This window comes from Macrotis lagotis, chromosome 1 (assembly GCF_037893015.1).
Source record: "Macrotis lagotis isolate mMagLag1 chromosome 1, bilby.v1.9.chrom.fasta, whole genome shotgun sequence".
Classification (NCBI taxonomy): domain Eukaryota; kingdom Metazoa; phylum Chordata; class Mammalia; order Peramelemorphia; family Peramelidae; genus Macrotis; species Macrotis lagotis.
Genome location: NC_133658.1, coordinates 252,218,614 through 252,506,971, shown reverse-complemented (window position 1 = coordinate 252,506,971; position 288,358 = coordinate 252,218,614). Strand labels below are relative to the sequence as shown.

The 288,358-nt window shown below is 36.6% G+C and overlaps 3 protein-coding genes and 2 pseudogenes across 8 annotated transcripts; 2 read left to right on the top strand and 3 right to left on the bottom strand.

Annotated features, from left to right (window-relative positions):
* Window positions 1–25,816: 25,816 nt before the first annotated feature.
* On the bottom strand, window positions 25,817–40,248 carry RNF114 (ring finger protein 114). Its single transcript, XM_074210235.1, has 6 exons — window positions 40,060–40,248; window positions 38,108–38,258; window positions 31,522–31,628; window positions 30,554–30,668; window positions 29,399–29,506; window positions 25,817–25,901 (listed from the first exon to the last, which is right to left on the bottom strand). The coding sequence occupies exons 1-6, from the start codon at window positions 40,179–40,181 to the stop codon at window positions 25,836–25,838; spliced, it is 669 nt and encodes a 222-aa protein (XP_074066336.1). The 5' UTR covers window positions 40,182–40,248; the 3' UTR covers window positions 25,817–25,835.
* A 741-nt stretch (window positions 40,249–40,989) lies between these two features.
* On the top strand, window positions 40,990–45,262 carry LOC141504870 (DEP domain-containing protein 1B pseudogene; annotated as a pseudogene).
* A 13,452-nt stretch (window positions 45,263–58,714) lies between these two features.
* On the bottom strand, window positions 58,715–59,575 carry LOC141489278 (palmitoyltransferase ZDHHC16-like; annotated as a pseudogene).
* A 5,502-nt stretch (window positions 59,576–65,077) lies between these two features.
* On the top strand, window positions 65,078–81,355 carry SPATA2 (spermatogenesis associated 2). 3 transcript variants are annotated; one of them, XM_074210234.1, is made up of 3 exons: window positions 65,078–65,170; window positions 75,579–76,021; window positions 77,820–81,355. In XM_074210234.1, exons 2-3 carry the CDS (start codon window positions 75,704–75,706, stop codon window positions 79,065–79,067), a joined length of 1,566 nt encoding a protein of 521 aa, XP_074066335.1. In that variant the 5' UTR covers window positions 65,078–65,170; window positions 75,579–75,703; the 3' UTR covers window positions 79,068–81,355. The 3 variants fall into 3 exon arrangements, with proteins under 3 accessions (XP_074066335.1, XP_074066333.1, XP_074066334.1); XM_074210232.1 differs by lacking the exon at window positions 65,078–65,170 and adding an exon at window positions 68,163–68,482; XM_074210233.1 differs by lacking the exon at window positions 65,078–65,170 and adding an exon at window positions 68,705–68,922.
* On the bottom strand, window positions 76,694–231,464 carry SLC9A8 (solute carrier family 9 member A8). 4 transcript variants are annotated; one of them, XR_012473487.1, is made up of 17 exons: window positions 231,317–231,463; window positions 228,567–228,745; window positions 216,271–216,351; window positions 173,773–173,831; window positions 168,570–168,653; window positions 164,932–165,033; window positions 161,806–161,840; window positions 141,126–141,269; window positions 138,140–138,277; window positions 135,285–135,391; window positions 120,954–121,070; window positions 116,094–116,176; window positions 113,829–113,940; window positions 97,401–97,621; window positions 92,902–93,048; window positions 91,237–91,731; window positions 76,694–78,979 (listed from the first exon to the last, which is right to left on the bottom strand). XR_012473487.1 is itself a non-coding variant. In XM_074210231.1 (17 exons), the coding sequence occupies exons 3-17, from the start codon at window positions 228,595–228,597 to the stop codon at window positions 91,624–91,626; spliced, it is 1,569 nt and encodes a 522-aa protein (XP_074066332.1). In that variant the 5' UTR covers window positions 228,598–228,745; window positions 230,558–230,639; window positions 231,317–231,344; the 3' UTR covers window positions 90,765–91,623. The 4 variants fall into 4 exon arrangements, 3 of the variants coding, with proteins under 3 accessions (XP_074066332.1, XP_074066330.1, XP_074066331.1); XM_074210231.1 differs by lacking the exon at window positions 76,694–78,979 and adding an exon at window positions 230,558–230,639 and having other exon boundaries at window positions 90,765–91,731; window positions 231,317–231,344; XM_074210229.1 differs by lacking the exon at window positions 76,694–78,979 and having other exon boundaries at window positions 90,765–91,731.
* Between the last annotated feature and the right edge of the window lie 56,894 nt (window positions 231,465–288,358).

Here is a 288,358-nt window from a genome sequence, read left to right as displayed (position 1 = left end):
AATGACAAAAACCCTAAATAGGGGACACAGAGTCAGACAGGACTGAAAATGACTGAATGACAACAAAGTGTTTGGGAATACACGTGCCCCCAAGAAATATTCTAATGGGGAAGACAAAACAAAAAAGGAAGCTGAAAAATGTTTGGGGGTGGGGAAGAAAAGTACTATCATTCTCCCTTACTAAAGTGCAGAGGCAGGAGGAGCTAGGAAGGAGAGGAATAGAAGAGTAAGCATGGCTGGCAAGAGCACTTCCCCAAAATGGAGGTTCTGAGGAGGAATTTGCCCATCAGAGGAGAGGATTGTTGAGGCAGCTGGATAGGATAGGAACTGGGAAAAAAGAAACATGACATAACAAAGAATTAAAAAATAAAAACAAATTGTTCAGCTTAACTAACAAACATTTAGCATGATGCCATATGTGCTATTTTCCTCAATTTCCTTACCTGTAAAATGAAGGGGTCAGAGTAGATTCTCTCCAAGGTCTCATCTCAGTCTGATATTTTATGGTCTAAGATCCCTTCTAACTTTAATTTCATAAATTTCTCCATTGGAAGCCATTCCTCTAATTTTCTTTTTTCATTCAAGATCCTTCCTGGGTCTCCTAGCCTAGCCATGCCAGGCTACCCTGTTACACCATCATTTAGTAATCTCTCCTTTGAGGTTTATTCAATCCATAAAGCTGGGGGTCAACAAAGTACAGATCAATTTTTTGCTGCCTGTACTAATTTTGGCCTAACAATACCAAGAAAACACAACTTCTTCACCAGCTAGACCCACACTATCCATACATGAAACCAGTGGGGGTTTTTTTCATTTTGATTACTGTGGATATAAGTTCATTTACCTTGACAGTATAGTTTCCAAGAATGCAAACATAGCTGGTGAAGTTGAGACATAAATTACCAGAACTAGTTCAGTTTTTGAAATCCTCTGAAGAAAAGCATAAAAGAGAAGACTATCTACCAAACTGAAGGTTTACAGAGCCATTATGCTGACCTCGTTATTGCATGCTTGTGAATTATAGACCTGGATAGTCTAACAGTGCCATGCCAAGAAACTTAATTGCTTCCATTTGATTTGTCTTAGGAAGATTTGAAAGGGAGTAGACACTGAGGTCCTTTCCTGAGCTAAATTGTCAAGCATTCCAACTCTACTTCAGAGAGTGATACTATAATACACTCACCAAATGCCAAATACATATATGCCTAAAAGACCCTTTTACAGAAAACTCATATAAGTCAGGCATTTATATAGTATCAGAAGAAGCAATCCAAAGACACTCTTAAATTGCCTCAGAATTTTAGAATCACTTGTATGTCATGGGAGACATGGCAGAGGACCAGATCACACAGCATGGCATGCCTGCAACAAAGAAAACTCTGAATGTCATTATTGAAGTAGAATTGCAATAGCTTAAAAGAAAATATGAGATGTGAAAATTTAGAGACATTGCCACTCCAGATGTTGTTTTGGAATATCTGTGCCTGACCTGTGGTACAGTGTTCTGACCAGCCACAGTTAGTTTATATACAATATACCTTGACTCCAACACAGTGATGTCATTTTGATCCTTCTTCAAGAACAACCAACAATTTACCACCCATTCAAGACCCTGGCAACTGTTATCTTCTCACTCTTTTCTTTCCTCAAAGAATTCAGTACCTACTCACAGTCTTTCTCACCTCCCCAACTTCTGCCTTCATACTAAAGGACTTTCTTCTTTTTTTTTAAGGATTTTGCAAGGCAAATGAGGTTAAGTGGCTTGCCCAAGGCCACACAGGTAGGTAATTATTAAGTGTCTAAGGTCGGATTTGAACTCAGGTACTCCTGACTCCAGGGCCCAGCGTTCTATGCACTGTGCCACCTAGCCGCCCCAAAAGGACTTTCAACATATACAGTGACACTCCTTTACCTACCCTTCCAAAAGTATGGGTATGTTTTCCTCATTTTTGTGATTTTCTTTGATAAAATTATGTTTGGGTTTCCATTGTACTCATAGACCAACCAATTCTTTAGGATTAAATTATCTCCATTTAAATTTGAATTGTTTTTTCAAATGCTTTTATTTATTGTAATTTTTTTGTATTGTGGTCAGTAAAAGATGTGTTTGTTTTTCTGCATTTATTTTTGAGGTTTTTGTGTTAGTACATACCTTAATGAGACCTTACAAAGTTGAGAAATATGCATGCATATGTATATGTATATTCCTTTTTACTCCCACTAAGTAATTGTCAGAGTTCAGTCCTAATTTTCTAAAATCCTCTTCAGATAGTTGTTTGTCTAGGTTTGAAACAAGTACATTATGGTCCATAACAATTATAATTTTTCTATTTCTCCTTATAATTCAATTAACTTTTCATGACTTTAGATCCAAAGCCATTCACTTTATATATGAAATATTAATATTATTCCATTATCTAGTTTTAGAAAATGTTTCTTTTAATAATCATATTTTTAATATTGTCTGAAATCATGATTGCTACTCCTTATGCCATCATGCCTGTGTGAATCTTTATGTTAATTGCTTTTCTTGCAAACATGTTGTTGGATCTACTTTCTTTTTCTTTTTTTTTTTACGTTTTTGAAAAGCAAACGGGGTTAAGTGGCTTGCCCAAGGCCACACAGCTAGGTAATTATTAAGTGTCTGAGACCGGATTTGAACCCAGGTACTCCTGACTCCAGGGCCAGTGGTTTACCCACTACGCCACCTAGCTGCCCTGGATCTACTTTCAAATCCATTCTGCTGCTTTTATTTCTAGATGAGTTGATCTCAATTATATTAACTATTATGAATGCTAAATATATATTTTACTTTATAGGTCTGCCTTTTTTTCTTTCTTCTTATAAAGAAAAAGGAAGTTATTCTGCACCAAGTCCAATGATTTAGGTTCCAGGATTAAAATTCAAGGAGGGACCCATGGCTCATAAAATGCAATAAAAAATTTTTTTTTTTAAAAATGTGAAATTAAAAAACATACCTTTATTTTTATTGATTTTATTTTTCCAAGTCATGTTATGAAAGTTTTTCAACATTCATCCATTTGTGTGTGTATATATATATATATATATATATATATATATATATATATTTAAGTCACAAAATTTCCTTTTACCCTCTCTTATCAGCCCCCTACCCTCAGTGGCAAACAGTCAGATTAATATTGTACATACACATTTGTGTTAAACATGCTTATAGATTAGTCATTTTTCAGTATGAGGAATTAAGATTAAGGGAAAGAAGTACATAGAAATTTTTAAAAATGTAAATGTAATGAAAAATAGCTCTAAATCATTACTAATTAGAGAGATGCAAATTAAAGCATCTCTGAAGTACCACCTCAAATTGTCCAAAATGACCAGAAAGGACAATGATCAATGTTGGAAGGGTTGTGAGAAATCCAGGACACTAATGCATTGTTGGTGGAGTTGTGAACTAATCCAACTGTTCTGGAGAACACTCTGGAATTATGCCCAAAGGGCAATAAAAATGTGCATACCCTTTGATCCAAAAATATCTCTACTGGGTCTATACCCTGAAGTGATCATGAAAAAGGGTAAAAACATCACTTATACAAAAATATTCATAGAAGCTCTGTTTGTGGTAGCAAAGAATTAGAAATCAAGGGGATGTCCATCAATTGGGGAATGGCTGAACAAATTGTTGTATATGTATGTTATGGAACACTATTATTCTATTAGAAACCAGAAGGGATGGGAATTCAGAGAAGCCTGGAAAGACTTGCATGAACTGATGCTGAGGGAGATGAGCAGAACTAGAACATTGTACACCCTAACAGCAACATGGAGGTGATGATTAATTTTAATGGACTTGCTCACTCCATCAGTGCAATAAATCAGGGACAATTTTAGGGGATCTGTGATGGAGAGTATCATCTGTATCCAGAGAAAGAACTGTGGAGTTTAAAGAAAAATCAAATTTTATTACCTTCAATTTTTAAAAAAGTTACCTTATGTACTACATAATTTTGTTATCGCTAATATTTTATTTCTTTTTCAAGGGTATGTTTTTTTCTCTCAACACATTCAATTTTTATCTATGCATATCATAGAAACAAATATAAAGACTATATCAGATTGCCTTCTGTGGGGGAGGGGGGAAGGGAGAAAAAAATTATAAAATTCAAAACCTTACCAAAAAAAGATGGGTAGAAACTACAATTGACTATAATTAGAAAACAAATAAGATATTTATTTATATAACTGAAAAAAAAAGTGAAGGTAGTAAGAACATACCTTTCAAGGTTAAAAGAGACATGTATGTAAAATGCAACTCCCCTCTTTCTTTACTTACCAGGTCAAAATTTCAAGAAATTATTCCTTATAAGTAATAGGAGTTCAACTATAACCTCTGATACATCTCCTTTACAGATTAGGCTGATGCATATGTGGTATTCAAGGAGGACTAGAAACTCTGGTCTAAGAGCTTGTCAAGTCCCTTTAAGGTCTGCTCATCTAAGTTTACTGTCTAGCAAGCTGGAGCATAAGCACTAACCACATCTGATAAAAACCATTTCAGCAGATAGGTTAAAGTAGGGGGGAAATGATAGGCCTAAAATCCATCAGTGAGTCAGGGGATTATCAACTTCATGCAGGTGAAGACTTCCCATCCAGCACAAGAGACAGAGGAGAATAATTTGGTCCAATGGCCATGAAGTCAGCTGGAACCAACGCTATGGAGAAGTCGGTTAGACATGGGGTACCAAGATACTACTGCTTCCCAGGCCATCATCAGTTGTCTTAACTTTCCTCTTGTCACTGGGTTTGGAAGACTCTGGAAGAGTGAGGCTGAGGACTTTGTGAAACTGCCTCACCTAAGTCGAATTGACAAAAGAGTTAAAGACAGCAGATCCCTGTGATGACATTGGTTCTCTTTTTAAAGGACTAACAACATCGACTAGACCATTTAAACTTCAGGTGGCAAATAATAGCTAAATAATCCCCTCAACCTTAAAGATTCATTAACTGATTTACCAATTTCTGGAACTACCATACCCAGTGTACAAAAGTGCTCTGTAGACTACCTAAGAAAAAGGTAATAGAGAGTGATATTGGAGTAAGGATATAGATAAGCCCAAAGTCACTAGAAGAACTATCCAAAATGAAATACTTGGTATTCAAATAAAACAACAACAACTTTTACCTTGGGGTGAAAAAAGGAAAAGAACCCAGTCGATATCAGTAATATACAATTAAAGTGGTCTGTTCTTATTCCTTTGCCATTCATTTTTTAAAAATGTTTTTATTCATGTCATTTTTTTCAGAAATCACTATGATCTCCCCAGTCTCCCTCATCTCTTTCTTTCAATATGACATCTCTTATAACAATATGTTTAAAGACAAAGAATTTTTAAAATCAGTATAACAGATCAATACATTGAAATAGTCTCAAAATGTACATAATGTATTACAATTGTGGATCTCCTAATTCTGCAAAGGGGCAGAAAGGGGGTGTCTTTTCAAATTTCTTCTTTCAAGACAGTCTTATTCTTTGCAATTTACAGCATTTACTTTTATTATCTTTTTTTTTTAGGTTTTTGCAAGGCAAATGGGATTAAGTGGCTTGCCTAAGGCCACACAGCTAGGTAATTATTAAGTGTCTGAGACTGGATTTGAACCCAGGTACTCTTGACTCCAGGGCCGGTGCTTTATCCACTGTGCCACCTAGCCGCCCCTTACTTTTATTTTTTTCATGGTTGAGCTTTCCACTTATATTGTTGTAGTCATGTGTGTGTGTGTGTGTGTGTGTGTGTGTGTGTGTGTGTGTGTATTTATGTATATATTTGGTTCTGATTAGTCACTTTATATTCTGCATCAGTTCGTGTTGATCTTTCACATTTCCTGTATTTATCTTAGTTTCTCAGAGCACATAATATTCTATTATATTCATGTACCTTATTTATTTAATCATTCTCCAATCAATGGATATCAACTTTGTTTACAAGTCTTAGCTATATTTTACCACAAATATTTTGGTGTTTATGAATACATTCTTCTTATCAATGGCATCCTTGGGGTACTAGCCTAGCAATGGAATCTCTGGGTCAAAGGGTATGGATAGTTTTAGTCACTTTATTTGCATATTCAAAGTTGCTTTTCAAAATGATTGCACTGATTGACAGATCCACCAACAATGCCCTAAAGTATCTATCTTCCTGGAACCCCTCCAAAACTGACCATTCTATTTTTTGTCATTTTTGCCAATTTGCTGGTTATGGTGAGGTAAAGCCTTGAGGTTGTTCTGATTTTTATTTATCTTATTATTGGTTACTTGGACTATTACTTTATATGTTTATTTTGTTTTAATATGTTTTTGTTGATTTTTACTTTTTCTTCTATCTTCATGGTATCCTTCCCCCTCTCACTTCCAGGGAGCTATCCCATGTGATAAATGGCAATTTTCAGAGAGGAAAACAAGTCAGCACAACTAATCAATATATTGAAAAATATCTGAAAAAAATGTGCAATGTGTAACAACTGTGAACTTACCCACCTCCACGAAGGGGTAGATTGAGGATGTTGTTTCATATCTCTTCCTGTGAGTCCCACTTGATCTTTATAATTTTGTTACATTTATTTTCCATTGTTCATTCAATTTACATTGTTTATGTTTTCTTGACTCTGCTTCCTCCACTCTATATCAGTTCATAAGGATCTTTTCATGTTTCTCTGTATTTATCATATGCATCATTACATTCTTCATATTTTATTTAGCAATTCCCCAATTAATGGGTACCTACTTTGTTTCCAGCTTCTTAGCACAAAAAGTGCTGCTATAAATATCTTGGCATGCAGGGGGTACCTTTTGCTATTGATGGCTTTCTTGAAGTATAAACCCAGTAATGGTGTCTCTAATTCAAGGCACATGGACATTCCAATCACTTTATTTCCATAATTTCCAGTTGCTTTCCAAAATGCTTATCATTTCAAAGCTCAACCAACAATGTATTAATGCATGAAAATCCCTCCAGCATTGATTGCCATTTTTTGACATTTTTGCCAACTTGTAGGATATAAGGTAAAACCTCAGACTTATTTAATCAGCATTTTCTTCTATTGGTGATGTGGACCATTTTTCAAGAGGTTGTGAATACTTTGCAGTTCTTATCTAATCATATCTTTTGGCCAAATATTCTTTAATTGTTATATATTTTGGATATCACATTTCTATCAGAGAAATTTGATACAATGTATATGGTTTGTAATAGTTTGCAGTTCATTGAAAAGTTTTTTATAGTCTGACCATTTTATCTATTGGTTATATACACACAGAAATATGCATATGTTAATTGTGCATGTCTGTGTATATATGTCTACACATATTTATGATGCCAAACTCATCAGAAAAAATTGACTGAAGATTTTTTCCTATTTGATCCATTTTCCCATTCTTATCCTAGTTGAATTAATTTAGAAATTTTCAGCTTCATGTAAACACAATTCTTATTTTTTTATTTTATATCCAACCAACCCTATTTGGTTAAGAAGTTATCTACTGATAGCCATGAAAGGTATAATCTATAATTTCTACTATAATCTTTAATATTAATGTATCCCTTTAGAATGGATAATGGAATCTGGTATGAGGTGTTAATCCAAGGCAAATTTCTGCCAGATTGCTTTACAGTATTCCAATTTTTATTAAATAGGAAATACTTTCCTAAATCATTTATACATTCTGATTTATTGAAAACTGGATTATTGGAGATCCATTGTGATTGATTTTCTCATTTAATCCATTTTCCATTAATATATCTATATTTTTAACCATCAAATGCATTTGATCACTGATACTTTATACTATAAAGTTTGAGGTCCAGAAGTGCTTCTCATCTTCCAACCCTACTTCTTATCATTTCCTTTGACATTATAGATCTTTTATTTTTTCACATGAATTTTATTATTTTACAAATTCTATAAGGCATTTCCTTGATAATCTGGTAGAACATTAAAACTGATCTTTGTTTTGGTAATATTGTCATTTTTATTCTATTGATCTGTTGAAGCCTGAGTATTCCTTTAGCAACTATTTAAGTTGTTCTTTATGTCTTTAAAGAACACTCTGTAATTGAAACTAGAATATGCATTTTGTATGGTTTGGTAGATTATTTTGTGTATTTTATCATTATTTGAACTTAGATTTCCCTTTCTATATTGTCTCTTGAATTTTGTTAACATAAAAATGATATGGATTTTTTGAGGATTTTCTAGCCCGAGACAATGCTAAAGCTAGTGTTTCAATCTTTGCTAGATCTCTAGGATTTTCTATCTAAACCATCATATCATTGAATAAATAGGAATAGCTTTATTTCCTCCTTACCTATTTATACTCCTTTAATTTCCTTCTCTTGCCTTATAGTTATTGCTTGCATTTCCAGAATTATTTCAAATAATAGTGGATATTCTTGCTTGTATGTATATTAAGAAAGTTTCTACTATATCTCTATGGCATCTGATGCTTGATTTTGGTTTTAGACAGATTTTTTTTTATATTTTGAAAAAAAGATCTTTCCAAGTCTATATTTTGCAGGGTTACTTTTTTTTTTAGTGTAAATTGGTATCAAAGGCTTTTTCTGTATCTTTTGAGATAATCATGGGGTTTGAAATATTTTTGTTTTTAATAATATAATAAATCAAATTCATTATTTTCCAAATTTTGAGCCATTTTCGCATTCATAGACCTTATTTTTACAAATCACTGTAATCTGTCAGGATTTTATTAAATTTTCAAAATCAATATTCAAGATTATATCGGTCCAAAGTTTTCCCATGCTTTCTTTCTCCAGGTATTATAATGGACTGTATTTATCTCAAAAAAGGAATCTGGCTTTCTAAATTTTTGAAAAAATATGCATAATATTGGGGCTAACTGTTCTTTAAAAAATTGTTAGAATTCTCTTGTGAATCCACCACATTATTTTCCTTTGTAGCTAGTCTTTTTTTCCCTGAGAATGAATTATTTACTGTAACTATTTACCATGTGGTAATTTGATATTTATATTTTTAAAGGTATATTTCCTTTTCTTTTGAGTTGTTAGCTTTTGTTGAATATAACTGAATAGTAGGCTAATTATAGTTTTGTTATAATTTCACCTTGTCTGTTTTATATTTTCTCCCTTTTAAAAATGATACTAATTCATCAATTTTATTAGTCTTTTCAAAAAACTTTTAATAGTTTTTATTTTCCAGTTTGTCTAAATTTCAAAATCTCTTTTGTCTTTGTTTTAGGTTTATTTATAGAGTTTCTAATTTTAAAAAAATGTATATCTAGTTCTTTAATCCTTTCCTGCTTTTCCTGTTTTGTTTTGTGGTTTTTTTTACCAATCTCAGACTTAAAAATTTTTAAAGCATTTTTAAAATTTTTTATTTTTTCCTAATTACATGCAAAAATAGTTTTCAGCATTCATTGTTTTGTAAGCTTTTGAGTTCCACATTTTTCCACCACTCTCCCCTCCCTAAGGCAGGGTACAGTCTGATATATATTGTACAAGTACAATCATGTTTAACATAGTTCTATAATAGTCATGTTGTGAAACAGGAATTAGAACTAAGGGGAAAAACAACCATGAGAAATTTCTTAAAAAAAAAAATTCTGTTCCCTTTCCTCTGAGCTCTTGAACAATCTCATGGTCAACCATTTCTTTGTTGAGTTCAAGAAAAAATTAAGAATGACCTGAGTGGAAAAAAAAAAGGATGACATGAAAGAGAACAAGGGGGCTGTCTGCCCACCAAGCATTACCCAAGGCTAGTATTGAGATTGACTCCCTGTTGAAGAGCATTTTAAAGAGCTGAATACTGACCTCTCCCATGGAAATGACAATGACACACTGGACTCTGTGGAAAAGGTCCTAAGAGAACCAAACTAGATAAATCATAGATTCATGACATGGTCTTGGTAGGTGGTTCCATTCAAATCCCCCAAATTGGTAACCTTCTATAATTTTCAGGGACAAGGAATTCAATAAGAGCATCAGTTTTGATGTGGCTGTTGCCTATGGTACAGTTGCCCAAATTAACATCTTGTCCATAGATAAATCTGATAATGTTCAGGACTTCATATTTTTAAGTCAGTCCTCTTTCCTTTGGTACTAAAACTGTTGGTGGAGTTAAGATAATTTTGATCAAATGCAATACCACCATTCCTACCATGAAGATACAGACCTTTACCAACCACCAAGATAGCTAGTCTCTTGGGCTTATTTTACATAGATTGAGAGAGCAATGACAAAGGATTACAACCTACTTGGCAAGTTTGATCTCCCAGGAATCCTAGCTAAGCCCAGTGGTATTCCTCAGATTGAAGTAATATTTGACATTGATGGAAATGACATGCTGAATATTTCTGATGTGGAGAAAAGTGTAGGCAAGAATAAGATCACCATAACTGATGATAAAGGTCATCTGAACAAAGAAGACATTGAGTGTATGGTCCAGGAAGCTGAGAAACACAAGGCCAAAGATTAGAAGTGTTGAGACAAGGCGTCTTCCCAGAATTCTCTTGTATCTTAAGCTTTCAACACAAAAGCTACAGTAGAGGACGAAAAACTGGTGAAGACTAACCCGAAGAGTCTTGATAAATTTAACAAAATAATCAACTGACTGTTGAGGAAGTAGAATTTGAGTATCAGCAGAGAGAATTGGGGGTAGCTACATGACGCAGAGCATAGAGTGCTAGGCCTGGAATCAGGGAGATCATCTTCCTGAGTTCAGTTCTATCCTCAGCCACACACTAGTTGTATGACCTTGAGCAAGTTCCTTAACCCCATTTGCCTTAGGTTTTTTCATCTGTAAAAGAACTGAAAAAGAAAATGGCAAACTACTCCATTATTTTTGCAAAGAAAACCCCACAAGGGATCCTGAAGAATCAGACATGAATGAAACAACTGGACAAGAATTGAAAGATCTGCAAATTTATTGTTACTAAGGTGTAGCAGAGTGCAGAGGGTGTGCCAAGACACCTTCTGTGTATCCCCCATGGAGTGGAGTAGCACCATTCCAAAGTGCTTCCTCTGGACCCACCACTAAAGAGAACAACTAGAAACACCAGAAGAGAGAATTTTTATACAACTTTTCAAAAACTGAAGGACTCAAATTTGTTAACCAAGATTGTATTGCTTAAATATGTACAGAGAGGAGGAGAAGTGAAAACATTGAACTTTATCAATAGTATAAACAAATGAAAATGCAATTCTTATACTGGAGAATTTAATCTATTTTAAAATTGGTGTTGCTTTTAAAACTTTGTTAGGTTTTTTCCTTTGCCATGGTTTTTCCTCTTTTGTTCTGTTTCTTCTTTCACAACTTGACTAATATGGAAATATGTTTAACATTTATACATATATAATCTATATCAGATTACTCGCTGTAAAGGAGAAGAGGGAAAAGAGAGGCTGAAAAATGTAAAATGCAAAACCTCACAAAAATGTTGAAAACTATCTTTACACATAATTGGAAAAAAACTTAAAAAGCATTAAAAAAACAAAATTGTTGCTGTATCATTTCAGTTTTGAGATTTGAACTCAGGAAGAGGAATCTTCCTGATTCCAAGCTTTGCATTCTTTAACTACTGCATCACCTAGCTGGCACCATTAAATTTTTTTTATCCCCTTCCTTCTATGATCAACCCTTAAAAGATAAAATTTGCTTACTTTTCACTACTTCCTCCAGGCGTCTAGTCTCTCTCTTATTTCCTCTTTTTATTTTCAAATTTTAATCTGCCTTTTGAGTAGGTAAACACAATTTACTGTACTTTTAGGAAAAAGTGGTTATATGATAGCAGCATTCTAGAGGGTAGAATGGAAAACTATCTTCTCACTATGTTCAACTCTAGTTTTTAAGATGTTTTCTCTTAAACATCACCTAACAAGTTAGTCCAAGATATCTCAGGCTAGATGCTCAGAAAAGAAATAGAGGGAATAACTTTTGGTTTTGGTGGGATAATATTAAGTGCAAAGAGAAGCAAAAGGAATGTCGTTGAAAAAAGAAATTTGTTAATGGAGGAAAGGGAGTTGTGAAGAAGATATGGAGACACTAGGTGTCACCCAGAATCAGGAAGACCTGAATTCAAATCCAGTCCTGAGTAAGGAGGAGAAAAAAGAAGAAACCAAGCATTTTGGAATTGTGAAGAAGGGCAGAGATTGATAGTAGGGGAATGAATTTTGAGACAAATCTGAGTAGAAGTTGAAAGAGAAGATTAAAAAAAGGGTAAAAGAAGAGGAAGAAAGATATTAAGAGAAGGATAACTAGCAGAAGAACCTAAGTAGAAGGAAATGGAGGAGGAACCTGATAAGACAAAGTAGAAAAGCTAAGCTCTTTGGAAAGAAAAGATAAGAAATTATCAACACAAGGGAGAAAATGTGCTTGGCTAGATAACGAGGTAAGAAAGTGCTAACAAGGTTAAGACAGTAACTATTCCAGAGCTGAAAACTTTCAGAAGCAAAGTAAGGTGGCAGTTCTTCAGAGTCCCAAAGATAATAGGAACTGATATCTGGAGTTGAATACTGAGAACCAGGGAATATAAGTGACTAATCCAAAATTATACAAAGAGTAAATGATTTTAGCAAGCATGGAAAAATTTTGAAATGATCTGCAAATAAATTTGTAGTTCTATCATAATCAAGTGGTTGAGGCCTATGCTGTGGTGTCTTTTTTTTTTGTTTGATTTTTTTGTCTTTTTTGCAAAGTAATGGGCTTAAGTGACTTGCATAAGATCACATAACTAAATTATTAAGTATCTAAGGCTGCATTTGAACTCAGGCCCTCCTGACTCCAGGGCCAGTGCTCCATCCTCTGCGCCACCTAGCTGTCCCTATGGTGTCGGTCTTATTAAAAAAAAAAAGAAAAGAGGCTCCAGGAATATCTCTTTACTCTCTTCACAGGTAATCAATAGGAAATGAAGTGTTGGAGTGCTGGTGCTGGCAGAAGGGATATCTAGCCTATGTCAAGAGTCTGGAGGGCAGAGGGAAAAAAAACATGACACAGATGAGATGAGGAAAGAGAAAACAAGGACTATTGAAGACTCAAGAGGTAAACAACAGACAGGCTCTTCCTGACAAGGAGCAAATGATTTGATGTTGTCCTTAGCTCTTGAAGAGGACCTAAGGCATCAGGAAGGTGATGTTTTGACTTACAAGTGAATTTGTGCTGTGCAAAGTTTTCAAACTGACTGAGCAAGAAGCAGCTATTTGTCCTCCAACAGAGAAGAAATGTAGTCACAGTCACCCATTAGGAGGACTAAACAATATGGGTCAAAGGAAGAAAAGATATCCTATAATAATTGGTGATTTCTTCCTAAGGGATACTGAGGTAATGATTTGTCCTTTAAACAAAAATAAAGAGATCTGTTATATTCTAGGATGTGAATCCAGGACAAAGACTTTGCAAAGACTAATGAAATCACAGAATTGCTACACACTTCTGGTCATTAACTGTAAATGACATTGTCAAAAGGAATTTAGAAAGCATTGGTAAGGAATACAAAATCTTAGGGAAAAATTAAAGGCTGGGGTGGCTAGGTGGCACAGTGGATAAAGCACTGGCCCTGGAGTCAGGAGTACCTGGGTTCAAATCCAGCCTCAGACACTTAATAATTACCTAGCTGTGTGGCCTTAGGCAAGCCACTTAACCCCATTTGCCTTGCAAAAACCTAAAAAATAAAAATAAAAAAAAAATTAAAGGCCTTAGGTAGCAGTAATAAAAATATCACTTCTGGCACTATCAAGAAGAGAAAGGCAGATTTCAGAAAAGGACAACTGTTAAAGAAGATAGTGATATAGAAACTATTCAAATTGCTTACAGTCTTAGACATTAAGGGAGAAAATTTGAATCACAAAATTTTATTAAAAATTGTCAAAAAAAGGTCAAAAATTGTCTTTACGTGTAAAAAAACCACTATTTTTTTAAAAAAAAAGACTGTGTCTAACAAATTTAGCTTTCTGGACCATGGATCCAAATGTACAAAGCACTTTTAAACATGATGGAATGTGTCTAAAAGGGCTAGAAAGAATGTACACCCTTTAATCCAGTAATACCACTACTGGGTCTATATCCTTGAGAGATGATAAAAGGGAAAAAAACTTACATGTACAAAAATATTCATAGCAGCTCTTTTAGTAGTGGCAAAGAATTGGAAATTGAGGGAATGTCCAATAATTGGGGAATGTCTGAACAAATTGTGGTATACGTATGTGATGGTAGAAGAAATTATGAGGAATGAGATTTCAGAAAAGCTTGGAAAGATTTGCATGAATTGATCTGAATGAAATGAGTAGAACCAGAAAAACAATGTACACATTAGCAACAACATGGAATAATGATCAGTGATGGTGGATTTGTTCATTTCAGCATTAAAAGCTTCAATTTAAAAGTCTTGTGATGGAAAATACTATCTATATTCAAAGAAGGAACTATGCAGTTTAAATAAAGACTCAAGTTTTATTATCTTCAATTTTTAAAAGTTATCTTCAACAATCAGGGACAATTTTGTGATATCTGCAATGAAGAATATCATCTGTATCCAGAGAAAGAATTATGAAGTTTGAACAAAGACCAAAGACTATTACCTTTAATTTTTAAAAAAAAAAGTTATCTTATTATGTAGTTTTTCTATCTCTTATACTTAATTTTTTTCCTTAAGGATATGATTTCCCTCTCATCACATTCAACTTAGATCAATGTATACCATGGAAATAATGTAAAGACTAACAGACTGCCTTGGGGGGGGGAGGGGGCGGGGGGGAAGCAAGATTAGGGGAAAAATTGCAAAATTCAAAATAAATAAATAATTTTTTTTAAAAAAATTGTCTTATATGTCATTTTTTTCCTCTCTAATGTTTTCTTTCTTCCATTTGGATCTGATTCTTCTCTCACAACATGTTCAATATTGATCTATGTTTAACATGAGTTATAAATGTAGAGCCTATATTAGATTGCTTTCTGCCAGGGGGGAGGAGAAAAGGAGAAAAATTATAAAACTTAAAACCTTACAAAAAAAGAAAGATTGGTAAAAACTGTTGCATGTAGATGGAAAAACAAATATTTTTTAAAAGAGAAGATACAAAAAAAAGAGAAGATACAGTGTTGTGTAAAGTTTAAAACTGTACAAAAACTTTTGGGACACTCAATCTTTGTCTTGAGTCTTGCAAATCTAACCAGACTTTAAACCAAAACATGAAATATACCTTTTCTGTGCCATCACATTGCCATGGAAAATTACATTTTATGGCAGGACAAGATTATTCAACAAGTCAGAGGTTCATTGTTACCTCGGATGGACTTCTGAGAAGATGAAGACAAGGCAATTATAGAGGAATACCCTTCAGAAGATAAGCCCCAGGACAAATTAGGGTTCCTTGTGAACCAAGCTTGAACTAGGATGACAAGTTGGTAGTGACCCTCTTACCCCTCCATTTCTTCCTCTAAGAAAAAGCTTGATGTGTTTGGTTTTCCCCCCTCTCTATTTGAGAGTTAATTCCTAGTTCCTGGCTCCTTCTACTAGCACTGGGAGTTTTCAATCGCCTGTTTAATTTTATATTTCTGTTTTTTAACTGGTTGGTATTTTTAAAAATGATGGCATTGGTTGCTGACTCAGGGACAGAGAGAAAGGATTCCATTCTTTTCAAAGGGGGAAGACTACCCTCTAGCACAGGTTGGGTCATGGGGTGGAGCTAAAGATAGAATGTATAGTTCTTGCTATTTTTGGAGCTCTAAAAACTCTAACTTCTAAATTCTAATCCCTTGACTCAATTTCCTTTTTCATTATTATATACTTGAGTCAAGGGAAAAGAAAAAACAAAATCACAAACTAAAAAGCTAAGCCATAAGAGAATAACCCTCCTAGTTTCTCTGTTCATGCCTAAGATAGTAAGCAATTTGATATAGTTTATCAACCTAGCCCAAAGAGGGAGGACATGATGACTGTATACATCCTTTCATCTGAGCTAGAGAATAATGCAGGTACCAGTCAGTGTTAGTAAAGCTGTCAATGCCTAGAGCTGCACTGTTTGAAGGTTTTTGGTCTCACTCACAGTCCCTCCGGTGGTTAGAAAAAGGAAGGAAAAACAGAGAAAAGTGCCTCCATTCATATTCCAAGTTAGAAATCAGAGTTCCAAAATATAGTAATTATGTCCAGATTTGCATAGGAGATGACCTCAGATATCTATACACAAATGGGTTAAAGGGAGCTGAAATAAAGATCACAAAACAAAGCATAAGGGTATCACTGAGGCTTAGTGGAAAAACACCTTGACTTCAATATGGTGGTGGTACAGTAAGCATTTTATGAGATTCAAGTTAGTTCAATTAATGAAATATTCATGTTAAAAAAGATCTTTACCAACTTCCCTTTTCCTTATCCTGTTCCATTTAAATAAGGTATACCCTTTTAAAGTAAAGGGTCCAACAAGCCTCAACAGCACCTATGAAGTCAATTTGCTTCTTTGCTTTACAGTAGAGCTAGGTGGCACAGCAATTAGAACAACAGGTCTGGAGTCAGGAAGCCTAAAATCCAGCTCAGGCACTTACTAGCTTTGTGACCCTCATCTATAAAATGAGCTGGAGAAGGAAATGGCAAATCACTCCAGTATCTATGCCAAGAAAACCTCAAATGGGGTCACAAAGAGTCCGGCATATGAGTGATCTACTCATGAGAACAATGAAGATTATGCTGATCTACATTTATTACAATTACAATTCATCTAAAGAAATAGAAAATAAATTTGGGAACAAGATAACAAGTCTGATGGAGAGGTCTGGTATAGGAGTCAGGAGGAGTTTCAATCATTCAGGTTTTAGCCATACTGCTCTTTCAAAGCAGTTAAGAAATTCATGTCTTAATGTGAATTTTATCCTTTGAAAGGTGGAAGAAGCAAAAAGAGAAACTGCTATTCTGAGTATGATTCACATCAATAAGAAACTTTTTTTACTTGAAATATAAAAATAATAAACTGATTTCCAGAATGACAAACAATTCTCAATTTCACCAATAGCATATTTGGGGGAGGGGAATGTCTATCTTTCTACAACTCTTTCATCATTGTGATTCCTATCTTTTATCATCTTTTAGAAGGCAGCTAAATGGAACACTGGATGGAACACTGGGTTTGAAGAAAGAAGACCAGAATTCAAATCCATCCTTAGACATTTACTAGTTGTAAAACCATAGGCATGTCACTTAAGCTCTCTCTGCCTGTTTTCTCAACTGCAAAAATAAGGATAAATAGTACCTTCCTCCTAGGGTGGTTGTGGGAATCAAGTAACATAATATTTGGAAATCACTCAACATGGGTCTTTGGCACTTAATGGGTAATTAATGGGGCACTGTAATTTAAGTTTTGGGGATACAAATACAAGAAAGTAAGATTGTCCCTACTCTCAAAAAGTTTATATTATAATAGAGGCAGCTACTGGGTCTATACCCTGAAGAGATCATGAAAAAGGGCAAAAACATTACGTGTACAAAAATATTCATAGCAGCCCTGTTTGTGGTAGCAAGGAACTGGAAATTAAATGAATGTCTATCAATTGGGGAATGGTGGAACAAATTGTGATATATGTATGTTATGGAACACTATTGTTCTATTAGAAACCAGGAGGGGAAAAAAAAAAAGAAACCAGGAGGGATGGGATTTCAGGGAAGCCTGGAGGGATTTGCATGAACTGATGCTGAGAGAGATGAGCAGAACCAGAACATTGAACACCCTAACAGCAACATGGGAGTGATGTTCAACCTTGAGGGACTTGCTCATTCCATCAGTGCAACAATCAGGGACAATTTTGGCCTATCTGCAATTGGGAATACCATATGATTTTTCTCTCAACACATTCAATTTTAATTAATGTATAGCATGGAAACAATGTAAAGAGTATCAGACTGCCTTCTGTGGGGGGGGGGGAGGGAAGCGAGTTTCAGGGGGGGAAAAATTGTAAAATTCAAAAAATAAAAGTAATAGGGGCAGCTAGGTGATGCAGTGAATAGAGCACCAGCCCTGGAGTCAGGAAGTCCTGAGTTCAAATACAGCTTCAGACACTTACTAATTACCGAGTTGTGTGACCTTGAACAAGTCACTTAACCCCATTGCCTTGTAAAAACCTAAAAAAAAGAGTAATAGAGGCAGACAAAATATAATGGGGAACTGAAAAGCAAGTAAAAGGAAAAAAGAACATCTTTTTAGGGAAAGGTAGCAGATGAGAAAGTGGAACAGTCCACAGAATAGGAAGCTCCAAGGGTCAGATCCCCCAGGGGCTCTGGATCATTTGTATCATACTATTTATGTCTGGTATATCAGATACTTTTACTTCCCCCCATTTGTGGTTCCTCTTAACAATGCTAATGTGTGTAACCATAGTTCAAATAATTTAAAAGTCTGATAGATCTTGGAAATTGTTACTGTATCTTTAAGAATAAGAGAAAATAATTTTTGGAAATTAACTTGATTTTTAAAAAGGAGAAGAAAACCAAATTGTTCATATCACATATGAAAATCAAGAATTTAGAAACACTGAAAAGGAAATTATTAGAAATTATTTTGTTCAATTACATGCTAACAAAACTGATAGTTTAAGAGAAAGGGATAAATAATAAATAACCAATATCAGAAAAAAAAAAAACTGAACAAGCTATAAAATAAACTCCCAGAGAAAAATGCTCCATGATTGGGTATACCCAAACAGTTAAACAATGAATCACAAGACTACATAAACTGTACTGATAAGAAAAGTAGGAACCCTTATAATCCTTTTCTATGATACCAGGGAGAAACAATGCAGAAAAAGAAAAAACCACTATCCCTAGTGAACATTGATACAAAATTTTAAAATAAGATATTAGCAACTAGGAAATAATAACCCACTAGAAATATTATATTATGATCATATTTGGCTTACACTAGGAATTCAAAGTTGGTTCAATATAAGAAAATTACAAATGTAATACAAAATCCAATATTCATATTCATTTTTACTTAAAAATCATAGAACTAATAACAGTGAAGAACATTTATTTAAATCTGGAGCAAACATTTCATATAATGGGGGAAGAAAATTAGAGGCCTTTCCAGTAAGATCAGAGGTAATATAAAGATACACATTAGCTTGGTGGCACAGTGGATAGAATATAGCCCCTGGAGTCAGGAGGACCTGAGGTTAACTCTGGACTCAGACACTTAATAAATACCTAGTTGAATGACCTAAGGCAAATCATTTAACCCCCAAAACCAAAAATCAAATAATAATAATAATAATAATAATAATAATAATAATAATAATAATAATAATAATAATAATAATAAATATATTCCTAGAAAAGCTGGCACTAATAAAAAGCAAGACAAAGAAATTAAGAAGATAAGCATGGCAGAAAAGACAAATTTTCACTATTTGCAGATGATAGAATAGTATATTTAGAGAATCTTAGAGAGCTGGTTACCAAATTAATTAAAATAATCTCAGAAAAACTGTAGGATGTAAGATAAATCCACATAAACATTAGATTCCTTTATAACCATAAAGACTGCTTCATGAGAGCTAGAAAGAGAAATTCTATTAATAATATCTATAGAAACTATAAAATACTTAAGAGTATATCTGCCAATATTCACCCTGGAACTATATGAATATCATTATAAAATATTCCTTGCAGAATTACAGACTTAAAGAAATATTATTTATGGGTTTCTTAAGCCAATATAATAAAAATGACAATGCTATCTAAATTAATCATTAATTTACTCTGTAACTAATTCCCAAAAGAAAATTATATGCAAGAAAAGTACAATAAAATTCAAATGTTAGAAATATCAAGGATAAGGGCAGGGGGGAAAGGGGGAAGGAAGTATAGCAGTACCAAGTCTCAAACAGTTCTGCAAAATCATCATCATTAAAACAATTTGGTACTAATTGAAAAAAAAATAAACAGATTTGGCTCCCAACATAAGAGAAGCAAACACAGTAGCATAGTATTTAATAAACCAAAAAGACTCAATTACTTTGAGAAGGAAAAACCACTGACGCAAGTTATTTCTCTGTACAAAAAACTTCTTGGAGTCTGCTTCCTCCTCTGTCAATAAATCAATAAGTAATAACAAAGTGCTTCCAATGTATCAGGAATACTGGGTATGGATACTGGGGACACAAAAATGATGATAATAATTGAAATATTTCATTGAGAGATAATGTGGGGAAGAGTGAGAAATATGAGTTGAAATTGTTAAAGATGGAATATATCCTTAGAATAAAGATATTCATGGACAATATTAGTGTTGGGAATCTTAGACTTTAGATCATTACCTATTCTAATCCCATTATTTTACTGAGACAAAATTTAGAGACACAAAAGAGACAAATAAGATCCTAGGAGGGAAATTCACTTGTTCTTTTCTAAGTTCATTGTGCAAATGTAAGCTAAAATGTTGTCCACTTTGGAGTAATATATTAATATCTTGAATTGATAAAATTTTTTTTTCCTTTTTAAGGAACTTCTAATTTTAGATTATAATCTTGAAGCCTGGGGACCTTGACCTATTTATCTTTCCATCTCCAGGATTTAAAAGGGTTGCATATTTTGGTTCTTAATAAATATTCATTGAATTAAATATCTTATCCTCACCCTGTGAGGCAAACAAAGCAGACTGTATATTATAAATTCAAGGTCTGGCTCTCTTACTTTGTGTATTTATCTCTAAGGACTGTCAAAAATAGAAGAGTCTAATTTTGTTGGATTGATCAATGTTATTTTCCATATGGTCCCAACTTATTCCATCTTATTCAGTTCAATTTATCAAACACTGTTAGTAATGAGGAAGATGCAAAGCTAGTAAAACAAGATATGTGGAAATAACTTATGATCTGGAGAACAATGCATAATACAGAAATAGCTGGAGACATTAATTTGCTTACTGATTTTCCAGCCAGTAATGTCTCATTTTTTTTATTCTAAGTAATAATAATAGCTATATTTCCAAAGCATTTTATATATATGGTCTCATTTGGATTTTACAATACCTCAAGTTACATGTTAAAGGTGATATTACCTCTATTTTCTTGTTAAGAAAACAGACTGGGTTGATTTATTTGCCCATGGTCACTGTCGAAAGTAGAACTTTATCTCAGGTCACCCAAACTTCACTTCTCTGGGTGATAGGAAGACCTGACAGCTATCAATGTGGACATTCTTCCCCACATTCCCTGTTCTGCCCACCTAAGCCCTAGAACCCATGAACCCATCAGGGATGGCCAGGTTGCAGGAAGATCCACCACCAACAGAGGCACAATGCCTTTCATGCCCTGTCTCCTTCACTCCCCCTCGCCCCCAGCAGTCTCAGAACTCACTGTGGTCCCATTCAAAGACTTCCTATTAGTCCTACAACTGAGCTCTTTTCTGAGTTATCTCCCCTAATTAGTACATGAGTTCCTTAGAGAGATGGTTTCACTTTTTCTACTTATATTCCCCAAACACCTCATGTAGAGAGTATTTAATGCATGCTTTTTCATGATCCTCCTACTCCTCAAGGGCCTTCACAAGTCTTTGACCCCCAAACAAAAAGCCTTGGAGAACCATGCTCTGGTCAAGGTAGGCTTGAATGACCTTTAGCTTAGAGAGGAACCTTCCTGCTAGCTCCAGTCAGAAACCTTTGTTTACTCAGGCAGTGTACTGTGGAAAGCACAACGGATCTGGGAATCAGGACCTGGTATTAAATCTTGCTTTACTCACTGAGTGACCCCAGCAAAGTCATTTAACTTCTTAGGACCTTAATTTTGTAGCAATAGGAATATTTGCACTCTCTATCTCGTAGATATTTGTTGTTAAATCTCAAATGCATTTGAAATGTTATAACACTTTATTTTATGCTCACAGTTTAGTATGAGCTATATTACATGTAATCATATATTTATGCATACTTAAGACAATTTCTCCTTCTAGATTGCAATCTTCCTGAAGGTAGGATAAACTATTCTTATCTCTCTTCTGGAATTAAGCACTTAGCTACCTCTTGAATTTGCTTTTCCAAATACCTGGTAAACTACTTCAATTCATTCTCCAGGGAGCCTTGTCTTAATCTTCAACATATTTCTGCCATTCTGTAATTTTAGCACCTAACAAATACATCAAAATACAGTGGACAAGTGCTGAATTTGACAAATCTCTTCATCTGTCTGGACCTTCAAATGTAATGATGAAGATTAAAAATTTATGTACCTTACCTCAGATATTGTTAAAAGTAAATGTTATACTGTAATGTAACTGTCAGCTATTTTTACTAGCAGCTCATAAATACTAGCCAAATTAATTATGATTCCTTTAGAATAATCCCATTCAGGGCAGCTAGGTGGTATAGTGGATAGAGCACTGGCCCTAGAGTCAGGAGGACCTGAGTTCAGATACCTAATTATTTAGCTGTGTGACCTTGGGCAAGTCACTTAACCCCATTGCCTGGCAAAAACAAAAAAATATACATATCCCATTGGACAGTGTTTACTCCAATTCCCTTCGGTCTACTGAGCATCCTGGGGCTAACTGAAGTTTCAATCACTTACTTGACTGACTGCACATTAGCAGCAGCAAAGTTCAATGCACCTTAACTACTGAAATTTGATTTCTAATTAAGTTTTGAGGGAAGGTAAGAATCTCAGCAAATTTCTGATAAGGATTGTAGAATAAAGTCAAAGCTTGGGAAGGAACTTGGAATTCATCTAACCCAATCCTCATTTCACAGATGGGAAATCCAAGGACCAGAGAGATCACCAATGACTTGATAAAAAAAGCTAGTCTTGGACAGAAACTAGTGTTCTTTTCATTGTATGATACTGTCTTATTAAACTGCTGGCAAGACTTCCTCCAGTTCTCTACCAAGAATTTGACTAATTAAAAGAAATTCAAATCAAAAGACATGGATGAGAGGCGGCTAGGTGGCACAGTGGATAAAGCACCGGCCCTGGAGTCAGGAGTACCTGGGTTCAAATCCGGTCTCAAACACTTAATAATTACCTAGCTGTGTGGCCTTGGGCAAGCCACTTAACCCCATTTGCCTTGCAAAAAAAAAAACCTTAAAGAAAAAAAGACATGGATTTTCAGATTTGCTTCATGTTGATTATCTAGGCACAGGCCTGGCCATTAGTGAAGTCTATGAGCATAACTGTTTACAGAGTCAAGTTAATAACTCTTAGGAGGCAATCAGGATTAAATAACTTGCTCAGGATCACACTTCCTGGGCAATGTTTGGGGCAGCTGCCACAAGAGCACTGGGCTTGGAAGTCATAAGATCTGAGTGCAAGAAGGGCTTCACCACTTACTAGTTGTGTGATTTTGGGGAAAGTGATTTCCTCTGAGTCTCTATTTCTCTATCTACAAAAGAGGGAAAATACTTCTCCCATAATAATCAGATGAGATATTTACAAAGCACAGTGCCCAGCAACCAGTAGGCCCTTGATCAATGCTTACTCCCTTCCTTCCCTCCGGACATCACAGGCTTGTTATATGGAAGGTATAAGTTGTTATTATTTCTTCAGAGGAAAGCTGTGTGATTTCAGCAAAGTACTTAAGTTCAAGAGTTTTCCATAGCTGATGAGAATATCATGCCATGAGTTAGAAGATGGACAGAAGGAAGACCTTCCTCCCAGTGATAAGCTTCTCTGAACTTACTAAGGCCGGTCCACAGACAAGAAACACTGCCAGAGTCATGCTCAAAGCCTTTCTGCTGAGACCAACCCAAGCTCACTCTCTATTGGCATGACCTTTGAAGACCTGAGGTCACCATCACACCTGAATCACCAGAGGAGGATCTGAGTGAAAGATTATTAAGGATTGTTAAGTAAACTGATTTAGGTGGTTGGGCAGAAAATGGCATTACGATAGTGACTGGGAGAAAGGGAGCGATAGTCAAGAAGGTCCCAAGTCTCCAAGATTTCTGGCCCCAGAACTCTGACACAGTAAATCAAAACAACATGTTGAAAATTTAATAAATTATTAAATTTATTTATAGTTTGACTTTTAAAAGTCAGAACAAGATAAAGTTCTCATTTTCTGAAAGGTCTTCTTACAAGAAATATATGAAGTGCACTTAAGATTAATACAAGAAAATAACTGGCATCAAGCTGATCCCTTTGCCCAATGAATCCAATAGACTCTTAGTCAAAATTTTCAAATCCCAAAGTTTAGACACATTTTTCCCTATCTAACCTCTAGAGAGTTATAGCTTACTGTAATGTCAAAGTTAATTTTCTCTAGAACTTATATTGTCCTCAACCCTGGGTTCCAATTATGATAAAGAAAGCCTAAAAAGATAAAACTAAACCACTAGCACTTAGAGTAATACAGGCTTTCAGGGATCACCTGCCATTTCCAGATGCTACTTAAGCCCATCAGGAAAGGGAGGACAGCAGCATACAGGTGCAAAGTATGTCTGGTTACCTGGAACATCAGTCACTGAGTCATTAAACCCAGCAGTCAGACAAGAAGTCTAAAGAACACGATCAGAATCTGATCTGGTTCCATCCTCCTTTTGCTCATGAGGAGGCAAGCAGAGCTCAGCTCTTACAGAAGAGGCTCAAAGCACTTTGGCCTTGTGCTTAGTAATATTAGCAAAGTATGCTGAAATTCAAATTCCCTGAACAATTTTCAAAGCAGGTTTTCTGGAATAAAAAAGAAATATGAATCTCAAAATCCAGATGATTAATAAAACAATATTTCTATTTTGTGCAAAGAAATTCTATTTACAATGTTCTGAATATTAGAGGATTTTTTTTTGGTGAGGTGAACACTTTACTTCTATGTAACCTCCAGAGTCTGTCTGAGGACATTTTGATTTCTTTTATTTAGCATTGAATTAAAGACAACATTTTTATATATGGATTTCTCTGCTGAAACAGATTCCACAAAGAAACCATTTAAGAACCCATTTAAGAATAAAGCAAAAATTCCTCATTTATATAATTTACTTTTAGGAAAAAACAAGTACTCTACTGTCATGAATCATAACTTAAAAATCTCTTTCTACCTTAGTTTCCTTTGGAAAGTTTGTGTTCTGAAATTTTTATTTTAAACACTTTGCTACATGGGCTATTATACCAAAAATGTAAGAAGACCCCCAAATATGGAGGATTAATATCAGACAAGAATACCTGAAAATACACTAATAGCCAAGAGAAAAAATGTTTCTGCCCATTTACAAAGATTTAAAATTTTATTTTTCAATTCTAGAAACATTTACTACTGCTGATAAAATGGGTTACATTTTATCCTAAACAGTTCTAGCTAGGCATGAAACTTAAAGACTATGAATCTGTTGTAATTCTAGAGGTCTACTTGAGTTGTACAGAAATGTCATAAAAAAAATTATCATTCCCAAGACTATAAACCTACTAAACACCCTAAAAAGGGTTTTCAAGAACCCATACTGGAAAATTAATCCCAGTCTTAGGCAGATAGAGTCAAGGACTAGAGGTCATTCTAGCTCAAAGTTTAATCAAAAACGTAATGCTTTGTCATAGCTGCATGGGCAAGAAAATAAAAAAGTTAAGACTTTCTGCTATCTCAATTTTGCTACAATGCCCCAGTATGTGACTCTAAGCTTATAAAGCAAAAGCAGGAGAGGTGAAAGAAAAATATACCAGTTATCAATACAGTAAAAAGATGCAGAAATTAAAAGGGTAATATAACAAACCTGCCAAAAGCAGGAGAGAAAAGATAGGGTCTAAGAGCTTCAAGCGCCAGAAAAAAAAGGTTCTGACCATGATCCTTATGATAATCATGCCCATTAAAAAAGATGCCGCTGTTTCTACTTCTTCTGTATAAATCTTAGAACTCTGAAATATAAATTTTGACTTCATTTGTCTATCAAGGAGCGTAGCAAAGCCTGGTTCATCATGTCATCTTCATCCACATCATAATCCTGAGGATTAAAAAGAGTATTATACAACATGAAATCTTAGCAACAAGATGGCATGATTGTATTTAGTTAAGATTAAAATCATACAAATTTCCCTTATAAAAAGAAGTTTTAGTACTATATTAACCAAGCATTTATTATGTGTCTACCATATGCTAAGCACTGGGGAGACAAAGACAAAAGTAAAATATTCCCTACCCTCAAGGAGTTTACAACATTTATAAAGTATATAACAGATTTTTTGTTTCTTTTAGGTTTTTGCAAGGCAAACGGGGTTAAGTGGCTTGCCCAAGGCCACACAACTAGGTAATTATTAAGTGTCTGAGACCAGACTTGAACCCAGGCACTCCTGACTCCAGGGCTGGTGCTTTATTCACTATGCCACCTAACTGCCCCAGTATATAACAGATTAAGTTGGAGGAGGGTGATGGGTGACACCTGGAGAAACAAGGCACTAACAGTACAGCTTTTATAGAATTAATAACAGCAGCATGGCTCATTCTACTTTAAACAAAAGTAAGGAATCCACTAGGAATTTTTAAAAATTAATTCCTGAAATAAATGTAATTCACAATTCTATAGTACTTTATCATTTACAAAGTGTTTTTCTTCATAGAAATTCTATGAGGGAAGTGGTAAAAGTATAATTATCTCCAATTAACAGATGAGGAAACTGAGACCTGGAGAGATAAAGTTCCCAAAAAAATCACTCATCTAGTAAGGGGAGCACCAAACTTTCTTGACTCCTATTTCAATGCTTTTTTACTGCATTGTCTCTCTTGTGCATCCTAATCATCACAACATAAGTTATTACCATAGCATACAAGTACACAACTAAACATAAATTGCTTTCATCAGGCTGTGTAAGTATAGTTTTCAAGTTATGATATGTTAGAACATTCCTCTTCTTAAAAAAAAACAAACAAATTTTCTATTGTTCAGTCATTTCAGACCCCATTTGAGTAGTTTGCCATTTTACAAATGAGGAACTGAGGCACATTTAGAGCCAAATGAATCCTTTGGATGCGTCCAAACCTTCTGGTTGTCATTTTCTTTAATGAAATTATTTACTATTTATTTGATTTGTTCTTTGATCCATCAATTTCTTAAGAATGAACTTACTCAGGGGGCGGCTAGGTGGCATAGTGGATAGAGCACCGGCCCTGGAGTCAGGAGTACCTGGGTTCAAATCGGGCCTCAGGCACTTAATTATTACCTAGCTGTGTGGCCTTGGGCAAGCCACTTAACCCCATTGCCTTGCAAAAAAAAAAAACCCCTTAAAAAAAAAAGAATTAACTTACTCAGTTTGCAGTTAATTTTTAAATCTTTCTTCAGCGGTCTTTTACTGAATTGTACTGTAATCATTAAAGATGCTTAATATTTCTGCTTTTCTGCATTTGTTTGTGAGATTTTTATGTCCTAGTACAAAATGGACAATTTTTGTAAAGTTGCCATGTTAAGAAATTTATTTACTCCTTCCTCTTCATTAATCACCCAGGGAAAAATAAATTTAAGTTAAATTAATTTAATTAATTTGCTTTAAAAATTCAATCCACAATTTTTTCTTGTTTTTTGGGGTTAGTTTTGTCTAGATCTGAAAGGGGAATACTGGAGTCTCCAAATACTATAGTTTTACTGTCTACTTCTTCCTGATACTCACTTAAGTATTTAAATAGTATGACATTAAATGCATATATTTTAAGTATTGATATTAATTATCTATTTTGCCTTCAAACATAGTATAGCTTCAAACATATAACTTTTTCATTAAGTGTATTTTTAGCCTTGGCTAAAACCATAAGTATTATTCCTGCTTGATTTCAAATGAAATGTAACAGATTTTTCTTTAGTTTTTGTATTTTAATCCAAGTAGGAATCTTTATACTTCAAATTTATTTCTTATAAAGAATATATATTGAGGTGGCTAGGTGGCACAGTGGGTAAAGCACCGGCCTTGGGAGTCAGGAGTACCTGAGTTCAAATCCGACCTCAGACACTTAATAATTACCTAGCCGTGTGGCCTTGGGCAAGCCACTTAACCCCACTGCCTTGAAAAAAAAAAAAGAAAGAAAATGAAGAATATATTGTTGAATTCTACTTTCTAAGCCATTCTGCTTTTTTCTTCTATTTTAAGGTTGAACTCATCTCATTCACATTTACCATGGTGATCATTAATTGTATATTTCGTTCCACTATAGACTTTTTTCTTTTTGCCCTGATCCTTCCCATCTCTTTTACAAAGAGTGTGCTTAGCTCCCATAATGTAGGTCAAAGCAATCTGCTCCTTGCATTCCTTTGTCCTTCTTCTCTTCCCCTCTCCTACAGTCCAAATCATTGTTTCTTATCCTTCCTTTCTTTCCTTTTAAAGTCATCTACCACTTATTCATCCCTTCACTCCTTTCCATCCTTTCAGGTTCAATGTATTTCTACATCAAACTTTTCATGTATTCTACTCTCTTTTGATAGGTTTAGATTAAAGTGACATAAGTGTTTACCCTGTCCCCTCAACCTTTTTGTAATATATTCTTTTAAGTCTAAGACAGTAAGTTACCTCATCTCACCTTCCTTCTTTATAGTTTTCCCTCCCCTTTCCTTTCTTCTAAGAAATATAACAAATCCCCTCCCAAATCCTATGTGTTATTTTTAAGTTCTTTCTAAGACCCTTGCTTACAATATGTTAAGTTTCTAAAATTTCACAACTTGGCTTTGTGGTCAATGTCATATGGCTTATGATAAAAATCAATTAATTACAGTTAAAGGTGACTGAATTCTTTCAGACCAGGACAGCAAAGTCCAATTTCAAAAGTAAAAATAAATAGCAGCTCTGAATATCAAGAGATACTAGATTCCTGGTTGTGGGAAAAGTTAGGGCAATTTAACTTAGTTAATATTTCTTTCTACTGTTAATTGATTAAATAACTCAGGCTCTGCTATCCTTTCCTAGACTTAGCCTGCTTTACAACAGTTTAAAATTGTAGGAATTAAAGAGAAAATCGAATGCAGGGAGTCTTTGGTTTGTTTGTTTGTTTTTTTGGGGGGGGTTGCAAGGCAATGGGGTTAAGTGACTTGCTCAAGGCCACACAGCTAGGTAATTATTAAATGTCTGAGGCTGGACTTGAACTCAGGGACTCCTGATCCCAGGACTCAGTGCTCTATCCACTGTGCCACCTAGCTACCCTGAACTACAGTTTTTTTTGTTTTTTTAGGTTTTTGCAAGGCAAATGGGGTCAAGTGGCTTGCCCAAGGCCACACGGCTAGGTAATTATTAAGTGTCTGAGACTGGATTTGAGCCCAGGTACTCCTGACTCCAGGGCCGGTGCTTTATCCACTTCGCCACCTAGCTGTCCCCTTGAACTGTAGTTCTCAAAAGAGGCAATAATGGAACATTTTTAAGAAAAGACACTAAACATACAACAATCCTGAAGGATTTCTTGATTGTGTTCCTCAAAATAGTATAGATGATTCAGTAGGAAAGTTTCCAACTTGGAAATAACACTCACCACAAAAGTATCATAGGAAAACTGATGCCTGCGTTGAATGTGATCCATGAAGTTAGCACTCCGGTAATTGGGGTCTCCCCAGGGCATTGAGGCACAAATTGGACAAACCTTTAAACCAAGGGAAAAAAAAAAGAGAATCAGAAAATTATAGACCTTTTAGAGTTTGAATGAATCTTACTTATCTAGTCTAACCCATTTTATAGACAGGGAAACTAGGTTTCTTAACTCATTTCAGTGCTCTTTCCAGAGCTAAATTATATGAGCCTCTCAGACTGTAATTTCCAGGATCTATACAATCATTACATCATGCTACATAATCAACACACTTTTATTTCCAACATCCAGAACATCTGGTACATACAAGGTGCTTAACAAATGCCTGCTGATTAAGTAGGAACACAAAACAAAATACAAAAGATGCTATAAGGTTTTATATAATAAACTGTCAAGCTGAGTATAAAGGTAGTGTGTATTGAAGTCAAAAAAGCAAGAAAGCATTGTATACTGTGATAGCTTTGGAAAGATTCACAGAGGAGGGATTAGAGTTGACTATAGACAGGATTGGGTTAGGCAAAAAAAGGAAGAGAACGTCGATGGAGGAAGGAGAGTACAAGCAAAGAACAGTCCCCCACTATAACTATATTCAGATATTCAGTCTACTGTGTCTCCAGGACAAAGCTGATGACATCATTACATTAAGAAATAGATTATCAATTACAACAGAAGAGGAAAAACTAATCTATACTGCCAATTTGTTGTTTAATCACATTGACTATTTGTGACTCCATTTTGGGTTTTCTTAGCAAAGGTACTGAGTAGTTTGTAATTTCTTTCTTCAGTTCATTTTAGAGATGAGGAAACTGAGGCAAACAGGGCTAAATGAGTTGCCCAAGGTCACACAGCTAGTATCTGAGGTCAGAGTTAAACTCAAAAATATGAGTCTTCCTGACTCCAGGTCTGGCACTATCCATTTCACCACCTAGATGCCCATATTGACAAACAGAACAAATCTGGACTTTTGCAGAAAATTCAAAGGGACAATAACAACCTAGTTAATCCAGTCCCCTCTGAATTATCTTTTATTATCAATCTAAATATTCATACTGAGCATTTTTTCCAGGAGTATAAATTGAATTGAAAGAAAATCCATCTTACCACTGATTTAGTATCCGTGCTATGGTACATTTTGCAGTGTTCAGCTAGCCCTTCCTGATCAAAGTTCTTCTCAGAACAATAAGGGCATGGAAAGGTAAATCGGTTTGGGATAGTCCTATTAAGAGGGAAGGAAAAATCATCAATACAAATCAACAATCATACAACTGGAAAACTAAGTGACATGTCAACAAATATTTATTAAAGTGCATTATTACCATGTAAAAAAATTCTATGACAAACATTTCAGAAAAATGATGTACAATGTAATTTATTGGAACTTTAATAAAATGATTTTGAAGAGCAGAATGGTATAACAGAAAGGGTGCTAGTTCAAATACAGATTAAGCAAACATGAACAAATCCCTTAATTTCTCTAAACCTCAGTTCCTCCATCTATAAAATTCTGGCACTACCCACTTCAAAGTCCTGTAATAAGGAAGGCACTTTGCAAATCTTAAGAGATTTGAAAAAAAGAAAAATCTTAAGAGATTACATGAATGAGTTGTAATTATGATTTCAGATGCTAAACCCATACAGTAACTGTTTTCCACTTCAGACAAAGCTTAGAGACTGAACTTTTCATGATATAGGTATCAAATTAAAGAAACTTAAGTAAATTAATAAAACATTAAATCATCTAACCCTTCCTCTCTAATTTGCAGATGATGAAGTTGAGGTACACCAGGGTCATAACTTGCTTAGGGTCAGTCAACAAATTAATGGCAAAGATAAAGCTAGAGCCCAGCACTCCCAATTCCCAGTCCTAAATAAAATACAAACATCAACCAGCTAAAACTAATAAGATGCCTATACTTCTACCTTTTTGAAGTTATTTAGACACTTGAAAATATTAAGTCTCAAACTCCTCTGGTTTATTTAAAATAATTCCCAGGTAAGAGTACTGGACTTATGGAAATTACAAGGAACCCAAAAATAGAAAAGGAGTAGTTGAATGGTGATGTATTTACCTTGGCTGATATGCCATATCCTTAGTGGTAGCTTTAACACCCTCCATTAGATAGCTCTGATACTTGGAACAGGAAGCCACATGGTTACGCATTTTTGATAGGGCCAGCTAAAGAACAAACATGAAAGAACTAGTTAATATACTAAAAGAAAGAAAAGAATTACTGTTTTTTCCAAGAGGTTGAGGTCTTTTATGTAGAGAAAACAGAAAGCAAGTAGGGTCAAAAAATCAAAAAATAAAGGTATCAGACAGGTTTGGATAAGCAGCATTTGCCTTAGCTCATTCACAAATCTCAAGTTACTCACCAATTGAAGGTGCCCATCCTAGAATTTAGGACTATATAGAACTAGGAATTTTAGAATTTAACTAATCTAGGGGCAGCTAGGTGGTACAGTGTATAGAGCACCGGCCCTGGAGTCAGGAGTACCTCAGTTCAAATCCAGCCTCAGACACTTCAATAATTACCTAGCTGTGTGGCCTTGGGTAAGCCACTTAACCCCATTTGTCTTGCAAAAAAAAAAAAACTAAAAAAAAAATTGAACTAATCCAAATTCTTCCCTTTATATAGAAGAAAAGTTATACCAAGAGAAGGGAACTGAGTTGCCTATTTCACAAGTCTAGGTCCTCTCTTTTCAGAAAAACCTTATTTCTACCTTCAGCTGAATTGACCAGGTAACTGAAATGCCATGGCTAGTCATGATTTATAGCTTATTACTAAAATACATAGCATAAAATATTGTGGTTAAGTGACAGGCAGAAGAGAAAGAGTTATATTTAATTCATACATTCAAAAACCATTAAGCATCTACTGTATGTGTGGAATTGTCCAAGTATTAATATAAACCTTACTATAAAGAAGCTTAATTACTGATAGAAGAAAGACACATATATAATTATGATATAAGAGGTAAGGGTGGTTGTCCTTAGTTCTCAAAGGGAGTAATAAACACAGAGGAAAGGTCCAGGCAAAATACTATGAGAAATTTGAGGATGGAAAGATCACTTTCATATACATATAAGGGTATGTCAGGAAATCTTCATTATGGAATTAGTACCAAGGAGAAAAAAGTTCATTCTAGATAAAATTTGGGGGTGATGCCTCTCAGACTGGCCAATTTGACCAAGAAAGGACAACAATAAATATTGGAAGGGATGTGGGAAATCTGGGACACTAATACATTGTTGGTGGAGCTGTGAACTCATCCAGCCTTTCTGGAGAGCAATTTGGAATTATGCCCAAAAGGCAATGAAAATGGGCATGCACTTTGATACTGGGTCTATACCCTGAGGATATGATGAAAAAGGGTAAAGATCACTTGTACAAAAATATTCATAGCAGCCGTGTTTGTGGTGGCAAAGAACTGGAAATTAAGTAAATGTCCTTCAATTGGGGAATGGCTTAGCAAACTGTGGTACATGTCTGTCATGGAACACTATTGTTCTTTAGAACAATACATTCTATTAGAAACCAGGAGGGATGGGATTCAGGGAAGCCTGGAGGGATTTGCATGAACTGATGCTGAGTGAGATGAGCAGAACCAGAAAAACACTGTACACTCTAACAGCAACATGGGGGGTGATGATCAACCTTGATGGACTTGCTCATTCCATCAGTGCAACAATCAGGGACAATTTGGGGCTCTCTGCAATGGAGAATACCATCTGTATCCAGAGAAAGAACCATGGAGTTTGAACAAAGACCAAGGAAAAAAAAACTGATATCTTATTATGTAATCTTGCTTTATTGCTTATTATGTAATTTTATACTTTATTTTTCTTCCTTAAGGATATGATTTCTCTCTCATCACATTCAATTGGATCAATGTACAACATGGAAACAATGTAAAGACTGGCAAATTGCCTTCTGTGTGGGGTGAGGAGATGGAAGCAAGATTAGGGGAAAAATTATAAAACAACATAAAAAAAACTGGAGAGTCATTATTTTAAAAAGCTCAGGAAAGTAAAAAGCCAGAAGTTCTTGAGAACAGCTAGTCTAAAATAGAAATTATAATGTTATTAATACAGGTTCAGGTCAAGTGTTAGAAAGAAATTTGAGGACTGAGAGCTACTACAGGGTATTGACTAAGCAGAGTTAGGCTTCAAGCAAAGGGTGGAATTTCAAAAGATGAAAATAAGAAGGAGGAATTAATCCATTTTAGAAGGAGATGGCAGTAGCAAAATAAGGAAAAGAGGAGGAGAGAAGAATGGGGATATTTAGTCTTGTTGGAATGAAGAAGGTATGAAGTAGTTAAGAAATAATGCTGGAAAGGTAGGTTGAAGTCAGATTGGTATTTTTCCATGCCAGAACCTAGGACCAATATTTTAATTCAGAAATCAATGAGAAGCCACTTAAAAAATTTTGGGGAAAGAACATGACCAGCTAAACACTATACAGGCAGTTAAGTAAAAAACGGATATGAGAAGGAATAATCTAAAAGTAGGAAGACCAATCAGACAATAGTCTAGGTGAGAGGTAAAAGGGACCTGAACAAAGTCAGTTGCAGTAGGAATGGGAAAGAGGGGATAGAGGTAAGATATTTTACAAATTAACAGGACTTGGCAATGATTTGGATATGAGAGGTAAAGAAGAGTTATAAAACTGGTAGAACATCAATAGAAAAGAGAAAAAACTAAAAGGAATTTATTAAAGCAGAGTAGTAAGGAACTGAAGATAGTCAAAAATTTGGCAATAATAAAACAGAAAACTAGTTTGAGACAGCAAAAAAAAAAAAACCCAAGGATTTTTTTGGGGGGGATTAAGATCTGCTTGTTGTAGGCTTAATGAAGGGACCCAGTAGTGAGGAAAAGAAGTGTAACTGATTAAAGTCACAGAAGAGAAGGATGGGACAGAGGATGTGCAAAGGTTAGCCTTCACAAGAAGGCTACTCTTCCTCTAAGACTGGAAAGAAGACACTGGGAGAAGATAAGTTTAAGTATAAAAAAGTGGATTAATTCAAGTAGAGTAGAAAGTAAAGTTACCTAAAAGTGGAAGAAGGCAGTGGAATTTGATGACTAAAGAGACAAATGCAATCAGGTATAATAACAATTAGTCAACAAGTATATTATGAATCTACCATATTCCATTCTTCTAGATGCTAGGGAAACAAATACAAAGAATGAAACAACTGTACCTCCCAAAGAGTTTAGAGTACAAAGTGAAGCACTGAGTACCTAGTTGAGGTTTAAAATCATAGGACTTAGGGGCAGCTAGGTGTCACAGTGGCTAAAGCACTGGCCCTGGAGTCAGGAGTACCTGGGTTCAAATCTGGCCTTAGACACTTAATAATTACCTGTGTGGCCTTGGGCAAGCCGCTTAACCCCAATTTGACTCGCAAAAAAAAAAAAAAACCCTAAGAAAACTAAATAAATAAAATAAAAAATAAAAAAAAATCATAGGACTTAAACCTAGAATGGATCTTAAAGAGATCATCTATTATCCCTTGTTTCGGGGGGGGGGGTTGTTGTTGTTTTGTTTTTTTTTTTACAGATGAGGTAAGGTGCTTAGAAAAGTTACATGACTTGGTAATTTGACCACACTGATGATAAGCAATAACTGAGATTTGAACCTAGATCGTTTGAACAGCAGTTTTTACACTATACCAAGGTTAGATAGCATGAACTTGGAGCAGGGAAAAAAAAAGAACAAGGTTTCATAATTTCCTCTAGCAACAGAAATGGCATTAGACTAAGGCAGCAAGAGATTATTATACAACAGAGAGAAGGACTTCACTGAAGAGGTTATTTACAAAGGTAGAAAGGAAAGTGAGGCCAGATTACTGAGCATGAAGAACAGGGAGGAATCAAAGAACTGGAGATCTTGAAAAACAGTCTGAGAAAGGCTTAGTTTAAGGTATCTCTTCACCATAGGTGTTGATTATCCTTTTATTAAACTAAACCCCACCACAGCTACAGGAGCTAGCTGTGTGATTTCCAAACTTTCTAGCCTCTTTAGAGATTACTGTCCTTTGTAATTTGAAGAGATTGGACTAAATGATTTCTAATTCTAAGGATCATTTAATTCTAATATTCTGGGACTATGCTAGCCAATGGGAAATGGATTTTAGCCTATTAAAAAGCTTCAGTTAATCAGAAAATTTAGTTTTACTGAAGAATTCTGCTTTTGTGCTAAATAATTCCAGAGGCTGACCTGACAGTAATTTTTTATTTATGATAAGGTTTGCCTTGACACACATTCTGAACTCAGTAAATATTTTTGTTAACTTTTCTATAACATCACTTAAACTTGACCACTAAACACATGAGACTGCAAGGATGCAGTAGTACTACTTTATATCTCGTTCTGATAGGATTCATAAGACTATAGGCTTATAAAATTAATATGTTATTAAAATGACAGATCTAGACTATGTGACTCATTTTCTTTTTTTTTTGCAAGGCAATGGGGTTAAGTGTGTGACTCATTTTCAAACTGTTCTTTCCATAAAATATGAGCATTATACTAAGAAAAAGATTTTTAAACCTACAGACACTTGAGAATATTTGATTGTAATGAACACTTAAGAGATTAAGACCAATTTCATTTGAAAATGTGGAAACTACGACTCAAAATAGGTTAAATACATTAAAACCAAAAAATAAAGGCTATGATTTAAAAGTCCACTATTCTCACCACTACATTAAGCAAGAAAGAAGCAAGCAGTATATTGTGGCAGAAAAAGCGCTAGCCTTGGTGTAAGGAAATTTCTGTTCCCCCACTAGCTAGCTAACCTCAGTCTCCTTTGTTAGATCTTCTTCTGGATCATGTCCTCACAGGTGAACCTCGGGGTTAAGTCCTATGTCCTCTTCTCTCTCTCTACACTACTTCACTTGAGGATTTCATCAGCTTCATATGGATTTGACATCTCTATGTTGATGATTTTCAAATCTACCCATTCATCCCCAGCCTCTGTGCTGACTGCCAATCTCCATCTCCAACTACCTATCAAACGTCTTGAATTGGATGTCTAATAGACACCTTAAATGTTAACATACCAAAATGAAATTTATTATCTTTCTCCCTAAACTTCCCCCCGCTTCTTACCTTTCCTATTACTGCCATCCTAGTCCCTGAGACTCCCAACCTATGGGTCATCCTCAAATCTTCTTCACTATCTCTCACCCCACTTATGCAATTTGTTGCCAAGACCTGTTGATTTCACCTCTTTAACATTTCTCAGATATATACCATTTAGGGTAAGGATGCAATAGGATGGTTATTCTCTGATGGTGCCACTACTCTAATGCAGATTCTTCATCTCACACCTGAACTACAGTTAGTAGCCTGCTGTTAAGTCAGCCTGCCCCAAGGTTCTCCTCACTCCAAAACATCCTCCATTCAGCCATTAAAGTGATTTCCCAAAAACAGAGGTCCAACCACATCACTCCCTTACTCAAGAATCCCATTGGTTTTGCAGCACCTTCAGGATCAAATACAAAATCCTCTATTTGGTATTAAAAGTTCTTCATAATCCTTAACTTTTTAGTCATCTTAACATCTTACAGCCCAACATTTATTCTTTGACACTGGCCTTCTGACTATTCCACAAACAAGATACTTTCTCTCATAGCTTTGTGCATTTTCTCCAATTATCCCACAAGCTTGCTAAACTCTCCCTCCCCACATCTGCTTCTACTAGTTAACCTGGCTTCCTTTAAGTCCCAATTAAATTCCTATCTTCTACAGGCAGCCTTTCTCAATCCCTTAACTAAACATTCAATTCCAGTGCCTTCCTTCTTGTAATTATTTACTTTTTATACCTTTTATAGTTTGCTAATACCTAATTGTTTCCTCATTTTCTCCCCAATTAGTTCCCGAGCTTCTTAAGGGCTGGGATAGTCTTTTGCCCCTTTTTAGCATCCTCAGCACGTAGGATAATGTCTAGAATATAACAGATGCTTAACAAATGTTTACTGGCTGACCTGTTACTTTATCCTCACCAATAGTTTTCTTTCTTCTCATAAAATGGGAATAAAATTCACATATCACCTAAACTCACAAGGTTGTAGAAAGGTTAACATTGTTAAAGCATGTCACATAAATATCAGATTTTATTATTGTTGAGCAGCATTCCAACTATTATTTGAGCCCTTGATTGGCTTAGAGTAAAAGTAAATAGCAATTCTTTCTGTTTTGGCTAGGTCCCAGAGGATCCTCCCCTCCCAAGTAAAGTTTTTTTTTTAAACTATGCAAAAAAGAGGCCATTTTTATATTCATTTCTTTCTTACCCCCAGAAAAGGAGTTGTACCCCAGTCAAACTGAGACCAGTTAAAGACCTAAATTTAAAAGGGTTATCCAGAACCATCTCCAGCACCTTTGATCTACATCTGGTAATTGCGCCAACTGGTTCTAGAGGAGAAAGTAAAGCTGGTGACTTTGCACAGCCCTTCCCTCACTTAAATTCAGTTCATTTGCCTGTCATGACATGCCATCCATCATGTCATGATTCTCTTTTTGAGAAAAAAGGCAAACAATAACCATCACTGCTAAGAATAAATTCCCTCACTTATTTACCAAATGAATTTCAAAAAGGCCCAAGTGACACAAGTGGAATGCACTTGTATGCTTCCATCTTGATTTTTGCACATACGCTTTTATTGCAGCCACTACAGGTTGCCTCAGTTGCTTCAATTTGCTTTTCTAAGTCCACAGCTTTGGTTCCCAGAGACAGAGCACTTCGACAAACTCCACAGACGGGTTTCTTCGGTTTTAGACATTGTTGCAGGCAAACAGCACAAAAGCTAAAACAGAAACAAAATAATTTGACAAGAGTTCACAGTAAGGAAGAAACTATATGTCCTCATCAGACAACCATAATATGCCAACAAATGAAAATCTGATGACAGAAAACTATGTGTTATAGACGATAAAAACTCCATCAATAAAAAAGAAATTTATCCAATTTGGTGGCTTTAAGATAAGGTATTTACAAGAAAACTCACCAGAAAGTCTGCAAATGTATTGGTAATGTATTACCAACAGCAGTCATCCCGATAACAAGTACATTCATTCCATTTGTATCACTTTTCTTACTATTCAAAGTTCCCCATAATATTTGGTAAACTGTCATTACAACTACACCCAGGTTTGCTAAAGCAGGACAATACTTTTATGGGAAGGACACATTGAATTTAGATCTGCAACAATGACCAAATAAGCTTATTCAACATATATGTAAGACCATCAAAATAGTAATTTAAGTAGATAGCTAATCCCTAGGAAACTTAATGAAAACAAAGTAAACAAAAAGTTCCAACAGTAACATATATATATATATATATATATATATATATATATACACATACATCTATATATATTTGTGTAGTATTCTATCTCATTTAATCCTCACAAAGATCCAGAAAAGTAGGAAAACTTGAGGTTATTAATGCCCCCTTTTCAGAGAAAGCCGAGCCTCAGAGGCACTACCTAACTTCCTCAAAGACCTACAGATGAATTAGCGGCAGAAATGGCACTAGAATTCAATTTTTCTGATCAGTAGCCCTGAGTAATTCCTACTGCTACAGTAAACTACCTTTCCAAATGAACACAATCACATAAGGAAGCGTGTGTAGATCCCATCCCCAGCGCCACCCGGCAGCGGTCACTGCCAAGTGAAGCTATTTTCATTTCAGGGCAAGTTTCAAGTCCTTTCAGTTTCAGCTTCCGACCGCTGCCCCGCCCAGCTGGGGCCCGAGGCCCCGCCCCCTTTTTCTATTTTGACTGCTCCAGTTAATCGCTCTCCAGGGTAATAAACTCCCCGTGTCCTAAGCACCAAAAAGGGGGAAGAATGGAAATGAATTTCATGTCCTTTGTCTCAAAGTTAACAACTCGGCAGCATTGCAACATGGAAGTTTACACTCAAATGTCGACAAACTACACTCAGCTTCAAAGGTTCCACTGGAGACTTGTAGTCGAGGCAGCAGAGCCGGTCTCGCCAGGGTTCATTTGGTGAGCTCGCTCATCCGCCCCCTCCCCACAACTCTCTCCTCCCCAAATCTTCATTACTCCAGTCTGTTCCTCCTCTAGTCGAATCCTTTCCCCCTTTTTTCTTAGAATCACAGAATATTAGACAAGAATTTTAGTACCTCATCCCTCCCTTTTCTGTCTCCAGCCTCCCTGGACCTCAGCCCACCCCTATTCCCCTCGGGGCTACGGGTCTTCAGTCCTCCCCCTCGCATCCCTCTAATTCCCACCCCCAGAACCCAGAAGGCCTCCCCGCGAGCTTCAAGCCCCCCCATCCGTCCGGAGTCACTTTGGCCCGGGGGAGTCCCTGGTCCATTCGCCTTCTTATGCAGATGAAGCAGTTGGACTTAGCCAAGGTCACGGGCCGGGGCCGCCGGGGCCGCCTGGCCCAAGTCCGGGTCTCCCACCCCCGGCCTCCCCCTCCCCACACCGGGGTGCCATGACCTCCTGCACCCCCCCTTCCCCAGAAAGGCCCCCGCCCCGCCCCAGAGCGCCCTCCCCGGCGGCCCGGCCCGGCCCGGCCCCGGAGCCTCCGTGTCTCCGCCCAGAACTCCCCGCCGGCCTCGGCCCCCCGCTCACACGTGTCCGCAGGGCGCCCGCTCCGGCTTCTCGTACACCTCCAGGCACACCGGGCAGGTGAAGCGGGACAGGGGGTTCGCCGCCGCCGCCCCGACCAGCCCGGAGCCGCCGTCCAGCGCCATCTTGTCCTCCCCGGCGCTCCTCCGAGAGCCGAGCGACGGCGGCCGAGAAGTTGGGGCGAGGCGGCGGGGAGGAGGGGAGCCGAGGGGCGGGCACAGCTGGGCGGGGAAGGAGGCGGACTGGGCGCCTCACCCCCGGGGCCCCGAAGGCTCGGCGCCGGCTTGGACTGGGCAGCCTTGGCTTTAAGGCCCAGAAGTGAGGCGCGTTCTGGCTCGGGGCCACCGGCGCCAACAGCGCCTCGGCGTGTTCTCCGAGCGAGGGTCCGGAGCGGCCCGCGGTCGTGCCCGCTTACAGACGGGCAGCGCCCTGGGGCCCGGGCCCAGCTTCCCCGCGCCCTTCGCGGATCACGGCCAGACGGCGGCTTGCGGACTCAAGAAGCGGTGGGACGGAGACCCTGCGGGCTGCAGGCCGCCCCCCGCCGCCTCCGGCCGGCCTTTGTTCCAGACCCTCCCCTGCTGGTCCCTTACTGGGCTCAGACGAGCCCTCCCCGGGTAGCCCGCGGTGCAGTGGCGCTGGCCTCCTGGCCCTGACCCTTGAGTCTCAGGCCTTCCCTCTGCCTCGTACCGCACACTTTCTCTGTTCTGCCTTCATATCTCCTCCATTGGACCTCCTGGAGGGCAGGGACTATCTTTTGCTTTTCTTTCTATTGGCAGCAATTAGTAGAGGCCTGGTCCATAGTAGGCATTTCATATTATATATGTGTGTGTATATATATACATATATACACACATATATAAAATATATATATATATATATATATATATATATATATATATATATATAATTTGTTGACTGAATGACTGACTGACATATACTGGCCGTGTGACCCAGGGCCAAACCAATCTTTTGCCTTCTTAGTGTTCTAGGCAGCTCTCTAAGACTAAATGTTCAGAGAAACTAATGATCTTCAATGTAGAGGGAGTTACTTCATTCAGGATTTTTCTATCCCAATGAAAACACAGGGACAGACCCTATGTGACTATTAGAACAATTTTCCTTACCTCAAAAAATTACATTAATGCTTTTCACTTTTCAAAAATTACATTAATGCTTTTCACTTTTCAAAGGCAGTTATTTTGTCCCAATTTCCATTGGGTTACACCAGTGTTCTTAAATGTTTTGGTCTCAGAATATCTTTACAAATAATATCTTTAAAAATTACTGAAGATCCCTCAGTTTTAATTTATGTAGGATATATTTATCAATATTAGTTACATTAGAAATTAAAACATTTTTATTATGAAAATAGGGGCTATATTATGTTCCAGTTTTGAAAAGAATATGAGTTCTGCAAACTATAGGCCAGTAACTTTGACTCTGATTTCCATGAAATTGTAGAAGGTATGACTAAAGACTGGGGTAGTGAAACTCCATGTAAGGAGAATATAAAAGAACTAATATGGCTTCATCAAAAACAGATCATCCCAAACTAACCTTGTTTCCATTTTTTGATGAGGTTACTAAACTAGTAGATGACAGAAATGTAATTGATATCTGTTTACAAGAAAAATAAAATATTCAATGCTCTCTTTTTTTTATTTTTGTTTGTGTGGAGCAAGGAGTGTTAGGTGATTTACCAGAGGTCACTTAGCTACTAAGTAACAAGTGTCTGAGGATATATTTGAACTGGGGTCCTCCTGGCTCCGGGGCTGGCACTCTGTTCACTGTGCCGCCTAACTGCCACCTCATTGCCACATAGCTTCCACCTAGTTACCACCTAGCTGCTCCCTGTGCTATTCTTATAAAAAAAAGTTGGAGAACTGAGGGCTAGATGAGAGTGCAATTAGAAAGCTTCAAGTGAAGTTAAATGACTGAACTCAAAGAATAGTTGCTAATTGTTCTATATCAACTTGGAAAGAGGTAGCCATTGAAGTGCCCCATCAATCTGTGATTAATCCCATGTTGTTTCAATTCTTATTGATGACCTGGTTAAAGGTATCCATGGTACGCTTATCAAATGTTTAGCGACCCAAAGACAGGAGGCATAGTTAACTAACAAGGTAGATGGCCACCAGATTGACAAGCTAGAAAATTAGAAGATGAAAAGTAATGGAGATGAAAATAAATTTAGTCCAGCACTTGGTTTGAGAAATTAACTTCACCTAACCTATTTGAGAAATCAAGGGGATGTGATTAAATAGCAGATTGTTTGGAAAAGATCTCCCTGGTCTGTGAGATTGGAATCCCCTCAGAACCACAGGGCCATTGTTGGGTGGCAACTGGAGTGGAGAAGGGACAGGAGCCATTCAGAGAAACTGAAAAGGGATTACCAGGGTGGATTGTAAAGCATAAAATAACTGGACCTAGACACTACCTCTTTATGAAACTGTGAAATAAAAACAACAGGGCTTTTTCTAGTCTCTGATATGACTTCAGAAACACCGAAGTCATTTCATTTCAAAAGTTATAAGGCCTCAACCTCAGAACAACAACCTCAGAAGATGTGGATTAGTTATAAGATCCACTCAGATGTTGCCAGAATTTAGTCCAGAAGTAATTCTGAAACAAACATTATAACTTCTAAAAATATATATTTTTGAAAGATCATGGACAGCCAACCTTTCCACAGATTTCCTCCTTTTCCACCCTCCAATCATACCTAAAGAGATCATCCTACAGAGCAAGAGTTAACAAATTCCCAGATTGAACTGATCAGCACCAGGTGCTTCCCAAGTAAATGTACCCTTGAGGCCTAATAGTGATAAATTCTGAAACTGATGCAGCTGATTGAGGCCAATGTGGAAGAGATCTGGAAGTTTATGACATTATCACATTTATAGAAAATCCTTGAGTTGGACTTACTAGAGAAAGTTGTGGACCTGCAACTCAAAATTGGAGTTGTCAGCCTCATGGATAAAACTAAAAGATTTCTTCTTGAAATGTTTAGCAAATTGGCCTGTTTGTTCAGAATTGAACCAGCCCATGTATTTAGGGTTTGAAAAAGATGTCTTTGAAACTACAGTAGATTATTACTATGTCACTTGAAGGAACATCAGCTCATATTTCAGCTTTTTTGATGCCTTTGTCACTGTACTGGGTATATTATGGAAATAGAAAATTGTTATGGAAACATTTCAGATTTGCTGTCTCATCTTGCCTCCTGAAAAGTCAGAAGCAGTTGCAATTGTTGATGAGGATGATGATGATCTGCTGAAACAAGAAGATACCACTGTTCTGTGAAGGCCTTGTTGTCCATACTACAGTGGTTCTAAAATTTTCTCATTGAATCCTATGTTTCAGTGATGGAGTAGATTTGGATGACCTGTTAGCTGCCAGGCTAGTAACATGGACAATCATCAGGAGGAGATCTTTCAAATTCCCTCTTCCTTGAAGAATTTGATAGAGGAACAAGTAGCCTATTTACAATGAGTTCAGAAAGAGTACTTAGGAGAAGATACTAATGCATCCCTGCAGATTAGTTGAAAGAAATTTTAATACCAAACCTCCAACATTGTTGGAGGAAATTATCATGAATACCAAACAGTCAGTGAATAAAAATGAAAAAAACTGAAGGAGTTTCAGAAATCCAATCCTAAAGTCTACCAAGAGTGATTTCCCATACCGGAAAGTGAAGCAGTAATATTTCCAGAAAAATCAAAACTAAACCACAGCTGCTGATATGAGCTTTGAAAAAGCCTTTTCAGCCTTTTCAAAGAACTAGAAATTTTTGAATGTAACTAATTTTAAAGTCATTAGTGATCTTTTTTTTTCCAAGTACATAGATTTGAAGGGGGGATGTACACACATTTTGACTATTGAAATTTTAATCTGAAATTTTTGAACTTGTTGAGTCAAAAAAATTTAAAAAAGAAATTGTTGAGTCAATATTAGTATTTCCATAAAGTTTTGATTTCTATTTTTTATATACACAATTGGATTTATAATTACTGATCAAATGTTTTATAGTAAAATGAAACTGGAAAATTTAAGAATGAGATGTTTTAATTCCCTTAACCAAAAAAAGAGATCTAGACTAGGCACTCACTATGAAAAATCTAATGGGATCTTGGTTAGGCTATGATTTAAGAAAGGAACAGATTCTATTAACAGGGAAGTGATAGGTTTGTTGTAATTTGCTTAGATCACATCTAGAATATTCACAGACATCCACAGGACATTTTATTAGGGTATATACTCTGGAAATCTTTTTTAAATGGACATTTATTGAATATTCAATAAGGGGCATGTTTAGTCATCAGACTAAAAGAAACCAAAACTTTAACTAACTTTTTAAAAAAGAATTAACAGTTAAAAATTGGGTTCTTTTACATGTCACTGGGAAAAAGAAAATACTAAACAGAAAAAAAAAAACCAGTTCTGGAATATTGTCTCATAACTTTTAGATTAGCTAACAGAACAGGAAAGGAAAATTATGGAAGTAATGTGGGGAAAAATAAGCCATCAATGCATTGTTGGTAGAATTGTGAACTGATTCAACCACGGTACATTAACTAGAAACTATGCCCAAAGGGCATAAATGCCTTGATAACCATGAAAAACCTTTGATCTAGTAACAGCACTACCAAGTCTGTAGGTCCTAGAAGAGATAAAAAAACAAAAAGGAAAAGGACCTATAGGCACAAAAATAATTATAGCAGCTCTTTTTTTGAGGTCAAAGAATTGGAAATTGAAGGGATAGTCATTAATTATGGATGATGACAACTAACTGTGGTATGTGATTATGCTGTAATATTATTGTGTTATAAGAAATGATAAGCAAGATACTCTCAGAAAAATCCTGGAAAAGCTTACATGAACTGATGCTACTATGAATGACTTTGTTATTCTCAGCAATGTAAAAATCCTAGACAACTCTGAAGGACTTAGGATAATCTAGAGAAAAACTTTTGGTATCTGAATACAGACTGAAGCATACTTTTTAAACTTTATTATTATTGAGTGTATTTTTTTTGTCTATTTTTTCACAACATAATCCTTATGGAAATGTTTTGTATGATTATACATGTATAACATATTAAATTGCTTGCCTTCTCATTGAGGAAAGTTGGGAAGTAGGGAGAGAGGAAAGGAGAGAATTTAGAAACTCAAATTTTAAAAACAAATGAGAAAAATTATTTTACATGTAATTGGGATAAAATAAAATATTTAATAAATATTTTTAAAAAGAATTAACAACTAAACTTGTACTTGAAACAATAACATTTTGCAAAGGGTTTCTTTTAATTATACCTTTATCCTTAATACAAATATCCTAATACAGAACAATGTTTTAAGTTTTACTTTTTTTTAAAACAAATAGTTTGAATCTTTTCATCTAGACCTGCTGTACTCTCAGCTCCACCTTTTGTCATGAAATACTGGTGTTGAAATTTAAAGACTGGTGACAATAAGTACATTTTTTATTCAAATTTTTAACTTGTTTGTCCTCCCCTTCTAGACCAAATAGAATCTCAGGGCTGTGTATTTTTATACTACAAGCAGAGCTTTGGAAGACAAGGTGAACCAAGCAATCAACAGAGAATGGTCTGTCACAGGTGTGAAGTGTCTCTGACAGTGTAGGTGCCTCCTTGAAAAACAAAGACCAGGCAACCTTCTTCCTGGAAGACTTATGATGATATGAAAGGGAAATCCTCAGATCCAAACCTAGGTCAAGCACTTGCAGAAAGCCCTGGAGCAGACTCCTTTGAGAACATTGAAAGCTTGTGGGTCTACACAACTTGATCATGAGATCCTGAAATATCACCTCCCAAGAAAGCAGCACCAGGACCGGGCCAACTTTCCCCTCAGAAAAGTGGCCCTATTACAAAGGTCACAGTGAGGAAGTAGACTGGAAGAATAGGCAATCCAAAAACTCCATCATGATGGTTGCTTAAGCTACAAACACAGAAGAGAATGATTCCAACACACTGACAAGCAACACTTCAGAGAAAAACATAGCTCAAGTTTAAACTCAAGTAGAATTCCTAGGAAAAAACGAAGCAAGAACTTTATAAAAAAAGAGTTTAAAATATTTTTTTATAAATAGAATGAGAGAACTTGGGGTGGGGGAATAGAAAAGAACTGAGAGCTATTGAAGAAAGAATTGAAAAGGATATTGATAGTTTGGTACAAGAAGTACAAAATCTTGCGCAAGGAACAAATTCCCTAAAAATTGGAATAGACCAAAGAGAAGCTAATGATTTACTGAGAGAAGAAATATTAAAGTTAAAAAGCCTGGGGGGGGGGGTGACAGAGACAGGGAAAGAAAATGCAATGTATCTCACAGAAAATAATTGACTTGGAAAACAAAAGAGGAAAAAATACTGAATGCCATGACCAAAAAAGAGCCTAAATATTAGATTTCAAGAAATCTTAAAATTGCCCAGCACTCATAGAACCAGAAATCAAAGTAGAAATAGAACCCAGTGCCCAGTGATCACCTCCTAAGAACTTCCTGAAACCTCAAAATGAATATATATATATATATATATATATATATATATATATATATATATGTATGTATATATATGTGTGTGTATAGTTGAGAGCCAGCTCCTGGGAGTGATTTACATATATCCTTGGTGACCTTTTCCATCAGAGATATGTATGTATTCTTGCTCATTATATGGATTTGTTGGCTCTCCAGTGAACCCTGACCTGGGATAATCTTGGATCCCGAGGTGGTTGTAAAAGGCTTTTCTGATAAAAGGCTTTTCTGATAGAGAAGTATGCAGATTTCTAAGAACAAATATTGTAAAATTACCCAGGAAATTGTGAAACTGTGTCTCCTTTAGTCATTCCTGAGATAAGTTTTTGTTATAAAATGTTTGAGTTTCTAAAAATAAACCCAGTAGACCTTGCATGTGTATACATTTCTACTTGACCTGACTCTCCTAAGTCAATATCCAGACCCACACCAGAACTATCGAAGTTGGTAATATCTACTTAAAATGATGAGAAATAAATGATGAGAAATAAAGGATTCAAATATCAAGGAGTCACCGTCTGCAACCAGGACTCTCAAGGAGCAGAGAACTTGGCATATGATATTCTAGAAGCCAAAAATAATTTAGCCAAATGTGCAAATGTTTTGCATGATTTCACGTGTACTGTATTATATTTCTTGACTTCTTGATGGGTGAGGGGAGAGAGAGAATTCAGAATTGAAATTTTTTAAAAATGAATGCTAAAAATAATCTCTTTCAAAAAATAATTTAGCCAACAAACCTTGAGTATAATTTGGGAGAGGGAAAATAGATTTTCAATGAAATAGAGAACTTACAGGTATTCCTGATAAAAAAAAATCCACAGCTACATAGAAACTTTGAAGGTCAAATGTAGGATCAAAGTGAAAAATAAAAAGATAAAAAAACAATAAACAATGACAAAGGACTAAAGAATAAAATACATTCTGTCAACTGGATCTGAACTGAATTCCAATCCATGGGTGACTGAAGTAAAAACAGAGCAGGCTAGAGACAGGAAAATCAAGATGCAAATAAAAGTTTAATTATTTTCAGAGTAAGGAAAATGAAGCCTGCAAGTGGAAGCCACTCCCTTCCCCTCACTTATATATAGGAAAAGGATTAAACCACAACACAATCATTCTTAGGTCTTGAGACAAGTTCTCTCTTGTTTTTTCTTGGCATAATACAGATATTCTTGCATCCTGTGGGAACAGTCATCATCTCAAGTTTGGAGGTCATGATGACTCTATGGGTAATAAAATAAAACCAGAGTTCTATGACAGGTATAGGAGTGCTGTATCTGCCTGTTACAAGGAACAGGGATTGTGAACATGGATTGAACGGCCCTAGGAAATAGGGGGAACTAAACCCCTCAGTGAACACTTGCTGCTGGTCCAAGCAGTACACTTTGACAGAGGGTGAGGTCATCCAGAGGATTGTTATTTTTTTTTGCAAGGCAGTGGGGGTTAAGTGACTTGCCCATGGTCACACAGCTAGGTAATTATTAAGCTCTGATGTTGGATTTGAACTCAAGTCTTCCTGACTTTAGGGCCAGTGTTCTCTTCACTGTGCCACCTAGCTGCCCCATAGAGAATTACTGTTATGCCAAATTCAGGCACAGCTTTCTAGACTTTAGCACTGGGAAAACTCAGGGTGGTATTTCCAAAGTATGTTGACAATTCAAAAGTGGGGAAATTATGCTTGTGTCTCCTCTGAAACCTATTTTCATCAAAGTTTATAGAGGGATTCCAATCAGACAAAGCCTGGAAGTATTTCTGTTATATCTTAATGACTTAAAGGAAATAGAGGGAAAAAGGAATATATTGGAAGGAAAGGAAAAGTATTTCAAATAATCAGGGTGCATAAGTAGACATCATTACAAACAGTGGAGGAGGCTGATGAGGAATAGCTGAACTTGTTAAAAGAAGGGTGAATATACATAAAGATACATAGATTCGAGTACAGAAACACATTTTATTCAACAAGGAAATAGAAAAGAAAGGGAAGAAGATAAAAGGGAACTAGCAGGAAGATAAATCAAGGGAGGAATTAGAACATACACAGTTCTTTTTGTTGTGGCAAAGAATTGGAAATTGAGGGGATACCCATCAATTGGGGAATGGTTAAACAAGTTATGGTACATGTATACTATGGAATATTGTTCTATAAGAAATCATAAATGGTCACAATCTAGAAAAGCATGGAATAATTTATGGGATCTGATGCTAAGCAAAGGGAATAAAGCCAAGAGAACAATGTACACATCAACAATATCGTTGTGAGATGAACAAGCTTGATGAAAGCAGCTCCTCTCAGCAGTCCAGAGAGCTAGGACAACTGTATTGGACTGGATATGGACTATATTATCCCCATCCAGAGGAAGAAAAACAAAGCAAAACACACACACACACACACACACACACACAAAACAACCCTTCAGAATCTGATGAACACTTTATAAAAATTATCACTTATATATTTCTTTCCCTTAATCCTAAATCCTCATAGTGAAAATTACTAATCTGTAAACATGTTTATCAAAATATGTACATACAATGCCAACCTGACTGTTTGCTGCTGAGGGGAAGGAGGTGGGAAGGGAGGATGGAAGGAAATTTTGTAACTTAAAAATATACATGTGCATATGGATGATAAAACATAAATAAAATTAAAAAACATTTTTTAAAGGGATGGAGCCATGATGGTGGCAGGAGTACAGCCTCTCTTAGGTGGTCTCCAAAATATTTCAAAAACCTTAAAATTATGACTCTAAATTATTGAGAGACAGAACCCATAGAAGGATCCAGTGAGGCAATTCTCCAGCCCAAGGTAATCTGGAAAATAGTGGGAAGGCTCTGTTCCATGAGTTTGGAGGGGCGGCACTGTGCCAGAGCAAAGGAACTTCAGCCTCCTGGGAACAGCCCCAGGGCACCTGGGTCCCTGGGAGGCCAGCTCTGGGCAGCAGAAGCAGTTTCCTGATCTGCATCCCAGGGAGCACCAAGCATAACTTGGAAGATCAGCAGGGAGACCTCTGCTAGAGTGAGCATGAATCCCAGGTCAGCCTGGCCCTCCTCAGAACCATCTTGGCCCTCAGTGCAGCCCAGATCTCAGGAACTGGAAGCAGGCTCACAGAGCCATCCAGCAGAAGCCACCCAGCAGCTTCACTCTGAGCACTCAGCCTATGGAAGGTAAGGGAGTGGAGGGAGATTGCCGATGTCTGTCCTCTGTCCTGGGACAGGACTCTTGGGATTTGACCCCATTCAGACCCTGGTCATAGTCTGGGTCCCCCAGAGAGCAGGGACCCCCTCCCCTCACAGCTCTGGGACAGAGGGGTGTGTTTGTGGTCATTCCACAGACCAGGAGAGCAGTCAGGGCCTCAAATCATGAGGTCCTTGTGGGGGTGTCCCAATAATACTCAAAAGCTCAGGAAGTATCCCCAGACCAGGTACAGGCTGGGGAAATGAGTAAATGGAAAAAAAAAAGGAACCTGACTATAGACAATTACTTTGGTCCCATGGAGGACCAAACCACACAATCAGAAGATGAGAAAGTCTAAGCTTTTTCAGATAAAGACTCCAAGAAATATAGAAGTTGGGCTCAGGCTATGACAAAGCTCAAAAAAGATTTTGAAAATCAAGTAAGAGAGGTAGAAGAGAAATTGGGAAGAGAAATGAAAGAAATGTAGGAAAAATATGAAAATGAATTCAGCAGCTTAGTCAAGGAAATCCAAAAAAATGCTAAAGAAAATAACATGTTAAAAACCAGCTTAGGTTAAATGGATAAAATAGTTCAAAAAGTTATTGAGGAGAAGAATGCTTTAAAAAGTAGAATTGGCCAAATGGAAAAGGAGATAAGAAAGCTTTCTGAGGAAAACAAATCCTTCAGATGTAGAATGGAGCTAAAGACAAGCTGATGACTTTGCAAGAAATCAAGACACAATAATTCAACACCAAAAGAATGAAAACTAGAAGAAAATGTAAAATATCTCATTGAAAAAAGGATCTGGGAAAACAGATCCAAGAAAGATAATTTAAAAGTTATTGGGCTATCTGAAAATCATGATCAGGAAAAGAGCCTTGACTTCATTTTTAAAGAATTTCTACAGGAAAATTGTCCTGATATCCTAGAAACAGAGGGCAAAATAGAAAGTAAAGAGAGAATATCCATCAATCTCCTCCTGAAAGAGATCCAAAAAAAAAAAAAAAACCCCGGGGAATATTATAGCCAAGTTCCAGAACTCCCAAGTCAAATAGAAAATGCTATAAGCAGCCAGAACAAAACAATTCAAATATTGTGGTGCTGCAATTAAGATCATACAGGATTTAGCAGCATCCACATTAAGAGCTCGTAGGGCTTGGAATATAATATTCCAGAAGGCAAAAGAGCTAGGAATGCAACTAAGAATCAACTACCCAGCAAAACTGAACATCTTCTTCCAGGGGAAAAGATGGACTTTCAATGAAACAAGGGAATTTCAAATGTCCCTGTTGACCAGAGCTAAACAGAAAGTTTGATCTTCAAGTTCAAGACTCAGGTGAAGCTTAGAGGGTGAATGAGAAGGGAAATTTAGGTGGGACTTAATGATGATGAACTGTGTGTTTTCCTACATGGAAGGATGATACTGATAATACTCATATGCACCTTCTCATTTAATAGAGTAGATAGAAGGAGCTTTTATAGATGAGGCACAGGAAAGAGCTAAATTTGAAGATATATTGTAAAAATGGAGTCAGTGGGTGAAAGGGATATGTACTGGGAGAAAGAGAAAGGAGAGGTAGAATAGGCTAAGACATTTCATGTAAAAGAATCAAGAAATAGCTTTTGCAATGGTATGGAAGGGGAGAAGACAAGGGGGAATGAGGGAGCCTTCATTCTCATCAGACATGTCTCAGAGAGGAAACAGCATAGACATCTAGAAGAAAAAGGAGAGAAGGGGGATGGGGAGGGGAGGAGGGATATGGGTGATAGAGGAGAAGGTAGATCATAGGAGAGGATAGTCAGAACATATTTTCTTTTTTACTTTTTGTAAGGTGCTGAGATTGGGTGGTCTTTCTGGGACCACTGAGCCAGATGGTTGCTGGGTCTCTGGGGTAGGATGTGGGCTTGGGGCCTCCCAGGGCTAGTGCTCTTCCACTGTGCCACTTGGCTGCCCCACAGCACATTTCTGAAGAGGAACAGAGTGAAAGAAGAGAGGAAAATATAATAGACGGTAGTGGGGAGGAATGGATGGAGGGAATTGTAACCACCAACAGCAATTGTGGAAAAATATGGAAGCAACTTCTATGATGGACTTATGATAAAGAATGTGATCCACCCAAGACAGAGCTGATGGTATCAGAACACAGACTGAAACACATTTTTTTCTCTTTTACTTTATTTCTCATGAGATTTTACATTTTTGTGGGGGGAGGGGTTATTATGTTTACTCTTAAGAATATTTTAGTAATGTGTAAATAAATTAAAGAAAATTAAAAAAATTTTAAAAAGAATATTAAAAATATGTATAGCTCTCTTTGAGGGTCAAAGAATAAGAGTCTGAGGGAGTACCCATAAATTGGGGAATGGATAAATGTTATAGTAAATAAAGATGATAAAATACCCTTATGCTGAACTCTTAGTAGCATAAAAAACAACCAGGATTCCAGACAATTAATTAATGATGAAATATGCTATCACTTCCTGATAGAGGTGAAGAACTCAGTGTACATAATAAGATAAATATATTTAACATTTTGCCAATGTTAAATTTGCTTTGACAAAACATGTTTGTGATGGGTTTTGTTTTTCCTGTGTTCTCAATTGGGATGAAGGATTGGGGTGGGAAAATGAAAGTTTATAACTAAAAAAAGCCCCCAAAGTCCTCATGGTACCCTTATAATTCTGAAGGGTTGCTAGAGTAGGACTCCAGGACTAATACTTGCTATTGATGTCTAGTTGATTTTTCCATGCCTGTAGCCAGCCAGAGTCCCTGGGAAGAAAATGGGGGTGAGGGGATGGATCAGTGAGATACCTAGGATGGAAACAGAGGAACACAGACAGCCTGGATCCTATGGGAACCAAGATCTTCCAAACAGAAAAACAAATAGAGCAAGTCCACCAAGAGAGTCTGGAAGAAGGTCAAGAATGGGACATAGGATTAGAGGTCAGAGAAGTCATAGACTGTGTTCCTTTTTCCTTCTGCATCAGTCTCACAGTAGTAGTAGTAGTAGTAGAGGGAAAACCAGTAGGAAGTTAGGAAGGAGGTGGACTGAAAAGGCTGCTCCCATGGCCTTTCTTCTCCATTCCACCCTACCTCCAACTCTGCTTCAGACTATAGATCCTGGGCATCTCATCCAGAGAGAAAGCTATTGACACATGGGCTCACACAACTGTGAGAGTACTGTGTTCAATTCAGAGAACCATATTTTAAAAAGGACATTAACAAGCAGGTCAAGGTTTAGATGAAGGCAAACAAGATAGGTGAAGGGCCTTGAGTTGTATGAAGACCATATGGAAAAAATGGGGGATATTTTGCCTGGAGAAGAGAAAGCTCAAAAGATGACTATGTCTTCAAATATATGAAAAGGTGTCATGTAGAAGATAGATTTGGTATGTTTTATTTAGTGCCAGAGAGTAGAATTAGGAATGTGGAAGTTGCAAAGAGACAAGTTTATTCTATTAATTAGAGCTAGGTAGGTTTGGAATGTGCTATGCCCAGAAGACTTCAAGCAAAGATGAAGACTTGTCCTGTATACCCTAGGAGAGGGGTTTTTTGGTTGTTATTTATTTTTGTGGGGTTGATTTTAGGTATATTTGCAACAAGATTGTTGCAGATGGGAGAAGGAAAAGGGAACAAATTTGCATTCAGTTAGACTCTCAGAGTAGGAATCTCTAGTTCAATCTCCTATAACACATGGTTGGAAATGCAGAGGTCTCACCCTGTTTCCTCAGTTGGGCTGATAAAGCTGGGGTCTGAAAGTAGCCATAAAGATATTTAGGATTCTACCTACAAATTCCAGAAACTCCTGAGTTACATATGAATCTAAGGAGAAAATATTATTTCCTCTTTGGAGGAAGAATGAAGAAAAAGTTAGCAAAGTGGGTCCTAGGTGTAAAATAGTTTTAAAGGTAAATTCTAAAGTCCTTTCTAACTCCATGACTATGATTCTATGACTGTTTATACTTTCTATCTCCATCATCTTAATGTTTTAACACAGTTAATTTCTCAGATTGATTTGAATTGTTTTTAGTGTTGTCACATATTAAGCATTACTTACTTTGGTTATTTGGCCATAAACTCTATTTCATTTTCCTTATAAATCTGATTCCAAACCTAAAAGTTTGGTTGTTCTTAAATGAAATAGAGGAAATATTGATCAGAGAAATATGTTTAATAATTAATCTGTTTTTTCTGTAAAGAACTTGTATCTTCCTCTACTCCTAACCCAAAGTACCTTGCCCCTCCCTGAAACCCTATCAATAAAACAATTGTCCATGCCCTAGTCTTAAGTCTTTGAACTAATAACCATATCACCATATCTCTTATTACCTTATCTCTGTTCTTTAAACTACCAATCCCCACCTAATTTCCCTATCTCCTCCTTAAAAGCTCATCCTCTATTCAGTTGAATTAACTGTCTTCTAGTGAAGCTAGACCACTCTTGGGAAGCATGCTCCCTCAAGTAACTTCTCATGTTCCTATACCTTTCCTTATTAGTCATGTTCTCAAGGTGGCTTATATTGCTGAGGCAGCTGCTGCTGCTAATCCCCCTTGGGGGAATCAGAGGCTTTCAGTTACCTTTATTCTTTCTCTCACTTTACTATCTTCTTAATTCACTTTCTTTACTTTATTATCTCCCTACAGAATTCTGTGAATTAACTTGTAATTTTTTGCAGTAATCTGTGAATTAAAATTTAACCTTTTCTTTCTGAGTCATAGATCCTTATGATTTCTTCACTCATAAAAAGAACCCCCGCTTGATCCTTGCAAGCCCCTCCCCTGAGCAATTCTTCTGACTTCATGACTAGTTAGCCAACTGTCTGATTACACTAAATGCATTCATACATTCACTGAATTGAGTTCCTAATTTTTTGCCAGGACTTGGGGATATAAAGAAGTAATAATGTCTCTCACCTCAAAGAATTTAATTTGAACAACAGCCTAGCTCCCAACTTCTGGACTATTTTTGGAAGACTCTAAACTATAGGGAAGTGTTTTTCCTTTATAATGAAGTTAAAATCTCCCTACCTGAAATTTACCTTCATTGGTCTTCCCAGTGGAATCACAAAGAACAGACCAATGTCAAAGTATAATTTTTTCAAAACTATATTCCTGGTCAAAGGTTATTTTCTTAGCTATTGTGAGGAATGGAATGTGTCCTCTTTTAAACTTAGAAAGGAATATCATCCTGTCCTCCTTATACTTTAATCCATGAAGGAATTCATCCCCCCTTAGAAAAGACAGCATTGTCTCTTTGAGATTTTGTACAATCTAATAGAATGACCTCTAGGGAGATTTGACGTTTTGTTTATCCTTGCTCTCATTTATTTATCCTGGTCTCTTATATAAATGACTTCTAGCTATAGGTTTACAGTAAATCCTAGAGAATTAAACTTCATGTCTAACCAATATTTTCTGTCATTTTATTTAAACCCTATATTTAAAGGTTTACACCTAATATTAGTCAACATTTATGTGGCAGTTTATGATTACAGAGTAATTTTAGTATCTCAACATACTAGTGATGATATTTGTCTTTCATTCTCAAAGAAAACCATGACATCAGGAAGGCAAGCACATGAATTGGATTTGAGTGAGGGGATGCTACACTAAGTCACCAGTCTCACTTTCTCCTCTAGAACCATCTAAATACAATGGCTAGATATGAATCAGGATGACTGGAGCGAGCAGCTAGGGGGCATAGTAAATAGAGCACTGATCTTGGAATCAGTAGGACCAGAATTCGAATCTGGCCTCAGACTCTTGACATTTATTAGCTGTGTGACCTTGGGCAAGTCGCTTAGCCCTAATTGCCTCTCATTAAAACATACTATGAAGTGGGCAGTGTGAGTAATGTTCCCATCTTACAGATGAGGAAAGAGAGGTTAAGTTACAAACTCACACAACTAATAAGTGACAGAGCTGGTACCTGAACCCCATAATCTTCCAAATCAAATCAAATTATCTTCCTATTATGGCATAGCTATCTAATGCATCTTCCACCTAACAATCTTTTAAATATTTGAAGATTGATCTTATTATTGCTACGTCAATTAGTCAACATGCATTTTAAAAAAGCATTTACTATATATGTTAAGCTCTGTGCTAAGTGCTAAGGATACAAAGATAGACCCCCAAAAAAGGCTCTCAAAATGCTCACAATTTAATGTTAAATGCTCTTGGTTAATGATTTCTCATATGAAGTGGTTTTCAGATTTCTTTCCATCCTGGTAGGTTTCCAGTTCATCAGTGATTTCCAGTTCACTAATATATCTTCTAAAATCTTCTAAAAGAACTAGATCAAATATTCTAACTATGGTTTGACCAATATAGAGCACATGAAACTATCTATCAATCAATGAGCATCAATTAAGCTCCTAAACATCGGCAGATAAGCTAAACTTTGGGGATAGATACAGAGACAAAGGAAGTTTATGTTCCAGGGTAATATAATTCTGTGTGCATATGTAAGAATATATTAAATAAATATGAGAACATTTTCAAAGTGAAGGCATTCTTAAGCCGATACCACCTAGGGAAGGCATTATCAAGAAACTTCATGGAGGAGGCAGATTTCAACTTTGAACAGAGCAAGGGTTTCTAACAGGCAGAAATGATGGACAGGATGAATTCCATGCATGGCTATAATCAATGCAACAGTTAGAAAATGGGAGAAAAAGGTGTTTATGTATGAGGATGAATAGAAACCAATTTTGTAGGACTGAAGAGTGTATGAAGGGGAGTAATGTATAAAAATAATACTGGAAAGACAATTTAGATCCAGGCTGTTAAGGTCTTTAAATGTCAACAGAAAAGAATATGTTTGGTTGCAGAGGCAATAGGTTGTCACTAGTTCATTGAGAGAATGATCATAGACTTGTACTTTTGGAAAATCACTCTGATAACTGTGTGAAGATAGATTGGGGAGAGCAAAAGCTTGAAGCATGGAGACAAATTAGGTATTGCAATAATCCTATATTATAATATAATATAATAATCCAAAACTAATGTGGTGACCATATGAACAACAAGAAGGCATTGGATAGGGGAGATGTTGTAAAGGCAGAATTGATGAACTTTGACAGCTGTTTGTGTATGTAGGAAGGATAAGTTCTAGTGACGTAAGTCACTGGACAGTCAGTATCCTTTATTACCCAACTCTGTTCTATATTTCTTGCTTTTATTACTATTCCTCACTAGTCTTTATGGTCCAACCAAAATTGCCTTCTTGTTGTTGCTCACACATATCACTTTCTCTTCTAATTTTTTTTTCTTTTTCAAAGCAGTTTACTGAGATGTCATTGTGAGAACAGTAAGTACAAAACATTCCCCCTGGAAACTTTGGATAAACTCCCACACATATATACACAGCTTCAATGGAAAGGGATTAATAGAGAGGCAGATACTTAGTTGGAGAAGGCATAACAAGGCATTTGTCTCTCTGTTCAAAACTTTAGCTCAAAAAGGCCAAGGTCTCCTACTACATCCAGAACCATCTTCCGTCATCCTAATTTGACCACTGAATCCAGATGGTCCAAACAGAAAGTGAGGCTGGTGACTTTGCACTTACTTCAAAAAATTCCAATTCCCTCCCTGACTTCAAGATCCTAAGTGAGCAGTAGGAACCGCTCCATGGCTGACCAGCTAGGAAATACAGCTTTCCTTTCTTCCTTCAGTTGCAGGAGAAGTTCATGCTGCCAATAAATTGAGAACTTTTGTGAAAGAGAAAAATTCACGACTAGTCCTAGAATTGAAATAGCTCAGGATTTATTTTTACAAGCCTGCAAAATTCACAGATTAAAGCCTTTTTACTGAAAAGACAGCAAGCTGCTTGCAAATGCTTAAGGACAGGGTGAATAACAAAGTTTTAGGCAAGATGTCTGAGGGAAAGAGTGAAAGGAAAAACAGCTCTAAGAGAATAGAGGCCTTAATTCTCCTGCAAACTAGGACCTGAGCATATGGTTCTAGCATGTGGTTCTAGCATAGAGAGAGAAAGTGGCCATCCTACAAAGGAAAGGAAAGAAAGAAGAGAGCTTCCCCCCATCCCTTACTTAATTGCATTTCCATAGTGTATTGGACAAGGGAGGTGCTGGGGGAGTGGTCTAGCACCAGATACTCTCCGACATGCCAGAGAGGCAGTCCTCCAAGGAGAGGTCAAGATGGTCTACACCAGTCATTGCTTTAAGTCCAACATGTCATTTCCTTTGCCTGCATTCCCCACCTACCTTCCTTCCTTCCTTCCTTCCTTCCTTCCTTCCTTCCTTCCTTCCTTCCTTCCTCTTTCTCTCCCTCCCTCCTTCCTTCCTTCCTGCTTGCCTGCCTGCCTTCTTTTTCTTTCCCCTTCTGAGTGCTCTGTCCAAAGACCTGCTAACATTTCTTGAGGTTTATAAGCCTCAAATCACTCTGGTTCACCTTGATTGATCAACAATGGATCTTGAGCATTGTTTAGGCTCTAATTGGTTCAGAATGAATATAATTACCAATTGATTTTGTTTTGGCCAGAAACTTGAGAGCTTTCCTCACCCAGGTTAACTATTTTTTTTTTTTTTTTTGGAAATTGTCATTCCTGGCCTCTTCTCATCTCTTTTACCTAACCTTAATGGGCATTGCCTTAGTCAAATTATACTCTGGGAAAGACAAAGCTTTTATTTTATTTATTTACAAAATGAAATACCTATATTTTTGTAGTAAGCAGAGTATGAAAAGTGATAGTGACCTCAGGAAGAGTCCTGGTTGAGCCTCAGGTTGAGCCCAGGCTCAACTTGTGCCTTGAAGCACTTTTCTCACAGAAAGGAGAAGGGAGATGATACAGGATACCAGTGCTGTGACCCACACTGGGTCTCTAACAGTTTGGGGCACAGGCTTCACTCTCAGTGTTTTAACGGAGTCATAGAGTGTGAATATTTATAAAATTTGTTTCCAATTCATTTCAACATTGTCTGTGCCCATGGTTCTCTGCATCATATTGATTGCTAAATACTTGCCTCAAACTGGTCTCACTGTGGCTGAGGAAGACAGTGTGCCATCCTGTCAAAGCCCCTAAGGTCAGTGCCATAGAGCAGCACAGGAAGCATAGATAAACCAGGTTTTTGTGAGTCATCCTTTCTCAGGAGGAGAAAGTGGGTGGTGGGGTCTGGTGATGCATCTCAGGCGCAGCATAAGCTTCCCAGAACATATCCCAGTTGTCAAAGCTATAGAAGACACAGCCCAGAAGGAAAAGTACCACTGGTGGTTATAGTGGCCCACACAGTTGTTCAGCCCAGAGCAGGGATGATCCATTTTCAGCTCATCCTTGTTAGATTCTGCAGGTGTATGCTTGAGCTGGCTTGCAAGAAATGTATGTCTTGCAAATAAGTACAGCAGCAAAGTCAGTCTTAACCTGGGATGTGTATCCAGGAGATGTGTTGATGGACTGAGAGTAGTGGACAACAATGAGGATGAGGTTTCAGTGACTGTAGATAAAGTGCCAGCAAACTAGAGACACTGAATAAGGATGGAGGATCAGGAGCAAGACACACAAGTAGGCAAAATCCACAATGGAGCTCATCAGCACCATCACCAGGACCGTAAAGATCACCCCAAACCAGCAGATCACTGTGTCAACTTGTCAGTACACAGGCTCAAAAACAGTCAATGGCAGTGTCACTACCTCCAAAGGAGGATGGACATAAGCAATTGTAGTCCATCAGGAGAAGAAAACGAAAGCCCCAGGAATGAGGCCAGTGACTTAGCACAGCCCTTCTCCTGACTACTGGGCAAAGCCAGGAAAGCCCTGAGGCTTCCAAGTTGCACAGTGGCCTCTGTCAAAGCCAATCCAGCCATGCACACCATCCTCAATTCCCACAGGCAGCAGCACCATGACCCCTACTCTTTCCCTCCCGTTTGGCACAAGTCAAGTCCTAGCTTTTATTTTTTAAAATTTATATTTTTTATTTATACATTACTAAAATAGTCTTGTAAGAATAAACATAATCCCCCCCTTCCCCCACAAAAATAAAAACCCTCAGGAAAAATAAAGTGAAAGAAAGAGAAAAAAATGTGCTTCAGTCTGTGTTCTGATATAGTCAACTCTATCTCTGAGGTAGATCGTATTTTTTATCATAGTGTTGCTGATTGTAATTCCCTCCATCCATTTCTCCCCACTACCAATTATTATATTTTCTCTCACTTTTCACTCCGTCCCTCATCAAAAGTGTGCTGTGGGACAGCCAAGAGGCACAGCAGACAGAGCACCGACCCTAGGGCCAAGAGGCCCCAAGCCTACATCCCACCTCAGAGGCCCAGCACCCGCCCATGCCCATGGTTCTGGACAGATCACCCAATCCCAGCACCTTGGGAAAAAATAAAAAAGAAAATATTATATCTGACTATCCTTGCCCATGTTCTACCCTCTCCTCTATCACCTACATTCCCCCCTCCCCTCCCCTGTCCCCTTTCTCCCTTCCCCTTTCTCTTCTTTTTCTTCTAGATTTCTATGCCCTTATGTATATGTTGTTTCCTTTCTGAGCCATTTCCAATGAGAATGAAGACTCTCAATCTCCCTCACCTTCCCCACCATTCATACAACTGCAAAAGCTATTTCTTGACTGTTTTACATAAAATATCTTAGTCTATTCTACCTCACCTTTCCTTTCTCCCAGTAAATTTCCTTTTTACCCATTGACTCCATTTTTCAATATATTATATCTTCAAATTTGACTTTTTTATGTGTCTCAACTAAAAGCTCCTTCTAACTGTTCTAATAAATGAAAAGGTTCATAAGAGTATTATCAGTATCATCTTCCCATGCAGGAATACACACAGTTCATCATTAAATCCCTCATAATTTACCCTTCCTGTCCACCTTCTCTATGCTTCACCTGAGTCCTGTACTTGAAGATCAAACTTTCTGTTCAGCTCTGGTTGGTTCAACAGGAACATTTGAAATTCTCCTATTTCACTGAAAGTCCATCTTTTTCCTTGGAAGAGGATGTTCAGTTTTGCTGGGTAGATGATTCTTGGTTGAATTCCAAGCACTTGCCTTCCGGAATATTATATTCCAAGCCCCATGAGCTCTTAATGTGGATTTTGCTAAGTCCTATATGATCCTAACTGCAGCACCACAATATTTGAGTTGTTTTTTTCTGGCTGCTTGTAGTATTTTCTATTTGACTTGGCAGTTCTGGAACTTGGCTATAATATTCCCTGGGGGTTATTTTTTTTTTTTTTGGATCTCTTTCAGGAGGAAATTTGTGGATTTTGCCCTCTTCTTCTAGGATATCAGGACAATTTTCCTGTAGAAATTCTTTAAAAATGAAGTCAAGGCTCCTTTCCTGATCATGACTTACAGGTAGCCCAATAATTTTTAAATTATCTTTTCTGGATCTGTTTTTTCAGATCCGTTGTTTTTCCAATGAGATATTTCATGTTTCCTTCTAGCTTTCATTCTTTTGATAGTTTTACTTTTATTTATTATTCCTCACAAAGTCATCAACTTCCTTTAGCTCCATTCTACATTTGAAGGATTTGTTTTCTTCAGAGAGCTTTATCTCCTTTTCCATCTGGCCAATTCTGCTTTTTAAGGTATTTTTCACCTCATTAACTTTTTGAGCTGTTTTTTTCATTTGACCTAAACTAGTTTTTAGTATATTATTTTCTTCAGAATTTTTTTTTGGATCTCCTTGACTAAGCTGTTAACCTAATTTTCATGTTTTTCCCTGTATCTCCCTCATTTCTCCTTCTAATTTTTCCTTTACTTCCTTTACTTGATTTTCAAAATCTTTTTTGAGCTCTGAAATAGCCTGAGACCAATTTCTATATTTCTTGGAGAATTTAGATGTAGAAACTTGGACTTTCCATCTTCTGAGTGTGTGATTTGATCCTCTATGGGACCAAAGTAATTGTCTATGGTCAGATTCCTTTTTCCCCCCCTGTTTACTCATTTCCCCAGCCTGTGCCTGGTTTGGGGTTTTCCTGAGCTTTTGAGTATTATTGGGACAATCCTGCAAGGACCTCAGTTTGTTCAAGGTCTTATATGAGGCTCTTACTGCTCTCCTGCTTGTGCTCTGATCTGTGGGTGGCAATAGGGGCCCCCCAGACTCCAACCAGACTCTGGATATCAACAAAACACAAGAGTCCTGTCCCAGGGCCAGAGAAGAGACCTGGACAGTCTCCCCCCACCCCGTTACCTTTTGTGGGCTGAGCATTCTGGGAGCAACTTGCCGGTGACTCTGTGCACCTGCTTCCATTTCCTGGGATCTGTGCTGTGCTGAGGGCCCCAGCTATGCTGATGGCTGTGGCTGCACTGAGGGCCTGTGCTGGCTCCCACTCATTCTGGTAGAGGTTTCCCCACTGATCTTCGAAGTTGTGTTTGGTGTTCCCTGGGTTACCAGGTCAAGAAATTGCTTCTGCTGCCAGGAGCCAGCACTACCCGTGATCCAGGTATCTAGACACAACAGCCTGAAAGACTGGAGCTCCTTTGCTCTGGTGCAATAATCCTGGCTGCTCTGCTGCCCCCCTCCACCCCTGTGGAACAGAGCTTTCCCACAATTTTCCAGGCTACCTTGGGCTGGAGAATTGCCTCACTGGATCTTTCTGTGGGTTCTGTCTCTCAAAAATTTAGTTAAAGACATAATTTTAGGGTTTTTGGAGAGCTCCTAGGAAAGGCTGTTTTCATGCTGCCATCTTGGCTCTGCCCCAAGACCTAGTTTTTAAAAGGCCAAGGTCTCCCACTGTGTCTGGGACTATCTCCAGTCATTCTGATCCATACTTGACCACTGGACCCAGATGACTCTAGAGAAGAAAGTGAGGTTGGTGACTTTGCACGCAGCACCCCTTCTGGACTCCAATTCAATTGCATGTCATGGCATCACCTCCCTAATGTCATGGTCTCCTACACCTTCTATAAGAAGGAAAGACAAACACAAAAACAAAGGATAGTTGAAAGGTCAGAGAGGCTGTCATCAAGAGAAAGTTAGGTTTCAATGAGAGTCAAAAGATGGAAGGGTTGAAGGCAATGGAAATGAAAACTTGTGCAGTAGGTAGGAATGAGTTTGAATGAAGACCTGTGGTCAGAATAACTAGGATAGGGAAACTATGAGCAAGGGGGAGACTGTTATTACTACAAAATGCTAGAAAGATTTTTCAGTATTAATAGTGTTTTGACCTCAGGTTGGAGTGCTTTCAGATACTAGGGAAGTTCAGGTGAGGGATCAATGACCTCTCCTTCCCCCAAGGCAGGAAACCAATGTGCAAATTTGATAGAATGGCTCCCTAGTTCCTGCCCTCACCTGCAGCTAATGGAATGGTACTTTTCTTCCTCCCATTGGAAGCTTGAGACACTGTCAAAAATAGTCCTATATCCTTCACATTTCTTAGTGATGTCCCCATGTCCTTTGCAAACTTTAGCAGAAGAAATACAAAAGAACCATTTAAGTTTTGGCTGGTTGAGTTCCCATTGAGGTGAATACCACTTCTACAGACTCCTGGAGAGAATGACTTGCTATATCATCATTTTATTTTCATTGCCTCATCCTTGCCAAACAAAACCAAGCAGACCATGAGAAGACAGTGTGTGTCACAATGGATTATGAGTTTAAGAACCAGATTGGGTCCTGAACTTCCCCAACTCCAAAGAAAACAGACAGGCAAACTTCTCAAGGAGAATATGATCCCAGTAGGAAGAAGAGTCCTTCCAAGGAATGGAAATAAATGCTATTGGTGACAGAATCTAGGGGGTTCATTCAGTAACTCAAGCAGAGGTATTTCTTGAATCTCTTCTTTGTGGAAGACACTGGGCCACTAATGAAAACAAGGAATCCAAAGACAGGGTTTTCTGCTGTCAAGAATCCTCTACCAAATTACAGACAATTAGTGAAAATCCTGTTTCCTAGAGAACATGCTTTTCAATCACTGCCCAACTGCTTATCTTTCCTAAGATTTCAACTGAATTTAATCTAGGCTTCTAGATGTGAAGTTTGCAAAGAAAAGGAAACAAGCATTCCCTAAGCACCTATTATTTTTCAAGAACTAACTTTTGTGTTAAGAACTTTACAAATATTATCTCATTTGATCCTTAAAATGACTTTAGGAGATAGATGCTATCATTACCCTAATTTTACAGTTGAGGAAACTGAGGCTGTGAGTGGGGTACACAACTAATAAATGTCTTGGGCCAGACTTGAAGTCTGGTCTTCCTGATTCCAGGTCCAGTTACTAAGTGCTCCAAGCAAAAGGCTAATTGGTAAGTGGCTATACTACTCTAGCATCTCTATTGAGACTACTCCATGGGCCACTCCACAGGCCACTCCACTTCAGAATAACTGTTAGTAGGGCATATTCCCTGATCTGCAACCCTTTGAACAATGGTTTCATAAATAGATCTTTCTTCTCTACCCCTCCCTTCAAACCCCCTCAAAATAAGATATAACCTAATAGCTAAGTTCTTATTAGAAAGAAGTATGTCGATTTTTCATTTTATCAACTATGCTAAGTAGTAGTACATAATTAATAACATAGGATAATTCTATAACCTGTTATTTGTTATGTAATGTATTCTGAGATGACCACAAGGTTGAAAATTTATTTCTCAAAAAAGGAAATCATAGGTCTCTCTCCTCACTAACTTCATAAATAAAGCACACAGTTCTTATTTGGTATACTCAAGACAACAATAACTGCAAGAGGTGAGGAAATGCTACAGAGTAGTAACAATGTATAGCATTTCCATTGTGGACTGCTAAAACAAAGGGCTCTTTAGCATTGCTTATATATATATATATATATATATATATGTATATATATATATATACATATATATATATATATATATAAAATATCTGTATATAATATATATATAGCTTTCCAGTTTACAGGGTGTTTTTCTCACAAAAACCCTTGTGAGATAAACAATGAATGTATTATGTCCTCATTTTAGAGTTTGAGTAAACTGAGGTAGTGAGAGAGAGAAAGAGGGCCCAAGGATACTGCAGGTAGTTAAGTGAAAAAATTTAGATTTAAATGCATTCTATGATGCTTCTAATGATAAGGATTTATCAACCACATGACTTTGGGCATCTCCCAAAGACCTTTTCTGATGCTTCATTGTATAGTGTCCATGGATTTCTGAAGACTGTGCAACGGTACAACATGAAAAGACCCAAGTATGCACACAAACGTGCACATCTTTTCACCTGAAGACCAAACTAACCTTAGACATGCTCTTCCCCAGGAGATGGCCTGTCAGGTATTAAATGATGTAGCAAGTTACTCTCTCCAGGAGTCTGTAGAAGTGGTATTTACCTCAATGGGAAACTACATGTATAGAAGAGCAATGGTAAAGCACCCTTTGTTTTAGTAGTCCATGATGGAAATCCTTCACATTTGCTCATAGGAGGGTTTCTGTATGGTAAGTGCCAAGAATGAAGTGCTGTAGAATCAGAATTTCAGAGGTAGACAGAACCTTGGAGAACATCTAGTTTTCAGTTCCTTCTCTTTACAGGGTAGGAAATTGAGACCAAGAGAAGGAAAATTACTTCAGTGAATTCTTGAAATCAATAAACTTAGCTTGAAAGTTTGTCCAGCTCTTTTTTTTTTTTTGCAAGGTAATAGGGTTAAGTGGCTTGCCCAAGGCCACACAGCTAGGTAATTATTAAGTGTCTGAGGCCAGATTTGAACTCAGGTACTCCTGACTCCAGGTCCCACATTCTATCCACTGAGACACCTAGCTGCCCCTAAGAAAGTTTTTGACTTATCTGGAATTTCTTGGGGAATCATCAATATAGAAAATCATGTATACAAGAACTGAAATCAAACTGTTCTTGGGTCAAAAACACAGCAGTAATGGAAGGTTTGATTTCATAGATTAAAGAAGCATCACCAGTTCTGTACTTTATAAACAGAGAGGCAGCATGATATAGTGGAACAAAAATTGGGTTTGGAGTTGTGTTGGATTTGAAATCTGAATGTCATTTATTGAGTCTATAAATGGTAAGAGATTGGACTAGACCAAGGGTTCTTAACCTGGGGTCTATGAACTTATTATTCACAATAGCATCCGACATACATTTGAAATATGAAAGTTTATTATTTACAGTTTTCTTATTTAAGTAATCTAATACAATGAACCTCTTGCAATAAAACTCCATGATTCTCATTGCCCAACCTAGGGCCCAATGATTGGAAACCACTAAAATAAAACTGATATGATGAACAATAATGCAATATAAAATCAAGGATACAAAAAAAATTAAACTTTAATTAGTATATAAGTAGTAAAATTGTGCAAGTCATAGACTGTCAGAGATAGAAGGGATCTTAAGAAGTTCAACCAAAAATGTCAGAACAGGTAGGGAACTTTGGAAACTATCTAGTCCAATTAGTCTAAACTTATTTTACGGAGGTAGTAATTGAGGTTCAAAATCCCCATTAGGACTCTCCCATTTTTAAATGTTAACAAGTATTTATGTGCTGGGCAAAGAGGGAGTGTAGGATAATGGATAGAGAGAGCCTCTGAGTCAAGAAGACCTGGTTTCCAGTCTTAGCCTTGACACTTAATGGTAGTGTGACCCTGAACTCAAGTCTCACCAGGGCTCTAGACAACTCTAAAACCAGATGTTGCAAAGAAGATTGCCTTTGTGCATTTGTAAATGGAGTTTCCTCCTCTGAGAGGATCTATCAATTTGAAATTCTAAAAAGTCCAGTCCCTATTCCTCTGGCACCTGAATTTCAGGTTAAACTGTTAAATGCTGAGAACATAAATACAAAAGTGACAGAATCCCTACTCTCTAGGACCTTGTGTTTTATATGTTAGTTTTACATAGGTCAGATTTGATTTAACTCTTTTTATATTCATGTTGATTGGAACTTCTTGTATGATCAGTTTATAGAATATGTAGATGTAAATATGTGCATATGCCTATTCTGTATTCTGAAGATCTAAGGGAGGTGGCTGCAGTTTAGAAGAAAGAGCACAAGGCAGTTTAAGAGGCCTGGGGCTATGTATGATCTTATACAAGCTATATTCCCCCTTTAAGACCCATTAATGCTATCTGTACAAGGAGGTGGTTGGTGTTGATCACAGGAATATATATTTAAAACCAAGGGACTTTTACAGGCCATTGAATCAAATTCTCTCATTTTATAGATGAGGAAACTGAGGCACAGGGCAATTTAATCTCTAAGGTCTTGTCCAGCTCTTCTATGAAATGAACTTTAACATTTGTTGGGAACCCTGGCTGAGGGGTACAGAGGTGAACAGTCACAGTTCCCATGGATATATGTCTTGTGAAATAGAATCAGGTGGACACCACTCCTTATTATGGGTCTGAGGAATCCCAAAATGTCTGTATTCCTTCTAGTTGGAGACAAATGTACGTAAAGATTCTGGTTAATACATTTGCAAACTCTAAAACTATTTGCTGTAAGGAGTGAATTGGGAAAAAACCCTACTTGTAGAAAGAGGTATAATTTTGTTTTTGAATTTATTTTTTTCCAATTACATGCAAGATAATTTTCAACATTCATATTTTTGTAAACTTTTGAGTTCCACATTTTTCTATCACCCTCCTTCCCTCTTCTCTCTCCATGGCACCAAACAATCTGATACAGGTTATATATATATACAATCATGCTTAACATATTTCCATATTAGTCATGTTGTTTAAGAAAAATCAAAATTAAAGGGGAAAAAAACCATGAGAAAGAAAGAAAAGCAAAAAAGGTTTTAAAAAGTAAAAATTACTATGCTTTTGTCTTCATTCAGATTCCATAGTTTTTCCTCTGGAAGTGGATGGCATTTTCCACCACAAGTCTTTTAGACTCAACGTTGGAGGGAATGTCCTTTATTGCTGAACTGCTAAGAGGAGCCATGCCCATCTTAGTTGGTCATCTCACAATTGTTATTGTTAATGTATATATGATATATAATGAATATAATATATATTATATAATGTGTATTTCCTGGTTCCCCTCACTTCACTGGGCATTAGTTTATATAAGTTTTCCCAGACTGGCCCAGTTTCCCCCCATTGCCTCCCACACTGAACATCTTAGCCAATCTGATAGGTACGAGGTGGGTACCTGAGGTCTTTTAATTTGCATTTCTCTAAAGAATAGCGATTTTCATGTGACTGTTGAGATCTTTAGTCTCTTCGCATCCTTGGACCGTTTGCCAATTGGGGAATGACTTTCGTTCTCATAAATGTGCCTAAATTAAGGGCTGTCCCATCAGGAGCCCAGCCAGGCTTCGGAGCTTCCCCTCTCTAAGGCCCCGGGCCTCGCCCCCGCCCCCGTCCCCGTCCCACTCCGCCGGTTCCCAAGGCAACTCAAACCGCCACAACCTTGGGGCGTAGCTCCGGAACGTCACTTCCTTTCCGTTGACTTCCGGGTCGTCACCCGGGCTCCCTGCCGCTTTCCCTCTCAGGACCGGACTGGACCTAGGTCGTCGCCGCCGCCGCCGCCTAACCTCCCGCTTCCCAGGAGGGTGCTCGCCTCACGCCGGGCGGGGCCGCGGCCTCCCCGCCCCCCACGCGCGCAGCCGCAACCGCGGCCGAGCCGTATCACTTCCGGTCCGTGTGTTTCCGGGTCGCCTCCGTCCCTGAGGGCTCGGGTCTCGCTCGCCCCTCGGGCGGCCGGAGTCTGGAGCGCCCCTGGCCCGGCCCCGGCTCCTCCGCCTCCCGCACGCTCCCCGCCACGGCCCGAGGCGGCGGCGGCCTCCTCGGTAAGTGACCCGCCACCCTGGGGTGGCCCCGGGCGGAAATTCCCCCCGACCGGCGGGGCTTCCCCGGCTCGGGGCTTGGGGCGGGCGGGCCCGGGGCGCCCGGGGCACCCGGCGCTGGGGCTTCGGGGGCGGACCCCGGCGCGGGGGGAGCCCGTTCAGAACTGAAGAGGTGCCCGGGACCCCCCGGGGGCGGCCGGGGGCGGCGGCCATCCAGCTCGGAGGAAGCGTGGATGGGAGTGAAGGGGAACTGGAGCCCACACGACGGCCCGGGGGGCGGAAAAGAGGGGTCCTGGACGAAGAGTCGGGGCTGGGAGAACGCCGGACTCGGGGTAGTGAATCTCTAGGGGTCTCCGAAGATTGAGAGAGAGAGAGACAATCAGGAGAGTTTGGTGAAAAGACAGTACAAGTCATTAAGATAAAGCCTCCTTGGTGAGGAGAAGGTGAGGAATCTTTTTGGTCCCCATTTGAAGGGCAAAACAGCAAGATAGCTTACTTTTCATAGCGCCACAAGGGAATAGATCCTGTTAAACTAAACAGAAGACCGATTTTAGCAATGTCGATCTCATTTTGAGCTTCAGAAATTTGGGTACTTGGTATTTTGCATTTATTTGGTCTGGGGTGAATCTAATCAGATCTTTGAATGTTAGCTATTGGTGGAAAGGGCCCTGTGGATTTCTTTTAAGTTGTATGAATTTCCTTTTGGGAATCCCTTCAGAGAGTATAAGAATTGGGACGTTCTTCCATTGCATCTGCACTGAAGAAATTTCTATTAAGTTATGCCGATATAGGGTTGCTCTATCTTGTGGATTTAGAGTGAAATGTGATAGAAATAACTTGTCTTTTCTCTGTGGTAAATGGTGTGTTTTCACTTTGCTGTTTTGAAATGTTTGTGTTTGAATGGGTCCACTGAGGCCAAAGGTGAGCTAATTCTGATTTGGCCAGGAAATCTACTTAAGCTCATTTTGGCTTTCAACCAGCATACCTTTCCATTGAGGTGATTAAAAAATACGGTAGAGCTGCAGAACCTCAGGTTGACAGTTTGCTTTTTCAAAAGGGGACCTTATTTTGGAGCATTGTTTAATGCTGACTGGGCACCTTAGCTCCTTGCAGCTGTCTGTCTGCTTTAGGGATATTTACAGTTGAAGGCTTTTGGGAAAGTGACAAGTGTTTGCATCCTGATCCTCAAATTGCTTTGATAAATTAACTGGTACTGCAGCTGGGCTGCCTTAGTCTTCTATAACTGTGTTGTTTTGCATAGAGCCTAATTTTGTTCAGCTCTCAAAGTGCTGGGAATACTGGCTGAAAGTGAATAAAATGCAAACATGATTCTCAGAAAAAGCTTTTGCTATGATCAGGGACAATGCAATTTTTAATTCCCTTCATGGTATGGAGGAGCTAGCTGCCAGAGCAAATTCTAAAGCTAATTAGTCTTGGTCTTTGCCCCTCTCCTAGAAAAGGGTTTACCTTTTCTGATTGAGGAGAAGAGATACTAAAGGAATGAGAGAAGGGATGAGTTTTGTTCTTCTGTTCTTGCTCAGTGCCAGGAGGCAGAAATACTTTTCATTAGAATTTTGTTTTTGAAATTTGACTATGGGGCAGCTAGGTGGTACAGTGGATAAGAGTATTGGCTCTGGAGTCAGGAGGACCTGGATTCAAATCTGCCCTCAGACACCTAATAATTACCTTAGCTTGTATGATCTTGGGCAAGTTATTTAACCCCATTGTCTTACAGAAAACAAAAAACAAAACTCAACTGTACCTTTAATGGACTTTTCCAATGTTATAGTCCTTCTAAATTGAACTGGCTTGATTTACCTAACTTTAAAGACAACTATCCATTGTACCACAAGCTGCCAGTTTACTTTGGTTCCTGATCTATTTGTATTAGTTCTTAAACTGTCAAATGAATTCACCCCTTAATGTTAGGGCTGTTGCAGGTCTTAAATTATCTAGTTCAACTCTCTTATTTTATAGTTTAGGAAATTGATCTAGAAAGGTTTGCACCAAGTCACACAGTTAATAGCAGAAATAGTACTGAAATCCTGCCTCCCAGTCCAGCTCTTCTTCCCTTACTTCTGTGGAATGAATTGTATGATTAAAAATAATAGCCAAAGGGGCAGCTACATGGCACAGTGGATAGAGCGCCAGCTCTGGAGTCAGTAGTACCTGAGTTCAAATCCGACCTCAGACGCTTAATAATTAGCTAGCTGTGTGACCTTGGGCAAGTCATTTATCCCCATTGCCTTGAAAAAAGGTAAAATGATAATAATAGCCAAATATTTTTACATGCTAAATACTTTTTTCATTATTGTTGATATGTATATATGCAAATGTGTACTATTTTGTAACTAAAACAATTAACCTTTGTAAAAAAATGTAAGCTCAGTTTGAAGGAGTCTGGGATTTCCTTCTTTCTTTAAATTGTTTTAAGAACAGTAAGTTTTAAGAAGAAGCTTATGTGACTCTTAAGTAGGTTTTTAATCCTTAAAAGTATGTGTGTGTGTGTGTGTGTGTGTGTGTGTGTGTGTGTGTATACACACACATCAGGAAAAATTTTTGTTGGAGCTAGTAGGCAGCTTATTTAAATGGTTTAATTACATTAATAAATTCATGCAATTTATGTTTATGTCCTTTGGTAAACTCATTCCATGGGAACTCCCAATGAGTTTTTTCTTGTACTCTCAGTAGAATGAATTATTTGTTGCTTATATTTTCCTATAACTCTGCTACCAGCCCATCTTCCCCCACCTCCACCCCCCCTTTCTCTTATGACATCCTTTTGTCATTTCTCCTGAAGAATTCCTCCTCTTCCATCTTACTGCCTTATAGTCTGATTTCTGACCTCATTATTCAACTGAAGTCTCTCTCTCTCCAAAGTTACCAATTATCCCTTATAACTCTACAATCTAATGGCCTTTTCTCAGTCCTCATTTTATTTTCACTTTTTGTAGTTTTTTTAATGTTGACTGCAACCTTCTCCTGGGCACTTTTTCTTAATGCTGACTTCAGTGTCACCTCTTTATTCTCAATCTGTTCAATTACTCCATCTCAGCATCCTTTGTTACATCATCCATGTTCTGTCCCTTTATTATGAACATTCAGCACTTATCACAGTGCCTCTAACATAGAAAAGTTTAATTTATGTTGAATTAATTATATTACCCACAGACTGCTCCTGCCCATCATATGTGATGGGATAACCTTCATTGCCCTTTGGGTTGATCCCCAACTCTAGTTCATCAAAAATTGCTATATTCTTTGACTCAGCTATCCAACATCACAGGAACAAGATTGATGTTAAAAAGATAGACTGTTTCAGGAAGAAGCTTAGAGTTCATTAAAAGAAATGTGCAGATTGTCTTTGAGGAAATTAGATTGCTCTTCTATTCTTTTCCAGGCTTGGGTCTGTCCAAGACCTCAGATATGTACATATGAATTGTATAGGTGACTTGCATGGTTTATAATCTGAACAGTAGTCTTTCTTAAGGTATTTGGTTTTTTCCTACATGGATAGTTATTCTTTTTGAGTGTTTCCAGATCTTATTTAAGAGATTCTGCATTCTTCTGGGTCATCCTGTTATCAGCTCAGTGTCAGTCCATCAACCATCATTTCTGAAACACCTGTGTGCCAGACTCTGCACTATGGGGATATAAAGAAAGGCAAAAGGCAATCCTTGCCCTCAAGGATTTTACAGCCTAATCAGGGAGACAACACAGAAACAACTACATAAATAAAAGATATACATAGGAAAAATTGGGATAGATTCAGAGAGAAAGCACTGAGATTAAAGAAGACTTAGAAGAGCAAGTTGCAGAAGGTTGACCTTTAACTAAGATTTGAAGGAAGCCAGGGAATCAAGGAAGAAAGAGTTTAAAGGATGGGGGATAGCCAGTAAGAATGCTCAATCAGAAGATGGGGCATGTTTGAAGAATTGAAAGAAGGCCACTGGGTTATAGAGAATGTGGGGGGGGTGTAAGTGCAAGAAGATAGGAAAGTTGAGAAGAAGGCAATAGATTATAAATGACTTTTAATTTAAAACTAATGATCTTATAGTTGTCATCCTAGAGTTAATAGGGAGTCATTGGAGTGGCTCAGAAGGATGGTTTGGTAAGATCTGAATTTTAGAAAACTCAATTTTGACAGATGAGTGGAGGATGGACTGGTGTTAGGGAAGATAAGATAGAATAGATTGATTGGATATAGGAGGTGAGAGATTAGAATTATGGACAATTTCAAGTCACTGTTATTAATGCTGAAGTTAGGATTAGGGAAGGGTTGGGGAGGTGAGTTTGTTGGTTATGTTGAATTTTCAGTGTCAATGGGACATCCAAACTTAAGATTTCCAATAAGCTGTTGAAGATGTGATGGAGGTCTAAAGAAAGGTTAGGGCTAGGAAAATAGGAACGGAGAATCATCTCCATAGAGAGTTTAACTGAATTGTGGAACTGATGAGATCACCAATTGAAATAGAAATGAGAAAAGAACCTAGCAGAAAGTGTTGAGGGAACTCCACCTCCATTAGCAAGCATGACAAGGAATGCTAGTTAGATTCAGCAAAGAAGACAGAGAAACAGAAGAATGAGGAAAGAAATGTGTCATGCAAACAGCAGAGAGTGATCAACAAAGTCAGAGGCTGCATAAAAGGACAAGGATGAAGATTGAGAAAAGTCATTAGATTTGGAGATGAAAAGATAACTGGTAACTTTCTAAGGAGCAATTAAATGATGGGTTTGGAAGCCAAACTATAAGTAGTTAAGAGAGTGAGAGGAAAGAAATTAGGAATACCAATTGGAGAAGACCTCCAGGAGTTTGACCATAGGGAGATATAGGATAACTAGTAGGGGATGAAGGGAGATTTTTTTTTTAAATAGAGGGGGACATATGGGATAGCCATTAGACAGGGAAAGATTGGAAATAAGTGAGTGTGGTGATGATAGAAGGGGTAAATTACTGGGAAAGATGGAATGAAATAAAATCACTTGTTAATATATAAAGGCTCAGCTTGGCAGGGAGAAAAGTTAATTTTTCATGTTACATTAGGGAGGAAATAATGGCAGAAGGCATCTGAATGATGATGTGATAAAAAAAAATGAGAGGAGAGAATTTTTTCCAGTGAAATGGAAAGAACAAGATTTTCAGTGGGGGGGGGGGGGGAGAATCCTCTGAGGTCAAAGAACCTTATCATCTTTGTAAACTTGGGCAAGTCACTTATGAGGGGTTGGGCAAGATAGCTAGCTTCAAGATCCCTTTCAGCTCTAGATTTATGATGTGGATATAAAATTGACAAGACCTGACAACTGATTGGATTTAGTGGAGTGGGGAATGACAGTGAATCTCAGTGACTCCAAAGTTGAAAACCTGGGTGACTAGGAGGATAGTGTGATATTCTTTACAAAAAAGGTAAGCTTCGAGGAAAGTGAGGTATAGGAATGATTACTCATTAGTTTCATTTTTGAATCTGATGTTTGAGGTACTTACAGGTGAACCAGTTGGAGACATTTCAAAGGACTCCAATAAAATAAGACTGAAACTCAAGATTAAAAATAGACATTTTAGATCTGAGTGTTAGGAGAGAGTTGATAATTGAACCAGTGAAAGGTAATGAGATCATTAAGAGAATTTATATATAGAAGAAATAAGAGGGTCCATTTTAGAGTTCCATGGTTAAAGAGTAGAATATTCATTATGAGTCAGTGAAAAGGATTGGAAACAGGAATATCTGAAGGCCCTCACCATCCAGAATCTCTCTTGGACTTGTGCCAAACTCCATGACAGTGAGAATATACATCTTGTTTTTATATTCTCCTTTGGAGAATATACATCTTGTTTTGTGTCTTCCTCGAAATTAATAACAGGTTTCCTGTTAATATTTTACAAGGAATATTCTAGTATTTTGACAATGATAGAAGATACTTTGCTGGAAGGAAACTTGTAAAGCAATGTTTTACTCTATCATATTTGTTACTTTTTTTTAATAATCTATAAACATTGGGGGCAGCTAGGTGGCGCAGTGGATAAAGCACTGGCCCTGGAGTCAGGAGTACCAAATCTGGCCTCAGACACTTAATAATTATTACCTAGCTGTGTGGCCTTGGGCAAGCCACTTAACCCCATTGCCTTGCAAAAACCTAAAAAAACCTAAAAAAAAATTAGTCTATAAATAGTAACTTTTATATTCAGGTAGTCTGTTGCTTGAACCATAACTTGAAGAATTTCTAGCATGTTAAAAAACCTGCCACAGTCTAAACTTCTTAATAAAGCTTTTGAGAACATTATGCCACAATGAAGCATTAGAGTAGAATTAAATGAGGTTAGATAGATTAAAGATAATTAAGTTTAAGCTTTTTAAAATGACATTGGATCCAGTTTTTCTTGCTTTAAAAAATATTTAAGAAAATTGGTATTGCATTCAACATTAATTCATAAGATAGGATTAGTTAGGTGGGTTCTACAGGAAGTTAAGTTTGATTCCTATATTTATCCTCAAGACCCAAGACTATCTAACATACCTATTAAATCCAATGTAATTATTAAAGTATTTTGTAAACTATATCAAAGCACAAAGGCTTTAGAGTCCCACCATTTACTTAGCTGTATTACTTTGATATGTCATTTATTCTTTTGAGCTGTTTCTTATCTGTAAAATGGGGATAATGCTACTACTTTTGCCACAAGATGTAATGAAAGTTAACTGAAATGGTATAATTATATATTACTTTATGGTTAACAAACTACTTAAAGGAAGAAAAAAAGAATTTCCAAAATGCTATAATTTTAAAATTTAAGCAAAAAAATTTAACAGATTATTTCAGATATTTATTGCTTGGCATAAAATTTTCAAAATTGGTTTCCAAATTAACTAAATTGCAAGTTCCACTAGCAGTAACAGTCTGCTCTGAATTTTGTGTATCTCCTAGCACCTAGCATGATGTTCTGTACTTAGAAGTGCTTATAAATGTTCAGATGCATGTTATTAGCAATAACAACAATAACTGGTGATGAAACAAGTTGGAAGGGAGGCTTATTTTTCAGAGACTTGGTTTAAGGATGATCATGTGGAAACTACTCATATTATTTTTATTTCTCCTCTTCCAGAAACCACAATTGTCCAAGACAGATAGCATGCCAGTACCCTTTAAGATTGCCATGCCCCCTGGAGAGAAGCCATGGAAGAGATGAGGTAGCTGCTACCTGGGAATATTCTAGGAAAGCTGATTTCAATGGATACAAAATATAAAGACGACTTATTCAGGAAGTACGTGCAGTTTCAGGAGTCCAAAGTGGATGCTTCCAGCACTAAGCAGCGACCTGTCAATGATGAGTACCTCCGGGTGGCGGCCTCGGCTGTACTTAGTCTGCATAAGATCGAGCCCTTTTATAGATTCCGGTTGATCAAATTTTATGAGGTGGTTGAAAACTCCCTTCGCTCACTGAGGTCCTCTAACTTGCAGACTCTCCACAACGCATTCAACCTGCTGGAGACAGTGGGAATCAACCTCTTCCTTTATCCTTGGAAGAAGGAATTCAAAAGTATTAAAGTAAGGCATATAGAAGTGCTTTCCTATAGCTTAAATAAAGTAGACTGTAGGGGGAAGGTTCTTCTCCAGAACTACATCTATCTCTATTAATACACCCTAAAGTTATGGATGTCTAGTATAGTGGAATAAGGCTTAAACTAGGAATCAGAAAACATAACCAAAACTAGTATAGTGACCTCTTAGGTTACTTTGTCTCTTCACTATTATGTAGACAGATGTCTTTTTAGCTGTTATGACCCATGTTTTTGATCTTAAGCAAAGAGATTGTTCTAGTGTTTCTCTATTTCTCTTTGGGTCAAGTGGTATAGTGAATGGATCCCTGGGTTTGGAATCAAGAGAACTGAGTTTGAATCTTAACAGTTAATTATTGATAATAAATAAGCCCTCTCTGGGGCTCAGTTTTTTTTTTTTTAGGTTTTTGTAAGGCAAATGGGGTTAAGTGACTTGCCCAAGGCCACACAGCTAGGTAATTATTCAAGTGTCTGAGACTGGATTTGAACCCAGGTACCCCTGACTCCAAGGCCGGTGCTTTATCCACTACGCCACCTAGCCACCCCATGGGGCTCAGTTTTTCGATGAAGGACTAAACTAGTTGGTCCCCCCCTCCATGCCTATCCCCTCTTCCCTCCCCCTCCAAGCTCTAATGAACATAAACTACAAAGAATAAGTGTCAAGAGTTCTATTTTTCCACTGCCTTAAAGCTGGGAAAGATGTAGAACCAGCATAGGATCCATTGATTGGTACCCTCTATGTACTTGATACCTCAGAACCTTTGCCTCCCCTTATACTAACTGGCGTTGCTATAGTGCTTTAAGGATTGCAACAACACTGTGAATCTAATTATGATGCAAATATTAATTTCCTCATTTAACAGATGAGGAAATTGAAGCTTATAGGAATGAAATGACTTGAACTCAGACCTTCTTTCTTCAAATAAAGTGTTCTTTTTCACCATGCTATTATCTTTCATGGTATACTCTTATATGGTTTTGATTCTGGCAGGAAAACTTAACAGACTTGTCAGTAAAAGTTTGTGTCAGTGTTTTTATGATTTAGTATGTATGCCAATGGGCATTTGAAGGAAGGTGGGATGGGACTTCTTTTTTGGGGGGTGGATTAATGGGGCAGGGTGGAAATTCCTTATTTCCCAGTTTACTCATTCAGGGTACCTCATAAAAGACTTGTAGTAGGATGAATTCCCTCTTTTTACAGAAGTAATAGAATCCCAAAGAGGCTAAATAACTTGCTTAGACATGACTATGCCTATTTAGTAAATAGAGCCAGCACTAGAAACTGAACTATTTTATTTCTAATCCAATATTCCATCTATTTTTGGTTTGAACCAGAAATCTTTCTGGAATACTAAGTTAGATGGTAATTCAGATTTAAAGGTCTATATTGTCTATATGAAAACATTCAAATAATTTTACAAATGGGTTAATTGTATTGTTTCATACTAATGAAAACCCAAGAAAGAAGTTTATTGAATTTTTTTCCTTTGAATTTACTCCTTTTTGTAATTTACCACTCTTTACCCTGTTGGTAGAAATCCCCAGTCCCACAAAATCATCATTAGTTCTCTTCCTGGATTTTCAGAGAGGAGAGGTGGAATTTTCTTCATACAAGTAGTGTCTTGGACTTCGGGAAACATTAATTTCAGTCTCCTAGATCATGAGTCTAGTGAAGTAATTCACTTCCCCTTTCCCCACATGATATCTATTAAAGTTAATTGGGAATTGTTTTCCATTTTGTGTATATTCAAGGGAAAATACTGGATTTTTTTCCTTCTCTTTTCTAGACCTACACAGGACCTTTTGTTTATTATGTGAAATCAACATTGCTCGAAGAAGATATTAGAGTCATCCTGAATTATATGGGCTATGTCCAGGATCTTGGAAGTGTGTACAGGCTCAAAGAACTGGTAGAAACTTTGCAAGTGAAAATGGTCTCTTTTGAGCTTTTTTTGGCCAAAGTAGAGTGTGAACAATTGCTTGAGATACACTCCCAGGTGAAAGACAAGGGTTACTCAGAGTTAGATGTGGTGAATGAGCGTAAGCACAGCAATGAAGATGTGAGGGGCTGCTCGGATGCCATGAAAAGACGGGTAGAGAGTAAGGAGAACCTCACTTCTTCTATGGCACGGATGGCCCTTCAGAAATCAGCCAGTGAGAGGGCAGCAAAAGATTACTTCAAGCCCAAAGTGAATAAACCTTCCAAATCCATGGACACTTATGATAGTTACTGGGAGAGTAAGAAGCCACCACTGATGACTTCACTTAGCCTCAGGAAGGAGCCTGCAGTGGTAGATATGGAAGATGATATCAAAGATGAAATTATTCGACCATCTCCTTCTCTCTTGACCATGTCCAGCTCCCCACGTAGTTGTTCTGATGAATTTGTGCCCCATTCCTCAAATCCCAATGGCATGTTACGAACCATCCCTTCTTATAACACTTATTTTTCCCCTCAAGATGATCTAGACCTTTACACAGATCCAGATTCCAGGGGCACATATAGGAGACCAGATTCTCTCAAGCCAGATGTGTGGCTATTCCGTAATGATTCCAACCCCTTCTACCACAAGCGTGCACATCCCGCCAAAGAGACTGCCTCTTCCAAGTGCCAAAGCTGTGGCCTCCATTGTGGCTCTTCCCTCTGCCAGCGGTGTGAAACTGTCCTCACATGTCGGCAGGACTATCCTGTCACCAAACAGAACAACTTCCCTATAAAATCAGGCTCCCATGATGGTTTGCCCCATGGGGCCACCCTGAGGGAGAAGTCTTTGTATGCAGCACAGACTCAGGGCTCTGAAAGAGCATCTCACCTTCACTCAAAATCCAAGGCTACAGCTGCATCTCGCTGTGGTTTCTGCAACCGGTCAGGAGCCTCTAATACATGTGCAATCTGTTCAAAAGTCTCATGCGATACCTGCCTCACTGCTTACCACTACGACCCATGCTGCAAAAAGAGTGAACAACACAAATTCATGCCTAACAGTCAGCTCAACTATAAGTCAACTCAGTTCTCCCATCTTGTGTATAGATAGACTCAAACTTGCATATTCTACACAAAGGGCTAAAACTATACTTTGTGACTTCCTTGGTGGAGTCTAATGCTGACCTCGGAAGTGGAGCTATGCTGACCTATGGGGAATGACATTTCACCCCTCCCGTTGTTGGCGTTTGTATCCTCATCCACGCTGCACACACCTCGGGATCCACACTGCTGTCAGATCTTTTTAGCAATGGATGCTTTGTGATTCCATAAGGGGGAGAGGACCGACCAGGTTTCCTTCCAGTTTGGCACTTAAGTTTGCTAGTCCTCTTATACACACTCCACCCCTACTCAAGTTTTTTTTTTAAAGGAGTTTGATTTGATATGTAGGGTTTTCAAATGACTGCCTAGCTGCCCCAGTGATGAGCTGCAGTGGGCTGGGGAGGGACAATTAAAAAGATTCATGGTTCCCATTCTGGGGAATAGTGAAAGGTTTGTGAAAGCAGAGCATTCTTTCCCAAGCAGAGCTCTACTGCTGCCCACAGAGGTTTATCTCAAAGCGCTTCCTGAAATAACCACCAACCTTCCCCCTCATTGTTTTAAATACTCACTAAGATCCCTGAGTGGGCTCTCCTGTGCCCCCTCATATTTGGCTCTCTAGGTTTTAAAGTTTGAACAGAAGACAGTCATGCTTGATTTTTGTTGTACTGCCAATAGCTTCCTCTATCGTACTGTACAGTATTAGTGGATTGTTCACATGACATTTGCATTGCATCCATCCAAAAAAGAGGCCTGATTTTAATTCCTTTCTGTTGCACACGTATTGACTCCTTTGTAAATAGGTGATTTGAAAAGTTTTATTTTTTAATAAATATATTCCTTGTGTGCTTAAAATTGATAAAAATCATATGGCTAGAAAAGTTCTCCCTGGGGTTTTTTGTATGTTTTCATCTTGCAGGATGGGAATGAGGACTCTTGTGTTGGTTTGGTTTGCCCTTTAGTTCTTAGCTTCCTAATGTTCCTTGGGTGAAGTTAGTAGTGGGAAGGAATATTGAAGATGGGTTCCTTTTTTGAGTCAGTAGAGGTAACTAAGCTGTTGTCTTCCCTTTTAAAAATATATATATATATATATACTATATGTGTACATATAGATACCTACCTCCCATTTGCACTTCTTGGGGGTTAGTGCAGACTAAGCAGTGTGGCTCTGCCCCTGTAGACTGTAGTACTACCCTCATAAATTTAGAGGCCACACCAAGGGCCTTAATCCTCAGGACTTCACTATGCCCTATGGTCCCTGGCACAAAGTTGGACCTGATCCTCCTAATTGTCTAGGTCTTGTTTCTGAAGGAAATGTAACTTTCATTCCTTTCAACTCACTCCTCCCACCCCCCATTCCCCACCATATCTTTATTCTCAATTTTCAGAATGTGAGAGTTTGAGATACCTTTGCACTTAAAATGGCCAGAAACTGATAGCTTACTAGATATTTTTATATCTTGGCCTGCCCTAAACTCTCTCCAACTGAAGGATACCTTTCCCTTTTGACTCATGCAATGAACAACTCACCTTTATATTTTGCTTTGAGGTGAGGAATGGGGGAAGAGTAAGAAATTCTAAATAGCTTATTTGAACATGCAAAATTATTTCAGCCATAATTCTGTCAAATGTATAAATATCTTGGGACCTTACCAAATGTATTTCCAAGAATAAAGCAAAAAAAAGTTTGGCTTTTTTAAAAAGGTGGGGGAAGGGAGCAAATCTGAATTTGATTAGACATGATGGTCTTACTGACCTCCAGAAGCTCAGTTTAATGATTTTTTTCCCCAATTGTCTAAAATCAATCTTTCTCTTTCTCCATATATATATATATGCATACACATATATCTGATAGATCATGTGTAGATAACACTGTATATAAAACTGAATTTTAAAGAATTTCACTACTGAGATTAGCTACTTCATTCTGATGTGTCATGCCTGTCCTACTTCTGAGGTCTCTAGTTCTCTTGTCCCATGTCCATGCCTACTGCAAATTTCCTAACAAACTGTGAAGCCACGTGACCTACTTAAATGGTGAATTTTAGCCCAGATGACTGCATTAATAAAAGTCTGATGTATAGTACATATTGTCATGGAAATACTATTGTTCAAAACTATTGAATTGCCAAGTGCTCTGACCATGCACTCTCTTGGTGTGTATCTTACTGTACCAGGTTGCTGTGATTGAGACAGTAAAAAAGTATATCTGACTTTTATTTGGAAGTGTTTTGCATTTGATTTTTACTGAGATAAAAGTGATGAGAGATGATTTTAAAAATAAAATGTCTTCCACTGTTATTAATGGAGGTTCCCCCTCCTATTTGGCTTTTTTTTTGAGGGGGCTGGGAGAAATTGCTCAAGTTTGGATGTAATTATAAAATCCCAGGGCACTATAAAGCAACTTTACAAGCATTTATTTATAGTCTAGCCAGGAGCTGAGGATACAACAACAAAAATTAACCAGTTCTGTCCCTATAGAGCTTAGTTTTTTTGGGGGGAATTAATAAAAATATAAAATATACAAAGTAAATTGGGAGAACAGAAAAAGAATAGTAATGGGTTAGGGGGGATCAGAATATGCCTTTTATAGAAGCTGGGGTTTCCGAGAGGGAAGGTGAAGAGGTAGGACATTCCAGAATTGAGGACATTCTGTGCAAAAGCATAGAGGAACCAGATGGAATATTGTTTAATGGGGATCAGTAAGTAAGCTAGTTTAGCAGGATCATAGAATTCAAGGCAGCATGATAGCACAGGAGGTGCTGACCTATAGTCAGGAAAACGTGGGTTCAAATCCCATTGGTACTGCCTCAGCTCACCTCTAAAAGGGATTTGACTCAGTAAACTTCAAGGTCTCTTTCAGCTTTAAACCTTGTGCTTATGATGAGGGAGAAGGAATGTGAAATCTGTCTAGAAAGTTAGGACCTTGTGGTTTTAAATGCCAAACAGTGAAACAAGATGCAACTATTAGCTCTTAGGGGAATGACCTGTGTTTAGTAATATCACTGGTTATTGGAGGAGAGAATGGAAGAATCAGAGACTGGAAGCAAGGAGACCCATAAGTGTCTAAATCAGAGTAGTGGCTATGTGAGTGAATGGAGAGGTAATAAATATAAGAGGTGATGGAAATTGAATTGATAAGACTTGGCAAATGGTGGAATTTGAAGGAGAGTGAAGAGTATGGAACTGAGTATCTGGGATGATCACCAAGTTGAGGCTCTAGTGGTTCTGTGGGAGAAAGAATATTAAATTCAGTTTTGGATATTTGAAACCTGTGGGACATATAAACAGAGGTATTACTGCCAGTTGGAAGATGGAGGACTGGAACCATGAGGGTTCAACATGGGGGCAGGATAGGTAGATTTAAGTCATTTGCATAGATATGGTTGAACCTATAGGAACTGATGAGATTGGTAGAGAAAGATTGAATCCGAGGTACCCTCTCACAGTGGGGAAGAGCAGGGATGATAATTTTGCAAAGGAGTGCTCAACTAGAGAATATCTTGAAAACATGAGTATGTGGAATGAGAAGGCAGTCACTAGTGTGAACACAGCAGGTTGCCGTTCAATCATATCAGTCATGTCTGAATTATTTTCTTGGCAAAGATACTGGAGGGGTTTACTATTTTCTTCAGATCATTTTACAGATGAGAAAGTGAGGCAAACAGGGTTAAATGACTTACCCAGAATCACACTGCTGGTTAAGTATATGAGGCTAGTTTTGAACTGAGGAAGTCTTCCTGACTTCAGGCCCAGCATGCTATCCAGCTAGCTGCCCCAACACTACACAGACATCAAGAAAAATGAGGCCTGAAAAAAGGTTATTCCACAGGAAAAGTCTAAAGCCTAGATAACTAGGACCTGAGACAGAAAGGGGTTGCCCCAGGTTGGTGGCAGCTTTAGGTTAATAATGCCTGCCTCAAGGTGGGGCTATTAAGATCAAATGACACCATGTATGTATGAAAGGGCTTTGGGGGGGGGAAGGATAAATAGGAGATTATTATTAATAAGACTTGTAAAATCGTTCAAAATCAGAGCTGGAAGAAATTTTTAGAACCCACTTTTTCTTGAAAACTATTTTGTTTTTACATCAATTTCCAGTGACTCCCTTTCCCAAAGAAAGAACACTCTCATAACAAGTCAATAAAAATAAAATGCACTGCCCATGTCTGAAAATATAAGCAAGACTCAATGGAAGGGGGTAGGAACTATTCATTCTTCAGCCTCTTTAGTCACACTGGACACAATGACCAGAGTTATGAAGTTTTCCAGTGTTTAACTTTTACTATTGTGATTTTCTTGTATATCATGCTCCTAGTTCTTTATTTTGCTCTTCTCTGTTCATTTGTTTATAGTTACCTTCCCAATTTCCTATGAATTCTTCACATTCATAATTTCTCATGGTGCAATAATCCACTATACTTATACTATGGTTTGTTTAATCATTTCCCAATTGATAGTCACCTGTTTTCCTTCTCGCTATAAATACTATATATACACATGGAATCTTTCCCTCCAGTTTGTCTTGCTAGGCTATGCCTATTAGTAGTATTGGTGGGTCAATGGGTATTTTATATTTTGTAACATTTTAAAAGTAGAATTCCACACTAATTTCCCAGATTGGTTAGACCAATTCCGTGAGAAATCATCTAACTCCCTCATTTTACTGATGAGGAAGCCAAGATCCAGAGAGGATAAGTGATTTGCTTAAAGTTCTCTATTAAATTATTAGCAGGACCCTTTAACATAATCCATACTCCCAGCCCAATAATCTTTCCCCTCTATGTTGCCTCTCTTTTCAATGTTCAGTCCTCTGCCTCCACTATTCTCAGTGATATACTGAACATCTTTAGCTTTTCTCCCTGGATGGGACTCCTCCCTGAGCCACCTAACTTCCTAGGATCATCAGTTTGCTGTGGCTTTAGTAATTCTATAGGAAACCCTTGCTCTTGAAGCCCAGTAGAGCACCCTTTAACAAGACTTGCTTTGGTATCCTAGCAGAGCCCACTGTGATAAGGATTTCAAGGCATGGCTGAAGTTGTATATACTGTGGATTGTGGATGCCTTTGTACCAGTTCAAGAGCAGATTGCATGGTTTACATATGTTTTAGATATCAAAAAAAAAAAAAAACCCAAACACTAGAAGACCTGCATATTTAAACACACTAGGGATTCAACAGCAAAACATTTAACTTCTGCCAGCTCATCTTCTCTGCCCATCTGTGAACTCCATGGTAAAGTGTGAAGAAGGATTTGTGGAATTTTAAATCAAAAAGACTTGGGGCTCAAATCCTGGCTCTTCCACACTACAACTGTGTGACATGGAACAAATCCCTTCTGAGCCTGTTTCCTCATATGTGAAATAAAGGGGTTGAGTTGGGTGACTGCTAAAGTGGCCCCAGGTAGTCATTTTGCCTTTCTGAGTCTATTCATCTGTAAAATGGGACCTTAAAAATGATGTAGTCAACCTTTTTTGAAGAAATGTCAAACCCTTGAGCTTCCTTCCTTTCCCCCTTTTTTAAAAAAATCATTTTATTGATTTATATAGTTTCTTCTTACATTGCCTAAATCTCTTCCAGTATTCTCCCCAACAGCCACTAATATAACTATATATTTTTAAAATTTTATTTAAGGCAATAGGGTTAAGTGACTTGCCCAAGGCCACACAGGCAATTATTAAGTGTCTGAGGCCGGTTTTGAACTCAGGTCCTTCTGATTCCAGGGGCAGTGTTCTATCCACTGTGACACCTAGCTGCCCCAACAATATATTTTTAAGGATAAATAGGAAGAGGAAAATATAAGCAAAACTGATGAGTAATATTAAAAAAAAGTATTTGAAGATAAAAGGAATGTAGCATACCTGTGAACTTCTCATATCTTTTCTTTGGGGCCAAACTAGTACTTTGTAATTTTGCAATATTTGCTTTGCATTGTTTCATGATGGTGGGTAGTTCTTTCTATTTACATTGTTGTAGTCATTGTGTATATTGTTTCTTGGCCTTGTTTACTTCATTCTTCATTTACATCTTTCCATGCTTTTATTTATTCATCATATTCTCATTTTCCTCATTAAATTACCTTCCCTTTCCAGCTGCTACTATACAGCTGGCTGCTATCATAAAGGAAGTATGGAGTTGTCTATAACTTGGGCACCTTCCCAATCATAGCAGCTCAAAAGCTAGTTGAATCAGCTGGGGAAAGGTAAGGCATAACCCTTCCTTAGCCTTAAGGGTAAGGAAATTTGTAGTCAAGACCTTGTCAACTGAAGGCCTCTGGTACATTCAACTAATTATACCACCAGCAGTGTGGACTGAAAAGAATGCTGCACTTAGGAGTTAGGAGACCTGTATTCAAACCTTGGCTGTTGCAATTCCTTCATTTGTGGGCAAATCACTTAAGAACTATGAGTTGTTAATCTTCTTTGAAGAGAGGAAGTAATAATGCTGCAAGCTGGTGGGGAAGGGAGAGTAGGAAGAGATATTTTACAAACCTTAAAAGTTCTATATAAATGTTAACATGCTCATTGTTGTGGGTCTCTGTGGTCTATACTGGGAATGTCACTGGAGAAATTAACAAAGTAGTACGAAGTTGGAGAATTCCAAATGGGGAATGTCTGAGTCTCTGGATATGTAACTATGGTAAATGCTTGCACAATGATTTACAAAATCATCTGTGCATTTGAATCCAGTAATGTGCCTTAAGAGTTCATCAATAGGGGAGGCTAGGTGGTGCAGTGGATAGAGCACCGGCCCTGGAGTCAGGAGTACCTGAGTTCAAATCCTGCCTCAGACACTTAATAATTGCCTGTGTGGCCTTGGGCAAGTCACTTAACCCCATTGCCTTGCAAAAAACAAAACAAAACCTAAAAAAAAAAGTTCATCAATATTCATTTTTATTTCAAAATAAATAACCAGGTTCCTACACCATTATTTTTTATATATTTCTGAAACACAAAGTGCCTAGATTTATGCAAGGAAAAATTCCAGCATATTGACTATACACCATATATATTTTTGCAACTTTCTTCCCATTTCAATCTTCACATCACAAATCAGCAATAAACAGACCCATGGTTTTACAGACGTTAGTTACTAAAAACAATACCACAGCTTATTTATCTGGAGGGAAAGAAGATATGAGGAAAATAAACATAACTTTTACTTGTTTCCACATCCGTGTTTAAAAGGACTTACAGGATTCAAAAACAACACCCCCCCTCCCCTGCACTTAGAAAACAAAGGACTAAAAATTATGATAATCAAATCCCAGGGGAATCTAGCATGAAGTACAACAATAAAGTTTGCAAAACTTATGTGGACAAGTTAAAATTACTTTGGTATCAGTGACAAAGCAACTCAAGTATGCAGATGACATCAAGGTGACAGGCCCTCTTCCACCAAGAGAACATTGACCTCAGTGCCCAGAAGGGCAAGGAGGCTAATGTGCATATTTATTATATGAAATAATACAGAAAGGAATTCAGCATTGCTGCATTTGTTTTGCAGCTACTCATCTTGGTCTCATTGCTCTACTAGACTCTGTTTTATGAAGGCCAGGACAACTTATCTAAACTATATTCTTCCTTACTAGCATCAAGTGTTTAACAAGAGGTGTTCAGTGTTTTTTTGTTGTTGTTGAATTCAGATAAGGGTTTTTTTTTGAGAAGCATCTCAAAGGTGATAGCTAAATTGGCAGCATTTTTTTTTCCTGTTACCTCCTGGGTCTGTCATCAACCTTTCCACTTGAATATGGAAGATGGACTACATTCAACCCAGACTGGTACTGAAAAATGGAATCTGCTACTGAAGTAGCTTTGTAGGTGGGTCACCAGATGGAGGTCAACAGCAGCTAGTGGATGTGAGGCCAGGGGAGAAGGACTAACTTCCTTTCCACTTCTCTCTGGAAAGTCTGGAGAAGGGATGGACCAAACCTAGGGGGAAGCCTCATTCACCTAAATCTTGATTCATCATCACATTATAAACTTAAGGAAGAGAATGTTTTTCCTTTCAGTTCCTCTTCATACTTTATAGAAGTTGTTACATTTGTGCCTTTTTCCATTTCTAAGTAATGCCACTCAAAAGTATAGACCACTAGATTCAAGAAACTGGCACTAGTTATTGGTTTAAAAAAAATCCAATTAGCATATATATATATATATTGAAGGCTGGTCAATGGTGATCTGGTCTTGCATCATAGTCCATGAGCATATTTATAAGTGAAATTTTCCTACTTCTGTGTCTAATATTAATTGCTTAAGTTATTCCCAAACGAGTCTTAATTCCTCCCCTATAAAATGAAGTGATGAAAAAGATAATTTTGAAGGTTGTTTCTAGGTCTGAAAATCCTATGGCTTTCCAATTTTTAACTTCTCTCATTTCCTTAAAAAATGTTTAATCTTCTTTTTATGGCTATCCTACCAGTAGTACACTAAATATAAATAAGCTGACTATGAAATAAGTTACATTCAAATTTATATTTTAACATCTCCACTGCATTAATCTCAAGAAAATTTATGCATGTAGTTTTTAAAAATCCACCAAAATTAGTCAGTTTCTTTTTATATATGTAAAAAAATTCATTAATGTCAAGTAACTCACTAGGCACATTCAATCCTTCCTTAAACTCCATGGAAATATTGTTCACAGTTGAACTAAATCTGTATTCTTCCAGTAGAGGGCAGGAAAGCTCCACTGGTGTTGTATAATCTTAACTTTTTTTTCTTTTTTTTTTAGATTTTTCAAGGCAATGGGGTTAAGTGGCTTGCCCAAGGCCACATGGCTAGGTAATTATTAAGTGTCTGAGGTTGTATTTGAACCCAGGTACTCCTGACTCCAGGACCAGTGCTCTGTCCACTGCACCACCTAGCCACCCCAACAGTGCCTCTTAATAACCTTTAAGCCTTTCCATAGATCTTATGTACCTGAATTTGCTCCAGCACAATTTTCATCTCATAAACAAGAAATGAAAGGCAGAGAATGACTCAGTTAAAGAACCGAATTCTGATGATTGAGGCAGTAGCAATATATCTCCTGGTATGTGTAGTTCTGATCACTGAAGCAACCAATTCTTTATTTTTAAATGTTGCTATTATCTATAAACTTCAAAGGAATACATAATAATGTTGGTAAGCTTTTAAAGTTAGCTAAATTCAGGACTCAGGTAAATTCTGGGAAAAAATTTAAATGGCAAATCAGAGCCTTTGATGGATGTACCTCAATTGACAATGCTTCCATGGGTGGAGGTGAAAGTAAAGTGCTTTAGGGACCAGGATTTCTTACTGTCAGGACCCTTTTATCCTGGACCATAGTTATACAGAGGCATTTGGTATAGTGGATGGGTGACTAGATTTTGGAAACCCTGGGTTTGAATTCAAGTTCTGATACTTGTGAGCTGTGTAACCATGTGCAAGTCATATATTTAACTTTTCAGATCTCTAGTTTCTTCATCTATAGAAAAAACAAAGACTATCGCTAGTCTCACCAATCGTGGTGAGACTCAAGTTAAGATAACGTATGTACAACACTTTGCCAACTTCTAAGCATTATATAAATGTCAACCAGGATTATTATTAGAACTTCTCACTTAGGGTTCCCAGACAATACTTTGAGAACATCATGCCATTTCTCATGGATTCAAATTCTACAGTAGTAAAGATAATATTGATTGCAAAAGGCAATATGCAAAGTCATTATTTACTAATTTATCTCTGTTAAACAGTAGTAACATGCTAGTGTAAAGGAATTTCAGTCTTTTACATGACATTCTTCCTTATTTGTGTAAACTCCATTCTTTAGATACTTTACTACTAACATAAAGGTTGATACATGATATTGGAATACTTGGGGTAATTTTGTATAGGAAAATAAATCCTCCACCTTCTCAAAACAAGAAAAAAGGAAAGGTAAGGATTTGATCTAAATAGTATAAATTCATTTTTCAGTCACACAAAAAAAGAGAATAATATGTAAAGTATTTCCTGGTCAGACTGTAAATTTGACAATGTCAAGTACCAGGTCTAACTTTTCCTAGTACTATTTCATGATTGTTGCTGTTCTCTCCTAATATAGTGCTCAATACAAAGAAAACTTAACTGTTCTTCATCAGCTAAGAGGATAAGTCTTCCTGCCCTTCATTTTGCACACTACCCTGAGTGAGTAAAGGACATCAATATCAACAAATTATCCTTTCTGTGATAAATGTCTCTGATAAAATCCCTAAAAATCTGAATAAAACTAAATTGTGCTCAAGCCAACTAAGTAAAATTTTAAGTGACAAAGTAAAAGGCTTGTAAAATGAGGTGAGTGCCAGGCAGCCTACAGGGAACTTTATGAATTTCACTTCAAACTGATATGATTTGTTTCTCCCTACCCTGAAGTTCAGAGAGTAATGGTAAAAGGAGATTAGCTGGTCACTGCCCCTGAAATTCAGAATACTGTAGTGTCAGTAAGAATCCTTATATAGTATTTATTTTATTTGGAGAATGGGTCCAGGCCTGAGGTTTCAATAGTAAAAAGAGCTCCCAGTGTGGAAATTACTCCACCAAGGCAGACTGGTAATTTATCTGTCTGAGACACTAGATAGATACTAAGTAGTTCCATAATTCACCCATCATCAACTACTTTGTATCAGAGGAAGGACTTGAATCCAAGTCTTCCTAAACTCCAAGACCAGCTCATGAGTTACATTGCCATGCAGCTTCTCACCTTTTAATATATATTTTTAACTAGATTGCTCATCTTTTTATTTCTCAAGAGTATAAATACCATAAGTATAAGTGAACAGATTTCAAAGATATTTTAAATGTTTTGTCACTTTAAAGTGAATGAATTGGGGCATGTCTATATTGGGGTGGGGGAACTAGAAGAAATGAGGTAATGCCTAGGAGAACTGTATATGTAGACAGACATTTGTCCACACAGGTGACAGGAAATAAAGGGAACAGAGTTGTCCCAACAGTCTAGAAAAGATTTTCAGGTTCTTCTTAAGGGGATCTCAAGGTTCTCAGAGCAGTAACATTGGGATACAGGTAAAGACTTGTATTGTTCAAATGAGCTTTTCTAGGGGAAATAGAGAAATTCTTGCTATTACTTTCATTCACTAGGAAGATAATAAATATGGTTAAGGTAAGAAAGGTGCTTCTAGAGACAGTTATACTGGTTAAAGGAGATGGTAGAAATAACAACAAGAATGATGGCAGGACAGTAGAGAGGGTCTGCAGTTACCTTACTAGGCCAGTTGGTGGAAAGGCAGGTAAGAATGCTTTGGTGAGCTAAGGAACATGAGGGGGATGTTCAGAAAGGAAGGAACAAGAGGAATTAAGAGAAATGTGGTCTAGAAGTGGTGGATTCAACAACACCGTGGTCAGAGGGTATACCCAGTAAAATGACCAGGATGCTGACTTCTGGCCCGTCTCCTGCGTCAGAAATCAGATGTAGTGATTTGAAGGTTCTTTCTAAAAGTGTGCATACATCAAAACATAGCTATTGGTCAACAAATAAAAATCTGTACATTTGGCACTCTTCAGAGGTGAGAACTTGAATTTCACTTAAGACGATGAGCAGTATTAACATATAGAAGAGGCATACCTTTTAATCACATTTTAAGAAATAAGACTTGTATCTGGCTAAGGATTCAAATGTAAACATTCATAGTATTTCCTGGGGAAACTAGCTGCCTGTTACCCTAAAATTCTGCACATAGTAGCAACATGTTAAAAAAAAGACATCATTAATTTTTATTTCTTTGGAGTACTTAAAAAATCAGGAGACATCAAAAGTAGTATGTTTGATTTTATCATATTCAATAAAACTGCTCTTTATGTGGCCTAGAATACCATAGTATTTTGTGATTATGAGTTTGGTTGTTGTTTTGAGAGGAAAGTTGTTCAAGATATAGTTGGCTTCCAGTCCTTCCCATGCAGATGTTGGCTTATATTAAGACCATACCTGCCAATTCAGCAGGCCTACTTATGAGGGCACAATGAAAATACTCGCTTAGGAAATGCTGAAACCAATTAAAAGGCACCCATATTTCCTTCCACTGTTTGCTGGTCACTTCTAATGTGCAGGGTCAGAAATGACAAATTCCTCTTTACAAAAAGTCATATAATTCACAGTTTGACTTATGACAGCTCACAGCTGGGAATCAATAATGAAAAATTCTACAGAGAATGTGCTACTCACTCTATCTTGTAGAGCTGTCAAAACAAGTATTGATGAAGGCATTTATGGCAGACACCTAAAAAGTAAAATAAGAAGGCAAGAACATATATTTCAAAACAACCATCTTGGGTTGGAGCTCTGGGAAATTCTAGATTCAAATCCATCATTTGCTGTTTTTAAACTACTTAGATATTTTAAATACTATAGCAGTTATAAAACAAAATTAGTTCATCTGGAGGAAGTCATACTTAACAGGATCTGTATGTGCAGCATACTTACATACAGGGCTGCCTCCGGGGAGGCATAAGCTTCAAGGTTTCTTACAGTTTTTAGCATCAGACCTTGTAAATGACTAAAAATCTCAATGATGGGTATCTCATTGATGACTGTCCTAAAGCCTCTTCTGTATTAGAGCAACTCCTGCTCATCATCCTCTGAGCCAGATGGTCCCTGTCTTACTTCTTCATACCATTTGTTGGTAAGAGTTTTCATCTGAATTCGGCCATGATGCAAGTCCTGAGGTGGAAAACAACAGAACTGCTATCATAGGTTTGTACTCATTGATTAAAACAAATGTAGCAAATAAATCATTTTCCAGTGCTTACAAGTAATAACTGTAACTGGCCATATTTATCTTCATGTTTGTGATAGGAGAAAATGACAAGATGCAGTTCAGAATTAAAACAGAATCTATAGAGTTTGAGGTAAACAATAGTAAAATATATACATAACATCCCATCTAAAGCAAGCTAGTGTAGGGCCTGATATATATAGTGCTTAACAAATGTTTTATTGAGGGACTGATTAATTAACTGGTTCCATGAAAACAGCCTTATATAGGAATATTTATGTACATACAGAAAAGTATGATAAATGTAGGATAGTAAGATTATTCAAAACTAGCTCATATGTAGAAGTTCATAGTGATTCAAGGAGAATGCTATTATGTTGAGCCTCAAATGCCAATTCTGATCATTAACAACTTTCCGCTTTTTTCCCCCAATATTATCTCACCGTCTCTACAAGGAATGAGAAAACTTTGCAGTGGGGTTTAAGTATATAAATAATGTGTTACAAAATAAAAATTAGTTGGAATAATGTTTAGACATGGTATGCTGATACCATACTGCAATATAATAAAGTTTGTATTTGAGAGCCAGGTCAAAGTTTACAGAACACCAGTCTGAAGTTTGTCTGAAAGCAGGAAGACCCTTACTAGACTTTACACTGTCTATATGTGCCAAGTGGTAAAATACAAAGAAGTGAAAACTCTTAAAACAATCCACTGTCAGACTCCTGCATAACCATTATATTAATATGCATCTTCAGAGCTCAGATTTAATAATTAATTCACTACACTTTCAGTAATTAAGATCCAACTAAGTTATTAGCAAGTGAGATTGTTTATTATTAGCTTAGTAAATATAGAAGTTAGAGAAAAACAGCAGATGCTGAATTCAGCAAGCATTTCACACTGTTAAGTTCCATTCCTACAAACTCATCATGAAAAAAAAAATTAAAGTTGCTTATTTTCTACAGCTCAAATATAAACGGTCTAGCTGAACAGTCTCTAATTGCACCTCAACACTGAGACAGTCTATGTAGGGTAACCTCATACCTATGAGGAATGCTGATACAGCACATGTGGCAGATCATTCTCACAAACACAAAAGCAGTGGAACCTACCTCCTGGGTCAGCCTCCGGGTGAGAAAAGGATTCAGATACTTCACATCAAACCACATAAAACCCTTGAGATCCTGGCGCTTGATGTAGTGGGCTTCATATTCTTCTTCTGTGAGCTCTGAAAGATGTTCAGACTCTATGGTGTTGCCCTAGAAAAAAAGGCAAAAAGTTATCACAACTTCCCTGGATACCTAAAAATCCATGGATTTTTCCTGCCTCCATCAACCTGGAAAACATACACTATGTCTATCTTAATTATTCAATGGTATAATGACCCCAGTTCTTTCAAGAGCAGGTAATACACAAATAAAAGTCTGTATCCTGCTAAGATCCATAACTATTGTTCTAGATGAAGATGTTTGCCAAGCAAGTCTTGCTAAAACCTCCCAAAATGCTCTATAGGAGCTGGACAGAGATAAATAAAATAACACTCATTCCTCTGCAAGGAAGAGGAAAATCCAAACCACTGTCAAAGAAGTGAAAGATTCATAGTACAAGTTCTGAACCTGGGGTCCATGGATCCCTAAATGGTCTGTCGAGAGATTTCAGGGAGTCTATGAACTTTGGCAAAAAATTTACGTCTTTATTTTTAATAACTTCTAACTAAAATTTAGTATTTCTTTTGATTTGTAGAAACAAAACATCCTAAAAAAGAGGGTTCATAGACTTCAAACAGGTTCCTAGGCTTCAAAGGAGTCCACAAACAAGGTTAAGAGCACCTGCTTTTCTAGTAAATGGCTAAGTTTTTTTTTTTTTGTGGTGGCAAAAAACAGGAAACTGAGCAGATACCCAATGGTTAAAGAATGGTGGAATAAGCTGCAATATATGATTGTGATGGAATACCAGTGAAATACAAAGAAACTCTAAGGCTCTTTCTTAATTGATTGCACAGCATGAGAGATGTTGGTACAGGACTGTCCAGCATGTCATGCCCTCATCAATGAGGGTGCTGAGCTCTTTAAGCAAAGTAGAATTGAAGGAGCTCATAGGAAACATGAGATGCACAAGTTTAGATAACCCACCCCAGACGCTGACAAGGACTAGCTGTGTCCAAACTGTGGTAGGGTATTCCAAGCATGTATTGGTCTGATTAGCCACATTCAGACACACTATCACTTATTTCTAATATAATGACGTCCTTTTGGTTTTCTTCATCAATAAGGAAGGACAAAAATCAACCATATGATTGTGATGGAATACCATTGTGTTAAAAGAAAAGATGAAGGAGACTGATGAAAAGGGACGTGAGCAGAAGATTATCGTACACAGTTTAGCAAGATAAGGTTGAAATGGATACAAGATTTAAACATAAAGTATGATATCATAAATCAATTAGGAAATAAGGTATATCTGTCAGATCTATGGAATGAGGAGATGTTTATGATCAAAGAAGAGATAGAATTAATAAATTGCAAAATGGATAATTTTGACCACATTATATTAAAAAAGGTTTTGCACAAATAAAACTAATGCAACCAAGATTAGAAAGAATGCAGAAGGATGGGAAACAATTTTCACAGCTAGTGTTTCAGCTAAAGGACTCACTTCTAAAATATATAGAAAACAGAGTCAAATTTATAAGAATTCAATTGATTAATAATAAAGAATGTGAACAGGCAATTTTTAGATGAAGAAATTAAAACTATAGTCATATGAAAAAATGCTCCAAATCATTACTGATTGGAGAAATGCAAATTAAACTATCTCTGAGCTACCATCCCATACTTATAAGACTGGCTAAAATGACAACAAAAGAAAATGATCAATGTTGGAGAGGATGTGGGAAAGTTGAGACACTATACTGTTAGTGGAGTTGTGAACTGATCTGACCATTCTGGAGAGCAATTTGGAACTATTTCTAAAGGGCAATAAAACTGGACATACCCTTTGATCAAGCAATAATAATGCTTGTCCTTCATTTTAGAAGAAAACCACAACATCAGGGAGGTGATGCTAAGACAAGCACGTGAACTGGATTTGAGTGGGGTGCTATGCTAAGTCATCAGCTTCACTTTCTCCTCCAGAGCCATCTGGGTCCAGTGGCCATATAAGAATCACGACAACTGGAGATGGCCCTGGATGTGAGGCAATTACACAGCTAGTAAGTGGCAAGTGTCTGAGGCTGACTGCAAACTCCCTAAGTCTATATTCCCAAAGAGATCATTAAAAAAAGGAGAAAGGACCTATATGTACAAAAATATTTATAGCACTTCTTTTTTTTTGTAGTGGCAAAGAATTGGAAATTGAGGGAATGCCCATCAATTGGAGAATGGCTAAACAAGCTATGGTATATGAACGTTAAGAAATCATGAGTTGCCTGACTTCAGAAAAGCCTGTTAAAGACTTGCATAAACTGATGCTGAGTGAAGTGAGCAGAACCAAAAGAAGATTATACATATTAATAACAACAATATAAGATGATCAACTATGATTGACACAACTCTTCTCAGCAGTTCAGGATCAAGGATAAATCATAAAAGATCTGTTATGGAAAATGCCAAAGAAAAAACTATGGTTTCTGAGTGCAGAGCAAAACAGACTGAATTCATTTTTAAAAACTTTTTTCTTTCTCATGTTTTTTTCCCTCTTTAGTTCTAGATCTTCTTTCATAGCTTGATTAATATAGAAATATGTTAAATATGATTTTACATCACACAAACCTTTATGAAATTATTTGCTATCAGGGGAAAGAGGTAGGAAGGGATGTAATAGAAAAATGTGGAACTCAAAAGTTTGCCAAAAGGACTTATCTTTGCATGCAACTGGAAAACAAATAAGGCAAAAAAATTATTTAAAAAAATCCACTAGGTGGCACAGTGGATAGAGCCCTGGAGTCAGGAGGACCAGAGTTCAAATTTGACCTCAGACATTTAGTAATTACCTAGCTTGGACAAGTCACTTTAACCCTACTGCCTTGCAAAAAAAAATTAATAAAATTAATAAAAAAAGAAAAACTAAAAGCAAGGTCATGTATACGTGTGAAGAATAAACTACTATAATGGATTCAGATCCTACAGACAAAAACTAAGACTTCTGTTTTCATAGTGCTGTTGTAGAGACAAAATGGGATATAATGGAGAGCAACATGGCCTTAGGTTCTCTCCTCTGACTTTGTGATCCCCTGGGCAAGTCATTTAACTTCTTAGTACTGCTAAAACTCTTAGACTAGAAGCTGTGGAAGAGGTCCTTATTTGCACTGGCAGAAGTAGCTCCATACTGAGAGTTCTTTACACTGATAAGATCTTATTAGGTGGCATAATGGATAGAGTGCCATGCTTTAGAGACAAGAAGTCCTGAGTTCAAATCTGGCCTCAGACACTATGTGACTCTGGGCAAGTCATTTAACCTTTAATTGCCTCAGTTTCTTCATGTGTAAAATGGAGATCATAGTAACATCTCCCTTTCAGGATTATTGTGAGGACCAAATAAGTTAATAATAGTAAAGTGCTTAGCACAATCTGGGATATGGTAAGCACTATATAAATGTTCAGCTATTTCAGTTGTATGTGACCTCTGTCAATGGGATTTTCTTGGCAAATGCTGGAGTGCTTGCCATTCCCTTCTCCGGTGGCAAACAATTTAATTGACTTTCCCAAAGTCACACAACTACTAAGTGTCTGAGGCTAAACTTGAACTCAGATCTTCCTCACTTGAAGTCCAATGTTCTAACTTTGCATCACTTTCTTTTCTCCTTAGATGCAACATATAAATATTATTATTATTATTATTATTTAAAGACAACTGTATATGACTATTGCACAAGAGTTATTAGTCATTACTACTGAAAACACTGATTGTGTAGAGGTCTGGTATCAGTATAAGGAATGCTTTTCTCTAACTAAAGTGGCAAAAAAAAAAAATGTAATTAAAGAAAATTAGCCTTGAAGCATATATAATCCAATTGCCCTGTCCTAAACTACAAGGCCAAAATAAATCTATGAGTAACAGCCAAAAAGTTCACTTCATTCCCAAGGCTGACAATGGTATGAAAGAGGATGGACACTCTCTTCTTTAGATTTCTTAATTAAAAAAATCATCATGCAGAAAGGTAGGAATCATGTAGACAACAGAGTCCTGGAATTAAAAGGTCTGGGTCCAAGTAGCTTTAATTTTTATCTATTGCATCCTGGGCAAGTTGAGACACTTTGAACCTGTTTCTTCATCTGTAACATGGGGATAATGAAACTTGCCCTGGCTACCTCACAGGCTTTGGTGGGGATCAAATGAAATAATTTGTGTAAAGTGCTTTGTCAGTCTTGATACATTTGTGGGAGAGTATGTTCCAGACTTTTGGGGGAATGTTTGTGCCAATTTTCTTACTATTCTACCATACTAAGTCATTTCTAAAAGCTAAGAAAAGTGCTTTGTCAGTTAAAAATCAATATATAAATCTAAGTTATGAAATAAAGCTGGTCTGGAATAGCAGAAATCACAAGTGGAAGTAATATTATATAATGAAACAGTATTCCTCAGTGATATTATTCACACTAACAATACAAACCATTTTTTCTGTTTTACTGAGATTGATATCCTTTTTATTTCTTTTTCGGGCTTTTGAATCTTCAATGTCAATCAGTCTAATAAGGGGCATTGTCCCTCCTCCAAGCAGCAGGATGGTGAAGAGCACAATGATTATGGTAGTTGTTCCAATGAGCTGCCGTTTCTCTATAGGTTCTAGGTCCAAATGAAGACTCAGGGCATATGGAATTGCTCCACGTAAACCTGGCCACAAACAATAAAGAACAATTAAAGTAGAAATGGGGGTGGGTGAAAGAAAATAGGAAAAAAGACTATCCTAGATAACTTCATAACTAAAGAGAGACGATGTTGTTTCATGGTGGAAGTACAAAGTTAGGAGGTCTGCGATCAAGTCCTTGATCTGCCACTACTAACTCATTGTGAGACTTGAGACAGAGCTCACTTCACTTTGATCATAATTTGTCTTATCTTTTTTTTTTTTTGCAAGGCAATGGGGTTAAGTGGCTTGCCCAAGGCCACAGAGTTAGGTAATTATTAAGTGTCTGAGGCTGCATTTGAACTCAGGTACTCCTCTCCAGGGCCGGTGCTCTATCCACTGTACTACCTAGCTGCCTGTCTTATCTTTAAAAGGACAGAATGAAACTAGGTAATATTCTAAGGAACTAATCCTTCCAGCTTTGACATCTCTGTTTTAAGGTACCTTCCAGATCCAAGATGCAATTATTCTAGAGATGATAAATCACCATCAAAGGGGAAGGAATCAGGAAGTGAGTGATAAGGAAAACAAGAGGGGAAAAAGATGAAAAGCAACAGAAATTTTAGGGGAAAAAACTTCAAAGAACTTGAACATAAATAATCAACAAGTAAAACAATAGCAACAGAAGAAAATATGGCCTTCAGATCTAGTTCAGGCATCTATGAATAAATATTATACAATAAAGGACAGTGATGCACAATCTGAGGAGACAGAGGACCCTATAGAAGTTACAAAGAACATGGAACCACAACATGCTATTCCTGAGTGGCTTAGAAAAGAATTATAGGAATTGTACCATACACAGCAAAAATAATGGGGAAAAAAAACTTGAATCTGCAAAGACAATTCTCACCAAAGAAACAAGAAAGAACAATAGACTGAGAATGTGAATACACAAAAGTGAAGGACAACTAGAAGAGAAGCAAAAAAACTAACAAAAATATTAAAAGAAAATATGCTCACTACACAAGTAAAACATACAGATCTCAAAGAAAGAATGCACAGAGATAATGTAAGGATCATTGGTCTACTAGAAGAGCACAAAAGGATTAAAAGACCAACAACACTATAATGAAGGAAATAGAACTGTCCAGAACTTGAAAACCTAGGAAAAGGCATTTCAATGGGAAGAATTCACATATTGCCTTCAGGAAAAACCCTGCAGTGGCAAAGTCCAAGACATATAATGGTTTTATTTTATAGGACAGGACGTTAGAATATCACCCACTCACTGGAAAACACAGGAGAGAATGGGAGAGTGAGTTCCAAAGTGCAATAAAGCTCAGGAAAACCTAGTCTTCAAATATGAGCTTAATCATACAGAACAAAAGATGAACAAGAAATGATGAAGAGTTTGACACATTTTTGAAAAGAAAACCAGAACAAGAGAGATTATTTGCTTCTCAAACACGCCAAAACAGAAATGCAGTAGTGAATAAAGGCAGCCAGCAAAGGCAGTAGCAACAACAGAATGACATCAGGGATATCATGAAGGAACCTGACAAAATCCTGCCTACAGATGAAGCAATGATTTTTGTGTTGTATTACAACATAAGAGGATACTCAAAGGGGGGGAGGGGAACAGGAGGAAAGAGCAGTGAATGATGTTCCTAGGTCAAATGAAGGGCTAACAATGATGTCTCAAAAGGAGAAGAGCTTCAGGGCAGAGTGTGAGGTGGAGGGAGGAAAAAGGGAGGAGAAAAAAATGGAGGTCCTACTTTGGATATGGGAGAGGGTTCTGTTTATGAAAGCTATTTTTAAATTTATTTTTATTAAAGATATTATTTGAGTTTTACAATTTTCCCCCCAATCTTGCTTCCCTCCCCCCAACCCTCCATGAAAGCACTCTGTCAGTCTTTACTTTGTTTCCATGTTGTACCTTGATCCAAATTGGGTGTGATGAGAGAGAAATTATATCCTTAAAGAAGAAAAGAGAAGTCTAAGAGGTAACAAGATCAGACAATAAGATATCTGTTTTTTTTTCTAAATAGTTCTTGCACTTTGTTCAAACTCCACAGCTCCTTATCTGGATACAGATGGCATTCTCCTTTGCAGACAGCCCAAAATTGTTCCCGATTGTTGCACTGATGGAATGAGCCAGTCCTTCAAGGTTGAACATCACTCCCATGTTGCTGTTAGGGTGTACAGTGTTCTTCTGGTTCTGCTTGATGAAAGCTTTTTAAGGGTGAAGGGAGATGAGAACTTTTTACTGAATGAAACCTGAGAGATTTAAAACTTGAAAAGTCAACTTGCCTGAGAGAATCTGGAGGAAGTACATGGGCACAGGGAGGAGATTTTTAGGCAAATATAGAAAAAAAGGACAGCAAGAGGTTTTAGATCAGTGTTTGGGGGGGAGAGATTTACCCATGGGTCAGTATCCTTTCTGACACCTGAAATAATTGACATTGTCCTGGAAGTGAGGCACAGTAGAAAAGGGGAACCTATGGGGTAAATCATATAAGAAAGCGACTAGAGGAAAGCTTAAAATGAATACCTTGAAAGTTTTGATTGTATGAGAAATACAGAGAAAAGTAAAACAGGTGATCAGAGGGATCATGAATCAGAAAATGAGGATCTAGGGTAAACAAAAAGAAAAGATGAATAGTAAAGAAAGTGAGATAAATCCTTTTTTGGAAAGGAGTCCAAAAAAAGTGAAATTAAAAAAGCTAATAAGGGCGGCTAGGTGGCAGTAGTGGATAAAGCACCGGCCTTGGAGTCAGGAGTACCTGGGTTCAAATCTGGTCTCAGACACTTAATAATTACCTAGCTGTGTGGCCCATTTGCCTTGCAAAAAAAAACCCTAAAAAAAAAGTTAAAGAACAGAACTAGCTGATGAGGAAGAGAGGAAGGGGGAATTTACTCGATTTACTAAAAGCAAAAAAGAGAGGGAAGAATTATATAACCATATAAAAGCAGGAGAGAAAAAGAAACTAATGAATCAAATCCTAAAGGCAAAGAGAGGCTTAACAACAAAACCTTAAATAATGAGGTCAAAGTGCAAATCACAAAAGCAGTCAACTGTGTAAAAGAAAGTATAATGATGAAATAAGATACCAAAATTTCTGAGATGTGGCTAAAGCAATCCTGAGGGAAGAAAATAATACCCTTATAAATCATACATTAATAAAATAGGAAAAAGAGATAATTAATGACTGGATATGCATTTTAAATTAGAACATAAATAAACAAGACTTAAATAAGCATAAAAAGAGATATTAAAAATTAGAGGAGAAATAGGTAAATTGGAAACAAAAAAACTGTAGAAATAGTAAGTAAAACTAAAAGCTGGTTCATTGAAAATACCAATAAAAACCCTTAGCTAATCTGAATAAAAAGAACAAGAAATATATAACAAAACAGCAAATGAGCAAAGTGAAATCACAGCAAAACCAGAAGAAATAAAAAAATAATCAGAACAAAAAAAGCTTTTTTTTTGGTAGGCTTTATTTATTTGTTTTGCCAAGTAAACAAGCTTTTGGATTAAAAAAAGACAGAACAAAAACAGCTAATGGGGAGTTGATTCCCATGAGAATTTTAAGAAACTGTTAAGACTACTTAGTTACTACTTGATGAATTCAAGTCACCTAACCTGGATCCTTAGCTACTAAAAGAACTGTTGGATATGATTACTGAGCTACTGTAAATGATATGTGAAAGACTGGAAAATGGAAGAGGGCTAGAAAAGGAAAAAAATGTCTTAATTTTCAAAACAGACAACAGAAAAGATTCTATAAACTACAGGCCAGGAAGATTGTCTTCAATTTCTAGCAAAATTCTAGAATGAATTATTGAGATGATAAACATATAGAAAAGGCAAAGAGTCAGCAGAGCTTTAATAAGAGCATATCATTCCAGACTAATCTCATTTCTTTTTTTTTAAACAAAACTTTTGGCAGATTATGGAAATGCTATAGATATCATTTGCCTAAATTATGGCAAAATATTCAAAGAAGTATCTCATGCTATTTTTGTAGAAAAGCTGTGGTCTAGATGATAGTACAACTAATGGGATTCAGAACTTATAGAACATCTGGACTCAACAAATAATCATTAATGATTCAATGACAACATGCATGATAAAGATATCTCTCATGGAGTGCCTGCAGGGATCTGTGCTTGGCCCTGTATATTAACATTTCTATCAATGACTCTGGTGAAGATATATACCACTTGCTTACCAAGTATACAAATAACACAAAGCTGGGAATCAAAAACCAACACACTGAAATATCTTAAAATTATGACTAACCAAATTCTAGAGCGGTAGAAAGATCGAGTGGAACAATTTTTCAACCTGATAACTTGGAAGATCCACAGGAAGGCTCTGCTCCACCAGAGTTGGAAAGAGCTGCAGCTTAGCCCATGCCACACTGCACCAGAGTGAATGAGCCTGGAACAGCCTGCAGTGTGCCTGGACACCGGGGGGTACCTAAGTTTATGGCAGCGGAGCAGTTTCCAGACCTCCCAACTCAGGGATTGCCAAGGACAAATTGGAAGGTCAGTGGGAAAACTGCATACCAGAATGAACACAGAGGCCAGGCCAGTGCAGCCCTCAATGTAGCCCTGGCCAGGAACCAGAAGCAGATCTGTGAAGCCACCCAGCAGCTGCTTCCAGAGCACTCAGCCCATGGACAGTAAGGGGGTCAGGTGAGACTGTTGAGGGGTCTCTACTTTCCTGGGACTGAATTCTGTTGCTTTGTCTATACTCAGATCCTGATCACAGTCTGGGGCCCCCTACTGCCATAGTGAAGCAAGGACCTTCCCCTCAGTTCCAGGGCAGAGGGAAGTGCTTGTTATCCACAGACCAGAGCACAAATAGGAGAGCAGTCAGAGTCTCTCATAAGACCTTGAAGGTCCCAGGGAGGTGTTCCAAAAATACTCAAAAGCTTGGAAAGTGCTTAAAAACCAAATCATAGGCACAGAAATGAGTAAATGACATAAGAAAAAGAATCTGATCATAGACTTTGGTCCCTTAGAGGATCAAAACACACACCCAGAAGATGTCAAAAGTTAAAGCTTCTGCATTCAAAATCTCCAAGAAAAATAAGAATTGATCTCACATTATGGAAGAGCTCAAAAAAGATTTTGACAAGTAAGGGAAGTATAGGAAAAATTGGGATAAGAAATGAGAGCAATGCAGGAAAATCATGCATATCAAGTCAATAGTTTGGTGAAGGAGATACAAAAAAATACTGAAGAAAATAATATGTTAGAAACCAGTTTGGGTCAAAGTAGTCCAAAAGGTCAAAGAGAAGAAAAATACCTTAAAAGCAGAATTGCCCAATGGAAAAGGAAATATATCTCATTGGAAAAACAACTGACCTAGAAAACAGTTCCAAGAGAGATAATTTAACAATTATTGGGCTACCTGAAAGTCAGGACCAGAAAAAAAGATCCCAGACTTCATTTTTTTTTTTTTAGGATTTTGCAAGGCAAATGGGGTTAAGTGGCTTGCCCAAGGCCACACAGCTAGGTAATTATTAAGTGTCTGAGACTGGATTTGAACCCAGGTATTCCTGACTCCAGGGCCGGTGCTTTATCCACTGCGCCACCTAGCCGCCCCTAGACTTCATTTTTAAATAATTTTTCCAGGAAAATTTCCCTGATAACCTAGAAGCAGAGGGTAAAATAGAAATTCAGGGAATCTACTGATCACCTCCTGAAAATGACCCCCCCCAATAAAAACTTCCAGGAATATTATAGCCAAATTCCAGAACTCCAAAGTCAAAGAGAAAATATTACAAGCAGCCAGAAGGAAACAATTTAAATATTGCGGCACTACAGTCAGGATTACACAGGATTTAGCAGCTTCTACATTAAGGGTTTATAGGGCTTAGAATGTGATATTCCAGAAAGCAAAAGAACTTGAATTACAACCAAAAATCAACTACTCAGCAAAACTGAATATCCTCTTTCTGGGGAAAAGACGGACATTCAATGAAACAGGGATCTTTCAAACATTCCTAATGAAATAACCAGAGTTGAACAGAAAGTTTGATCTTCAAGTACAGGACTCGGGTGAAACACAGAGAGGGTGGATGGGAAGGGCAAATTCTGAAGGACTTAATGATGTTGAGCCACTTATATTCCTGCACGGGAAGAGGATATTGATAACTCATATGAACCTTCTCATTTATTAGAGCTATTAGAAGGAACATATATAGACAAGGCACAAGAGAGAGCTGAATATGAAGGTATGATATATTATAAAGATGGAGTCAATGGACAAAAAAGGAATGTACTGGGAGAAAGGAAAAAGAGAGGTATAATGGGCTAAGATATTTCACCTAAAAGAGTCAAGGAAAAAAACCTTCTGCAAAGGAGTTGGGGGGGGGGGTGAGGGGAAATCTGTGAGCCTTCATTTTTATTGGAAATGGCTCAGAGAGAAAATTACATACACACTTAATAGGATATAGAACTCTCTTACTATAGAGGAAAAAGGAGAGGAAAGGAATGATAGAAAGGGGATAGGAGCAGGGGGGGTATAGGTGATAGAAATGAGTGAAGATCATGGGAGAAGGTAGTCAGATACAACACACTATTTTTTTTTTGCAAGGCAGTGGGATTGGGTGGCTCGCCAGGGATCACACAGCTGGGTGGTTGGGTGTCTGGGGCCATATTTGGGTTCTAGTCCTCCTGGCTCCAGGGCTGGTGTTCTGTCCACTGTACCATCTAGCTGTCCCACAACACACTTTTGAGGAGGGGCAAAGTAATACTGAAGCAACATCTATGATGGATTATAATAAAGAATGTGACAGAGCTAATAGTATCTGAACACAGACTGAAGAACAATTTTCTTTCTTTTTCTCCCACTTTATTTTTCATAGGGTTTCTCTGTTTTTGTTGGAGGAGAGGGAATTGTGTTTGCTTTTGCAGCAGGACTGTTGTAATAATATGCAAATAAATAAATTTTTAAAATTTTTAAGAGAGAAAGAGAAACGGGAAAAAATTCAATACACTGGATCACTGGCTCCAAAAAGTTCTGACAGGCTAGAACTTGAACTGAATCTTATAAGATGAAATAGGGATAAATATGAAATCTTACACTTGGGGTCCAAAAATTAATTTCAGAAATATAAGATGGGCAAAGTATAGATAAAAGTTTGATCTAGCGGATTTGATGTATTGCAAGCTCAATGAGTTAGCAGTGTGATATGATGTTCAAAAAAGGTAATGAATCTTGGTTGCACTGTTAATAAGAGGATTAGATTCCAGGAATAAGACCACATCTGTAGTATTGTTTATTTCAAGGTGCCACAGTTTAGGAAAGACATTAGTAAACTGGAAATTATTTAGAAGAGGGCAACTAGAATGATGAAGGGCCTTGAGTCCATGCCACATGATGTTCAGTTGAAAATAGTAGGGATATTTTGCCTGAAGAGAAAGCTAAGAAGGAGTAAGATATGTCTTCAAATATATAAATGGCTGTTACATGATCCAGGAATTAGTATTGTTCTGTTTGGCCTTAATGGGCAGAACCAAGAAAAACTTCCTAATAATTAAAACTATACATAAATAGAATGAGTTGCCTCAGGAAGGTTTTCACTCACTAAAGAATGATCAACCAAGTCAAGTGAATAAGTTTTTTTGTGCCTACTAGGTCGGACACTTGCCACATACTAGCTGTGTGACCTTGAGTGTCATTTAACCTTGATTGCCTCACATCCCAGGCTACCTCCAGTCCTCCTGATTTCTGTCTGGCCACTGGAATCAAATGGCTCTGAAGGAGAAAGTGAGGCTGGTGACTTAGCACAGCCACCCCTCCCTCAAATCTAATATCCTGATGTCATGGTCTTCTTTGAAATCAAAGGACAAATAGCAACAATTAGATACCAGGCAACGGTGTAATCACCAGAGGATACATAGAAAGGCAAAAAACAATCCTTGCTCTGGAAGAACGGAGGGAGAGAATTCCAGGTAAGAAGGGGGTAATCAATAACAATGTATAGACTCTACAGACAGAAAGTCTTATGGGAAGAACAGCAAGGAGATTAACATTAATGAAGACATGCAGTATATAAGAACATGTAAAGCATAAAAAAAAGAGTCTGGAAAAGTAGGAAAGGAGCAAGTTATAAAGGCCTTTAAGAGTTGAACAATTTAACATCTGATCCAAAAGGTAATAGGGAGTTACTAGAGTTTATTGTATTGTAACAAGGCATAACACGGCAGACCTGCTTTTGATATATTGTTTTATAGATGAGTGAAGGATTAAAGCTGGTAGAGATTTGAACCTGAGAAACCAACCAGAAGGCTGCCACAATGATCCAGGGGTGAAGGTGAAGAGGACCTGCACCACAGTGATGGCAGAGTCAGAGGGGAGAAAGGGGGTATATAAGAGATGTGGCTGAGGAAGAACTGACAAGAACTTGACAAATGAATGTTGAGTAGCGGGAGAGAGGGAGGAATCCAGGATGACATCTCAGTTGTGAACTTAGGTGACTGAGAGGAACAGTGGTGTCCTCAACAGTTATAGAAAAGTTAGATAGATGGGAAGGTTTTTGGGGAAAGATAATGAGTTCAGTTTTAGTTATATTGAGTTTAAGATGTCTATGGGGTAACAAAATTCCATGTGTTCAATAGGTATGAGACTTTTCAAGAAAATGATTAGAGGGGCAGCTAGGTGGTGCAGTGGATAAAGCACCAGCCCTGGAGTCAGGAGTACCTGGGTTCAAATCCAACCTCAGACACTTAATAATTACCTAGCTGTGTGGCCTTGGGCAAGCCACTTAACCCCATTTGCCTTGCAAAAACCTAAAAAAAATGATTAGAATTAGTCAAATAGATTTGAGAATCAAATGCATAGAGATGATAATTGAATCCATTTGAGCTAATGAGATTAGTAAGAAAAATAGTATCATGGGAAAAGAAAAATAACCCAGGACAGAATCTTAGAAAACACCTATGGTTACTGGAATTGAGTTGGTTAAGGATCCAACAAAAGAAGCTGAGGAGAGGTCAGGCAGGTAGAACCAGGAGAAACCAGTATTATGAAAACCTAGACAGAAGAAGTAAAAAGAGAGTATCAAATAGAAAAGGGCAGTAGGGGACAAGGAATCTGACCATTCATCCCCAGCACTTAAAAATCTTCAGTGGCTCCCTATTAATTCCTAGATAAAATAAAACTCCTCAGTCTGGCATTTAAAGACAAGCACAATCTGGATCTTGTCTACTTTTAAAAATTGTTTTACTGATATTCTTTTATTTTTAAAAATTAGACTTTTGGGAATTGTAGAAAGACGATAGAATATGGCTCTCTCAAATCACTTCCCCTCCCCCCAAATACCTTAAAATATTAACTTATAGTAAATTTTCAGAGCAGCAGAAATAAATAAAATTTAAAACAATCATCCAGGCTAAAAGAAAGATAAATAAAGAGGGGAAAAAATAGGATGTAAGGAAAGGCACAACTAGTAATAATAACTTTAAATGTGAATAGGGTGAACTTACTAATAAAACAAGAATGGACAGAAGAATGAATTAAAAACAAAACCTGACAATATGTACTTTTCAAGAAAATTCAGAGACATACATAGAATAAAAATAAAATGCTCGATTTATTTCTGAGGGAATAGAGTACCAGATCTGGAGTCAGGAAGACTCATCTTCCTGAATTCAAATCTGGCCTCAGACACTACTAGCTATGTGATCCTGAGCAAATCATTTATCTGTGTTTGTCTCAGTTTCCTCATCTGTAAAATGAACTAGAGAAGCAAAAGGCAAACCCAGCATCTTTGCAAAGAAAACCTCAAATGGGGTCACAAAGAGATAGATACTACTGAAAATGACCGAACAACAACAACAGATCACTATGCTTCAGTTGATATCAAAAAACAGGGGTAGCAATTACAATCTCAGACAAAGTTAAAGCTAAAATAGATTTAATTAAAAGAGATAAGCAGGGAAACATTATGTTAAAAGTTACCATAGATAATGAAGTAAATATATCAATACTAACTATTTATGCACCAAATGCAATAGCATTTTAATTTTTAAAGAAAAAGGTAAATGAATTACAGGTGGAAATAAGATAGAAAAATCATAATTGTGGAGGATTTCAACCTTCCCCTTCCAGAACTGGATAAATTTAACAAAAAAATAAATAAAAAAGAAGTCAAGGAGATGAACAGAATCTTTAGATAGACTTTTATATAGACTTTTGGAAAGAATAGGAATATAAAGGAATATAACTTTTTTCAAAGTTCATATCACCTTTAGAAAAACTGGTCATATATTAGGTCATTAAAATTTACATTTATAGTTAAATATAAAAAAAGCAGATATATTAAATGCATTCTTTTCAAATCATAAGGCAATAAAAACTCTATTTAATAAAGGGTCATGTAAAAACAGATTAAAAATTAGACTAAATAACCTAATCTTAAAGAATTGGGTGGGTTAGAGAACAAGTCATAGAAACAATAAATAATTTTAAATGTGATAATGAGTGATAATGAGACAACATATCAGAACTTATAACATGCAGCAAAAGCAGTAATCAGAAGAAAATTTATATCTCTAATGGTTACATCAATAAAACAAAAGAATAGATTGATGAATTGGGTATGTAATTAAAAAACTAGAAAAAAAGAACATATTTAAAATCTTCAAATAAATACCAAATTGGAAATTTTGAAAATGAATGGTGAAATTAATAAAACTGGAACAAGAAAACTTGAATTATTATTGAGTATTGAATTAATAAATAAAATTTGCAGTCAATTTTATGGGAAAATGGATAAAATGGTTAATATGATTTTTAAAAAAGAGAAAAAGATACCAAATAACTAGTATCAAAAGTGAAAAGGGTGACTATACCACTAATGAGGATGAAAATAAAGCAGTTATTAAAAGTTATTTTGCCCAATTATATGCCAATAAGTTGTGCAATTTAAGTGAAATGGAAGAATAACTGCAAAAATATAAACTGCCCAGATTAACACAAGAGGAAATAAATGTCTAAATATATCTATTTTAGGAAAAAGAAATCGAACAGATCATAGATGAGCTTCTTTAAAAAAGTAATAGAACCAGACAGATTTATAAATGAATTCTATCAATCATCTAAATAATACTTATTTTAAATTATAGGCAAAGAAAGAATCCTAAAAGTCCTTTTATGAAACTTGTGTGATGCTGATGAAGGAAGAGGAAGAGCAAAAACAAAGAAAATTACAGACCAATTTCACTAATGAATATTGATACTGAAGTTCTAAACAAAAGACTAGCAATATGTCAATCACAAAGATTATATATACAGTATAACCAAGTAAGATTTTTAACAGGAATTCTGGGCTGGCTCAACATAAGGAAAATTGTTAACATAATTGATTACTTATCACTGAAAAAAGTAACAAAAATCATATGATAACGACAAATATAGAAAAAGGTTTTGAAAAAATAAAATACTCATTCCTATTAAAAATATTTGAATGCATAAGTATTAAGTGGATCTTTCCATAAAATGATATCAAGCATTTACCTAAAACTATAAGCAAGCATTACCTATAATGGGGATAAACTAGATCCAATTAGATCAAGAATGGAACAAGAATGCCCATTATCATCAACATTATACAATCATATTCAATATTGTACTGGAATTGCTAGCAATAACAATAAGAGAGGAAAAATAAGGCATCAGAATAAGTAATGAAATAAAAATAGAATTCTCTTTGTAGACTATATGATGGTATATGAAGGTATATGACTTGGAAAATCCTAGAGATTATAATTTTAGCAGAGTAGCACCATTTAAGATAAACCTACAGAAATCATCAGCATTTCTATATACCACTAACAAAGCCTTGAAAGAAGAGATAAGAGATATTTGATTTTAAATAACCATATAAAAATACTTGAGAATATACCCACCAAGACAAATCCAGGAACTATATAAATAAATTTTTAGAACACTTTTTATATAAAAAGGTCAGATTTTTAAAATTGTAGAAATATTGTTTGTGGGTGAGTTGAGCCAATATGATAAAAATGACAATTCTACTCAAACTAATCTACTTATTCAGTGCCATCCCAATTCAATTAACAAAAAGTTACTTTATTGAGCTAGAAAAAATAATAAAATTCATTTGGAAGAACAAAAAGTCAAGAATATCAAAGGAATTAATGAAAAATAATAAAGTAGTAATTATCAAAACTATTTTTGGTATTGGTTAAGAAATAAAATGTTGGATCAGTGGAATAAGTAGATATACAATAAATGATAGTAAATGATTATAGTAAATCTGTGTTTGATAAATCTAAAGAATTAAGCTTTGGAAATAAGAATTCACTATTTGGCAAAAATTGTTGGGAAAATTGGAAAACAATATGGCAGAAACTAGGTAGAGATCAATATCTTACACCATTTATCAAAATGGATTCAAGACCTAGACACAAAAGGAAATATAAATAAGCTAGAAAAACATGGAATATATTACCTATCAAATTTATGAACAGAAGAATTTATGAACAAACAAAAACAGAGTATTGTGAGGTATAAAATAGATAATTTTGATTTCAATAAATTAAAAAGGTTTGTACAAATAAACCAAAGTAGGCAAGACTGGAAGGAAAGGAGAAAACTGGGAAAAATTCATATAGACAAATTTCTCAATTATAGGCCTCATCTTAAATCCATAGGAAACTTTGTCAAATTTTTAAGAATATGACTTATGCTTCAGTTGATTAATGGTCAGTTTCTGAAAGAAGAACACAGAGATATAAATAGACATGAAAAAATGCTCTAAATTATTATTAAGTAATGCAAATTGAAGCAGCTCTTGAAATATCATCTCAAATCTATCAGATTGGTTAAAATGGAAAGAGAAAATGACAAATGATAGAGGAGATGTGGAAAAATTGGAATACTAATACAGTTAGTGAAACTGTGAACTGATCCAATTATTCTGTAGAACAATCTGGAATTATGTCCAAAGAATTATAAAATTGCGTATATTCTTTGGCCCATTATTAGGTCTGTTTCCCAAAGTAATTAGGGTAAAAGGAAAAGAACCCATATGTTCTAAAATATTTACAGCAGTTTTCTTTGAGGTGGCAAGCAACTAGATGGGGAGGGACTGCCCATCAACTAGTGAATGGTTGAAAAAGTTATATGTGATTGTGATGGAATACTACCTGTGCTGTAATAAATGATGAGCAGATTGAGTTTAGAAAAATAGAAATATCTACATGAAATAATGAAAAGTGAACTGAGTAGAAGCAAGAGAATGTTGTATATCATAACAGCAATACTGTTCAAAGAGAATCTGTGAATGACTAAGTTCTGAGTTATATGATTATTCAGCTCAACTAAAGAGGACCTATGAAGGAAGATACTCTTCATCTACACAGAAAGAAGTGATATAAGGAAGTATGGTTACACACACACACACACACACACACACACACACACACATCCATGTCACATTTTGGCCTTCTCCAGAGAGGCTTTGAGAGGGAGCAAGCTTTTAACTCAAAAATGTAATGAAAAATAAATAAACATTAAAAAAAATTAAGCTCACACAGTACTACCCATTAGTCACATATGGAAATGTATGTTTCATTCCAAACAGGTAGGAGATACTCTTTGCTATCTATCAGTCCTTTGAAATAATTATTCCTACCATTCCAAACTTATTTCATCTCACTTCTCATTAAACATTCTTCATTTCAACCAAACTAGAATATATAAACAGCTTTCCTCTTTAGTAAAATGAGTAGTGATTATCTGCCTTAAATACCCAATAGGATTTTCAAGGATCAAGTAAAATTATAAAATGTAACTCCAAGTTATTATTTCTCTGTATGAAATTTACTGGTCAGTATAGAGAGACTCTAATATTTTATTTTTCTGAGTTCTAATCAAGATGGAGAGGAGGAATAAGCATTTGTATTATACAGACCATGTGCTAAGTGTTTTTTTTTTTGCAAGGCAATGGGGTTAAGTGACTTGCCCAAGTAATTATTAAATATCTGAGACCAAATTTGAACTCAGGTCCTCCCGACTCCAGGGCTAGTGCTCTATCCACTGCACCACCTAGCTGCCGCCTGCTAAGTGCTTTTTTAAAAAAATTATTTCACTTGATACTCATGACAATCCTGTGAGATAGGTATTATTATCATTATCTCCATTTTTCAATCGAGGAAACTTAGGCAAACTAAACTGACCATGCTCACAAAGCTAGGAAGTTTCAGGGGCTAGACTGGAGCTCAGGTCTTCCTGATTCCAGGCTCAGGGCTCTCTCTATCTACTCAGTCATCAGCTGCCTCTGGTCAGCAGCAGAGTTAATGCTTTCAAACTACTTCAAAATAAAATCTATAGAAGTTTATATCACCAACATTCATAGCCAGAGTAAAGCTTAAGATTCAAAGAAATACATCAAATTTTTAATGTATGTCCGCAAAATAAATCATTATAAGAAATGATTCACCACCAAATGGTAGTTGGTAAAAAGCATTTTTTTGTCTTATCATCTATAAAACAAAATGACATTAACAGACATGACGTAAAAGTTTCTATTGTCCCCTTTCAATTCTCCTTACAGTCTTTTGATATGCATAACCTTGGGGCTGATTTATAGACCTGTACTAAGTAGGCAGAGAAGTTTCAGGTAGGCCAGAATTGGCCTTTAACCTGCAGGTCGCCAGAGCTGAAACAGAGCAGGCTGGAGACAGGAGAATCAAGACACAAAAAGAAATTTAATTAATTTCAGAGTGAGAAAAATGAGACCTACAGGTGGAAGCCCTCCCTCCTAAGAAGGAGAGGTTAACAATTCTAAGGCTGGGGTCACTTATATACATGAAAGGGGCCAGCTCACAACACAATCATTCTTAGGTCTTGAGATAGTTCTCATGGTTTTTATTTCTTGGGGCAATACAGGCATTCTTGGGTCTTGTGGGAACAGTAATCATTTCAAGTCTTGGGGGTGATGATTACTCTGCAGGCTGCCTAACCAAAATTCTTTGATGGAAACAAGAGTGCTGTACCTGGCAATTCCAAGGAACAGGGACTATGAACATGTAATGGATGGTCTTGGGAAATAGGGAGAGCTAAATCCTTCAGTTAACCCCTGGCACTGGTTCAAGCAATACACTTTGCCAGAGGGTAAGATCATTCCAGAGTGAAAAAGGATTTTTGAGTCAAATTCAGGCCATAGCCTGAATAAAATCACCCCCAAAAACGATGTTTGGGAAACAAAACATCTCCAAGATATTTTTGATAGAAGGAACAACTTCAGAAGGAATGTTCCTTCACTGACATAAACAGAAATATTTATGAATTACAGTATTTAAATGAAGAGACACATAAATTAGCTTTCTAAAAAGTTAGTAGATTTATAGGGAGCCTAGAACATTCAGATCTATTCTTTAAGAGTGGGCTCTTACAATATAATGATTCAAATGTTCAGATGGTCTAGGTAAGTCATTTGTTGTCAAGAGTTTTATATAGTGAATAATGCAAACCACAAGTCACTTCATCACTCTGAACCTTAGCTTCCTTTTCTATAAAATGGGGATAATAAAACTTACTATCTAATTTGGGATATTTTTTGAAAAAAGTTCTTTGCAAGCTAAAAAGCAGTTCACAAAACCTAAGTTCTTATTAGTGTAATTAAAATCTAGTATGATATATCCTGTCATAACTTAGTTATAGGAGAAAGAAACTGTAAAATTCAAAACCTTTCAAAAAAAAGGTTGGTAGAAACTACTATTGTATGTAACTGAAAAACAAATAAAATATTTATATAATTATAAGAAAATGAAAGAAAAAGAAACAAAAATGAAACCTAGGGAAAAAGAACAGACCAAAAGGAAATAAAATTTCTGGATTTTTTTTTTTTAAAAGAACATGTTTGATTCTTCCTTCACTAAATGATTAATATCGATCTATGTTTTAGCATGTATATACATGTATAACTTATATTAGATTGCTTTTTATTATGGGAAGGGAAAAGAGGAGGGGGAAAAAACGGTAAAACTCAAAACCTTGCAAAAAAGATTATTGAAAACTACCATTGCATATAGTTGGAAAAATAAATAAAATATTTAATAAAGGGGAAGAAGAATGAATGTGCCTTCAATTTAGGAAACATAAACAGATATGTCTATTTAAAAGAGAGTTATCTCAACATCCTGTGTAACATAAATAATATTTTTCTTCCAACTTTTTTCCTTAAAGAAGGTACAACTTACCACTAAACCACATGATAAACATCATTTTGGGGGTGATTTTATGATCACGGAAGAAATTTAGGAGGTAAGACAATGGAAAAATATTCACAGCTCTGCCAAACAGCACAAGTACCTGTGTAAGAAGCAAGAAAATCATTTAATCTCTCTTCAAATTGTTAATTGCTTCAAGCTTTAACTCGTTTGTAGTTAACACAACTCCTAGAGCACATCCATTATAAACATAGATTTTTCTCTGTAATAGTGAACATTGGCCAAAGAATATTAGTCAGCATCTTAGATAGCATTATCTAAAACATAAGTATGTAGTCTCCTATATTCCTGAAAAAGATAAGTAAATATTAAAACAAGTTTTAGAAGCTGTTTAACATAAAACAAAAACATATCTATACATCTATCTATATCTATATGACCATATTTATATAAAAACAGGATTGGAAGCCAAAAGAGCATTCTGAAGTACCCAGAGATTAATCTAGGACTAGTCTAACTTCTCTAGGGGATACCCACTAATAGGACTAACTTTCTTATTGGCAGAGCCCTGGGAATGAAATATTGTTTCTACTTCCTAATAGGTCCAGGGTCCAAAGGGAAGGTCTAAAAGTCAGACAATTGATTTTATACATGTTATACATAAGCTTCTCTGCTTGATATGGACTCCAGAAACATCTGGTTTTCTTCAAGAGAAGCCAGAGATCTCATCATCACGGAGAAGCTTCAGCTGCTTCAATACCCACTCTGCAGCCTTGGCTGCTTCTTCATTCTGATTGGAGGATGGAGGGAAAAAAATCTCCTGCTTAAAGCTTCCCTATATTAAGGGGGTCAAAATTTGCAACTTTTTACTTCTCAAGAGCTGTTCTACTTGGCTTCAACTCCAGAACCTCATGACTCTAAGAAGGTACTTCTAGGGCCTCCCTCCACTCCCTTTTCAGCTTCCTTTTGGGTAGTCTTTCCCCAGAGACTCTCTCTTTTTCTTATTTATATGCCCAAATCATAATACACTCTTAATAAATATTAAATAACTGACTAATGTGCCTTTCATGTGTTCAATGAATGTCATAAAGTCAATGAATGTTATAAAACTAAGCAAAACACATCATGCCTAGTCATTTACCAGGCTCATTTATACAAACAGTGGTTAACTGAACTCAAAGATAGTGGTCTTAATGAAAAATTTCTCCTTTAGAAGCTAAATATCCTGAAATATACTTAGATGAGCTCTTAAGACAATTCATTAGCTTAACTTTACTCCTCTTTGTTCTGATCAAAAACTAACTTTCATTTGGAATACCTGGTCCAATTTGCTAAGGAAACTGCCAACTGAACCCTCTTAAAAAAAAGCAAGGAAGATCTTCAAAGAGCTCTGCACAATATGCCCCAAACCATATTATTAAGCAAAATCAAATAATCTTAAAGTTGAAAAGGAATTAAGAGGTTGTCTAGTTTAATTTCCTCATTTCCAGGATTCTGAAGCCCAGAAAAGGGAATATATGTCTAAGGCAAGAGTGACAATGAGTGGCAGAGCCAGGTCATCTAAAACTTTTATTTCAAGTACAGGGATATTTCCAATATACCAAATTTCCCTTTATTACAGAGTAATTTTTTTTTGGAGAAGGAATGAGATTAAAATAAAAGCTATCTTTTTAAGATTCCCTCCTTTCCATCCCCAAGTATATTTCAGAATATTTAAATAAATAAGATTTTTAGATTTTTTACATAAGTATATTCAATAATTCAATTCCATAAATATATATTAAAGGTCTAAGAATGTCTGAAAGTTATTATTTACATCATAACTCTGATTATTGACTACCTATGTGAATGAGAGAAAACCCTCTCCAAGGTCATCTCCTCATTTTATATATGGTGATGATAATATCCTTGCTAAGTACTAATAGCAACAGTTTTGAGAAAAATATTTTATAAAATTAAACTATAGGATTATAGTTTATATTATTACATTAATATTAATTCTAATATATATTCATGTTAATTATACATTAAATTAATACAGTTAATTAAATATATTTATATTAATTATAAAATTAAAGCAATAGAAATGTGAATAATCATTATAATGATTAATTGTATGCCATTTTCTTATTAAATGACTTCTACTTGCCCATTTTTAAATAGCCCAGAATGCCCAACTATCCTTAAAGGATTTTTTCTTTGAAAAATAGCAAGAAGCTACATAAACCAAAACTATATATTTGTTTACTTGTAACCAAGAAGTTTAAGAAGAAAAAAACAATGAAAATTACTTACTATGCACCAGATGACAAAGGAAATTTCAAACTTGTGAGGAAAACTAAAAATGGACAGGCCAAGAAATGCGAACACACATGTTTCTGAAATAAAGTCCCAAAAAAAATTATTCAGCTCCAACTAACTTTTCCAAAACAGTGTTATAGAATTAAGTCATTGATCATAATGACCTCTGAGTAGGATAATAACCTATGAGTATGATAAAATCCAAAAAAAACAGTTTATCACTGAGCATGCTCTTCTTTATTTCACTCTGTGATATTTTCTGTGATTTTATTGGAATGTTTTTCTCCACAAATACAGAATGCAATTGTTCTTTCCCTTTTCCCTAAAAAAAAAGGATCTTTTTAAATTGGTTTATTGAATTGCTATGGCCAAACCTCTTTGATGATAACCTTTTCTGAATTTGATTAGGCTGATCCCTAAAACTATAGATTCATTGACCACTGCTTGCCTTATATGAAAAGCTTGCAGCTAGATGTTTCCTGCCCAAGCTTTCACTGAGAAAGTATTTGCAAAACCAAATTCTCCATCAACATTACATTAAGCCTTTGAAGAATTTTAATGTTAGTCACTTAGACAAATTTCTGCTTACTCTATTATTCCTTTCTTTACCACTATGAATTGATTCTACTAAGCACACATACACAAGAAATATGTCTTTGTCATCCAGAATATTCTGATGGATCAATTGTCTAAGCGTGTATAAAAAATTGGCATTATATATAAACCCTGGAAAAACAATGATTATATATAAATCTTTGAATTGTGTAATAAGCTGTGCCCCCTGATTGCAAGAGTGACAAAAATCTAGGCACATGGCTACAGGTGCAACTCACAATATATGTACAGGTAATAGTTCAACTTATAGAATTCTAGGCTAAAACAGACATAGTATGTCCAAATTCAAAAGTAGTAACTAGAAACAGCAACATTTACAACTCTCAGTCTACTGGCAAAAAAAGCCCAATTACTCTTTACCCCCCAGGATGAAAGCACTTGAACATCTTTTAATTTAAGAAAATATCTTTCAGAATTCTAATATATTTTTTCCTAAAGTTATCGCAAGTCTAGAATTAAATTAACTAGGTATTCAAAGAGTGATCAAAAAAATTTAAAAGCCAAACACAAAATTATATGGTAATTAAAATGTATAAACAGTTTTGCTACTTTTCCTACTCTTACTCAAGGCAGTTCCACTTAAAAGGCTCAGATCTTTATGCTCAGGAAGCTGTATTTTATTGAAAATTGAATTAAAATTGAGAGCACTCAGTAAAATATTTTTGTTCTGTAACATGTAAATGGGGGCAAAACCCCCCCCCAACTATGACAGGAGCTAATGTAGGCTTCCTCATACTGCAAGTGTTATGAAGAAAGGTTTATAGGTAAAGCCTGACTGAAAAAATGATTCTAACAAATATACCTCTGTTGTATACCTCTTACGTAATACACACAAGTTGAGTATCTATAATGATTCTCAGTTTTAGACCTTAAAAATAACTGCCCTTATTATTAAAAAAAATTCATTACAACACTTTTTAGATAATAGGTTATTTCAATCAATCTTCTACCAATCAATACAGTAGTGATTCAATTAAAATCATGGTGACTGTGGTATATATTGACAGTCAGTTCATTCTTCCTTCTTTCTCATATTCAGCACCATTTTCCCTTCCTTTCTACATCCTGCTAAAAGACTTTAGTGTCCACAGTGACATTATCTCTTTGAAGTTCCTTAGACTTAAATACCATAACCTATTTCTTCATTCTGCCTTTGGCCTCACCTAAGGATGGACACATTTAATGTCACCATTACCCACAAATGTTCCTTCACTCAAAACTCTGACCTTCCTGTATCTGACTATAATCTCTTATCATTCTATTCCCTTATCACTCTATCCCTATTCCTCATGCACCTGAAACCTACTCTTTGCCTGCATCAAGAATTCAAATCCTTCCTCCCCTCAGTATTTTCTTAGGTTATTCTCAAGGTAGTTAAGTAACAAAATGGATAGAGTACTAGGTGGGAAAACATGAGTTTAAATCCAGCTTTAAACACTAAGTAGCTATATTACCCTGGGCAAGTCACTTACTCTAAAATGGGAATAACTTCCCATGATTATGAAAATCAAATGAGGTAATATTTATAAAAACTCTAACACATTGCCTGGCACACAGAGGGCCCTTAATAAGTGTTTATTTTTTTCCTTCCCTTCCCATTGCTCTGACTTCAGTTTCTGACATGCTAACTTCACTTTTTTTTTTATTAAAGATTGTATTTGTTTTACAATTTTTCCCCAATATTACTTCCCTCCCCCCACAGAAAGCAATCAGTCAAGTCTCTACTTTGTTTCCATGCTGTATATTGATCCAAATTGAGTGTGATGAGAGAGAAATCATATCCCCAAGGAAGACACAAAAAGTATACGAGATAACAAGATCAGACAATAAGATAGGTTTTTTTTTTCTAAATTAAAGGGAATAGTCCTTGAACTTTGTTCAAACTCCACGGTTCTTTATCTGGATACAGATGGTATTCTCCATTACAGACAGCCCCAAATGGTCCCTGATTGTTGCACTGATGGAATGAGCAAGTCCATCAAGGTTGAACATCACCCCCATGTTGCTGTTGGGCATACAGTGTTTTTCTAGTTCTGCTCATCTTACTCAGCATCAGTTCATGCAAATCCCTCCAGGCTTCCCTGAATTCCCATCCCTCCTGGTTTCTAATAGAACAATAGTGTTCCATGACATACATATACCGCATCTAACTTCACTTTTCCCTGGATTCTACAGACACTTCTATTTTCCACTGTACTTTGTTCTCAAATCTCGGGTCCCCTGTTCTGTCACTGCTCACTGATTGTCAAATAGCAGTTACAGAGTACTTTCCTACTATCTTATTTATTCTTACTCATGAACTACTGAGCACAGCTGGAGGAAATCTCACAATTATACTGAGTAGGAACATTTTAAATTCATGCTAGCCTGTATTAACTGGGTTTCCATTGCAACAAGGCAATCCTTTTATTCTTTTTGTATTGCTTTCCCATCTCACTTGCCATAGGAACTATTTTAATACTTCTCTTCCCTCTTCCTCCATACATCCCTTTCAGTTTTACTGAGAAAACTGAGGCAATTTGATTTCTCTTTCCTTTATCTTTCTCTCAAAACCCCTTGACATCATCCCTATATTTTCCTTTCTTCCAGATTCTGACAGTAGTTCTTTTCATTGCCAAGACCACTCCTCACCCCCATCTATATGTGTACTTGATCCCAACCCCTCCTGTCTTCTCCAGTAGATTGAAACTTTAATCATCTCCCTCCTAAATTTTTAGCATCTCCCTATCAATTCCTTGACTATTTTCTTCACATATGGCTAAATCTCCCCTATCCTTAAAAAAATCTTCATTAGACATCATTATATATCTTTCTTCCCTTTCTTGGACAAATGTCTACAAGAAGTTGTCTATCCTTGCTGTCACTGCTTCCTCTTCTCTCACTCCTCCATTCTTGCAATCTGGTTTTTCTTACCTCAACTATAACTACTTTCTTCAATATTACCAAAGATTCCTCCATTGATAAATCTGATGAACTTTTTAAAGGCCTTTTTGATCTGTCTGTGCTGCCTTTGAGTCTTCTGACCATCCTCTCCTCCTAGAAACTCTCTCAGTTCTCTTTCTCCTACCTGTTTGCACCTTCTCCAGCTCCTTTTTTGGCTTATCATTCATATAACACATACTTCCTGGGAGCATCTCAAGGTTTTGTCCTATACTCCCCCTACTCTGCTTTCTGTACTCTATCCCTTTGTGACCTTATCAACTCCCATTCCTATGTCAATGATTCTGACATCTAGTCAGTCCCAGTAACTTTTCGGTTTTTGTACTGCACTAATTGTCTATTGGACATTTCAAACTATATGTTCCAGAGATATCTCAAGTTCAATATATATCCAAAACTGAACTCATTATCTTTCCTTTCAAACTTACCCTCTTCTGAAATTCAATATTTGTCAAAAAAACCACCATCTTTCCCTTCTCCCAGGTTTATTATCCTCAACTGTTATTCCTTCCTCCTTCATACCACATATCCAATCAATTGCCAAATCTTGCCATTTCTAGCTCTGTATCTCTTGCAAATGACTTTTTTTCTTTCCACTCAACTACTGCTTTAGTTCAAGCATTTATCTTCTCTTACCTAGACTTTTACAACATCATGATTAGCCTTCCTTCCTCAAATCTCTTCCCACATTAGTACAATCAAACCACAAATATCAAAATGAATTTCCTTGTACCTGAGTAATAGAGTGACATCATCAGATATGAGCATAAGAAAAAAAAAATCTAAGCTTAAGGAAACCTCCAGTGGAATGTCTCCCCAAGCCCCCATTTGTATCTAGGCTAAAACAAACCCCTCTGCTTAGCCCCACTTCATGCCTTTATAACAGTCACCCCTCATCCATTTAATACCCTCCATCCTCACTTCTATCACCTAAAATTCTTCTCTTCTTTCAAGAGCTTGTCTCCCTTCTAGATTTAGATGACATCTTTAATGATGCCGCCCTTCAATTATCAGTATGTTCCATCTCAAATTACCTTGAATTTAATTACTTTGTGTTTATTCCATATATGCATATATATGTAAATACATGTCTTCCTATTAGAATGTAAGCTCTTCAAAAATTGAGATTATTTGCTCCAGCACCTAGCACATTAATTGGCATTTAGAAAAGATTTAATTTAATAAATTTAATAATAAATAATTTAATAAATGTCGAGTGACTGATAGATGGTAAAGTAACTGTCCCAAAGAACTAATACTTTAATGACTATATCCATACTTTACATATTTATAACTTACCACACATGAAGGCAACAGTTCGTAGGGTTTGCTGCATTAAGATCTGTGTAACTGGGGAAAGGTTATGGTGTGTATAATGAGACATCACAATACCAGAGAACAGGATGGCCATGATACCTACAAGAAAGAACAGGAACGCAACCTGATAAATGAGGATAACAATTATTCAGGGGGTTCAACACTGACTGAATGCTATACAAAGATGACTAGCACTCAAGTACCTGCCTTCAGGAAATTACAATTTGTGCGAAAAATGGAGGGTAATGAAACTAATTAATCCCTGCCAAACAGACAATTAATTCCAGAAATAGATGTTTAACTGGTTCCTATCATATTGGTAAATAAGACAATAATAGTAACAAGAAAAATAACATCACAGAACACAATACTATCAGATTTATTCAGACAGGAAAGGGTTTGCGGAGGAAACGGCATTTGAGCAGGGTTTTAAATAATGAACAAATGGGATTTAGATGGATAAGTAGGGGGAATGTATAGAGGAATAGAAAAAGATTATTTCTGAAGACAGCCAAAGAGATCTTTTAAATAAACTTAATTCCAGCACAAACTAATACTAGCATAACAACTCTTATTACCAGAAAATTCTTCCTGAATCCCCTACATCATAATTTAAGCTTATTTTCTATTCTATCCTGGCAGCTAGGAGAGACAAACTAGTCAGGAAAACCTAGGTTCAAATTTGGTCTCAAACACTAGCTGTATGATCCTGGGCAAGTCTTTTTAATCCTCTCTACCTCAGATTTCTCATCTATAAAATTAGGATAATATTAGCACCTATCTCCCAGTGTTATTATAAAAATAAAATTAAATTGTGTGTGTATTATGTATATATCTACATATACACATACAGTGCTTTATAAAACTTAAGAGTTTTATAAGTACTAGTTATTATCATTCAGTTCTATTAGGCAGAAATGGATTGGTTGATCATAGTTGTCTTGTATAGCAAAATTCAGACAAGGAACATTATAAAACTTTCTAACATCCTAATGGGAATTTATAGTAGAGGATTGGAGAATCTTGATCTAGAACTGGAAGAAATGTTAGCAAGCCTTCTAGGTTAACCTTTGTGGTTGTTCAGTCATTTTTCAGTCCTGCCTGAAGTTTCATAAGCCCATATGTAGTTTTCTTGGCTGTTATTAGTGTGGTTGCCATTTCCTTCTCCAGTTCACTTTACAGATAAGTGCTAACCTTAACATTTTACAAGTGAAGAAACTGACAGATTAAGTAACTTGCCCAAAGTCTCATGGGTAGTAATTATCTGAGTCAAGTCAAGCCAACAAGCATTTTATGCAGCCTCTAATAATAACATTTTTATAGTGCTTATTAATCTTGGATACTGTGTTAATCACTGGAGAATACAAAGAAAAGCAAAAATAGACTGTTTTCAAGGAGCTCAATCCAATACAAGAGACATGTACTATGTACAAACAATTGGAGATAGTCTTAGAGGGAAGACATTGGAAAAAGGGATTAAGAAAGGTTTTTTTCAGAAGGTGGGGGGTTTTGACTGCAACTTGAAAGAAACCAGGAGAAGCATGGGGCCAGCCTGTGAAAATACCCAGAGTCTGAAGTCAGTGTCTTATGGGTGGAACAGCATGGGGTCAATGGATTGTAAACTACATGGAAAGGAGTAAGGTGTAGTGAGAAATCTGAAAAAAATAGGACAAGGTCCAGTTCCAAAGAACTTTAAAAACCAAATTAAAGATTTTCTATCTGATCTAGGAAGTAAAAGGATCCATTGGATCCCTCCAGTTTACTCCAGTTGACTGAATCAGGGGTGACATGGTCAGGCCTGTGCTTCATGAATATCATTTTGCCAGAAAGATGGACTGGAGTAGGGAGAAATTTGAAGTAGGGATACCATCCCAAAGCTTATTGCAACAATCCAGAAATGAAGTGACAAAGGCCTGCACTAAGGTAATAGTGTTAGAGGAGAGAAACAGATGAATACAAAAGAGTATTGTGAAGTTCAAATGAGATAATGGATATAAAGTACTTTGCAAATCCTACAATACTGTAAAAATTCTAGTTGTTGTTATTACTAGTTTCTAGGCAATTGATGAATTTATTTCCTGAGTGTTCTACAATACTCCTGCTAAGCTCAAGTGATGTTTCTAGAGCAATACAGGGATGTTTATTCTAGAGCAATACAGGATAAATGTTTAGCAATGGTGCTTAGGGGAGGGTATAAATATGCACATAAATTTTTAAGTTCAGTCTTCATTTTTAAGACTTTCTTAAGTCTAGGCAGTCAAAAAACAATAAATCAAGTCCTGATTTGTAGTAAATGCATTTCTGGGATGTAATGCTCACATTGAAATTTTAAAAAACTGGTTTGCACTGGCTCTAGCACATCTTTGTGGCTACAAAAGATACTGCCACAGAAGAATCAACAAGACTTGGCTAAAGATTGGATAGGAGGATGAAAAAGGGTCAAGGAAAGATAATGAACTCAGTTTTAGACATAGTGAATTTAGGATATCTATACAGGACATGTAGTTCTACATGAGACTGAAGGTTAAAAACAAAACAAAACAACAGTTAGGACTACCTAAATGCATAGAGGTGATAATTGAATTCATGAAAGGTGGTGAGATCATCAAGTGAAATAGTATAGAAGAGTTCTTGTCAAATGACATCAATTTTTTTTCAGTTTAATATGAGGCAAGGTTCATTTGAGATAATAATGGGAGGGGAAGCAAGTTAGATTTAAGGAGGGATGAAAATCCATGTGGAAAAGTGAATCAATTGGGAGGTAAAAAGGATTTTCTTGCAGTAGTGAGGACCCAGTTAAAAATCCAGAGCTGGGCTTTGAACTCAGATCTGAACAAAGATCTGAGTTGATTCTCTTTACACATGCTGCCTTCTATATAAAAAATTTTTGAGAAGAGCTTTTTTCCCTTTATTAGGGCAAAGGGTAGTGTTGAGCTTGGAGTCAGATCTGAGTTCAAATTCTATCTCAAATTTTCCCAGTCTTCTTAATCATTATTCTTCTCTATGAAGTCTAATATAGGTACATATACATTCCATCTTTTGCCAAATATCTGGTTATGAAGGGAGGGTAAGGAATAATAATTGAAGGATGGTTCAAATAATAATAGAAGGATGGGTACACTATTGTGTTATTAGGAAAAAAAAACCCAGAAGAAATCCTCTACTATGTTCAGTGGATACTCTTTGAAAGATTTATAGCAAAATATAGAATTTTACAAAAAAGAACATCATGGAATAATGGCAGATTCACATTCATGTAATCAAGGATTCATATAACTATAAGGGTTAAGTAATAAAGTAAATAAATCAGAAAAATCACAAGAAAAGGCAATATCATAGGAAACTATATAGCTTCTGCTAGAATGCCTATTATTTAAGATTTAATAATTTACCTTGACTTTTGCTCATAGGAACTCATTCCCCTTAACCTCTGTAATTTTTGACACTGTTGAATACCTTATCCTCTGAAATTTCGTGATCCTGTTCTATCCGAGTTCTCCTCCTCCTCCTCCTCCTTGGTCAACTTTGCTGATATATAATATTGATGTCCTATATCTTAACTGAGAACATGTCTGAAGATTCTGTGGTGGGCCCTCTTCTCTTTTCTGCTATACTCTCTCAGTGATCTCATTAAAGTCCACTTATTCCCATTTCTAAAAACATGACTCTTAGCTCTATATTTATCCAGTGGTAGTCTCTCATGACCTCCAGGACCATACATCAACACCTTATTAGATGTCCAAGGGATCTCAACCTCAACATGTCCAAAATGGATTCATTTTTTTCCCTCTTGTACTTTCCTTATTATTGAGAACATCAGTCACCTAGGTTGGTTCATATATCACTGTCACTCTTGAGTATTCACTCTCACTCACCCCATATATTCAAGCAATTGTCAAATCTTGTGACTCCTATATTCCTAATGTCTCTTCTATATAGCTCTTCTTGTCTATTAATACAATTACTACCCTAAGCTCAATGGTAGGGTGAACCTAGTGAGGATCATACCCTCATTACTTCTGCAATCCACTTTCCACATAGATACTAAAGTAACTTTCTAGAATCATAAGTCTTTTCATGTTATATGATTTAAAAAAAAATTCCTTATTTATTTTGAATTTTTACAATTTTCCCCCCCAATTTTGCTTCTCTCCCCCTACCCTCCCACAAAAGGCAATCTGTTAGTCTTTACATTATTTCCATGGTATACATTGATCTAATTTGAATGTGATGAGAGAAAAATCATATCCTTAAGGAAGAGAAATAAAGTATAAGGAATAGCAAAATTATATGATAAGAGAATAGTTTTTTTTTTAATTAAAGGTAACAGTCTTTTGGTCTTTGTTCAAACTCCACAATTCTTTCTCTTGGATACATATGGTATTTTCCATCACAGATACCCCAAAATGCTGATGAATGAGCAAGTCCATTAAGGTTGATCATCACCCCCATGTTGCTGTTAAGCGTCATGTTATATGCTTTGCGCACCTCAACAAACTCTAATGGCTGGCTGATTGTTGCCTCAAGGATCAAATTATCAATTTCTTTGTAAGATATCAAAACTTTTCACAACTGGATCCTTCCAACTTTTCTAATATAGGCATATAAACCATTCCATCTTTTGTTGCTGTGCATTTTCACTAGCTGGCTGTTATTCCTATAATTATGCCCTTTTCACCTATACCTCTTAGAATCTGTGAATTTTTTTTAAGATTACTCTAATGTTATGTTCTACATGAAGTCTTGTCCTGATCACTCCAGATGCCCTCCAAAAACCATTTATATTCATTTTGTATATGTTATTTATACATTTAATTCTATACATATCTCCAAATTAGATAATATAACTTCTTTAAGGATAGGAGCTTTTCCCCCTTTTTTGGGTAGAAGGCAGTGTTGGGTTTAGAGTCAGATACAAGTTCAAATTCTATTCCAAATACTTATTAATGGTGCCTGGTTAGTATTTGGGCAAGTTATTTGATCTCTCTTAATCTTGTTTTTTTTGTCTAAGTATTTGGGCAAGTCATTTGATCTCACCTATTTCCCCAGTTGTTGAGGATGAAATGATATGCTATAAATAAAGCATTTTGAAAACTTTAAGATGTATATATCAATGTCAGCTATTATTATTACTGTATTCCCTGTACTTTGTACAGTATCTGGAAAATAGAATTTAATAAATATTCACTGACTGAAATGAATCCTAAAATCATGAATGATGAATTAGGAGAAATGAGTAAAGACAACACTAATAATGATAGAAAATTATAAATTCATTTACTTTCTCCCTTGTTGACTATATGGTGTTATTAGGAAGTATTTATCAAGGCAAAGAAAATTCCTTTGGGTTAAAAAAAAAGACTTAGAAAATATTTTATTCCAATCCCCTGCTACCTTCAATGCATTCTGATAGCAAAATCTGAGGAACGCAAGTCATTTTTAAATTATGGGTCATAAAGCATACATACATCAATTTAAAAATATGTAACGAAATAGCAGGAATAAAAAAAATTACACAGTGACTTTTATTGACTCCTGAGCTGCCATAATACTTTAGAATTTCAAGTCCCATGGATCTTCAATCTTAGTATTTTGGAGCTTTCTTTTTTTTCAAAAATCTGCACTCTAATTTTCAAATGAAAAAATGCCTGTTTGAATAAGATTGTGAATTTAGTTCATAAATAAAAATATGGCTCCACTATTCTTTCCTTGTACTAAAATTCAATACTTCAGAAAAACTCAAGCAATTTTAAAGCAGTAACTTACTTAACTTTTTTCAAAATTAGAAAATCAGTTTTAACTTCAGAGGTGGAGCTAAGATGGCAGCATGAGAACAGGCTTTTCCAGGACCTCTCTCCAAAATATTTCAAAAACCTTAAAATTATGACTTTAACTAAATTTTTGAAAGACAGAACTAAATTTTTGAGAGGGGGTGGCAGCACAGCCAGTATTGCTATGCCAGAGCAAAGGAGATCCAGCTTTTCGGGAATAGTCAGTGGGGTGCCCAGGTCTCTGGGAGTGCCAGCTCAAGGCAACAGAAGCAGTTTTCTGACCTGCCAACCTAGAGAACACTAAGCACAACTTGGAAGATCAATGGGGAAACCTCTGCCAGAGGGAGCACAAAGCCCAGGCCAACTTGGCCCTCAGTGTAGCCGTGGTCCTCAGTGCAGCTGTGGTCACCAGTGCAGCCATGGCCCCCAGTGCAGCCATGGCCCTCAGCACAGCCCAGACCCCAGGAAACAGAAGCAGACCTGTGGAGCTGCCCAGCATGGATCAGCCCAGTAGCTGCTCTCAGAGCACTCAGCCCACAAAAGGAAAGGGTTGGTAGAGACTGTCAAGGTCTCTCCTCTGTCCCTGGTTCAGAATTCTTGTGCTTTCTCCATATTCAGACCCTTGTCACAGTCTAGGCCCCCCCTCCCCCGCCACTGCCACAGAGCAGAGATGCTCCTCACAGTTCCAGGGCAGAGGGGAATGCTTGTGGTCATCTACAGACCAGAGCACAGGTCAAGAGAGCAGTCAGAGCCTCTCAAAAGACTGTAAAGGAACTGAGGTCCTGATGGTGGTGTCCCAATAATACTCAAAAGCTCAGGAAGCACACCCCAAAACAAGGGCACAGGCTGGAGAAATGAGTAAACAGGAAAAAAAGGAACCTGATCATAGACAATTACTTTGGTCTTATGGAGGATCAAAAGACACATTCAGAAGATGATGAAGTCCAAGCTTCTGTATCCAAAGCCTTCAAGAAATATAGAAGTTGGGCTCAGGCTATGGAAGAGCTCAAAAAAAGATTTTGAAAATCAAGTAAGGGAAGTAGAGGAAAAATTGGGAAGAGAAATGAAAGGCAGGAAAAACATGAAAACCAAGTCAACAGCTTAGTCAAGGAGATCCAAAAATAAATGCTTAAGAAAACAACACGTTGAAAACTAGTTTAGGTCAAGTGGAAAAAGCAGTCCAAAAATGAGAAGAAGAATGCCTTAAAAAGCAGAATTGTCCAAACAGAAAAGGAGATAAGAAAGCTCTCTGAAGAAAACGTATCCTTCAAATGTAGAATGGAACTATAAGAAGCTGATGACTTTGAGAGGAATTGTGAAACAATAAAACAATACCAAAAGAATGAAAAACTAGAAGGAAACATGAAATATCTCATTGAAAAAACAACAGATCTAGAAAACAGATGCAGAAGAGACAATTTAAAAATTATTAGGCTACCTGAAAATCATGATCAGGAAAAGAGCCTTGACTTCATTTAAAAAAAAATCTCTACAGAAAAACTGCTCCGATATCCTAGAAGTAGGGGGCAAAATAGAAATTGAGATTCTACCAATCTCCTCTTGAAAGAGATCCAAAAAGAATAACCTCCAGAAATATTATAGCTAAGTTCCAGAACTCTCAAGTCAAACAGAAAGTATTACGAGCAGCCAGAAGTAAACAATTCAAATATCATGGTACTGGAGTCAGAATTACACAGGACTTAGCAGTGTCTACATTAAGGGCTCATAGGGCTTGAAATATAATATTCTGGAAGGCAAAAGAGCTTAAAATGCAACTGAGAATCAGCTACCCAGAAAAACTGAACATCCTCTTCCAGGGGAAAAGATGGACTTTCAGTGAAACAGGGAAATTTCAAATGTTCCCATTGAAACAGCCAGAGCTGAACAGAAAGTTTGATCAAGTTCAGGACTCAGGTGAATAGAGAGAATGGATGAGAACGGTAAATTATGAGGGTTTTAATGATGTTGAACTGCGTATATTCCTACATGGAGAGAAGATATTGATAGGGAGGTGAATTTGAAGGTATAATATATTGTAAAAATGGAATCAATGGGTAAAAAGGAAATGTGCTGGGAGAAAGGGAAAGGAGAAGGAGAATATTTTATGTAAAAGAATCAAGAAATAGCTTTTGTAATGGTATGGAAGGGGAGAAGGTGAGGGGGAATGAGGGAGGCTACATTCTCATTGGAAAAGGTTCAGAGAGGATACAACATATCTACTCAATAGGGTATAGAAATCTAGAAGAAGGGGTGGCTAGATGGTGCCTTGAATAGAGTACTGGCCTTGGAGTCAGGAGTACCTGGGTTCAAATCTGACCTCAAACACTTAATTACCTAGCCATGTGGCCTTGGGCAAGCCACTTAACCCCACTGCCTTGAAAAAAAAATCTTAAAAAAAAAGAAATCTAGAAGAAAAAAGAGAGAAAGGAGAGAAAGGGGAGGGGGGATGTAGGTGATAGAGGAGAGGGTGGATCATGGGAGAAGATAGTAAGATATAGTACATTTTCTTTTTTACTTTTAGCAAGGTGGTGGGATTAGGTGGCCTATCCAGGACCTTGTGGCTGGGTAGTTGCTTGGTCTCTGGGGTAGGATGTGGGCTTGGGGCCTCCTGGCCCCAGGGATAGTGCTTTGTCCACTGAACTACTAGGCTACCCCACAACATACTTTTGAAGAAGGCCAGAGTGAAAGGAGAGAGAAAAATAATAAATGGTAGTGGGAAAGAGTGGAAAGAGGGAATTACAATCAGCAATAGCAACTATGGAAAAATATGAAAGTAACTTCTCTGATGGACTTATGATAAAGAATGCCATCCACCCTAGAGACAGAGCTGATAGTATCTGAACACAGACTGAAGCACATTTTTTTTCTTTCTTTCACTATTTCTTGTGAGGTTTTATATTTTTGTGGGGGAAGGGGGGATTATGTTTACTCTTACAAAACTATTTTAGTAATGTATAAATAAAAATGTAAATAAAAAATAAAAAGATACAATAAAAAATAAAATTATACCTTAAATATAAAAAATTAGAAAATCATAGAAATTAGGGAAGGTTTAAAAAAATGAATAATATTTATAGAGAACCTACTATGTGCCAGATACTATACCAAGCACTTTTACAAATATTATCTCATTTGATTCTAACAACAATCCTGCAATGTAGGTGTTAGGACTTGTTTAGTGTCAGTTAGCAAGTCTCTAAAACTAGTTTTGAATTCAGGCCCTCCTGACTAAAGGCCTAGTACACTATAACCATTACACTATCAACTGTCTAGTTGAAAAACATCTTAAGCATCTTGCAAATTATCTATTCTAACTTACTAGTGAAAGGTAAACACTTTGAGGGCAGAGATTGTTTGTTTCTTGACTATATAAGTCCAATGATTTCTATTGTACCTACTCATAATTTTCCATAGTTAAAAAAATACAAGATACAAAAAGTACAAGATAATTTAAGTAGGGGAAGCACTAATTATAAGGGGATCAGAAAAATCTTCTCTTAGGAAACAGCACCCTAGGTCAACATTGAAGAAAATGAAAGATTCTATGACAGGTGAGAATTTCTTCTCAGAGCTGAGAAGAAATTACATGCTAGACAAGGAGGCAACCAGTTCAAGGGCACAAAAATGGGAGATGGAATGTTGAATTTGGGTCAATTTGGTTAGAATAAAGAAATGTATGAAGAGAAGCAATAAGTATCTAGAAAGGTAGTCTCTCAGTTGTTTTTGTTTTGTTACAAGTTACTTCCATATTTTTCCACAGTTGCTGTTGCTCATTTGGTTTAAACTGGGGAAGGGAGTTATATGCAGAAAGATCTGTGCTGTGCAATCCAAAGATAGTAATAAAATTAAAAAAAAAAAGAAAGCTAAGTGTGTGCCAGATTGTATGAAGCTATACATGCTTGAGTTGACAAGTTTGTATTTTTTCCATTTACATGTAAAGATAGTTTTCAGCATTCATCCATTTGCAAGTTTATAAATTCCACATTTTTCTACCACCCTCCCTTCCCTACCCCTCCCCATGGCAGAGAACAATCTGGTAAAAATTGTTCATGTATAATTGTGTTTAACATTTCCATATTAGTCATGTTAGGAAAGAGGCATTAGAACGAAGGGGGAAGAAAATCATGAGAAATGAGGAAAAAACATAAAGGAAATTTTAAATAATGTGTTCTCTTATAAGGTCAGGCAAACCTAATGAGTATCTGAACTAGTGTGTTGGCTATGAGAAAAACATACAGAATCAACAAGACTTAGTAAGGGCAGTAATCAGGGAAGGTGAATGGTTTCAGATGACTCTGAGCTTTAAATCTGGATGACTAGAAGGATAGTCGTCTCTCCAAAAAAAAGAGAAATGTTTAGAGAAACATGTTGTGAGATGCAAATGGGACATTCAAATGAAGACATCCAATAGGGGAATAATGATATGGGAATGTGGTTCAGGAGAGAGATTAAGCATCTATATAGCTGAACCCATGGGAGATGATGAGATCCCTAAGAGAGGCTACTTAATAGGAAAAAAAAAGACTCAAGGAAGAGCCTTGGGATATGCCTATAGCTAAGGAAGGGGACATGTATGATGATATGCAGTGCTTAATCAAGTGCTTGTATATAGTAGGGGTTTAATAAAAATGTATTGCCTAATCCAGCAAAGAAGAATGAAAACGGAAGAAAAAAAATCGGGAGAGAGGTGAGAAAATCTGAAGAAAAATAGAATATCCAGAAAAAAGGGTCAAAAGCTCATACACAGAGTCAGAAGTTCACATACAGAGCTTAAATAAGGCACTGAAACAGACTCTACTTTGCTTCAGCTGAAGTAAAAAAGCCAGGGTAGCAATGATCTCAGATAGAGCAACAGCAAAAAACAGACCTAATTAAAAGAAATAATCAGAGAAATTTTATATATATATATGTATATATATCTTTTAGGTTTTTTGCAAGGCAAATGGAGTTAAGTGGCTTGCCCAAGGCCACACAGCTAGGTAATTATTAAGTGTCTGAGACTGCATTCGAACCCAGGTACTCCTAACTCCAGGGCCAGTGCTTTATCCACTGCGCCACCTAGATGCCCCAGGGAAATTATATTTTGTGAAAAACTATCAGACAATGAAGTAATAGTAAAAATAATTTACAGCAAATTTCTCTCATAAAGACTTCATTTCTCAAATATCAAGGGAATCTGGCCTGATTTCCAAAAGTAAAAAGCCATTTTCCAGTTAATAAATGGTTAAAGGATATGAACAGGCAGTTTTCAGAAGAAATCAATGCTATCAATAGTCATATGAAGAAATTTCCTAAATTACTTTTGAGTATAGAAATGAAAATTAAAAGAACTCTGAGGTTCCACCTCATACCCATCAGATTGACCAATATGAAAGAAAAGGAAAATCATATATGTTGGAAAGGATGTAGGAAAATTGGGACACTGATGCACTGTTGTTGAAATTGTAAACTGGTCCATGCTGGTCCAAATTGGAACTATGTCCAAAGGATTATAAAAGTATGCATATCCTTTGATCCAGAAATGCCATTGCTAGGTTTATATTCCAAAGACATTCAAAAAAAGGGAAAAGGATCTACATATATAGAAAATACTTATAGCAGCTCTTTTGGAAATCAAAGGGATGATCATTAATTGGAGAATGGCTGAGCAAGTTGTACTATATGATTATAATGGAATACTTTTATTCTATAAGAAATGATAAGTTTATTCTTGTAAAAATCTGTAAAGACTTAAATGATCTGAAACAAGGCTAAATTAAGCAGAAGCAGGAGAATATTGTAGTAATAGCAATAGTGTACAATGATCAACTGTGAATAACTTGGCTATTCTCAGCAATACGATGATCCACGACAATTCCAAAGAACTTGTGATGAAACATGCTATCACTTCCAGAGAAAGAAGTGATGGAGTCTGAATACAGAGCAAAGTGTACTATTTTTAGCTATTTTGTGTGTGTTTTCTTTAAAATTTGTGTTTCTTTCACATCATGGAAATAGTTTTGCATGACTATATATGTATAACACATTAAATTGTGGAGAAGAGAACTTGGAACTCAAAATTTTAAAAAGAACATTAAAATTGCTTTTACATGTAATTGGAAAAATAAAATATTATTCAGAACACTTAAAAACTTTTTTTATTTCTATTTAAGGCAATGGAGTCAAGTGACTTGCCCAAGGTCACACAGCTAGACAATTATCTGAGGCTGGATTTGAACTCAGGAACTCTTGACTCCAGGTTGATGATCTATCAACTGTGCCACCTAGCTGCCCCTTAAATCACTTTTAATTGGAGAAATACAAATTAAAATAACTATGAGGTACCACCTCACTTTGATCAGAAATGCAGGAAAGAAATGTGTAAAAATATGAACACTAAGGAAAATCCTGGTAGAGTGAAATTATTTTGGAGAATGATTTTTTAATATAAATATTTTATTTGTTTTCCAATTAATATACAATAGTAGTTTCTACCAATCTTTTTTTTGCAAAATTTTGAATTTTACAATTTTTTCCTCCCTTCCCCGCCAATAGAAGGCAGTCTGATAGTCTTTATATTTATTTCCATGATATGCATATATCAAATTTGAATGTGTTGAGAGAAAAAATATGTCCTTAAGGAAGAAAGAAAATATTAGAGATAGCAAAATAATGTAATACATAAAATGACTTTTTAAAAAAATTGAAAATGATAATCTTTGGCCTTTGTTTAAATTTCACAGTTCTTTCTCTGGATATGGATGGTATTCTTCTGGAGAATAATTTTGAACAAAGCTCAAAGGGCTATAAAACTGAGTAAACCCTTTGACCCAGCAATACCACTACTAAGTTTGGAGCCCAGGGAACAAAAATACAAAAAGCTACAGGTAAAAAACATATTTGTGATGGCAAAGAACTGAAAATTGAGGGGATGACTATCAATTGGAGAATGGCTAAACAAGTTATGGTATATGATTGTGATGGAACATTACTGATTATTGTGCTGTAAGATGAGAAGAAGAGAATAGTTTTAGAAAAATTTGAAAAGACTTATTTTAACTGACACAAAATTAAGTGAGCAGAACCAGGAAATCATTACACACAGTAACAGCAATAATGTAATAATGATCAACTGTGAAAAACATTCATTTTGATCAATACAATGATCCGAGATAATTATGAAGTATTCAAGAAGGGGAAGAAGTTCAAAGCTAAATGATGCAGTGTCTAGACCATGGACCTGGAGTCAAGAAGACCTGAGTTCAAATCTGAATTAAAAACTTGACTTGTTGTGTGACCCTGGGAGAGAAGAAAGGGAAGGAGGGAAGGAAAAAGAAAAGAAAAATGCTATCCACCTCCAGAAAGAAAACTGATGAACTCTTGAGAGCAAACTGAAATAAAATTTTCCAATATTCTTTTCTTTACCTTGCTTTTTTTCTGACAAGGATATTATGGAATGTTTTGCATGCTTTTATATGTATAAACTGACATAATATTTGCCTTCTCAGTGGGTGGAAGAGAGACTGGAGGGATATAAAGAATTTGGAACTAAATTATTTTTAATGTCAAAAAAATCTAGAGTGAGGACTGTGACAAGGTCACTGGATTTAGGCATAAGGTATAAGGGTTCTGATTTGCATATATTTATAAAGTTATTAGGTATGAAAACTAAGACTGAAATCTAGATCTTCTGACTGCCAGTTTTATGTTTTTATCCTCACTGTAAAATGTTTAACATATATCATATTTCAGTGCCTGGTGATTTCCAATCAGAAAACACAGGATTACTGATTTAGAGCTGGCAGGAACTTTAGAGACCACTAAGTCCATTTCTATCATTTTTAACAAATAAGAAAACTGAGTTAAAAAAATGGAGTGATCTGACCAGGATCATAATGCTAAAAAGGATCAAAAGGCAACCCAGGACTTCCTGACTTCATGACCAGTGTCCTATCCTCCAAGTCAAATGTGTCTTAATCTTTTGCTTCTATTAGAGATTATGGAAGTACATTGAACTTGGTAGCCAAGAGAGTTGAGTTTAAAGTCCTAATTCTGACATTTACATGCTCTGTGAATTTGAAAAAGTCATTTTATATCTCTGAGCCTCAGTTTCCTCAAATATAAAATGGGGACAATAATTGATGCATTATTTTTTTAACCCACAGAGTTGTGAAAATAACACTTTGTGAACTTCAAAACACTACAGAAATATGAGCTACAATTCCTATTTCTTGTATTATCTTTGTATCCCCTTAGCATACTTATTTCTAGGCACATAATAAGAGCTTACTTAATGCTTCTTGACTGACTATATGATCATGAGCATTAACTTCTTTGAGCCTCAGATGATCTCTCATATCCCTTTTTTGCTTAAATAGCTAGGAAGTTCTAGGTCTTGGGTTCAATTCCTTTTTTAAGCCTTGTACAAAGCTTGCAATTGTGCCCCAAACTCTGAACAAGCATTTTATTATCAGCATTTAGCTATATGGATGATAGTTCTACTCCAATAAAAGTCCTAGAAAATCAACTCAGAGTTCATATCTTATTGATTTAATTTCATTACCTGATAGAGAGATGCCTTCTGCAAGTCCATAAGGAAGATATGCAAAGATAATCATCATTCCAAACTCCAAGGAAGGCGTCTTCCTTAAATCAATATGCTTTAATACTTGAAGCACCAAATGTTAGGGAAAAAGAACCCAGGAACAATGCAACTGCTGTTTTTATCCTCTAGAGGAACAATAATTAGATATTAAAGATTTCAGAACATTCCTAGGTTACAACTGAAAAAGAGTGGCTGAGAGTCATTTAATTTAACTTTGGAAGGAAATTAAATGTTAGAGAAAGGGATGCAAAGAATACTGTAAATAAAACATTCAGATCTTTGAGATCTTTAAAAAAGAAAACAAATAACCCAAAATCAGTCTGAATTCAAATAATGGAAATCAAGATAAGGAATATCTCAAGACCTGGATTCAAAGTCTAGGTCTACTACTTAATCTACTTACTACTTGTGTGATCTTATAAAATCATTTAATGTCTCTGCTTTAAGTTTTCTCTTTTATAAAATAAGAGATGGAACACAACTAATGTCATGAAAGAGTCAACACCATACATGGAAGATACAAGAAACCTGTACTTGCTTGGGCTGCTGGTTCAGATTATCTCCGATGTACCACATAACCCACAGAACCAGGGCTGCTTGAAAGTTCAAGGTCCTTTACCTCACTCTCTTATATTAGTACCTTAAGAGTTCAGTTCTACAGGTCTTTAACTGGAGGATGAATAATCTCCAGTTAAATAGGTAGTCATGATTCAGGGAAGGATTATATTAGATAACCTGTAAAAATGGGGATAATACAAATTCAACATAACAATATCAACCTTAAAGGAATGGTTGTGGGATTTGGATTTATCATGCAAATTTTTGTCCATATAGAGGGCTGTCTCTGGCAGATAGTGACAAAAATATTCCAGAAATCTTTGTTTTAAATATATTTGGGTCTATGAAACTGACAATCTTTAAAATGTGAATACTAGTAACATTGTTTTTCTTGGATTGTTGTCTTATAAAGGATTTTTGTGAAGCAACTGATTTAACAAAGAAACTAATTAAAAATAGAAAAAAAAAGAATGGTCGTGGGGATCAAATGACAATAAGTATATCTTGCATTATCTATAAGGTTTTACGTTTGTAGTCTTCTGATTTTGGCAGAATGAGTACCTCTAATAGGCAATAAACTCTAGTCTGAAAACATTTTATAATAACAATAATAATAATCACATTTATTTTAGTGCTATATAGTTTATAAATTGCTTTATTTACATAATTTCATTTGAAACTGAGGCTATGCAGGGTTAAGGGGAAGCACTGAGTAGTAACTAATCCCCAATCTAGTGTTCTTTCTACTATACCCTGTGTTTCTTTCATATAATTCATTGTCTATATCTATTTGTGACTTTTCTCCTTATTCTTGGGAAATCTCTAGAACTAACCCTCTCTGATAGAGGACTTTTTTACAATAAAATTTTCTTTAGCCCTTGTTCATATACATCTCTTTCTTTTCTCTCTATTTCTCCTCTTAGTTTTCTCTTTCTCTCTGTCACACCCACATACCCACACACCCACACATTCTCTTATACACTCATTCACTCACTCTAGATTTTCTCTATCTCCTAGCAGCCAATTACTTAGCTAAATAGCTTTCTATCAAAACAGTATGAAAAAGAGAATGAGAAGCTGAAAAAATTTTCTTTTCATCCATCTACTTTTACTGGTCCCAGGTCAGAGAAGACCTATGATTTACATCAGTGGAGGGTTCATCCATACCAATAAAATAAACAAATTTTTGAAACACTGAAATAAATTCAGACAATTTGAAAATCCTTTTTTAGACTTTTTGAAAAATTAGGTCACAGAAAAAGTGTCAGCAGTTATCCATGACAAAACAATCTGTTGCAATTTCAAAACAAACTGTCTAACAAGATGGCTTAGGTGGCTTGCCACCCCTTAGCACCAGGCAGGCCTACAAATGGACTGTCAATTGGTTCTGTTTTATAGATAAACTTTATATAAATATAAATAAATATATAAGCAATAAACTTTATATAAAGCAACAAAGAATAAAAATTATCTTTTGTAAACAAACATCTCTCCTTATCTAGGTAAAGACTCACAGGCTTTTCTTAACTAAATATGAAAATAGTTCAGATGCAATTTATTTTACAAACCCATGCTCATAGCCTAAAAGACAATATTACCTTTTTTTAAAAAATAAATTTACTATTTATTTTTTAAACATTTTGAGACAACATTTTCATGTGGTAATTTTTGAGGGAGTTAACATTTTCAAATAAGTTTTCTTTTTTTCATGGACATGAAAGCTGGAATACATAAAAATTAATTATATCTAAAATGTAATTAAACAAGAAATGAGTTTTTAGAAGACATAAATTATCTCACTGGAATTATAAAATTTATAAAATGGCAACCTAATTATGTTTTAACTACTAGAACACTGCCTTTTATATACTGATTTGGGGTTTGTAAAGTACTTTATATCTATTCCTCATTTGATACTCACAAGAACTCTTTCTAAGTAGCAGAGGTATTATTTTCCTCATTTTATAGATGGGGAAATTAAGGTTAAGAAAAGTAAAGTAACTTGCCCATAATCTCAAGGAAACCTCAGAGCCAAATTTTAAAGCAATGCCCTGTTTTATGATCCCAAGCTGCCTTTAGGTGACAAATTTAAAATAGCTCAGTCATTAATTTAAATATTAGTAAAATCAAATAAGAGCATACCAAAATTATACCTTAAACAAAACCTTGATTTGTTTTAAATAGGCACAATTAAGTAACATTAAAAGATGGCTTAAAAAATGAAAATGAAAAATATATTGCTTCCAAAGGATATTAGTGCAGAAATGAGCCCTGTGAGAGTGCCAAGTGCAGCTGAGCCAAAGAACATCTTAAGGAAGTAACCAAGGGCTTGTAGAAAAGTCTGCCACCCACTGACATCGGACATATTTTTTCTTGTCAAGCCTTCAGCTGTGCTAACAATTCAAAGGAAATGGGGGGAAAAATAAAGAAATTAGAAAGGTACTTTCCAAGGCACTAAAGGAAAAAAGAACCTATAATAATACTTTAAAACAGAATTTCAGAGCCTCACAGAATGGCAGGACTGGAAGGGACTTAATGCTGCTCATGTTAGAGCTAAAAGAATCCTTTTTAAAAAGGGGGGCAGGGGAGTCAAAGCCAAATGCAGCTCTCAAAGTCTTATCCAACACTCTCACTTTACAAGGAAGGAACTCAATAAGGACAGGTAACTTACCCAAGATCAAAAAGGTAATTAAGACAATTCTAAAACTAGAGTTCAGGTCTCCCTCCCTCCCTCCCTCCCTTCTTTCTTTCTTTCTTTTTTCTTTTTTTTTTTAGGTTTTTGCAAGGCAAATGGCGTTAAGTGGCTTGCCCAAGGCCACACAGCTAGGTAATTATTAAGTGTCTGAGACCGGATTTGAACCCAGGTACTCCTGACTCCAGGGCTGGTGCTTTATCCACTGCGCCACCTAGCCGCCCCTATGGTCTCCTTTCTTGATACAAAAAAGAATTCCTGCATGGTACAAATTTACCTAGACTAGCCATTCCCTTATCCTTTCTGATTCAATATTTTAACATATTTTATTTAATAATATTAGGATTCTCAAAGCTTAAAGAAAAAAATGACAATTAAGTCTGTGATAAAATTCACTCCAATGTGCTTAAATTAAGCTTTGGCTGAAGAGAACAAATGAATTCAGATAGAAAAGTTAAAAGACTTGAACCTTCATAGTAATAAATCAAAAGTTGAAAGGAATTTAATGAAGGTTAATACAAAAATCCTTGAAGTACTGAAAAACTAAAATAATGCAAGAGAAACAAATACTAGCAACTTACTGCTGGTTATAAGGGAGAAAATGTACAATGATGCCAAAATTCAACTTCCTAAGAAGTTGAATAGGATCACTTGCCAGACTGTTATTTTTGAAATGTACCTCTTAAAAATAACTAAATAAGCACACTCCTTCAAAAATAAAGGAATACATGGCAACTTTGTTGGAATAACCTTTGAAACAAGTCAAAGCAATTGTATCTTAACTTCCTAGAGAACTCTGAAACATCGACAATTTAATAAGTTTTAACTGTCTACAATTCTATTTCCTAAAAGTAAAAGAAATGGAATTAGAGCTTCAGGATCTTTGCTTTTGCTCTCCTTTCCACATACACCAGACAAAGCAAGATAAAACAGTGACACAGGGAGTAAAGTTCAGGAGATGTGATTGGAAACAAATTTTGTAGAAGGAAAACTATTGTCTGTGCCTGTCTGGGGGGCTCCTTCTTGTTTAAAGTGACTCCATTGTTAAATGTGAATTCATTGAGATAGGAGGGACCTCAGTTTGATCCCCCTCCTCCAGCTTCCAGTTTCCAGTCTACCTGACTTTGACCATTGATGTGTCAAGCTTGCATTGGAGTGATAATCATCTTCCACAGGAAATGACATGTTGGAATTAGAGAGAGGTCATGCACGTAAAAGACCAGCTTGCCTATTTGAGAACACCTGAATCCTGGTGCTGAGCACTTCCTCAAGCACTCTTATCCAAGCCACTACAGAAATGCACTATAGAAGGGCATTTAAGTCAGACAGGAAGAGAAGTCATTTCTTCTTCACCCTACCTTTGTCCTGCAATTATGGCTGGCATTCTCTCTCTCTGTCTCTGTCTTTCTCTCTTCCTAAGATAGTGAGTGCCACATGCTCCTGTGCTCCTGGCCTGGGCCTGGTGGAGAATCAACAACCTCTATGCCATGTGACCAGACTAAGCCAGCCCTTACAGCTGTCTCTCCTTTCCTTCTCAGCCAGGTCTCCTGGCTAGTTTCCTTTTCCTTTTCTTTTTCTACTTGGCCTGGTTCTTTGCTATTTAATCTGTCTTCAAGCCGCTTCCTGACTCTTCAGGAGGAGAAAAAGTTTTAATCTTAAACTTTGCAGGCTTGTGATAATAAATCCTAAACTTTTTTTTTTTAGGTTTTTGCAAGCTAAATGGGGTTAAGTGGCTTGCCCAAGGCCACACAGCTAGGTAATTATTAAGTGTCTGAGGTCACATTTGAACTCAGGTCCCCCTGACTCCAGGGCTGATGCTCTATCCATTGCGCCACCTAGCCTCCGGATCCTAAACTTTCAATGTAAATTCTTTCACTTGTAAGAACCTTTAAATCTTAATTGGTGACACCAATCCTCCAGCAACAATAGGACATTATGTCTTAGAAATGGAAGGGAGGAGCATCATCACAACAACCACCCTTCCCTCATTCTGCAGATAAAAACAAAAAACAAAACCTATGGACTAAAGAGGCTAAAGGATTTACTTTAAGTCATACAGTAAATTAGTGGCAGAGAAAACCCTTGAATTTAAGGTCTACCAATCTTGCTCTTTCCTCTACAACATGTTACTGAAATGAGCAAACCAGTATTCAGGGAATAAATTTTAAATGGTCCAATAATTCATTTCCTTTTCTTGATGATGACTCCTCAGTTTCTCCTATAGCAATATTTGTGAGACATTTTATGGAAATTAATGGGCAAGACCCTATGAGCTGCTATACAAAGTTTTATCATTCTACTAAAAAAACTGTTTTTCTTATGTGTATCACTGGAAACTGCTGTTTTATTTTTAACACTTTCCTTTTATAGGATCTTAACTCTTAAACTGATGGCAATAATGAAACAATGTCTACTACATTCTTGCAAATAATTCTACAAGTAATGTGACTATACAATTAACATAATGACTTGGAAATAACAGTTGTCTGGTTTCAGATATTGTTTAGTTCAGTAATTTTAGTTTTTCTCCTTCACAAATACAAACTTACTTGGTCAGAACGATAGAGACTGCATCATTGAGAATGCTTTCTCCAAACACTAACATGTTAAGAACTGGATCCACATTAAGTGCATTGAAAATAGCAATAGTAGCTACTGGGTCAACAGCAGATATCAAGGAGCCAAATGCAAAACTGTAAGAAAAAAGAGACAAAAGGGGGAAATTTTCTCACAAGGCATGTACCATGAACAACAGTTTGTATTCCAACTATCAAATCCAAAGGATAGTTCAAAAAGAAGATATAATATGAATAGCTGCATAGCATTTGTTCAAAAGACTGTCAGGTAATGAGGAACATTAGACACTGAGATACATAGTTCCTACCCTCAAGATCATAGTCTAAATGGATGAGAGTAGTAGAAAGGAGAATAGAACAAGTACACAAATAAGCAAAGCTTAGTCAGGTCTTACTCTTTTGACATGCCAGTTTTTCAACCCTATCTAACATTGGGGACTTTGAAAGATTTACAGCAAAAAAAAGTGTAATAGGAACCCATAAATCAATCAATGAATATTTATTAAGCACCTATTATATGCTAGGCATTGTGCTATGCTGAGGATATATAAAAAAGCAAAAGACAGTCCCTGCCCTCAAGGAGCTCACAATGTAGTAGGAGAAAAAACATGGAAACAAATATATGCAGAGCAAGTTATGTACAAGAGAAAAAGGAAATAATAAACAGAAAAAAGGTACTGTGGAGAATGAAGACTGGGGGCAATTAAATTTAGAAGATCCATACAATAGTTGTGAGTGAATAAATCCCTGAACCAGGCCAGCAGTAATTAAAATTGAACAGGACAGGAAGTTCCTGTGATAGGATAAACATTTTTCTGTTACCCATGCTCTCCAGAAAGCACTCCTGACTCTCCCCATCTGTCTGAACCTCCAAACAGTTCTTCTTAGAACGTCCATGGTGAGCAAGGCAGGTGGAGGTCCAGGCCTGCCAAGTCTTTAATCCTCTCCAGGCAGTGCTCTCCCTTTCTCCTGGAAATTTCTTTACAAAGCCCCTAGCCTGGTAACTTCATGACCTTCTCCTTCTTCCTCTTTTCAATTTCTTTTTAAGTGCTGTCTTCCTCCGTTAGAAAGCAAGTATCTAAAGGGTATGCCCAGGACATGGCACACTGGAACCCTGACAGATGCTTCTCTTAATTTGGGTTCTGCTACTTCATTTGAAACAATTTTCTCTAGACATATAGTGGACATAACAGCTGTCCTCAAGTATGTTAAGGATTGTGAATCAAGCAGGGACTCGACTTCTTTTGCTTGACCCCAGAGGGCAGAACTAGAAGCACAGAACAGGGGAAAGCAGAAGAGAAAAGAAAGAAGATACCATAAAAGGTAAATCTCTCCCCTTCCCCATTTTCTGATTTTAATTGCTGTTCTGAACTTAACAAACATAAATAAATATGAACACTTCCATATACCAAAAAAAGAAAAGAAGAACCCCACAGAAAAAGAGATTGGTATACGAATCTATAAATCTTTTAGTGTGTATATACATATATATGTATATCCTGGTAAAAGATTGATTTCTTTAGAGGATACTTATTTCTGTTCCCTTGTCAGAGTGAGAAAGAAATTAATACTCTGTAAGACCCTGAGTTCCAAAACCTATGAACTTTTGCCTAAATTCTGCTCCTAAGTTTCTTCCTGGTCATCTATTGGACCATGCAACGGGGGAACATCCCCGAGGACCTGCATTCAATGATAACATGCCACACTATCTGAAGACAACCAGCAGATGCTTGGAAATCCCCTACTGAACCATATATAAGGTGTCTCCTCACTTTACTCGGGGTTCCAGGATCCTAGCCCTGTCCTAGGACCGAACCCTAGCTTGAGCTAGTTTAATAAACCCTTGCTATTGCATCTCCATTGTGTCAAGTGCCTCTGTTCCGTAATTGGGGACTTTTCTCAGACCTTAACAACTCCAATGTATCTCTCCCAATGTTACTAACAAACTTAGGAGGATAATGAACCGGATTTTGAGAGACCATCCTTTCAGGAAGAGACAACAAGAGTTTTCAAATAATATTGTATAAGGATGTTAATCTTTGAAGAGCAGTTTTGGTCAGAGATATTGTGCAACTATTTATGGTTAGGTTACAAAGATTACTGATTTTTCCCTATTCTTTGTTTTTGTTTAAAAGTTCAACTAATTCCCAGTTCACATGTGGTCATTACTTCAGAATGGTCTCCATCTATAGGATAGAGGTAAGATCTTAGAGAATAAAACTTAAAAAAGTCTCACCTATATTTTCTGTCATTTTATTTTAACCCTAATAATATATATATACATACATATATATATATATATAAATATATGAATATTTCAACCAGTAGTAAGGAAAATCTTACAAAGAGTGGTATCTTAAAGTGGAGTGGGTACTCTAGAAGTAAGCACTGTATTCTTCACTAAAAGTCTTCAAATCAAATATATTTCAAGGTAAAATGTGATCAGTTCACACAGCAAGTCAGGTAGATAATGATTTATATCTTTTAAATACTGAGCTATTTTCCTCCTATTTGTTTTTTTAAAAACTATTTTAGAAGAATTAAGCTCACAGAAATAATCAGACTAGGATAGTAGCAAGGAAGATGAAGTTTCAAAAACTGCTTGAAAGTTCTGAAAAGAAACTTTAAGAAGAACTTTCAAATGAAGTTTAATAACTTCAGTGCAGTTACTAAAAGCAAAAGAGAGGGGCGGCTAGGTGGTGCAGTAGATAAAGCACTGGCCCTGGAGTCAGGAGTACCTGGGTTCAAATCCAGTCTCAGACACTTAATGATTACCTAGCTGTGTGGCCTTGGTCAAGCCACTTAACCCTGTTTGCCTTGCAAAAACCTAAAAAAAAAATAAAAATAAAAAAAAAAAACCAAAAGAGGAGAGAGTCGGAGTAGCTAGGGCACCAATTATAAAGTAAAGAGTTCTTTACCAGTGCCTAGGTCCTACTAATACAGAGAATTATGAGAGAATTATGAATGTAGCAGAAACAAATTGTATAATCTTTTAATGCTATTAAATCTGGGAAACTTGTTAAGGGAATGAAAGGCTCTTTGTACTTGAGATGTAAATTGATTCCTATTTGTTTCACTGTTTAATGTAAAATTTGTATCCTGTCTCCTCATTCTGAATCCCCAGCCTTCAACCTTCTATACCTAATTTCAGTCATATAAGGGGGGGAGGGATTTTCCTCCCGTTTGCCCTCAGGGCCCAGATAAGGGGCAAGGCTATAAGACAGATAGTAATATATTCTCTTTAATGTCATATATATGAGGAAGACAATACTCTGTGTGAATGAAATGGTCAAGTGAAGGTACTTAGGATGATGGAGACCTAAACATGTTTATTGACGGCAAGAGATATGAGTTAGAGATGGGAGATGGTAGTATTAAGGGAGAAGAAAATATTCAAAGGAGTAAGTTCCAAGTGGACAAGTTGGCTTTTTATTTTTTAAATTTACTTTCTTTCACTAAAACTTTTTTTTGGGGGTTTTTGCAAGGGAAACGGGGTTAAGTGGCTTGCCCAAGGTCACACAGCTAGGTAATTATTAAGTGTCTGAGGCCGGATTTGAACTCAGTTATTCCTGATTCCAGGGCCGGTGCTCTATGCACTGCACCCACCTAGCCGCTCCTTTCACTAAAAATTTTATTTTCTCTCCCACTCCATTCTTCTAATGGAGATGGGGTGGGGATATGTGTTGGAAATGAGGATTAATTTTGTCAAGAAGGAAGGCCATGAGGACTTCCGACCAAGATGGCAGAGAGAAGACAGGCACAGTTCTAAAGTCTCCTGATCTCTTCCCCATCTATCACATGAAACAAACCTCTTAAAAGAAATCCGAACCAGAAAACCCAGAAAGAAAAGCCAGGAGAAAGAACAGCTACCTCAGGATTTGTCTCCCGCAGCAGCTTTGGAGGAATCCGGGCAGGTGTGTCTGGGCTCCAAGGGAGGATCGGCCCTGGATCAGCCAGATTAATAGCTGAATTGGAAATGGGAGTCTGAGAGCCCGAGAGCTGGACTTGCTGGATCAGCGGTGGGGCTGGACGAAAGGGGCTTGGGTCCGCGGGGAAGCAGAAGTGCTGGTGTTGGTGCTGTCCCCCTGGAGCTCCAGGACCAGGCTGAGGGAAGAGTTCTGGTTCAGGAGAACGGCAGACACCATCCCTAGGCTTCTCGGGTCTGAGAAACTCTGAGCCCACACCTCCATTGCACAGAGGCCTCTCCTCAAACAAAGGCAAACTACTTCTGCCTCAGGCCCAGGTGTGTGAGCAGAAGAACCAGCCCAGCTGAGGAATGACCTCAGGCCAGGGTAAAGCCCACCATTGATTGAAGGCAAAAAAATTCAATAGTTCCAACTCCTGCCTTCGGGCAAAGGGAGAAGGCCTCCCAACCAAGGTCACAGACACTCCAGAGAGGACAACCAGCACCTCCTACTGGCCAGCCAGAGAAATTGCATTCAGTAAAGCCTTCAGTGATCTCAAGCCCAGGTGAACCAGCCCCCCCCCCCCCAACTCAAGGGCTTAGCATAATGAAGAAGGGTCAGCGGAAAGGTGGATCCATAGAAAAATTCCTGGAAGGGAAAGACCCCAACTCAGAGAGACCTGGAACCTCTGAGGAGAATACAATCTGGTCTCCAGCACAGAAAGACTTCCTTGAAGAAATAAGGAAGGAGCTTAAAAATTTGGGAGAGACAATTAATACCTTAGAAAGTACAACCGGACAAACACAAAAGGAGAATAAATCTCTCAGATCATCAATTGGACAATTACAAAATGAGAATAATTCTCTCAGATCCTCCAATAAGCAAATGCAAAAAGAAAATAATTCTCTCAAAACTTCAATTGGTAAAATGGAAAGTAGAATTGACCAATTGGAAAAGCAGTTGCAAAAGGTTAATGAAGAAAACTCCCCCACACCGAAAATAATGGAGTCTACAGAAACTAATGACTCCATGAGAAAGCAAGAGTCAGTTGAACAAAATAAAAAATAAAAAAATAGAAGCAAATGTAAAATACCTCATAAACAAAACCACTGACCTCGAGAATAGATCGAGGAGGGGCAACCTGAAAATTATAGGACTTCCTGAAAACATTGAAGAGAAAAAAAGCCCGGACTTAATATTACAGGATCTAGTGATGGAAAACTGCCCTGATATCGTGGAATCGGAGGGCAAAGTAGTTATTGAAAGAGTACATTGATCCCCACCAGAAAAAGATCCTAAAATGAAAACACCAAGGAATGTTGTGGCCAAATTGCAGAACTATCAGATAAAAGAGAAAATAAAATCCTGCAAGCAGCCAGAAAGAAACAATTTAAATATCAAGGAGCCACAGTAAGGATCACGCAGGACCTGGCTGCATCAACTTTAAGGGAACAAAGGGCCTGGAATGAGATATTTCGAAGAGCATGGGAACTTGGAATGCAGCCAAGAATCTACTTGCCTGCAAAGCTGAGCCTTCTCTTCCAGGGAAAAAGATGGACATTTAACGAAATGGAAGAATTCCAAAATTTTCTGATGAAAAGACCAGAGCTAAACAGAAAATTTGGACATCAAACAGGAGGTTCAAGAGACACATGAAAGGGTAAAAAAAAAAGGGGTGGGGTAAAAGGAAAAAAATGCCATCCAGTAAAGTTGAAATCGGCTAAACCCCAGCATGGGGGTAAAAAAAAAAGATTCACATAAACCTTGAGAAATGTAACTGTAACAGAGAGAATACACCTAGCCAGAAATGATGGACATTCATGACCTATCCATGAGACTTACTATCTAATGGGATGTAACTGGCTTTAACCCCACTTGGGAGAAAGACTCCAATAACTCTTGGGAATTTTGACTCTATTCGACACAATGTACAGAACTAGAAGGGACAGACACTCAGCATTTTCTATGACTTAGACAGAAGGATGTAAAAAAAAACACTACTGCCGTAAAAAGGGGGACAGGGAAGAGACGGGAGGAGGGAGGGGATTGAATGGGGTAAATCTCATTACACTAAGAGGTACAAAAAAACCTATGGTAATAGTGGGGAAGAAGGGAGCAGAGGAGAAACACCTGAATCTTCTTCTCATCAGATTTGGCTTAAAGTCAACCTACACATACTCAGTTAACTTATAAAACATCTAACCTTTCAAGTATTAAAAGGGGAAAAGGGGAGGGGGGACAGAGAAAGGGAAGGGGAGTGGGGGAAATAACAAAAGGAAGGGAAGGGAAAAGGGAAAAAGGGAAAGGGGAAAGAAAGGGGAGGGTGTGATATAGGAGGGCAAAAACACTGAAGGGGGTGGTTTTCAGAAACAAAAGACTGGGGAATATGGATAAAAGGGTGGGGAAAGGGGGGAAAATACAAACAGAGGGAAGATAGCACAGAGGGCAATAAAGAATTAATAATCATAACCTTGAATGTGAATGGGATGAACTCTCCCTTAAAACGTAAGAAAATAGCAGAGTGGATTAAAAACCAGAATCCTACAATATGCTGCTTACAAGAAATTCATTTGAAGCAGAGAGATACACATAGAGTAAAGGTAAAAGGTTGGAGCAAAATATATTTTGCTTCAGCTGAAGTAAAAAAATCAGGGGTAGCAATCCTTATCTCAGACAAAGCAGCAGCAAAAATAGATAGCGTTAAAAGAGATAAGGAAGGAAACTTTATCCTCCTAAAAGGTACCATAGACAATAAAGTCATTTCAATATTGAATATATATGCACCCAGTGGGACAGCACCCAAATTCTTAGAGGAGAAGCTGAAAGAATTACAGGAAGACATAGACAGCAAAACTCTACTAGTGGGAGACCTCAACCTCCCGCTATCAGATCTAGATAAATCGAATCATAAAACAAACAAGAAAGAAATTAGGGAGGTAAATAGATTGTTAGAAAAATTAGATATGGTAGACTTATGGAGGAAACTGAATGGGGATAGGAAGGAATATACCTTTTTCTCTGAAGTACATAGAACTTATACAAAACTTGACCATGTACTAGGACATAAAAAACTAATGATCAACTGCAGAAAGGCAGAAATAGTGAATACATTTTTCTCAGATCACAATGCAATAAAAGTTATATGCAATACTGGGCCAGGGAGATATAGACCCAGAACAAATTGGAAACTGAATAACCTCATTTTAAAAAATGAGTGGACCAAAAAACAAATTATAGAAAGAATTAACCATTTTATCCTAGATAATGATAATACTGAAACAACATACCAAAACCTATGGGATTCATTCAAAGCAACTCTCAGGGGATATATTATAGCTCTAAATCCTTATATGAATAAATTGGAGAAAGAGGAAAGCAATGAACTAAACATGCAAGTAAAAAAATTAGAGAAAGAACAAATCAAAAATCCCCAATTAAGTACCAAATTAGAAATTCTAAAAATTAAAGGAGAAATTAATAAAATTGAAAGCAAAAAAACTATTGAATTAATAAATAAAACCAAAAGTTGGTATTATGAAAAACCAATAAAATTGATAAACCTCTGGTCAATTTGATTAAAAAAAAAGAAAACCAAATTGCTAGTATCATAAATGAAAAAGGTGAACTCAACACCAATGAGGAGGAAATTAAAGTAATAATTCGAAATTATTTTGCCCAACTCTATGCCAATAAATTTGATAATCTAAGTGAAATGGATGAATATTTACAAAAATATAAGTTGCCCAGGTTAAATGAAAAAGAGATTAAATACCTAAACAACCCTATCTCAGAAAAAGAAATTCAACAAGCCATTAGTGAACTCCCTAAAAAAAATCTCCAGGGCCTGATGGATTCACAAGTGAATTCTACCAAACATTTAAGGAACAATTGGGTCCAATCCTATATAAACTCTTTGGAAAAATAGGGAAAGATGGAACTCTGCCTAACTCTTTCTATGAAACCAATATGGTACTGCTACCAAAACCAGGAAGAGTTAAAACAGAGAAAGAAAATTATAAACCTATTTCCCTGATGAATATAGATGCAAAAATCCTAAATAAAATCTTAGCAAAACGACTACAACAAGTCATCACTAGGATAATACATTAGGATCAAGTAGGATTTATTCCAGGAATGCAGGATGGGTTCAATATTAGGAAAACTGTTATTATACTCAATTATATCAACAACAAACCTATCAGGAATCATATGATCATATCAATAGATGCTGAAAAAGCTTTTGACAAAATACAGCATCCATTCCTATTAAAAAAACTAGAGAGTGTAGGAATAAATGGACTGTTCCTCAAAATAATTAGCAGTATCTATCTGAAACCATCAACAAGCATTATATTCAATGGGGAGAGGCCAGAGGCATTCCCAATAAGATCAGGGGTGAAACAAGGATTTCCATTATCACCACTACTATTTAATATTGTATTAGAAATGTTAGCAGCAGAAATTAAAGAAAAAAGAAATTAAAGGAATTAGAATTGGGAAAGAAGAGACAAAACTCTCACTCTTTGCAGATGACATGATGGTCTACCTAGAGAATCCCAAGAAATCATCTAAAAAACTACTGGAAACAATTAGCAATTTTAGCAAAGTTGCAGGTTATAAAATAAACCCTCATAAATCCTCAAGTTTTCTATATATGTCTAGCAAGAAACAGCAGGAAGAGCTAGAAGGAGAAATCCCATTCAAAGTAACCTCACACAATATAAAATATCTGTGAGTCTATTTGCCAAGACAGACTCACAATCTTTTTGAAAACAATTATAAAACACTACTCACACAAATTAAATTAGATTTAAATAACTGGGCAAATATCAACTGCTCATGGATAGGTAGAGCTAATATAATAAAAATGACAATTCTACCAAAACTAAACTGTTTAGTACCCTACCAATCAAAATTCCAAAAAATTACTTTAACGAGTTAGAAAAAATTGTAAGTAAATTCATATGGAGAAATAAAAAGTCAAGAATTGCCAGGAGCTTAATGAAAAAAAAAAGTGCAAAAGAAAGTGGCTTAGCCCTACCCGATCTAAAATTATATTATAAAGCATCAGTCATCAAAACTGTTTGGTATTGGCTAAGAAATAGAGTGGTGGACCAGTGGAATAGACTAGGTGTAAAAACAGGAGATTATAGTAACCTGCTGTTTGATAAACCCAAAGGTCTGGCCATTGGGATAAAAACTCCTTCTTTGATACAAATTTCTGGGAAAATTGGAAGTTAGTATGGAAGAAATTTAGATTAGACCAACACCTCACACCCTTTACCAAGATAAGATCCAAATGGTTACAGGACACAGACATAAAAAACAATACTATAAGCAAATTAGAAGATCAAGGACTAGTCTACCTGTCAGATCTATGGAAAGGGGAACAGTTTATGACTAAGGAAGAGATGGAGAACATCACCAAAATCGAATTAGATGATTTGGATTACATTAAATTAAAAAGTTTTCACACAGATAAAACCAATGTAACCAAGATCAAAAGAAATATAGTAAATTGGGAAACAATCTTTACAACTAATGATTCTGACAAAGGACTCATTTCTAAAATATACTGAGAACTGAGTCATATTTTTAAACCAAAAAGCCATTCCCCAATTGACAAATAGTCAAAGGATATGCAAAGGCAATTTACAGATGAGGAGATCAAAGTAATCTATAGTCATATGAAAAAATGCTCTAAATCATTAATTATTAGAGAAATTCAAATTAAAGCTTCTCTGAGGTACCACCTCACACCTCTCAGATTGGCCAGTATCACAAGGAAGGATAATGATCATTGTTGGAAGGGATGTGGGAAATCTGGAACACTATTACACTGTTGGTGGAGCTGTGAACTCATCCAACCCTTCTGGAGAGCTATTTGGAACTATGCCCAAAGGGCAACAAAAATGTGCATACCCTTTGACCCAGCAATACCAATACTGGGTCTATACCCTGAAGAGATGAGGAAAAAGGGTAAAAACATTACTTGTATAAAAATATTTATAGCAGCCCTGTTTGTGGTGGCAAAAAATTGGAAATCCAGTAAATGTCCTTCAATTGGGGAATGGCTTAGGAAACTGTGGTATATGTATGTCATGGAACACTATTGTTCTATTAGAAACCAGGAGGGACGGGATTTCAGGGAAACCTGGAAGGATTTGCATGAAGTAATGCTGAGTGAGATGAGCAGAACCAGAAAAACACTGTACACGCTAACAGCAACATGAGAGTGTTGTTCAACCCTGAAGGACTTGCTCATTCCATCAGTGCAACAATCGGGAACAATTTTGGGCTGTCTGCAAAGGAGAGTACCATCTATATCCAGATAAGGAGCTGTGGAGTTTGAACAAAGTGCAAGGACTATTCCCTTTAATTTAGAAAAAAAAAAAACCAGATAGCTTATTGTTTGATCTTGTTAGCTCTTAGACTTCTCTTCTCTTTAAGGATATGATTTCTCTCTCATCACACCCAATTTGGATCAAGGTACAACATGGAAACATAGTAAAGACTGACAGAGCGCTCTCTGGGGGGGGGGAGCAAGATTGGGGGAAAAATGTAAAACTCAAATAATATCTTTAATAAAAACAAATTTTAAAAAAAGTAACTGTAGACAATCTTAAAAAAAAGAAGGAAGGCCACTTTTTTTTCTCAAAGACTGGCAAAAATATGGAAGGTTTTAAGAAATATGTAGGAGAGAAAGAGTAGATTTTCTTAGTAAATTAAGAATTGAAGTCTTCTATTAAAAGGGGGTGAGGACTTGTGGAGTGAGAGAAAGGTTTGGAGTAGTCCCAACAGGGAATATAAATCAATTAGGGGAAGATATTATTGCCAGGCAGTGGTGGGGACCCAAATGAGAAAACAAATTGTAATGATCCCAGATGGTAAAGCTTTATGATTTCTTCTAATGTTGCAGGAGAACCATGGGCATAGAGAATATTGAAATTAACTGGAAAAAAAATTTTGTAAATCTTCACTCTCCCTCTATCATTTGTTAAAATGGTCCATTTTGACCTCCAGTCTGGACTTCCGGCCAATTGACCTCCAGTCTGACCTTGGCCACATTCACATTGGTAAGGCAAGCTAAGTTACCTAAGCACTAAAACAACATCCAAGACCACTCAGACAGAACCCCAGACCCTGGACCCCTCCCCAAAATGAAAACTCTCCAATATGGGACTTGGGCAACTCCCAAGTCACCACCTCTTCCCATGGACACTGAGGAGATTTCAGGCAAGGCTTGGATGCTTTCTCTTGCTTTTGCTTTCGAACTTCTGCTTAACCTGGCAGGTAGCCTGTCAACATTAATTAGCAATCCACCAGCCTTTTCTTTTATCTCTCTTATTAGCTTCTCTATCACTTTTTTTTTTTTTAGGTTTTTGCAAGGCAAATGGGGTTAAGTGGCTTGCCCAAGGCCACACTGCTAGGTAATTTTTAAGTGTCTGAGACAGGATTTGAACCCAGGTACCCCTGACTCCAAGGCTGGTGCTTTATCCACTACAGTGCTTTATCCACTACGCCACCTAGCCGCCCCTCTATCACTTTCTTTTGCATTTTAACTTCTTTTTAATAAATCTCTATTTTTCTTTTTATACCTGCATTCCTGTTTAAGGATTCATTCTTCACTGGAATATCGAACCCATCAGCTACACTAGCAGGGTTCAACATCACTGGGAAAACAGAGAAAGATGATGGTGCACCTTGAAATTTGACAGGAGGGTAAGGGGCAACAAGGTCAAAGATTCAAATGTAAAGGACTTTCCAGAGTTGATATGGTCAACTGTAAGGACAAATTTGTGAAGTGAGGAAAGTGAAGCCAGAGTTAATAGACAAGGCAGGAATGGAGGGATTGGGGGGTCACAGTGAATACAAAGAACACATTTAGGAGGATAACTAAAGTGAGGCAGTGATAGAATTCAAAGAATTCAGAGTTTAAAATTATAGAGGCAGTTATATAGAAAGCAATAGGGAGGTTTAAAGTTTTAGTATCCCTATGGCTGCCTGGGAGCTGAGGAGGTTGATTTATTGAGAGGATATTGAGGGGGATACCACTAAATATATTAAAGTCACTAATTGTGAGATAGGAGTTGAGATATAAGGAATAACTGAGCTCCTTGAGAAATGAGGGAGAATGACAGCAGTAAGGATTTAGATGGAGTGAAATAGATTCAATTCAAATAATACTTAAAAGTTAACCTCAAGGGGCAGCTAGGTGGCATAGTGGATAGAACACCAGCCCTGGAGTCAGGAAGATCTGAGTTCAAATGGGGCCTCGGACAATAATTGCCCAGCTGTGTGACCTTTGGCAAGTCACTTAACTTCATTGCCTTAAATAAATTTTTTTTAAAAAAAGAGTTAAACTCTAAGGAGCAGGGGTCCTTAAAGAATGTTACCAGAAGGAATAGATTTCACTTCAGAAGATGGTGAATGAATCACAAGGATAAAGGACTTATCAGTCATAGGACAGGGAAAGACCAAATGAGCAGGTCACTCATCCTCCAGGTATTTGGATGACTGTACATGACATCCAAGTAAAGATAGTAAGAGTCTGCTTCCAAGACTTGTCACTTCAAACACCAGGGAGATATAGTTACAAACAGGAATTATAGGTTGTGAGGAGTTTTTAAATTGTCCTCTGGGTCAGTAAATACCTTGCATGTAAGTTCCCAGGTCAGATGAACTCAATGCTTCCTCCCAAGATAGAAGGGGATGAGAGAGACTTAAATGATACCCTCTCAGATACCATCTCTAAGGCCCAGAAGAACAGTTCTACTACTATCTCTGTCACCAATAGATTTAAGCTTCATGAGACTAAGAGTCTGGTGGAAGAGAGTTGGGGGTGGGAGTGGTTAAGAGAAAGTAGGCAGATTGTAATTAAGCCCAATGCTAATAAGCCAAGATCTCTGCAGTTGGGTAACTGGGTTTAATCTGTGTAAGGTAACTTAAGAATGCATTTGATTATATGAAGGAATTTTAAGTACCAATTGGCTATTTTAAAATTGTAATATACAATAGGAAGTTCCTGAAGAAATTCTAATTGATACTAAAATTATTTTTCTGAATGGTCTTAATTGGTACTATTCAAAATTAATAATAAAAATATATGTGTGTATGTGTGTATATTTAAAAATATATTTTAAATCAGAGATCTCTATGTAGTCTTTTCACATCCCTCCACTGGCCAGGAGGACTTGAGAAAAGATCTTTACATACGAGGTTTAAGTGAGCTGGCAAGAGCTCTGACCAGCTCATTTAAATCACAGTACACAATTGGCTCAATGTGTAATCTTTGTTCAAAATGAAGTGTGTCCATGTGTATCTATGTGTCTCACTCATCTACATGTGTGTTTGTGTGTGTAATTTAGATCTGAAATGGTTCCTGACTGTTAGACTGAGGTAAACATTTATTCTTTTTATTTTGGGTTTTGGATTTAATTGTTTTGAAAAGATCAATTCAAGATTAAATGATCATTGGCTGAGTTGAGATTCCCAAAGTCTAGCTCCTTACTAGAGACTTTTAATACCATATGAAATTGCAGTTAGAAATAGCAAAGACTATATTTTCATTTAGAAAGGCACAGTGCTAATCTCCTGTTCTTCCATCATAAATAATATGAAACAAACCTCCTAACAGAAATCTGATCCACAAAACCCAGAAAGAGAAACTAGGAGATCTACCTCAAGGCTTGTCCTCTGGGACTGTAGGTGAGCTGGGTGCAGGGGCCTGACTCTGCCAGGAGCACAGGACAGGGTCAGAGCCTGACCATCAGGGTGGACAAGATCCTGAGACCCTTAAAGTGTGATCAGTCTAATTGAAGACGGGGTGGGAGAGAGTCTGAGAGCTCCACTAGCCTGATCAGCAGGGTGGATTAGAGCCTGAAAGCCTAAAAGCAGGGCAAGCCGGATTGATCAACTAGGGAGCAGAGGCACTGGTCATGCCACTGAAGGTCTGGAGCTTGCCCACAGAGCTGGAGGGAGAGTTCCAGTGCTGCATTTCAGTTGAAGCTTCTTCCTAGAACAAACACAATTACAGCCCACCTCTGCTCTAGGCCTATGTGAAGAAGACTTCCCTCAGCTGTGAATAGAGAGAGCAATTACCTTGCCCTAGGGCAAAACCCACCATTGATCAAAGATAAAAATACTCAACAGCTTCATCCACCCACTCCAAGTTAAGGGAGAGGGCCTCAAATTAAGATCACAGACACTCTAGAGAAAGCAACCAATACAGCCTTCTGGCCAGCCCACTTGGAGTTACTAAATCCAGTGAGTAAAGCCTCTAGGGATCTCAACACCAAACCTCTGTGAACCAGCCCCTTGCCAACATAAGGTCTTAGTAAAATGAAGAAAGGCCAGAAGAAAAGGGGGTCCATAGAAAAATTCCTAGAAGGAAAAGACCCTAAACTCAGAGAGACCTAGAACCTCTGAGGAGAATATGATCTGGTCTCCAGCACAGAAAGATTTCCTTGAAGAAATCAGAAGTTTAAAGACCAATTGGAAGATTTGGGAGAGACAATTAACAACTTGCAACAAGAAAACAAATCATTGAAAAATACAATTAGACAAATGCAAAAAGAAAATATTCTCTCAAAACCTCCATTGGTCAAATGGAAAACTCTTACAAAAATAGAATTGACCAATTGGAAAAGGAGTTGCAAAAGGTAAATGAGAAAATTCTTTTCTCTCTCTCTCTCTCTCTTTTTTTTTATTAGGATTTTTGCAAGGCAAATGGGGTTAAGTGGCTTGTCCAAGGCCACACAGGTAATTATTAAGTGTCTGAGCCCAGATTTGAACCCAGGTACTTCTGACTCCAGGGCCAGTGCTTTATCCACTGCGCTAGCTGCCCCTAATTGAAAATTCTTCTCTTAAAAAAAAAGAATGGAGTCTGTGGAAACTAATGACTTTATGAGACACCAAGAGCCTGTTAAACAAAACAAAACAATCGAAAAAATAGAAGAAAATGTAAAATACCTCATCAGCAAAACCACTGACCTTGAGAACCAACAGAGAAGGGACAACCTGAGAATTACAGGTCTTCCTGAAAAAATGGAAGAGGAAAAAAAGCCTGGACTTAATATTACAGGATTTAGTAATGGAAAACTGCCCTGATATCATGGAACCAGAAGGCAAAATTTTTATTGAAAGAATACACTGATCCCCTCTGGAAAGAAATCCTAAAATGAAAACACCAAGGAACGTTGCAGCCAAATTCCAGAACTATCAGATAAAGGAGAAAATCCTGCAAGCAGCCAGAAAGAAACAATTTAGATGCCAAGGAGCCACAGTAAGGATTACACAGGACCTGGCTGCATCAACATTAAGGGATCAAAAGGTTTGGAATGATATATTGAAGAGCAAGGGAGCTTGGAATGTAGCCAAGAATCCACTACCCAGCAAAGCTGAGCCTTCTCTTCCAGGGGAAAAAGATGGACATTCAATAAAATGGGAGACTTCCAACATTTCCTGATGAAAAGATAAGAGCTTAACAGAAAATCTGGACATAAAACAGGAGGCTCAAGCTCAAGAGACACATGAAAAGGTCAAAAAAAAGGGAGGGGGTAAAGGAAAAAAAAAAACCTGCTATCCAATAATTTGAAACTGGCTATATATACCAGCTTGGGAGAAAGGTTCTCATAACTCTTGAGAATTGTAACTCTATTAGAGAGAATATACTTAGCCAGAAGTGATTGACACTCATGACTTTTCTGTTACTCAGATAGAATGATTTAAAACAACAGCTCCTTAAAAATGGGGACAGTAAGGAGATGGTAAGAGGGAGGAGATTGAAAAGGGTAAATCTCATTACATTAAGAGGTACAAAAGACCTATTGTAATAGAGGGGAAGAAGGGAAAGCTGAGAATCACCTGAATCTTCCTTCCTCTCATCAGACTTGGCTTAAAGTTAACTTACAAAAACACTCAGTTAAGAAACTTATCTTACCCTTTCAAGTATTAAAAGGGAAAAAAAGGGAGGGAGGAGAAGAGGAGGGGGAGTAAAAGGGGAACTAACAGAAGGGAGGGAAGAAGGGGAAAAGAGAAAGGGGAGGGGGGGTTAACATAGCAGGGCAAACACAATGAAGGTGGTGGTATCCAGAAGCAAAATACTGGAGAATATGGATAAAGGGGAAAAAGGGACAAAAATACAAATGGAGGGAACACAGCATGGAAGGCAATAAAGAGTTAATAATTGTAATTTTGAATGTGAATGGGATTAACTCTCCCTTAAAATGTATGCAAATAGAAAGATATGATTTCTCTCTCCTCACATTCAATTTAGATCAACGCACACCAAGGAAACATTGTAAAGACTAACAGACTGCCTTCTGTTGCTGGGGGCAGGGGGGAAGATGGGGGGGGGAATTTCAAAACTCAAAATAAACAATAAATAATAAATTTAAATCAGGTTTGAAATAATTCATGTATTAACTTGAATACCTGCTTGTTCTTACTACTGTTTTATTACATTGAAATTACATATTGAAAATTTTAAGTCACCTAAGCTATTCTAATGGTTTTAAAGAATTCTGAAAGCAATAATATGTATCTATTTTCAACATGATTAATAACTAAATGGTTCATTGTAAAAAAGTTGCTTTTATAAAAAAATCCAGTTCTAACTGTGAATTAGAATTATTGTATTACATCCCAAGTTCTCCTTATTATATTTCATTTATAGCACTGTCCTTAGGTACATGAGCAGCAATTGAATTAGTAATAATTTTTCTCTTTGATACCCATTTTAATCACAGCCTGGCACACTCTGATTCCTTTAGTGTTCAAGACACCTGAAGCTCTAGTTATTTTGTAATTGCTATATTACAATATATTGATAACTGGTCTATCTGACATCAGGTATGTTAAATAGAACAATATGCCAATGAAGCTACCAGCCCTATGGGGTTGATGTTAATACTGCAGGAAGAATGGCCTTTGAGAAAATGACCCTCAGTCTCAACTGAGGTAGGATTTTTTTTTTAAAGGAGGCCCTCACCTGGCTCATTGAAAAGGATTGTCTGTATAACTTCTGCCTGTAACAGGCATCTAATCCATAAAGGAATATAACCTTGTTTTCCTGTGTGTGCTTTATAGAAAATTGCCATAATTATGTCAGGTGCACAATAACTAAGTCTAGAATTCTATCTCTAGAAATCCTTAATAATTGGCAAATATTAGTCTTTTGTTGGTCTATATTTTTAACTGCTTTAAAGGAGAGCTCCATTTTCCAGCTAGAATTTTTGTTCATTCTATACATGGCTAAAGTTAAAATTAAAAATTTTGTTGCAAAATAATTATTGGACATGAGAAGTTCTAAAAGGGTTATTCAGTGCATTTGTTTATACCATTTTTGAACTTTTGATTATAGCTCAATGTGGCAACCCCAATAAATCTGTGTTCTTATGCAAACTATTCTGATACTGGCTTAGGATCATAAAGTATAATTCTTGTTCTTTATAGACCTCCTAGTTTTTTCCTATTTATACTATTGTTAAATAGCCTTCTCTGGTTTTGCTTGCTTAATCTTTTTTCTGAGGTTTGTTTCTCTGGGTTACCAGCTATACATCTCCAATAATGGCCTCTAGAAGATACCAGCCAACCAGCTGAACTGGTCCTGTGGACTTTGCCTCAATTGAGTTCCCACTGCAAAGCATTCCCCTCCAAATGGATCCTGAAAGGCCCAGATGAATCTGGGTGCTAATCATTTGATGCAAGGAATTACAAGAATATGATGCAGGGAGTTATGGATTTAGGGGATTTGTCATTGGAAACAGATTTTGTAAACCTTTATACCACTAAATTTTGTAAAAATGTTATCTGCTCCTGTGATGTAAATTGACTTCTATTGTTCCATTGCTGAATGTGAATTCAAAATGTCTCCTCATTTCTACCCCTTTCAAACTTTTACCTAGTTTTAGTCACATAAGAGGGAAGGGGATCCTTTCCACAGAGAACTTTAGAGTACGCCAATTGATATTTTATCTTCCATTATACCTTGCATAATAGTCTAAGTATCCCATCAAAACTCCCAAAACTAATGAACAAGAGAAGTCAGGATTGGGAAGACATTGTTCTGCTTACTAGATTTGGAACATAACTTTTTAATTGATAAGTCACTCTCTAAGATTGCTGAGCATTCATTCTGATTCTCTTTCATTATCTGCAGATGAGGAATATGATTTTTATCACATCTTTTATGATCATATCACATCATGTGAAGTGTAAGCTTCAAGAAGGCAGAGACCCAGGGCGGCTAGGTGGCGCAGTGAATAGAGCATCGACCCTGGAGTTAGGAGTACCTGAGTTCAAATCCAGCCTCAGACAATTAATAATTACCTAGCTGTGTGGCCTTGGGCAAGCCACTTAACCCCATTGCCTTGCAAAAATCTTTAAAAAAAAAAAGGCAGAGACTGAATCATTTGACTAATTTATCTACTTCCTTTTAGCAGAGTGATTTGGAGGCATTTCTATTTCAAAAATAAAAACAAGCCAAAGAAAATTATGCCCTCAAGGGAACTGAAGAAGTAGTCAATTGCTATTTCTTCCTAGGCCACCAATGTGCAATGCTACCAGATGTCAAATTACAATGAAGTGGGCACCAATGAGACAGTTTACTGCTTCCTAATAAACAACTGGAAACATTTCTGACTAAATTATCAGAAAGACTAACAGCTGATCTAATTTCATTGCCTCTTGGTAAAGAATCACAAATGATAGCCATAATGGAAATGGGACAATCATACAATTGAGAGCAGTCTGCTTCCAATGGCTCTTGCCAGCAGCCAGGACTTGGGCTGAAGTAGGCACTGTTCGCCAATGACACACAGAATTGTAGTTAAGTTCAAAGCAAGGTTGTTATCAAGCACAAAAGGAATCAGTAAGGTTGCTGGAGAAGTAATCTAAGAAGTGAGAATAGAATCAGAATTCAGAGGATAGAGGGGTCATGTAAGAATAGTACATGAAATACTGTTCACTCAGCTTCGGAATTTATCATGTGTCACATATGTTGGAGCACAATTTTTTTTTTAAATAAGACAATCAACCTTACTGAAATACAGTTTTCAAAATATATTTTTTTAAATAAGTTTAGAGGCAGCTAAGGTGGCAGTGAATAGCACACCATCCCTAGAATCAGGAGGACCTGAGTTTAAAACTGTCCTCAGAAACTTAATAATTACCTAGCTGTGTGATCTTGGGCATATCACTTAATCCCAATGCCTTGCAAATACAAAAAAAAAAATTCGAATACCCAAAGAGCAATAAAACTGATCTTACACTTTGACCCAGAAATACCAATTCTAAGCTATTTCCAAAAGAAATAAAAAAATAGGATAAGTCCCACATGTTCCAAAATATTCATAGCATCTCCTTTCATAGTAGCCAAGAACTGGAAATGGAAGGGATGTTCATCAATTAAAGAATGGCTGAATAAGTTATAGTATGTGAATGTTATGGAGTACTATTGTTCTATAAGAAACTATGAATAGGGGTGCCTAGGTGGTATAATGGATAAAGCACTGGCCTTGAAGTCAGGAGTACCTGGGTTCAAATCCGGTCTCAGATACTTAATAATTACCTAGCTGTGTGGACTTGGGCAAGCAACTTAACCCCATTTGCCTTGCAAAAAAATAAAAAATAAAAAACTATGAATAGTTGAATTCTAGAGAAGCATGGAAAGAATTATAGGAACTGATGCTAAGAGACGGGAACAGAACCGAGAGAACATTGTGCACATTAACACAACTCTGTGAGTTGATGAACTTTGATGGATCTAGCTCCTCTCAGCAATTCAGAGAGCTAGACAATCTTGGGAGACCTATTGTGGACAATGTCATCCACATCCAGACAAAACAACCTACAGAATATGAATGAACACTTTGTTCACTTTTTTTTAAAAAACTTAAGGTAATGGCATTAAGTGACTTGCCCAAGGCCACACAGCTAGATAATTATTAAGTGTCTGAGGTTGGATTTGAACTCAGGGACTCCTGACTCCAGGACCGATGCTCTATCCACTGCACCACCTAGCTGCCCCTATGTTCACTTTTTTAAAATTTCTCTTATTTTTTTCCTTCCTATCCCATGGTTTTCTTTCTTTTCCTTTCATCCTAATTCCTCATCCAGAAAAGGACTGATTATGTACACATATTAAAGACACAAAAAATAATGCAAGAGTTCAACAATTCATGGTTTCTTATAGAAATGAGCTTTGGGGAATACCCAGTTATGAAGCATGATATGAATAATAATCTAGCAAAGGAAATTAAGAAGAAACAATCAAGACAGGCAGAAAAACAAGAGAGCTAATTCTTTTTATTATAAGGATAAACCTAGGATAGCAATTGTCACATAGCAATTAATTAATAAATGCTTGGGGATCATTATGGATAATAAAGAACAAAAATATGGTAAAAAAAGGAAAAGAACTCATTTTCTAAAGAGAGTTTTTTCTCCAAATGCCAAAATAACAATTTCCATCAAAATACTACTGTGAAAGGGGCAGCTAGGTGGCAAAAAACCTAAAAAAAACTAAAAAAAAAATGCTATTACCAAATAATCCTAAAGATATCCAAATAAATCTTAAGAAAAAGGGTGATGAGTGTACAAAAATTATTTTCATTCATGCTTTTCAAAAAAGACAAATTAATTCAGATTAATCTACTGAAACATTTTCTAGCAAAATTACAATATTATAATATGATTTCCCGGAAATGTAAAGAAATTACATATGTGCTGTGTTAGGTAGAACTTACCTGTCTGTCATGTTGAGTTTAGAAATTACATCAGCCTGTTTAAAAAAATAACAAAGAAAAGATTAATGAAGAATTAAAAGATTAAAACATTTTTATTTGCTTACCAAGTAAATAGAATATGAATATATTAGCAGAATTTTAGTAGTCTGAATAATAAACCACAAAATTCCCAAATTTTACTCTGAACTTGAAGTAAAACTTCCTGTTTAAAAAAGTATGGGATACAAAGTCACCTAGGTTACAGCACCAGCCCTAGAGTCAGAAGAATGAACCCAAGTTCAAATCTGTTCTCAGACTCTTACCAGCTGTCACCCTGGGCAAGGTCACACTTAACCCCAACTGCCTCCCCCTACAAAAGTACAGGACAATATATTGAGACAAAAAACTTATTAACCAAAGTTCTTTGCTATGAAATTCAATTTCCAATTGGATATTCAAAACAAAATAATGAATAAAGTTACATAAATATACAGATATGCCAGCATTATGTGCCACAAAATGCTATGGGTAAGAATAAGCTAACATGGGTTTTGGCCATTGTTATAAAAAAAAAAAAGAAAAAAGGATTCAAATTTGCACATTTATGAGAAATGTGTCAGATTTTCAGATACTTTCTCTTACATTAGTTTAATATTTCTGCTATTCACAATAAAAGGAACAGCTACACGTATAATGCAAGGTAACTGATATCTTCCTATATATTTTTAAAATTTTTATTTATTTATTTAAGGCAATAGGATTAAGTGACTTGCCTGAGGTCACACAGCTAGGCAATTATTACATGTCTGAGATCAGAATATAATTCAAGTCCTCCTGATGTTCCAGGGCTGGTACTCTATCCACTGCACCACCTAGCTGCCCCTAGCCTATATCTTTTTATTTGATTGTGAATGTTTTTTTTCTTTGAAGACTTAACTAATTATGTTTCAAGTAGGCTGAGTTTAAATTCCCTGAGAATACGCCAAATAACATGCCACTACTGGCTATTCAACAGCATGGTAGAAAATGAATCCACATATGGATAATTTGGAGTTGACAAAAATTAGAAGTGAAATCAGAAAGGATAACCTTTTAAATATGAATTATTGTAGAAATACAGTTCAATGTAATAAGGTGTTTGCTTTCATTATGTAAAAGTGAAGAAGTTTTAAACTAAAATTTCTCTGGCAAGTCACTAGAAATTCCCCTATTTCATATTAACCTCTTTTGTATCAAATTGGAACAGAGAGGACTGGGTGGGGTTCATTCAAGTACCTTACCCCTGTAATTAAGTCAATTAGTATTTTTTTTAATAAGGCAATGGGGTTAAGTGACTTGCCCAAAGTCACACAGCTAGGTAATTATTAATTGTCTAAGGTCAGATTTCAACTTAGGTCTTCTTGACTCCAGGGCCAGTGCTCCATCCACTGGTCTCGTCAATTAGCATTTGAAAAGGATTCTGAGACTACTCACAAAACAAAAAATTTCCCTTCTTATGCAAAGAATAGGCCCTTGGGGCCGCTAGGTGGCGCAGTGGATTGAGTCAGGAGTACCTGAGTTCAAATTCAGCCTCAGACACTTAATAATTATCTAGCTGTGTGGCCCTGGGCAAGCCACTTAACCCCATTGCCTTGAAAAAAAAAAAAAAAAAGAATAGGCCCTTGAGGTCCTTACTGGGATCTTTCCTCCCATACCTCTACCTGGGGTTCCCTCCTCTCTTCTACACTTTTCTCTCCCCACCCCCAGCCTACATTGGAGGTCATACTGTTGTTTGGTGATGGTGATATTTAAGTTAAAAGTAACGCATTCTTCAAACAGAAAGTTGTGGGCTTCCCTACCTGGCTAGCTGAAGGTCTAATCTTAGTGAACTACCAATAAATGTGCCTTTAACCTAATTCAGTCTTATTCTTCTTTAAGCCCAAAACATCTCTACTTTGGGGAAGTTTTTCAAATAGTTTCCTCAATTACAAACCAAATTTTTTTTTTCTCTTAAAAACTGGTCTATTTTGCTGAGGCTGGTGGTATACCAAGTACTCAGGTGCCCAATCTCCTTCTACATGGTAGGAGTGATTGGTCCTGCTTCTTTTTCTGATCTGTGTTGGTTCACTCCTTCTTTGGCAAACTAGAGGACCCTAGTTCCCAGAAGCTTCCCATATTGGTCTTTGTATGGACATGTGAAAGTAATAATGATTTCTTCTAACTATATTGTGATAGAAGATTAATTCCCTTTAGAGAATACTAGATCTGTATCATCAGATCACCTTGTCTCACTAGTTAGAAATTAAGCTCCCTATGTTAATTACAAATCTAAGAGAACAATGTAAGGAGACCATCCTCCCAGGAAGAGACAAAAGAATTCAGGAAGAGATACAAAGATGATAATCTTTGTGGAATAGTTTCAGTTAGAAATATTGTGCAAATTCCCCATGTACAGGTCACTAAATAGGTTAATTATTTTCCCCCCTTCTCAAATGGCATAAAGTTTGATTTTTTTCCCCCAGTTTCCTTGTGACTATCATGGGATAGTTTCCATTACCTATAGGTTTTGTTTGGTAAATCCCAGAAAATAAAACTTCATGTCTAATCTGTAATTTTTTTGTTATTTTTGTTTTTTAACCCCATATTTTTGAGGTTCTTATAAGTTTGAAGTTCACAAATAACTGATGAGTTTAGCACATTGTAGGCTTGTTGATCCACCAACCTATAGATAGTAGCAGAGACTACAGGCATATACCACCATACTATGTTCTTCATCACAGTTTTGTAGGTTCTCCAAGGTTTAAGGTAAGAGTATTTTTTTGAGCCAGATGTTATAGTTTTCCAGAGGCAACAAGAAGTTGTATGACTTGCCCAGCATCATAGAGACAACCTTACTAAAATTTTTAAAATTTAAATAAAATTTTTTTCTCACCTGAGTCTGGCTCTCTGTCTACTAGGTAATGCATCTTCTCTATACAGTACTTAGTCTAGTCAGAACTGTCTTAATGTGCTAAGTGAGAATATGAATTCTCTTTTATGTGTAAACCATATGAAATTCATTCTATATGTTTTATAGTAATATATGTATATAATATATAATATATATGTATATATATATATTTATATTTATCTGAGTGTTTCAAAGACTTCACTTGACTTCTCTCTTACCTGACCTAGAAAATATATTCCTCCACCTACAATAAAAGCTGAAATCGCTGTGCCAAATACAGCAAACAGAGTGATGGAACCAATATTCTGAAAGAAGTTACCCTAAAAAACAAAACAAGTAAAGGGAAATGAACAAGATGAACAGTTAAACTAGAATTAAATTAAACCAATAGAAGGATAGACATCTCTTTTTCACACATATACAATTAATTCTCATGTTATATAGTTAATAAAAACAATGATTCTGGTGTCATAAGATGCCTATTCTTGAAAGCCTTAAATACTTGCTACTAGATAATTTTGGGAAGTTCTCTTGATTTCTTTAGGTGTTTTTTCATAATCCAAAAGATGCTAGTGCTGGATTAAATTACTTCCAATATCCTTCCAGCACTAATTTTATTAACTGGCATGGACCAAATTAAAACATACATTTACTTATATAGTATTTTTTATTTAACTAAGAAATTGCTATTTCCATCCTCAAGTTTTTTAAAAATTACATTAAATATATATTCCATTTCATTATAGTATTTTCATCAAATATTAAAGCAAATAATAATTTAAAGTACTGTGGTACATTCTTCAAAATTTCCATATGATCCCAACACCTATGCATCACCCCAGCTTTCTCAGTTTATACAAGGAATTATTCATTGTTTAAATATCATATCGTCTACTGATAAACAAAATACTAAAAATATTAGACATCATCTGTGGAAATGTATAGACTACTTCATATTCCAGTATCACTATCAGGTAACAGATTCTTTAAAATCTACTTAGGAAAGCACACTAGCTAACAAGAATTAAAGCAAAATTATAAAACCAAGATCTAAAGGATCATCTAGATAATATTCCTGGCTAGGAGTCATTTTTCCTTTACATTTACTTGTTTTAGTTATTTTGTTCTATAATGTCTTCTGATTCTTTGTTTACTATTATTGATAGCTAATTCCTATCCTGATCTGAAAGACTGAATATGGGCCAAGAGGTAGATTATTTGTCTCTTATCAAAGGTTAAGTTTAATTAAAGGCAAAGAAATCCACTACCTCAAGTTTAGCCTCCAGGGTAATGAACTTTTTAACAGTCCTACAAAACTAGAAAAGGGTGTGCCTAAAGAGTTGCTATTGACAGTCACATGTGAAAAATATGGATTGAAATTATGTATCTCTTAAATATTAAGGTTTTAAAGGAACAAAGAATTTTATAATAACTCATTGCAAACAACACATTTTAGTTTTCTAAAAAAAAACCCATTTCCATCTGTGATTTCCTTTCACCTCAAAATAGCTGCATTACTTTAAAAATTTTAAATAGATTAAACAAAATCATTCCTGGTCTGCTTTGGGAGATATAACACTGAAAAAGCTCATTAATTCTGGCCAACATTAGTTTTGAAATTAAAAATGTACACCCAGGGTCAAGTACAGGGTCAAACAGCTAACATTACTTGCCTGTGTTAAAAGAAGCAAATCTAACAATTATTAAGACTCTGTTAACTTTTTTCTTTATATAATATCAATATTTTTGAGTAGGGGTATCAAACACACCAAACACAAGTGTTAGAGGAAAAATATTTGTCTAATCTTTTAAATATTAAGGAAATATAGAGAAGACTCTATAAAATATAGAGTAGACTCTATAAAAGTTTGGTCCACATTCACACTAGCCCAGTCATTTCTCAGTGGCTGTTCCCTTTCTTTCCTCTCTTTCCCTCAGACATTCTTTTTTTTGGGGGGGCAAGGCAATGGGGTTAAGTGACTTGCCCAAGGTCAGATGGCTAGATAATTTTAAGTGTCTGAGGCCATATTTGAACTCAGGACCTCCTGACTCCAATGCACCACCTAGCGTCCCCAACTTCCTAGCTGTCCCCCTCGGACATTCTTGTTTCAACCTTTGTTATTAAGCCCATCCTTAAGTAGCTCACTAGCTCACTGAGTTTATTGTCATCTGTGAATTAAAGTCTGAACTTTTCATACCTCCAGGGTCGGTTCATGAATTTTTCACTTTAAAATCTTTAAACCCTTTCTCAGAGGGCATGACCATTTCCCATCATCATAAGGATCCATTTTAGGATATGTAAGAGCATTCTGACTTGGAAAATCATCTATTAACATTACCTATTTTTTTTGTATTTTTATTTTTATTGATAAATCCCTCCCAATTACATTTTAATCTGGTTGAAGCTACCCTAGGGAGTGTTATGAATTACGTGTAGCTACATATTTGATCCTACTTAGATAACTCATATTAGTAGAGCACTTCATTATTTTTCAAAATGTTTAAACCACTAGCAGAGACTGTACTAAGGAATGACAATCTCATTTAGACCTGAACCCCAAACCCTGAATTACATGAATCAATCAAAATTAGAATACAAATACAAACAAGAAATTTAATTTCCAATTAATTTAATTTAAACTCCAATCTTTGGAGGAAAAACTACCAAAGAATCATAAAGTGTCACATGAAGTATTGAGTACAATGTCTTTATTTTATGGGGAAGGAAACTGAAGCCCAGAAAAAGAAAGGAATTTTGAATGAACATTCCTCTGAAATATGTTAATAACCTAGTACTGTTTTATGCTGAAAAAATTCCATCCAGGGCGGCTAGGTGGCACAGTGGATGGAGCACTGGCCCTGGAGTCAGGAGTACCTGAGTTCAAATCCTGCCTCAGACACTTAATAATTACCTAGATGTGTGGCCTTGGGCAAGCCACTTACTCCATTTGCCTTGCAAAAACCTAAAAGAAGAAAAATTCCATCCAAACTACATTGTTTTCTCTATACAAAATTTACATACTCCATTTTAAAATTAAATCTTATTCTTTATTTTACTCTATGTATTCTGCAAGGCAATGTCATTGACTTCTTTCAAAAGACAATCCTTATCTCCCAACTATATTTTCACTGGCTATCCCTTATGTCTGGGATGCTCTTGGCTTTCTTGACCTCCTTCATATCTCAAAAAAATCCTACCTTTTTCAGGAAGCCTCTCTCAGGTCTTCTTAATGCAAATAGTTTCTTTTTGAAATGACTTCTATGTATCTAGTATGTATATTGTCGTTTAAATTCAATTAGAATGAGAATTCCTTGAGGACAGATAATATTTTTGCATTTCTTTATTTTGCCATATTTTAGTGCAGTGACTAGCTAATAAATGCTTGTTTACTGACTGAAAAACATCCATTTTTAAAATTAAAACAGAAAACATACACATATTTCCATATTCGATAAGTCTATTTACAATTCCTTTACAGAGTTTTAAAATTCATTTCTCTTTTGTTTCATTTTGAAAACTGCTTGATATTGATTATGGTTTATAAAGTTTGGGGATTTTTGTTAAGCCACGAAACTTTCTGTTTCTTATTCAGAACCTTGACAACTTCACCAAACACATCAAGTTTGAAATCAGGACACCAATGAGCAAAACAAGCTACTTTTTAATTTAAATTCAGAAATCTAAACTCTTAGCACAACCTTTTCTAAAAAGTTCACAAAAAAGAGAAATGAAGTTTATATGATTTTATATAAAATTTTATGATTTTATATAAAATCAAACTATAACTTTTAAATAATTTGTCTTTCTAACCACAAGCATTACTTCAAGATGGAAAATATTCTTACTGTATCTTACCTTATGCAATGAATATCCTGATTCAAATATTATAGGAGGAAGCAAGAGAAGAAAGAACATATTTGGCCGAAACATTTCTTCTTCCTATAAAATATATATATACACACACACACACAGTTTAGAAGTAGACATTGATAAGGCTTCTGGGAAGTTGGCAGAGTAGTTGGCGCGTGTACACACACACACACACACACACACACACACACAAAGTAGTTATCCTCCTAAAAACAATATGAAAGATCTCAAGAAAGACCTGACCTCCTGGACAGAAATTTGGCTACACTTAAATGCAAACATCTCCCATCCTAGGTAGGATGGGAGGCAGCTTCTCCCTTACCACTTTTGTCTGGAAGACTGTAGGGGGGAGGTCTGACAGGTGAGTAGGAAAGGTTGAAGACCTTTCACCATCAAGGGATACCAAGTATAGCTAGCACAGACAAGTCTGGGACCTGCAGTACAAGGGTCAGGGAAACTAATGGCTGCAGATGCTTGAAGGAGATTTGCTATTTGGTTTCAGAGAGGACAGCTGTAATTTGCTACTATGGTAAGGGACTATAAGGAGCAAGATCATTCACTGGACAGTGTGACTGGGGTAGGGGGGATTGTTGTGGTTGGGGGCAACTGATTGTGGCTTAGGGGTAGATAGGCCAGCCCAAGGTTGGGCTCTAACACAGACCTAGAAAATAACAGTAAGAAATATCTGAGGCTTTAAGTATCATTCCCCATACCTCAGGACTACAATTTGATTATACTTTTAGCTGCTAAAAACAAAATAAAATGATAAGGAAATAAAAGTAAACAAACATGAAGGAACTCAATAATAGTAACTATAAGGATAGAAAAGAAGTGAGTTCATATTCTGAGAAAAATAATAGAGCTAAAAAAGTCACTCCTTTTACAATGAGGAACATCAAATAATTAGTTTCAAGGACTTTAAAAAGAAAATAAGAGAGATCAATAAAAAAATGGGGAAAAAAGAGCATTTCAAGAAAATTATGAAAACAAAGTCAACCAACTATTAAATAGAGAATCAAAAACTTAAGGAAGAAAATAATTCCTTGAAAACTAGAATTGGGCAAGGGGAAGCTAATAATGTTCTAAAATCCCAAGATAGCATAAAACAAAAATCAAAGAATGAAAAAATATGAGAAAGTGAAACATTTCATCAGAAAAACAACGGATCTGGGGAATAAAGAGAGGAGAAAAAATAATATAAATATAGTCAAATTGTGTGAAAATTATAATAAAAAACTCTTGATATAATGGTATAAGAAATTATCACGGAAAATTGATCTGAAGAATAAAGAAGGCAAAGTAGAAAAAGGAAAAAATCCACCAAAGAGATCCCAGGAGGAAATCTTAGAGGAATATCATAGCCAGGTTTCAAAGCATCCAGGTTAAGAAGAAAATATTGGAAGCAACAAGAAAAAACTAATTTAAATATCATAGAGCTACAATAAAGATTACACAAGACCTACTTCATAGCAGCTACTATACTGAAGGAACACAGGTCTTCAAATATTATATTCTATGAACAAAAGATCTGGGGTTATGACCAAGGGTCATTTACCCAGCAAAGTTAAGTAAAATTCTAAACAAAAAAACAAAACAAAACTTTTTTTTTTTAGTTTTTGCAAGGTAATGGGGTTAATGACTTGACCAAGTTCACAGATAATTATTAAATGTCTTGGATCCAAGACACAATTATTATTTGAACTCAGGCCCTCCTGATTCCAGATCAGTGCTCTATCCACTATACCACCCAGTTGCCCCCCCTAAAAATAAAACATTTAACAATCTCAATGACTTTCAGGATTTTGTGACAAAAACCACAGATCTGAAGAACAAAATGACATCATCATCATGTTGGAGACAAATTACAGTGTGTCTGACTGTAGCTGATCAGACCTATATGAACTGGAATGTTCTACCACAGGTTGGGAACATAAAAATCCTGAGTGTTTACTCTAAATTTACAAATCACACATTTCCTCTGAGCTGCTTTAATTCTGCCTTGCTTATAGAGCACAGCACCCTCTCTGATGGATATGCCATGCTGGGCAGTCCTGTGCCAGGATCTCCTCTGCTGCATAATTAATTCTAAACTTCTTAAAAAAGACCTTTAGGATGTTCCTCTATCAGGTGGACAAAGGGATACACAGAGGGTATCTGTTGCAAGAAATGGGGTTTACAAAAGCCCATTTAGAAGAGAAAAACACACTGACAGTACAGAAAAAATTACAAGATATTTTTTAATACAAAAGGAAATTACACTGTTTTTCTGTGGTGAGTTCCCCTACTTCATCCCCAGTTTCTAATTCTTTGCTACTACAAAAAGACCTGTCATAAATATTTTTATACACATGGGTTTTTTCTTCTTTCTTTGTACTCTAGTATAGACCTAGTAGTGGTATCACTGTTGAAAAGATTTAATAGCTTTTTCCTTAATTGCATAGTTTAATAGCTTTCTGGGAATACTTCCAAATTGCTTTCTAGAATAGTTGGTTCACAGTTCTACCAGAACCAGATCTAGCTAAGATCTCTGGATTTACTAAGCATTAAGTTACTATATTTATTCATATATTATCTTATCTAATCTAATCCACTGATCAATTTCTATTTCTTACTCAGCACCAAATTATTTAGATATCTACAGATTTATATGATTTTGAGATCTAGAACTGCTAGGCCCCTTTTTTCTTGATTGATACTCTTGATCTTTTGTTATTCTAAATTTTTTTTGTTTTAGGTTTTTGCAAGGTAAATGGGGTTAAGTGGCTTGCCCAAGGCCACACAGCTAGGTAATTATTAAGTGTCTGGGGCTGGATTTGAACTCAGGTACTCCTGACTCCAGGGCCAGTCCTCTATCCACTGTGCCACCTAGCCACCCCAATCTTTTGTTATTCTAGATGAACTCTTATTATTTTTTCTAGCTGTATAAAGTAATTCTTTGGTAGCTTAATTAGTATAGCACTGAGTAAGTAAAGAAAAGTAGGTAGTATATTAATTTTTATTATATTGGCTAGGCCTATTAATTAGCAATTAATACTTCTCCAATTATTTAGATTTAAATCTTTTTATTTGCATGAAGACTGTTTAGTAATTTTGTTCATACAGTTGCTCTGTGCATTTTGACAAGTAGATAACACCAAAGTTTTTTACTACTTTAAATTGTTTTAAATGTCTGTTCCAATTCCAAATTCAATTCCAATTTTGTTCATTTGCATTCTACTATGATAGGGTCTTAATTTTTTTATGTGGTCAGTTGTTTTGACAGTCTGGTGAAATCAATGGATCCCTTCTCAGAACAATGTTTTTAATTGCATAATACAAAATACATAGAATTACAATGAAAACAATCATACTGAAATAGTTATCAAAATGTATTTAAAGTATTTTTTTCAAAGTTTCAAAGTTATCCAGATATACTATGGGGATAACAACATAATACAGAGATAAAGCTAATACAAGGCAAGATATAAGAAGCAAAGTAGTGCTCTAAGAAAATCTGAGAAGAGGAAAAAAACAGAATATTTCTTGTAGAAGACGGCATATAAGCTGAGTCATTTAAAGAGAGGATTCTGAAAGGTAGAGATGAATAGAAAATATATTCCAGATATGAGGTTAAGATTGCTTGAATGCATGGAGACAGGAAGACAGCAAGTCAAATTCAGACAACAGTAGTTCACAAAGTAAATTGTATTTAGCTAGACCACATTCATTGAGTGTATCATGAGAGACTGATGTAAAAATAAGATTTAAAAAATATATTGTTATTTATGGCCTTAAATTTCAGGCTAAGAACTTCAAATAATCATTTAGGCAAGAAGTTCTTTTAGCAGAGAAATGACATGACAAAATCTATTAGAAAGATTATTATATCAGCTACATTAAGGACAGGATTAAAGAGGGACAAATGTAGATGGCAGGCATAATAGTACTCCTGGGAGTAAAGGGCTACCAGGCTGCCTAAGGAAGGACACACTGGCTCAAATTAGAAACAAAGGTCCAAGATTTCATGCTAATCAATAGAAAGATTAGGACCCATGAGTTGTCAATATACTTTCAGTAAAGGCAAGGTGGGGAGACCCTGTCTCCAAGAAACAATTAGGGGGCACAAATGGAAGCTGGAAGACTAGATAAGAAACTATTTAAATAGTACTCTTCAAAGGTGACAATAACTTGATGATGGAAAGGAGAGGATGAATACAAGAGATGTTGGATAGAGAGAACTGAAAAGATCAACAACTTGACTGCATGAAGAAAGAAAGGAAGGAGAAGGAATAGTCAAAGATGGTCCCAAGGTTCTGAGTCTAGATGTTTAGGAAACTATTATTACTATAGGTAGAAAAAGGGTAGTAGGAGGAGGACAAGTGCTTCTTTTTCTATGTTTCCAAATTATATGTTAACTTTCAAAATCAACACTCTTCCCCTTTAAAAAAATGTCCTTTTCTCAGCATGAAGCACTATTCTATTTCTAAAATCTTCTCCCCCTAATTCAACCAACTACAATGCAGTGTGGATACAAATGAAATATTAGAAATATTAGTCCAGGGTTTGGCAAACATCTTCTAGCTAACGAATGGTTTTCACATATTTAAATATGAAAGAATTTCATTTTAAAATGTTAAAAAATGATTAAAAAATACCAACCCCTGCATTAGAGCTTGCCCTCAAAGAAAGAATAACTTAACAAAAGGAAATCAGGTAAGTACATAATTTTTTTCCTATTTTTCCTATTTTACTTCGCTTATTACTATTTAGAATTATTTAATTAATTTAATTAATTTAAAAACTTGATGGTTTTCAAATACTGCTATTACAAGATTAATTATATATACTTTCTCCTGCATTGTATGCTCCTTGAAAGCATAGAGCATATCTTATTTCTCTCCCCTATTTCCTAGCACACTGTCATAAACCTCCAATGTACTTATAAATATTTGGTGAATGAACAAGTATATAATAATGAAATTATATATATATGAAAAAGTAGAACTGTTCATAGCTGAAAACATCAATATAAAAATGGCTTAATGGGATGTAACAACAACAGAATAATATACACATTTTGATTAGTAATTATAATAAAGAATAATAATGACCAGAATACAATTTTCACCAGTATTAGCTTAAAAACAAAACAATCAAGGACAACAAATAAAGGGAACTCAATTTATATTAAAAAAATTATAAACATTACCTTCCAATTTGCCAGTTTCTGAGATTCTATTATTTTTATAACTGCTCCCATGAGAATGCCTATAAGAAAGGGAGAGAGTCAACTTTAATTTGAAGAATTTCATAAAATATAGTCATTGTTAATAAAATAAATCCTCCTTGCCAGAAACTTACATTGTAATGGGGAAGATAAGTTCATACAGAACATCAAGAGAATATACACTAAGCAGTTAAATACAAGATTCACTTTTAAAAGATAAAAGGTATTAAAATTTACTTTTTAAAAAATGGTTTGAGATTTTAATATATAGTAGTGTTAAATATTCAATATTAGGCAAGATTTGTTTAAAAAGTCCTATTTATTTTCTCCAACAGCATGAGATATAGTGGAAATAACATGGGGAATCAGGAAACCTAGGTTAATGAATAGGCTAATGATAGGCTCTGATCTGATTACTATAAAGAATAACAAATATTAAGAATATGGAGAAATACAGGGAAATCTAATGTAATAACGCAAAAGAAGAAAAGCAGAGTTAAGAGTATTACATTGTGAGAAATTATAGGATATTTTGGGTTCCACAGGATACTCACCAGAACAAAGATTAGAGAGATATTGATTAGGCTGAAAAGATACAAGCCTACCTACAGGAATGTGGAGATAAAACAAAGGGAAAAGTGATCAAAGAAATGACCCCGATCGGATCTAGAGTGAGGAGGACCTCAGTTCAAAACTAGCCTCAGACAGTTAATAACCTCGGGCATGTCACTTTAACCCCACTGCCTTGCAAAAAAAACCCCCCAAAAAAACAAACAAAAAAGGTGTAATGATGATCAGCTGTGAAAGACTCAGCTACTCTGATCCATGAAATTCCAAAGGGTTCATGATGAAAAATGTTACCCACCTCCAAAGAGAGATATGATGAACTTGGATTGCAGATTGGAGCACATTTCTTCTACTTTATTTTTCTTGTTTTCTCTCTACATCATAGTTAATATGGAAATATGTTCTATATAACCTCATAAGTATAATAAATATACTCATAAGATACTTATAAGTATCTCAATGGGTGGGTGAGGGAGTAGAGAATTTAGAAATGAAAATAAAAAAATGTTAATTTCTACTATGACAAAATACAATTGACATCTCCTAACACTTGCTTTCAAATAACTTTAAAATAACTCCTTGGATCAAATTTTGGAGTGGCAGAGGCAAGAAAAGGTCAGAGTGTGATGTTTTTCTGGCCTAAAACAACTTAGGAGACTGGCAGGAATGGGTGGGAGCCAGCTAGGAACTCAGCAGGAATGCCAGTAAGGGGTCTTGGAGGTGGCTTAAAAGCAATGGTAGTGGCAGCAGCTTCAGGAATTGTCAGCCCAGTAACAGTAAAAGAATCACACAACTGATCAGAAAGATTATAAGGAATCCTTTGCTGGCCCTGGATGCAACTGGCACTGATTAGTAACTCTATTGCCCATATACAATTCTGGGTCATAGTGTTAGCATTTGTAGCTGCAGGGGATCAATGTTTTTTTCTGGGTGCAGACTAGGAAAATAAAAACCAGACCTCCTCCCAGAGCACACCACCTCTGGAAGCACTAAAAACTAATAAAGTAAACTTGTAAACCCCCCAGAACTAGCTCTGAAAACAGCAACATGAAAGAATCTGAAGCTTGGAACAGTTGTCTTCCCACCCTCAGGTAAGCAGAGACCAAGTATAACATAAAGTTCAAAATCAAGAAATAGGCTGGAAAAATGAGCAAATAACAACAACAAAAAAGAATCTCACTATGAAAAGCTACTGTGATGGAAGGGATGACCAAGACCTAAATTCATAAGAAGACAACAATGTGAAAACAGTACAAACAAAAAAGCTCAAAGGAAGATTCACAGGACCCAGGCCCAATAAAAATTCCTGGGAGAGTTAAGAGATAAAAGTGTTAGAGGAAAAATTGGGAAAAGAAATAAGAGTAATGCAAGAAAATTATGAAAAGAGAATTAACAGCTTGGTAAAAGAAGCACAAAAATGCAATGAAGAATGTAACTAAAACAGTTGGGCTAATGGTAAAGAATGGCACAAAAATTCACTGAAGAATAGAACTCCTTAAAAAATTGGAAAAATGGAAAAAGAGGTACAAAAACTCACTGAAGGAAATAATTATTTTAGTTTACTTAACAGATCTAAGGAGCAGGAAAGAATTTATGACTCAATAAGAAAGAGCATTACAAAATTGAAAATGGATAATCTAGGTTATATTAAACTAAAAGTTTTTACACAAATATAAAGGCTAGAAGGCAAGCAGAAAGCTAGAAAACAATTTTATAGAAAATATCTCTGATAAAGGCTTCATTTCCCAAATATATAGAGAACTGAATCAAATTAAATAAAAATATATGTTTTAAGAATAACTCAGTGACTATTATAAATACTCAAATTATGTCCTTTATTTTTAATTTATGTACTTAGAAGACAATTTGTATCCAGAGATAGAACTGATAAATAGAAGTATGTACAGAATAATTCTATATATTTATACCTATTTATATCTAATGATAGCCAGCTCTAGAATGAAAGGGGAAAGGGAAAAAGAAAAAAAAAATTAAAATAAATACATTTACATATCTGTTTTATATTTGGAAGGAAAAACAAGATTTGTAATCTCATGTGAAATTACCATTTTTTATTGAACTGTTATAGAAATGTTTGTTTCATTCCATGAATTGAAAACAAAATTATTTTTTAAAATTATGTCATTCCCTAATTGATATTTATTCAATGCATAAGAACAGGCAGGTTTCAGATGAATAAATCAAAGCTATCTATAGTCATAAGAAAAAATTACTGCTGATAGAGAAAAGCAAATAAAACAATTCTAAAATACCACCTAATACCTATAAGACTGGCTAATATGACAGAAAAGAAAAATGATAAATATTGGAAAGGATGTGGTAAAATTGGGATAGTAACGCATTGGTGGTAGAATTGTAAACTGATCCAAAGAATTCTGGAGAAGGATTTGGAATTATGTCCAAAGAGCAATCAAACTGATCTAGTAGTTTTGTACCAGGTCTGTACCCCAAAGAGATCACAAAAAAGAGGAAAGGATCTAGATGTACAAAAATATTTATAGAAGCTTTTTTTTAAGGTGGCAAAGAATTGGAAATTAAGGGGATGCTATCAATTGGTAAATAGCTGAACAAGTTGTAGTATATGAAAGCAATGGAATATTATTATGCTGTAAGAAATCATGTACAGGCAGATTTCAGAAAAACCTGAAAAGATTTACAGGAACTGATGTTAAGTGAACAGAACCAGGAGAACGTTGCATATAGCAATAACAGTGCACATAGCAATGATCTACTATGATTAACTTAGCTTTTCTCAGTAACACAATGATTCAAGATAATTCCAGGGGTGGCTAGGTGGCGTAGTGGATAAAGCACCGGCCTTGGAGTCAGAAGTACCTGGGTTCAAATCCGGTCTCAGACACTTAATAATTACCTAGCTGTGTGGCCTTGGGCAAGCCATTTAACCCCATTTGCCTTGCAAAAACCTTAAAAAAAAAAAAAAGATAATTCCAAAAAACTCATGATGGAAAAATCCACATTCAGATTAAGAACTGTTGTAGCTCAAATGTAGACTGAAGTATCCTATTTTCACTTGGGGGGGGGAGTTCTTTTTAATATGTTTCTTCTTTCACAATATGACTAATGTGTAAATATATTTTACATGATTGTGCAAGTGTAACCTACATCAGACTATTTGCCATATTGGGAAGAAGGGAGGGGAGGAAAGGAGAGAGAACAATCTGGAACTTAAAATATTTCAAAAACTGAACCTTGAAAATTCTCTTTCCTATAATTAAAAGAATAAAATATCATTAAATTTTTTAAAAAAGAATTCTTTAAAAATCAAAATTGGGCAAGTAGGTAATAACTTCATGAAAACTCAAAAAAGAATAAAATAAAGTAAAAGGAATAAAAAAATTAGGAGAAAATACATAATATTTTATTGAAAAAACTAATGACCCAGAAAATAGATTCAGGAGAGATAACTGAAAAGTTACTGACTACCTGAAAGACATCATCATTATCATCATCATCATCATCATCATTGAGCCTATAAATCACATTTCAAGAAATCATAATAAAGGAAAATTGTCCCCAATATCTTAGATGAAGAGGGTAAAATAGAAATTAAAAGAATTCACCAATCACCTCCTAGAAGATATCTCAGAATGAAACCCCCATTAATATTATGGTCATATTTTAGAACTGCTAGATCAAGGAGAAAATACTGCAAGCAACTAGAAAGAAACAATTCAAATATTATGAAGTCATAAGAATTATACAAGATTTAAGGGTTTCCATTTTAAAGGAGTGAAGAGCAAGCTTGGAATATCATTTTCTGGAAGGCAAAGAAGCTACGATTATAACTAAGAATTACTTCTCTATCAAAAATGAGTGTGGGGGCAGCTGGGTGGTGCAGTGGATAGAGCACCAGCCCTAGTCAGGAGGACCTGAATTTAAATCTGGCCTCAGACACTTAGTGATTACCTAGCTGTGTGACCTTGAGCAAGTCACTTAACTCTTAATGCCTAAGCTTTGCAAAAAATAAAAAATAAAAACAAAAACAAACTGAGTCTGATCCCATAGAGGAAAAAAAAAGCATTTAATGAAGCAGAAGACTTTCAAGTATTCCTGATGAAAACATAGAGCTAAATAAATCTGACATTCAAACACAAGAGTCAAGAGAAGCATAAAAAGGTAAACATGAAAGAATAATCATAAGAAATTAGATAAAGTTAAACTGTTTACATTCCTGTTTTGGAAGATGATTCATACAACTCCTAAGAACTTTATTATTATGGTGGTTAGAAGAAGTATACATAGACAGAAGGTATGAATGTTAGTCAAATACATTGGAATCTCAAAAAAAAAAAAGAACTAAGAAGGAAGAATACACCAGGAGAAGGGGAAAGGGAGAGTTTGAATGGAGAAGAGGCTTACAAAGTGTAGTTTTGGAGAAAGGGAGTGGACAGGGATAGTTGATGGAATTGTTGGGTACAGAAATCTGTTTTACTCAAAAGGGAAATAAAAGCAAAAAGGGATAAGATATATGAGATAGGGGAAATGATAAACGAAAAGACAGAGGAACAGAATAAGGAGAGAAAAGGATAAACAAGAAATAGGATGGAGGAAAATACATAGTAATCATAATTATGACTGTGAATGGGATGAGCTCACCCATAAAACTGAAGTAAATATGGATTAGAAACCAGAATTCAACAATACATTGTCAACAAGAGACAATATTAAAACAGAGAGATATATCAAGCTGAAAAAAGGGGCTGGCATAGAATCTATTAGGTTTCAGCCAAGCTGAAAAAAAGGCCTGGCACAGAATCTATTAGGTTTCAGCTAAAGTTAAAAAAAAATGCAAGGGTAGCAATCATGACCTCAGACAAGGCAAAAGCAAAAACTGACCTGATTAAAAGAGATAATCAGGGAAACTACATTTTGCTAAAAGGTTCCACAGAAAATGGAATGATTAAAAATTTTTTACAGCAAGTTTTCCTGATAAAGGCCTCATTTCTCAAATATACAGGAAAGCTTTATGAAAATAAGAACCATTCCCCAATTGATAAATGTCAAAGCATATGAACAGGTAGTTCTCAAATGAAGAAATCAAAGCTATCTACAGTCATATTAAAATGCTCTAAATCACCATTAAAACAACTCTGAGGTCCCAGCTCATACCTATCAGAAACGATAAATGTTAGAAGGGAAGAGGAAAAGTAGGAACACTAATGAACTGTTAATGGAGTTGTGAACTGACCCAATCATTCTGAAGAACAATGTGAAGCTATGTCTAAAGGTTTATAAAACTATATACCCCTTAATCTAGCAATACCATTACTAGCTCTATACTCCAAAGAAATTAAAGAAAAAGAAAAAATCTAAATGTTCAAAATATATAATTATATCAGCTCTTTTTTTGTGGTGGTAAAGAACTGGAAATTAAGGGGATGATTATCAACTGGGGAATGGCTGAACAAGTTGTGGTTTATGATTGCAATGAAGTACCATTGTTCTCGAAGAAAAGATAAGGAGGTTGGTTTCAGAAAAAAACATGGCAAGATATATAAGAACTAATACAAAGTGAAATGAAAAGAAGCAGGATATCAATATGTACAACAATATTGGCATGACATCAGCTGTGAAAGATCCTGACTACTCTGATCAATACAACGATCCAAGACAATTCCGAATACTCATGATGAAATAATGCTATCCATCTCTAAAGAGAGAACTGATGAACTCTGAATACAAATTAAAGTATAACTTTCTGGTTTTATTTTTAATTTCTTTGCAATATGACTAATATGGAAATGTTTGTATGATTTCACATGTAAAATTAATTGATATCATTTTGCTTGCCTTCTCAATAGGGGAGAGGTAGAAAGAAAAGGAGAGAATTTGGAATTCAAATTTTTTTTAAAAATGAATGCTAAAAATAAATAAATTTTCAATCATTTAAAAAGAAGCAAATGGAAAAAATAAAATAATCTACCCTCTACACATATAGCAATGATTAAGTAGCTCATTCTGAAGCCTTTTTGTTTTATAGTCTATAGTTGTATTCCCCTCTGAATTTCTCAGGTCCTCCTGACTCCAGGGTCCATGCTCTATCTACTGTGCCACCTAGCTCCCCTTGAATTTCTTGTAATAGCTTGTAGGAATAGAACCACTAAAGGATAAAACAGCTGTAAACTCTAAGACAAAAATTATACACACACACATATATATGGAGATTAGTAACATGGGTCCAGGAGGAGGCAGGGACTTGGAAAGCTCAATGATCATACATTGAAAATCCTTAAAATACTTGTATATTGATCATAGCAGCTGAACCAACACAAGATTCTTGTCAACTCATTTAGAATCTTTATACCATTCTAACATAGAAATTTATGCTTATGGTCCTTCCAGACCAGAAAAGAGTGTCAGCCAGAGTACAAACTTACTTATTTTGTGAGGCTTACTCTAGACATAAAAACTGCTAGTTCCATCTCTGAATAAACCCTATACATCTCTACAACTCTCCAAATTATAAGTATTGCTACAAATGGTACAAATGCATAGCCACATCTACTTTATAAGTATATATGCTTGTAACTAGATGTTCATTTTCTTAGCATTTTATACTTTATTTTTCTTCCCCTTCAAGCTGTCAACTCTTCATCAGGAAAATATGCCTTTGTTCCTATATGCCTAATATGGTTCTAGTCACAAAAAAGTCAATTGATATGTTTTTATTAACTGAAAAATTTATATTCAAATTTAGCAATTAGAAAATTTGTTATGTAGATAATCACATACTCTTCTATGTTCTCAAAAAATCATTGAATGAGAACTTGACCTTTTTTCCCATCAAGTTAATATCCTATAGTCTTTTCCCTTTGCTCAGCTCAGATAAACTCAGAAAAAATCTATATCTACTCCTTTTCTCTATTTTCTCAATTCCTGTCCACTTTCCAAACCTTTTGAAGCTAATTTAAGGCCCTCATTCTTGTAGTAAAATTTTTCCTAAGATTTTGAACTGCTAAATTCAATAGCCTTTTCTCACTACTCATCCTAAATGACTTTTCTGTAAGTTCAGGCACTATCAACTATTTCCTCACCTTGATATTCTTTCTTTCTCTTCTAACCACTGGGGTCCTCTAAGATTCTAGTTCTCCTTGAATGCCAAGCATGGGTTTCAGGCTAAGCCTATTTGGTCTTTGTTTAAGCCCTGAATGGTTCAAAGTAAATGTAAATAATAATTATTTCTTTTTTAGACGGACACCCTGAGGGTCTTACCCCCCCAGATTGAATTTTTTTCATAGTTTGGACTATGCTAGTAAGCTCTTTATGTTTCTTTTCTTTCTAATCTGGCAGATGGTATAGTGGGTAGAGTGCTGGCCTTGAAGTCAGTCTTGTATCCAGGGCTAAGTCCAATTTGTCCTGATTCATATCTGGCCACTAAATCTAGATGGCTCTGAAGGAGAAAGTAGGTTGGTGACTATGCACACTCTCATTTAAATCCAACTCACTTGTATGTCAATCAGCTCCCTAATGTCATAGTCTTCTTCCGCACATACTCTCAGTCCTAATCTTTCCCCCAAATCATCAACTGCCTGTTGGACATCTCCATTTGGATTAGTATCTCTAACTAAATATGCATAAAATCAAATTCATGTTTCCCTCCATAAATTCACTCCTCCAAAATTTCCTTATTTTGGTTGGGGACACCATTATCCTTCTGATTATTCAGGTTTACAACATTTTAATCAGCCTTGACTCTTCTGTCTCCCTCACTTCCCTGTAACTCAGTAACATTTTATATTTTACCATAACACTTTAAAATCAATTTATGTTAAAAACATTAGATATGCAGATCTATGGAAAGGGAAGCAGCTTATGACCAAGGAAGAGAGAAAGAACAATCATTAAAAACAAACTAGATAATTTTGATTACATTAAATTTAAAAGTTTTTTCACAGAAAAAAACCACTTTAACCAAGATCAAAAGAAATGTAGTAAACTGGGAAACAATTTTTACAACTAGTATTTCTGCCAAAGGACTCATTTCTAAAATATACAGAGAACTGAGTCAAATTTTCAAAATAACAAGCCATTCCCCAATTAACAAATGGTCAAAGGATATGCAAAGGCAATTTACAACTGAGGAAATCAAAGTGATCCACAGTCATATGACAAATTGCTCTAAATCATTACTTATTAGAGAAATGCATATTAAAGCAAATCCTTCTCAGACTGGACAATAGGACCAGGAAAGACAATGATCAATGTTGGAAGGAATGTGGGAAATCTGGGACACTAATACATTGCTGGTACAGTTGTGAAATCATCCAACCTTTCTGGTGAGCAATTTGGAATTATGCCCAAAGGGCAACAAAAATGTGCATACCCTTTGATCCAGCAATAACACTACTGGGTCTATACCCTGAAGAGATGATGAAAAAGGGTAAAAACATCACTTGCACAAAAACATTCATACCAGCCCTGTTTGTGGTGGTAAAGAATTGGAAATTGAGTGAATGTCCTTCAATTGGGGAATGGCTTAATGTCATGGGACACTATTGTTCTATTAAAAATCAGGAGGGATGGGAATTCAGGGAAGCCTGGAGGAAATTGCATGAACTGATGCTGAGCAAGATGAGCAGAACCAGAAGAACTTTATACACCCTAACAGCAACATGTGGGTGATCAACCTTGATGGACTTGCTCATTCCATTTTGGGCTGTTGGCAATGGAGAATACCATCTGTATCCAGAGAAAGAATTGTAGAGTTTGAACCAAGACCAAAGACTACTACCTTCAATTAAGGAAATTTTATCTTATTATGTAATTTTGCTATCTCTTATACTTTATTTTTCTTCTTTAAGTGAAGGAAGCCAAGGTCAAGTACAAGGCACAGTCCCATGGGACCAAAGGTAATGTTGGAACCATGGGAACACAGATGTTCAGGGAGACTCAAGAGGACAAAAGGATGAGAGTAGGCACACTCGGGAAGGGGGAGAGAGGGGGGAAGGGGGAGGGGGGGAGAGAGGGGGAGAGAGAGAGAGAGAGAGAGAGAGAGAGAGAGAGAGAGAGAGAGAGCGATAGCGAAAGCAGAGGCTCCAAGATGTAACTGCTTAAAGGAAAGGCAGAAGAGAGGCTGTGAAAATGTAACCACTAGGCACTGCAATAAAGACTGCTTGCATAGACTCTCCTTGTCTCCGATCTTCTTAGACTCTTCAATCCAAGACTGTTGCTGGTCAACAGGCCCAGGGACGCCTGGAAGGCATATATATCGAAGGAGAACTCCTGGGACCCTTGGGTGGGTAGGGAAAGCCCCCTACAGTTTTTTTTTAATTGAATTTTTTTATTTAGAAAATCAACAGATGAACAAAGATGAGATAATAAAAACTCACGAAATAGCTAAATTGCAAACAAAAACAGAGAAATAACAAAAATAAAAACTGGTTCTTTAAAAAGACAAATAAAATTGATAAACTTAACTAATATGATTAAAAAGAAGGCATAAAATTAAGTCAATAAAATAGAAAATGAGCTGGGTGAAATCACAACAAAAAGAATTTAAAAGAATAATCAGACAATATTAGGCAGTTATACATTAATAAAACTAAGAACTCAAAATAGAGAAATAACTTTAAATATATATAAAATACCCAGACTATTAAGAAAAGCAGAGAAAGATCTTTAAAAATCTAATCTCATAAAAGAAAATAGATTGAGTTGTAAAGGAACTATCAAAGAAAAACATCCTGGTCCTGATGGATTCACAAGAGAATTCTATCAAACTTTTAAAAATCATTTATTATCCATAGTTCACAAATAATTCTCAAAAACAAGAAAGCAAGGGGCAGCTAGGTGGTGTAGTAGATAAAGCACCGGCCTTGGAGGCAGGAATACCTGGGTTCAAATCCGGTCTCAGACACCCAATAATTTGTGGCCTTGGGCAAGCCACTCAACCCCATTTGCCTTGCAAAAACCCCAAAACAAAACAAAAAAGCACCCTATATGAATCTTTTTTATGAGACAAATGTAATCCTAATACATAGACCAATTATTGCTTCTTCTAAATTATTAATCTAAACTGCTAAACTATTATTGCTTCTTGGGTTTTATTTTTATCATACAGAAATACTGTTAATTCTTGAGGGTTTATTTTGTAGCCCTCAACTCTGATGAAAACTCTGCTGAAGCTGTTAATTGTCAATTAGTATCTTGCTGATTCCTTAGGATTTTTCAAGTATAGCATAATGTATCATTCATAAGTAGGAATGGTTTTATCTCCTTTATCAGTGTTTAGGTTTTTATATTTCTCTTCTCTCATTGCTAGCACCTCCAGAACTATATCAAATAATAGTGGAGAGAGTGGGCATGCTTGTTTCACTACCTTATTTACTGGGAAATATTCTAGTGCTTTCCCATTGTATATCATGCTTGCTTTTGGGTTTAGATATATACTTTTTTGATATTAAAAAAATTCCCCAAGTGTTTATACTTTGTGGGAGTATTAATATAAATGGGTTCTGTACTTCAAAGATTTTTTTCCACATTTTTTCACAAAATCATGTGTTTTAGGGTATTTTCATTTTAATATAATTAATTACCTTGATTATTTTACTAATGTTGAGCCATCCTTCCTGACTGATAAAAATTCCACTTGGTTATAATGAATGTTTTCTTGAATTAAACTGGCATCAGACATTCATTAGCTAAGTGACTCTGGACAAGTCATTAAAGATCTGTTTGCCTTAATTCACTGGAGAAGGAAATGGCAAACCACACCAGTATCTTTGCCAAGAAGACACTATGGACATTATTGGCATGCTATGCTCTACAGGTTCATGAAGAGACATTCACAAATCATTCTGAAAAACAAAAATACCCCAAATGACTGAAAATCAAAATATATTGGCATTTGGACAACTAGGTGCCATAGCAGATAGGGTGCCACACCTGGAATCAGAAAGACTCATATTTCTGAGTTCAAATTTGGCCCCATAAATTTTTTTTAATTTATTATTTATTATTCTCATTTTGTACAAATGTTTTTTTACATTAATAAAATATTCTTGTTTACAAGTAAACAAAATACCCCTCCTCCCCCATGAATATAGATAGACTTGCTTGGGTGAAAAAAGTAAAGGGGAGAGAAAAAAAATTAAAATTAAAAAAATAATAGTAATAATTGTAGGTATGGCCAGGTGGCGCAATGGACAAAGCACCAGCCCTGGAGCCATGAGCACCCAAGCCCATATCCAGCATCGTAAACCCAGTAATCACCCAGCTGTGTGACATGCAAGCCACCCGATCCCCACTGCCCTGCAAAAACCAAAAAGAAAAAAAAAAAGACCCAAAATAAAATAAAATAGTAATGATAGTAGGGGTGGCTGGGTGGCAGACAGAGCATTGGCCCTTGAGCCAGGAGCACCTGGGTCCAAATCCGGCCCCAGAAACACAAAGATCACCCTGCTATGTGGCCCCAGGCAAGCCATCCAGCCCCACTTGCCCTGCACCCTCCCCCAAATAATAATAACAAAAAATGTGCTTGAGTCTTTGTTCCAACACCAACAACTCTGTCATGGGTGGATCTCATTCTTTGTGATAAGTCCATCACAGAAGTTACTTCCATATTTTTCCAACCTTGCCATTGCTGATGCCAACTCCCTCCTTTCTTATTTCTCCACTACCACGTACTCTATTTTCTCTCTCCTTTCACTCTGACTCTGCTGTAGGGTCGCTGAGTGGCACAGCAGACAGATCCCTGGTCCTGGGGCCAAGAAGCCCTGAGCCCCCATACCACCCCTTAGGCCCAGAATCCACCTGGCCCTATGGTCCTGGGCAGGCCTTCCAATCCCAGTCCCTAGCATGAAGTAAGAAAGAAAATGTGTTATATCTGGCCACTCTCCCCCCATGGTCCATCCTCTCCTCCTTTATTCACATCCCCACCCCTTCCCCCTGCTACCCCCTCCTTCTTACTCCAGATGTCTATACCCCATTGAGTATATATGCTGTTTCCTCTCCTAGCCGATGAGAGCAAAGGTTCCCTCATTCCCCCTTGCCTCCCCCCTTCCATATCATTGCAATAGCTCATTGTAATAAAAAAAAAATCTTATGTGAAATATCTTGGACTATTCCCCCTCTCCTTTTTCTTTCTCCCATTCCATTTCCCTTTTTTTCTATTGACTCCATTTTTACACCATATTTTATCTTCAGATTCAGCTTTCTCCTGTGCTTCAACTATAAAAGCTCTCTCTACCTGCTCTATTAACTGAGAAGGTTCATATGAGTATTATCAGTATCATTTTTCTATACATGCAGTTCATCCTCATTAAGTCCCTCATATTTCCCCCCTCTCCTCCAATCTCCATGCTTCACCTGAGTCCTGTATCTGAAGATCAAACCTTCTGTTCAGCTCTGGCCATTCCAAAAGGAACATTTGAAATTCCCCTGGTTCATTGAAAGTCCATCTTTTTCCCTGGAAGAGGAAATTCAGCCTTGCTGGGTAGTTCATTCTTGGCTGCATTCTAAGCTCTTTTGCCTTCCGGTACATTGCATTCCAAGCCTTAAGAGCTTCCAATGTAGTTGCTGCTAAGTCCTGTGTGATCCTGACTGCAGCTCCACGATATTTGAACTGTGTCCTTCTGGCTACTTGTAATATTTTCTCTTTGACTTGGGAGTTCTGGAACTTGGCTATAATATTCCTAGGGGTTGGTTTTTTGGGATCTCCTTCTCGGGGGGGGGGGGAAATTGGTGGATTCTCTCCATTTCTATTTTGCCCTCTGTTTCTAGAATATCAGGGCAATTTTCCTGTAGTAATTCTTTGAAAATGATGTCAAGGCTCTTTTCCTGATCATGACTTTCAGGTATTCCAATGATTTTTAAATTATCTTTCCTAAGTTTGCCATATCAGTTATTTTTTCAATGAGATATTTCACATTTTCTTCTAATTTTTCATTTTTTTTGTTTTGAAGTATTGATTACTGATTTCTGGTAAATTCATCAATCTCCCTGAATTCTATTCTTTGTCTGAAGGATTTGTTCTCCTCAGAGAGTTTTCTTATCTCTTTTTCCATCTGGCCAATTTTGCTTTTTAAAGCATTCTTCTCCTCAATAACTTTTTGAACTGTTTTATCCATTTGACCTAAGCTGGTTTTTAGCATGCTATTTTCTTCAGCATTTTTTTGGATTTCCTTGACTAAGCTGCTGACTTCATTTTCATGTTTTAACTGCATCTCTCTCCTTTCTTTTCCCAGTTTTTCTTCTAACTCCCTCATTTGATTTTCAAAGTATTTTTTGAGCTCTGTCATAGCCTGAGCCCAATTTCTGTTTTTTCTTGGAATCTTTAGATGCAGGAGCTTGTGCTTCCTCATCTTCAGACTGAGTATTTTGATCCTTCTTGGGCTCATTTGCAAAATATTTCTCAATAGTCTTCCTCTTATTTCTCTGCTTGCTCATTTTCCCAGCCTGGGCCTGGTTTTGGGGGTGCTTCCTGAGCTTTTGGGACACTCCCACAAGGGTCTCAGTGTGTGAGGCTCTGTCCTCCCTCCTGGTCTGTGAATGACCATAAGCACCCCCCTCTGCCACAGGGCTGAGGTGGGGGGAGCCCTGCTGTTCTATGGGGGGGCCTAGACTGCGATCAGGATCTGAATGTGGTCAGAGCCCCAGAGTCCTGTTCCAGGGGCAGAGGACCAGCTCACAGTTTCTCTTATGCCCTGGGGGCTCCTGCTTACCGGCTCCCCTTGCTTCTGTTTCCTGCTCTGGGCTGCAGAAAGACCAGGCTGCTCCCTGTGTGCCCCAAGGGCTGGGCTCCACATGCTCACTCTGGCAGAGGTCCCCTGCTGTTCCCCCACTTTGTGCCCAGTGTTCCTCGGGGTGCAGCTCAGGAGACTCCCCCGCTACTGTGAGCTGAGACTCCCAACACCCTGGAGCTGCCTCCCGGAGGCTGAAGTTCTTTGGCTCTGGCGGGCCACCCCTCTGGCAGGCCGCCCCTCCAACCCTGGGGAGCAGAGCCTTTCTGCTCTTTTCCAGGTTACCTTGAGTAGGAGAACTGCCTCACTGGGTCCCTTTGTGGGTTCTGTCTCTCAAAAGTTTAGTTAGAGTCCTTAGCTGATGAGTTTTATTAGAGAGCTCCTAAGACTCGATCCCTTCTTGTCGCCATCTCCCCTACAGTTAAGGATATGATTTCTCTCTCAACTCATTCAGTTTTGATCAATGTACAACATGGAAAGAATGCAAAGAATAACAGAATGCCTTTGGAGGGGGGCCGGGGAGGGAAGCAAGAATGGGGGGGGAATTGTAAAACTCAAAATAAGTAAAATCTTTCTTAAAAAAAATTAGACATGATTCTATTTGAAATTTCTATCTAAAATGTAATTTCTCTGACCATATGTCAAATATCACTAATAGTAATTACTGTTCTAATCATATATAAATGACTAAAATGAAATATATCTACTACTATAATACAAAATATATATTAGAATAAATCCAGGGTGGATAGAGCACTGGCCCTGGAGTCAGGAGGACCTGAGTTCAAATCCAGCCTCAGACACTTAATAATTACCTAGCTGTGTGGCCTTGGGCAAGCCACTTAACCTCATTACCTTGCAAAAACCTAATTAAAAAAAAAAGAACAAATCCAATCATTCATACCTACCTCAATATTCTTCTAGGGATTTCCAAGATCTTTTTCCTCATCCTTTGTAAGCTTTACAATTTTTATTTTAAAGCCATTTCTTCTATATTACAATCTTCAACACAACCTATCACTAAATGACTGTTAAGTACTATTACCATCCAGACACTGCTGGGCATTGTAGATACAAAGACATAAATGTAACAGTTCCTGGTTTAAGGAGCTTATGTTCTATTTAGAGAGATAAAAGGTACATATATTGAATTTATATGTATACATATATATATATATATACATACACACACACACACACACACACACACACACACACACACACACACACACACACTATATGTCTATATATAAAAGATATGTACCAAATAAGTGAATTAAAAAACCATCGTACCAGGACCAGCCAGGTGGCACAGTGTTAGAACACTGGCTCTGGAGTCAGGAGTACCTGAGTTTGAATCTGGCCTCAGATACCTAATAATTACCTAGCTGTGTGGCCTTGAGCAAGCCACTTTACCCCATTGCCTTGCAAAAACCTTAAAAAAAAATCGTACCAACAGCTTGATTAAAAGTCCACCTGGATACTATTACATTTATTTCTACCTTTTCCTTTAGGGATCCCCAAGATCTTTCATTTTTTCTTTTAAAAAATTTATTCTATTTTTGTTTTTATATCAGTTATTTCCAGGCATAATATATCTTTCCACTTATCTCCCCCTCCCTTAAAAGAAAAGAAAAAATGATCTGTTTTTTCTCCCATAGAACTATATACTCATGTATATACTGGGTAAGTTATTAATACGTATAAGACAATCAAGGAGAATTAATCCTCAACATTCACACATTTAGTTCTCATGACTTTAAGCATTCACATGATTTTATTACAACTTCATATTCACTTTCTTGTTGGCAACTATGCACATTCACAACTATGCACAGCAGAAAAAAAAATGAGAGTTGCAATACTAGCAAGTCTGTGAAGTGGCTGGTATTTTACTAGTTGATTTCCAGGTCTTGTTCACCCTATCAGTGCAGAGTAAAGAGCTCCCTATATATTTGGAGTATTGGAGATCGTGATGTTAAGACCTTTCTTCCAATGACTAAAGTCCCAGTAACTTCTCGGTTTTTTTGGTGGGTGACCAAGATAGGGAGGTTTACAATAATCATTTATTTTAATTCATAAAATAATTTTATTTATTTTAATTGAGCACAAATGGTCACAGAATTCTAGGGAATTACCAGTGAGAAAAATATTTTGTATGTCACCAATTTTATATTGTGTTTGTATTTGTACCAAAGAAAACTACATATTATCAGAATTAATGTTTTGTTACAAAGAAATACATGCAAAAAAAGTGTCTCTAGCAAAAGATAGTAGTTTTTGGTGGCTGCAGGAACCATCTTACTATTTCCCATTGGTTCAATGAATCAACATTCATAAGTTTTATTATACCAATTTCAAGGGATGTTACTTCCACAAAAGAAACTGACTGTATTTTGTCTTTTGAAATAGTGGATTCCAAATTTTCCTCTTTTTTGAAGTGGCAGTTGCCACATCTTCTGTGATCTTGACTATGATTTGAACTGTGTATTTGGAACTCTTTTTTTTTTCTACATACTTGCAATATATATTTTTTAACTTGGAAGCTCTGGATTTCTTCTATTCCTCTGACTTCTTTTCCTCAAGAGATTTCATTTTATTTATAATGATTTTTAAACTCTTGCTTCATTTCTTAGAGGAATTCTAGCTGATGTAGTCTTTTCTTTGAGGCTTTGATTAAAATGTTATCAAAATGGTTCTTTTCTTCTGGGTTTGTGTCTGGGGGTTCCAGCTCCATAATAACTCCTTATCATAAGTGCCTTTTTGTTCTTGTTAATAATTCCTTCCACTTTACTCCCCAACTTTATGGTAGGGTCAAGCTTTACCCACTTCTGAAGGGAATATAGAGAGCTTTTTTTGAGTCTTTTTCTATATCTCTGGAGTCCTGCTGTTTTTTTCTCTAAGTATTGAATACTGGATTCTTTAAAGATTTTAGGATTAGGACACGGAATTGCAATTTTCAGTGAACACTAAGCAGTTAGATCAGGACAAAGTCTGAGCACTTTGCAAGCTTCTGATCCTGGTTTGGATCTAAGTAACACAACACAATTCTTCCCTGGTTGGAAATTCAACAGGCTTCTCTATTAGCCCTCATACCTGTTAGTTTAGCTGGAAGGCACTTGTAGAGTCAAAATAATAGAACTGCAGGTTCACTCTTGGCCTGATCTCTTTACAGCTGCTGGTCCTAGTACAAAATCTGGAATTCCTTTCAAGATTAGAGTCACTCAGTTCCAGACTGCTTCAATTCCTGCTTCTTCCCAAGTACACAGTCTTCTATGGTAGATCTGCAACCCAGCTCCAGGATCAGAGAACAAAGTTGATGGCAGGCTTAAATTACTGCTCTTTGTACAGTATGCAACATGAAATTTTGTTTCATTAGATCTAAAACCCTATTTCTCATTCTGGCTCATAACCCAAGTTCCATTCCAGTCCCAGTGCATGAAGGCTCTACACCAGACTTCTTGGCTGGATCCTCTCCACAGTGACCAAATGCCTCTAAGTGTATTTTCTTATGCTGACCTGGGCTGGAAAAATGATTCATTCTGGTTTGTCCTTAGTTTTTCCAATCACCGCTTGATATGGTTGTCTTCTTTAATCTTTGCTGGAGTTGCTGTGAAAGAAAACCAGACTGCATTGTTTCCTCCTATTCTTTCATCTATGTGGAGTTAGAATCAACAAGACCTGGCAAGTGATTAGACATAATCAGTGAGGGACATGGAACTCCTAGGTTGAGAACCAGGGTGACTAAAAGAAAATACAGACTCAGCAAAAACAGGGAAGTTCTGAAGAGGGGTGGATTAATAATTTTTTTGACATGTTGAATTTGAGATATCTCCAGGACATTCAACTGGAAATGTGAACAGGTTGTTGCTGTAAGACTAGAATTCATGAAATAGATTAGGGTAAGATATGCATATCTTAATAGATAATAATTGTACCCATACAAATTGATGAACTCACCAAGACATATAGATTGTAGCAAGAGAAGGGCAAAGGGATCAGAACAGAGCTTTGAAGTACATCCACTTTTAAGAAGCAGAACATGGATCATGAACCAGGAAAAAAAAAATGAGAATGAATGATCAGACATATAGAAAGAGAGCTGAGAGATAAAAGTGTCACAAAAACCCAGAGATGAAAGAATGTCTAGGTGGGAGAGCAGTCAACAGTGTCAAATATAAGGATTGACAAAAAATCATTAGTAACTTTGGAGGAAGCAATTTAATTAAATGATGAAGGCAGAAGTCAAACTGCAAAGGGTTGAGAAATGAGTGAGTAGAGAAGTATAGTCAGTAAGAGAAGTGAAGAAATTGAAAAGTGACAGTTTTTTCAGGGAGTTTGATCTTGAAAGGGAGGAAAAATTTAGGATATTAACTTGAGGGAAAAGTATGGTTAAGTAAAGGTTTTTTTGAGGATAAGGGAGACTGAGACATTTGTAAGCAGCAGGGAAGAAGGAATTGAAAGGAAGAGAAAATGACTGGGAAACAAGTATGATAGAAAAAGTAATCCAAAAGAGAAAAAAAAGAAAATAGTATTAAAGGGTACTATGTAGAGTAGCTGGCCTTAGCAAAAAGAAGGGTCACCACTTCACCAGAGACTAGAATAAAGGGGAAGAGACTGGGGATAGCATCAAAGAGTTTTGAGATGTAGAGAAGAAAGGAGGCTATTTATTAAGTGTCTGTGCAATGCACTGTGCTAATTGCTTTTTTCTCTCTCTATAAAACTCTAACCAAGCTTCAATACATTAATATAGTCTCTGTAACTATGTTCTATAATGCTATAATTATATTTTTAATCAGTAATTACTATATTGCCTAAGCCTGAAACTAACTATATTATTACTTCACATAAAGCATTATGAAACTCTATGCAAAGCAATGTGGTAATGAAATACTTAGAAACAGATATGTTATATTTACTAGCAGTTGTGGAGCAAGATTATTAGGCAATGATCAAACTATTTGTTCATATCTGGAGACAGAGGTTTAAACTGAGGTCAACCAGAGTAAAAGTAAAACAAAGGATTTTGACCCCTACATCACTACAAGTCAGAAATGGAATTTTAAGGAAGCAATTTGGAGGAACAAGGACTAAGGAAATAATATGAGACCATTTCAATCACTTGCAAGTGACTGTCTCTATTATGGTTCATGACTATATAAATGTCAAGACAGAGAGTAAAAGTATTCTCAAACACCTCAATATGTCTGCCTCACTTAGAGAAATACTGTAAAAGAGGAAAAATGAAAGGGCTATAAACTCAACATCTATCCTTTCCCAAAACAATCTATTATATTTCTATCCATGCAAGAAAAAAGAACACTGTTATCTGCTTGATTAATTATTTCCTTTTGATACTACTATTTGCTCCTCAAATCTACAAAAAAGTGTTTAAACATTTGCAATCAATCTTACAATTATTTTCAATAACTTCCATTTAATTCCTTCATTTCTTACTCCACTAGAACTATTCCCCTAAAGAATGCAATATAAAACACAGTCCCAAATTCATATTAACACTTCAATGATCTATAGTTTCATTAACCATTATATGGTTATAGTTATATTCTAATTCTAAAAGTTCATTGTCTCCTTTTTATACATCGAATTTTTAGAAATCTTTAGAGAGAATTGGTTTAAAATCTCTGAAACACATATTATTTTTCTGATAATAAATAAAATAACAAATAAATAAAATAACAAAAGTGCATCTACCACAGATACAATTGCTCTTTTTGACAATTTTGTTAAATTATTCAGAGTGTAATTTGTGATGAAGTTTTTGAATTTCCTAGGATAAATGTGTTATATCTCAAAAAATTACGCATTAAGTTAATTTTTAGAAAAATATATAATATGGAAAATGAGGGGACTATCTTTTTTTTAATCTTTCTAGTCCTCACACCCAATAAAGCACTTTGAACATAGTAGATATTTTTTGAAAATCTTGTTGAGGGGCAGCTAGATGGCACAGTGGATAAAGCACCAGCCCTGGAGTCAGGAGTACCTGGGTTCAAATCCCGTCTCAGACACTTAATAATTACCTAGCTGTGTGGCCTTGGGCAGGCCACTTAACCCCATTTACCTGGCAAAAACCTAAAAAATAAACAAATAAATAAATGAATAAATAAATAAAAGAAAATCTTGTTGAACTAAATAAACTTGACTTCATTTAAATATATTAAACCTGTCTAATACTATTAGATAACATTATTAGAAAATTGGTAAATGGCAAGAAAAACTGTCAAACAGTTGCCTATACAGACAAGACTTACTCTCCTAGTTATTAGTATTCTCTCTTCCTCAACTTAGCATGCATGTATTTGTCTATGTAACTGTTCTCTCCCCCATTTTCTAGAAGCCTGAGAAATATCTCCCAGGTTTAACAAATACAGTCATCTTAACTACAAATTGGATTAATGGCTTTTAGCCTTCTGAAATACATGTATACAACAACAAATACATGTATCTTCTCCAGTGAAAATTAAAATAAGGAAAGGCTCAAATGGTACAGCTGTCCATTAAAAAGTGGACACTTAACACCAATACTATCACAATCCACCTTACTTTTTTATTCAAGAAAACAAAAAATGGTTTAAGTCAAGTGGATGTAATAGCAATTGAAACTGATGCCAAATGAAAAGAATATAATATTCTTCGCTAACTTTTCATTGTTTCATATTTTTTCCTTTTGGTCTGTTTCTTCTCTCACAATATGACTAACATGGAAATGTGCCTTATGTGATTTCACATATACCAAATTGCATACCATTTAAGGAAGAGGGGTGGGAGTGGGGGGACAGAAAATTTTGGAAATCAAAATTTTGCAAAAATTAATGATAAAATTTGTCTTTACATATAATTGATAAAAATAAAATTTCATTTAAATGTTTTATCGTGCTAATATTTTATTTATTTTTCCAACTACATAAAATGGTCATTTTTATCAATATATTTTTCTGCAAGGTTTTGAGTTTTACAGTTTTTCTCCCTCTCCCTGACAGAAAATAATCTGATTTAGGTTTTATATTTATAACCGTGCTAAACACACATCAAAATTGAACATGTTGTGACAGAAGAATCAGATCCAAAAGGAAGGAAGATAACAAAATTCCACAAAACATAAGACAACTTTTTAAAATTGAAGATCATAAGCTTTAGTCTTCATTCCTTCTCTGGATATAAATGATATTTTCTATCACAAGTCCCTTAAAATTGTCTTTGAATATTGTGCTGCTGAAATGAAAAAGTCTATCGTAGTTGATCATCACTCCACGTCATTGTTAGTGTGTACAATGTTCTTCTGGTTCTGCTCATCTCACTCAGCATCAATTCATCAAAGTCTTTCCAGGTTTTTTTTGAAATCCCATCCCTTGTGATTTCTTATAGAACAATAGTGTTCCATCACATATATATCCCCCAAATTGTTCAGCCATTCCCCAATTAATGGGCATTCTCTCAATTTCCAATTTTTTTGCCACTACAAAAAGAGCTGCTATGAATATTTTTGTACATATGGGATTTCTCCTTTAACATGATCTCTTCAGGATACAGACAGATACAGATATTCAGTAGTGGTATTGCTGGACCAAAAGGTATGCACAAAAATAAAATATCATTTAAAAGAAAAAGAAAATTTTAAAAATGCCCCAAATCTGGAAATAGAGTGGCTTAATAAACATAAAAGAAGAGAGTGCCACTGGATTTAAAAAGTACACAATGGGGTTTGGGTAAGAAGTAGCTCCTTTTTGAATGAGCTCATGCCACCTCATACATAAAGGCTTTTCTGATCTCCACTAGCTGCTAGACTTCTCTTCCCAAATTACTTTGCATATATGTTTTTTCCCCCCTACAGAAAAATAAGTTCCTGGAAGACAAACTTTTGTTTTTGACTTTGTTCCTCCAAAACTGAGCATATCTTGTGCACAGTAGCTATTCAATGTTTGGTTGACTAGAATTAATTAGACTACAGAAAAACTGAGCTTATACTTTCAATTATTGTTAAAATCTCTGAAGGCAGAGTGGTATAGGAATAAAGAATAACAAGAATAATAAAAATAAAAGACTCACTTTAAAGTTTACAAAGTATCAGACTGCCTTCTGTGGGAGGATGGGGGAGGGAAGGAAGGGTGGGAGGAAAATTGTAAAATTCAAAATCTTACAAAAAATAATGATACAAACTACTATTGTATCTATTTGGAAAACAAATACAGTATTTATAAAAATTTCTCAAAGTTTACAAAGTATAACTATCATATACATAACAACAGATATAGATAAGAGATAGATGGTAACTGGGTTTAACTAAGACTTTTAGGATGGGAGAGAGAGACCAGGATGTTTTTGCTAGACAGAGGAAAGACTAAAGACAAAAGAGAGACTGGTTACCAGAGAAGATTAGATAAGGGCACAAACAAAAAGGATTGTCCTTATTAAAGTGTCTTTATATATAATTGTTGCAAACACTTGTTAAAGTGAAGTCTACATTTTCCTCACCTACCAGAACAAAGCAAAAAGAGGGAAAAGATGTTGTATAATTTCTGAAACTCAGTTGATACAAGTAAATTAGTGGATCATGGACATTTTTACTTGTTAGATTTATGGATAAGGATTTTGATTATATGAAATTAAAAAGGTTTCATGCAAATAAAACCAATGCAGTCAAGTTTAGTAGGAAAGCAGAAAACTGGGGGAAATTTTTTACAGCTAGTTTCTCTAATAATGGCCTCTTTCTCAAATGTATAGAGAACTGAATCAAGTTTATAAGAATATTGGTCATTCCAAATTGAGAAATGGTCAAAGAATCTGAACATCCAATTGGTAGAAGAAATCAAAGCTATCAATAGTCATATGATGACGATGATGAGGATGAGGATGAGGATGACATATGTCCTTTGTTCTGGAAAAAGACGATGACTTCAGGGAGATGATGTCATGACAAGCAGATAAATTGAAACTGGGTGCTGTTGACAAGCAGATGAATTGGATTTGGGTGCTGTGCTAAGTCAATAGTCTCACTTTTGACTCCAGAGTCATCTGAGTCCAGTGGCCAGATATGAATCAGGACAACCAGAGATGGCTCTGAATATGAGGTAATCATGGTTAAGTGCCTTTCCCAAGGTCACAAAACTAGTTAAGTGTCAAGTGTCTGAGGCCACATTCAAACTCCTGTCCGTCTGACTTCACGGCCACTGCTCTATCCACTGCACCACCAACCTGTCCCTAAAAGTCATATGAAAAAATGCTCTAAATCACTACCAATTGAAAAAATGCAAATTAAAATGCAGCTTGATGAACTATCTCGCACCTATCAGATTGGTTAATATGACAGAAAAGAAAAATGATAAAGGTTGGAAGAGATGTGGAAAAATTGGGACATTTTAAAGCCCTGTTGTTGGAGTTGTGAACTGCTTCAAATATTCTGGAAAACAATTTGAAACTATGCCTAAAGGGATATAAAACTGCATATTCTTTGACTCAGCAATACCACTAATAGTTCTGCTATCACAAAGAGATCAAAGAAAAAAACAAAAGTACCTTTTATATACAAAAATATTTATGATATCTCTATTTGTGGTAGACAAGAATTGGAAATTGAAGGGATGTTCACCAACTGGGGAAAAGCTGAACAATTTGTGGCTTATGACTGATGAAATACTATTGTGATAATAGAAATAACTAAGGGGATGGTTTCAGAAAAACCTGGGAAGACTTATATGAACTGATACAAAGTGAAGTGAGCAGAACTAGAACAATGAACACAAGAACAGCAATACTGTATAATGATCAACTGTAAGTAATTTAGCTATTCTTTTTATAACATCTAACATAACAACCTTATCATTTTTAACTTATTTTTTTATTACATTTTAAGTTCCAATCTATCTTCCTCTTTCCCTCCCATCCCACACTAGATAAAGTCACCATTTAATATATATGGGTATGGGCATGTATGTGTATAGTCATACTATGCATACTTTTTTTTAAATCAATTCTTTCTCCAGAGATGGACACATCTTTCTTCATAGATTCTTTGTGGTTGATATGAATATAATACTCAGAATAGCTTAGTCATTCACAGGTACTCTTCAAATAATATTGTTGTTACTATATAATAACATTCACTTGGTTCTGCATACTTCACTATTATTTTTTTTTAGGTTTTTGCAAGGCAAATGGGGTTAAGTGGCCTGCCCAAGGCCACACAGCTAAGTAATTATTAAGTGTCTGAGACCGGATTTGAACCCAGGTATTCCTGACTCCAGGGCTGGTGCTTTATCCACTACACCACCTAGCCACCCCTCACTATTCATTATTTCAAGCAAATCTTTTCACTTTTTTCTAAAATCAATCTGCTCATCATTAATTATAGCACAGTAGTCATTCCTCAATTAATTGGACATCTCAATTTCCAGTTCTTTGCCACCACAAAGAGTGCTGTTCTAAATATTTTAGAACATAAAGTTTCTTTTCCTTTTCCTCCAAAACACAGCTCTAACACAGGTATTGCTGAGTCTAAGAGTATACATTGTTTTAAAAAAATTCTTTATGCATAATTCCAAATTGTTCTCCAAAATGGCTGAAATCAATACATAGCTCTACCAACAACATATTACTGTCCAAATTTTTCCACACTCCCTCTAACATTTGTCATTTCTCCCTTCTATTGTTTTGGCCAATCTGCTAGATTTAGATGAGACCAAGGTATCTCAAAGCTATTTTAATCTGCATTTCTCTAACTAATAATGATTTAGACTATTTTTTCATATAATTATATATAGCTTTGATTTCTTCATCCATACCTTGATCATTTGCTAATTGGGGAATGCCTAACATTCTTATCAATTCAACAAAGTTCTCTGTGTGTGTGTGTGTGTGTGTGTGTATGTGTGTGTGTGTGTGTATGTATGTGTGTGTGTATATATATATATATATATATATGTATATATTTGCGATATGAGACCTTTATCCAAAAAACAAGTTTACCAATTTTCTGCTTTCCTTCTAATCTTGGCTACATTTAATTTGGACAAAACCTTTTTAATTTAAGTTAATCATAATTATTCTTTTTATATCAATAATACTCTCTATCTCTTATTTATTCATAGATTCTTCTCCTATGCATAATTGGATAGGTAATACATTCCATATTCTGGTTTTTTCTTTAATATCTTTATATCCTCATCTGTGTCTGTTACTGATTTCAAAGGAAGACACAATTGGTGCTTCAGGTTCATGAAACAAAATGGACTAAGCATGCATCCATGCACCAGACTTGCCCAGGGAGAGCTTGTAATCAGCTACAAACCAGAACATAGGCAGGAGAGCAGTCAGAGCCTAGCCTAAGACAGTGATTTGTCATCAAACACAGATGAGGACAAGCTAATGGATGAGAGTTTTGACAGTGATGAGGAGTTATATGATAGAGATATCATAAATATTTTTTACATAAAGGTTCTTTTGTTTTTTTTCTTTGATCTCTTTGTGATAGGAGAACTAATAGTGGTATTGCTGAGTCAAAATGTATGCAGTGTTTTATATCCCTTTAAGGCATAGTTTCAAATTGTTTTCCAGAACAGTTGAAGCAGTTCACAACTCCAACAACAGGGCTTTAATGTCCCAATTTTTTGTATCTCCCTTAATATCTAGGACCCGTATCCATTTTGACATAATCTTGGTAAATGGAATCAGATATTAGTCCATATGTGGTTTCTGTCAAACAGTAGTTTTCTCAACAATTTGTCAAGTCCAAAGTTACTATAATAATTTACTTCTGTGCATTATTGCCTGTTTACTTTGCTCCACTGATCACTTTTCTGTTTCTTAGCCAATATTAGATAGTTTTGATATTTATCACTGTAGTATATACAGTTTAAAATCTGGTACTGTTAAATTTTCTTTTACTTTTTTAAATTTCCTTTGATATTCTTGACCTTTTTTCTTTTTAAATTAAAGATTTTATTTATTTTGAGTTTTACAATTTTCCCCCAATCTTACTTCCCTCTCCCCCCCAGAAGGCAATTTGCCAGTCTTTACATTGTTTCCCTGGTATACTGACCTTTTTTCCTTGCAAATAATTTGTTATTTTTCCAAGCTCAGTGAAATAATGTTTTGGTAATTTAATTGGAATGGAATAGAATAAGTAGATCAGCTTAGGCAGAACTGTCATTTTTTTAATTTTTTTTTTTGCAAGGCAATAGGGTTAAGTAATTTGGCCAAGGTCATACAACTAAGTAATTATTAAGTGTCTGAGGCCAAATTTGAACTCTAATCCTCCTGACTCCAGGATCTGTGATCTATCCACTGTGCCACCTAGCTACCCCTATTGCCATTTCTACTGCATATTTCCCCATGTATAAATCACACCCTTTTTCAAAAAATTTGGGGTCTAAAAACTGGAAGCATCTTATACAGTAGTTATAGATTTTTTACTTGCATTTCCTGCTTTTTCACACTTGTCTTTGTGATCATTGTTTCACATTTGTTACTGGTATATTAGGTTACGTTTTGTCACATTTTCCCCACAAATGGCTCAGAAAAAAGTTTTGTACAGTTCTGAGTTCAAGGTAAAAGGGATTGATCCTGTTTGCAAAACTGAATGAAAATCATGTTGCTGAATGTCACTTTGGTCCTCTTCCAACTACAAAAACAATCCAAGACTGGCTATGGGAAGAAGAAACACAACTAAAATGCCACAGGAGAAGAAAGCCAAGGGAGGCAAGTCAGAAAAATGGCCCCCCTTTAGAGAGGAAACTGAAGATATGGATTGAAGTGCAAAGGGCCACTGGAATTCCTGTGTCTGCAAAGATGGTTCAGCATGAGGCAAGAAGAATTAGTGATGAAAAAGAAGTGACTGGTTTCAAAGGAGGAGACAATTGGTGCTTCAGGTTCAAGAAAACGAATGGACTAAGCATGCATCCACAAAACAGACATATCCAGAGAGTGCTTGTGGTCAACTACAGACCAAAGCACAGGCAGGAGAACAGTCTGAGCCTCTTCTAAGACAGTGATTCATCATCAAACACAAAGGAGGACGAGCTAATGGATGAGTTCTGACAGTGATGAGAAGTTGTATGAACTTTATGATAAATAAAACTTGAGTTCAATAACTTTATGTAATAGATTTTTTTTCAAATTTTGGGCCCCCAAATTAAAGTGCATCTTATACATGGGGAAATTTGATACATTGGTTCTACCCATCCATGAACAATTAACATTTCTCCAGTTATTTAAATCTAATTTTATTTGTATAAAAAGTTTTTTATAATTATGTTCATACAGTTCTTGGGTTTGTGTTGACAGGTATATCCATCCCATTTATTTTATGCTTTCTTTAAAATGGGGTATCTTGGGGCAGCTAGGTGGTGCAGTGGATAGAGCACTGGCCCTGGAGTCAAGAGTACCTGAGTTCAAATCCGGCCTCAGACACTTAATAATTGCCTAGCTGTGTGGCCTTGGGCAAGCCACTTAACCCCATTGCCTTGCAAAAAAAAAAAAAACCCTAAAAAAAAAGAAACTAAAATGGGGTATCTCTTAACTATCTCCTCTTCTTCCAGGGTTTTGTTGGTGATATATATATATATATATATATATATATATATATATATATATATATGCTAATGACTTATGTGGGTTTGTTATGACTTAGGTATTCTGAGCAACATAATGATCCAAAAAATCTGAAGGGCTTATGATAAAATGTTCTATCCACCTCCAGAAAAAGGACTGATGGTCTAAATGCAAATGGAAACATAATTTTTTCATTTTACTTTTTTCCCCTTTTTTCTAACACTGCTACTATGGAAAAATGTTTTATATGATTTCACATGTATAATTGATATCCTATTTCTTGCCTTTTCAAATGGGTAGGGATGGTTGGAAGGAAGAGAATTCAGAATTCGAAGTTTTTTAAATGAATGCTAAAAATAAATATTTTTTTAAAAAGGAAAAGCTAAACAGGGGAATTATATTTTATCTTAGAAGCAATAGGAATCTGCAGGAGTTAGCAGAGTAAGGGAGTCACAGTCAGGAATATTACTTTGATGACAGTGCGTAGGATGAAGAGAAGTGGTGAGAGATCTGAGGAGACCAATTAAGAGGCTGTTGCAATAATCCAAGCAAGAGGTGATGAAGGAGTGGCAGTGTAAAAGTAAAGAAAAGGGATAGAATTGAAAGACATTTTAAAGATAAGAATGGCAAGATTTAGAAACTGATTGGAAATGTGATACAAAGGAGAGTGGGAATTTGAGGATATTGCCCATCTTATAAACATGAGGAACTGGAAAAATGGTGCTACCTTCATCAGAAATAGGGAACTTTGGAAAAGGGAAGGTTTTCATAGGGAAAAATAATGAATTTGGCTTTATACATGCTGATTTTAAGATGTCTTCAGTATATTCATATTTGAAATGTCTAATAGAAAACTGATGTTCTAGAACTGAAGTATGGAAAAAGAGATTGGTCCTGGCTATACAGATCTAGGAGTTACCTCCAAAGAGAACACAATTAAACCCATGGAAACTGATAAGTTTCCTAGAGAGTAATGAAGGGGAAAAAAGGATCCAGGACAGTATCTTGGGGAAGATCTATAGTTATAGGATGGTGAATAAATTAAAGAAGGATGAGAGAGGCAAAATAAGAAGGAATTAGTATTATAAAAACCCAAGGAGAATATGGTATCTAAGAGAAGAAGATAGTCAACAGTATCAAATGTAGAAGACAGATAAAAGGACTTTTTATTTCCAGATCTGATATTAGATATTTATGTAATTATAATATTATATGTATAGTATGTTAGCTTTATAATATATAATTTATAATTATTGATAACATAAATAGAAAGATAATTACAAAACATTCAAAAATGAATACTGCAACATTAAAAATGATAAGCCTAGCCACAGAGATATGAGACAACTTCTTTCCATTCCTTTGTGGGGGTGAGGGGTCTGAAGGTGTAGTACCACTGTATATAACATCAGATTCTTCTATGTATTAATTGGTTTTGCTAAATTTGTTTTCTCTCCTTCCTCTTTTCTTTTTTAAATCTTTTGTTATAAGAGATAGCTCTCTGGGAAAGGGAAAAAAAGAGGGAAATTTAGGCAATGTAACAATAAAAGGTAGAATTATCAATAAAAAAAATTTTAAAGAGTAATTTTAGATGAGCAATGAGTGCAGAAAATGATTGTAAAAGGCTGAGAAACAAAAGGAGAAGCAGAGAAAGCTAGTATATACAACTTTTTAAAAGAATTTGACTGAGAAAGGGAGGAGATATATATATGTATATAGGACAATGGCTATGTGGTTTATGGGAAAGGCTAGGGGAGACTTGGGCATGTTTGAAGGAAAGGAATCAGTTGATAGAGTCTAAAGACAGGGAAGGAGGCATAATTGAGGATGCAATCTACTAAGGAAGATGAGAGTGGGGCATCAAGTGCACATGAGGGACTGGCCTTAGCAAGAAAAATGGTCACCTCTTTGACAGAAACTGGAGGGAAAAGAAAGAGTAGAAAATGATATCAAGGGGTTTTGGATAGATGAGAAAATAAGAGAGTTCACATCAAATGGTTTCAAATTTTCATCAAAAGGCAAAGTCCTTAGCTGAGTGAGGGGGGGGGAAGAGAAGTTGATGGGCTTAAGGAGAAAAGAAAAAGTTTAGAATAGTTTTGGTAAAGAGTAGGAAATCAATTAGGGAGGAATAAAAGAACTGCCCAGGTGCAGTGAAAGCCCAGTTGAGGTTGGATAAAATGAATGTGCAATATATTTAGTCATCAGGGTTAGGGTTAACTTATTCAGCGACATGTGAGTAGGAGTGGAAGAAGCAGATTGGGTGTGGAAGAAGCAGATAAGGTAGAAGTAATTTAGGGCTGAGGTTTGGCAAGGGAGGAGTAACAAAAGAAAAGGGGGTAAGAGGAGCAGAGCCAAAGATGGCGGAGAAAAGGCAGGGATTTGCCTGAGCTCTCTGACAAACCACTTCCAAACACCTTTAAATGATGACTCTAAACAAATTCTAGAACCCACAAAAAGACTAAGTGAAACCATCTTCCAGCCCAAGACAACTTGGAAGATCAGTAGGAAGGATCCATGGCACTGGGGTTAGAAAGGACTAGCAGTACAGTCTGGGTTGTGCAGAGGTGAACTGGCTCCAGCCATTGGGAAACAGACTGTGGGGTGACTGGGTCAGTGGCCCAGTGATTTCCAGACCTCTCAGTCCAGGGACAACTTGGAAGGTCAGCAGGAAAACCCTGCTGCATCGGGATGAAACTGGAGCATAGTTCAGCACAGGCCTCAGCAGCGGAGAGCTGACCCCAACAAACCAGGAGCAGGCCTCAGGAGCCACTGAATCAGGAACAACTGCTTCCAAAGCTGTCAGCCCACAGATGATAAAGGGGATCAGAAGAAGATACAGGAGTCTCTTTGCTATCACTGGGGCAGGACTCTGTCACTTTGTCCATACTCATATCTGGGTCACAGTCTAGGACCCCAGGCCTAGGGAGAGGAGCTAAAGCACAACAGAGCTTAGTGCCATAGCAGAATAGGGACTCTCCTCACAGTTTCAGACCAGAAGGAAGTGCTTGTGGTCACCCCCAAACCAGAACACTAGCCTGGGACAATAGTAATAACTTCTCATAAGATCTTGGAAAAATAGAAAACTTGCAGATTCCTAGAAGTATCTCTGAAAACAACTGCAAAAACCTTCAAAAGCTTGGGACAGGGAGTTCTCCACCCTGGAAGCAGAGTCTCATTTTAAAAGAGTCAAAAAAAAATCAAGTCCCAGGCTGGGGAAATGAGAAATCAACAGAAGGGAAAAAAAAATCTGACCACAAATAGTTACTGGCCATACAGAAAATCAAAGTATACACTCAGAAGAAGATAACAAGGTCAAAGCTTCTACATCCAAAGCCTCCAAGAAAACTATGAATTAGTCTCAAGGCCATAGAAGAGCCCCAAAATGGATTTTGAAATCAAATAAGGGAAGTAGAGGAAAAACTGGAAAAGGAAATGAGAGTGATGTGGGGAAAAAATCATGAAAAATGAGTCAGTAGCTTGGTGAAAGAGATACAAAAAATACTGAAGAAAATAACATCTTAAAAACCAAACTGGATCAAATGGAACAAGAAGAAAATATCTTAAAAAGTAGAAATGGCCAAATGGAAAAGGAGATACAAAAGCTCATTGAAGAAAATTACACTTTAAAATATAGAATGGAGCAAAGAGAAGCTGATGAAAGAATGAAAAACTAGAAAAAAAATGTGAAATATTGGAAAAACAACTGACCTGAAAAACAGATCCAAGAGAGAAAATTTAAAAATTACTCTGTGAAAGACATAACCAAAAAAAATCCTAGATAATCATTTTTCAAGAAACTATTAAGGAAAATTACCTTGGTATTCTAGAAGCAGAGGATAAAATAGAAATCAAAAGAATCCACCCATCATATCCTAAAAGAGATCTAAACATAAAAACTGTCAGGCATATTATAGACAAATTTCAGAGCTAGCAAATCAAGGAGAAAATATTGCAAGCAGCCAGAATGAAATAATTCAAATATCATGGAGCCACAGTCAGGATAACACAAGATTTAGCAGCTTCTATATTAAGGGCTCATAGGGTTTGGAAAATGTTATTCCTGAAGGCAAAATATCTTGGATTATAACTAAGAATCAACTACCTAGCAAAATGAGCATACTCTTTCAGGGGAAAAGATGGACTTTCAGTGAAATAGGGAATCTTCTAACTTTCCTGATGAAATGACCAGAGCTGAAGAGAAAATTTCATCTTCAAATACAATACTTAAGTGAAGTTTAAAAAGGTAAACAGAAAAGGCAAATTATAAGGGACTTATTGATATTGAACTACTTTTATTCCTCCATGAGAAGATAATGCTGATAACTCATATGAACTTTCTCATTTAAAAGGGCAGTTAGAAAGAGCATATATAGATGATACATAGGTGGAAGTTTAATTTGAAGGGATAATATATTAAAAGTTAGAATTAATGGGTAAGAGAAGAATGTATTGGGAGAAAGGGAAAGGAAGAGGTAGAATGGAATAAGTTATTTCACATAAAAGAGGCAAGAAAAAGTTTTTGCAGTGAAGTGGAAGAGGAGGGAGGTGAGGAGGAGTGAGTGGAACTGACCCAGAGAGGGAATAACATACACACTTAATTGAGTATAGAAATCTATCAAAAGTAGGAAAGAGATGGGAGAAGGGAGGAGGAGGAGGGGAATTAGTTGACATTAGGGAGGGAAGATTATGGGAGAGGGTAGTCAGATGCAAAACACTTAAGGAAGGAAGAGGTGAAAGGAGAGACACAAAAGAATAAAAGGGGAATAGGATGGAGAGAAATCCAATTAGCAATAATAATTGTGAGAAAAAATATTGAAACAAGTTACTTTGATAAAGACCTCATTTTTCAAACATAGAGAACTGAGTCAAATTTATAAAAAATAAGAGCCATTCCCCAATTGATAAATGATCAAAAGATACGAACAGTTTCGGATGAGATTATCAATGCCATCTATTTAAATCATGTTTTTAAAATATCCTATCTCACTATTGATAGGAGAAATGTGGATTAGAACAATTGTGGAGTACTACCTTATACATACTGGATTGGCTAATAGGACAGAAAGAGAAACTGACAAATGTTAGAAGGGATGTAGGGATAATGAGATATTAATGCACTGAAGGAATTGTGAAATGATTCAACAATTCTGTAGAACAATTTAGAATCAGCAATACAACTACTAGATCTATATTCCAGAAGAGAAGAAAAACAGATAGGAAAGGGACCTATATGCATAAGGATATTCATAGCAACTCTTTTCTAGTGGCAGGAAACTGGATATTGAGGAGGTGCCCATCAATTGGAGAATGGATGAACAAATTATGATATGTGATTAAGATGAAAGGCTATTCTGTTATAAGAAATGAAGAACAGTATGCTTTAAGTAAAAAAACTTACATGAGCAGATACAATGGGAAATGCTATTACAAAGTAATAACAATGTTGTAGGATGATTAGTTGTGAAAGACTTACCTTTTCTCAGCAATGCTGAGACCCAAGAGAACTCTGAAGGATTTAGGATAAAGAATATTATCCACCCCAAAGACAGAACTGACAGCGTCTGAATACAGATTGAAGTATCCTTTTTTTAAACTTCATTTTTCTTCAGGTTTTTCTTTTCTTGGGGGGGGGGTTATGTTTATTCTTATAACATGACTATTTTGGTAATGTTTCTCATGACTATACATTTTTAATCCATATCAAATAACTTGCTTTCTCAATGACGGGGAGTGGGATGGGAATAACGGAGAGAATTTGGAACTTAAGGTTTTAAAAGTGAATGCTCAAACTCGATTTTGCATGTAACTGGGAAAAAAAATAAAATTAGGAAATTTTTAACAAAATAAAATGTAAAAGGGGAAAGAGATTCAAAAGAACAGTAGAAATGGGTAACAGTAGAAATGGGTTAGAGAAGAAGGAAAGTAAAAGCACTTGATGAAGGTGAAGAAGAGTTAAAGGAGAGGTGAAGCATAAGAAAAGGAGTGATAATAGATTGTAGTCAGATAGGAGAATGTGCCAGTGTTTCAACTAGGAAAGAACAAAATGACTGTCTTTAGCAGTGAAGGTCCAGTTAAGGTTAGATAACATAAATTAATAGTGGATTCAGTTGTTATGGTGATGTGACTTCAGTCATATATGAAAGCAACACAAGAGTAAGAATACAGAAAACAGTAAAAGGTCAAATGAGATCACTCAGAACAGAGTAAACAATAACCAAGTGGAGAATCATTAAGGCTGAGAGAATAGAGCATGTTTGAGAGCAGTAGGAAAGGAACCAATTGATAGGAAGGGGTTGAAGCCTGCTCATAGAATAAAAGTGGAGGAAGAACCCCAAGCCTGCTGATGAGGTACATCACACAAGACTTCAGATGGTCAAAAGGCTGCAAAGGGAGAAGAGTGAAACTACAGACAAGATGATCAACTAGAGGAATAGACAGGAATAGGAAAAGGTAAGAACAGAGGGTGTAAAGAATCAAAAGATGGGGCGGCTAGGTGGCATAGTGGATAAAGCACCAGCCCTGGAGTCAGGAGTACCTGGGTTCAAATCAGGGCTCAGACACTTAATAATTACCTAGCAGTGTGGCCTTGGGCAAGCCACTTAACCCTGTTTGCCTTGCAAAAACCTAAAAAAAAAAAAAAGAAAAAGAATCAAAAGATGGCAAAGAATAGTTTTAGGAAGAGGAAGTTAGAGTCATTGATGAAGCATCTACAATGTGCTAGGCTTTTACAAACACTATCTCATTTGATCCTCACAAAAACCCTGGAGGTGGGAGCTATTATTATCCCTATTTTACAACTGAGGCAACCAGAAATTAAGTGATTTGCTAGGGTTACACAATTAGGGAGTGTCTGGGCTTCATTTTAACTTAGATCTTCTTGATTCTACTAGCCCAGAGCACTCTTCATAGCACCATCTAGCTCCCTTAAGAAAGACAAAAGGACAGAAAGGTATGATCAGATAGGGGAATTTAAGAGTTTAAGATCATAGGAATAAGCTGTTATGTCATGGGTCATAAGGGTAGGGTTAACTATGATACTGTGATATAATCTGGGCTTTGTGTAGAGAAGGACTCCTGAGACAGATCTACTAATATAAGCAGTTTTGCAATTTGGCAAAGAGAAAGGAAGCAGGCACATCCTTCCTCCTTATCTGAAACACTAAGGGAAGGCTCCTTGAACCCTGTCTCCATCCTGATAACCCTAGAAATGGAAATTTCCCTAGCACATGATTATCTGACTGAAAGTTAAAATATTCCTATAAAAGCTCTCCCCACATCTTTTCAGGGCCAAAATAACTAACTCCGCTTTTTGTCCTATTAATTTTTGCATCAATAAAATTGTAAGTACCTTCACTATCACCTCCAAACCAAGATCTCTGGGATCATTTCTTTGGTGCTGATATCCAAAATTGTGGGATCCCCTTTGTGGATCTGATGGATTTTATTTCAACCAAAAGGATATAGATACTTTTCCTTGACTTTCTCTTCTCCCACCTCCCCCTGCTCTGCAGTGGGTCCTCCCTTGGAAAGTCCTAACTTTTCACAGGTGGCTGTTGCTTTTGGTTTTGGGGAACCAACTAGCAAATGGCAAACTCAGCCAGCCCTAGGAGGCCTTTTCCAGAAGGGACAACTTCTACCCAGTGAGATCTTGGTTCTTGATTTTTCACTTTCCCTGGGATGCTGGGAAAGAGCATGAGACAGGAACTTTTGACTCTCAAGGATTCCCCTTTGGGCTGTCTTTTAGGCAATCAGGCAAAGTTTGGATTGGGTGAGCTCAAGCAAAAGCATCCTATTTTCTTCTGTATCACTGCCTGGCCTCAATATACGCTGGAAAACCAAGAGAAATGGCCAGCTGTTGGGTTACTAAATTACAATACTATTCTACAACTAGATCTAAAATAGATCTAAAGACAAAAGAACTGACCTGAGATCCCAGATGTCCAAGTCTCAAGACTTTGTCTCAAGACTCGGACCTTAGGGAGTCTTGCAAAATACTATTGGAAAATGTTAAACTGTTAAAATGTTAACTCCTCCCAGAGGAGGAGTTAAAAGGAGTTAAATAAATCCCTTTTGAAAGTCAGTCCAGGACATTATGTCTGAAACATACCCCCAAACTGTTCCTTCCCCCAGCCCTGCCTCTCTGGTCCTGGAGCTAAGCAACCCTTCCTGGGGAGCTTGTGATCTATTGGAGAAACCCCCTCCCTGCCCACCAGACTCCCCTCTTCGCTAGACCTGGGTGTCACAAAGCAGAAACAAGTAGCTGCAGAATATGACCTAGATTCCACCTCCTCCACTACACTTTAATCCATATCAGAAAAGGAAGGGAACTCTCTTCCTCCCCTCCAGGTCTGGAGAGCTCTGACTACACTTGTTAAAGACTGTCCCTTAGGAAAATACCTGATCCCCAAGGGGAAACAACTGAGGTCCATGACTTTTTCTCATAGTCTGAACTTGCTCAGGTCAAAGAAAAACTTGCTTGTTAATTGAGAATACCATTAAACTTACTGAATTTAAGAAAATAACCTTGTGACTTAATTTCTATTAGAGATACAGACATTCTAATCTCTATGTGCTATACAACTAAAGAGACGCAGAGAATCTGGACTCTAGCCCAGAAGTGTGAAAATATTATGGCTGAATCTGTGGACAGGTACCTGGTTGGGGCAATTGCACAGCAGATACCTGATGAATTTCTCAGTATGACAATGACAGGGAAAGAACCTGCCTATTACAAAACACAAAATGGGTAATTAAAATGCAGGTGAATTAAAGAGATCACCCAAGGTCCTGATAAGTATCCTGCACTAGAATACACCGATCTTAACTCTTCCTCTACTGAGGGAGCTGCCATTCTTGGCATGCATCTTAATGGCCAACTTCCCTCAGACATTCAGTGGAATTAAGGATTTGGATTTCAAACCACAAACATCATTTGTTCAACTAATGCATTCTTTTTGCTTAGTCTCAATACTATCTAGAGGACCATGAGAAATGATTAAACTGCAGGTATTTATATGATTGACAGAATCTAAAACCTAGGCTGGTAGAAGATTTTTTTTTTCAGAGCAGTTAAAATATCTGTCAGTGTATGATTCTCTGTGTTTGGAATACCATCCCTGCTCCCCCCCCCCCCCCTGCTAGAAGAGTGCTTTCTTTTCTCTACTTCCTCTCCACTGTATCAGAGCTAGAAAATGGGAGAATTTGTCTTCCTCAGACAATAAGTGGTTTGGCATCAACAAGCAAATACTATCTGGAAATTGCTACCTAAAATGTGAAGAGCTCTAAATTGGATTCCATTGCTGGGGAGTCTCCTACCCTCCCCCCCCCCTTTCCTTCTTACAACTTTTCTCAGAGGAAAAGTTGCTATCAAAATGCAGTTCAGTTTCTGTATAATCTAAGGCCCATTTCATCCTGGGAATTATGCCAACAAAAAACTTTGAAGTCCTTTCCTACTTCATGAGAAACAGAAAAAAGTTAAAAGGTAAATGAGTTTGGTATTTTAAGATCATTCATGATAATATTAAGCACTGATCACTGCAAATGTACTTTTTGAATTGGGATATGTACTATGAAAATGAGAAATCTTGTTATAATTTATATGAAGCTCCTATTTTAAAAAATATTTGAATTTTAATGCTGAAGGGAGTAGAGCAAAGAGAACAATATATACATCAACATTATGAGATGAACAGCCTTGATGGAAGCAGCTCCTCTTGACAGTCCAGAAAGCTAGGACAACTGTATTTGACTGGTTTTAGACTACATTATCCCCAATCAGAGGAAGAAAAACAAAACAAAACACACAGAAAAAAAAAAAAAACCCTTTCGAATCTGATGAACACGTTATAAAAATTACTTCTTATGTATCTCTTTCCCTTAATGCTAATTCTTCATGTCAAAGATTACTAGTATGTAAATATGTTTAACAAAATATGAATGTAAAATGCTAACCTGACTGTTCCCTGCTGAGGGGAGGGAGGTGGGAAGGAGGGTGGAGGGAAATTTAGTTAACTTGGAAATACGGATGTACAAACGGGTGAAAATAAATAAATAAATAAATATCTTGCTATTTATTATACAAATAAGAAGATAACCTGAAAATGCCTTGTTGCTGTTTTTCTAAGTTTTATATTTGGGTGGGCAACTAGGTGGTACAATGGATAAAGCACTGGCCCTAGAGTCAAGAGAGCTTGAGTTCAAATATGGTCTCAAACACTTGATATTTACTAGCTATGTGACCTTGTCAAACTCATTTAACCTATTGCCCCCATAAAAATCCCCCCCAGAAAAGAAAAGAAAAAAATTATTTTCGTGAATTTTTGCAAATTTTGTAAAGGTGGAAAGGCAATTCCTTAGATGAAGAAATTAATTTTTAAAAGTTGTCTTATTATGTTGACTTTTTCTATCTAATTTTTTCCTTCCATCTGAATGAGTCTTCTTTCACAATATGATTAACAAGGATCTATGTTCAGCATGGTTATAAATGTAGAGCCTATATTAGATTGCTTTCTGTCAGAGAAAGGGGGAGGGAAGGGAAGGAGGGAGAAATATAAAACTCAAAATCCTGCCAAAAAATGATTGTTGAAAACTACCATTGCATTTAGTTGGTAAAATAAATAAATAAAATATATTTTTTTTAAACTATTTTTTTTTTTTGGTAAGGCAAATGGGGTTAAGTGGCTTGCCTAAGGCCACACAGCTAGGTTATTATTAAGTGTCTGAGGCCGGATTTGAACTCAGGTACTCCTGACTCCAGGGCCGGTGCTCTATCCACTGTGCCATCTAGCCACCTAAAAAAACAAATTTTGTAAAGGGTTAAAACATCTTTAAAAGATTTTTGATATGCCTGTCTTGAAAAAAATATTTAAATTGTGACAAATAAGAGAAAAACTGTGACAAAATAAGTAGTCATGTATTAGCAATATGGTATGAAAATTACTATATAATAAAAAGTAAGGGGGCTGCTAGGTGGCACAGTGGATAGAGCACCGGCCCTGGAGTCAGGAGTACCTGAGTTCAAATCCGGCCTCAGACACTTAATAATTACCTAGCTGTGTGGCCTTAGGCAAGCCACTTAACTCCATCACCTTGAAAAAAAAAATCTTAAAAAAAAAGTAAGGTTTTAAATAAGTCATTGGATCTGCTTAACAACAATATGTGCTAAAAGGAAATATTCAGTGGAATGAATACAGTCTGAAATATGGTTAAAAAAGGAAAAGCAAAGTTGTACAGTCTGAGTAATGGGTTCTGACATATAAGTATTGAGTACTAATTTAATATTATAATCATGATCCAGCTTTTTCTCTTTTTAGTAAATTTCCACAATCAAAACAAATAATTAATGAAATATATGGGTGCATGTGCAGTATACCCTGGTACCACACAATGTTCCCCTACATACTGAAAAGATCAGTGCTATCTGAATTGGGAAAATGCCACAGGATATATGCTAAATACACTGATACAACCACTGACTCCCAAAGTCATGGAATATTATTTTGTTATCTACATTTCTCTATATTGTTCTTCCTTTTTGCTATTGTTGTATGTAAATTACCATGTCCCTACAGGTTGGACTCTGAACTGAGTGTATTATGGAAAAGATTATGGGGATGTTGGAGGTCCATGAGAATCTTTTCTCCCAGGATCCTCCAGTGAGGCTCCTGGCTTTTCTTCTTGCTGATCCCAATACTCACCCCACTCCTGATCATTTTTATCTTGCTAGTTTTTGGCCCCTGTCCATTTAATCTCCTTGTAAAATTTGTCTCCTCCAGACTACAGGTTATACATCTCCAACAATGGACCAGAGTCAGCTACCATCCTCTACACATTCCCAGACACTGCCTCAGTCATCTACCGAATACAACTCCACTCCCAGCAGTTCTATACCCCATCTCAGGAAGAAGCAGTTTCTAGAAATAATACCTCCACCCCCCATGGAAATTAATTTACAAATAAAAGAAGTAGGGAAATAAGATTAACTATGATATTGTGATACATAATTTGGGTTTTGTTAGGGGGGAGCCCCCCCAAACGATAATTACTGACCTAAGCAAGTTTTGCATATTGGCCCCAGTACAGGGTACCATCTTATTTAGATAAAGCACATCCTTGCTATTTATCTGAAAACACCTGGTGAATGTACCTTAAAACCTTACCACCATCCTCAAAATCCTGAAAGTGGAAATTATCCTAGCATATGACTATTTGACTGAAGTCCAAAACATTCCTATAAAAGCTCTCCCCACTTTCCTCTCAGAGTCAAACTAGCCGACTCTGCTTTTTGTTCCATTAGCTTTTATGTCAATTAAAGCTTTGACTTAAAGACATTCCTGTGTAAGTTCCTTCACCATCTCCAAATCGTTCTCTCAGAACATTTCTGGGGTCTCCCAGAACAAAAGGAGTAGAAAACAAGGAATGAGGTTGTCAGGATGGTTAGGAAAACATCAAAGTATATTTTGATGCCTCTGTAGTATACAGACAAAAGTTGGGACAAAAAAGACTAAGAAGTAGGTAATGATCTCCTTGAGAAAGGAATGACCTAGAGGTTGATGATTAAAACAACAATATAGACAGGGAGAGTGAGAGATTAATAAGAAATATACACATGTTCCAAAATATTCATAGCAGTTGCTTCAGTAGTGGCAAAGAAATGGAAATTGAGGGGATGCTCATCAACTGGGAAATGGCTGAACAAGTTATGGTATATGAATGTAATGTCATACTACTGTTCTATAAGAAACCATAAATGCTCACTCTAGAGAAGCAAAGAATGAATTACAGGAACTGCTTCTAAGCAAAGGGAGCAGAAACAAGAGATCATTGTACACATTAACAACACTGTGAGTTGATTGACACTGACAGATGCAGCTCTTTTCAGTTGCTCAGAGATCTAGGCCAACCCCAGGAGACCAGCTATGGACAATGCTATTTCCCATCCAGAGGAAGAAAAACAAAACAAAAAACCCTTCAGGAACTGAATGAACACCACATTCACTTTTAAAAAAAATTTCTTTTATGTATCTCATTCCTATCTCATGGTTTTCCTTCTTTTTGCTTAATCCTAATTTCTCATACCATCTGTAAACATGTTAAAACACAAATGTGTATGTACAATATTTGCCTAACTGTTCGCCACTGAAGGGAGGGGGTTGGGTATGGAAGGTGGAAGGAAATTATGTAACTTAAAAATATGCATATGCATGTAGATGAATGTTGAAAAACTTTCCTAACATATGATTGGAAAAATAAAATATCAACTGAAAGAAAAAAGAAATATAGTCAGTTTTTCTTAAGAAATTTTGGGAATGCAGAAAACTGCATAACTCAAGAACTCAAAAAGCTCCTTTCAATGCTTACCACCATAAACAAACTTCAGGTCCTTTTCAAAGTTTAATGTTATCTTTATTATATATTTTCTGGTGCAGTAAGAGCTATAAGGGGGAAAAAATTGGTCTGATGGATCAAATCCCTTCCTCACCCAAGCCCAAAGTTTTGCCCTATCCAATCCTGGACCTGAAGCAGAGGAAAGTAATTAAAATATTTGTGTATTTCTTTCTCATTTATCATGTATAAAATGACATCACTATTTTCATCAGGTCCCTACTTTCTCTTATGAGTCATTGATGAAGTGCTTGAGCATTATACCACCCAACCCTATTTTCTCCGTAAGTTCAATGGTTTTCATTGCACGAGTCTGCAAAGTATGGTGCTTTGAGGGAATGCACGTGTCATATTATAACAGAACTGTACTAAGAAACAAGGTGAGAAGCAAGGCAAATATCTAGTCCACTTGCCCCAGTGTGCCTGAGAGGTTTGAAAGAAGCCCCCAATGCATGCTGACCAGAGATGCAGTACATCTGGAAGTTGATTAGTTTTCACGAATTCAAGAAAATGAAAATTACAACAAGAAGAAATCTAGGACAAAGGGGAGTTTATTAACCATAGAATTGGGACTCCAGTAGAAAAAAAAATAAAAATAGCTGAAATTATTTAACTTTAAAAAACTTTGTATGTTATTCCATTTGATCATGAAAATACCCTTTTGAGACTCATAACACTATGTCCATTTTAAAAATAAGAAAACTTATGGTTTCATAGCTAATAAATTTCAGAGGTAGGACTGAAAATCATCTCTTCTGAATCTGAATTCATCCCTCTTTACATTACTCTAATCCCAGTCCTGCCATCAACTCACTTGGGGAACTCTTGTCCTTTCTGGGCCTCATTTTCCTCTTTTATACAAAATGGAGAGATTAGACTATAAAGTCCTTTCTAGCTCTAAGATTTAATAATTCTACAAATTAACTGAGTTCAATCAAAACAAGCATAGTGACATAGTGGATAGAAGTCCTGACTCAGGAAGACCCAAGTTCCATTTTGCATCTACTAATAGTGTCATCAATGGGCAAATCATTTAATATCTTAGTGCACTAAATAATGCTCTAAGACTTTAAGTAACAGAGGAGTTTTCAATTTGAACAGATAGAATAGATTTTCTAAACCAAGAGTTATTTACATTAATGAAATCACAGATCTTAGACCCTCCTCTTCAAAAGATCAACAATTTAAGTTGAATCGCCATCATTAATAACGTTAATTTAACCAGATTTTAACTACTTACCTAGAGAAACAACTGCAACACTCTCTGGCAGAAAATGTAGTCTGTATCTGATCAATAAATGCACCAATATGATGCAAATAGCTGTGCAAGGGAAGTAAAAACAGTGTTAAAATAGCCCATTTCCTAGCAATCTTTTAAAGGCAACTAAAAATCTGATAAAATATAAAAATATAATTTTAATGTTTTTTTAAAATTCCTTGAAATAGATGAAAACTACCATTTTGGTCTCAACACGGACTGCATTTTCCTATAAAACCTGAATAATATAAAATCTAAGTGAAGTGTAAAAATCAGTGCTATTTTTCAGTGTGTACAGATTTTTTTTTTCTATCAAAGAGATCTTACTTTAGAGAGATCACATAATGTAGTATATAATAAGTGAAAGGTTAAGAACTGATCAATGGAAGAGTGATTTTTAAAAAATATAAACACACTTTGTTTCTAATTTAAAATTACCTGAACACTAAAATCTAAGCAAATACAGTTGTAATGGAGTACAGAGAAGCAAAGAAATTCTTCTACCACATTATGTGGCATCTTATTAGAAATAATCCTACTTTGTCCTCCCTATTTTTAACTAAGATAAACTGAAATAATAAATTGGTTCCTAACATCCACATCAATTAACATTTTTGCTAGTTTAATACCAAAGGGAAAGAAGGGAAATAATTCAGTATGCATAATATGTAACCACAAGTTAACACTGTGGTAATTCTCAAAGTTCAATCCTCCCAATACTTTTAAAAGTAATTACAAATGGAGCAGCTAGGTGGCGCAGTGGATAGAGCACCGGCCTTGGAGTCGGGAGTACCTACCTGAGTTCAAATCTGACCTCAGACACTTAATAATGATTTGGTATGCCAAATTGTGTATATATATATATATATATATATATATATATATATATATATTCAAAAACCGCTCAAAATGAGGAGGAAGTGATCTATGCAGACCTATGGTTGTCTATGGTGAGTAAATTTGTTGTAAAGGACAAAAGAAGGAAGAGAAGCCTAAGCAATGGGAACCTTTGCTGTTGTCACCCCCTCCTTACATTCCTCTGCCAGTACCCACCCCCGTTGAGGAGCCCTTAAACTCCTCCCTTGGCTCCTCCTGAACAGTGGGGGAGGGGGGCAGATGGCAGAGTTCTGATTGATTTAGCAGGACCCATCACAAGTTCCTTACATGCATTCCTTAGGGGAGAACTGGAACAGCTCCTGAAGATCAAGAGATTTTTCCCCCCTTTCTGTGGCACAGGAGTTAACTGCAAACTCCAATAATTTTGCTTAACTCTTCTCTACTGCTCTGTGCTTCCAGAAGCTGTTCCCCACCCCCAGCCTTCTTTATGGTGGCTAGCCTGCTTATCTTTCAACCTTGAAGTTGGCAGGGAGAGAGAATTGTTTTATTAAGATTTGGTAAAATAAGGGGTGGCTAGGTGTCGTAGTGGATAAAGCACCGGCCCTGGAGTCAGGAGTACCTGGGTTCAAATCCGGTCTCAGACACTTAATAATTACCTAGCTGTGTGGCCTTGGGCAAGCCACTTAACCCCGTTTGCCTTGCAAAAAAACAAAAAAAAAAGATTTGGTAAAATAAATGTTAGAAAGGAACTTATTTTAAGTTAAAGAAACAGGAAAGAGACAGTGAATTTTACCAAATATGTTAAATAAATCATAGAAAGAAATGTTATTTTAATTTGAGGAAGTTTTGGGGAAGTAAATTCCAGAAAGAGTCAGGTTCATTCTAAAGTATATAATTTGGTTACAAAGAAATGCCAGAAAAAGGAAAAGTAAATAGTCAATCTTTTATCAAAATGATATGGTAATATTATAGTTTCAGGAGTTTATTAGTATAGATTCTGGTAATGTTAGTTATTACAGAGATTAATGGAACAAGTCTTTTCTTTTTTTTTTGCAAGGCAAACGGGGTTAAGTGGCTTGCCCAAGGCCACACAGCTAGGTAATTATATAAGTGTCTGAGACCGGATTTGAACCCAGGTACTCCTGACTCCAGGGCCGGTGCTTTATCCACTGCGCCACCCAGCCACCCCAGAACAAGTCTTTTCTAAGAACAGAAGAGCCCCCCAGGAAAGATTTTGGATCTGTCTGCTTATGAGAGAAGTTATGTGGTTTATTCTATCTGAAGAGAGAGGCAAAAGATATTTTAATTGGGTTATGAGATTTTTTGAGTAGCTGTTTCCCTCCCCAAAAGGTATACTAGTTAAAATTAAGAAGTGCTAAATATGAAAACCTTTAAATGCGGGGTGGCTGGGTGGCGCAGTGGATAAAGCACCGGCCCTGGAGTCAGGAGTACCTGGGTTCAAATCTGGTCTCAGACACTTAATAATTACCTAGCTGTGTGGCCTTGGGCAAGCCACTTAACTACTTAACCCCATTTGCCTTGCAAAAACCTAAAAAAGAAAAAAAAAAACCTTTAAATGGAAAATGTATTGTGAAAGGTGGTGGAATCACGCATGTGGTTTATATAGCTGTATAAGCTAAGTGACTAGTTCAGTTAAAATCAAAAAGAGTTAATGGAAAACAATGGTGGAACAGTATATTAAGGGAAAATGTAAGTTGTATAGTCTGAATAATATAAGCTTTGAGAGACTTGGAAAGAGAATAAGAGAAGAAAGTATAGAAAGCTATAGGTTTAAATAGATATGTTTAAATAAGTTTGGGGTAATCTGGAAATTGCTTTAGACTACCACATTTGCAATATCTGGCAGTGAATTGATTGGAAAAGTGATAAACCCAATAATATAAAAAGTTTGATATGAAAGCAACTGCAAGGTAAATATTAATTTTTTATTATGTTATTATTGATTCTATAATGTACTAAATCCTCTGGACAAAGTAGTCAAAACATACATGTAACTGAATTAAGGGATTTGTAAAAAAAAAAGGTTTTGGGGGTTTTTTTTTTGGTTACAATGTTTTATGGCTCCTCCAGAGTCAGAGGAAAGAAAAGAATTAATGGAAATACTATAATAGATAGGGACAGAATGGTCTTATGGAGACTGGGAGTCTGCCAAAACTATTATCAGTACAGACTTGTGAGTTATGTGCTCTTAATCAAGCTTTAGAATTATTAAACGGTGAAAGGAAGGTAATATTTTCACAATTCAAAATATGCTTGGGGTATATAGTTCATGTATCTGGAAAAATCTGGGGTGAGCAAGGAATGATAAACAGTAAAAAATCAGATAGAATTTGATATCTCAAATGTGGGGAATCTCCAATTCTCAGAACATAAAATGCTCTAATATTAAGAAATGTTGGTCAATGAGGATAGAAGGCTCTTATAAGTTAGAGCATTGAGAAGTTAGAATTGCACTGATAAAGATGAAAGGAATTTGCAAACTTTTTAGGTTTGGAAAAAAATAATTTAAGATTATTTTGAATATGACTTTTGGAATTTAAAAGAAGTACAACGAAAATATTATAATCATAAAAAAGGGGATTTTTAGCAACATCTGATCTTAAAATTTTTTTGTGTCGCAAAATTGTAGGGAATAATGGCAATATAAATAAAATCGAAATGTGTTATGAATAATTAGTAAATTTTGTATAAGAGTAAATTCAAACTAAGCTTTCTTTTTGAGAATTTAAAGTTGTGTTGTAATCATAAACCATAAATGAACTGAAGTTTCAGCCATCACAATTGTAAAGATTTGTTATGAGAAAACTAGAGAATACCTTACCAACAGGCCCCAGAGTTTGTGAAAGGCTTTGTTTTTTCACCTCATGTTTATGAAAGGGAATGTTTATATGTAAGATCAATGTAGGTGGGTCGGCTAGGTGTCAGTGGATAAAGTACCGGCCCTGGAGTCAGGAGTACCTGGGTTCAAATCTGGTCTTAGACACTTAATAATTACCTAGCTGTGTGGCCTTGGGCAAGCCACTTAACCCCGTTTGCCTTGCAAAAAAAAAAACCCTTAAAAAAAGATCAATGTAGGTTACTTAATATCTGTTATTTAGAAAGAAGACATTATATATGCAAATGTAACACTGGCATAGGCAAAAAGTATACATTGGGTTTTTGAAATTATCAGATGTATAAGACCAAATCCATGAAGAATCTTATTTTCTTTGTTTTGAAAATAGAAGTATATTTGGAATAAAAAGTAATAGAGATTTGTATGTAAAGATAATTATAAGGTTAATCTTAAGAGAACCTATTGTTTTGTTTTGCTTTAACATAATGAGATGTCAACATGGAAACCTTTTCATTCATGTAGTTTAAGAATTTAATGTTTAAATTTTAAAGAAGTAAAATTGCTGATTTCTTCCCCCACTTTAAATGCAGGTTCAGAAGGACAGTATATAAGAGATTGGGAAGTATATCTTAACTGCAAGACACTCTTTCTAGTAATGTTGAATAAATGTGAGGGGCTTTGGAAAATTATTAGGAAAAGAAAAATAATGTAAACCCAATTAGATGACTTGTAAATGAGCTGAAGAGTGTTATCAGGTGATCTACTTTTGGAATATATTTTACTGCAATAATGTCAAACCTGGAATTAATGATTGATTGCTTTGTAGGGATAATGAGGGAAATTATCAAACGTCATGATCCTCTGGGTTCCCTGAAATTTTTAAATAATGTGTTGGATCTTGCTCTAGATCTGTAGGTCCAGGTATAAATGTAATAATGAAAAGATTGTTTTGTGAATTCTGAAAAATAATTTTTATTTCAAACATGGCTAATAATTAAACAGGTTTATTAAAGAGAATTGTTTACATAAGAACTTGACAATTATATATGTAAATTGGAATTTTTGTGGTTTTATTTATATCAAAGTTTGTTTGCTTTGAAGTAAAAGCACCTGAATAACATGAGAAAGACAATAATGATACTAATCCGTGATTTTTTTTTTCTGTGACAATCTCTGGCTAACTATTATGTGAAAATTCTGAGAATAATCTCCTAGCCAAAGGAGGTGTTTATTTAATGTGATACAGCAGGCTAGAAGGAAGGATTTCTGCCAAGAGGCCTCTAACATACCATCTTTATCCAGAAATAAAACAGAAATGATTTCAGATAAAGGGATGTGGGTCCAGAAATCAGATGTTATTGCCACCAGGTGATCGTCCAGTTAAATTATGGAACATAACTGTGAAGAGTATTTTTGTATGCCAAGGAATACTCCAGATGCTGGGGGAACTTGACTGCTTTTTAAATGTTTAGAAAGTAACCCTATTTAATGTATTCTGATGACAGGGACACTCAGAGTAGATATATGTGGTATATGTGTAGGAAAGGAAGCTGATTGTGACCCTACCAGGATCCAGACTAGAATTAGCATTTAGTCCTTGTGAAATGGATTCACTTGGAGATCCAATTAGATGGAATTACTATTTTAGATCACAGGACTTTTAATTGGCTTTTGTTTTGTGTCTGATGTCAGGTATGATCAGCAAAGGAAGTGCTGTTAAGTCAATGCTCTCTTGAATTCTGGAAACCCAAAGGCGGTTTGGGGACTACACAGGTGACAGATGTAGTAGGATAAAAAGTTGAAGGGGTAGCTTTTCAGTGCAACCTGAAGTTGAGCCCTTTTCCCATAACTTCCCCGAATGTGACGTTTGACTAATGTCTCAACAGATAAACCCAAAATTTGGCTTAACACATTTGACTATCCACATAACCTCTGCCTGGAAAATAACATTCAAAATTATATCTATAAAGGAATTTTCCTTTGATGTCCTGGATCTTTATAGTAAATCACTAAAAGTGAATCTGATATAGAAATTTTAGAACAATTGGAGTTTAATAGCTAGATAGGCCAATATGTGGTTTTAACCTCTTCTGTTAGAAATATGCTTTGAGAAGAATTAAGATCCCTTGATTTTATTTTACTTTATGCTAGAAAAAAGGATATTTAGGTAAGGAGAATAAAAAGGTTTATATAATCTCAAGATACACTTCTGTGAAGTAGCAATATCAAGTTCTACTTTAGGAAGGGAATGTAAGTCAGTTGAGTATAGAAACATTTTGGGAAGGAAGGAAATTATTTTAGTTAAGGATACTTGAGTTATTATTTTAATAAAGAACAAGAGGTTAAGACTTTATATGTCACTTGCTAGACAGTCTTTGAACTAAGACAATCATCTAATGTAAATGTTATAAGCTCAAATTAACTTGATAATTTTCAATACATTCACTTGTGAAATGAACAATAATGGAAGTTATATTTTTCTTAAAGTGAAGTATGTATATCAGTGTGACAGTGAGTAAGGCAAAATGTGAACTGTAATAACTGCAATTTTATGGTCTAAATGATGAAAATATGAGTCTAAGTCTGATAAAATGTTCAGTTCCTTTACCAGAAAAGATCACAACAAATCATCCAAAAGGGGAAACTGGAATTGACTCTGCAGACATAGAAAGATATTGAATGTCTTCAGGGAAAAAGAGAGAGACCAGACAAGCTTATCTTCCTCCATTGTGCCTATGTGTGTGTATGGGTTGTTTGGTCAGGGGTTTCCAAGAAGAAGAAGATGGGTCCCAAGTGAACAAAAAGAGAGAACAGAACCTAAGGGGGTATCAAGGATAGTGTGAGAGGACTTCAACTGTTGAAAAATAAGAGGAGGGATTGATTCCCTCCCAATATTCCCCAAAAAACCAATTTCATGGTTAATATTCCCTTTGAAATCCTCTCAGAGTTAAGAAATATTAAAGAAAGAACAAACTATTATTCTTAAACTATTTCTAGAAGAAAGCCCCTTGGATTCCACACAGGTGGCTCACTCTCCTAACTTTTGATAAGACTACTTTTACTGACTACTAGAAGGATAGAAGACTTTTTCCCCATGAGGAAAAAACCTTTCCTTCCAAAGAAGCTCTTAAGCCTCTTGCTTGATGACAAGATTATTTTTATTGACCAGGAGGATAGTAGAAGACCTTATACTCAGGCATTTTTTTCATTTGGACAGACATAGGTCATTAAAAGTCTTTTTTGATGTTCACCATCTGGATGGTAAGGCAATATTTTATGAAAACCTTTCATCCTTTGTTTCTGGGGTAAATTTTTAGGAGTAGAATGTAACTCTGAAGACTAACCAATGAGTCAACAGAGAGAGACGATAGGGAAGAGGAGGGGATCGAATTAGGCCATGTAATCTTGCTTCCCTATCAATTCAAGGCAGCTTTTGATCCTCACTACCTTTGTGAGACTTGGAATGTGCCCTTTTCTTGAGAAAAGCCAATATAAACTTTTTTTTTCCTCAGAGGATTCTCTCTATTTTTTTAAGTGAATTTTTATCTCACACATTACTAACATTCCAGGAAGCACTTAAAGAAACACAATTTCATAAACTGTGGTGAACACACGTAAAAAAGAAGAACTCAAAACAGACAAACAAAAAACCAAAATCCAGCTGATATTAAATGTGATTCTGGAATTATGTTTGAAGAGATAGTTACACTAAGGGGGAAAGTAGCACCTTATAACTAAACCCAAGTATACCCAAAAAAGGTATAAAGTCTAAGCAGATTTTTGTTCTAACTTGTCATCAGGCTGTAGAAACCTGTTTTGTACTCTTTAGCACAAGTTCATCTTATTCAATTCAACAAATCCAATTCAATGAACGGGTATAAAATGAATATTATAAATAAACTCTACCTTAAAATTCTACCTCCTGTCCAAAACAACTTTGAATAAAGCCTCTAAAAAGATCTTAGAGTGACAGTACCCACTAAAAAAACAGTGAAAAAAACTTTTCAGTGATATATCTTGGAATAACTTTAGGAAAAGGTCTGTTGTGTAAGTAAAAAGAGAATTTAATCCACTGTTGAGCTGGAAAGCTAGTAAGAGGCTTTTAGCCATAGCACAGCTAAGGACTCAAGACAGCCCTGTCAGCTGTAAGGCTTTCAACGCCAGCTTGGAGAGCAAGGTTTCAAGCCCTGGAAAGTTGGTGAAGCATTGGGCTACCTTTATGCAGGGAGTAAACCAGGAACACTGGAAACACCAAAGCAGAAAGCCAAGAACCAGAACCCTGGCCCCTCAGCTTTTTAAGAAGCTTGGGATTATACACCCTATACCACAGGAACAAAACGCAACTTGACAAAGACCAACACCCCCCTCCCCCAAAATTGCTAACCACTGACAGCTACTATTCTGATAGGGGTGATAAAAATACCATCTCAGAAGAGGAAAGAAGCAGCAACTCAATTCCATAAAAGCCTCTTGAAAGAATTCAAAAAGGATTTTTAAAATCAAAGGAGACAGAAGAAAAATAGAGAAAAGAAATGAGTCTTACAGGAAAATTATGAAAAATTAACCAAAGAAAATAATAATTTGAAAAGTAAAATTGACGAGTTGGAAAAATAAACCAAGTAGAAAAAGATACAAAAAAGCTAACTGAAGAAAATAAAAACCTTAAAATTTAGAATTAGACAAACAGAAATGAATGACACTATGAGACACCAAAATTCCATCAAACAAGACCAAAGGGCTGAAAAAAATAGAAGAAAATGTAAAAGTACCTCTTTAAGAAAAGTGACTGACCTACAAAACAGTCCAGGAGATAATTTATAAATTATTGGGTCTCTGTGAAAGCCAGGATCAGAAAAATAGCATGGACAGTATCATGAGGGAAATTATCAAGGAAAACTTCCCTAATATCCTAGATCAAGAAGATAAAATAGGGACGACTAGGTGACACAATGGATAGAGCACCAGCCCTGGAGTCAGGAGTACCTGAGTTCAAATTCAGCTTCAGACAATAATTACCTAGCTGTGTGGCCTTGGGCAAGTCACTTAACCCCATTTGCCTTGAAAAAACTTAAAAAAAAAGATAAAATAGTTCTTGAAAGAATCCATCAATCACTCCAGAAAGAGGTCCCAAAATAAAAACTCCATGAAATATATTGTAGCCAAATTTCAGAATTCTCAGCTAAAGAAGAAAAATACTGTAAGAAGTCAAAAAGAATTTAAATACCAGGAAACTGTAGTCAGGATCATGCAGGACTCATTAGCTTCAACATTAAAAGATTGGAATATGGAATATGATTTTTGAGAGAGCAAAAAAGATGTATTACAACCAAGAATCAACTACCCTGCAAAATCCAGCAGTGTCTTTCAGGGGAAAAAATGAATTTTCAGCACAACAGAGGATTTTCAAACTTACCTGATAGAAAGACCAGAACTGAACAGAAAATTTGATCCTCAAATAATGGAAGGGGGGAGGGGGTGGTACTGGGAATATTAATTAACACCTAAGAATTAAATTTTTCTTAGGACAATTGAAAGGAACATATTTAGACAGAGGGTGTGGATATAAATTACACTAAATAATTGCCTAGTTATGTGTGACCTTGGGCAAGTCACTCAAACCCCACTGCCTTAAATAAATCAAAATTTAAAAAAAAGAAAAGAGAGTGTGAGTTTAAATTGATTATGATGTAAGAATAATTATAACTCTTGTGAATTATACTTCTATCAGGGCAGCTGAAAGCAGAATATTTTGACAGAGGGTATGGGTATAAGATAAATATAAACCATGAATCAAGACATGAAAAACAGGATTATATTGAGAAAAGGCATTAGAGGAGAAATAACACCATAGATGAGGCACAAAGGACCAATGATAGTAAAAGAAAATAAGGCAGGGGGGGCAGCTAGGTAGAGCAGTGGATAGAGCACCAGCCCTGGAGTCAGGAGTACCTGGGTTCAAATTCAGCTTCAGACACTTAATAATTACCTAGCTGTGTGGCCTTGGGCAAGCCACTTAACCCCATTTGCCTTGTAAAAAAAAAAAAAACTAAAAAAAGAAAAGAAGGCAGGATTTGAGCACTGAGTAAATCTTACTCTCAACAGATTTGATTCAAAGAGGAAATAACATACATTTCCCAAATCGGTTTAGAAATAGGGGGAAAGGGGAAAGAAAGGAGTTGATGCTGTTTAAAGGGAAGTCGTAAGTAAAAGAAAAGGTAAAGTTAAAGAAAAAAAGGAAAAGGAGAAGAAAAGGGTAGAGGGTTGATAGAAGGCAGGGTAGACTGAAAGATGTAGCAGTTAGAAGCAAAATATTGGTGAGGAGGGATAAAGGGAAAGGAGAGAGAATAAAGTACAAGGGGGAAATATACGATGGAGGGAAATACAGAATTAGTAATCATAACTGTGAATAAGAATAGGAGGAACTCTCCTATAAAACAGAAGTGAGAGCAGCTAGGTGGCACAGTGATTAGAGCACAGGCCCTGGAGTCAGGAGGACCTGAGTTCAAATTCAAACTCAGATACTTAATAATTACCTGTTTGACTTTGGGCAAGTCACTTAACCCCATTGCTTTTAATAAATAAAATTTATTTATGTGTGTGTGTATACACACACATACATACACAGAAACAAAGCAGAGTGAATTAAAAATCAGAATCCTACAATATTATAATGCCCATCAGTTGAGGAATGGCTGAACAAGCTATGGTATATGAATGTTATGGAGTACTGTTGCTCTGTAAGAAACCATGAGCAGCAGGGCAGCTAAGTAGCACAATGGATAGAGCACCAACCCTGGAGTCAGGAAGACCCGAGTTCGCTTAATAATTACCCACTTGTGTGACCTCGGCCAAGTCACTTTACCCCACCGTATAGCAAAAACCAAAAAAAAAAAAAAAAAAAAAACCCACAACAAAACCAGAAATCATGAATGGTCAGACTTCAGAAAAGCCTGGAAAGACTTGCACAAACTGATGCTTAGTGAAATGAGCAGAATAAGGAGAATACTGTATACATCAACAACAACATTGTTAGTTGATCTACTCTAATGGAAACAAAGTCTCTCAGCAGTTCAATGATCAAGGCCAATCCTGAGAGATCTGTCAAGGAAAATGCTATCTACATTCAGAGAAGAAACTATGGATTTTGAATGCAGAGCAAAGTATACTATATTAATTTTTTAAAACTTCTTTTAAGTTTTTCTTTCCTTCTCAGGGTTTTCCCCTCCTTAGTTCTAATTCTTTTCTCATAACATGATTAATATAGAAATATGTTAAAAAAAAATTGTATATGTACAACCTGTATCAAATTGTTTGCTGCCATGGGGAGGGGAGAAAGAAGGGAAGGTGGTAGAAAATAGTGGAATTCAAAAGATTGAAAAAGGATGAATGTTGAAAACTATCTTTATATGTAATTGTAAAAATGAAAAAAAAAATTTTTTTCCCCACCTCCATCTTTTTCTGGAGGAAAAACAAGGGATATGTATGATGTTCACAAAAAAAAATAACTTTTCTTCTGATCATTTATATTTTTTAAAATTATCAAGTTGCCTGAAACATTAAATAAAAATATGACCCTGCTTTGGCCTCAAAGGGATATTTCAGGTAGTAAAGATTTTCTAATCAAGATAGAAACTGTTTCCATCTGCATGATATCGCACAACAAAAATATTCTCCGGAATTAATTAACTGATTATGATCCAAGGAATTTTTCCCAAATAGATTTGCAAAAAGAAAGCTATAGGTGTTTATTAAATATGAATAGAATATAGAAAGACATTTTGTATCTGTATTCTAAGCTTTCAAACAAAACTTTTATATTATCAATACTCAAACCATTTTTGAAATATAGTGATGATAAACAAAAACACTGCACATTTATTTAAAATATGACACCCAGGGCACAGCCCAACAAAAGATATCCATTGTGGCCTTGTACTCTTCTAAAAGAATGTGAGCTAGTTAGAAAAATAAATAAAGCAACAAAGAAGAGGGACAATTTAAAATTCTTTTTCAGCCACCAGAAGACCATGACATTTTATCTTCAGATCAGGGTCAAACTATAATTTATATCAGGGCTGTCCAATCTTTCCTTTAAAAGTTTTTATTGAAACAATAGACAATATATTTTGATTTGACATTTTAGTGAGAGCTCTGCAGTGGCTCCGCTTTGTTTACTAAAGCATTTTATTAAACCCACAGGGGGCCACATAAAATCATTTTGGTTGGTCTTGATTTAGGTCATTACTTACCTAACTGAAGTTGTTATGTACTTTCCATCAATTCTCTCACTCTTCATTCATGACAAGTTATGTATTGTTCCAATAAGGATTTTGAATCATTTATTTCACCTATGCTTCAAGATACCCATAAACATACATTAAAAATATCTTTAAGATGGCTAAGCATATTTATAAAAAAATAAGTGACAAGTTATGAATGAATCATCTTTCTTCATGATATTAGTAAAGAAAACTAAAAAGCAAGACAGACAACTGGACAAAGGATAACTAATATAAGTGTTCTCCATATATACGCATAACATAAAATATTTCAAACAATTAAATAATAACACTTCAACATTTACCTAAAACAAGTAGACTAAAGAATATAGTCATGCCACTGGATTGCTCCTCTTGCTGAGCCTGCTCTCCAGTTTGAACTGGGAGGATGGGTTTAGCAGGAGTTGGAAGTACCAGTTTGGTTGTGATAGCAAGGGTGGTATGTAGGGTTATATTGGAACCCTCATGGGTTGTGTTGTGAAACCTGTCAGAAGACAGAAATGAAGTGGTTAAATAAAGAGAAAATGCCTCCCTTCTCTAAGACATAAAGATACATAGTGAAAGGACAAGCTTTAACACTGTCCAGCTCTAATACTGTTACTACATGACAGATTTAAAACTGGAAGGGACCTTGAAGATCAATTAGTCCATTTCATTTTAAAGCTGAGGAAACTGAGGCTTAGAGAGGTTAAGTGACTTGCCCAAGGTCACACAGGTAATGCCATTTTATTATTTCTACCAAGGTACCTTCAAGAGTAGCTTGGGAATACCACCAAATAAGAAGATAAAAACAGCTATGGCACAGAAGATAAGAGTATCAGACCTATAGTTGGATACACTCAAGTTTAAATCCAGCCTCAGCCACTTACTTGTATGTGTGATTCTTGGACTAGTCATTTAATCTCTATGCCTTAGTTTCTTCATCAGTAAAATTGGAATAAAATAAAAGTATACTTCTCAGAGATATTGAAAAGATTGTGTGGCTATCTGTAAAGTGCTATATGGATGGCACTAGCCCTGGAGTCAGGAGCACCTGAGTTCAAATCCGGTCTCAGGCACTTAATAATTGCCTAGCTGTGTGGCCTTGGGCAAGCCATTTAACCCCATTGCCTGGCAAAAACTAAAAAAAAAAAAATAACATAAAAGTGCAAACTATTATTCTTAGGCTATTGACTAAAATTACCACAAAGTGTATAACCAAAATCCTTTTCACTTTTGGAGGGGATAAACAAAGGAAACTGGAGTGTTTGATTTCCTAGGTCTAGTCAGACTCCCCACAGACTGTATCCACCCTACAGACACAAATCTGAAAATCTATGATATAAAGAATGCTATCAATGTGGAAATTCATGGGTGTTTTAGAAATCGAACTCACAAATTTAGTTTAGTTTTGGTTTTTTGTTTAGGTTTTTGCCAGGCAAATGGGATTAAGTGGCTTGCCCAAGGCCACACAGCTAGGTAATTATTAAGTGTCTGAGACCGGATTTGAACCCAGGTGCTCCTGACTGCAGGGCCAGTGCTTTTATCAACTGTGCCACCTAGCAGCCTCAACAAATTTAGCTTTGAGTCATGGGTCTGCTACTTACTGTCCACTGGCAAGTACACAAGTTGCTTGGAAAGGTAATGAAACTGAAAAAAAAAATCTATCCTTGAATAAGGAGACCTGGTTCAATGCCTCAGGGATTCTAAGAGCCTATGACCCTGAACAAGTCATCAAGCCCAAGTGTTAGTTTCCTTACCTATAAAATAGGGATCACATTTGTCACAGGAGTAGCAAAGGGCTTAGGAAATAAACCATTTTATCTTACAGTTTAGAGAAAATGAGGTCCACAGGAATTAAGTGATTTGTCCAAGAGCACAAAGATGTAATCCCAAGTTTCAGAACTCCAACTCAGCAGTATATGAGAGTGCTGAGAGGGCAGCTAGGTGGAGCAGTTATTAGAGTAATGCCACTGTAGTCAGGAGTTCAAATCTGACCTCAGATGTTTAATAATTACCTAGCTGTGTGACCTTGGGCAAGTCCCTTAACCCCATTGCCTTGCAAAACCTTTTAAAAAGGAGCGCTGAGCCTCAAGTCAGGAAAACCTGAGTTCAAATCTAATCCCAGACATTTATATATGGAAGCAAATCACCCAAACTCTATTTGTCTCAACTCTAAAATGGGGATAATAATAGCACCTGCCTTCTAGGGTTATAGGAAGGATAATGAGATAAATCTGTCCTGCACCTGAGTTATATAAAAGGTAGACTCTCTTATTACTCCTTGTACTAACACTGCACAATCAACCCTCATTACCTAGGTCACAGGGTCATGGCAAGGAAAAGGTTTTGTAGACCTTCACAGGCTCCCTAGATTGTGTTGCTACTGCTGCTTTCATCTGTAAAACGAGGATGCCTGGTTCCAGTAACAGCCTGTTCCAAGTTGTGCCAGCTTACGGATTTACACAACACTTCTACATACTTCATGCCACTGAAATCTAAGAACACTACTACAAGGGGAGGGTCATTATCATGCCCCTCGACAGATGAGGAAACTGAGGCTTGATGCCCAGGGTCGCGGCTAGTAGCGTCTGAGGCTGGATTTGAAGCGGGTCAGCCCGACTCCAAAGTCAACTCTTCTAACCAGCCGACACGACCTTGGCCGTGTCACTTTGCTCCCTGGGTCAGGCCCCAGCGGCCTTTCAAGAAGGCAGGTCCATGGGGGGGGGCTCTTCTCCACTCCTCCCGCCCCTCCCCCTCGGAAAGGGGCGGGGCTTTCTGGGGAGGGCGGGCGGAAGCCGGGGCCCCGCGGCGGGGACGGCGTCCTCGGGAGATGGGCCTCAGTTTCCACCTTTAGCAAAGCCTTGGCGGCTGCCTCGGCGGGCTGCCGGCGGGGAGGAGGGGGAAGGGGGCAGGGGTCGCCGCCGCAGGCCTCGGCGGGCCGCTCAGGAGCTTCAGCTGGGGGCGGGAAGGCTGCTCGGAGGTGCGGCCCGAGCGCCCCGCCCCGCCCCGCCGAGCGCCCCACCCCCACCCTGAGGGGCCCGAAGCCCCACCGCCGCCCGGAAATCCCACTCACTCCTCTTCCGCCATCTTGTCGTCCCCCATCCTGCGGAGGCGCCGCGGCCACCGAGAGCCCGCGGAGGCTCGGGGCTAGCGGGTCGCCCGGGGCTTCCGGCGAGGGGGCGGGGGCCGGATGTGGGCCCCGCACCGTGCTTCCGTCCGCCTCGCTGGCCCGGGGGCGGGGGAGGGAGGACGTCGGGCTCGGGCACGTGAGCGTGGGGCACGACGGGGCTGCCGGGAAGGCGCGCGCGGCCTCCCTTCTGACCCGCAGCTGCGGAGTCACCGGAAATTACGGAAGAGATCCGGGGGAGGGAGGCGGGGCTGGCGGGAAGGAAAGGGCAGGGGCCGCCCGGGCCGGACGCCGAGCCTCGTGATTCATTCATTCCGTTCCGGGCGGCCAGACTCCTCCCACGAGGGGCCTCCACCGGGGCAAGTGGGCACGGCAGCCCGGAATTCAGGGGCGGCCCCGCCCCCACATCCCCTTCCTCCCGATTCTTTGATGTGCTCAGACGTTTAATAAACATCTGATAGAGGTGGCCGCTGCGCCCCGCCCTTTCCTGCGAAGCCCCGCCCCCTTGCCCAGGAGGCGGGGGCAGGAGTGGAGAAGAGCCCCACCCCATGGACCTGCCTTCTTGAAAGGCCTCTTGAGCATGTTTTGCCGGTGGGGCCTGACCCCGGGAGGAAAGGGACACGGCCAAGGTCATACAGACAGAAGTGTCGGCTGGTTGGAAGAGTTGACTTTGGAGTCGGGCTGACCCGCCTCCAGACCCCACTATCATCTAAACGTATGCATAGAGTCCGGACTCTATTATCTACTACCCTCCAGATAGCTCCACATGGATACCCCAGAGTCCTGTCCGGTTAACTGCTTATTGAGGCGTCTTACATACCTGGTCTGGAGCTGGTATTGCCAGAGCCAGCTGCTGCAGGTGGGGGCCTGGGAGGGTTGGGGACCTTGACCCTGGCACTGCAGAGTCTCAACACCTACACACTTAGAACTAGGAAGCATCTTGGAAGTCATCCTTTCTGTCCAACTCCTTATCTTACTATAGATAAGGAAACTGAGACTCGGAGAAGGAAAAATAAAGCAGCTTAAGGAAACACTTAAAACAAAATCCATTGCCGTTGCTACCAGCCAACTAAATGGAGAGCACTTGCTGTGTACAAAAGCAGTTACTAGCTTTGAGATCCTGGTAGGTAGCAGCTGTCCTGTTTAACAGATGAGGAAGGTGAAGTGCAGACAGGATAAGTGATTTGCACAATACCACAGATCTAGTTAAGTGTGTGAAGCTGGATTTGAACTCAGGTTTTCTGACTAGACTACCCTATCCACAATACTACCTATCTCTTCCTTTAATGTACATATCATGTAATATTATAGCATATTATTATGATATCCCTTGCTAACAAACAGACAATTCTTCCATAGATTCAAATTTCCCATAAATCTTGGAAGGCCTGGTCCTTGGATGAGAGGATTATGCTATCCCAATAGTACAGATTCTGGATGGATAGAGCTGCTTGTAGCAAGTTTAGTGATAGAAATCTGGGTAGAAGATGAGTGAAATGCATAGAAAGCTGGGAAGGTATGATGAGAAAGGAACAGTACAGTTGAAAAACTAGAGGAAGGAAGCCAGAGAAATTTCCTTGGCCTAGGTTCTACTAGGGCTATCACTTCCTCCTACTAATGTAGTACTATTACTACTTTCAAATGTTGAAATAGCAACTTTTATTTATTTTTTTAATCATTGAATATTTTTTACCCTTTCTTAAAGATTTTATTTATTTTGAGTTTTAAAATTTTCCCCCTAATCTTACTTTCCTTCCCCCCCCCCACAGAAGGCAATTTGCCAATATTTACATTATTTCTATGGTATAAGTTGATCCAAATTGAATATGATGAGAGAGAAATCATCCTTAAGAAACAAAATATGAGATAACAAAATCAGACACTAAGATATCAGGGTTTTTTTTCTAAATTAAAGTTAATAGTCCTTGGTCTTTGTTCAAACTGCACAATTCTTTCTCCCGATACAGATAGTATTCTCCATTGCAGACAGCCCCAAATTGTCCCTGGTTGTTGGCAACATCTTTTAAACCTTGTCTCTTTACCACATTGCATTCAGAAAACAATAGTTGCATTACCCTAAAGCTTAATTATGCCCAAGTCAAAAGACAGTCACTCTCCCAGATATTTAAACTTCACTATGTCCACTGAGCAAGTACTATTCTTTTTTTTTTTAGGTTTTTTGGTGTTTTTTTTTTGCAAGGCAAACGGAGTTAAGTGGCTTGCCCAAGGCCACACAACTAGGTAATTATTAAGTGTCTGAGATCAGATTTGAACCCAGGTACTCCTGACTCCAGGGCTGGTACTTTATCCACTACGCCACCTAGCTGCCCCCACAAGTACTATTCTTAAGCAACTTCCTAAAGAGAAGAAATCAGTGGGCTCTAGGATCTAAAGTAGTAGGAGGAAGTTTTGGGGAAACAGGTCACAGAGAAACTCATGCTATTTTCAATTTTTAAATATTTATCTTACATTCTCTTTCAAATCTAATGAGGAATTGGCAATGATAATCCAATTTTGACCTCTGGCATTCCCATCATAAATTCATATAATGAACAGGTATTCTGTGGCTGTTTCTGATAGTCTAACTAGCAAAAGTACACTTTTAATTGATTGCTGAGTCTTTCCTGCCTGTCTGAATTTGGGCAAGAAGGCAAGGACTACTACAATGTACTAATTAGACTAATAAATGTCTTTTTTGTCTGATTATGATGTTTGTTTGGAATTTGAGTAGATCCAGTGAAAAATAGGGACCATGAGACATGGTTTTGAATGGATGAGGATAATCAGCCTTTGACCCTATCAATTACTACCTTTTCATAAATATTTTCTTTTCCCTTGGTTTTTGTGTTAGTTTACTCCTGGTTCTCCTGTCCTCACCAATTCTTAGCATACCTTGTAGGATAATCTTCCTCTTCTTACCCACTAAATGTGGACATTCTCCAAGTTCTAAGACCTCTCTCTCTATTCTTTGATGTTCTCAATATAGCTCTCATGAATTCAGTTATCATATATATATATAAAATCTCTCTTCTAAATTCTGACCCTCTATTATCAATTACCTGCTAAATTTCTCTACTTGGATATCCCAAGGACATTTCAAAAGAAAAAAGGGTATGTAAAGGGAAAGAGTCACATTCTATAGAAAGTATACTTTTTTGAGGAAATCCAGAAAACAGAAAAAGTATGTTGGAGAGTATTTTCTCAATGGTGTGCCTGGCACATAGAAGATACTTAATAAATGTTTATTAACAATGATTATTTGGCTAGGTGGCACATTGGATGCAGCACTGGCCCTGGAGTCAGGAGTACCTGGGTTCAAATCTGACCTCAGATACTTAATAATTACCTAGCTGTGTGGCCTTGGGCAAACCACTTAACCCCATTTGCCTTGCAAAAAAACAAAAATAATGTTTATTGATTGACTAAGAGGGAAAAAAGTAGAAGTTTGCATATTCCAATGAAGGAGTATGCAACAGACAACTTGATCAAAAAAAGAAAATAGATGACTTTGGGAAACCTCACAAGATATACTGAGATATGGTATAGTAGTGATGGGAGACTTTAATTTTACAGATATTTGGTCTTATGTTAGTGGCAAAGTTTAATAAGCTTTCAAGTCTGATGAAATATCTCTTCATATATTAATTATAATCTCAATAAGACAAATGATTAGAAAGCTGAAAAACTTGTCTTTACCTCATTTTACTTTAATCTATGAAAGAGATAAATAACTATCCATCCTTTAGACGAGATATCATTTTACATGGATGAGCAATTGTGCCACCTAACAGATTGGCATCACAGGAGGTTTAATGTTTTCCTTATCCTTGTTTATGTATCCCTCTGATTGGTGTGGTCATTACCATAATGGCCTCCACCTATAGGTTTTGTGGTAAATCTAAGAAAATAAGCTTCATGGCTAACTTATTTTTCTGTCCTTTTATTTTAACCTTTAATTATTAAGTTTTATCTCAGTGATTGTTTCCTTCAGAAGACTTAAAGAGCTGAAAAGGGAAATTCTACTCAATCTGATTTTCCCTAGAGTTTGTGATAGAAAATAACTTTAGGGGCAGCTAGGTGGCGTAGTGGATAAAGCACTAGCCTTAGAGTCAGGAGTACCTGGGTTCAAATCTGGTCTCAGACACTTAATAATTACCTAGCTGTGTGGCCTTGGGCAAGCCACTTAACCCCGTTTGCCTTGCAAAAAAACCTAAAAAAAACTGTAAATCTATTCATATCCATACATTCTAGTCTTTGGGAAAGAAAATTTCATGGATTCAGAGAAAATTTGGTAGAATACCATGAACTAAAAGTTATCCCCGGAGAACTGAAAGATGCTAAAGATTGAAATTCTGAGGCAGCTAGGTGGTGTAGTGGATAGAGCACCAGCCCTGAAGTCAGGAAGTCCTAAGGTCAAATCCAACCTCAGACACTTAATTACCTAGATGTGTGACTTTGGGCAAGTCACTTAACCCCACTGCCTTGCAAAAACTAACAAAAAATGAAATTCTGAAGATAAAAATAATTCCAGTGAAGGGGAAATGAGATTTTTCTGAACAGACAAATGTGGATACACAAGGAACTCACTAACAGATGTTTAAAAGAGAGGGAAATGAGGATGAATGAATATCCTCAGTTGGCATTATACTGTAAAAAAAACAGTGCTAAACAGTCATTTTAAAAAAACTACATTGGCAGAAAAAAAAGGATTCAGAAAGGACTTGCCTGGATCTTTCTTTGGGTCATATGGGTCAATGGTAACTGACAACAGATAAAACAAAGTTGCTCAGTTCTTCTGTTTTCTCTTCCAAGTGTAAGTTATCTTTTCCTGGAAATGACAGAACAAAAATGACTCACCAATACAGTAAGGGGATAACAAAAGAGTATTTTGTTTCCCAGGGGAACTGTATCCCCAAGTTCTGAAAGAAATGAGATTGCAAGCCATTGTCAGTAATACATGAAAGATGTTGAAAAAAATAAGAGAGGTACAATGCTATTGGAGGACAAATACTGACTTTCAAAAAAAAGAGAGGAGAACAGTCTGCAAACTATATAGGACTGTGAACTTGATTTCAATCCCAGGGAAGAAATGTTTTTAAAAAAATGAACATCTGGAAAAGGATGGTAATTACAAAGAACTAGCATTGCTTTTTATTTTTATTTTTTTTGTCTTTTTAATTAAAGATGTTATTTATTTTGAGTTTTGCAATTTCCCCCATCTTGCTTCCCTCTCCCCTCCCACAGAAGGCAATTTGTCAGTCTTTACATTGTTTCCATGGTATACATAGATGCAAATTGAATGTGATGAGAGAGAAACCATATCCTTATGGAAGAAACATAAAGTATAAGAGACAGCAAGATCAGACAACAAGATATCAGGTTTTTTCCCTAAATTAAAGGGAATAGTCCTTGAACTTTGTTCAAACTCCATGGTTCTTTATCTGGATACAGATGGTATTGTCCATTGCAGAGAGCCCCAAATTGTCCCTGATTGTTGCACTGATGGAATGAACAAGTCCATCAAGGTTGACCATCACCCCCATGCTGCTGTTAGGGTGTACTACAGTGTTTTTCTGGTTCTGCTCATCTCACTCTGCATCAGTTCATAGCATTGCTTTTTAAAGAAAAGGTGACATGACAAATTAATTTCCTTTTTGATAGGATGACTAAACTAGTAGAGGATGGAAATGCATATTCTCCTCTTAAAATTGAGATTTTACCAGAGATATTGATAAATGTTTTATACTCTTCTTGAGGAGAAGATGAGAAGTAAACTGGGATAATTAGATTTAGAACGGATTAGTTTGGCCAGTCTTAAAAATGCCAGTTAATAGTTCAGTATCCAGATAACTAGAGATAGAGTACCCCTCCTGTGTGTAGCGCTGTGCTGTTTAACATTTTATGCCTTGGGGAAAAAAGGGATATATGGCATACTCATAAAATTTGAAATTGATACAAAACTGAGAAAGATAGTGAATGTATTGGATGATCCTAAATGGGTTGAATATAGTAAGATAAAATGTAATAGGGATAAATATAAAGTCTTGCATTTGGATATTATAAAAAAATCAACTTCAGGGGCGGCTAGGCGGTGTAGTGGATAAAGCACCGGCCTTGGAGTCAGAAGTACCTGGGTTCAAATCCGGTCTCAGACACTTAATAATTACCTAGCTGTGTGGCCTTGGGCAAGCCACCTAAACCTGTTTGCCTTGCAAAAAAGAACCTAAAAAAAAATAACTTCACAAATGCAAAATTGGAAATACCTTTATAGACTTGTGTATCTTCTCAGTTCTGAAGACCTAGGCTGTTCTGTCAAATGTAAATGTAATCTGAGGCAGGTGTGTGATGTGTCAGCCAAAAAAATTAAGGTAACCTTGACAGGCATTACTTAGAGAGGCATTACCAAGAGACAGAACCTAAGGGCACAGATGTACTCAGCCAGATCTTATCTGGAGTACTGTATTCAGTTCTGGGCACCACAGCAGTCTGACAAACAGGAAAGTTTTCAAAGGAGGGTAACCAGTATGATAAAGAGTGTTGTGCCTATTTCATAAAAAGATATGTTGAAGGAATTGAGTATATTTATTCTAGAGGAGAGAAGATTCAGGAAAGACATGAGGCTGTCTTCAAGTATTTGAAGGATTGATCTGTAGAGTAAGAATTAGGCTTCTGTTTGAATTTAGAGAACAGATGGAGAAGCAATGAATGGAAACTGCTAAGAGACAAATTTACACTCGATGGCTTAGGAAACTTCCTAATAATTATCCAAAAGTGGGATTGTTATTTTGAGAGGTGCTGGGTTCCTCTTCAAAGGAGTTTTAAGATTGGATGACCATTTGTTCAGTGTGTGTTTAATCAATATTCCTATCATTAATGGAGTGGACTAGATAATCCCTTCTAATTCTCAAATTTTGATGGCACATGCAAAATAAAATCCATTGGATTTCCTCCTAAAGCCAGTATTTCTCCTCCTAACTTTTTCCATTTCTGTAGTGGGTATCACAATTCTTTTAGTCACCCATGCTCGAAAATCTGAAGTCATTCTTGACTCTTTTCTATCCCTGAACCCCCATATTCAAACAGTTGTCAAATCTTGTCAATTCTACTTTAATAACATCTCTTGCATCTATCACAAGCCCTCATGACCTTTCTTCTTTGGACTATTGTGATAGCCTCCTAATTGGTCTCCCTGCTTCTAGTCTCTTCTCTTTCCAAACCATCCTTCACAAAAGTATCAACTTGATATTCCTAAAATATAGATCTGATCATGCCACTCCAATTCAAAAAAATTCTCAAGGGTTCCCTAATGCTTCTTGTGTAGAATATAAACACTTTCAGAATGGTATTTAAAATCCTTCCCAAATTGGTTTCTAAATTTTTTCAGTTTTATTTCATATTATCCCCCCTCAGACATTCTTTGCTTTAGACAAAAGAGCCTGCTGACTAGTTAGCATTCTCAATATTCCTTCTCCCATCTCTATGCTTTTTTTGGTAAGTGGTCCCTTAAATCTTGAATGCACTCCTTCCTCACCTTCATCTCTGAGAATCCCTAACTTCCTTCAAAGCACAGCTCAGGGACCACCTCCTATGGAAGACTTTTCTTGATCCCTCTACTTACAAGCACTCATCCTCTCTTGAAACTGTTTTGAAAAAACTTTGTACATGCTTGTGTGTGGTATATAACCCCCCCCTCCGAATAAATTTTAGAGATTTCTCAAAGTATGAAGAGAAAAAGTCTTTATTCAATTCTCAAGAAGCAGGCATCAACTCAACCATGCATATGGGAGAGTGAAGCAATGGGAAAGGTGCATTAGAAGCAATATATGTGATTCCTAACTTGATTCCCTGCCCCCCCCCACTGACCCATCCTCATTAGTTAAGAACGTGGTCTTCACAATCTAAGCACATAGGTTAATTTAATGAAAGCATATAATTCAGAGACATGTTTCTCCTCCAACCCTGAGAAATGTATGGACATCTGGACTCAGTAGATAAGGAGCAAGGTCAGTTTGCTCTTTACATTTCGGTCATGATAACATCCACTGATATACCAGGAGTTGCTTGACCAGGAGTCAGAGGAGGAGGGGTGTTGCGGTCCACTCTGGGCAGCTGGGTCTCAGTTTAATTCACACAACTCTTCGGGGAGCTCCGCCGGACATGTCCTGCATGTTCAATAATGAAAGTCAGCCAGTGAGAGATAAGCAAGGAGTTTATTGCAGGTATATGCTACATCTCTGACTTACATAGTTGAAATAAGGGTATATATAAGCCTAGTCCCCTTGTATCAGCATCCCTCATCTCCAGGCCTGTGGAAGTATAAGGGGCATGCCACAAAAGGTGTGTATCCTGGAAAAATGTGGAATCTTCAACAAGATAAAGATGAAAGGTAGAGAGATAAGGACTAGAACTCCTTCCTGGGACAGTTGAACAATATGAGGATGAAAGGCAGAGGGATAAGGACAAAAGGTCCTTCCTGAGAATATTCAACAAGATAAGGATGAAAGGCAGGAGAACAAAGAGAGAGAAGGGCCAGAGCTCCTTCCTGAGTTCAGAGCACTCTGGTATGGACATTCCTGTTGTCCCAGGTCTCAATGACTCTCAGGATGAACTCCTCATGGCCACATACTCTGTCTATTATCCCCTTACAGAGGGGCAGAAGAGACATATCCCATAGTTTATTCTAATCTATAACATTCTCCTGAAGAAATATCAGACTTTATCCCATTCAATCCCTCCTCTTTACTTTGATGAGATTTCTTCAAATTTCTGTAATACAAATTCATATTACTGGTCCATCTGGTCATCATCCTCAGAATCCTCATGATTTATATTAAGAGGAATCCATCCTGTCCCTTTAGGATCAACATTTTTTGTCTGATTAGAAGTGATTGTCACCATTTTATTAAGACTATCTTGTGTATCTTCAATGGAGAATACCATCTGTATCCAGAGAACTGAGCAGTTTGAACAAAGACCAAAGACTATTAACTTTAATCTAAAAAAAAAAACTGTTATCTTACTATGTAATTCTGCTATCTCTTATACTTTATTTTTCTTCCTTAAGGATATAGTTTCTCTCTAATCACATTTAACTTAGATCAATGTATACCATGCAAATAACGTAAAGACTAACAGATGGCCTTCTGTGGGGGGCTGGGGGGAGGGAAGCAAGATTAGAGGGAAAATTATAAAATTCAAAATAAATAAAATCTTTCTTTTATTTTAAAAAAAAAAGACTATCCTGAGTTACCCAAGTTATCAGTTGGATTAAACAAGGCAGACAAGTTGGCAGTAGGATAATTCCACTGAGTACATTTAAAGCAAACAAAAGAATCTGCTTCTACCAATTCCCATTAAACCAGGACCACCAGGAATTACCAAAAGGAGAATTCCAAGTTTGCACTGGAACATGGGCTAACTTCTTAATATCTTTAGTGATGTTTCTTAAATTATTTTTCTTGCAGATGGTCATTTGCACATTTTCCTTGCAAGTCCACATTAATTCACAATCATAGTTTCCTTTAACAAGTCCCCAGTTTGTACATCTTTACAAGGGATCCAGGTACCATCATTACATCTCACATGAGTCTCAGTCCACCTATATCTTTAAGTTGTCCAGTCCAGCTAAATTAGAGCTAAGACTCTCCTTAGATAGGATATAATCATGCCACCCAATAATCGCCCTCCTTTTTTTTTAATGGAGAACATCTTCACCCTGCCTCTCCTCCTCTTCATAAGGAGAAGGCATAAGTACTTATGATTCTATAAGCACAATAGAATCAAGGGGAGGTTACAAGTACAGATCTCCTAACTACACAATGTACATGTAGGCAAAAGATGGTAGAAATGAACTAGTCCATGTCTCTCCTCTCTTCTTCCCTGGAGGCATCTGATGTTCTGCATCTTCTGAATCTGTTCCAAAAAGTCCTCTCCAGCTCAGGTAACTTGTTGAGACTTTGTCTTCTTGTAAAGAAGCTGCTTAACATTTCACTCAGATCAAAACACATGTTTTCATCACAAGACAATGAGATTTTAGGGCTTATTACAATTTACATTTTGCCTTATTGCCATATTGACACACATACTTCACTTTCACACAATAAACTTTCATTAATGTTTTACTATATGAGCAAACTCCCAATGAGACTTATCACACTGGCTTAAGCTTATATACTCAATAATATCTTAGTTCAAAATGTACCCAGCATATGGTTTAAAAATAAAACAATCTTCCCTTTGTTCTCATTACAATGACTCAAACATCCTTAACCGAAATGAATTTTTTCCAAAATATTCCCAAATATACCATAGATTTTCCTTTTCCTGATATACTTATCTGACTTATATTCCTTTCCTTAAACTAGAATTTAAAACTAATTATTGTAAGAATTTCCCATTCTTCTTCTTACCTAAATATCCCCTTTAAATAAAAATTAAACTTAATTCCTATCTTAACATGTAGCTGATAGTAGGTGTCAGCCACATACCTTACCTATCTGGCTATTAAATCCAATTCACCTAAAACATTAAAGGACATTAAAGGAAAATTCCTTTATAGATATAAGTATTGAATATCAGTGTCTAGGCAGAGGTCATATGGGAAGTCAAATGTCTTAGGCCAGATTTATTCTTCCAGGTGATGTCATTTTGGGGAAATCAAGTCAAAAGGGTCCAACCTCAGGTCATACTGAGAAGCCACCCCTTTGGCTGCACATCCCTGTCACCTGACATCTTTAGCCCATTGACTTCCTTGGCTCCAAGTACATGATATTTACCCAATAGCATTTCCTTTTGCTGACCATACTGGTATATGACATAAAAATAAAAAAAGAAAATTGATTAAAAGTCCCTTGATCTAAAATAGTTGTTTTACCTAATTAGATCTCCAAGTGAATCCACTTCACAATCTGGATGGGGGGGGGTCACAATCAATCAGCCCCCTTCCCTACACATATATCACATATAGTTACTCTGAGTATCCCTGTCATCAGAATATATTAAATAGGGCTACTTTCTAAACATTCAAAAAGCAGTCATGTTCCCCCAACATCTGGAGTATTCCTTGACATACTAAAAAAAACAAAAAACAAAAAACAAATCCTTCACAAAATGCTTCATAATTCAGCTAGAAGGTCTATCCTCATGGTAGCACTAACTTCTAATCTGCAGACCCACATCCCTTTGTCTGAAATCATATCTGTTTTATTTCTGGATAAAGATGGTATGTTAGAGGCCTCTTGGCTAACCTGCTGTATTACAATAAAAAAACACTTCCTTTGGCTAGGGGATTATGCTAAGAATTCTCACATAACAATTAGCCATAGATTGTCACAGAAAAAAATCACAAATTATTATCACTACTATCTTTCCCATGTTGCTCAGATTCTTTTACTTCAAAGCAAACAACCACAACTTTGAGATATAAATATATATATATATATATATATATATAAAACCACAAAAAATTCCAATTTATATATATATAATTGGTAAGTTCTTATGCAAACAATTCCCTATAATAAACTTGTTTAATTATTAGTCATGTTTGAAATACAAATTATTACTTTTCAGAATTCATTTAATCCATTAGAATATCTTAAGGATCTCTAAATTTAACAAAACTGTAATGCATTAAGAACTAGATTTCACAAAATAATCTTTCCATTATTATATTTATACCTGGACCTACAGATATAGAGCAAGTTCCAACACATCATTTAAAAATTTCAGGGAACCCAGAGGGTCATGACCTTTGATAATTTCCCTCATTAAAGCAAATCAATCATTAATTCCAGGTTTGATATCATTACAGTAAAATAGTTTATATTTCCAAAAGTAGATCATATGTTTGATAATACTCTTCAGCATCTTACTCATTAAGTCATCTAATTAGGGTTACATAATTTTTTAATTTCCTAATCATTTTCCAAACCCCCTCACATTTCTTCAACATTATTAGAAATGGTATCATGCAGTTAAGATATAACTCCCAATTTTTTATGCACTATCCTTATGAATCTGCATTTAAAGTGGGGGAAGACATCAGCAATTTTACTTCTTTAAAATTTAAACATTAAATTCTTAACCTACATGAAACATAAGGTTTTCATGCTGATATCTCATTCTCTTAAAGCAACATAAAACAATAGGTTCTCTTAAAGGTAACCTTATAATTAAGTATATTTTACATACAAACCACTTCTAAATTTTTACTGTATAAGCTTATTTATCTCTTCTTCCAAATATACTTCTATTTTCAAATCCAAGAAAATAAGATTCTCCATTAATTTAGTTTTATACATATAATTTCAAAAGCCCTATGTACTTTTTTATCCATGCCAGTGTTTTATATATATATATATATATATATATATATATATATATAGTTTCTTCTTCTTAAATAACAGATAATAAATAAGCTACATTGATCTTGCATATAAATGTTCCCTTTTACAAACATGAGGTGAGAAAAAAAACAAAAAAAAATACCAAAGCCTTTCACAAGTTCTCTGGGCCAAAAAGATCTTGAGAGATATAACCTGTTGGCAAGATATTCTCTAGTTTTCTCATAACAAATGAGGTAAGAAAAAAAAAACACCAAAGCCTTTCACAAATTTTCTGGGCCAAAAAGATCTTGAGAGATATAACCTGTGGCAAGGTATTCTCTAGTTTTCTCATAAAAATCTTTACAAATGTGTTAGGTTAAACCTCAATTCATTGTTTGTTATTGTAACACAATTTTAAATTCTCAACTAAAAGTTGTTTTAATCTGTTCTTATACAAAGTTTACTAATTATTCATTACATATTTCAATTTCATGTATATTCCCTTTACTCCCTAGAATTTTGCAACACAGAAAAATTCTTAAGACCAGTTGTTGCTAAAAATCCCTTTCATAATTACAAGATTTTCTTTATACTTCTCTTAAATTCCAAAAGTCATATTCAAAATAACCTTAAATCATTTTCTTTTCAAAGCCTAAAAAGTTTGCAAATTCTTTTTATATTTATTAGTGCAATTCTAATTTCTCAATGTTCTAACTTGTAAGAGCTTTCTATCCTCACTTAATATTAGAACCTTTTATGTTCTGGGAATTGGATATTCCCCACAATTTGATGTACTAATTATTTACCTTTATTGTTTATTATTACTCACTCCCCCCAGATTTTTCCCAGATACATGATCATATTTTGAATCATTGTAAAATATTACTTTCCCCTTGTTTAGTAATTCTAAAGCTTGTTTAAGAGTACATAATACTTCTTGATTATAACTGCTAAAACTTTGGAGAAGGCAGTCATTCAGAAGCCTGGAAGGATTTGCATGAACTGATGCTGAGGGAGATGAGCAGAACCAGAAAAACACTGTATACCCTAAAAGTAACTGGGGGTGATGATCAACCTTGATGGACTTGCTCATCCCTTCAGTACAACAACCAGGACAATTTGGGGCTATCTGCAATGGAGAATACCATCTGTATCCAGAGAAAGAATTTGAACAAAGGCCAAAGACTATTACCATCAAATTAGAAAAAAATGTTAATATTATATTATATTATATTATATTATATTATATTACTATTTCATACTTCATTTTTCTTCCTTGAGGATATGATTTCTCTCTCATCACATTCAACTTAGATTAGTGTATAACATGGAACCAATGTAAAGACTAACAGAATGCCTTCTGTGGGGGTGAGGGGAGGGAAGCAAGAATGGGGGGAAATTTGTAAAACTCAAAATAAATAAAATATTTCAAAAAAAAAAAAAAGAATATTCCCTGTCTCCCTTCTTCAAGTAGAATAAACCACATAACTCCTTTCATAAGGAGGCAGGTCCAAAATCTTTCCTGGGGGCTTTTCTGTTCTCAGATCCCCACTTGTTCCATTACTCTGTGCAATAACTAACATTACCAGAATCTATCCTGATAAGCTCCTGAAACTATAATATTACTATATCATTCTGGTAAAGGATTAACTATTTAGTTTCCCCTATCCTGACATGTCTTAGTAACCAAATTATATACTTTAGGATTAACCTAACTCCCTTGTCTTTCTGAAATTTACTTTCCCAAAACGTTCTCAAATTAAAATAACATTTCTTTCTATAATTTCCTTATTTAACACATTTAGTAATATTCACTCTCTTTCCTGTTTAACTTCAAAATAAGGTCCCTTTTAATACATTATTTTACTAATTCTTCATGAAACAATTCTCTATTATTAATCAATTCTTTTTTTTTTAATAAGTTCCCTTTTTGCTCCTGTTTCTCATCATACCTTCTAGTGTCAAATATTCTGCAGGAGACTCTTCCTTTCCCTCTGCTACTGAAAAGGCCTTTTTGAGATTTTGTGCTTTAGACACTGCATTCCTAATTCCTGTGACAATTAATTCCCTTAAGTCTTGTAAATGTTCTCTATGAGCCGGGTTATGATGGTCCCAACAGGGATAACTAAAGGGAACTTTTGGTCAGAGGGAACTATTCCTGCTGCTGAGGGGTGTCTGCAGCCCCATTCTTTTTCTTCTTGTGTAAACAAGGTATTTAAGATAGACATCAGCTCACCCCAGGAATATAAACTTGGACCCAAGAATTGATCAAATTCCTTTTTAAAATTTCTAACTGCAGTGGTGCTAAGTGGGGCATTTACATAGCCTATGATTCCCTGCCCCATCAGGACCTCCCTAAGAGGGTACAATTTGGCTTCTGGTATCTTAGGATCTTGTGAGCATAAAGGAAGATATTCAAGGTCCCACTGTAATTGTCTGAGCTCCCTTCTGTGGAAGCTATAAGGACTGGTCATTATAGGGGTTGAGAGGGCAGAAGCAGAATTTGGCCTAGGGTTAAGGGAAAGGAAGGGAGTGAAAGGAGGGGATCCCATTCTTCCTTCTTTTCCTCCTTCCTTCCCTTATTCTCCTGATTGAAAAAACATCTTATCCCTGGGGAGCCATAAACTGGAGTATACTACTTCCTCTGGGTTAACAGATTCCTTTCTATTAACAAACAGGTTCAATTTTTGACACACCCAATCTTCAACAATGCCATAAAAAGGTCAGATGGTTCCTTCTATATCTTTATTTCCCCATACAAGACAATACTTAATCACTTTCTTATTACTTTTCCCTTTATATTTTGGTAAATTATTCCAATCACTTAATCTTCTCCTTAAGGGACTATCTACTGGTACCTCTATCTTATTTGCCGTGGGGGAAGACTTGGACAGAGCCCTTCCCATTTTAAATATTGATCAAGTACCTTTAGATCTTATGCCAATACGAAGGGGTCACCTCCAACCTTCAGTCACCCAAATGGTCCTGACCCTACAGGAATCTAGTGCTTTCAGATTCCAAGGTCTTTTGGGCCAATTGTTGCCAATTATTGCCCTCACTGACTGGTCAAGGTGTGCTGTGATTTACTTTTCTCTTCCTAACAAATCTCTCCACTTCAGGTCATTTGCACAGAGGGAAAACCAAGATCCTCGGACAATAGCAAACTGCCAAACTCAGGGCACTTTTTTGCCAAGTTTCAAGAGGTCAAGGGCCTCCAATGGGTATGTAATCCCATATGAGCCCCCAAAATGTGTGGTATATAAACCCCACCCTCCCAAATAAATTTCGGGGATTTCTCAAGGTATGAAGAGAAAAAGTCTTTATTCAATTCTCGAGAAGCAGGCATCAACTCAACCATGCAGATGAGAGAGTGAGGCATCCGGGTATAAGCAGCAGAAGCAATATATGTGATTCCTAACTCGATTCCCACCCACCCACTGACCCATCTTAATTAGTTAAGAATGTAGTCTTCACAATCTAAGTGTGTAGGCTAACTTAAAGAAAAGCATATAATCCAGCCCTGAGGAATGTATGGACATCTGGACTCAATAGATAAGGAGCAAATTCAGTTTGTTCTTTACATTTCAGTCATGGTAACATCCACCGACATACAAGGAGTTGCTTGTCAGGGGAGGAGGGGAAAAAGAGACATATCTCATAGCTCAATTTATTCTAATCCATAATATTCTCCTGAAGAATATCAGACTTTATCCCATTCACTTGTGGGGGTATTATATCTCAACAGTAGAATATAAACTCCTTGGGGGTAGAGATTGTTTCTTTTTTTGTTTTTGTATGTCCAACTCCTAACACAGTGTATGGTAGGTGCTTAATGAGTTTGCTGATTGATTGATAAACATGGCCTAGGAGATAGCAAATCAGACTCAGAGACAAAAAAGACTGGGTTTGATTCCTGCCTCTGACATATGCTGACTATATGACCATGGGCAAGTCACTTAACTTTTCAGTATCACCAAGAAATTTTAGGGCTACTGATTGCAAAAAGTTGTTGACCTGCATTGACAGAGATCTTCATTGTGGTATTCCATATATCAGTGAAGTTGTCGTTCCAGTACTTACCTAATTTAATTGAATGCATTCAGAAAAGGGTTGAGGATCTGAATGTGGTAGTAAAGTACTACTGCAATTACCTATTTATGTCTTGCCCCTATTCTAGACTGAGAAATTATATCTAAATTTTTTTTTGTTTCTCAGAGTTCAAATAGAGAGGCACTATCTTTAATGAGTGCTTGCTAAATTTCACTGAACTCTGAAAAGGGAGTAATTCTGACTCACAAGTGGTCAGTAGAGATAGAAATCAGCAGCAATCAGACTTAAATAGAAACATTTAGTACTAATTATGAAATTCACCTTAGGCAAAATGTATATCATTTGTGTTCCCAGAACATTTGTGCTAGAACACTTAAATATGCCTTTTGGCAGATAATAAAAATACCCACAGATATTTTTCTTTCTAGAAAACATACCTGGAACTAAAACAAATCCACATTAAGAATCATTCTCCAATGAATAAGTAAATGGTCAAAGAGCATGAAGAAATAATTGTCAAAAGAAAAACCACATATTATTAAATACATCTTGGGAAAGGTTGCCTCAAGCAAATAATAATAATAATAATAATAATAATAATAATAATAATAACAATAATAATAATAATAATAATGGAAACAAATCAAAATGCCTCAGATTTTACTTCATATCCAGCAAACTGATAAAGATGACAAAAGATGTGAATCATCAATTTAGGGGCTACAGGAATAATAAATTTGGCAAAGTTTGAATTGGATCAATTCTTCTAAAAAGCAACTGTGCTAAAATTGTGCTTTAAAAAAAGTGAATCATATGTACATACCCTTGGATCCACAGATTTCACTACTAAGCATATATACACATTCTTGATTCTTAGCCCCAATACCCTGACTCCCTCATAGGGCCCCATTAAAATAGAAAAGCAAGCACACCTTGGTCTAATTCCTGTTTAGGTCAGGCAATAAAACAGCACCAGGCTGATAAGGAGACCTGGCATCATAATTCAAAGAAAGGACTATCCCTAGAGCAGTGTTTGCTGTCCTTTGGGTGAATACCCTTCTTTGCTGTCCTTTGGGTGAATTTATGATGAAGTGAAGCTAATTGTGATATCATTATCAATACCCCTAAATGGGCTTTTCTGAATTCATCCTGGCTAATTGCATGCACAATTCCACCAAGACTATGTTCCCTCTCACAGAAAATCCTCTCCCCCACAGCCTTAGAAAACAAAACCCCATAAAAATCTTTGCTTTGCTACCCCTATGGCTACCCCCTTAGGCTACCTCCATAGCTTGAAGATTGGTTGAGAAATCAACTTTGCTTCAGTGACCAGTGATTCTGGTTCACAGAGTTTATCAGTACCTACTTCCTTTAAGGAGCAGAGTCCACTAGACAGCATGAACCTCAAAAGAAGTTAGTTGTATCCAGCTCAGCCCCTTGTCTTCCCTAGGAAACAGACTTTGCAAGTTGCATTTTCACAAATAAATGCCATTGCTTGGTTTTAGAGATGACTCAATTCTTTAGAGACAACATGCCACAAACACTCCAAAATCTCATCACTCTAGAACCTCAACACTCCCATTCAGGCCAAAGACAGAAAAAAAGGCCTCAAGATCACTAAAATATTCACAGCAGTACTTTCTGCAGTAGCAAAGTATTAAACAGAATAAATGTTTATTGATTGGGGAATGGGTAAATAAATTTTGGTCCTTGAATGTAGTAGAGTCTTATGAAATTACAAATATGAAGAATTCAGAGAAGCATGGGAAGACATATGATCTGAGGCAGATTGAAGTAAACTGAACCAAGACAACAGTGTGTATAAGTGATTATAACATGGTCAATGCAAAAATCAGACTGGATTATAAAATTATAATAACTAAATTTGGTCCCAAAACTGAAATTAAAAAACTGAACTTTTCTTCCTTTTCTGGACTAGTAGGAGACCATGCATATGAATCATTTTCCATATTATCATACCTAGATGTGTTGGATAGTTCTGCTGCATTGCTTTTTTTTCTTATCTTTTAAAAATTTTTTTGTTATAAAGAGTAGTGCACTGGGTGAGAAGGATATGCAGAAATGAAGGTGATATTAAAAATAAAAGATATAAAATTTTTTTAGGTTTGTTTTTTTTTTTGCAAGGCAATGGGGTTAAACGGCTTGCCCAAGGCCACACAGCTAGGTAATTATTAAGTGTCTGAGGTCACATTTGAACTCAGGTACTCCTGACTCCAGGGCCGGTGCTCTATCTACTGCATCACCTCGCAGCCCCCTAAAAGATTTAAAAGAACAATTATAGAAAACTATATCAGTGCCCTTAGAAGGCAGTCTCATTTTTTAGCTGAGGAAGCAAATTTATATTGGGAATGTAAACTAAATGTTTTATGATACTTGATCCTTATCACACATTCAAGATGCTGCAAAGTTTCTAACATTTAAATATTCAATTAAGACCATGGAGGAATCCCACCAAGGTTCACAACAGCTCACTGCTATCTATTAGGGCCCTTCATCAATAATTCATTCAGCTTAATTGGCTAATTTTTGTGGAATAAGGCAATTGCACCGCAAATGGGTAAAACAATATTTGAAAGGACCAATCAATAAGCATTTAAAAATGTTTGCTATGGACAAGGTACTATCCTGGATCCTCATTTTGAGCTCATTCTCCAAAGCCCACTTTAGCTTTAGCTTTGACATATTGACTCCCCAAAGGATAACTAACTGTTCCTCCATACCAGAATTCTAGGGGTAGCCCCTAGGAATTGTAGTTTTTAAGGCTATTACTTGTGAGTTCTCATCTGATATGTCCCAAATATCAATGAGCATCAAATAGCTTTAAAAAAAGTGATATGTATTGAAAAGGCATAGAGGAGGCAGATGTTACAAAAATAAAATGGGAGGTATACTCTCCATTCTTACAAAGTAAAAAGGTAGGGGTGGCTAGGTGGCATAATGGATAAAGCACCAGCCCTGGAGTCAGGGGTACCTGGGTTCAAATCCGGTCTCAGACACTTAATAATTACCTAGCTGTGTGGCCTTGGGCAAGCCACTTAACCCTGTTTGCCTTACAAAAAACAAACAAACAACAAAGTAAAAAGGTAGTAAGATACATATATAGGAAACATAGAGAAAGGTTTCCCTCCTGATTCTTGTCCCTTAGAGTTCTTGGTTTCACTTCATGATGTCCCTATCAATTTCATTTCAGGAGGATACTCATTTATGCATGATCTGCTCCTTTGTTAGGCAGGTCTAACTCCTCTTGGGACTAGGTATCCTGGCTGACAGCTTCAATCTACTACTGAAAAAAATTAATTGTTTGGTTGTTGTGCTGGTTCCTTAAGGAACTTATTGTTATTGCTATTGGCTGCTGTGGTATTTGCTTCCAAATTCAATTGCTGGAAGCTCATAAGGACATAAACTAGTTAATTGTTTTTCTGAATACTTATCTCCTAAGCTCAGAAATAATTAACACCAAAAAATTAAAAGAAATAGAAGTGAGGTGTCTAGGTGGCACAGTGGATAGAGCACCGGCCCTGGAGTCAGGAGTACCTGAATTCAAATTTGACCTCAGATACTTAATAATTACCTAGCCATGTGGCCTTGGGCAAGCCACTTAATCCTATTGCCTTGAAAAATCTTTAAAAAAAAAAAAGGAATTTGAAGCACTACATATTCATGGTCAGGTGTTGGTAGGGTAGGTCTTTAGATAACATTTGCTCTTCTCCCAAGTTCTTGTTTAATAACAACAGGAATGAAAAAGAAAAAAAAGAGCTAAAAGGAGGGGCAGAGAGTTATACAGTTCCTTTTGTATTGGAACTAAAGTTTGGCTCCATGACTACTGAGTCATTGGTCCTTCTGGCTTCTCAAACACTCAGAAAAACCAACAGATAAAAACTAAGCTAAAAACTAGCCTAGCAGTCACTCATGGCAAGGAGTAGGTACACCAAGACTCTATGTATTAGATTGGAATCAGGGAAAATTGCATACTCACCTAGCAGGAAGGGCAAATTTAAGCATTCTTCAAGGACTGGGCCCTCATTGACCCAAAATTATGCAAGATAATTTTGAAGCAGGAATATGAAGCAGGGGAACTCTGTGCACAGAGAAATATTGTAATTTTCTTTTTGTATTAGAAACAAATCTTGTAATTTTTCTGTACTGTTAAAAGTGTTCATTCTGGATTGGTTTTTGTAAGCTCCATTTAGCAATAAATCTGATGTCTTATGTCTTTTATCCTAAGCCTCTCTCAACTTATACCTGACCTTGGTCACCAGGCTCAGTAGACTGTACTTCACACCAGGTGTTAACCACTCTTTAAATGCTGCCCTCTTTCTTCCTACCACAGAAGTATATTTAAAGAGGGACTTGTCCCCTGCTCAGCCTCTTTCTACCTGATTCTGGTATTTACTACTATGAAGTCTGCTCCACATGGTCATATCTCTTAAAGAATTTTTAACCTTCAATACGATGTTTAACTGACTAGCTTTCTCTAGCCTTGTCTATTTTTTGTTTGTTGTAACTTTTAATAAATTTTTCTCTTTTTATCCTACATTCTGGGGTTAGATGGTTCTATGAATTACTCACGAAAACCCTTCCTATTAGAAATCAGGGGGCAGGGGCGGCTAGGTGGCACAGTGGATAGAGCAGATAGAGCACCGGTCTTGGCCTTGGGCAAGCCACTTAACCCCATTTGCCTTGCAAAAAAAAAAAAAAAGAAAAGAAACCAGGAGAGATGGGAATTCAGGGAAGCCTGGAAGGATTTGCATGAACTGATGCTGAGTGAGATGAGCAGAACCAGGAAAACATTGTACACTCTAACAGCAACATGGGGTGAGATCGATCTTAATGGACTTGCTCATTCCATCAGTGCAATAATCAGGGACAATTTTAGGGTAATCTGCAATGGAGAATACCATCTGTATCCAGATAAAGAACTGTGGAGTTTAAACAAAGAAAAAGTTGTCTTATGTAATACATAATTTTGTTATTTCTAATATTTTATTTTTTCCTCAAGGATATTATTTTTCTTTTAATGTATTCAATTTTGATGAATGTACAAAATGGAAATCTTTGTAAAGTTTATCAGATTGCCTTCTGTGGGGGGAGGGAGGGGGGGTGGAAATTGTAAAATTCAAAGCATTACAAAACAATGTTAGGTAGAAACTACTATTGCATATAATTGGAAAATAAATAAATAAAATATTTATATAAAAAAAAAAGAGAATACTAACTCCAGCCGAGAGCAACATCTTGAAGAGAGAGAGCATTAACATCTAGGCCTTAGGGAATATAGGAAAGAGTTCCTACAGTAAGCCAAAGACTGATACTTGAAGGAAATGATTCTAAGAGAGGGAAAGAGAAAAGTATATCCAAGGCAAGGGGAACAAAGGCTTGGAGTCAGGAGAGAAAATGCTGAGTTCAGGGAACAGAAAGTCAGTCAGCTGGCCAGAACCTATAGTATTTATGAGGGGAAAGTAATTATAAAAATTTGCAAAGGTGAGCTGGAATCATATTGTGTAGGACCAGTGAAACTGCTTAAGCAAGGGAGTGACAAATATATAGAAAACTGAATCAAATTTATAAATGCTCAAAGTATGTAAATAGGCAGTTTTCAGGTGAAAAAATCAAAGCTATCTGTAAGCATATGAAAAAGTATTCTAAACCACTTTTGATTAGAAAATGAAAATTAAAACAACTTTGAGCTACTACTTCACACCTATCAGATTAGCTAATATGGCAAAAAAAAATGATAAATATTCGAGGAGATGTGGAAAAATTGGGATAATAATGCATTGTTGATGGAGTTGTGAATTGATCTAACCATTCTAGAGAGCAGTTTGGAACTGTGTCCAAAAGTTCATCAAGCTGTGCATTCTTTGATCCAGCCCTACTAGGTCTGTATATCAGAGACAATATAAATGGAAAAAGAATCTATGTGCACAGAAATATTTATAGGGATTCTTTTTTGTGGAAGCAAAATATTAGAAATTGAAGGAATATCCATCAATTGGGGAATTTCTGACCAAACTGTGACATATGAATGTAACAGAATACTATTGTACAATAAGAAATTATGAGAGACAGATTTCAGAGACCTGGAAAGATTTATATGAACTAATGCAAAATGAAATGAGCAGAACCAGGAAAATTTTGTATACCTTAAAAGCAACACTGTATGATAATCAACTATGAATGTCTCAGCTCTTCTCAGTAACAATGATCCAAGACAAGCACAAAGAACTAATAAGGAAAACACTATACATACAGTATATAGTACTGGTGAACTCTGAAATGCAGATTGAAGCATATTTTTTCCATTTACTTTATTCTTGTTCATGTTTTTTTCCCCTCTTGATTTGTTTCTTCTTTCACAACTGTGACTAATATGGAAATATATTTTTCATGATAGCACATATATAATCTATATCAAATTGCCAAACATTTTAGAATGGAGGGGAAGGTGGGAGGGAGAAAAACTTAGAACTCAAAATCTAAAAATGAATTCTAAAAATTGTCTTGACATGATTGGGAAAAAAATAAAATACTATTGCAAAATAAAATAAAAAATTAAACCAGGGTATTACAATGTCAAAACTGTTCTTTTTTTCTTTCCATCTTTTGTTTTTTGTTTTTTTTTTGCAAAGCAATGGGGTTGTGGCTTGGCCAAGGCCACACAGCTAAGTAATTATTAAGTGTCTGAGGTCACATTTGAACCCAGGTACTCCTGACTCCAGGGCCGGTGCTCTATCCACTGTGCCACCTAGCTGCCCCCAAACTGTTCTTTAAGAACATTTTGGTGACTTGTGTAAAGAAAAAATTGGACAGAAGAAAGACAAGAAGCAGAGAGAGCAATTAGAAGGTGGTTGTGTTATAATTATTAAGATGAGAGATAATAATACCTTAATTAGAATAGTTGGTGGGAATTGGAGGCAAGAGGAGAGAAAAGTTGAAGATGACTCCAAGATTCAGAGCCTGGGTTGCCAAAAGGATACAGAGAAAAGAGATCCAAGATAACCCCTCTCTTTTTAGACATTCTGTTTGTCAGAGCTAAAGTCCAGCAAATAAGCTGTGTCTGGAGTTTGGCATAACAACGATCCTAAGAACTCTGGATGAACATTGCTGCAAGAAAATCACAGAATTAATGTTGCCTAAGTTCAGATAAGAACCAACAGGTTGACATGAAGCCCTTATAAAAATGAACTTTTGTCATGAGGTAACCTTGCCTCACTGCAGCCACTATACCTCATCACTATTGCTGCACTCTATTGCTTGATTCTTTATCTAGCCACAAATATATAAATCAAAGTATAACTTTATTGACTCAAGGCTCCTACTAGAGGACCATGTGCCTTATGTCTCTGCCCTGGTACAATAAAAACAGCTTTTTGCTTTTAACCTGTGTGAGCTATTTAGGGTTTTGTTGTTGTTGTTGTTGTTGTTGTGGTTGTGGTTGTTGTTGTTGTTGTTGTTGAGTTCATAGGGGTTACAAAACCTCTGTGATTCTCTGGTTATGTGTTACCAGATTTGACAGTCTGGTGGGATCTGGAAGTGAGTAATTGCCTTCTGCCCTGTCCCCAGTGTGAATCTATATTCAGCTCAAATTAATCCTTTGAACTCTGTTTGATTTGCACTTGAAGAATGGCAGTGATGATTTTCCTTCTCTCATTTCTTCTCTTGTGTTTGGTTGAGTTCTGATCCCTTGAAAGATTGAAATTTTGGTTGCTGAGTCTAGCCTAATTTTTTTTTTTTAGGGTTTTGCAAGGCAATGGGGTTTAGTGGGTTGCTGAGTCTAAACATAGGTTTGTTGGGTCCCTCCATAGGAGAGATTTTGGGTTTCTTTCCCTTCTAGGAACTTTGTTTTAGTATGAAAAATCTTTAGAAAAGAATATCACTTTTAGTCTTATAAACAACCTGCAGATGATGATCTACCTCAGAAAACAGCAGCCCAAAGTCTTTATCATGGGCCCCAAACTTTCAAGTATGTAACTAATTGGCAGAAATTAATTCAAGATGACTTCTATCACCACTGGCCAACTTGGGATTCTTTTGGTTGGAATAAATTTAACCTTAATAAATGTCTTGAAGTTGGCAAGAAAATTAAATACCTGAATGGGATGTTTTTAATAAATGGTTAGTCAAAACCAGCAAGTGAGGAGACCTTTGTAACTTACGATTTCTTTAAGAAAGGCTTAAATAGAATTATACCATGAGTCTCTTATCATTTTGTCTGTCTTTGTTAAATGTAAAATGTGTTTTCGGTTATCTTGAAAAGCCAGAAAAACTGGCTAAGGATTGTAGACAGAGCTGGGAAAGATGATTGAACTTTCATTCTTGAAGCAATTATCTCAGTAAACAGGAGTAACTTCTACAAGAAAAGAGGAAAAAAAACAACAACCGCAAAATACTTTATTTTTTGTCATTTCAGCTTTAGCCATGTTGAACTTGAAAAAATGAAGTCAGATAATCAAAGTTCTTAGTAGATTTTGTAGGTTAAAGGTATTAATCATTTAGGAGTTTGAAGATTTGTCAGTTTTAAGATAGAAGAGAACTCTTGGGATTTGGGGTAATCCTAGGAACTCACTCCCTTCTGAAATACCTGAGCAAGTTTTGGGGTATCATTCTGTAGAATTTGTTTTAAGGAAAAATAAGAATTAAAATCCTATTACAGTTTGAACTTCCCTTGAAGATTGATAACTTTATTGTTTTAGGGCAATGAAGGAAGACAGCTAGTTTGAAAGTAATACCAGAGTGGGGTGGGCAGAAGTATGTGGTTTGCACTTCATAGCCACCTCTGATTAACTCTTTGACCACGAAAAGAGAAAAAAAATATTTAAACCAAAGATCTCCTGTAAATACTCCCCCCACACCCCCAATTCAGAGATTCTTTCCCTCTCTCCTGTTAAACCCTCTCATCTCAGATCAAGTTCCCAAATACAGCTATTAAAAAATTGCTGGAAGGGGCAGCCAGGTGGCGCAGTGGATAAAGCACCAGCCCTGGAGTCAGGAGTAGCTGGGTTCAAATCCGATCTCAGACACTTAATAATTACCTAGCTGTGTGGCCTTGGGCAAGCCACTTAACCCCATTTACCTTGTAAAAAAAAAAACCTAATAATTGCTGGAAAAATGAATTACATTCAAGGGAAACTTGAACTGTGTTCAGGCTGCAGAAATTTATTAGCTGTGTAATCTCAAGAAATTATGTTATCTCTGTTTGCTCTAATTTCTTGATCTGTAAATAGAACAATATTAATGGTACCCACTTCTTGGGTTTGTTGTGAGATCAAAATAATATGATTGTAAAGAGCTTAAAAATAGTGACTAGCATGTACCAAGCACTATATTGTTATTTCTTCAATTGAATGTGATTGTTCTATACCTGATAACTCTCAAGTGGATTTAAAATACCAAAGTTAATATGATTAATGATTTTCATATGGAATAATTCAGAAAAGCAATTGACTGAATAGATGTCATCTGAAGTTTTTTTTCACATTTTAAATACATGATATTTTCTTTTTACTATATTTCTAAATTCTCTTATAATGTGAAATTTTAGAGATCATTGAACAAAAATGCTATCAGACAAAACTTTTCTTTTAATCTGAATACTATTAGTTTATGGATTGAACTATTTTTTTGGATTGGACTATTAAGAATAAATATTGAAAACTATTAAATATTTGATGAGTATATTTATTATAAAACAACTAATAATAATAATGTTTTATAAAATAGCAAATTTTATTTGAAAATTTTTGACTATTATGAAAATGTATATGGTAGTTTAAAAATGTAGCTTCAACATATTTAATGATGAATAAACTATTAAGTATTTGTTATATGTCTGAAGCCTCAGAATATAGTTAGTTTTAATTTATAAGTAAAAGATTAATGAAATATTAACTATTAGGGAAACATGAGGAAAGATATTCAAGCATGAGATAAAACCTCCTGATTCTATTTCCCCATTGAGCTATGAACTTTCTTGAGCCTTGCTTTAAACACCCTGTGATTTTATGATTGGTTGTCAGATAGGACTCATGCCTAGAATGAAAGAGATAAGGGAGTTTTTGCCCTTGTTATGATATATGACAGGGTTGTCCATCCCTAGGTTATCTTAGGTTGTATTAAAATAAAATAATTATTCAAGGGTCACACCCAGAATAAAAAATACAGTACACTAACATAATAGTTAATTTGTAGTCTTACCTTAGATTTAGCAAGTGCTACAAAAAGTTATGGTACTTTTAACTTCTTAGAAAGTGGGGGGGGCGGCTAGGTGGCATAGTAGATAAAGCACCAGCCTTGGAGTCAGGAGTACCTGGGTTCAAATCTGGTCTCAGACACTTAATAATTACCTAGCTGTGTGGCCTTGGGCAAGCCACTTAACCCCATTTGCCTTACAAAAGCCTAAAAAAAGGAGGGGGGAACACATATCATTAATATGACAAGTGAAGTCACAAAGTACGAAAGCAAACACAAATAAAAAGACAACACAACAGTATAAAGTAGGTGCTTAAAAATACCAAAGAAAAATTAACATCAATGATATTATTTATTAGTTATGGGATTAAAAAATCTAATATTCATTCCATGCAAATTTTTATTTTATTTTTTTGCTCATGAAAATTAAAACCCACAGGTAGGCCATGTGACCCACAGGCTGTATTTTGGACAGTCCTGTTATATGATATTGTTAGAACCATATCCCTCCTTTTCTTTTTATGGCAAATTTCTATAATCAAGAAGTTTTGCAAGTTTAATACTAAATCTATTGAATAATAGAGTGATGATACTGGAACATTTCTGAATTGCCATAATACCATACAAGTATGAACATTTTACAATCTTAATTGGTATTTGTGGTCAAATTATAATATAGGTATGATAGCCTTCTAAGGTGGATATGATTAGACAAAGTAATAAGAGAAAGATATATATTGTGTGTGTGTGTGTGTGTGTGTGTGTGTGTGTGTGTGTGTGTGTGTGTGTATGACTGGCTTCCAAACTTACCTAGATTGAAAACTCAAAGTTTGAGTATGTTTTGGTAATTTGGTAATTCTCAAAACTGGAATAAGGATATTACACATAAATTGTATTGAAAATAGTAAAGAAAGTGAAATTATTTTCCCATTTTCATGGTATCTGATAATTTTAAGACAAAATAACTCATTATCCTTATAAATTTTTAAAAGATTCTAATATTGGATATAGGATTTAGATAAGGATAGAAACAGCAAATGGACTATAAACTGAAATTCACTGAAGTTTCAAAATTGGAGAACCAAATTTTTTAAAGTGATTGTATTAAATTATATTAAGTCAAAGTTATCTAGAAATCCCTAAATTTGAAACCAGAGAAGCAGAACCCCCTTCAGAGCTGTCCTAAGAATAAAATTTATTGTCCAAAAAAAGATATTTAGGGACCAGACAACTGGTCTGAGATATTGGAAACTCAAATTCTAGGGTGAATTCCAGGTGAGCTTCAGGATAAGAACAAGGGCATGGTAGAGAAAGTTCTAGATTTCAATTTCCAAAGTAAATACATTTATATAAAATGCTGTTTACAGGCTCAATAGGGAACACAAAGATATACATCTATTTGGAGAGGAAAACTTTCCTTAATAGTTTTTGCTTCAAAGTGACAGCCTAGAGCTATAATTGTTAGTTGTTAAAAACCACAGTTTATAGGTGCCTCAGTCCTCACTGTAAGGAAACCCACAATGGGTGTTGAGAAATACTCCACAGCATTATCCTCCAAAGTAATAATGTTAGCCCATTAGTCAGGTCAAAAGTATTAAGGGTTCTCCGTCAAAGGTAGTTTTTTATACAATTACTAAACTTTGTTTCACTAGAGAGACTGACCAAGTTTCATGTCCTGATCTCTTGATATCCAAACACAAATTTACTCAAAAGTGAAACCTGTAAGATACCCTCCCCAATCATCTTATTCCTATCAAGATATCAGATCAGAAGATCTCTCTCTCCCTAAATGCATGTAGGTTTTTAAATTGATATATTTTGCAAATTAAAGCTTCTCTGAGGTACCACCTCACACCTCTCAGATTGGCCAGTATAACCGGGAAGGATAATGATCATTGTTGGAAGGGAAGTGGGAAATCTGGGACACTATTACACTGTTGGTGGAGCTGTGAACTCATCCAACCCTTCTGGAGAGCTATATGGAACTATGCCCAAAGGGCAACAAAAATGTGCATACCCCTTGACCCAGAAATACCACTACTGGGTCTATACCCTGAAGAGATGAGGAAAAAGGGTAAAAACATTACTTGTACAAAAATATTTATAGCAGCCCTATTTGTGGTGGCAAAGAATTGGAAATCCAGTAAATGTCCTTCAATTGGGGAATGGCTTAGGAAACTGTGGTATATGTATGTCATGGAACACTATTGTTCTATTAGAAACCAGGAGGGACGGGATTTCAGGGAAACCTGGAAGGATTTGCATGAAGTAATGCTGAGTGAGATGAGCAGAACCAGAAAAACACTGTACATCCTAACAGCAACATGGGAGTGATGTTCAACCTTGAAGGACTTGCTCATTCCATCAGTGCAACAATTGGGAACAATTTTGGGCTGTCTGCAAAGGAGAGTACCATCTGTATCCAGATAAGGAGCTGTGGAGTTTGAACAAAGTACAAGGACTATTCCCTTTAATTTGGAAAAAAAAAAACAGATATCTTATTGTCTGATCTTGTTACCTCTGAGAATTCTGTTCTCTTTAAGGATATGATTTCTCTCTCATCACACCCAATTTGGATCAAGGTACAACATGGAAACAAAGTAAAGACTGACGTAGTGCTATCTGTGGGGTGGGGGTGGGGGAGGGAAGCAAGATTGGGAGAAAATTGTAAAACTCAATATCTTTAATAAAATTAAAAAAAGAAAAAAGAAATGAAGCCTTTATCAGAAAAAATAAATAAATTGATATATTTTTCTAGAAACTGTATGAACACAATTAAAAAGCACTTTTCTTTTTTCTTTTTTTTAGGTTTTTGCAAGGTAAATGAGGTTAAGTGGCTTGCCCAAGGCCACACAGCTAGGTAATTAGTAAGTGTCTGAGACCAGATTTGAACCCAGGCACTCCTGACTCCAGGGCCGGTGCTTTATCCACTGAACCACCTAGCTGCCCCTAAAAAGCACTTTTCAACCAAATAAAGTCAGCTCTAAATAATTGGAAAAATGTCAATTGCTCATGGTTAGGTCGAGCTTGTTAGTTCTCATCCTTCGTTTTCAAAGAATACCAAATTGACATCACTATTTTTGAGACAAATCACAATGTATCTGACTGTGGCTGATCAGATCAATACAAACTTGGAATGCTTTACCACAAGTTATACACAAATAGTCCATGTGAACACCTGGGGTGGGAAGTCTAAACTTACTTATGTCACATTTCCTTGGAGCTGCTTCAATTCTGCCTTCTTCATAGAGCACAGTATCCACACCGATGAGGGCACATCATGCTGGGCAGTCCTGTGCCAATGTCTCTCATGCTGTACAATTAATTTTAAAGTTCTTCAATGAGACCTTCAGGGTATTTCAGTATCTCTTCTTCTGGGCTCCTTGTGAGTACTCGACCTGTGTGAATTCTCCATAAAATAGCTTTTTTGGTGAGCATGAGTCTGGTATTCTAACATGTCTGGTCCATCATCATTGTGCTCTCTGTAGTAAGGTTTGAATGCTTAGAAGTTTAGCTCAAGAAACAACCTCAATGTCAGGCATCTTCTCCAGCTGGGTGATCTTAAGAATCTTCCTAAAAAAATGTAAATGGAAGCCATTCAGTTTCCTGACATGGTGCTGGTAAACTGTCCAGGTTTCACAGCAATGAGGTCAGCACAATGGCTCTGTAGACTTTGTTTGGTAGTCAGTCTCTTCTCTCCCACACTTTCTTTTTGAGCCTCCCAAATACTGAGCTACCTCTGGCAATATGTCAAGCTCATTGTCAATGTGTACCTCCTTGGAAAGGACATTGCCAAGGTAAGTGAACTTGTCCACAGTATTCAGAATTTCTCCATTTGCTGTAATCAGTAGTTCTACATATGGATGGTATGGTGCTGGCTGATGGAACACCTGGGTTTTCTTGGTGTTAATTGTCAGGTCAAAATTAGCATAAGCTCCAGAGAATGGATCCATACTTTGTTCTGCCATACCAATCAAACTACCAAATAACTATTTTGCTAAGCTAGACAAAAACAGTAACAAAATTCATCTGGAGCAATAAAAGGTAAAGAATAGCTGGGGTGGGGGGTGGCAGCTAGGTGGTGCAGTGGATAAAGCACCAGCCCTGGAGTCAGGAGGATCTGAGGTCAAATCCAGCCTCAGACACTTAATAATTGCCTCCTGTGTGACCTTGAGCAAGTCATTTAATCCCCATTGTCTTAAATAAAATAAAAAAAAAAAGAATAGCAAGGGAACTGATGAAAACAATACATAAAGGAAGGTTGCCTAGCTCTATCAGATCTAAAACTATACTATAAAGTGGCATTTATCAAAACTGCCTGGTACTGGTTAAGGAATAGAAAAATGGATCAGTGGATTAGGATAGGTTCTAAAGAAACAATAGGAAATGACTACAGTAATCTACTGTTTGACAACCCAAAGACATTAACTTCTGGGATAAGGACTCACTATTTGACAAAAATTGTTGGGAAAACTGGAAAATATTATGACAAAAACTAGGCATAGACCCACATCTCATACCCTATACCAAAATAATGTCAAATTGGGTACAGGATTTAGACATAAAAGACAACACTATAGATAAATTAATAAACCAAGATGACACTATAGATAAATTAATAAATCAAAACTCTATCAGATCTATGGGAAGGGGACAAATTTATGACCAAACAAGAATTAGAGTACATTATAAACTGAAAAATGAATGAGAAGTGACCATTAGACCCTTTTCACAAATATCTTTTAGGGTATTAATTAGGAAGTATGAGTACAAGAGAGAGATAGTATAATATGGTGCATTTCACTATGAAGAAGTTCATCACTAAGATGAATATTGAACTTCAGTAAAATATAAGTTCCTTGTTTATTTTCAGCACCAAGAAAAATGCCTCATATATAGAAGGCACAAGACTACAAACTAGTGTGGTAGCTTGTCCCCAGTCAGGAATTGATATATAGAAAGGCCTCCACTTCCTGCTCCCACTCTCAGGAAATGCTTTTCCTTTCCTGTTAGAAAATAAGCTATCTTATTTACTCATTCCCTTCTACAATCTACCCCTTCCACTGCCTGGTCCAGGAGCCCACATCAGATGAGATGCCCAGGTTAACATAGGATCAATAGGAGGATCAGTGGCATCCCCCCCCATCTTCTGATGCTCATTAAAATTCTGTTGTTCAATGCTGTCCACTTCTTCAGATGACCTCATTTAGAGTTTTCTTAGCAAAGATACTAGAGTATTACATTTCCTTCTCCAGTTCATTTTACAGATGAAGAATTGAAGCAAGTAGGTTAAGTGACTTTTCCAGGGTCACACAGCTCGTGTCTGAGGCTAGATTTGAACTTGGTCCCCTTGATTTCAGCCCCAGCATTCTATCCACTATGCCACCCCACTGCTCTTTACTGAAATGAGCTTTTTCCTAAGGAAATCATGTCTTTTTTTTCTTTTTACTTATTTGTTTGTTTATTTATTTTCATTGATATGTACATGCATACTTTTTTATTTTGAATTTTACAATTTTCCCCCTTATCTCGCTTCTTTCCCCCCATCCCCCACAGAAGTCTGTTAGTCTTTACATTGTTTCCGTGGTATACATTGATCCAAGTTGAATGTGATGAGAGAGAAGAAATCATTTTTCTTTTAATGCCCTCTCCAAAGTTGACTGAATCTTCTCATGCCACTTGAAACACAGAGCCAAGAGGAGAAATTCACCTATCACCTAATGCCAAATACAACTTTCAGACTTTCCCTCATTCATTGAATAACTACATCTCCTTTAATGGTCCATCTCTTGAGATTCTTTTATTGTTAACTGTGGACCTTCTGGTCACTCTCTAACCTTACCAATAAGTTTGACTGGCAGAATTATTCTTACCAATTTCTACCCACTTCAAACAACCTTGTATACTGGTGGCTCAAGCCTCTCCAATTTCCATGATCAGTTTCCAAACTACCTCAACCATTCTGGGTAAAGACAAATTCTTTGAACACCTAACTCCATTCAACCAAATTTCCCCCATATGCCAGAATTCCTACTTGTATCTCTGCTAAGTGCTTCATAAATATTCAATGAAGTCATTGTATTGAGAAGAGTGCTACCTTTAGACTTAAGTCACATGTTTAAGACCTTGCTTTGTCCCTCATTGTGAGTTAAACCCAATGGATGGACTGGTAAATGGTAAACAACTGGCTCTCCAGGGGGAGAAATATATGCTGGAAATGCTTTTAAGTTGAATATGTGCTATCAAACATTTTCTTCTTAAGTTCTGTCAATGAACAAAATAGCTAAACCCAGATCTGATTTTGTAGTATCTGATAAATTTTAAGTTGTAAATTTTCACATTGAAAATTTAACGAGCCATAGAGAACCAGCAAGAGCTAACCCCAGCACACCCCAGGACCCAGGCCCAGATTCTACCATGTAATTTTATTAATCCTATGAGTTTTAGTTCCATATCTCCAACTGCTTAGTCAATGTTCTGTTTCAATCCTATCACTTTCAAAACTAATCTCATCATTTCTTTGCCTAGACTTGGCCTTCTTCCAAACTTCCTTATATCTTTTTATAGCACCCATATTGTCATAGTCACCCAAGCTAAAATCTTGGAACCATCTTGATTCTTCCCTCTTCCTCATCCCCAATATTCAGCCAATCAGTTGCCAAATCCTTTTGCTTATTGCTCCCTAACCTCTCCCAAATCCATCCCTTTCTCTCTGTTCACATGTTCAGGCCTTCACAACTTCTGACCTGGATTACTGTGATAGCCTCCTGAAGTTTTGTCTCTAATATGTCACTTTCTCATTTATCTTTCATACAGTATCTAAGTCCAGACCTGAGTATGTCATTCTCAGATCCAAAATCTTGACTCTAGAATTAAAAAAAACAAAAACATAGCATGTCACTGAAATGTGTCCCAATCTGACTCTAACCTACTTTTTCATTTAAATCAGCTAGCATTTATTAAGTGCCAACTCTAGGCCAGCCTTAGTCACTCTATTGTTCTTCCTGTACTCTAAGTTCCAGACAAATTGACATCTAACTGCTTCTCAAATCTGACATGCCATCTCTTCTCTTCATGCATATAGAAGACCATCCCTCATACCTGGAATGAATTCTTGTTTCATTTCTGCTTATCAAAATCCTTCTATTTCTTCAAGATATCATCTCTACTATAAAGTCTGATCTTCCCAACTGAAATAATTTTTTCTCTTTTCATGTTTTTCTAGGTCATTTTGTTTGAATCTCTCTTTTGTTTCAATCACAGCTCAACACATATTTACCTATCTGAATGACTTTTATATTTTACCTCCTCCTCAGGGTCACACTTTGAATTTCTGTATCTCCATGGAGAGTGGCATGACATAGTGGACAGAATATAGGCATTGGAGTGAGGAAGACCTGGGTTCAAATCCTATCTCTGACACATGATGGTTTATAACCTGGACAACTCATAGGTGCTATGGATAAAGACCAGGGTTCAAATTTGGCCTTGGCCTCAGACAATAGCTATGTGACCCTGGGCAGGTCTTTTAACTTCTATTTGACTCAGTTTCCTCATCTGGAAAATGAGGATAAATGCACCTACCTCCCAAGGTTGTCTTAAGGATAAAATTAAATAATACATGTAAGAAATTTTGCAAACCTTAAAAGACAATATAAATTCTAGCTATTACTATTGTTATTATTAAACCTCTTAGGATTGTAGGCAACACTTTAAGACTAGAAGTTACAGATCTGCATTATCAGAGAATGTTTCTAACTAGAAGTTTCATGTAACAATGACATCACAAGTATTTTCTGTATGCTTGATATCTTTCATATAACAAATATTTAACAAATATTGAATTGAACTGAATTATATCTATTTTCTCAAATGAACTTTATAAGGGGTCTGTGAGATAGACAGTACAAATATTAATAGCCCCATCTTACAATTGAAGAAACTGAAGCTCAGGAAATGAACTGAAAAGGTATGATGGGGGGGAAATGATGAATTTTTAATCCAAAAGACCTGGTAATTAGTCCAAATCCAAAGTTATTTACTAGCTGTGTGATGAGGGACAAGATGCTTTTATCTCTGAACCTCTCTTTAACTATAAAATAGAAATAATGATTCAAAGAGTATTTGTGAGGAAGGCACCTTTTAAATCTAAAGAATTTTGCATCTAGGAGCAGCTAGGTGGTGCAGGGAATAGAGCACTGGCTTTGGAATCAGGAAGACCTAAGTTCAAATTGACCTCAAACACAATAATTACCTAGCTATGTGACTTTGGGCAAGTCACTTAACCCCACTGTCTTGCAAAAACAAACAAAACAAAAGAATTTTGCTGTTAAACACAGTTCAAGATTCCAAAGTCCCCACAAAAAATTACAGAAAAACTCTCTCACTATCTTTTATATATTTTCAACATATTCAGTGCTTCAGGCAAAATGGACTACTTACTCTGGTAAGTAGTTATACTATATGTTGGCATTTTTGTTATTAATAATAATAATAATAGACAATTTTATTGTCATTTAAAGTGTGAAAAGTACAAACTATAGAGGGAATCAAGGAGGATAAAAATTGGGAAGAAAAAACCATTGGAGTTCTACAATATGCAGATCATTCTTGATCTCTAAGAGTTGTTTCCAGGAGAGTGGTGATAGTAATAGCCAAATTGAGAACAGGGGAATGAGAGAATGGAAATCTCAGGTATAAGCAAAATTTCCATGTTTATGAGAAAACATGGGGAAAGAGAGGTATAAAAGTGACTGAATGGGGTTAAAAGAGTGAAAGACAGACTTTTAGGATTGTGGATGATGAGTGGATATGGAAGACTCATTGGAAAGAAGGCAGAACTGCATGAGAGAAAGAGTATACGTGAGACCCTAGAGAAGAACAAGGATGTGTCAGTCAAAGAACCTTAAATGGGGGCAACTAAGTGGTGCAGTGGATAAAGCACCAGCCCTGGAGTCAGGAGTACCTGGGTTCAAATTGGGTCTCAGACACTTAATAATTACCCAGCTGTGTGGCCTTGGGCAAGCCACTTAAACCCATTTGCCTTACAAAAACCTAAAAAAAAAAAAAAAAGGGAACAATAAATAAATTTCTTCTAGGTGCTAGGCATAAAAATCCTGGGGATATATAGAAAAGCAAAATACAGTTCCTGCACTACAGAAGTTCATATTCTAATGTGACCTTGGGAATCTCTGTTATATTGTTAATCAACTTCATCTTAAAACTCATTTTTTCTCTCTCATATTCTCTACACTTTCTTATATTCATGGAAAACTGGTTGTCTCTTAAAAGCATTGTATTCTTAGCCATCTTTTCCAGTTCTGCACATACCTTCTAACTTTTTCTTAGAAATATTAGACTAAGGGGCGGCTAGGTGGCGCAGTGAAAGCACTGGCCCTGGAGTCAGTAGTACCTGGGTTCAAATCTGGACTCAGACACTTAATAATTACCTAGCTGTGTGGCCTTGGGCAAGCCACTTAACCCCATTTGCCTTGCAAAAAAAATATTAGACTAGGAGGATCTTAGAATCATAAATTTAAAGTTAAAGGGGACCTCAGAGGCCAACTGGTTGTAAAAGAAAAACTGTTTTCAACACACATCTGTAGGAGACAAAATTATTAATGCCTTATTCTATCCATCTCTATTTACAGAAAGAAATTTCAAAAGGACAGAAATTATCTCATCTTTGAAAATCTGACAGATTTTGACCCATAACATGTGATATTCCCAAGTAAAAGACAAAATTCTATAATAAAAACAATTATAATGTTCAGATAATAATTTTGATTTCTCAAGGAATGCTCACTCTGAAAAAAATCACTTTCCTAAAACTATTCAATCCTTCTTTAGCCCTTCTTCCCTCTAAGGATTTTCCCTTTAGCCTGGTCAAAAGTAATCTGAAGAAAATTTCTAGTAGTGAATTAATCTAAGATTTACTTCTCTGAAGTCTGATAATGACTTTAATTAATTTCAAAGTTCCCCCTTTTAGAAATTGGTTTGACCTTTAATAAGAATGATATAAAAATTTTAGTTTAAAACTGATAATCAGTCTATTTAAATTTATTATGTGCCAGACTGTAGGAAGACTGGGGCTACCAAAAAAAGACAAAAGACAGTTCCTGCTCTCAAGTTCATGCAAACAATCATTTATGAGTACAATCTATACAGAATACGGGCAACTAGGTGGGGCAATGGATAGAGCACTGGTCCTGGAGTCAAGAGGATCTGAGTTCAAATTTGACCTCAGATACTTAATACTTACTTAGCTGTGTGACCTTGGATAAGTCACTTAACTCCATTGCCTTGCCAAAAATAAAGATATATGTACAGAATAAATTAGAAATTATATATACAGAATAAATTGGAATTAGCAACACTAAGAGTAATGAGGAAAGGCTTCTTACAGAATGTAGAATTTTAGCTAAGACCTGAAAGAAGCCAGGAAAGCTAGGGGATGGAGATAAGAAAGGAGAAAATTCAGGTATGAGGGTATGACAATAATTCAAGTCTGGACTTTGAAAACAAAACAAGAGATTTTCTTTTTTATCCTAGAGAGGATAGGAGCCACTTAAGTTTACTGAATAAGGGAGTAACATGACTAGACATGCTCATTTTTTTTTGTTTGTCTTTAGTTTTTTTTTGGCAAGGCAATGGGGCTAAGTGGCTTGCCCAAAGCCACACAACTAGGTAACTATTAAGTCTGAGGTTGGGTTGGAACTCAGGTACTCCTGACTCCAGGGCCAGTGCTCTATCCACTGAGCAACCTAGCCACCCCTGACATGCTCATTTTTTATTTTTTGCTCTCGCAAAGAAATATTTATTTCAAATGTATAATCATAAATAAACACCTTTACTCCCCCAATACCTGGGAGGCATAATCTACTCTACCCCAAACCACTTCATTCTTTGAGAAGAGAAAAAGGATTAAGTTCATTGCTGAACTTGATTCCTTTTTTTTTTTAACAAAGAATGAAGTTTATTTTTTTATTTTAAATAGTTTTTTTATTAACGATATTATTTGAGTTTTACAATTTTCCTCCCAATCTTACTTCCCTTCCCCTACCCCTCACACAGAAAGCAAACTGTTAGTTTTTACTTTGTTTCCATGTTGTACATTGATCCAAATTGAGTGTGATAAGAGAGAAATCATATCCTTAAGAAAAACACAAGAAGTCTAAGAGGTAACAAGATCAGAGAATAAGATATCTGGTTTTTTCCCTAAATTAAAGGGAAGAGTCCTTGAACTTTGTTCAAACTCCAAGTCTCTTTATCTGGATACAGATGGCACTCTCCTTTGCAGACAACCCAAAATTGTTCCTGATTGTTGCACTGATGGAATGAGTGAATCCTTCAAGGTTGAACATCACCCCCATGTTGCTGTAAGGGTATATAGTGTTTTTCTGGTTCTGTTCATCTCACTCAGCATCAATTCATGCAAATCCCTCCAGCTTCCCTGAAATCCCGTCCCTCCTGGTTTCTAATAGAACGATAGTGTTCCATGACATGCATATACCATAGTTTGCTAAGCCATTCCCCAATTTTTTTCTTTTTTTATTGTTAAATTTATTTTTTTATTCTCATTTTGTACAAATGTTTTTTTACATTAATAAAATATTCTTGTTTACAAGTAAACAAAATACCTCTCCCCTCCATGAATATAGATAGACTTCCTTGGGCGAAAAAAAGTAAAGGGGAGAGAAAAAAAATTAAAATTAAAGAAATAATAGTAATAATTGTAGGTATGGCCAGGTGGAGCAATGGACGAAGCACCAGCCCTGGAGCCACGAGCACCCAAGTCCATATCCAGCCTCGTAAACCCAATGATCACCCAGCCATGTGACATGCAAGCCACCCGATCCCCACTGCCCTGCAAAAACCAAAAAGAAGAAAAAAAAAGACCCAAAATAAAATAAAATAGTAATAATAGTAGGGGTGGCTGGGTGGCAGACAGAGCACTGGCCCTTGAGCCAGGAGCACCTGGGTCCAAATGCGGCCCCAGACACCCAAAGATCACCCTGCTATGTGGCCCCAGGCAGGCCACCCAGCCCCACTTGCCCTGCACCCTCCCCCAAATAATAATAACAAAAAATGTGCTTCAGTCTTTGTTCCAACACCAACAACTCTGTCACAGGTGCATCACATTCTTTATAAGTCCATCACAAAAGTTACTTCCATATTTTTCCAACCTTGCCATTGCTGATCGCAACTCCCTCCTTTCTTATTTTTCCACTACCATGTACTATATTTTCTCTCTCCTTTCACTCTGACTCTGCTGTAGGGTCGATGAGTGGTGCAGCAGACAGATCCCTGGTCCTGGGGCCAAGAAGCCCTGAGCCCCCATACCACCCCTTAGGCCCAGAATCCACCTGGCCCTATGGTCCTGGGCAGGCCTTCCAATCCCATCCCCTTGCAAGAAGTAAAAAAGAAAATGTGTTATATCTGACCACTCTCCCCCCATGGTCCATCCTCTCCTCCTTTATTCACATCCCCACCCCTTCCCCCTGCTCCCCCCTCCTTCTTACTCCAGATGTCTATACCCCATTGAGTATATTTGCTGTTTCCTCTCCTAGCCATCTCTGATGAGAGCAAAGGTTCCCTCATTCCCCCTTGCCTCCCCCCTTCCATATCATTGCAATAGCTCATTGTAATAAAAAAAACTTATTATGTGAAATATCTCAGACTATTCCCCCTCCTTTTGCTTTCTCCCATTCCATTTCCCTTTTTTCTATTGACTCCATTATTACACCATATTTTATCTTCAAATTCAGCTTTCTCCTGTGCTTCAACTATAAAAGCTCCCTCTACCTGCTCTATTAACTGAGATGGTTCATATGAATATTATCAGTATCATTTTTCTATACATGCAGTTCATCCTCATTAAGTCCCTCATATTTCCCCCCTCTCCTCTAATCTCCATGCTTCACCTGAGTCCTGTATCTGAAGATCAAACCTTCTGTTCAGCTCTGGCCATTCCAAAAGGAATATTTGAAATTCCCCTGGTTCATTGAAAGTCCATCTTTTTCCCTGGAAGAGGACATTCAGCCTTGCTTGGTAGTTCATTCTTGGCTGCATTCTAAGCTCTTTTGCCTTCTGGTATATTGTATTCCAAGCCCTACGAGCTTCCAATGTAGTTGCTGCTAAGTCCTGTGTGATCCTGACTGCAGCTCCACGATATTTGAACTGTGTCCTTCTGGCTGCTTGTAATATTTTCTCTTTGACTTGGGAGTTCTGGAACTTGGCTATAATATTCCTGGGGGTTGGTTTTTTGGGATCTCTTTCTGGAGGGGGGGGAGATCGGTGGATTCTCTCCATTTCTATTTCACCCTCTGCTTCTAGAATATCAGGGCAATTTTCCTGTAGTAATTCTTTGAAAATGATGTCAAGGCTCTTTTCCTGATCATGACTTTCAGGTATTCCAATAATTTTTAAATTATCTTTCCTAAGTCTGTTTTCCATATCAGTTGTTTTTTCAATGAGATGTTTCATATTTTCTTCTAATTTTTCATTTTTGAAGTATTGAGTCCTGATTTCTGGTAAATTCATCAATCTCCCTGAATTCTATTCTTTGTCTGAAGGATTTGTTCTCCTCAAAGAGTTTTCTTGTCTCTTTTTCCATCTGACCAATTTTGCTTTTTAAAGCATTCTTCTCCTCAATAACTTTTTGAACTGTTTTATCCATTTGACCTAAGCTGGTTTTTAGCATGCTATTTTCTTCAGCCTTTTTTTGGATTTCCTTGACTAAGCTGCTGACTTCATTTTCATGTTTTTCCTGCATCTCTCTCATTTCTTTCCCCAGTTTTTCTTCTGTCTTCCTCATTTGATTTTCAAAGTCTTTTTTGAGCTCTGTCATAGCCTGAGCCCAATTTCTGTTTTTCTTGGAGTCTTTAGATGCAGGAGCTTGTGCTTCCTCATTTCAGACTGAATATTTTGATCCTTCTTGGGCTCATTTGCAAAATATTTCTCCATAGTCTTCTTTTTGTGTCTCTGCTTGCTCATTTTCCCAGCCTGGGCCTGGTTTGGGGGGTGCTTCCTGAGCTTTTGGGACACTCCCACAAGGGTCTCAGTGTGTGAGACTCTGTCCTCCCTCCTGGTCTGTGAATGACCATAAGCGCCCCCCTCTGCCATGGGGCCGAGGTGGGGGGGCCCTGTTGTTCTATGGGGGGCCTAGACTGCGATCAGGATCTGAATGTGGTCAGAGCCCCAGAGTCCTGTTCCAGAGGCAGAGGACAGAGCTAGGCAGTCCCTCTTCACTCCCCTCCCTCAGCTCAATGGGCTCATGCCCTGGGGGCTCCTGCTTACTGGCTGGCTGTGTGCCCTGAGGGCTGGGTTCCACGTGCTCATGCTCGCTCTGACAGAGGTCCCCCGCTGTTCCCCCAATTTGTGCTCGGTGCTCCCCGGGGTGCAGCTCAGGAGACTCCCCCACTGCTGTGAGCCCCGGCTCCCAGCGCCCTGGGGCTGCCTCTGGGAGGCTGAAGTTTTTTCGCTCTGGCGGGCCACCCCTCCAGCGGGCACCCCTCCGACCCCGGGAGCAGAGCCTTTCTGCTCTTTTCCAGGTTACCTTGAGTAGGAGAACTGCCTCACTGGGTCCCTTTGTGGGTTCTGTCTCTCAAAAGTTTAGTCAGAGTCCTTAGCTTATAAGTTTTATCAGAGAGCTCCTAAGACTAGATCCCTTCATGTCGCCATCTTGGCTCCGCCCCGCCATTCCCCAATTAAAGGACATTTACTTGATTTCCAATTCTTTGTCACCACAAACAGGGCTGCTATGAATATTTTTTGTACAAGTGATGTTTTTACTCTTTTTCATCATCTCTTCAGGGTATAGACCCAGTAGTGGTATTGCTGGGTCAAAGGATATGCACATTTTTGTTGCCCTTTGGCTGTATGAACTTGATTCCTAATATAAATCCAAAACTTTAAGGAGCAGCTAGATGGTGCAGTGGATAGAGCACCAGCCCTAGATCAGGAGGACCTGAGTTTAGATTCTATCTCTGATACTTAACAATTACCTAGCTATGAGAAAGCAGCTACAGCTATGGTCCAGGAAAGCAGTGTGAGGGTGTACCAGGGTAGAAGCAATGTCAGAGAAAAGAAAGAAGTGTATATTGAAGATGTTATCAAGTAGAATCTATGAAACTTGAAATATCTGTCTGGTTTTTAATATTAGGAAAATATGGATTATGCCTGTCTATATTTTCTGAGGAATTCCATAAGCCCCAATCAAATGTAAATTCCCTATTGTTCAATGTAACTTCATTTTAAAATGTAAATTCACCAAGATAAGAGAGACTTCAGTTCATCCCTTTACCCCTTCTCCAGCTTCCTGCCTCTCAGTCTTCAGTGGGCATCTTGTCATATAGAGGGAGTAGGCTCTCTCTTTAGCCCTCATTTCCCTGACTCTTTCCTGCTTGGAAAGTGGGCAAGACTATAAAAGTTTGGCCCATATTGCCCTCCTCACTCACTTAAGTCTGAACCCTGTCAATTCTTTGGCTGTTTTCCTTTCTCTCTTTCCCTTAAATATTCTTACCTAGACCTTTGTTTGTTAGCCTGTCCTCAAGGAACTTATTTTCTTTCCAGGAAAAAGTTCAATTTGTGAACTTTGCAGGCTTGTCAAATAAAAAAAATCCTGAGCTTTCATACTTCCAGGACCAGTTGTGAGTTTTTCACTTCCAAGAACCTGATCTTTGTGGAGGCACCAGCCATCTCCCCAGCTCAACAACTCAAGAACTGATTGAATTCAGAGAGTGGGAGAGAATGAGGAATTAAGGATAATATTGGTATTGGGAATTTTGATGAAAGGGAAAATAAAAGAGCCCTTGACTAATAACAGGGAAATTTAGGGAAAGGGCAGGATTTGGGAGTAAAGAGAGAGTTTAATTTTCTATATGTTGAGTTTACGATAATTATAAGACCCTCAATAAGCAGTTGGAGATGTGAGACTAGATGTCAGGAGAAAGATTAGAGCTGGCAAAGTACCTTTGATGTTATAAATGTTTCATGGTATCTTAACAAAATGGCACACCTCGGCGTTGGTTCTGGAGGTGGAGCCAAGACGGTGACAAGAAAGAATCATTTCTTAGGAGCTCTTTCATGAAACTTATAAACTAAAGACTCTAAATTTTTGAGAGACAGAATCCATAAAGGGACCCAGTGAGGCAGTTCTCCTACTCAAGGTAACCTGGAAATGAGCAGAAAGGCTCTGCTCCCCAGGGTTGGAGGGGGGGCCTGCCAGAGTGAAAGAACTTCAGCCTCCCAGAGGCAGCCCCAGGGTGCTGGGAGCCTCTGCTCACAGCAGTGGGGGAGTTTCCTGACCTACACCCCTGGGGAGCACTGGGCATAAATTGGGGGAACATGGGGGGGACCTCTGCCAGAGTGAGCACATGAAGCCCAGCCCCCAGGACACACAGTGAGCAGCATGGCCACCCCCAGATCCAGGAAACAGAGAAGCAGACGGAGCCAGTGAGCAGGAGCCCCCAGGGCATGAGCCCATTGAACCTAGGGATGGGAGTGAAGAGAGACTGCAGAGCTCTGTCCTCTGCCTCTGGAACAGGATGCTGGGGCTCTGACCACATTCAGATCATGATCACAGTGTAGGCCCCCCCATAGAACAGCAGGCCTCCCCCTACCTCAGCCCCATGGCAGAGGGGGGCGCTTATGGTCATTCACAGACCAGGAGGGAGGACAGAGCCTCACACACTGAGACCCTTGTGGGAGTGTCCCAAAAGCTCAGGAAGCACCCCAAAACCAGGCTCAGGCTGGGAAAATGAGTAAGCAGAGAAAAAAGAGGAGCACCATTGAGAAATACTTTGCCTGTGAGACCAAGAAGGATCAAAACACTAAGTCGGAAGATGAGGAAGCACAAACTCCTGCATCTAAAGACTCCAAGAAAAACAGAAATTGGGCTCAGGTTATGACAGAGCTCAAAAAGACTTTGAAAATCAAATGAGGAAGACAGAAGAAAAACTGGGAAAAGAAATGAGAGAGATGCAGGAAAAAACATGAAAATTAAGTCAGCAGTTTAGTCAAGGAGATCCAAAAAAATGCTGAAGAAAATAACATGCTAAAAACCAGCTTAGGTCAAATGGATAAAACAGTTCAAAAAGTTATTGAGGAGAAGAATGCTTTAAAAAGCAGAATTGGCCAGATGAAAAAAGAGATAAGAAAGCTCTCTGAAGAAAACAAATCCTTCAGACAAAGAATAGAACCCAAGGAGATTGATGAATTTATGAGAAATCAGGACTCAATACTTCAAAACCAAAAGAATGAAAAATTAGAAGAAAATGTGAAATGTCTCATTGAAAAAAACAACTGATACGGAAAACAGATTTAGGAAAGATAATTTAAAAATTAGTGGAATACCTGAAAGTCATGATCAGAAAAAGAGCCTTGACATCATTTTCAAAGAATTACTACAGGAAAATTGCCCTGATATCCTAGAAGCAGAGGGCAAAATAGAAAAGGAGAGAATTCACTGATCTCCCCAAGAAAGAGATCCAAAAAAAACCAACCCCAGGAATATTATAGCCAAGTTCCAGAACTGCCAAGTCAAAGAGAAAATATTACAAGCAGCCAGAAGGACACAATTCAAATACCGTGGAGCTGCAATCTGGATCTCACAGGATTTAGCAGCAACTACATTAAAAGCTCATAGGGCTTGGAATATAATATACCAGAAGGCAAAAGAGCTTAGAATGCAACTGAGAATCAACTACCCAGCAAAACTGAATGTCTTCTTCCAGGGGAAAAAGATGGATTTTCAATGAACCAGGGGAATTTCAAATGTTCCTGTTGGAATGGCCAGAACTGAACAGAAGGTTTGATCTTCAAGTACAGGACTCAAGAAGCATAGAGATTGGAGGAGAAGGGGAAAATATGAGGGACTTAATGATGATGAACTGCATGTATTCCTGTATAGAAAAATGACACTGATAATACTCATATGAACTTTCTTAGTTAACAGAGCAGGTAGAAGGAGCTTTTATAGGTGAAGCACAGGAGAAAGCTGACTTTGAAGATAAAATATGGTGTAAAAATGGAGTCAATAGAAAAAAGGGAAATGTAATGGGAGAAAGAAAAAGGAGAGGGGAGAATACGGCAAGAAATTTCATATAATAAGATTTTTCTTTATTACAATGAGCTATTGCAATGATATGGAAGGGGGGAAGGCAAGGGGGAATGAGGGAACCTTTGCTCTTATCAGAGGTGGCTAGGAGAGGAAACAGCATATATACTCAATGGGGTATAGACATCTGGAGTAAGAAGGAGGGGGTAGCAGGGGGAAGGGGTGGGGATGTGAATGATGGAGGAGAGGATGGACCATGGCGGGGAGAGTGGTCAGATATAACACATTTTCTTTTTTATTTCTTGCAAGGGGCTGAGATTGGATGGCCTGTCTTGACCCATAGGGCCAGGTGGATGTTGGGCCTAAGGGGTGGGGGTGGGGGCTCGGGGCCTCTTGGCCCCAGGGCCGGGGATCTGTCTGCTGTGCCACTCAGCTACCCTATAGCAGAGTCAGAGTGAAAGGAGAGAGAAAATATAGTACATGGTAGTGGAGAAATACAAAAGGAGGGAGTTGTGACCAGCAATAGCAATGTTGGAAAAATATGGAAGCAACTTTTGTGATAGCCTTATCATAAAGAATGTGATCCACCTGTGACAGAGTTGGTGGTGTTGGAACACAGGCTGAAGCACATTTATTATTATTATTATTATTATTGTTATTATTATTATTGTTATTATTATTTTTATTATTATTAGGGGGGTGCAGGGCAGATGGGGCTGGGTGGCCTGACTAGGGCCATATAGCAGGGTGATTGTTGGGTGTCTGAGGCTGTATTTGGACCCAGGTGCTCCTGGCTCAAGGGCCAGTGCTCTGTCTGCCCCCTGGCTGCCCCTACTATTATTACTATTTTATTTTGGGTCTTTTTTTTCTTTTTTTGGTTTTTGCAGGGCAGTGGGGTTGGGGTGGCTTACATGTCACACAGCTGGGTGATTATTGGGTGTGCGGGGCAGGATTTGGACGGGATTTGGGCTTGGGTGCTCCTGGCTCCAGGGCTGGTGCTCCATCCACTGCACCACCGGGCCATACCTACAATTATTACTATTATTTTTTTAATTTTAATTTTAATTTTTTTCTCTCCCCTTTACTTTATTGCTCAAGCAAGTCTATATTTTTTTGGGGGGAGGGGGTATTTTGTTTACTCTTAAACAAGAATATTTTATTAATGTATAAAAAATTTGTACAAAATGAGAATAAATAAATATTAAATAAAAGAAAAAAATGGCACACCTCCCTCATGCTGGGAGAGAGGGGTAGGAAAATCCCAAATGCAAGGTCTTTTATGCACTTTGAAAGGCTGTGTTCCTGTCCCCCATGCCAACCATAGGCTGGGGTTGCAATTCATTAGTTCCCCCATACATTTCCCCACCCTGCTCATTATACAAACAAACAAGAACAGCTAGATCTCTTTGAGCATTTGCAAAGAAGGTCTAGACTCTAGGTTAATTTAAAAAACGGGTGGCGTAGTATTTGATTAAATGGAGGCTAAATCTTTTATCTCAACTCTCTAGCTACCCATAGGCAACAATATAAGCAGACCCTAGTTTGTGTAATGTAAACTAACAATCTTTCCTTCACATTCTTTGGGAACTCAAACACCTACATATTCCTCACATTTGGGAATCATAGAGATAATAAGACAGCTAATGTAATTACCAAGTGAAATAATGTAGCAGAAAAAGAGAAGAGTTAGCTGTTGAAGATCCAGCAAAGGAAACTGAGAAGAAAGGTCAGGTAGATCAGGAAAACCAGGAACCCCTAGAGAGAAGGAAGTATTGGAGAGAAAAAGGGGGCATTGACTGTCAAAGACTGCAGCTTTCTCATTCAGATTAGGCTTCAGACTAACATTACTGTGTAATTTGTAGCCTAAAGAGGGAATGATGATAGAAGCTTCTAGAATCCAACTTCTCTTTTAGGCATCTGGGTGCTATAGTGGATGGAATGGGATTTGGAGTCAGGTAGACCTGAGTTAGAGTCCTACCTCAGACATTTCTTAACTGTGGGATTCTGGGCAATTCCTTTAACCTGTGCTTCAGTTTCTTAATCTGTAAAAAGGGGAATAATAATAGCAACCTCCTCATTGATTGTTGTGAAGGTCATATGAGAAAAAATGCATAAAGTGCTTTCCAACTTTAAAGTGCTATTATTATTCTACACAGATGTGGAAATTGAAATACACAGGTTAAGTGATTTACTCAGGGTCACACAACTGGGAAATGTCAGAGCTAAGGTTTAAGTTCAAAACCTTCCTGACTACAATTCTATTTTCTTAACTATTAAGCAACTCTTGTTTCTTTGAGTGTACCTCCCTTTGACTTTGTTAGTTTTCCTCTGCAACTCTTCCTTTTTTGAATTTTTCCGTCCATCTTTATCAGTTTATCCAAATTCTGCTTGTAGCTATCCCAGGATATTCCCTATTTACTATGAAGTTTAGCACCAGGATCAATGTGCTTCTCCCCAATCTCAGAGCTTGTACTAGAGAACTTCCAGTAGACATAGTAATGTTTCCATAAACACCCTGGTCTCCCAGTTCATCAATCTCAACTCCTATGACCTATATAACTTCATGGAACCTCAGCCCTAGGTGAAAACGGTAGCATTCTTCATTTTGCTATCACATATAAGTGTTCTATCATCATCATATTCCAGAATTCTAAGAGTCTTCTGTGGATCACATATAACCTTCTACACTTCTTTCTTTCTCTGTATTTCAGATCTCCTAATCCTATTTCTCTGTCTTCATACTGATGAAATATAATTTTCTTTTTTTTTTTTTTTTTTTGCAAGGCTTGCCCAAGGCCACACAGCTAGGTAATTGTTAAGTGTTTGAGGCCACATTTGAACTCAGGTACTCCTGACTCCAGGGCCGGTGCTCTATCCACTGAGCCATCTAGCCTCTCTGAAACATAAATTTTTGTCTGCAACTCTCCTTCTAAAAACAACTATAAATCCCCCCATTGTATCAACAGCCACAGGATGGTGCCTAAGTCCTGAAGGGAAGAATCCCAAGTTTTATGGAAGTTTGTAATAGAGCTGAAATGGCATAATTATTCTGAGTCACGAGGAGGCATTCTTCCTCCCCCAGTGGAATCCAGGACAGTTGTGATATGAAGCAGACATCCTGAATCAGGGAAGGAAATGATGTCATCATTATGAAAAAATTTGTAATTTCATTGACTGCTGATAATAATTTTGTAGTCCATTGTCTAATTCTTATAAATATGTGCCCCAAAATCTTACTTTGGGGCTCAGTTAGACAGATTCCCCATGCACATGCATAAACTGCAAACTTAGAGAACAATAAACATATATGTTAACCTAACTCTATTCTTTTTTCATTTTTTTTTTTTTGCTAGACAAATGGAGTTAAGTGGCTTGCCCAAGGCCACACAGCTAGGTAATTATTAAGTGTTTGAGGTTGGATTGGAACTCAGGTACTCTTGACTCCAGGGCTGGTGCTCTATCCACTGTGCCACCCAGCCACCCTACCTAACTCTATTCTTAAGACCAAACTCTGTAGTCTAACACAAGTTTGGCCTAATTTATTCCTTATTAGGGCAAACTAAATAGTTAACCTTTTAAAACTGTTAAACCTTCCCTATATTGACTCTCTACTAGTCTTTATATAATCCTAGCTAAACTAGCATCTCTGAATTATCTCACTGGGTCCTCCTAATTATACATCAAAACTTCCTTGGGGTTACTTTATATTAACAAAACTCTAACTCCCAGTCAAGCTGACGCCTTTAACTAAAGACTATAAATTCTTAACTTTTATTTAAGAATTTAAGATTAATCTATAATTTTAAACTCTTCCAGGCAGGCGCAGTAACACAATCTTATGTCATGCATCAAGTCCCTCCTTAGTCCCTCCCTGGTACCTCCTACTTCTGCCCTTAAGTCCCCCCAGTGCTGCCCCTAATTCCTCCAGTGCTGCCCCTAACTTCTCCATTGCTGCCTCTAACTCCTCCCAGTTCTGCCCCAACTCCTCCCAGTTCTGCCCCAACTCCTCCCAGTTCTGCCTCCAACTCCTCCTAGATCTGCTCATCACTGAACCTGATCCTTCCCCTAAAAATGTCCTGAAAAAAAAGCTATCTTCAAGCTACTATGTTGATCCACTCTATTCTTTCTTAGCTGTCTTTGATATTCTCATCAGCCAATTTGTAACATTTTCTTCTTTGCTACTACTGCTACTGAAACTTACTTTCTTTACCTTGCCAGAGAACTCTGTTATGAATTAAAATTTATGCCTTTTTGGCAATTTACAGCTGAGGAAATCAAAGCAATCCATAGTCATATGAAAAAATTGCTCTAAATCACTATTTATTAGAGAAATGCAAATTAAAGCATCTCTGAGATACCACCTCACACTTCTCAGACTGGCCAATATGACTATAAAGGACAATGATCAATGTTGGAAGGGATGTGGGAAATCTGGGACACTAATGGTGGAGCTGTGAACTCATCCATCCTTTCTGAAGAGCAATTTGGAACCACGCCCAAAGGACAACAAAAATGTGCATAACCTTTGATCCAGCAATACCACTACTGGGTCTATACCCTGAAGAGATGATGAAAAAGGGTTAAAAACATCACTTGTACAAAAATATTCATAACAGCCCTGTTTGTGGTGGCAAAGAATTGGAAATTAAGTGAATGTCTTTCAGTTGGGGAATGGCTTAACAAACTGTGATATATGTATGTCATGGAACACTATTGTTCTATTAGAAACCAGGAGGGATGGGAATTCAGGGAAGCCTGGAGGGATTTTCATGAATTGATGCTGAGTGATATGAGTAGAACCAGAAAAACACTGTACACCCTAACAGCAACATGGGGGTGATGATCAACTTTGATGGATTTGCTCATTACATCAGCACAACAACCAGGAACAATTTTAGATTATCTGCAATGGAGAATACCATCTGTATCCAGAGAAAGAATTGTGGACCTTGAACAAAGACCAAAGACTATCACCTTCAATTTAGGAAAAAAAACTGTTATCTTATTATGTAATTTTGCTGTCTCTTATACTTTATTTCTTCTTCCTTAAGGATATGATTTCTCTCTTACCACATTCAACTGAGATTGAAGTACAATATCAATGTTTGTGAAACTCCCGTATGGAAAGGGGTCTCTGACATCCTTCTGGGCCCTGATAAATTCCTTAGAAATAAAACTTTGGCCAGGTGCCTTTGGATTTGAAAATAATCTGATAGGACCCAAGTGTTTGACTCTGGGGGTCACAGATATACCATAAAATTGTCTAAAGATTTTCTGTATCTGTTAAATTCCAGGATTGCCTCCCATTCCCCAGATGCAACCAGAACCATAAGATAATAAATTTCACTCTCCCAAACCTGTGGGAAGCCCATGAATACGTGACTCCCTCTGTCACAGGAAACATGTTCAGACACAACACAACGACCTTGACCCTTTTCCTACTCTGTCCAGCCCCCTATCTAGACTGAGCCATATATTTACATATGTTTGCATTAGTATGACAAGATAATATATCTAACTGCTGTCTGCTTCTGTATCCTGCTTGTTCTCAGTACCCCCCCCCCCAAAACACTGTAAAAACCCTATCCCCTGAACACTCAGGTACTGTCTGATTTGGGTACTCTTCATCCCCAGGCAGTCCCAGGGGAATAAAGATCTCCAAACTTATCAAATTCTGGTTTCTGTCTTGCTCTTTGGGTTCAGCAAGATCAATGTATACCATGGAAACAATGTAAAGACTAACAGAATGCCTTTTGTGGGGGGTGGGGGTGGGGGAGGGAAGCAAGAATGGGGGGAAAAATTGTAAAACTCAAAATAAATAAAATCTTTCTAAAAGAAATTTGTCTTTTCTTACCCTCCTGAGTCAAAGGTCTTATGTGATTTTTTTGTTTGTTTTTTGTTTTGTTTTTTTACTGAGTAATTCCTGAGCAATTCTCCTGGCTTCAAAATGACATTCTCTCAAAGGTCTCTTTCAGTTCTAATATTATTCCATATTTTATGTCAGGTTTATCCAAAATATGACCCATGGGCCGGCCTGCAGTACTATTTTATGCTGCCCACCTGTGGGTTTTAATTTTCACAAGCAAAAAAATAAAATATTAATTTGCTTGGAATGCATATTAGATTATTTAATTATGTCATTAATAAAAAATCTCATTGATGTTAATATTCTTTGGTGTTTTTAGGCAGTATTACAGACAGAACATATCACATGGAATTTTCTATGGATCTGTGGGATGTGTTTAGTCTGTACCATGCAGACTAGTCAGTATTGTTGTGTTGTCACTTTGTTGTTTTTTGTTTGCTTTTACACATCATAACTTCACCTGTCATTGATGAAATATGTTCCCCCATTTTCGAAGAAGTTAAATGTACCGTGACTTTTTTGTAATACTTGCTAAGCCTAACTAAAAATAAGACTACAAATTGACTATATTAGTGTAATGCATTTTTCCTATTCTGGGTGCAGCCCTCGAATAATTTTATTTTAATGCAGTCCTAAGATAACCTAAAGTTGGACAGCCTTGTTCTGTGTTGGAAAGAATCATCTAACTCATATTTTATCCAGTTCTGACAATCTCCATTTTAGTCTTCTAAAACATTAGAGGATCATAGAGAAAAAGATAAAAGGGACCCTAGAAGCTCACTAGTCTCATTTTCTCATTTTACAGAAGATGAAACTTTGGTACAAATTCAAGGAGGTACCAAAGATCATCTAGGCAGTAAATAAATGTCCAAAGCAAAATTTGAAACCAAGTGCCTTCAGAGTCAATGTTCTTTCCATTTTATCATACTGCCTCTTATCTTATCATCCTATCTAATTGAACATAAACTGATGCATGACCCTTGCACTGTTTCAGGCTCTCCTTTGATCAGCTTCATTTCCAGCTCCATTGACACTGCTAGGATCTTAGCTGAATTGTGTCTCTGGAATCTGCTTCACTAAAGCCAGCTTCAGTGTAGCTTGCCTTTGATCTTTGTCAGAATCTGTTTTGATTAGTCCTTTGTCAATCTCTTCTTCACAAACTTTCCCCAGCTTCTCTCAATTGTTGTTGTTCTTCATAATTGAAGACATCAGTTGAATGATGGTAAGACATACAATTATGTTGATTAAAGTGAGGAGACTGTTGTGCAAAGACATTGTTCTCACTGCCTCTTTCCAAAACCATCTACATCCTATGAGCTGTTAGTTTAGGAAATAGGATTACTGGTGATAGTCTAGATACAGTGGGAGACCTTGGCCATTTCAATGTGGTCTCTCACATTTAATCAAAGAATTATGGCATTGCAGCAACACAGGGTAGAGTGTATTTTTGGTGACAACATTATGGTAAAACTAATCTGTATCTTGATGTTCTAAATCATTAGACCATTATCTTTATGGTGATGATCTTTCAACAGTAGGATTAAGCTAAACCTGTCATTCAATGGTCTAAACAGTAGGACAAAGTTAACATGTAACTTGATGGTCTCTGTAATCATACTCCCCCCAGGACCCAAAAATTTTGATTTCCAGGAAGCTGCTGGGAGGGTCGTGGGAATAACATTGCCCTGTTGCTAGTTATCATCAGAAATACAATGTTATCTGGTCATCTTTGATTAATGAAAACATTCTTGATTAATGAAAACATTCTCAGCAACTGCTTTCACTCTGGTCCATCTTGCTACGGTTTAAGAATTACATCTTTAGCTATACCCCACAGCTAAAGTCAGTGTTCAGACATGCAAATGTGAGTTATTCTGGAAAGTTCAGAGAAGCAACACCTGCACTTAAGAAAGATAGGAAAGCCAGATTTCCATGTTGTCTGACCAGTGACAAGCTCCCTGTGGCCAACAGATATTTCATTTCCTTCTTTATGACTTTCATTTCTCCACCCATAGCAAAAGTCAACTCACTTGCTGGGAAGATTGAACCGAAAGTTGGTAAATACATTCCTACCTCCCACTTCACTCTCAAGAGAAGTACGGTCTCCACTTTTCTCTACTTTTTATTCTCTAAATGAATTAGCTGATGGGGCTCTGAGTCCTTGGTAATGCTATAAGAAAAGTGGAGAAAGGGGACAAGGACAGGGCTTCCCTTCTAACTTAGAAATACTAAGAATGAAGGAAGAGGTGGTGTCCTTTTGTGGGCTAATTGAGCAAGAGAGGGAACTGGTGAAATGAGGAAGAAAATGGAAGGAAAGCAGTGAAGGAACACAGAGAAGTGGATGGCATGTGATGTGAATCCAGAAGGGAATATCTGCCAAACTTGCCACCTCCATCCCTAAGATGTTCCTACTAACTAACTAGGACAAAGAAATCTTTCTAAAGACATGGAAAGAACACTGAGATTAATACCAAAGGATCTGGGTTTAAATCCAGTTTCTATTACAAGTCACTAATCACCTGTGAGATTAAAGGAATGCAACCAAATGATTTCTAAGGTCCCTTTCCATTTTTATAGCCATTTTCTACTCTAATTACTCCTCAACATATAAAAGCTAGGTGACTTTAGCTTGAATTTTTGTATTTATCTCCTTATTTCCATTTTTAAAGTCACTATTCTAATCCAGACCCTCAATTACCTCCTCCTGGGGCCATTATAAAAACCTAACTGATTTTATTGTTCTCTCACCCTCTCCTCAGCCCCATCCTCTCCACAATAAGATATAAAATCTTCTTAATGAGCAACTTAAATCAAATTCCCTCCCTGAAGGGACCTTCCCCACACTCTGGACAAACCCCAAGCAGCAGTAATTCCTCTTTGCTTCCTCTTGGTTCACCTGAATTCAAACTCCTTATCCTGGCTTTCAAATCTCTCCATTATCTGGAACCTCCAAATCTACCTTTCCAGCCTTAACCTCTGACCTGGCAGGAATTTTAGCCTTTTGTGAAACCTGTTTACTCTCTTTTCCTGAGTATTTATGTTTTCATTGTTCCTTCTGCAAGCCCTATCCTTGTAAAAATTCTTCTGGTTCTTTAAAACCCAACTCAATTGCTAATCTCTCCTTAATAATAGCTCACTTTTATTTAGCATTTTAAATTTAAGAATACAGACCTTCAAAATAATCCAATGAACCACCCTCAGTAAAAGTGTCAGATTAGAAACAACCCAGATAAATTCTCTCAACATTCTTCTATCCAAACAACTTAAAATAATGCATCAAATCAGATTTTGAGTAGCAGAGCCAATAAAAGGTAGGGTGAGACATTTTTACAACCTAAGAAAACTTAGATGGTCAGCAGAAGTTTGTTACACATGGGTGGAGGTATATCCAGAAAGTACGTGGCAGTGGTAACATCAGCTGTAGTCCTGCTTCAGGAGCTCTCAGGCTAGAGAGACTAAGGGTTCAGACAATTGGTCAGAAAGAGATTTCAGAGGACCCTTTACTGGTACTGGGTAGAGCTAGCACTGATTGGCAACTCTATCACCTATATGCAGTTTTTGTTGAAGGAAAGGACTAGGATTTGGTCACAAAAGAGCAGGGCTTTGATTGAAGTTCCAAGACAAGGAAATCATTAGTTCTTATGGCTTCAGAAGAGGGAACCTGGTCATAGTTCCAAGGCCAAGAGAAACCTTACAGAATGCAGAAGAGGAATGATCATACTTCTTCCCATATCATACTGCCTTGGAAGCACAGAAAACTAGACCTCAGAATAAGTTCTGAAAATAACAACACAAAAAGTCTGAAACTTGGTACAGTGTCTTCCCACCCTAAGGTGAGTTGAGCCCAACTTAAACATAAAATTCAAATCAAGAAATAGTTAGGAAAAGTATAAACAGCAAAAAAAAAAAAAAAAAAAAAAAAAGAACGAGTATAAAACTATTATGATGACTGCACATAAAGCCTTAAATTAAAAATATGCATTAGACCCATGTCCAACAAGAATTCCTGGAAAAGCCAAAGAAAGAGATATGAGTGGCAGTAGAAAAATTAGGAAAAGAAATGAGAGTGATAAATGAAAATTATGAAAATAGTTTGGTAAAAGAGGCATAAAAATTCATTAAGAAAAAGAACACCTTAAAAAATAAAATTGGTCAAATGGTAAAAGAGACACAAAAATTCACTAAAGAAAAGAATTCCCTAAAAAAAAAAAGAATAGACCAAATGGAAAAAGGTATAAAAATCTCACTGAAGAAAATAATTCCTTAAAATTAGAAATGAATGGGGCAGCTAGGTGGTGCAGTAGATAGAGCACCTGCCCTGGAGTCAGGAGGACCTGAGTTCAAATGTGATCTCAGACATTTAGTAATTACCTAGCTGTGTGACCTTGGGCAAGTCACTTAACCCCACTGCCTTGCAAAAAATAAATTAGAATCAAAAAAGTAAAAGTTAATGATTCTATGAGACATCAAAAAAAAAGTAAAAAGAATGGAAAAAAAGAAGAAAATGTGAAATATAGTGTTGAGGGGGAAGATGGAACTAGGACACAGATTAAGGAGAGATAATTTAAGAATTATTGATCTTCCTGACAGTCATGATCAAAGAAAGAGTCTACATGTTATATTTCAGGAAATTATCAAAGACAAGTGTCTTTGATCTCAGATCCAGGGGGTAAAATAGAAATAGAAAGAATCTGCTGGTCACCCCCCTGAAAGATATCCCAAAATGAAAACTCCCAGGAATATTATAACCAAATTCAAATGTTCCTAGGTCAAGAAGAAAATATTTCAAGCAACCAGAGAGGAACAATTCAAATATTGTGGATCTAGGGGAAGAAAGGTAGTACAGCAGATACAGCACTGTCCTGGAGTCAGGAGAACCTGGCATAATCCAGCCTCAGACACTTACAAATTGTGTGACCTTAGACAAGTCACTTAACTCTGCCTTAAAAAAATACTTTGGTCGTGGCTAGGTGGCGCAGTAGATAAAGCACAGGCCCTGGAGTCAGGAGTACTTGGGTTCAAATCCGGTCTCAGACACTTAGTAATTCCCTAGCTGCGTGGCCTTGGGCAAGCCACTTAACCCAATTTGCCTTGCAAAAACCTAAAAAAAAAAATACTTTGGAACCACTGTCAGGTTCATACAAGACATAACAACTCCCATATTAAAGGAGCAGATGAATTGGAATATGATATTCTGGAAAGCAAAGAGCTAGGATTACAACTAAGAATAATAACCAGCAAAATTGAGTATAATCCTTCAAAGGAAAAATGGATATTTAATGAAATAGAAGACTTCCAAGCAATCCTGATGAAAAGACCAGAGCTGAATAGAAAATCTGACATTTAAATACAAAACTCAAGAGAGGCAAAAAAGGTAAATTTTAATAATAATCACAAAGGCCTCAATAAAAATATACTTCCCATTTAGGAAGCTGATAACACATAACTCCCAAGAACTTTATTGTTATTAAGATAGTCAGAAGGAGTGAACATAGACAGAGTCTATACAGTCAAGTATATTGGAATGATCTTCAAAAACATTAAGGGGTGAGAAAGAGATATGTACTGAGAGAAGAGGGAAGGGGAAGGTAGAATGGGAAAAATTTTCTTACATAAAAGAGACTTGTAAGAAAAAGCTTTTATAGTACAGGAGAAAATGGTTAAGGTGGCAGGTAATGCTTGAACCTCACTCTCACTGGAATTAATTTAAAAATAGAAGAATAGGGGCAGCTAGGTAGTGCAGTGGAGAGAACACCAGCCCTGGAGTCAGCCCTGAGTTCAAAGCTGGCCTCAGATACTTGATAACTACTTAGCTGTGTGACCTTGGGCAAGTCACTGAGCCCCATTGTCTTACCAAAAAAAAAAGTGAACACAAACCAAAAAGGAGAAGTATCTCTTGAAGAAGCAGTAACTTCCATGTCTTCCAAAGATAGAAAAAAATACATATATATATGTATATATATATATATATATAATTAGTTGTGCATAGAAATGTAACTTATTCCATAGGCAAATATGAGAGAAAGGATAAAAAAAAGAAGGGGGGAATGATAAAAGTAAGGACAGATTAAGAGAGGAAAAGTTAGAACCAAAATAGACTTTCGAGGAAAGACAGGATAAAAAGGAAGAGAGAAGAAGGAATGTGAGAAAATGGAATGAAGGGAAATACATAGTACTCAAAACTGTGAATATGAATGAGATGAGCTTGCCCAAAAAACAGAAGTAGAATAGTTTAGAAACCAGTATACGTTGTTTATAAGAAACACACTTAAACAGAAAGACACATATAAGGTTAAAATAAAGGACTGGAGCAGAATCAAATATGCTTCAGGTGAATTAAAAAAAAAAAGGTAAGGCAAGCAAGCATGATCTCAGAAAAAGCAAAAGCAAAATATATCTAATTAAAAGGGATTCTTAGAGAAACTACATTTTCTAAAAGGTGCTACAGACAATGGAATAATACAAAACATTTGTTTAGC

What these genes read in the sequence shown, in the direction of transcription:
- RNF114 (XM_074210235.1), bottom strand. Translation starts at nt 40,181, where the DNA reads ATGGCGCTGGACGGCGGCTCCGGGCTGGTCGGGGCGGCGGCGGCGAAC. An exon ending in CGGGCGCCCTGCGGACACGT is followed by an intron (nt 38,259 to 40,059) that starts GTGAGCGGGGGG and finishes TTTCTGTTTTAG; the next exon opens with CTTTTGTGCTGTTTGCCTGC. An exon ending in TTTCCTATGATACTTTTGTG is followed by an intron (nt 25,902 to 29,398) that starts GTGAGTGTTATT and finishes TTTAATCCTCAG; the next exon opens with GATTATGATGTGGATGAAGA.
- SPATA2 (XM_074210234.1), top strand. Translation starts at nt 75,704, where the DNA reads ATGGATACAAAATATAAAGACGACTTATTCAGGAAGTACGTGCAGTTT. An exon ending in AGGAATTCAAAAGTATTAAA is followed by an intron (nt 76,022 to 77,819) that starts GTAAGGCATATA and finishes TCTCTTTTCTAG; the next exon opens with ACCTACACAGGACCTTTTGT.
- SLC9A8 (XM_074210229.1), bottom strand. Translation starts at nt 231,345, where the DNA reads ATGGGGGACGACAAGATGGCGGAAGAGGA. An exon ending in AACTGTTGCCTTCATGTGTG is followed by an intron (nt 116,177 to 120,953) that starts GTAAGTTATAAA and finishes ACTTTATTTCAG; the next exon opens with AAACATGTGTGTTCGCATTT. An exon ending in CCTTTGTCATCTGGTGCATA is followed by an intron (nt 113,941 to 116,093) that starts GTAAGTAATTTT and finishes CTTCTTACACAG; the next exon opens with GTACTTGTGCTGTTTGGCAG.